Consider the following 288,358-nt stretch of genomic DNA (forward strand, 5'->3'; position numbering starts at 1 on the left):
ATATAGTAGACCTTTTTATACACAGAAGCTTGGTGTATAGAATCGGCTATAGGTTATTTCTATAGAAATGTTTGTCAAAATTTTATTTTTATAGAAATTTTATCAAAATTTTATTTTTACAGAAAATTTTGTCAAAATTTTATTTCTATAGAAAATTTTGTCAAAATTTTATTTCTATAGAAAATTTTGTCAAAATTTTATTTCTAAAGAAAATTTTGTCAAAATTTTATTTCTAAAGAGAATTTTGTCAAAATTTTATTTCTATAGAAAATTTTGTCAAAATTTTATTTCTATAGAAAATTTTGTCAAAATTTTATTTCTATAGAAAATTTTGTCAAAATTTTATTTCTATAGAAAATTTTGTCAAAATTTTATTTCTATAGAAAATTTTGTCAAAATTTTATTTCTATAGAAAATTTTGTCAAAATTTTATTTCTATAGAAAATTTTGTCAAAATTTTATTTCTATAGAAAATTTTGTCAAAATTTTATTTCTATAGAAAATTTTGTCAAAATTTTATTTCTATAGAAAATTTTGTCAAAATTTTATTTCTATAGAAAATTTTGTCAAAATTTTATTTCTATAGAAAATTTTGTCAAAATTTTATTTCTATAGAAAATTTTGTCAAAATTTTATTTCTATAGAAAATTTTGTCAAAATTTTATTTCTATAGAAAATTTTGTCAAAATTTTATTTCTATAGAAAATTTTGTCAAAATTTTATTTCTATAGAAATTTTGTCAAAATTTTATTTCTATAGAAAATTTTGTCAAAATTTTATTTCTATAGAAAATTTTGTCAAAATTTTATTTCTATAGAAAATTTTGTCAAAATTTTATTTCTATAGAAAATTTTGTCAAAATTTTATTTCTATAGAAAATTTTGTCAAAATTTTATTTCTATAGAAAATTTTGTCAAAATTTTGTTTCTATAGAAAATTTTGTCAAAATTTTATTTCTATAGAAAATTTTGTCAAAATTTTATTTCTATAGAAAATTTTGTCAAAATTTTATTTCTATAGAAATTTTTGTCAAAATTTTATTTCTATAGAAATTTTTGTCAAAATTTTATTTATATAGAAAATTTTGTCAAAATTTTATTTATATAGAAAATTTTGTCAAGATTTAATTTCAATAGAAATTTTTGTCAAAACTTTATTTTTATAGAAAATTTTGTCAAAATTTTATTTATATAGAAAATTTTGTCAAGATTTTTTTTCAATAGAAAATTTAGTCAATATTTTATTTCAATAGAAAATTTTATCAAGCTTTTATTTCTATTTAAAATTTATTTAATATTTTATTGCTAAAATTTTTTGTAAAAAAAAAATAAATTTTTATAAAGCAAAATTTCTATGAAACTCAAAATTCAAGTAAAAATTTGATTTTTATAAAAAAATCATTCCATATTTCAATGATAAGAATGTAACCTTGAAACATTTTTTGGCTATTCATTATTAAAAAGTTTTATAAAATGCTTGTTTTGCTAATATTTTATAAACATATGATATAAACAATTGGTTGTTTTCAAAATTTACCATTCTATTCAGCTTGCTACGCTGAATAGAATTGCCATAACTTATTCAATGATACTAGGAATTTGACAATATGTCCGATAATCACTTTCAAATTTTTTTTATTACTGTTTGAGTTTAATGGATTTTTTTCTTTGAGTGTTTAAAACCCCCATAAATATGAGTAATAAACAAACAATAATTTTATGATGTCAATTCACAATCATAAAAATTTATGTGATTGTGGAACGTTTTGGATGAGTGGTTTCGTTTTCAATAATCCCATATGCTGTATATGAAGATGGACATAAGGGTTTTGGTTTTGAGGTATATCTTCACCTATTTCTTCTTTTTTGATAAGCATTGATTTGCTATGTCTAGGTCCAGGTTATGGGTGATGTTTTGTCTTTGTTGGTTCATCTTCATTTGATTAGCTGTATTTGTTTGATTTTTTTTCTCGGCACAGCTTTGTTAATATTAGCTGCGAAAGTAAATACTATATATGTGTGTATGTGTGGATACGAGTGTGTGCGTTTAAATATTTATCTTTGTTTTGTGTTTGCTGATAAACAATTGCATGATTTTTTTGCCAATTCAATCAAATAAATCACAATAAGCTATAAATCAGTTAAGCTAAAGATAAAAACTAACCAAACTATGTCACTGCTAGTTAGTTAGGCATGTCTGTCCGCATCTGTATGCATGCTCAACCAATTGTTTCACTTGTTTATCTGACCCACATTTGCGAAAGGTGTGACAATGATGTTTTTAGTTGCGAAAATCTGACTATCTCTTCATTTGAGTCCTTGGCTAATCGTGTTAATTGCTTGGAAATGTTGGCAATTGTCCATAGTTTTTGCTTTTGTCTGTCTGAATTGATATGTGAAAGGGGAGTATATAAAAAACTTTTTAGAAGACATTCGCAGAAGGCATTCACTATTTTTTTTTTTTAGAAAAAATTTTCTGATGTAAATGTATTCTAAAAAAATAATTGTAAAACGTTTATTAAATAAAGTATGGAAATCGAAAACAAAATTTTTGATAAAATTATCTAAAAAAAATAAAATTAGAAAAATACAAAAAAATTTATTTAAAAATACAAAAAAATTTAAAAAAAAATTAAATAAAATTAAAAAATAAACTTGTTATATTTTCTACATAAATAAAATTGTGACAAAAGTTTTAAAAATCTTATATATACAAATCAATTTGTGTTTGTTTTTTTGTCTATTCCGTATAGACTCAAAAACGCCTAAACCGATCTTCTTGAAATTTCACAGATGGTGCATAATGATCCTGGGGTTAAAATAGGGTTTTTGATAGCTGAAGGGGGCCTATATCAGACATATATATCGACCATGGCAATATTGGACTCAAATAAAAGGTATTTTAGAGTAGAACACAAACCTAATATCAGAATTTGGGATCAAGTGTTTGGGGGGCCGCCCATCCACCAAAACACCCCCCAAAGACGACAAATTTACCGATCACAGCAATATGGGGCTGAAATGAAAGGTCTTTGGGAGTAAAGCACGAATCTGATATCAAAGAAAGTTGATAACATAACACCCCCAAATAGGACGTTGTGCTGTCCATTGCAATATGACGCCAAATCATTCAATGGCCGTAAAATGGGACTCAGATGAAAGGTATTTGGGAGTACACATAAAAAATTCACCAAAAAATTTTCAATTAAAAATTTAATTGAAATAAAAGTGAATTTAATTAAAAATGTAATTGGAAATAAAAATTTACTCAATTAAAAATATAATAGATTCAATTGTTTTTTCAATTGAATATGAATCTGTTTTCCATCAAAAATGTGATTGAAAATTTCGCCTTTTCCAAACTTTTTCACAAGTGAATCTAAATTTTTAAATTAAGATTAAAAATACAATCTTAAGTCATACCTTAACAATCGGTCCTACCCAAAAAAAATCAATAAAAAAAACTAACAAATTCTGGGCGTTCTTATTTATGCCTTTTAAAAACATTTTTCGTAACTTAAAATTTGTATACCCTCCACCATAGGATGGGGGGTATACTAATTTCGTCATTCTGTTTGTAACTAATCGAAATATTCGTCTGAGACCCCATTAAGTATATATATTCTTGATAGTCGCGACATTTTATGTCGATCTAGCCATGTCCGTCCGTCTGTCTGTCGAAAGCACGCTAACTTCCGAAGGAGTAAAGCTAGCCGCTTGAAATTTTGCGCAAATACTTCTTATTAGTGTAGGTCGGTTGGTATTGTAAATGGGCCATATCGGTCCATGTTTTGATATAGCTGCCATATAAACCGATCTTGAGTCTTGACTTCTCATCCGATTTGACTGAAATTTTGCATATAGTGTTTTAGTATGACTTCTAACAACTGTGCTAAGTATGGTTCAAATCGGTCCATACCCTGATATAGCTGGCATATAAACCGATCTTGGGTCTTGACTTCTTGAGCCTCTAGAGAGCGCCATTCTTATCCGATTGGAATGACGACGTGTTTTGTTATGATATCCAACAACTTTGCCAAGTATGATTCAAATCGGTTCATAATCTGATATAGCTGCCATATAAACCGATCTGGGATCTTGACTTCTTGAGCCTCTAGAGGTCGCAATTATTATCCGATTTGCCTGAAATTTTGTACTACGGATCCTCTCATGACCATCAACATACGTGTTTATTATGGTCTGAATCGGTCTATAGCCCGATACAGCTCCCATATAAATCGATCTCTCTATTTTATTTCTTGAGCCTCTAGAGGGCGCAATTCTTATTCGAATTGGCTGACATTTTACACAGGTCTCCAACATATAATTTAATTGTGGTCTAAACCGGATCATATCTTGATATCGCTCTAATAGCAGAGAAAATCTTTTCTTATATCCTTTTTTGCCTAAGAAGATATACCGGGAAAAGAACTCGACAAATGCGCTCCATGGTGGAGGGTATATAAGATTCGGCCCGGCCGAACTAAGCACGCTTTTACTTGTTTTTTTTAATATAATTGACCATTTCGAAAAATTTCTAAAATTTTTTTTAATTGAATCAAATAAAAATTTAATTGAAGATTTTAAAAATTTCAATGATTTCAAATTTTTCGAAAAAAGAAAAAAAAACATTTCTCAAGCCCCTAATTTTAGCACCTGTTGCTCTGCTCCTATATTTAACTGACCCAAATTCTAACGCCACTTGTTTTGCTTATCGACCACTTGATTATATTCGGCATTTACATTTTTATTCTTGCCTATTTAACATTGAATTGTATGAATTGTAAAATAAATACAAAGTAAATTAAAGGAAACCACTCCAATCATAAACAGCCAACTTTCATTTGCGGCCTATTAAACAGCAAAAACCTCGAGCAAAAAAACACACAAAAATACAATGATCGATTGTTTATTAAAAGTCTTGTGTGCAAGATTAAAGTTTAAATGGTCAAGCCATGAACATTCAAATGTTAAAATCAATAATAAAAAAAAATTCAACCACCATAAGGTTAACCAGATAAGTTATTGGCCAAAAGTATGGATAGCTAGGCAGGCCAAATCGAAAAACCCGGCAACAACATACGCACAAATTGTATGGGATGGTGATACTATGGTGCAGCATAGCATGGTGTGGTAGTGGTGTTAGTTGCCACTGGCCACCATCAGCAGTAAGTAAGGTAAACATTGTGTCTGGTATTACAAATCATTTCTTTATTAACTACGAAAAGAAGTTGAGGAGTAACAACAACAACAACAGATAAGTAACATCTGCAGCAGCGGCGGCATTAAACCAACTGCGTCCAATCAGCCCAAATAAAACAATATTAATAAAGCTTTTGTCTATAAACCGCATATGATTACATAGAAGCCCATATACCAGCAGACTTTGGATCTTCAAACTGGGTCTAAAACAATTGGCACATTTTATCCGGTAGTTTACAAATTACGAGGGATGGAAGGTGGGCTAAGAAGAAATTATCTTGTCTTTAAACTTTTTCTAACTTTCTACTCTAACACTGTATGAGAGCTATAAAGGTTCGACAAATGGGTAGAAATATATTTCAAAGCAGAGCTGTCTTAGAAAAATTCTAACATGAGTAGATGAATGGATAGGTAATTTGTATGCCCACCACCGAAGGATAGGGGTATATTCATTTTGTCATTCCGTTTGCAACATATCGAAATATTCATTTCCGGTCCCATAAAGTATATATATTCTTGATCACAGTAAAAATCTAAGACGATCTAGCCATGTCCGTCCGTCTGTCTGTTGAAATGGAGATATTGAGTTGATACTTTGCACAGATTATGTTTTTATCCAAGAAGCAGGTTAAGTTCGAAGATGGGCTATATCGGGCTATATCTTCATATAGCCTCCATATAGACCGATCCGCCGATATAGGGTCTTAGGACCATAAAAGCCACATTTATTATCCGATTTTGCCAAAATTTGGGACAGTGAGTTGTGTTAGGGCCTTTGACATCTTTCTTCAATTTGGCTCAGATCTGTTCAAATTTGGATATAGCTGCCATATAGACCGATCTCTTGATTTAAGCTTTTGGCCCCATATCAATCTACTCCCAAAAACCTTTTATGTTCAAGTATCTTAGTGGCGCTTTACCTTCTTAAAGCCTCTAAAATAGGTTAGTTGACGCATCATGGAACACAAATTTCAGGTTTGTGGGAGTAGAAAAAGAATCTGTTATCCAATCATAGCCCAAAAGCACCACCTAAACTGAACTTATTTTCCGACCATGGCAACATCGGACTCCGACCATGGCAATGTAGACCTTTCGTAGGGATTTTTTGAGTAGTATTAGCAAAAAAAATGAGTTTAGGAAACAGGACCACAAATGAAGATTTGGCGATCCCGACGCCCACCCAGGGTCTTAAAATTTTGCACATAATCTCATTATCATCTCACCTCTAACCATATAATATTTCATACTTGTTTTCCATTCTATCCCACCATATTCGTATTCTACTCCTGAAAACCTTTCACCAGATTGATCGGTCCACTTTGATTTTTAGTGAATATGTCATTTTTAATATCATATTCATGGTTTACTCTCGAATGGAATTCCATATGGTCCCCATCGGTCTACTTTTGATTTTGGGCGGTTTTAGGCTTTGGACGGCTTTCTATTCCCAATTTTAATATCATATTCATATTCATATCCTACTCCCAAATACCTTTTATTTGAGTCCCATATTGTTCCAATCGGTCCACTTTGATTTTGGGCGCTACTTTTGGGGCGATTTTTCGCCTGGAGCGGCCTTCTAAATACTTGGACCCAATTTTAATACCATATTTGTATTTAACTCCTAAAAATCTTTCATTTGAATCCCATATTGTCCCAATCGGTAAATATGTCCTGCTGGGGGGTTTTGGGGGGAGGAGAGGCCCCTCCGTCACCAAGGAATAAATTTTTATGTCAGATTTCTACTCTACTTTTAAACACCTTTCATTTGAAATCCATATTGCCCAACGCGGTAAAAGTGTCCTACAGGTTGGTGTTTTTGTGGGTAGGGCACGCCTCGACACTTTGTGTGACATTTTTATACCAAGTTCGTACTCTAACTACCTTTCATTTGATACCAATATTGTCCCAATCGGTAAACATGTCCGTTCGGGCGGGTTTTGGGATGGGGCGTCCCCCCAGGTTATTTGACCCCAAAATGTTATACCAATCTCGTGTTTTTGGGGTACCATAAGGTGACATACGAAATTTCGCTTAAATCGGTGCACCCATCTCCGAGATCTGGTGTTTTTGAAAATGGGTAAGGATGACGAAATGTTGCACAGATACTTCTTATTAGAGTAGGTCGGTTGGGATTGTATATGGGCCATGTAAGTCCAAGTTTTGATATAGCTGCCAAAGAAATCGATCTTGGATCTTGATTTCTTGAACCAATGGAGGGCGCACTTCTTATCCGATTTGACTGAAATTTTGCATGAGGGGTTTTTATTATAACTTCCAACGACTGTGTGGTTTAAATCGGTACATAACCTGATTTAGCTGCCATATAAACCGATCTGGGATCTTGAATTCTTGAGCCTCTGGAGAACGCAATTATTATCGGATTTGGCTGAAATTTTGCACAATAACTTCGTTCTCCAACATCCAAACGATATACAATAAACCAATCTCGGATCTTGACTTCTTGAGTCGCTAGAGGGTGCAATCATTATCCGATTCGGCTGAATTTTGCAATAAGTGTTTTTTTGCAACTTTTAATAACTATGTTGAGTATGGTCCAAATCGGTTCATTACCTTATATAGCTACCATAAACCGATCTCGGATCTTGACTTTTTCAGCCGCTAGAGGGCGCAATTGTTAACCGATGTGGCTGAAATGTTTTCATTAAGTGTTTTGTTATGACCAACAACTGTGCCAAGTATGGTCTATGTCGATTCATTACCTGATATAGCTCCCATATAAACCGATCTCCCGATTATACTCCTTAAGTCTATAGAGGGCGCAATTCTTATCCAATATTGCTGAAATTTTGCACAATGACTTTGATCTCCAACAGCCAACTAGCAATTTTTATCCATTATCTTTGGTTGCAAAGAACTTGACAAGAACTTGACAAATGCGATCCATGATGAAAAGTATATAAGATTCGGCCCTGCTGAATTTAATGCGCTTTTAAATGATGATTTTTTGAGAGCTATAGGAAAGTTTTTCAACAAAAACACATAAAATTCAGAAAAATGCATGAAATCCTTATTTGAATCGATAAAACGATCCATATAATTTAATGTTTGAAGATTATTTCATGCAAATGTTGACTGTGACTGCGCCTTAATTGGTCCATACGCTTAGTCAAATTTTGGCATACCTTTCCAACATTTCGGCCGGTATCTCACTAATAAACACTTCAATGTTGTCTTCCAATGCGTCAAGCGGCCTTATCTGTATAGCCATGAGCTTTAACATAGCCGCACAAAATGTAGTCTAAAGGTGTTAAATCGCATGATCTAGGAGGCCAATTGACCGGTCCCGAACGTGAAATAAAATATTCACTGAACTCGCCTCTCAATAAGTCCCTTGTGACGCGTGCTGCGTGGCATGTGCACCGTCTTATTGAAACCACATGGCATGCAAGTCAAGTTCTTGCATTTTTTTGCAAAAAAAAAATGGATATCATCTCACGATAGCGCTCACCATTCACAGTTATGTTAAGATTCGCTTCTTTGAAGAAGTACGGTCTAATGTTGCCACCAGCCCATAAACCGTACCAAACTGTGCCTTTTTTTGGATGCATTGGTAGCTCTTGCAATGCATCTGGCTGATCCTCACTCCAAAATCGGCAATCGGATTATTTACGCACCCATTGCGCCAAAAATGATCTTCGTCGCTGAAAACAATTTTAGCGCGATGAACTTTCTTAACAGAGCACGCATTTTGATAATATTGGTTGCCCAAAAAGTAATTGCGGATTTTTCATATAGTCGGCGTTGACAAATTTCACAGCTTGTGACTCTGTAATTGCATTCTTTCTTCTATCAGTTATCAGCTGTTACTTTTAGCTTGCTTTAGAAAAAAAGTATAAAAAAGTATATTTGATTAAAGTTCATTCTAAGTTTTATTAAAAATGCATTTACTTTCTTTTAAAAAATCTGCAATTAAATCCAATAAAATTCAATAATTTGTAAGCGTTGTTCGTTTGTAAGACGATTCATAACTAAATTATTGAGCAAACTGAAGATGGTTGACAATGAAACAAAATACGAAAACTGCGTGAGCTGTTTAAACCAGCGTTGCCAAAATGATAATAGATAAAAAATCACCCTTTACTTGTTAGTAACATTTTTTCAACTTAAAAAAAATTATTTTAAATTTTTATTATTATTTTTACGAGAATATAAATGCGAGTAATAAAAGTTCCAAATAGACTAAGGGAATCGTAGATCAGGCATTAATGGGTTAATTAGAATATAGTCTATTGAGCTTTGTTAAAATAGGTAGCACATTAATTGTCATGTTTGCGCGAATACGAAATCTTTATTTAAAGGCTTTTAAACCATTTTATTGATTTTCGTTGGCCAAGGTCAAACATTTTCCCAATCGACCTCGTACTTTTACAATCATTCTTTGTTACTGGCCTGGACTTTTTGTTATGTTTATAGTTTTTCTATGATGATGCACTTTATGATCGTGAGAGAAACAATCAGAAAGATGGCAAAAGATGTTGGGATGCTGTTTTTGTTTTTTTTTCTATCAAAGCCGTTTACAAGCGAAGATCATGGCTGTGATGATGATCTCCAGCCAAGGCTTTAGGGAAACTACTGCTACTACACTACAAAAGAAAATGAAGATGAGCATCACCATGATGATGACGATGTCGTTGTTGCTGTTGCCCCAGCCGCTGCCGTTGATCATGTTAATAATATTGATCTATTGTTGCCATATGCACTGATGTTGTATTGTTTAGTTTAAAGCTTTTTTTTGCTATTGTTGTGTTGATTGTATTTTTGTTGTTGTTATTGGGCATTGTTTTTTATATAAGTACCTTATTAGAAAGGTTGTTTTTTTTTTTTGGTTTGGTTTGTACTCTTGGTACATTCATGTAAAGTGTGATGTTCGACACCATCAAAGATCTCATTTAACACAGTGTTTGTACCTGTGTGTGTGTGTTTGAGTTTTTGTGCTCGAGTCAATCTTATTGATTTGATTACGACTGACATAATACGATGTTTTATAGGTTGTTGTTTTGAATATTTAAAAACACTCTTTAAAACAAAAAAAAAATATAAAATCAACCATCATTGCCAATGGCAGATTTTTGTTTTTTTTTTTTTATTTTTTTTAGTATGTATATACCCAAGTTAATTATAATACCCTAAGGCTTTTATAATGTATCTAACATATGAATGTACATACCTATGTACTCAAATTTTAAGTTTATAATATAGGAAATTTGTGATTATTCATGATTATTATCATCATCATCACCATCGCCGCTGTATTGAAATGTCTATTATCATCTCAGGCCAGAGCAGATTAGACCCTTGATTTGGTTTGATGGTAGCTAGTTAGTTTGTTAAATGTCTTGATTTATTTATCTTTGTTTGGGTGTATTCTATAAAAATATATAATTTTGATAATGTGGTTAGTAGTCGAGATAAACCATCATCGTAGATGAGTAATCTTTACAGTTTAGTGTTTCTGAGTCTTATAAGCTTTTAGAGGGTTTAAGTTGGAAATAATAATAAATAGAAGTATTGAATTTAAATTTGAGAAATCTTTAGCCTTAAAAAATACCTCATAAATGGAATTCTAAGGTATCCCATTTGTTGGTGAAATTTAAAATTTTTCTCTGATTTACTAATTATTTTCCGTTTCATGATTGGACTCATAATCAAGTACTGCGCGATAGACCCTAGTACGGTGGCTGGCATTGCAAATTTTGCCCATGAACATTCCACAATGGGACAGGGGCAAACTTTTCACACATCAATGAGTGCAGTCCGATTCACGTTTTAAGCTCAATGACAAGGGGCCTCCTTTTTATAGCCGAAACCGAACGGCGTGCCGCAGTCAGACACTTCTTTGAAGAGAAGTTTTACATGGCATTGTATCTCACAAATGTTGCCAGCATTAGGAAGGGAAAACCACTGTTGAAAATTTTTTCTGATGGTCTCGCCAGGATTCGAACCCAGCTGTTCAACGTCATAGGAGGACATGGTAACCTCTGCGCTACGGTGGTACTGGGATTAGCATATAATAATATTGTATAAGCTATTTCTATTTAGATGTCCGTGCCAATTTGGATGGATTTTCCCGAATAATTTAACACAACTCACAGTGGGATAGAACCGAAAAAAACTAGCAAAAAGTATATCATTTGAGAACGGATAGAGATATCTTTGAATTGGTTAGAGCTAAGGTGTCATCGAGATCGTGTGCAAAATTTCAAGTGGTCCGGGTGCCTCTTGGCAGGACCCTAAAATTGATTATTCCGGCATTTCGAAATGCCGGTCAACTCAAGGTCAACTCACTGAGTGGCAACCCATCCCCCAAAACACCCCCCAAGCCGGTCATGTTTGCCGACTATGGAAATATGGGGCTCAAATTAAAGGTATGTGGGAGTAGGACACGTATCTGATATCAACATTAGGGGCCAACTGTCTAGCGGACGTCCCACCATCATAATAACCCCCAAATAGTACGTATTTGCTTACCAAGACAATTTGGGTCTTCAAGACAGTGGAGCTCGATATTCATTGTTTTTAGGGCCCAACCCAAAACGGGACTGGCTGGCTTTTTCAATAAGGGGTTTAAGTGAATGGTATTTGAGATTAGAAAACGAATTTGATATCCAATTTTGAGGCCAATGGCGTTATGGGATTCAAATATATGAGAATAGAGCACGTTGCTTTTGAGGATTCAAATATATGAGAATAGAGCACGTTGCTATATATTTTCAGGGCATAGTGTTTGGGGGGCCACCCTAATCGCCAAAACACGCCTAATTCGGGCATATTTACCCACCATGTCAATGTGGATCTTAAATGAAAGGTATTGGGGGGTAGAGCAAAAATTGATACCCATTTTCGGGACCAATTTTCTGGGGATCTACCCCTTCCCAAAATACCCCACAAACAGCAGTTTTTTAGTGACTATCGCAATATGGGGCTTAAATAAAGGTATTTGGGTGTAGAATACGAATTTGATATCCAAATGTAGGATCATGTATTTAGGGCATCAAATTTCCCTTTCCCAAAACACCCCCAAAGAGAAAAAATTTTTCGACCATGTCAATATGTGGCTCAAATGAAAGGTATTTGAGATTAGAAAACGAATTTGATAACCTATTTTGGGGCCATGTGTTAGGGGACGCCTCATCCTGTAAACTCCTCTTAAGCCAACGGCAATATGGGGTTTAAATAAATGGTTTTTGAGAGAAGAGCACGATGCTGATATTTTTTCAGGACCAAGTATCTGGAGGACCATCTTTCCCCCAAAAAAAAAGTATTTTAAGAATGGAGTACACCTTACGTCCAAACTTAAATTCGTAAACCAATAAAGATCATATGGGATTCAGATAAAGGCTCTTATATTGGTAAACTGTTAGTCATTCGATATATTGGGTTGCCCAAAAAGTAATTGCGGATTTTTTAAAAGAAAGTTAATGCATTTTTAATAAAACTTAGAATGAACTTTAATCAAATATACTTTTTTGACACTTTTTTCTAAAGCAAGCTAAATGTAACAGCTGATAACTGACAGATGAAAGAATGCAATTACAGAGTCACAAGCTGTGAAAAAATTTATCAACGCCGACTATATGAAAAATCCGCAATTACTTTTTGGGCACCCCAATACTATTTTCGTAGCATGGTATTTCACTAAAAGATCTTTAATTGTCGAAAATAAATATTCCAAGGAAACTTTTGTCTCATATAAAGTAAAAGAAGGCGCAGCGGAGCGGGACTGGGACAGCTAGTAACAATATATAGTACGATTTACCCCATCTTCGAACTTAAACTTTATTTAAATTTAATGAATATTTAAATTAATATTTCGATATTGTAAATGGAATGACAGAATGAATATACCACCGTCCTTCGGTGGTGTGTACAGAAATATAAAAATGAACTAAATATAACCCCTCTTTATTTTTACTGTTTTATATCAAAAGACTTAAGACACAAACTTGTATGATGCATTCCTTTAATCAGGTTTGTTGCTTAAGTCTTTAATATTACAGGAAGCTTAACTAAATTAAACGCTTTTTCTTAGCCAATTGATAAAGTTTAAGGATGACTGAGACCACAATTATGTTTTTTGAATAAATAATTAAAAATTCAGAACTTTTTTTTTTGTTTTGAAAGGAAATTTGTTATTTTAATTAATAAAAATTTTTTACATATTTATATATAAAAAAGTAGTAGAACTATTTATAAACTCTAGCCTGTAAATGTAATGAAGTGTTGTTGTTATGATGACTATATTGTCCGATAAATGTTTAGTGATTAATAGCCATTATTATTTTTCATTTTTCGGGTGGTAATTAACAAAGTTAAAATATTTTAACATAATTGCCGACAATAATCTTTTACACGCTTATTTGCCGCTTTCAAGTGTATTTTTGATAAAACGTGTGAATTCAAAGGCAGCCTTAATATAAAAACCTTTGATAAATTTCATGTTGTACAATTAATGTAGTAAACTGCGTTTTTTTGGTATTTTTCGTACAATCAGTTACAAAATAATTTGAAAATGATTGATAAATTTTTCAGGCACAAAAGTAGGAGGATGTTGTTTTTTGTTTTTTTTTTTTTTACAGAAAATCTTGTTTTGTTTTACACTCAATTGATTTCAGTAATTTACCTACACTTGGCATTAATCATAAATTTTTATTCACATTTTATGGCTTACAGATTACCACGCTATACAAGTTTTGCATTGCCCCCGGGGAGGAAGAGGGTAAAACGATTGACCACAAGTTTTGAATGGCTACAATAACGAGTGCCGCCGGCTGCCAATTGTCAATAAAGACACGAGCTTTGCACAAGCCACAACTGAAGAAGAAGAAACCAACTTTATGCATGGCCCAGAAACATTCCTGTCGCCGCCAGCACATGGAATGCAATCAAGCAAGAAATGAATACTCAAGTGACGAAATGACAAGTAGTTTCATACAAATCATACCTCATCACCATGTCATCAGCTGGATGTAGATAGAACTTGGGAAATATTTGCCTAAGCGTAAGAAAAAAATAAAACACTACACAACAATTGAAATTTGTGTAATATATTTAAGCCCTAATGCCATGATGAAACTTTGCTTGAATGAAACTCCAGTGAAACAGCAAGAAGCGTTAAACAACAGTTAAATGACAGGAACGGCAAATGCGAACAATTCTAGCGTAAAAACTAAGGCAATCTTGCAAAACATTGCAGAACGGTAGAATAAACGCGAATATTAAGAAATTGAGCAATTAAGCAAGCAAACGGCAAACGGCAAACTAGAGCAGCTAACCGAAACATCAAAATGCGTGAATTATGTTTATATTTGATTATACATGGGTCTTTATGGCTATGTTATGGCCAAGCGGCAACGGAAACTCAAGCCTCCAAATTTGTTACATGGACGGCAACAGAAATGCCTCAATTGGTGGCGGTATCAGCTTCGGAGGCCACCTTATTAACCACTCCACCTATATATGATTTAAATACTCCCTTAAAGGGACCCCTGGCAAGTGAAGATCAAAATGAGGAAACGGAAGTGGAAGCGGAAATGCCATCCCCACTTACCAAACCCTTGGCCAAGGGCAAAAGCTTTGCTGGCAATAAAGCAAATTTTAAAAATCGTTATAAAATCACCAAGATTTTTACCAACTGCACTAGAAGTTCTTTGGAAATGCGCCTCGAATTGAATATGCCCTTTCATGGCCTGCTCTATGCCAAAGAGTTTCCCCATGAATGCAGAGCTCGTGGCATTTCAGAGTCCCATATTAGTTTACGGCTACCCACTTCAGGTTGTGGGGTACGTGTAGAGCCTCGCCCGGATGGCTCTATGGAATTATCGGTGCGCATTATGATGCAAATGGAGGAAAAGCTACGTCAAAGTTCTGATATTTTGAAGACCATTAAATGTCGCTTACCTTTAAATGCCTTGGGCATGAGTCTAACTCTCAGCGAGGCAGGAAAATCAAAATCAAATATTAGGTAAGCAAAAAAAAGTAATGAAATGAAATAAACTATTTTTTTATAAAAAAAAGTGCAACTTTAAAAATTTTCCTTTAAGCAAAAGAAAAAAATTAAAAAAAAGTTTTAATTTATAAAAATAAAATTTTGGAAAGAATTTCATTATAAATGAAGTTGAAAACATTTCCAATAAAAAATTTTTTTCCAAATTTTTCTAAATACAATTTTTTATCAAACTATATTAAACGAAATATTTTCAGAAAATTTTTAAAAAATATTTTATACCAAAAATTTTATGTGTTCTATAGAAACATATTTAAAAGTTGTTTATATAAAAAAATTATAATGGCTTATAAACTATGAAAATATGTTAAAAAAATTAAGTTTTAAAGATTTTCTCAACATTTTCAATAAAAATGAAAAATTGTTGAAAAAATTTACTTAAGATATACAATTTTACACATTTTTATACCCTCCATCAAAGAATGGGGCATACAAATTTCGTCACTCTGTTTGTAACACCTCGAAATATGCGTCTAAGACCCCATAAAGTATATACAATATATTCTTGATCGTCGTGACATTTTAAGTCGAACTAGCAATGTCCGTCCGTCTGTCTGTCGAAAGCACTCTAACTTTTGAAGGAGTAGAGCTAGCCGCTTAAAATTTAGCACAAATACTTCTTATTAGTGTAGGTCGGTTGGGATTGTAAATGGGCCAAATCGGTCCATGTTTTGATATAGCTGCCATACAAACCGATCTTGGGTCTTGACTTTTTGAGCTTCTGGTTTGTTTGGCCTATAAACCAAATCAAATTTTCTGAAAAAATTTTATAAAAATCGTTTTTTATACAGAAATATAATTTTGATAAAACATTTTCTACGGGTAAATATTTGGCCATTTCTTATTTTCCACAGTAAAATTAAATTTGAGAAAATTTTTTATAAAACTAAATTAGAAAAATTAGAAAACTTGTATAGAAATAAAACATACAAAAATTATAAAAAATGTTGACCATTTTTCCAAAAATTAATTTTAAACAATTTTCTAAAGAATAAACTTAAAAAATGTTTTTTTGGCAATTAAATTTAAAAATTTTTTTATAAAATTATTTTTTTTTTACCTTTGATCTTTTTAAACTTTAAAAAGGTGTTCCAATTTTTTTTTAATTTATATAAAAAAAATCTTTAAACTTTTTACCTTTGATCTTTTTAAACTTTAAAAAGGTGTTCCAATTTTTTTTTTAATTTATAAAAAAAAAAATCTTTAAATAAAAATTTTGACAATTTTCCTATAAAAAAAAAGTTCAAACTAATTATCGACACATAAAATAAATGGATAAAAATCAAATTTTGCAAGAAATAAGTTATAACTTTTGTGTGTTGTTAAAAATAAAAAAAAATATTTTTGTATTTAAGAAAAGAAAATTAATTAAAAAATATTAAATTTTTTTATTTTGCCCTTATTCCATAATTGCCCTTATATTAAGCATTTAGTTTTTAATTTGCCTAGAAATTTTTACTTAAACATTATATTATGCAAATTAAATTTAAATTAACCACAATTTTCCTATGAACTGTACGTTTTTTATCCAAGTTTTTATGGTAATTTAATTCAATGTTTTCTATTTTTTTGTGTATTACCCTTACAAGACATGGCCGCATGCAACAAACCACACAACAACAGCCAAATAAATCTTCAACTACAACAAAACAACAATTAAATGTGGCCAGTTTTGTGGAAACCGATTCAGAAGCGCCACCCTCGTCATCATCATCATCATCCATACAACAAGAACAATCAAGACACCACCATAATGCAGGCCATTCATCTTCAACTACAACGTCGTCATCGTCTTCATCATCAACACCTCGCGTGCGCATTTGGCTGGAATTAGGTGGCCCTGATGGTTCCGGCTCAGTTGTGGTAGGTCAAGCCACCACTTTGACCGTACGTGCTGTGGTGCCCGGCAACATGGGCTTGAAAATCGTTGATTGTGCTGCTTTGGATGGTTTGGGCGAATCGACACAACAATTGTTGGATGAACGAGGCTGTCCCATTGATGAACAGGTGAGCCAATTTAAATTGTGTGTTTAGCATACTTGAAGGTCTCGTTTTGCGTTGCTTCTTTTTCAAGAATTTTAAGTGAAGTGGAACAATAGCAATTTTTGTGGCAATAGCGCAATGAAGCGCTGTTAGAAATTTTCCCATAAATAACTTTCAATAACAGAGTTAAAAGGCATATCTCCTTTTAACATAAGTTTTTTCAGTGCTAATTATGTAGCCTTAATTAGTTGAATATTTTTTAAGAAATCTTTAATTCAAAATTAAAGATCAACAAACTTAAGCAACAAATTTCTAGAAACAAAAAAAAAATGAAAAAAATTTGCTCCAAAGAAAAAATTTAAAACATTTTTTAAAAAATTTTCTCAAATCAATCAACAAAAAGCTTCGGAAAGGCAATGTTAAACTAGCAAGGAAAGGCAAAGTTCGGCGTTGCCGACTATATGATACCCCACACCTATGATATAAGTACACAGTGGGAGCTTTATCTTATGCTGATCCAATGTTGATAGACCTCGCCCGATGTTTTCAGATGTATTAGTGAGCAATCCACATCAAATTCGAGCAAATATGTTTAAGCTGTATTATCTACGGTTGACAAATGACAAAATTATTGCAAATTACCCATAATCTGACAAACATATATATATAGGTAAATCTGAACCGATTTCGACAAAATATACTTAGAATATACTTAGAAATATACTGTTGTAGTCGTCGAGGAAAGCATTGTGCAAAAATTTTGGCAAGATTGGTCAATAAATGCGCTTGCAGTGGCTCTAGAAGTGAAAATCGGGTGATATACATGTATGGCAGATATATCTAAATCTGAACCGATTTCTTCGATATTCACCAGTAATGTCGAGAGTAATTAGCAAATTCTCCCTACGAAATTTCGAGAGAATCGATTAACAAATGAGCATTTTATTGCAATATTTTTCAAAATCGGAGGAGCATATATATGGGACCTATATCTATATCTGAACCGATATCGACCAAACTTCTTACATATTGTTATAGTCATCGAGGAAAGCATTGTGCAAACATTTTAGCAAGATTGGCCAATAAATGCGCTGGCAGTGGCTCTAGAAGTGAAAATCGGGTGAAATACGTATATGGCAGATATATCTAAATCTGAACCGATTTCTATGAAATTCATCAGCAATGTCGAGAGTCATAAGAAAATCCTTCCTACCAAATTTCGAGACAATCGATTAACAAATGAGCTCTTTATTGCAATATTTTTCAAAATCGGACGAACATATATATGGGACCTATATCTATATCTGAACCGATTTCGACCAAACTTCTTACATATTGTTATAGTCATCGAGGAAAGCGTTGTACAAAGTTTTGGGAAGATTGATCAATAAATGCACTTGCAGTGGCTCTAGAAGTGAAAATCGGGCGATATGTATATATGGGAGCTATATCGAAATCTGAACCGATTTCTATGAAATTCACCAGCATGGTCAAGAGTCATAAGAAAATCCTTCCTACCAAATTTCGATTGAATCGGTTAAGAGACGACCACATTATTGCAATATCTGTCCAAATCGGATGAACATATATATGAGAGCTATATCAAAATCTGAGCAGATTTTCGCCAATTTCAATAGGCTTCGTCTCTAGGCCGAATACATGCCTGACAGACAGACAGACGGACATAGCTGCATCGAATCATAAAGTGATTCTGTGTCGATCGGTTTACTCTTCCTTCAGGGTGTTACAAACAAATGAACTAAGTTATAATACCCTGTACCACAGTGTTGGTGTAGGGTATAAAAATCTTCAATGGTAAATTCCTTAGAGAATAGTTCATAGAAATTTTATCATTAGAGCGTTGTTCGCAGCGTTCTCCTTTCCCCAATTTGCGAAAAAGCCTGATTTCAGAAACGAGTGCACCGATCTAAGCGAAATTTTGTGTGCATACTTATAGTAATCCAAAAACAAGAAAATGGTATATAATTTTGGGGTCGAATATCCGAGGGTCGAATATCCCCAAAACCGATTAGGACAATATGGGTGTCTTATGAAATTTATTTAAGAGTAGAGTACGAATTTAATGTAAAAATTAGTTCCCTAGGCTCCGGCAAAGTCTAGAGACATATTTACCGATTGAGGCAATATGGGCATTAAGCGAAAGGTATTTGGAAATAGAGAACGAATTTGATATAAAAAATTAGGTCCAATGTGTCTGGGGTCGTCATACCCCCGAAAACCCCCCAACAGAACGAATTTACCTATTTGGACAATATGGGTATCAAATGAAAGTTATTTGGAAGTAGAGAATGAATTTGATATAAAAAATTAGGTCCAAAGTGTCTGGGGGCCGTCATACCCCCGAAAACCCCCCAACAGAACGAATTTACCGATTGGGGCAATATGGGTATCAAATGAAAGTTATTTGGAAGTAGAGTACGAATTCGATATAAAAAATTTGGTCCAAGGTGGTTGGGGTCCGCCTCGCCTCCGAAAACCGCCCAACAGAACGAATTTACCGATTGGGGCAATATGGATATCAAATGAAAGGTATTTCGAAGTAGAGTACGAATTTGATATAAAAAATTTTGTCCAAAGTGTCTGGGGGCCGCCATACCCCCGAAAAACCCCCAACAGAACGTATTTCCGGATTGGGGCAATATGGGTATCAAATAAAAGTTCTTTGGAAGTAGAGTACGAATTCAATATAAAAAAATGGTTCCAAGGGCCGCCTCGCCTCCGAAAATCCCACAACAGAACGTATGTCCCGATTGGGGCAATATGGGTATCAAGTGAAAGGCTTAAATCTTAATCTTTGGATGCCATAGTGTGTGGGAAAAACAGTAGCCGGAAGTCGATTCCACATACGAACGGTTCGGGCGAAATAAGAATTCTCTCTATAATGCATTGTGTGAGTTCCTGGAATGTCTAGTATCTCTGACATACAGGGTGGCTGATGAAAGCCGCTACCAAAAAAAAATGTAATAACTTTTTTTCTATTTAATAATAATAATTTAATAATTAATTTAATTAATTAATTAATTAATTTAATTAATAATAATTTAATAATTAATTTAATAATTTAATTTAACATGAATAAAAGAAAAATGTATTCCATACACCGAAAAAAAAATGTAGCAATATTCATCATTGTAGCAATATTCATCAGCCACCCTGTACATACACACCATGAAAGTACCGATGGAACAGCTCCAAACAACCCACATATGGGTATCAAATGAAAGTTATTTAAAAGTAGAGTACGAATCTGATATAAGACCACCACAACTTCAAAAATATCGACAACTGATATATATGTCCAATGACACAAAATGGATATCAAATGATAGATTGAGAATCTGGTATATTAATTTGAGAGAAATTGTCTGGGGGCCGCCTCCCCAAAAGCATCCAACAGGACATGTAGGTTGTTGTTGTAACCACATTTTCATGTGGTGGTGGCGATCCTCGTCAAGTTCCTGTAAGTGACCAAGCTCGTTCCGGTCCAAAGGACCGACCGCCGCGGGAACAGGGTGGCCATTGGTTATTTAAAGGCGCCAATAACTCGCCTTGTCATATTGAGCATCGTAGGCACTCAGTATTTGTGCAAGAGTCGGCGCCACACGACCTCTCACTGAGACTATCCGCGCGATACTGCTGATTGTCCGCAACTGCAGTTAAAGCTTCTCCGGGTGGAGCATTCCACTATCCGCAACCTGTGGACGCGACCGGTAGCTCGCAGCTAAGCTTCTCGTGACAGCAATGAACACCACACAGATCGGACCACAAAGTTCCAGCTTGTGTGGTGCTCACGGCTATCCCGTGCAGGACATGTAGGTCAATCGGGACAATATGGAATTTAAATGTCTTTAATAGTAGAGTATGAACCTAATATTAAAATTAGTGACCAAGTATCTGGGTCATGTTCTGAACTTCAACAAGTTATATAGATCGCGCCAATGAGTGTCTTATTGGATTAAAAGATGTTTGACTGTAGCGTACAAATTCGATATTATTTGGGTTCCTTCCCAAAAAAACATGTAACTCCAAATGGTCATATAAGTAAACCAGAAATTAAATGAGAGTTATATGTGAGAGGCCACCGTATCACAGAGGTGAGCATGTCCGCCTAGACGCTGCACGCTTGGGTTCGAATCCTGGCGAAACAATCATCAAAAATTTTCAGCGGTGATTTTCCCCTCCTAATGCTAACAACATTTGTGAGTCACTATGTCATGTAACTATGTGGGACACAAAAGGTATTTAAGAATAAAATAGAATCCGCATAAAGGAAATAATATAAATGTATTAAGTATTCCGAGAAAAATAGAGCGCAACGGAGATCTATTCGTTGCATACGTTTTGTATGAGCCGATGATTGATCATCGCCAAACACATCTGCCCAAGCTTTAATCAATGACATAGGACGAACCTCGTGCCACTCGACTTATTTGACGACTTAGCCAACACGCTCAGCCGAGAATGTAACAGCGGATTCCAAACTACTTGTGTGGCATAAAAATAACGTGTGAAACTTTTAAGCATGGAACAGACAAAACAAAAAAGCGTCATGTCAAAATGTATATTTAGCCAAAATTGATAAGTCAGTTATTCTCTCCAAAGAGAAGTCGCACAGCGGCACGCCGTTCGGACTCGGCTATAAAAGGGAGGCCCCTTATCACTGTACTCATTGAAATGTGAGAAGTTTGCCCCAGTTCCTTAGTGGAATGTTAATGGGCAACATTTGCATTTGTATATGTGGAGGACTTGGAATCTGATATCCAGTTTTAGTACAAGCGCCTGGGTTCGACCCCAAAAAGACTCTAACAAACATGTAGAGTGACTGGCACAAATGAAACGTCCTCTTGATAAAGGAAGGATTGGCGGATATTTGTAAATGTTGTATTCCATGTGATATAATTTTGAAAATGGATAACAAGTATGCCAATTAATGTGGATATCCAGTGAACCCATAGTTCTTGCAAATGCAAATTTTGCCCATGAACATTCCACTAAGGAACAGGGGCAAACTTCTCACATATCAATAAGTGCAGTCCGATTCATGTTTAAGCTCAATGATAAAGGGCCTCCTTTTTATAGCCGAGTCCGAACAGCGTGCCGCAGTGCGACACCTATTTGGGGAGAAGTTTTACATGACATTGTACCTCACAAAAGTTGGCAGCATTAGGTGGGGAATACCACCTCCGAACATTTTTTCTGATGGTCTTACCAGGACTCGAACCCAGGCGTTCAGCGTCATAGGCAGACATGCTAACCTCTGCGCTACGGTGGCCCTCATAGTTCTTCCCATAGTTCTTAATGTCTTAAAGATCTGGAGGCAAGCTTGAAAATATGTATTGGGTTGCCCAAAAAGTAATTGCGGATTTTTTAAAAGAAAGTAAATGCATTTTTAATAAAACTAAGAATGAACTTTAATCAAATATACTTTTTTACACTTTTTTTCTAAAGCAAGCTAAAAGTAACAGCTGATAACTGACAGAAGAAAGAATGCAATTACAGAGTCACAAGCTGTGAAAAAATTTGTCAACGCCGACTATATGAAAAATCCGCAATTACTTTTTGGGCAACTCAATATTTACAAAATCAATCTATTTTTCAAAAGGAATTTTAGGGTGTAGCGAAGCGCACCAGGGCAGTTAGTTGTCTTATAAATGTTGTATTTAAAAATTTATTTTTGAAATTTCTTAAAATTTTGTCTTTTAAGATAATTTCATAGCAATTTCGTTGTTCCAGTTTGCATTTATGTTAACCCAAATATTTTATCCTGTGTTTATAAAGTAGCCAAACATCATAAATCACTTTCAACACTTGCTCTAATTATCTACTTCTGTTCGAACCGAATTTCTCCCAAAAATTCCAAATAATTAATAATGGGCACAAAGCATTTAATAGCATCCTCCACATGGGGAATATACAGCAAACATTTTTGTCCATCCACCTTCTTGGCAAACAACTTTCTCTTCCTTTTCGGTTTGGTTTTGTTTCGTTTTTATTTATTTCATTTTATGGCTCACTCTATGTTTGTGCCACTTTTTCACATACACCACCTGTGCTTTTGGGGGTCGATAGTTTGCTTCAGCTAGTTCATATTACAGATTTTAATCTCTGGCAAAGAGTTTTATTTAAATGAGCCTTTCATGTTCTTTTTGAACAAAACTAATGAATGAAATTATACGGCTTACATCCGTTTGCAAAAACCAAGACTTCTTTTTTGTTTTGTTCGCCTTTTTTTTCTTAAAGTGAATCTACAATGTTTGGAAATATTAATAGAATATTAAAAAAAAAGTAATTCCCATTGAAATAAAGGGGGGATTATATGGTTCAGCTGGGGCAGAAAATTTAACAAGACCGCCTAAAGATTTCACAACAAAGTAGTTAAATCGTTGGCTAACATAATGATGATGATCTATTGAAAAGGGGCTAACAGTGGAGGATTTTTTGGCAAATTGGAATTTGTGTGCTTCGAGAGATTGTGGAAAAGATTAAGATTGAAAAAAAAAGATTAGGAAAATGTAAGGCGTTTAAAGTTTTTCTTAATTCTAGTATGTCCATCTGTCGGTGTCTCCGGCATATATTGGGTTGCCCAAAAAGTAATTGCGGATTTTTCATATAGTCGGCGTTGACAAGTTTTTTCACAGCTTGTGACTCTGTAATTGCATTCTTTCTTCTGTCAGTTATCAGCTGTTACTTTTAGCTTGCTTTAGAAAAAAGTGTAAAAAAGTATATTTGATTAAAGTTCATTCTAAGTTTTATTAAAAATGCATTTACTTTCTTTTAAAAAATCCGCAATTACTTTTTGGGCAACCCAATATATTTTTTTTTTTTAAAAACTTTCTAAAAGGTCTTAAAAAATCACCCATTATATGGGAGCTGTATTCAAATCTGATCCGATTTTTTCGAATTTCAATTGGCTTTATCTCTTGGCCAAAAAAAGATGCCAGTGGCAATTTTGGAGACAATCGGATGAAAATTACGACCTGTAGTTTGTACACAAATTAATATGGACAGACGGACATAGCTAAATCGATTCAGAAAGTGATTCTGAGTCGATCGATGTACTTTTCAATGGGTCTTTCTCTCTTCCTTCTGGGTTTTAATACCCTGTACCACAGTGGTGGTGTAGGGTAAAAAACGGATAAAGAAATTTCTTAATACTGCTGTTGTTGTGGTAGCCACATTGTCATGTGAATGTGGCGATCCACGTCAAGCTCCTATAGATAAGCAAGCTCCTTTCGGTGCAAAGGACCGGTTGGCGATTGGTTATTTAAAGGCGCCAATAACTCGCCTTGACATAACGACCATCATAGGCCAATCCCATGGCAGCCGGTTGTACGTACCGGATTGACTCGATGAAAGCCTTCATCGGCAAGGGCTGCCGCCTCAGTGTACAACACACTGCTACAGCAACAACAACAACCATCATAGGCACTCAGTATTTGCGCCTTAGCCGGTGTCACCCGAACTCTTACTGAGACTTGCCACTCGATACCGCTGATTGTCCGCGACTGCCGTTGCAGCTACTTCGTATGGAGCATTTAACTATCCGCAACCTATGGACGGGCCCGGTAGCTCGCAGCTAAGCTTCTCCTGACAGCAATGGACACCACACAGACCGAACCCCAATGTTCCAGCCTGTGTAGTGCTCACAGCTATCCCGTGCCGGGGTTTAATACTGGTGTGTCCGTCTGGCCGGCACATAGATTGTTGCTCATACAAAATTTATGTATGGTGTTTAAATAACCATCGAAGATAGGGTCTGTGTGCTAAACCCCAAAATGTCTTAAAAACGTTAACCCTTTCATTGCTCTCCAAATTTCTATTAGCAAAATAAAAATTTTCCATCAAAATCTCTAGAAAATTTGGAAAATCATATCAACCCCTCTACCGTTGAGATGATGCATGCAGGCAACCCCTTCTCTGCATTGCAACTAGGCTAGAGCTATTTAATTTTAGGAATTCTAAATTGTTATCAAAAAAAAAATATAATATTTTTGCCTTTAACTTCTTTTTGAAACTTCCCCCCACAGTAACCAATTTGGCTTGACTTGTTATGTCGATGGAAAGATAGATGGGTTGGATGGATGGCTTAGTGATTGGCTTTGGCTACTTCATGTTAATCTTCAACATAATGGCTTTCTACATCACAGCAATCTTCGACAGCGCACACACAAAGCCGATCATAGATTCTGTGCTAAAGTGTTGAGTTTGAAATTAATCAAATTTGACTAATTTTCATAGTAAACTGCTAGAGGTGCTACACGCACATCACATTGATTTTTTTTAAGTTTAAAAATTTTTTTTTTGGCAAAACCTTAGATGCTTGCTATGGATCATTAGTGGAAGGCTTAAGGCCATTCGTAGTTTTTTTTTTGTAAAGAAGAATTTGACCCAATTTCTAGAAGTTTATGAAACAAACCGTTAACACCCATAAGAAAAAAATCTTACAAAATCCCCCGCCCCGTTTCCCTTAATAAAAAAGTAGCAAATGTTGTTTTAAATGAATTAATCGTAGCCACAATAGAACAGCTCGTTTGCTGATAAAGAAAATAGCCAAAGCTATTATATAGAAATTTGTTCAAACTAAGAAAACTTTCATTTTTTATCAAAACTTCTTGTCTTAGACAACAATGTTAGCATTTAGGGAAACACAAAAGCAACATAATTGCGAGAATATTTTATGGCTCGTCTGCTTTTTGGGCCCCTCCCTCTTCTCCCACATAGTGAATGAACAATGAAACAGATATTCAATTCCAACAAGAAATTTAAATGGGTGAAAGAAGAGTTTGTAAAATTATAATCAATTAAAATTTATGCTTATTGTGGTTGCTTACAATTTCTCTTGGCCAGAAATGCCAGAACTTTTGCTGCTGCTGCTGCTGATGATGTCTTTTTTTCGTTGCCTATTTGTAATTTCTATTTTCTTAATGGTTTTCTAACTACAGGTCTAACACGAGCTTATCTTCTTTTCTTAAGGGGTGACCATTAGGCCACAGTGGTTAGAGTTGAATATTCAAGTTTGAAAAAATATTTTCAAAATTTAAAAAAAAAAAATTGTCAAAATTTTCTTTTTACAAAATATTTTGTCATCTTTTTTTCTGGTACTAAGAGCAAATTTCGTATTTTTTTAAATTTTACTCAAGCTTTTAGGAATTTATAATTAAATGGCTTATTTGTCAAAATTGCTGCTGGTGAAAGGTGTGGTGGCTCAGAAACTGCAGTCCAGCGAACCTTTCAACCGCTATCTGACATTTGATTTAAAACCGAATGGTTGTCAACTAAAAAATAATTTGGGCAACCATTGGTTTGGTAGTTATCCTTGCGATAACTGCCAACCCAAAACAAATGATCTTGAACGCACATAGGCGACGTGCTATCACAAAGTACACTAACAAACCAAAAAAGGAACAACAATTTTTTTTTTTAATTTTTATAATTTTATTTCTTTATAGAAATTTTGTTCAAACTTAAATTTTGAAATTTTATTAACATATTTTCGTATAGAAAATTTCGTCAAAATTTTATTTCTATAGAAAATTTTGTCAACATTTTATTTCTGTACACAATTATGTCAACATTTAATTTCTTCAGAAAATTTTATTTCTGTATGAAATTTGGTCAAAGTTAAATTTTTTTTCTATCAACCAACACGCAGGGGATGTCCCCTATGAATGCAGTGCATTGCGTTGGCGAAAGGAAATTAGGAATTGAAGGGGCGGACAAATGAGGTAGTGTTTATTGACATTTGTTTTAAATCTCTGGATATCAAAGTGAGTGGGAAAAACATTAGCCGGAAGTCGATTCCACATACGAATGGTTCGGGCCAAAATAAAAATTCTTATTATTCTTTTACTTTATATGGAACAAAAGTTTCCTTGTAATATTTATTTTCGACAATTTGAGATCTATTAGTGAAATACCATAATCTACGAATTTAATTTTGGATGTAAGATTTACTCCATTCTTAAAATACGTATTCTACTCCCAAATACCTTTATTTGAGCCCCACATTGCCATGGTCACTAAAAAATGCCTATTTGTTGGGTATTTTAGGTATCTAGCGAAAATGGGTATCAATTCTTGCTCTACCCCCCAATACCTTTCATTTAAGCTCCACATTGACATGGTGGATAAATATGCCCGATTTAGGGATGTTTTGGCGATTGGGGTGGTCCCCCAAACACTAAACCCGGAAAATATATCAGCAACGTACTCTATTCTCATATATTTATATATCATTTATTTGAACCCCATATTGCCATTGCTCTCAAAATTGGATATCAAATTCGTTTTCTAATCTCATTTAAACAATAGTCAGAAAATACTTACTATTTGGGTGGTGTTGTGGGGGACGGGTGGCCCCATAGACACTTTTCCCGAATATTGATATCAAATTCGTGCTTTACTCCCAAAGACCTTTCATTTGAGCCCCATATTGCTATGGTCGTAAATTTGTCCCCTTTGGGGGATGTTTTTGGGGAGAGGCAGTCCCCAAAAAAACTTGGTCCCATATTTGGATATCAGATTCGTATTCTTCATTCAAATACCTTTTATTAAAGCCCCATATTCCCATGGTCAGTAAATAAGCCCCACATTTGGATATTAGACTCGTATTCTACTCGCAAATACCTTTCATTTGAGTCCCATGTTGCCATGGTCGGTAAATATGTCCGATTTAGGGGTGTTTTGGGACTTGAGGTGGTCCCCCTTGCACTTGGTCCGACAATTGGATATCAGATACGTTTTCTTATCCTAAATACCTTTCATTTGAGTCCCATATTGTCGTGATTGGTATAAATATATGTTTGGAAGGTTTTAGGGTGGGGCAGTCCCCCTAGGTGCCTCATCCGAAATTTGGATACCAAATTTTTATTTTTAGGGTACTATATGAGAGCACACAAAATTTCGCTTAAATCGCACCACCCAACTCCGAGATCTGGCGTTTCTGAAAATTAGGGTAAGGGGGAGGGTCCGTCCCCCCTTCAGATATCAAAAAATGTAGTACCCTATTTTCACCACGGGGTCATTATGCACCATCTGTGAAAATTTCAAGAAAATCGGTTCAGCCGTTTCTGAGTCTATAAGGAACACACAAACATACAACCAAACAAACAAACCTACAAACACAAATTGATTTTTATTTTTTGCTTTTGAGATTTTGCGGTCCGCTGGCCAATTAATTACAAACGGGTGTGAGTTCCTGGAATGTCTAGTATCCCTAACAAACATTCTTACATCAGGAATAAGAAGACGAATATCAGACGAACACACACCATGAAAGTACCGATAGAACAGCGCCAAACAACCCACATTGCGATGATGTTCAAGGTCGGCAATAGAGTTTGATACACTATTGTCCCCAATCAACGCCATCGCTCTCCTCTGTACACGATCCAGTAACTCCAGGGATGATTTTGAAGCTCCAGCCCATACATGTGAGTTGTACTCCATTTTTGGCCTTATGAAAGTGGCATAGATATTAAGAAGATCAGACGGAGTGAAGTAATTCTTACACCGTTTAAGGAAACCTAAACACTAGAATGCTTCTTTCGACACTTCAAATATATGTTTAGCCAAACGGACATGTCCAGAACATCAAGAGCTCAAGTGATTGCTCAACATCTATACCGTTAATAGACAAAGAATCGTTTGTGTGACAACAAGCAGCATTGAGTCTTCCATGCATTAAAATCTACTCGATTCATTCGACCCCACTCAGAAATGGCCAGCAAATCCTGGCAGAGTGTATCGTCCATAATTCGCCTCTTGTCCTCAATCTCTCAAAGATTCGGTCTATGGTCGAATGAGTACGAATGAGAGAGATTACTGACATCCGCAAATAAGAAGATCAGATTCGATGTCTGACTCAACAGAACGTTGATGAAAATAAGAAAAGTGAAAGAGAAATAACAGAGCCCTGTTTGTACACCTGCGATCAATTTATGCTCATTGTATGGGAACCCATCTATAACGACTCGAGACTCGAATAGTGCTATCTCTGTGAAAGCTCGAAATAAATCGAACGGAACCATTATCGACACCAAACGCGACAAGCTTTGATAGTGGTGCACCGTGTCAGACCCTATCAAATGCCTTGGAGATATCCAGAGCCACAAGCTTACTCTCACCAATCTAGTGAATTGAGCGACTCCAACGTTCCGACAGAAGTGTCATGAGTTCGCCTGTAGAGCGATTTCTGCGAAACCCATACTGTTGGTCGCTAAGAAGGCCATAAGACTCTAAATACCTCACAAGATGGTGATTAACCATGCTCTCCATACCCTTGGAGAGAGCGGACCATATCTCAATTGGCCGATAATTCGCAGGGTTGTTTGTCTCACCCTTCTTGTGTATTGGCTGAACGTTTGCAATCTTCCAACCTTTCCAAGGTTGAAAAGGTTACGTAATGGGTAAGCAAGCGCCGAAGAACACCTGCTCAAGACATGTGTTGATATTCCATCCGGGCACGAGTTCGAAAAAATATCTGGGGCATGACGCCAGATACATTTTCTATTGAGGGGAGTGGTTGATTGCTATCCGGCAGGGAAGAGTTCCCTGCAAATATATCAGCCAACGGGTTAGCCTTATAAACTGGGTCAGTGAACGTTTGATCATCCTCAACAAGAGTTGGAACAGATGACGAACTACAAAACAAAAGTTCTTACTTCCTCGTGTAGGATCAAGAACCTTAGTACTCAGACGCTGTTCGTAAAGAAAATTTTCGCGCCTAAGCACATTGACACATGAAGATCTTACCTGCTTGCACAGCACTTTCAGTATTGGCATTTTTTTCCAAGCGCCAGTTCCTGAATGCCACCTCTTTCGATCTGACAGCATCTCTGCATGTCTGGTTAAACCAACTTTTGTCGTCTGATTTAGCCGTTATAATCTTAAATGGAATAAATGTCCTCATTCCATTTAAAATTTTTTTCTCAATCATTTCAGCAGTATCATTTATATCGCAGTACGAAGAGCAGAACACAAAAAGATGCTGAAACAATGCAGTGGTCGGAGTTGCCAAGAGGTGCAAGAGTATTAACTTCATGCTTTTCAGGGTTTGAAGTTAAAAAAAGGTCAAGAGTATTATTTTGGTGTCCTTGTACACATGCGATATGCGTCGGTTCGTTCACTAGTTGCGCCAAACCATTAAACGAAGCGAAAAGCTCAACGTATTGGCCCTCAGGAGTCATATGACTCGAATGGGAAAGCCAGAAGGAGTTGTGGACATTGAAATCCCCAGCGCCAATGATTTCACTGCCCGGAAAATTCTCGAAAATATTTGTAATGCAATCAGAAAGGGCGTCAAAGCCATTCATGGAAGCCTCACTTTCTGAGTTTGTACTTCTATATAGAAATCCAAAATGCAGTAGATGTGATCCAATCCCGAATTTAACCCAAAGGGAGTTAAATTCAGGATCCTGTGAGTCCAGATGTTGTCGTCTGTTGAAGGCTACATCAAATGCAAAGTTTTTGCCCATGAACATTCCACTAAGGAACAGGGGCAAAATTCTCACATATCAATGAGTGCAGTCCGATTCAAGTTTTAAGCTCAATGATAAGGGGCCTCCTTTTTAAAGCCGAGTCCGAACGGCGTGCCGTAGTGCGTCACCTCTTTGGAGAGAAGTTTTACATGGCATTGTACCTCACAAATGTTGCCAGCATAGGAGGGGAAAACCACCGCTGAAAATTTTTTTCTGATGGCCTCGCCAGGATACGAACACAGACTTTCAGCGTCATAGGCGGACATGCTAACCTCTGCGCTACGGTGGCCTCCTCCAGTCTACATTATTACGTACATATACCACGAGGCCCCTGTGCGAAATAAAAAGAGACAGAGTGTTAGAAAATGGTGTCTACATTTTTGTTGCTATTGGTTGCCCAAAAAGTAATTGCGAATTTTTCATATAGTCGGCGTTGACTAATTTTTTCACAGCTTGTGACTCTGTATTTGCATTCTTTCTTCTGTCAGTTATCAGCTGTTACTTTTAGCTTGCTTTAGAAAAAAAGTGTAAAAAAGTATATTTGATTAAAGTTCATTCTAAGTTTTATTAAAAATGCATTTACCTTCTTTTACAAAATCCGCAATTACTTTTTAGGCAACCCAATATAAAAGTTTTGTTTTTTTTTATATATTTGTGTGAACATTATTTTGTGTTTCATTTCACTGTGCTTTTTTGTAGTCTTTGTGGTTTTTTGGGAGGAGTAGTTCACTTGTGCCATGTAGCGGTTGTACCACAGCCACTTGTTCTAAGCACCGCTTAACCATAATTATGATGTTGCCGTTTGTAAAACATCACTTTGTTTTGGGTGAAGTATTTTTTTTTTAGTTTTGGGATAATATTCTATGGCAAATGAGGAGGTAACCTTAAGGCGGTTTTGTGTGACTGTTTCTTTTCGTTTTTCTGGGCACTGAAGCTAGCCTTAGCTAAATATTTAAATGGCAGTGGTAAAAAGAACAGTTTAGTTCCACTTCCATGGTAGGGTACTGCCACCATAAGATTCACCATTAAAAACAAAAAGACTGGATACAGTGAAAGAAAAACTGAAAAACAATTAAGTTGTGATCATCTCGTCTCATTGTAAAGAAGTGACCGAGTTACAATGGAATGGGGGAGCCAAGGGGAATAGCATGAATATCACTTTGGTGAAGATTTTGCTGCTGCTGTTGATCATCATCATCATCATCATCGGCGTCATCCTACTTATGCTGGTGATGGAGAACAACAGTTTTTCTGCATTGTTGACTAGATTATGAGGTCACAACAATTAGCCAAGAGTGACGACCAAAGCGAACAAACAATCACATAGCCGTGGCTAAATAACCATACAATGCCTAGAGCTCTATTTCCATTCAAGAATAGTTAGCAACAGCCAGCAGAGGAGACGGGGTGGCCAAATGTACCTGTTGCTGTTTGTCTCAACTCCAATGCTGTTTGTCCGTTTTTTTTTTTTGTTTTCGCCTATTCAACCGTCCGTCCTTCCATCCAACTTTAAGTGGTGCCACTGATGTTTTTGGTCTTATTTGCATTTTGACATAGTTTTTCTTTGTGTAAAGGCATCCATACACCACAGCCTAGAGCTATTAGACTTTTTCTCTCCTCATGTATGATGCCAGCCGAAGTAAGGCTAAGATGTGCATTGCTCCAAAGAAAACGGCGAAGTAGAAAGATGATCTTCTAGTTGCTGGGGCGGTATGTGGTCTATGGAATATAGGCCAACTGGCAAATAAGAATTGTTGTCGTTTTTCTTTAAGTATTTTGCCTGGTATTCACTTTTGTTGAGTCACTCAAGAAAAACTTAAGACAATTGTTTGGAAAAATTAGTAGAACGTTTTTTTTCTTGGCTTAAAAAATAAGACACGCTTTGCCCCAGTGCTGGGGAGAGGAAAAAACATAAATTTGCATTTTTATTAGAAAATAAACAAATACTGACAGCATGAACTGCGAATCCATCAAAACGTAAAAGAACAGTAGGAGGAAGAAGCTGTCCGCAAAACAAAAGAATTAAGACACGAACAGGTAATCACCCTTGTCATCATTATTATCATCATCATCATCGTTGTTGTAGTCATGTTCGCAGCCGTGGTAGGCATCACACCTTGTGAAACCAAACACACACACGCATAAATTAAATTAATTCTGTAACCAAAGGCGCTTAAACGAGAGGGAGTGGAGTGGCTATGGCGTTTAAACACAACATTTCCCTTTCATTAATGTCTTGTTAACAGTTTTGATTAATTTTCGAGAAAGTGAGCTCTTGTCCAGTCTTTTTTTTTTTGAGAGGCCCTGAAGTGAGGTATACAATAGAATTATAATTTGCGAAGTAAACGAAACCACCCAATCGTGTTAGCATACAATTAAAAATGACTTTATACACCTGTGATTAAGAATAATTTTTGATATCTCAAAAAATATGCGTATATAAACTCTAAGCAACTAGGGCGTGAAATCGCACAGAATATTTCTAAAAGAAAATAGGTCAAATGTCATGCCATATTATTCAAGATTTTTTTTTTTATAAGATAAAATAATATCAAAAAATAAAAAAATAAATAAATAAAAAGGTCAAATAACAAAAAATATAAATAAAATAATTAAACAATACAAATTAAATTAAAAACCAAAAAATAAAAACAAAAATATAATAAAATAAAATAAAATAAATCTCATATATAAAATTCAATTTGTGTTTGTTTGTCGGTTTGTTTGTTCCGTATAGACTCAAAAACGGCTAAACCGATTACCTTCAAAATAAAAGTAAACATAAGCTATATAATTTTTTGATATCGGGAGTGGGGCGGACCCTCCCCTTACCACAAAAGTACTAACCAAATAAATAAGTGGACCGTTCGGGACAATATTGGATTCAAATGAAAGGTATTCAAGTAGAGTACGAATATGGTCAGGAAGTAGGAATAGGCTTTATAATTAATTGATAGCGGAAGGGCTCGGACCCTCCAACCGTTACACCAAAAACACCACCCAAAATCAAAAGTGGATGGATAAGGACAATATGGATATCAAATGAAAAGTATGCGGGAGTAGATAACAAATCTGGCATACAAATTCATGCGCCCAAAATGGGCACATTTGCCAATCACAGATATATGGGATAGTTTGTTTGTTCCGTATAGACTGAAAAACAGCAGATCCGATTTTCTCCAAATTTTCACATATTGTGTAGAATGGTCTGGAAGGAAACATAGGCTATATAATTTTTCTGTTTCATTTGTGTGTCTGTGTGTTTTGCCCTTATGCCGAAAACAAAAACCATAATTAAAAACAGACCGATCGGGACAATTTGGTATCAAATGAAAGGTATTGGAGAGTTGAATACGAATATGATATTCAAACTTGAATCTAAACACCCTTAGGGTCGCCCCAAAACTGCCCCTAACAGACATATTAGTCGTTCATTTCAATATGGGGCTCCAATGAAAGGTATTCGGGAGTAGATTTCGAATCCAGCATACAAAATCAGATCGAAGTATAGGGAATCACGCCACCCCTTAAAAACGCCATTAGACCCATTATGACTATACGATACTTGGCTGAACCGATTTTCTTAAAATTTTCATAGTTTGTGTACGTTTGTCTGGAAGTAAACATAGGCTACATAATTATTAGATATCGGGTGGAGGCCATGGATCGAATTTGTCGAGTTCTTTTCCCGGTATAAAATAAAATAAAAGAAAATAAAAAAATAAAAATAAAATAAAAAAATAAAATGAAATAAAATAAAATAAAAAAAAATAATAAGATTCGGCCTGGCCGAATCATATATACTCTCCGACATGGATCGGATTTGCCGAGTTCTTTTCCCGGTATACAATAAAATAAAATAAAATAAAATAAAATAAAATAAAATAAAATAAAATAAAATAAAATAAAATAAAATAAAATAAAATAAAATAAAATAAAATAAAATAAAATAAAATAAAATAAAATAAAATAAAATAAAATAAAATAAAATAAAATAAAATAAAATAAAATAAAATAAAATAAAATAAAATAAAATAAAATAAAATAAAATAAAATAAAATAAAATAAAACAAAATAAAATAAAATAAAATAAAATAAAATAAAATAAAATAAAATAAAATAAAATAAAATAAAATAAAATAAAATAAAATAAAATAAAATAAAATAAAATAAAATAAAATAAAATAAAATAAAATAAAATAAAATAAAATAAAATAAAATAAAATAAAATAAAATAAAATAAAATAAAATAAAATAAAATAAAATAAAATAAAATAAAATAAAATAAAATAAAATAAAATAAAATAAAATAAAATAAAATAAAATAAAATAAAATAAAATAAAACAAAATAAAATAAAAAAATAAAATAAAATAAAACAAAATAAAATAAATAAAAATAAAATAAATAAAAATAAAATAAATAAAAATAAAATAAATAAAAATAAAATAAAATAAAATAAAATAAAATAAAATGAAAAAAAAAAATAAAATAAAAAAAATTAAACAAAATAAAATGAAACGAAATAGGTAAAAGCGTGCTAAGTTCGGCCTGGCCGAATCTTATATACTCTCCGCCATAGATCGCATTTGTCGAGTTCTTTCCCGAAATCTCTTTTTAGGCCAACTATAGATTAAAGAAAATAATTGCTATGCTATTGGAGCTATATCAAGTAAGGGGCCGATTTGGACCATAATCGAATAGTAGACCATAGTCATTGCCATAACATAGAAGTCATTGTAATAAATGGGTTTCTACCGGGTAAATACCCAACGCTTGGGTAAATGCCCAATACACAACACCACTACTGTCGTTCAAGGAAGAGAGATAGACCCATTAACAAGCATACGGATCGACTCAGAATCACTTTCTGGTTCGATTTACCCTTGTCCGTCTGTCTGTCAATTTTAATGTGTTCACAAATTTATTACAGGCATATTTTTTTGGTCCAGAGGCGAAGCTTATTGAAATTGGATGAAATCAGTTCAGATTTCGATATAGCTCCCATATACTCCCATATACTAATAATAATAACGTCATTTATCAAACGATCCTCGCGAAATTAGTCACGACGGTTTCTCTATGGCTCTTCTGATCACTAGTGAATTTCATAGAAATCGGTTCAGATTTAGATATAGCTCCCATTTATATAAATCGCCCGATTTTCACTTCTAGAGCCTTTGAAATCGCATTAATCAACCGATCAAAATTTTGCACAACTATTTCCTCTAAAATTCCTACAAAGAAATGAGAACCTAAAGTGGAATACCTTCTGACTGCCAGTGCGGGACACACATCCAGAAGGCTTTCTATAGTCTCTTACATGTCGCTAGAGGCATGCCCACAGATTGCAGTTTCCCTGGAATGTGTAAGGTAGTTCCTAGTCTCGCAAGCTCGTCCGTTTTACAAATCCCTGGGAATCTCTGTGGCCCGGCACACAGAACAAATAAATTTTGAACAATTCACCCATCTTGTTGAGAGATCTGCGACAGTTGAGGGCAGTTTTTGTGTTCAGAAATACGTTTTCCAGGGATTTAATGGCTGCCTTGCGTCTGAGAAGATATTTATGCCAATCTTAGTTATGACATTATATCTTAGCCATTCCACCACTACCTATTGCAAGGATCTTGATACACACTGTAGTGGTCGGGTAACCTTTTTGATATGACTAGTTTTAGATCTTTAGAGTAACCCCAAAGCCCACCTGGTCGTCTTGTTTGGAACCATCCGTATAGAAGTCTTTGTAACATCTACGATACTACCAGGGATATCGTAGTTCCATTCGGTTTTATCAGGAATAGTGGTACAGTAACTTTTATCAAAAAGCGGCTCAGCTATGGTGTAATCCACACTGCCTGGAACATCAGACATTGTATCAAAGATAACACAGTGTCCGTAGCCGCCACATGACCAAAGAGAAAGCACCCTTAGCCTTGCGGCAGTGGTCGCAACAATCTGTCTGTACTTTTGAAGCCCCGTCCACCAGACCACAACACCATATATCGTTATAGGTCTGACAACTGCAGTATATACCCAGTGCAGGATGCACGGTCTAAAACTTCAAATTTTGCCAATGGCTCCCTTGCAGGTGTATAGGACAATAGTTGCCTTTCTAGCCCTTTCAAAAATGTTGGATTTAAAGTTAAATTTTCTGTCCAGCAAAACACACAGGTATTGTGCGCTTTCTTTAAATTATTTGCAACGGAACTTTAGATACAAAAAATTTGCATATATTTTCTCTAAACATAACAGTTTTTTTTTTGGTTTAAACCCTATTAACCCATGTTTTAATATCCTATTCAACTCTGTATTTTTTTTAATATTCCCTATAAGACACTACAAATTTGCTTCGGTTTTACTTCCGTTTTACTGCAGCTAAACAGCTATTTACACATTATTACGGAAGTTTTGGCTCTTCCATTTCATTTAAATAAAATGTACACTTGAGACTTCACATATATCACAATTTTTATCACTTTTTCATGAGAGTTGCCGCAAATAACAACCAACAATCCACAAACAACTACATTAACAGCAAACAGTGTGAAGAGTTATCTGCTATAAAAGTAGAAGCGACTGCCATAGCAAATCGCCAAGTGGTTCGGTGGGAAACTCCCCATAAACTCCCTTAGAGATGATGATACCAATTCAAGTAAAAAAGTAATGCGTTTTTCTTTTGTCTTGTCTACTTGGGGAGCCCCAAAACCGGACTTGCTTTGCCTTTGCTGCTCTCTTTACGTACTTGAAATTTTCTTAAGCTCTTAACAAAAGGAAGAAAAAAAAACTGCGTTGGAAAACACATTTTCAATGAAGCGGCAATTAATTATGAACGTGTTGCTCTCATATCTGATGTGTGGTAACAATTAACACGCGTGCTTTCCTCAAATGAATCGTAGCCACCAACGTAGACAAAGCACTATGGGAGAGATGACAGATATAAGTAAACGAATAGATAATTAACATTCAAACTTTGAAAAAATTTTATCTAATTTTTTATGTAAATTAAGTTTTGTCAAATTTCAAACATATTCGAGCTCGAGATCATATTCTATGCTTTTTTTTCAAAGAACAGCATAGCAAAGAACTTATAAAAGTTATGCAAGTGTGTGCTGTTTTTGAAAACACTTTAACTGGCATGGTGGATCACGTTTTCTGATACGCCATGTATCTTCATCAACATCTTTCAGGAATCACGATCCACCAGTCAGTTAAAGTGTTTTATAAAACAGCACACAATTGGTTAACTTTTATAAGTTCTTTATTATGATATTCATTGAAAAGAAGGCATTGAATATGATTTCGAGCTAGAATATGTTGGAAAAATCACGAAAAAAAGTCTGACAAAATTTTCTATAGAAATAAAATTTTTCACCTTTCAAGTTTTTTGTCTGTTAGGGCGAGATCATTACATTTTACAATTTTTGTTTGTTTCTTTGACAGAATTTTCTTTAGAAATAAAATTTTAACAAAATTTTCTATAGAAATAAAATTTTGACAAAATTTTCTATAGAAATAAAATTTTAACAAAATTTTCTATAGAAATAAAATTTTGACAAAATTTTCTATAGAAATAAAATTTTGACAAAATTTTCTATAGAAATAAAATTTTGACAAAATTTTCTATAGAAATAAAATTTTGACAAAATTTTCTATAGAAATAAAATTTTGACAAAATTTTCTATAGAATTAAAATTTTGACAAAATTTTCTATAGAAATAAAATTTTGACAAAATTTTCAATAGAAATAAAATTTTAAAAAGGAGATTTCATAAATTTTTCTTTAAAACTAATTTCAAAAAAATTATCTACAAAATTTCCATTGCGGTAACCCTAATGGCACAGACCTCTTCCTGAAACACCATAACTGGGCAAGCCGAGTTTTATACCCACCACCGAAAGATAGGGGTATATCCATTTTATCATTCCGTTTGCAACACATCGAAATATCCATTTCCGACCCTATAAAGTATATATATTCTTGATCACCAAGTCCGTCCGTCTGTCTGTTGAAATCTCGCTGCAGTCTTTAAAAATAGAGATGTTGATGTTGCACAGAATCCTTTTCTGTCCACAAGCAGGTTTAGTTCGAAGATGGGCTATATCGGACTATATCTTGATATAGCCCCCATATAGACCGATCCGCCGGTTTGGGGTCTTAGGACTATGAAAGCCACATTTATTAACCGATCTTGCTGAAATTTGGGACAATGAGATGTATTAGGACAGTCGACATGCTTCTTGAATTTGGCCCAGATCGGTCCAGATTTTGATATAGCTGCCATACAGACCGATCTCTAGATTTAAGGTCTTGGGCCAATAAAAGGCGCATTTATTATCCGATTTCGCCGAAATTTGGGACAGTGAGCTGTGTTAGGCTCTCGACATCTCTCTTCAATTTGGCTCAGATAGGTCCAGATTTGAATATAGCTGCCATATAGACCGATCTCTCGATTTAAGAGTTTGGGCCCATGAAAAGCGCATTTATTGTCCGATTTCGCCGAAATTTGGGACTGAGCTGTGTTAGGCGCTTCAATATCCCTCTTCAATTTGGCCCAGATCGGTTCGCATTTGGATATAGCTGCCATATCGGCCGATCTCTCGATTTAAAGTCTTGGCCCCATAAAAGAAACAGTGACTTTTCAACATCCGTGTCGTATATGGTTCAGACCGGTGTATATTTTGATTTAGCTACCAAAAACACCAATATTTTGTTCTACAAAATTGAACAATAACTTGTACTTATTAGACCACTCAATGTCCGTGCCAAAATTGGTCCAAATCGGACCATATTTCGATGTAGCAGCTATGGGGGCATAATTTATGCATTTGTCACCGGATTATGACGAAAGGTGGTTTACATATATACCCGAGGTGGTGGGTATCCAAAGTTCGGCCCGGTCGAAGTTAACGCCTAACTGAAATGTTTAAAGTGTCTATCTTATTTGGTCTTGAATGACAATGTCTCTGCAAAAGCAACTTCTGTGTCGAAGGCCAAATCCCGAACTTTTTGAGGCATCCTACTAACCATACGATGGACACATGGTATTCAAATCAGTACCAGTTTATTCGGTCTCGCTTTGGAACATTTTCTGTGCTCATCATTTTTTTAATCATTTCGTTTTTTCAACCCATGGTGCCTCCATCGCCTCTTATTGTCACATTTTCTCACATGGCACAAAGAAGTCAGAGAAGAATAAGGAAACATTGAACTTGACATCCAGGGTTGCTAGCTGAATGAATGGTACAACATGAGACATGCTGCACATAGTTAGTTGTTCACACATTTTCACATACTCATACATACATTGATGGGTGGCTTGGTGGTTGTATAAAAAAAAAGAAAAACTTTACACAAATGCACATGAATTTGATTACATCGCCGGTTAGGTTACCTTCCTTCATGAGCAAGTATGGAACGGAATGAATGGATTAAAAAGTATATCAAATAATTAAATGTAGTGTGTTTCTGTAAACATTACTCATATTACTCCTCTCACATTGAGCGGTTAACATGATAAGAAGGTATGATGTAATTTAAGATTTTTGTGAATGTATGCATGCTTGAGTATAGGGTGTTTAGATTACATATATGTGGGGTTTTGTAATGTTAAAATTGTCTCTTATTGTTAAGAGCCGTCTAAAGACTTCTTTGGCTAAGTTCATTTACCTTTATTTCCTTAGAGGTTGTCTGATGTTATGCCATCACCATCATCATACGGGGGCTCTTTTTTACTATTTTACACCATTTTTTTGCAAATATTATTTACGCTTGATATAATGCCGGTTAACATTTAAAAAGTGCATTGTTTACATACTACAAGAGAGACCAACCAACATGGATGTGTTGCCGTGCAATGACTGTGGAAGCGAGTCCAACCAAGTACTAGTACATCACTTCATATGCCACTGAGGTGTGGAAAATTTATGCAATAAAAAGAAAGCGAAAGTTTTCATTGCATGCATAGAAAATGAGGTTTTTGTCGATATTGTGAAGATTACAAAGGTAAAATTCTAAAATACTTCTAAAGGCAAGGCTCAAAACCAAAATTCGTGCAGATCGCTTGAAAGTTGTAGTAAGTCATAAGGCCGTAAATGGAGTACAACTCACATGTATGGACTGGAGCTTCAAAAACATCCCTGGAGCTACTGGACCGTGTATCGAGGAGAGTCTGGGTGGCCATCTCACCCCCGAAATACCCCGTAAATAGGAAGTATTTATCAAAGTGATAAGATAGGACTCAAAAGAAAGGCATTTGGGATTCCAAGTCCGAACGGTGTGCCGCAGTGCGACACCTCTTTGGCGAGAATTTACATGGTCATGCATGGCTTGGCACCTTGCAAATTTCACCAGCATTAAGAGGGGATAACCCCCGCTTTAAAATTGTTTCGATTTCGAGAATTCGTACGCAGGCGTTCAGCTTCAAGTAGCGGACATAGGCTACAGTGGCACGAATTCGAATCCACATTCAGGGCGAAATGTTCCAACCCTAAAAAGACATTAGAGAGTTAAAGAAGATGCAGCGGAGCGGGCCCAATTCAGCTAGTTATATATATGAGGGCTATATCTAAATTTGAGTGGATTTTTATCAAAGTACAATAGCTTGGGTTATTTAGGTAGCAAATGCGATCTCTACCTTGATTATAAAAAACGACAGGACAAGCGGCATAGTAACTTATCGCGGAGAGACGGACATTCTACTTTTACGCTAGGATCTAAAACTTAACTGGATTCCTTCCTTACATTCAGCTTTGGACATCGTGACGACACGTTCTTTCGTTAACCGATAACCACTATATTTCTTATTTTGCTTATTGGGGTCAAAAGGTAGGTTTTTAAAAAAAAATCTTTAAGAAATGTTTCCTTTTAAGAAATTTTGTATAAAAAATGTTTTACACTAATTTTTTTTAACAAAACAATTAGTTTCTTTTTTATATTGTTATAATGTAATTTTATTTTTCAGGTCATGCCCGCCCTGCACACTCGTTCCAAACCTGCTGAAGAAGGCTGGTCCAAACACAATGAAGATGATCTGGTGGAGAAAACCTATACATCCACATTTCCCGCTTTTAAATTTCCCGATCGAGAACGTTTACATGTCAGTTGTGGGGTACAGCTTTGTAAAGGACGTTGTCCCAATGTAAGTTCAAAAAAACATAATAGATATTCACACTTGAAAAGAGGTATCATGTATGTTTCCTATGCAATTTGTATGAAATTTTAATTTTGAGTTGAACAACAAGCAAAACAAAACTTCAAAATGTTGCAACAAATGAAAATGCAAGTGCATTTTAAAATAATCAACAAAGCGTTAATTACATGAACGCGATTTACAAGAAACAAAGAGGAGCAAATGAAATGCTGACAGCGGAAAAATTAAAGTTAATGCCCCAAAACTCACTGAAGCAGTTATATTTTTTCTTTACGCATGTGTAGTAGATTGCAACTGATGCGTAATTAAATGTATTACTTCATATATTGGATTGCCCAAAAAGTAATTGCGGATTTTTCATATAGTCGGCGTTGACAAATTTTTTCACAGCTTGTGACTCTGTAATTGCATTCTTTCTTCTGTCAGTTATCAGCTGTTACTTTTAGCTTGCTTTAGAAAAAAAGTGTAAAAAAAGTATATTTGATTAAAGTTCATTCTAAGTTTTATTAAAAATGCATTTACTTTCTTTTAAAAAATCCGCAATTGCTTTTTGGGCAACCCAATAGCATTATTTGACTCATGATCTAATTGTGAGAGATTAAGACAATATGGCAAATAAGCAGATGTCAAAGGTAACTTTTCCTTTTGAAGTTTCTTAAGAATATCTTACTTCCTTAAGCATAGTTTGATCTTATTTCTCACGACATTTTGGGATAGTTTCTACTCTAGGAGCATATTGACCTGATCATAGCTATATAAGACTCAAATAAAAGTTATTCGAAATCTATTGAATAAGGCGCATTAACATTTGTGTACGAGTATCTAGGTGGCGCTTTACCTGCTAAAAACACATCAAACAGGTTAATTAACCCCTCATGACAATATGGAACTCAAATAAAAAGTATTGAGAATAGAAAACGATATATTCAATTTTGAGGCCAAGTGTCTGGAGGTCCCAAAACACCCTCCAAACCGTACATATTTACCGATAATACCAATATGGGGCTCAAACTTAAGATATTTGGGGCGAAATATCTGAGAGGCTATTCCACATCCAAAAATAACTCCTCATTGCCCTAATTTTCAAAAATCTCGGAGATCGGAGGTTGGAGTGATTCAACCGAAAATACCGATAAAGCCAATGGGGCTCAAATTTAAGATATTTGGTTCGAAATATCTGAGGGGCTATACCGCCCTCAAAACGGACACAATGACTGAGACGTCTGTTCTAGCCAATGACAGCAAACCATTTGGCCTCTTGAAGTTATTATATTATTATTATTTATTAATAGATTTTTGAGTACACAATGATAGAGGTTTGAGATTCAGTGTTGTTGTAAATCTATAAAGCTGGCATAGCAAGAATGCTGTTAGCCATATAATTCATTGATATTACCAAAGGTTGGCTGATTATAGTATGTTAATCTATGTTATATAAAGTTGTTTACATATTGGAGACTATAAAAAAGAGAAAGTGCTATTTTAACAGTTAAATTCATTTTGTATAAAGTTTCTATATTTAATACAATTTTCTAAATATTTGTATAGCGATAAAAAATTCGTGCCATTCAATATGCTTATTACTTCGTTTACATTAAGTGTGGGCTTATTAAAGTAAATAATTCTGAGATTTGTGTATATTGGGCACGAGCCGATAAAGTGGAAGGTGTTCTCGGTTTCGTCTGTGTTACAAATTGAGCAAACGCCATCGGTATTGTCTCTGAAAGATCTAGCATTTAAATTAAGTAACCCGCCTCTAGCCTTTACAATGATACTTGTAGCACGTGAAGATAAGTTCGCAGTGAGTTCCGGTATCCTGGTGTATTCAAGCTGTGGGTAAAGGTCATGGAACTGTGAGCCTTTTGCCCTAACCTCAAAATCTAATCTCTCCTTTGATTTAAGTAGTTCTATAACTTCTTTCCAGTACGAGGGTAAATGTGTCGCGTTGTAGTGCAAAGAAAATTGCAGAGATTGGCATATATTGGACCATTCTTCTGCCCAAGACATATTCAGTTCTATGATCTTCAGCGCAAGAATACGTGGTAATCGTCGACAGTCTAGTTGGAGTACTCTGTCAATGTAGCAAAAATGTGTCTTCAATGTAGAACAGAAAAGTGAATTGAATCCAGTTTCCAGATATAACATGTAGTTAGGCGTATTGTTAGGCAGATATAACATTTTCTTAATAAAGAATCTAAACAATTTCTCCACGTCCTCATATCTTACACATCCCCAAATTTCTGCGGCATAACACATTATAGACTTTGAACACGATTCAAAAATTTTAAGTTTATTAGCCTTCGATATTTTTGGGTGATTAATATATCTTGACCAAGTAGAATTTATCGCCATTTTAGACGCAGTGAGCTTGTTCTGAAGATGTTTTCTAAAAGATAAGTTGTAACTTAATTCGACACCAAGGTAAGTGTAACTATTCACAATTTCGATATTCTGATTCCCAAACCGCCAATTCAAGTTTCTAGCGACTCTTGTGCCCTTCCGGAAAATAAGTATCTTAGATTTGGCAAGGTTTACCTTCAGACTCCATGTCAAACAATACTCCTCAAGAACGTTAATCATATCCTGTAACCCTTCTGCAGTTTCAGACAGAATGACAATGTCGTCTGCATACAAAAGAACTTTAATGTTAGTATCTGCTACGTTCACACCTCCTGGTAAAGAATCGGGTAAGTCATTAACATATAAAGAAAACAGTACTGGGCTGAGTGTACAACCCTGCTTCACTCCTGTTTCCACCGAAAAGTAATCTGAGAATGCATTTCCGTCCCAGATTTTACTCGTAGTATTTTCATACAATAGTTGCAATATCCGCACAATCTTCGTAGAGAGTCCATAGCTTGACAATTTATAAAATAAGCTGTTTCTGGGGATCAGATCGAAAGCAGATGAGAAATCTACAAAGAAAGCGTAGGTAGCCTTGTTCTTCAAATTATTCAAATTAACAATGTTAACCAGATTGAATATATTGTCAAGCGTGGAGTACTCTTTTCTGAACCCAGACTGGAACTCATTTAGAATGTCATTTCTTTCTATCCAAGCAGATATCCGATTCAAAAGCAAAGAGTTAAAGATCTTACAGTTAGTGTTTAGAAGTGAAAGTCCCCTATAATTAGCCGCAATGTTAACGTCACCTTTTTTAAACAACGGTATCAAGGTAGATTCTCTGAAAGATAACGGAATCCTTTCATTAAGGAATATAGTGTTGAAGACAGCCAATATTTCTTCTAGAAAATTGCGAGGAGCGTATTTATAGAACTCATAAGGGATTCCATCCAGCCCTGGAGACTTATTTCTTCTAAGCCCTTTAATAACAAAAAATAGTTCACACAGTTCAAAGGGAGAGTCAAGGAATGGGTCGACGTAATAAGGCAAACACCAGTGTATGTTCTCGGATTCCTTTCGGTTAAGTAGTAATGCCTTAAAATGTACCATGTAATCATCAGCATTAAGATTTCCTTTTGAATTTTGTGATCTATTCTTCAATGAATTCGACAAGTTCCACCAATCCTTGCTACTCGTTACTCTGTCCAGTCTTCTGAGGTTCTCATTATAATATTCCAATTTCTTCCTACTACATAGTCTTTGAAACTTGGTTCTCGATGAATAATATCTTCTCTTATTAACATCAGTATGGAGAGCCCTAAACGCTTTAAGGTTCCTGCGCATTACTGAGCGCAAACGGAAGCATGTCCAATCAAACCACGGCTGTTTAGGCTCAAAAAATTTCCTGTTTGTGTTTTTGACATGTGCCTGTCTAATCTTTTGCGTTATACCGCAGATCATGTCGTCCACAGACATATCTGCACGGTAGTATCCATTCACTGGGGTGTTACCCAGATTTAACCCGTATTGAGTCATATTACTATCGCTCCAATAAAGTCTTCTAGTATCATTCTCTTGAAGTTTAGATTAGGCCACATATTCAAGGCCACGATTCATGTTAAAACTCAATGATAAGGTTTTCTTCAATAATTGGCAAACCGATGGATTTTTAACTTTTCATAGGATACCCCCTTATGAAATTTTCAAAATTTTTACATTGATGTTTTTTTTGTCGAATTTCAATCTGAAATGGATTTTTATGCATACGTTGTGTTCTTAATCCAAAATAATTTGGTCTCCCCAGCCAAAAAGCGAAAATCGAGCAAATTTTCACAATTTACTAAAAGTTTTATCAAAATTTAAAATTTTTCCCTTCCTAGCCGAAATGAACTTGAAGATGTTGTAACTTTTTCAATTTTTCGAATCCAAAATAATATGGTCTCCCCAGTCAAAAATCGAGCAAATTCTCCGTTGGATAATTTCTCGGTAAATGTGTATCAACGACAAGTTCTAATGTTTCCTCACTAGACATTTTCCATAGTAATAGGTTTCGAGGACAGAATCTTCCTTATCCTAGAGGCATCAGATGTATCCCCCACGAAGCTGCAGAATTTCACCTAAGATTTGTTCTAAGCCTTTCTAAGCTCGTCCTTATATTTTCTTAGCTCAGCCTTATAGATGTCCCAATCGTATGGTGCTTTTGCTCTGTTGAAGAGTTTTCTGTAGTCCTTTCTTAGACCAACCAGCTCTGTGGTCCACCATGGCGGTCGCTATTTGCACCTTGGCTTGGCACTAGGGCATGCTGACACAAGCGAGTCATTCAGGACCTTCGTGATCCGCTTGACCACTATGTCTATATCCTCCGTAGTTTCTGAAGGGTCTACTTTCGTCTTCATATTCGATTCTAGTGTTATCTCCTTCTTGCTTAAATATATCCAAAATTTGCAAATTTTGCACGTGATATACCAAGATATATTCAATTAATGATAGTGGCAGTTGCCCAACAACAAAATATTGATTGCACTGTGTCAAAATCAGTGATTATTGCGACTCCTATCTTGTGTATGTTACTAGTTCGAGCCATTTTTCGTTGTTTGTGTGTGTCACAGTTCTTAACTATAATACACACACACAACCAAAACTCGTCGACAGATGGTTCACTTCGCGAGAAAAAATTGTATTCAGCTGTTAACGGTACACTATCTGCTAATTATGTCATGAGGGATACTTCTCTTAAATACAATATATCCAGGAATCTCAAATGGTTTTGTATACATCTGAAACTGTCTTATTTTTTGTTTTATTTACTTGCAGGTTAATTGTCACACAAATGAGAAATTAGTGTTAAGCTCTGATAAACACCTGGCACGCATTGAAGTTTTTAATTCGCTGGCGGTGACAGCACCACAGATTGAAGTGGATCGTTTGCGTTACGATAGGCGACACAACATGAGTGGTACTTACATTAATTTTATAGCTCAAAATGTTAAAAATATTTAGTTTTAATATGCGTTTTGTTTCTCTCTATTTTTTGCTGTAAAGCGGAAGAATATCCCCCCTATATAAGGCCCTTGGTGAATGATGGCACTCTATGTCTGTCCGTCTCCAAATTGGCTTTATCATTTTGTATATTGGGTCTTATATTTCTCATAGCAGTTGTTGTGGCCATCACCTCCTTGATAAGATCCAGGCGAAGATCAGCCATACACAGTTGTGGAACTTTATCGAATAATAGTAGCCGTTTACATCGTGCAGAAGTTTGTACTTCCATGTTTTCATCGAGGTAAGGAATTTAAGTTTTTTTTTATAATTCCAAAGAATAACAATGGTTTAATTTACAGCAGTGAATCAGCCCATTCAGCTCGTTTTGCAACAAAATTCCTTATGCCTTATTATCCAAATACATTACCCTATGGCCGGGTGTATTAAACCATAGCCTAAAGGAGTTTTTAGCTGCTAATCCCATATTTATTCTTTAGAATGTTAATTGTATTAGTTAGTTAGTTTTACATAAACATACATAGTTTCATAACTTTAAAATATTTCTGTACTTCAAATGTTTTTTAAGACTGATTTTGTATACATTTTTGTATATTTTTCCCTTTCTGTTTTTTTTTTGTCTTTTGGTTTCTCGCAAAAGTATTGAAAGAATTTTGAAAACATTTTATTTCTGAAGAAAAAAATTTGAAAAAAATGCTCATGTAAAATGTTTTTTTAATATTCTTTCACAACAAAACAAAAATGAAAAAATTATAGTTTTTAGTATAACTCAAGCTTCTTTTTAAGATATTTCCCTAACTAAATAATACCTTAAAGGTCTATTCCGTATACTACATTTGATGATAAGACAATAAACAAACTTAATATACTAAGTATATAGCTGAAAGCATATAAATATTTTGACTTATTATAAACGAACAAAAATTGGTGTTGGTGTTTTTAGTTTTAAAATTAATTAAAACCAATATAATGTTAGTGTATGGGACAAAAAATGCATTTGCCGAAACCCGGGATTGAACCGGGGACCTTTAGATCTTCAGTCTAACGCTCTCCCAACTGAGCTATTTCGGCACATGTCTCCCTATCGATGACTAAGTGATTGCAATGCCTATGTATTATTATTAATTAGATATTAGAGAAATATTTTATAAATAAAAAAAAAACAACAGCAAGTATTTTCAGACAATATTCCCACAAATCAGGCATATTTGTTTTATTGCTTTTGGTAGGCATTAAAATTTAGAGATCATTAGAAAAAAAAACATTTGCTAGTTTCAATTTTAACCCAAGCTGAAAATTCTATTTATTTATTGTTAAATTGATAATGTATGCAAAAATCATTAAATTTCCTGCTGTAAAAAATCAGCAAATTTTTCTGCTTTAAAAACTATTATTTAAAAAAAGTAATCGGCGAAAAATATTGCGAAATGCGAATGTAGTACCAGCTTTAAGATGTACGAATAATTTTTCTCGCAGGTGTAAATAAGTTAGCAACGTGATCAGCTGATTTAAATTTATTTTGTTTTGCCTTGGCAACTCTATTTGTGTTTACAGTTATTTTTATTAGTAAAAAGTGAACATTTCAATGTTTTTGGAAAACAAATGATTTTGCATTTTTAACTGAGGTTAGATGGAGACATTTATTTTGTTGTTGTTGTGGCCACATTTTCATGTGTAGATGGCGATCGTCGTCTAGCTCATGTAGGTGAGCAAGCTCGTTTTGGCCCAAAGGACCGATTGCCGGGAAAACATGATGGCCATTTGTGCAAAGGCCGGTGCCGCCGGCCTCTCACTGAGACTATCCGCTCGATACCGCTGATTCTCCGCGAATGCCGTTGCAGCTATCCACTATACACAACCTGTGGACGCGCCCAGTAGCTCGCAGCTAAGCTTCTCGCGACTGCAATGACCACCAACTGTTTGGTGCTAACGGCTATCCCGTGTAGTGGCTTTAAAAACCCAAACCTACAAACCAAATGTTCCAAAAAAGTGATATCTATCTACCATCACCTCCTGCATAACAGCTTATTGCCAAATGACTTCCATACAGTTGAAAGTGTTCGTCACTTGGTAAGTACCATATACAATTTATCCCTTTCTTAGTTTGCACTCTTTTGGGTATAAACAACAACCAACCAATACCATGGCAACCGGTTGTACGTACCGGATTGATCCGATAGAGTCCTTCATCGACAGGGGCTGCCCCTTCAGTCCACAATATACTGCTACAACAACAGCCAACACATTGCACTCCAGGTTCTAGTTTAAATCAACCTCATGTCCTCCCTCTTAAATTAGACTAGAGCAAATTAAACTCCAAATTGACCGGAACAACGTTGGCTCCCCTTAACTATATATGACAGCCAATATAGCAGTGTCCACATAACACAATGTTGAATTTAAAGTAGGTGTTGTGTGCAGCAAGTCATGTTTAACCTTCATGATTTTTTTTTTAGTCTCCAAATTTTTTCTTATCCATTTTAACCTACAAGTCAATGGCAACAAAATGTTCGTTTGCCGAAACCCGGGATTGAACCGGGGACCTTTAGATCTTCAGTCTAACGCTCTCCCAACTGAGCTATTTCGGCATGCCATAGCGTAAGGTTAGCCAACGAACATCATGCCAGCTTCGGGAAATAAAAAAATGATATCTAGATTTAGACTACGCTACTGCAGCGCAATTAGCTCAATTTTAATCGAGTGTGGAGCATAATTTTCCGAAACTTTGGAGTAAATCATGGGCAACATACCCAAAAGGCTAAAAGTATATTAGGAAACAAATAAAAAAAACGCCACAAGTTTGGCGATGCGGATCAATATGGCTACCTTTTATTATCGGGGATCGATTTATCCAATTGGTTGCCCGGTTATAAGTACGCACCTGCAGCATACTCAAGAAGTCAAATTGGAAAATTGGTTTATGTGGGTGCTATACCCAAATATGAACCGATACGAACCTACATTGTTCCTCCAGCGATCGGGTCTATGCACCGAAAGGACTTAGCCTCCCCAAGGGAGCTTGCCCCACATACAAATATGTTGCTACAACAACATAAAAATTATCGGTTCAAAACATCTCACTGTAAGCTTTATTCATTCGAAAGCTATCGTGGTTTAAGCAGAGGGATATTTCTAGAACAATTTAGTCTCTTACGATGATCAAGAATATACACATTAACTTTATAATGTTGCACGTCAACATTTTAGGTACATATTACAAACCAAATGACTTAATTAGTAACGCACCATTCGAGAGCAAAAAAATAAAAATTATTTCATTTTCAACTAGCTGCATAAAAAAAAACTAAAAATAAACTAAAAAAAAAAAAACAAAAAAATGTCTCTGCCGAAACCCGGGATTGAACCGGGGACCTTTAGATCTTCAGTCTAACGCTCTCCCAACTGAGCTATTTCGGCTGATGGAGACGTGTTGTCAAATGACATACATAAAATGAATGAAAGAGATAAAGCATAACCCAAGGCGAACAAAAACACACGCGAAGCAAACACAAACTGTGCGACGGGTCTTTGAGGTAATTTTTGATTATCACCTGCTTCATCTTAAAACGCAGAAAAAAATCTGACTATGCTTATTGCAACACCCCTCCCTAGACTTTTGATTTCTTGTAACCAACATTTTAGATTTTATAACATTTATTGAATACGATATACACGCGATCTTATAAATTATAAACAAATTGCAATTTGAACAAGATAGTTTTTTTATAGGTATATAATACAGCATTATTAGCTAGATTACTATATCATTATGGAATTTTCGTTTATGTATTTTTCTAAAACGTATTAATTAAACAATTCTTCTTCCCTATGAATGAGAACCAGCAAGACATTTGCTTGGTAGATGCTTTTTCCATTTATTACTCTTTTGGCAAAAATACTGTATAATGTCTTTTACTGTTTATTTAGATTTTAAAACACAGACAAGAAATGAAAACAAAATAACTAAGGAAGACAGAATATAAACAGAAAAAAACAACAAAAATAAATATGGAATTTTCTTTACACTATCCATGAAACACAGTGATTTTTATAGGATTATTATTAATATTATTATTATTATTGTTGCTGTTGCTATCGCCTTGTGTTTTCTATTTGTTGTTATCCTCTAAAGAAGTTTACAAAGTAGAAGTACTTAGAATAGAACATCATCATCTCCCTCATCCAAGATATTGCTAACTTCACGCACATCAATGCCCTGCTTGAGTAGATCAGCCTTTTTAGCCTCAGCCTTTTGACGGGCTTCACGTTTCTTATCTTGGATTTTCTTTAAACGATAGAATTCCTCACGTTCCAATTCATCCAATTCGGAAATGATGTAGGCCAAGGTGCGATCAATGCGTGGAATGATGACTTTACAAAAAGAAAACAACGGTTATTGACATTTTTGGGGATAAAAATCTTTACCCAAAGACTTACCATGCTCAATGGCATTTACTCTTCTGTTGGTGATTTTGATAACTTCATCCAAGGTTACAAAAGATGTCTGCAATGAAGCCAATTCCACCAAAAGCTTGACAGCGCTTTGGTAATTCTTCTTAAGTTTGGCCAATTGCTGACCACCACGAGCCAAACCGGCCAATTCATAGGTATCAGCACCATCCTGATAGGATTCGAAGACGGGCAAAGTTACACCAGCCACATTGTCTTTCTTTGTGCGAATTTTGATTTGGGCTTTGGTTACATTTTGCAGCACCACTTGATTGAAATCACCTGTGGTAAATTTGGCTTCGGCCAAAGAAAAGGCAGCTTCCTTCATAACTTCACCCATTAAAGTTTTGGTCTATGGAAAAGAGAAGAAAAAATACATATGTAAATTAAAGTCATGCTCCTTCTTATACCCCCTCCCCCTCTTTTTCAGGCTTTAAGTCTTACCTCAATGATTTTGCCCAAAATCATACGGAAACGCATTTGCAAAGCATCAGCCTTCTTTTTGAGCAATCCATGACCCTTTTGTGCACCAGCCAAACGGGACTTCATCAACATTTGGGCACTTTAGAAAATTAACACGAAAAAGAAATAGAAAAGAAAAAAATCAATGCCACTTTTTCATTGGCAACCACCTAGCAGCCATTTTAATATAATCCTTACCCACGAGAAGGGAAAATTGGTAACCTATCCTTTCCAGACATGTTTGTTTAAATTTTTACCGCAGATTTCCTCAAAAAATAGGTTTTTCTTTTGCAAAACTTCGTATTTTTTCCGTACACGACAAAATCTAATGGGGACGAAGAAAATCTACAATAAAAGTCATATGGGATAATGGAGTCTTGTGACAACTGTCAAACTAGAAGCGTTGTATTTTTGTGTAGTAACTCAGTGTTGCACATATCAAGTAGTAAATAAGAGTTACCGAATTTCAGTAATAAAAAAGGCACGTTACGTACAAAAAAAGATAAGCAAACCAGATATGATAATAAAATTGATAATAAAATAGATAATAGAATATACTATTCTGCAATTAATAACATAAAGTAAACAGAATGAATAAATTATAGTGGTAAAACTTAATAAAATACATTATTCTCCAATGTTCCTTTCTTTTTGTCTACGAAACAACCGTTAACTTACATTGCATTAAGCTGTGAACACTCACAATGCCTGGCGAAACGTCGTACAAGCCCTTCGTTTTTTTGTTTTAAATTTTATGAATATTTAGTTTGCTTTAGTTTTTTTTTTTTAAATAAATACATATTTAATGAGCAGTGTAAACGGGTTTTTATCTTCCATTTGTACTTGTACGTTACTATACGTTTCCTACAATGCGTCATTCGGGTTGTTTTATATACCAGTCTTGCGGATTCGCTAGTTTAAGCAGAGTATTCCGTTCAGCTTTCTGAATTATTGCGAGAAACTATAACAAAATATCATAATTTTATTACACAATAGCCGCAAAAGCAAACAAATTTTAACATTGACGCCTTAAAACACTTCTTCACGTAAAGCAACACAGAATGATGTTCGAGCTCAATCGTCAATTTTGAAAAATCGATAACTTGCGCATTGCTTTTGTGGCATTGTTTGCATAGTAGCATTTTCTAACGCGGCGCACAAAAACAAAGCATAAATCGCTCATTCTATCCTTGACTTAAAGTATGCAATTTGTTGCCATTTTTCTCACAATAAACAAAGTACTTCTTCTCCGCCTATTTTAAGCTAACGTTTTTTTATATGCAATTATCCTAAGCAATTTTGCCATTACAAAACGTTTAATAATTGAATACATATGTTGGGTTTTTCCCCCCTTTTAGTTATGTCATTCAAATTGAATGATGACACCATATCTTTTAATAAACGGCAGCAGTAAGCGGCGAAAAGTCGCTTAGCTAATCGAAGATATAATTTTTTCCATACAAACTAAGCGATAAAATCCGCTTAATGGCTGGTACTATGTTCGTTTTTCACCGTTGAAAACCCATGTTTTTCGCGATTACTTTTATAAACACTACACAAATAACTATGATAAAATAACAAATTTATTATATTTTTAACACAAGTAATGAGGGAATGTCCTACTGAATGGAATCAGCAAGTTAGAATTTGCTTTAAAATCTATTATCTAAAAAAGTAATCCACAAAAATATCGCGAACAGTGAACATTTTTTGTTGTTGTGGCAGTTGCCCAACAACAAAATGTTCAGTGATTAGTGCAACTCTGATTTTGTGTATGTTATTAGTTCGCGCCTTTTTTCGTTGTTTGTGTGTTAAAATACACACACGCAACCAAAACTCGTTGACAGATAGTGCACTTCGCGAGAAAAAATTGTACTCAGATGTTTACGGTTACTACTTGGTAATTATGTCGTGGAATATAGTACCAGCGTTAAACCCCGTTTACACTGCTCCTTAAATCCGGATGTAAGGATCTCGTCAGCTGATTTTATAAAGGGAAAACAGATGATCAAGCCATTAAATCCGGATTTAAAGAGCAGTGTAAACACCCCTATATTTGGTAATTTCGTTGACTAACTACGTATCCCCCACTTGTACTTACGTTACCATACGTTTCCTACACTGCATCATTATGTCAAAACAATGACAGCTGGTTGCTGTCTGTTTTAGCAGTTGGCAAGAATATTATCTACTAAACATAAAAAATTCGTAATATCAACTTTTAAGGCATTTTAAAGTTTATAATTTATTGCACACTTCAAAGATAAGGGTAAATACTATAAAATGCAATTGTTTATCGCCAAAAATTCACCAGAAATATAGTGCATTATCAAAACTTTCAGGCGTTTCCCATAAGCTCAAAGTTTTGTTTTCTCCATTGTTTGTCCTACAAGGAAAAAGAAAAAATTGTGGTTACATAAAAAGGGAATGGAATAGCAAACAAAACAACAACATCCCGTCGTCCCTCGCAATTTTTGTTATGTTATTAACCGTGGAAACCGCATTTAGCGGCGGTAAAAGTGTCTGAGAATAAATCACCACCCATACAAATCAAACTTCTAGAAACAAGACACAGTCAAAAAGGGCAGCGTGCGGGCGGCAGTTTTTCGTAGGTATGTGAACAAACAACAATATTTCTGCTTGAACTGAGACGCAATTTATGTTTTGTTTTTTGCTTTGTACATATTTTTTTTCAGTAGAGGGTGACGAAGATTTTATTAAATCATCCTGCGGTCATTATCTGCGAAGACTATTTTCTGACTACTGGAGTTGAGGTTTTTGTTTGTGGTTGGCAGTTGTTAAGCGGTCTGAGTGGTCATCAGCATGTCCGTGCGTCTTTTGACCTCGCGACTTTTTAAACATGGTCGTTTTTTACTCCAAAGCTATTGGAAAAGAGATATACACACCAACATTTTGGAACAAAATCAAAATCGTACACGTCAACAGCGTATACCGCCCCTAACATCCTCGGCAGGGAAGGTAATTAAAAAATAAAAAGTTAAAAAGAGCTTTAAATAATTTATGTTATATTTTGTAGAACTCTGCAGCCCGCAATGCCTTAAATGCTGTAGCTGGGGCTACCCGTTCGGGTACGGCTACCGGCCAGTTAGCTGCCAGTGTACCCCATTCGGCTGGTATCTTTCGTTTTGGCCAGCAGGCTCGTAAGCTATTCATTGACAATATCTTAAATCGTGTCACAACAACTTATTCAGCCGAATTGCGTACCCAGGCAACTAAAAAACTTTTCTATGGCGACTCAGCGCCTTTCTTTGCCCTTATTGGTGTTAGTTTGGCCTCGGGGGCTGGCGTTTTAACCAAAGAGGACGAATTGGAGGGAGTATGCTGGGAAATTCGTGAGGCAGCAAATCGCTTACAAAATTCCTGGAACTATGACGAAGTCTCCGATACTTTGGATACTTCATTTAGCATTGATAAGCTATCCATTGGTCCTGCCATTGCCAAGGGATGTGCCGCTGTCGTGTATGCTGCTGCCTTTAAAGACAATTCCACCTTGGATGTGCCAGTTAATAAATCGGACTTGGCTTCGCCACCACCTACGGAGCCTAATTCTCCTGTCACACGTCATTCTTCATTGCAACAACAATCTTTCCGTCCAGAATTTATGACACCTTTACAGAATATATCCAGATTTGTACACAATTTTGGGGGTTCTGTGGATAATCTTCAATTGTTTAGTCAAACTTCAGCAGCAACCCAATTTCAGGATGCCTTGGATGCCGAACATTTGCAGGAAGAGAGGGGACAACAACAGCAGGATACTAATATTGCGGACAAATCCAAGGAGGTATTTTCAGGAGTAAGCAGTGGCACCATGGGATTGGTAAGTAAACAAAAAAAAGGAATTCTGACGGACACATGGGAAAATTTTTTAGCGGTAGTTATTTTCCTATTAACCTTGGTGATATTTGCGAGGCCTACAGTCATGTAGACCTGCTCCGCCATTCGAGCAAGAGTACACAAAGCACGTATTTCATTATTTAACTATAACTTAAGTCGGACAGTGTTCATTAGTATGGAAGACGTCTTCAAAGAGGAAGCCCTTAATCGCTAAAAGCTTCATTCGGAGACCTTAGGACAATTGCCAAAAAGAGAAGAACATTCCCGTCATCCCTTGGTGGCACGGGACCCAGCAATGCCTGTCAGCCTTCCCCATGATCCGAAAATATTCATTCCGCTTCTTGTAGAGATTCTATCTTGTAGCGCTGAATCTTTCGCCCTAGAATTAAAGATCTACCTTAAGCCTTCTGGGCGGTGGATACCTATCAAGGGTAGTATCTTTGTGTCCTGATGAAGGTGGTCTACGTGAGAACTGACGAGACAGCCCGTCGCATTTGTTCGGAAACCGCGGATACGACGAATGGCTCTCTACCTAGCTTTGTCACTCTCGGGATGCACAATAAATTGACGGTTGAACAACCTGGCGTATCTATCTCTTCAGACGTATCTCTCTCTTCGTGGTGAAATTCGAATTATCTCAGAGACTTACTATGTGCTTTGCTTTAAGGCCTCGGTCCTTGAATTCCCGAAAACCACAAAAAAATATGTTGCACTCCCTCCATATCTAAGATATTCAAAAATTTTTATTTTTTTTAATTTTTCAATTTTTCCTTTCAGCAAACCATGGATACTCCCACTCAAGTCAACATTCATCGTTACCCATTGGCCCTGAAAATGATGTTTAATTATGACATTCAAAGTAATGCCTTGGCTATTCTAAGAGCCATGTATAAGGAAACCGTTCCAGCACGTCAACGCTATGTAAATGAAGCTGCCGAAGCCTGGGAACAACACATACAAGATCAAACCTTGACAGTGCCTCCTCATCCCAATATCGTATGCATGTATGGCTTCTTTTGTGATGAAGTGGGCAACTTCCCCGATGGCCACCTTCTATACCCAATTGCCCAGCCCCAACGTATTAATCCCAATGGTTATGGTCGTAATATGTCCTTGTATTTGTTAATGAAGCGTTACGATTATAGTTTGAGATCCTATTTGGATTCGCATCAATTGAGCACCAGATCAAAATTGTTACTATTGACCCAGTTGTTGGAAGCCGTGGCCCATATTAGTCGCCATGGCATTGCCCATAGAGATATCAAATCGGATAATATTTTAATTGAATTAAATGATGACAATTCTACACCTGTTTTGGTTTTATCCGATTTTGGCTGTTGTTTGGCAGATCGTGTACATGGTTTGCAAGTGCCTTATACCTCATTCGATATTGATAAGGGAGGTAATGCAGCCCTTATGGCTCCCGAGATTATTAATAAACAACCTGGTCCATTTGCGGTTTTGAACTATTCCAAAGCAGATCTGTGGGCTTGTGGAGCCATAGCTTATGAGATATTTGGTATGCGCAATCCCTTTTATTCTTCCAGTGGTGGTATGGCCATAGCCAAGGGAGAGCAAACATATTCTTTGCGCAACTCCGATTACAAAGACGATGATTTGCCACAGTTGTCCGATGAATGTCCTACGCTGGTGCAGCAATTGATTTATAATATATTATCGCCCAATCCTTCGAAACGTGTTAGTCCTGACATAGCAGCTAATGTAATGCAATTGTATTTGTGGGCTCCCTCGCAGTGGTTGAAAGTTGGTGGTATGCCCAATAGTCCAGAAGTAAGTGGAATAAGAATTTAAGATTATTAAAAGAAATATTTTGAACCTTTTTGACTTTTCCCCTTTAGATTTTACAATGGCTACTATCCCTAACCACCAAGATTATGTGTGAAGCCAAATCAGCCACCGATGCCTCAGCTTCCTCCTTTAACAATTATCAACAAACTGGACGTCGTACTTATGTGGAATATCTATTGATTTGCAGTTTCCTGGCTCGTGCCCGGCTACGTCGCATTCGTGGCGCCTTAAATTGGATTCAAAGTGCAGTGTAATAACGAAAACGAACGAAACGATTGTATCTCTACCCTCAACTACTACTTCTTATTGTGTAATTTCTGAATCTGAAAAAGTCTGGAAATCGTTTGAAAATACGGCAGAAACATTTGTGTGATATATTTTACATTAAGATTGCAAAAGAGCAACAAAAAAAAAGCAACTGAAAAAGGGGAAAATCTTGTACGTCGTCACCTATATGTTTTGTAATTACTTTTCTATTACAATGAACTTATTTTATACTACACTATCTCTTACCTATGGTCGCTCGGTTGGACACATTTGAAAGCAAATAATTTTTTATCTCTTATATGTTAGAAGAGAACAAAGTGTAACCCTGTTAAAATAGCTGCTTAAGCAGCAGCTTCTACTAATTGTATTAATTTTCTAGTTTATATAATGATTACCGCTTAAGAAAAAGACGCTTCACATCCTAGAATCGTCCCATAGTATGTGAGGAAATAAAATACAAGAAGCATTGCAAACATGTTAGCGCAACGTCATAATATTTAAAGTGCTAAAGTTATTTCGAAAAGAAAATGAAATAAAAATGATGTATAACAATGAAAAGATTAAATGATTTGGAATGTGTTCACATCTGTTTTAAGAAAGACGTTCCAACAACAGGGAGTTGTTTTGGTAAAAACAATTTTTTTTATATTCTTTTTGTGCAGAGATTGACGCTCATAATATTTGCATCTATCCAGCCTACATTACATATAACCATATAACTTTGAACCATCCTAAACAAATTTTAGATATCCTTGCCTTCTGGGTATATTTTTACAACCCCGTAGCAAACATTTCAATGAATTTAGACAACACACGGTTACAAAAGCAACAATATTTCGTTCACTACATCTCAAACGCTCCCATACACCCAGAGTAAGTCTTGCCTTTTAATGTCAATGGTCGTTCCGGGCAAACTTCTTAACCTTTAAAACATTCTACTGTTCTTTCAGCGGACATAAACATCAAACTTAAATAGCATTCCCCCAGCGATCTGATTTGTGTCCGGCGAGGGAACTGGAAACACACTACACATGTCACCAGTTCATCTGACCAGCCAATCCTGCACTTGACTTATCTGGATCTGGATATTTTTAAAAGTAAGCAAACGAATTAAGTTTGAAGACAACAACATGAACTAAAGGGTGATTTTTTTGAGGTTAGGATTTTCATGCATTAGTATTTGACAGATCACGTGGGATTTCAGACATGGTGTCAAAGAGAAAGATGCTCAGTATGCTTTGACATTTCATCATGAATAGACTTACTAACGAACAACGCTTGCAAATCATTGAATTTTATTACCAAAATCAGTGTTCGGTTCGAAATGTGTTCATTCACCGTAACGTTGCGTCCAACAGCATCTTTGAAAAAATACGGTCCAATGATTCCACCAGCGTACAAACCACACCAAACAGTGCATTTTTCGGGATGCATGGGCAGTTCTTGAACGGCTTCTGGTTGCTCTTCACTCCAAATGCGGCAATTTTGCTTATTTACGTAGCCATTCAACCAGAAATGAGCCTCATCGCTGAACAAAATTTGTCAAAATTTGAACACATTTCGAACCGAACACTGATTTTGGTAATAAAATTCAATGATTTGCAAGCGTTGCTCGTTAGTAAGTCTATTCATGATGAAATGTCAAAGCATACTGAGCATCTTTCTCTTTGACACCATGTCTGAAATCCCACGTGATCTGTCAAATACTAATGCATGAAAATTCTAACCTCAAAAAAATCACCCTTTATCTACTTCTAAGACGACATCCAAATACAAAATTGTCCATGCAAATTTCAAAAAGGAACAGGGGCAAACTTCTGACGTATCAATGATTTCGTCCCATTCAAGTTTAAGCACAATAATAAAAGGGGCTTTCTTTTTGTAGCAGAGTCCGAACGTCGTGCCACAGTGCGACCCCTCCTTGGGTAAAAGTTTTCACATGTCAAAGTACCTCACAAATGTCACCAATCTAAGGGACACAACGACCACTGAAAATAGTTTTTTGATGTTCTCTTCGTGATTGAAAAAATTTGATGGCAGAAATCAAATCCTGGTGGTATTGGTCTGAGAGCACATGAATGAAAAACTAGAAAACCCTCTTAACTGCATACCAACAAAGCTAGCGGCAAAAATGCCGCCTCAATAACAGTTGGTCGTCAGAGATCAACGACAGTTAAGGAGTCCCATGAATGGTAAGTTGTCATGTACGTAGTGTGTGAATCACAAGTGAGTCACGTGAGTTGGAAAAAAATGAATGAATGAAAAAAATAAAAAAAAAAATCGTGCGTACTAGAAAAAGACACGAAAAATGTCAAACGACCTTGCTCATAAGAATGATGACCAGGGATCGTTAACTTTACATGCAAGAATGTGGCTAAAATAATAACTAGCACCTTCTTAATCGGATTAGCTAATACAGAATTTGTACTTCCAGTTCAGAACAAGTGTGTTTTCGTTTTTGCTTCTATTTTGAAGTAGAACAAGTAATAGCGTGCTAAGTTCGGCCGGGACGAATCTTATATACTCTCCACCATGGATCGCATTTGTCAAGTTTTTTACCCGTTATCTGTTTATAGGAAAACAAAGGAAAAACGGATAAAAGTTGCCATGCCATTAGAGCTATTTTAGGTTCTCAACCGATTTATTTGGTTTGGATGTTGGAGATCATAATAGAAGTCATTGTGCAAAATTTCATCCAGATCGGATAAGAATTGCGCCCTCTAGGGGCTCAAGGAGAAAAAATATGGAGATTGGTTTATATGGGAGCGATATCAGGTTAAAGACCAATTCACATGATATTTTTCACGCATGTGGAATGACATGGGAGAAGATGTTGAAACATCTCCCATATAAACCTATAACAAATTTGATATAGGTTAATATGGGAGCTATATCAAGTTTTGAACCGAGTTGGGCCATAGTTGGAAGTCGAAATAAAATACTTCATGCAAAATTTCAGTCAAATCGGATAATAATTGGGACCTCTAGAGTTTCAAAAATTCATGATCCGAGATTGGTTTGAACCATACATAGCACAGTTGTTGGAAGTCATAACAAAACACCTCATACAAAACAAAGGCCGAAATCGTGTTCATTGTGGTCTGCCCTATACATTTAAGCACCCCACATTGGCGAGACTCTTAAAAGGTTTTTGTTGTTTTGTTTTTCTATTTGAAAATAGGAACAAAAAAGAAAACACTTGGTCTAAGTTGGAAGTATAAATCTAATAATAAAATGAAATAATTTTGTGACCAAATAAAAGAAACGCAAAAATAAATAAAAAAATACCTTAGATAATCGAACTACAATTTTTTTTTCGAAAAAAACCGTAATTCATTGAGCAAGACACCCGATGAACCTATGCTTTATCTGTACTATATCCATACTTGTACCTTATGGTACTGTATACAATTTCATGATACTACAGCTGATTTCAAACTACAAGCGTGGATTCAAATTCGGTGTCATTTTTGTCTTTATGTTTCCTCTTAAGATGTCTGCATGGGTAATTTTTTATTGGTTGTTGTTGCTGTAGATTTTTATGTGAAGGTAACGATCCTAGTCAAGCTCCATATGCAAGCAAGCTGGTGCCGGTCCGATCGTTGTGGGAACCTTATGGCTATTGGTTATTTAAAGGCGCCAAATATTCGCCCTGTCATATCGAGTATCACAGAGACTCCACTTGATACCACTGATTGTCCGTGACTGCAGTTGCAACTACTCCGTATACGAAGTATTCGACTCCGATGAAAGTTAGCATGCTTTTGGACTGACATTTTATCCTTCGGTACCCAAACAGCACTTGTGGTGTAATATGGCAACGCTGTTTTATCGACATAAAAAAGTCAACAAATTTATCAATAAAAATTTACACAACACTTTAAAACAACTTCAAATCTATCCAGAAAGCACAAAATTTTGCATAATTTGTCGTCTCAAATCAAAGTAATATGAACAATTGCCAATTCGGCAATTTTTGCATGCTTTTTTAAAGCCCAATTTTGCAACCATTTTATATGAGAACCAATCACACGACTTAAATAAACGTCCACTTGTTAGAGAGAGCCCTTTCCCCCATTCGAGAAACATGCATATTCTCACAATAACGACACACCGTTGCGAATTAACAGTCAGTAAGCTGAGTGTACTTTTGCGTTGTCATATGGCAACACTAGGGCGATACTGGTTAATTTGCCTATGTTTGGCTAGTCGTTTTATATATGATTGGCAAGTTTGTTTAAATCCCGTATGCTGGCCGCAAGTAATTAGTCGAATGGAGTGAAATTAAAATATCAAATGTTGGCAAATGTGAAGTATTGAATCAAATGCCGATAAAATGGCTAGAATTACTTCGATAGACTTCGAGGTATGTATAACAATGTCATTTGCAAATAACTACAAACTGTTATCAAAGAATATTTAAGGTTGTTGTCAATGATAATTTGTATAACAGTGAACTGCTATAAACTCGTCGAAAATTTTTCAACAATTTAACCAAAACTCATCAATTTTCTTCTCTTTCATTTTATTCTTTCCTTAACTCACCATACATCATGAGCCACAACCAATCCTAATTTTGAAGGTGAATATAACATTTGGAGATTAAAGAGAAAACCGGCATTTAAAATATTGGTAAGAAAAAGGGAAAAAGGGGTTTTAAATGTCTTTTATATTGGTTGAACTGTTACCAAATGTCTTGATTCAATGTATTATAATAAGTCAAAAAACTTGAAAATTCTTAACATTTTAGGCAGTTACACTTAGGAATCAAGAGGCGGGTCCCAGCCAAAACAGTGAATAGTGTGAGAAATGGGAGCAAATGGCAAGAAATGGAAAATACCTATGTCCATAGTGCAGTCACCTGAAAATTTAAACCAACATTTAACTAGGGATTTATAACTGTTCAGCGTATGGTTATGGATGCTAGCGAGAAACAGCGCGAACAACCGCAGCACTTTCAAAACTCCATTTCTAGAGGATGCAAACAGGTAAGTGGCTAGAGATGGCAACTATCAATAAAAGCAATATTCGAAATTTTCGATATTTTTAATAATAAATATCGAAAGTATCGTTAATTTTCCTAAACCTATATATGAAACAAAAATGAGAAGTACAAATCAGGAGATCGGCTTACATAGAAGCAATATCAATGCACAGACCGAAAAAAACCCAATGTAATAAATTTTTATTTTTACCAATCGAATGAAAATTGCGACCTCTATATTCATGTCCGCCCATGACTCCGAACGCCTGGGTTCAAATCCCGGCGTGAATATCAACCAAATTTTTCAGCGGTGGTTATCCCTTTACTAATGCTGGCTACATTTGTAAGGTATCCTGTTAAAACTTCTCTAACAAGTGGTGTCGCTACGCGGCAAGCCGTTCGAACTCGGCATAAAAAGGAGAGACCCCTATCATTGAGCTGAATCGGAATGAACTCATTGATATGGGAGAAGTATCCCCTGTTCTTTAATGGAATGTTCATGGGAAATTTAGTACATGCGCAATGTAGATTAGTGTTAGGTTAGGTTTAATTTATAGTCTGCCATCAGACTCACTTAGACGTTTTCGTCCATTGTGATACCACAGGAACAGAAGAAGGAAGATGCCTTCTAGTTCCTACCGTTGAACTATGCGATCGTTTTAAAAAACCCAATAACGCTATGTACATTCAGTGTCGGATCGTTTATTGTTGTTAAATTTTTCATAAAATTTAATTTTGCGATAGCATCAATGAAAAAATTTCAATCGATATTCAGACAAAAAAAATTTCTATAATGCCATCGATATTTTGCTAGCTCTATAAGTTGTCCTTAACCCATTAAAGCCTGACCCTCGATTCCCTGGTCAGATTTTTATGAATTTTCATGCATTCATTGTTAAGAGCATTTATATTGGTGTAGTAGTTTTTATAAATTTGTTTTTAATTTTTGAAAAAATCTTTATTTTCCAAGCCAAATGCAAATTTACCCAATAACATTCCATTCAGAAGCAGGGGCAAACTTATTCCCCAAGTCACTTTGTGTTTTAAAACAAACAAAAATTTTCCTAATATTTTATCACCATTTAGAGAAAAGTGAATTTTAATGGCTTTGACATAACATCGATTTGTAGGCAAAAGTAAGTAGTAGGTTTATAGCACTAAATTTATTTAGTTTTGGTATAGAAATGCAACAAGACACTAAAAAGGTTTCCAGAAATCTCGTTCCTAAGAATTTTTAGAACATATTTTGTTTGATTTTTTGAATTAAAAAAAAAAAAAAATGCCCATTTTCGACAATCCAATTTTTCCCTAAAAAACATAACTTTACTGACGGAAGAATTTTTATACCCACCATCGTAGGATAGGGGGTATGTTCATTTATTTATTCCGTTTGCAACACATCGAAATATTAATTTCCGAGCCTACAAAGTATATATATTTCGAATCGTCGTAAAATTCTAAGACGATTTAACCATGTCCGTGTGACAGTCCGTCTATACGTCTGTTGTAATCGCTCTACATCCTTCAAAAATTGAGATATTGAGCTAAAATTTGTCAGAGATACGTCTTTTTGATGCACGCTGGTTAAGTTCTTGAACGGGTCAAATCGGACCATATTTGGATATAGCTGCTATATAGACCGATCTGCCGAAAAAGGGTCTAATGCACATAAATGCTTTATTTTTATCCGCTTTCGCTGAAATTTTAAACAGTGAGTAGTATTAGGCCTCCCAACAACCGACACAAATATGGTTTAGATCGAACTATATTTAGATATAGCTGTCATATAGATCGATCTCCCGATAAAGGGTCTGAAGCCTATAGAAACTTTATTTTTTTACCCGATTTCGCTGAAATTTGAAGCAGTCAGTTGTTTGAGTCCTCCCGACATACGATCCAAATATGGTTGAGATCGGACTATATTTAGATATAGCTGCCATATAGACCGATCTCCCGATAAAGGGTCTGAAGCCCATAGAAGCTTTATTTATCACCCGATTTTGCTGAAATTTTAAGCAGCAGTTTGAGGCCTCCTGATATCTGACCCAAATATTATTCAGATCGGATAAAGGGTCTAAAGCCCACATCCGACTTTAATATGGTTCAGATCGGACTATATTTGGATGTTACTTCCATATCGACCGATGACCCGATAAAGGGTTTGAAGCTCATAAAAGCTTTATTTTTTGTCCGATTTCGCTGAAATTTGAAGCAGTCAGTTGTTTGAGGCCTCCGGACATACGACCCAAATATGGTTGAGATCGGACTATATTTAGATATAGCTGCCATATAGACCGATCTCCCGATAAAGGGTCTAATGCCCATAAATGCTTTATTTTCTATCTGATTTTGCTGAAATTTTAAACAGTGAGTAGTATTAGGCCTTCCAACAACCGACGCAAATATGGTTTAGATCGAACTGTATTTAGATATAGCTGTCATATAGACCGATCTCCCGATAAAGGGTCTGAAGCCCATAGAGGCTTTATTTATTACCCCATTTCGCTGAAATTTTACACGTGAGTTATATTTAGCCCATAAAAGCTGCATCTATTACCCGATTTCCTTGAAATTTGAAATAGTGAGTTATTTTAAGCCTCCCGGCATTTGACCCAAATATGAATCAGATCAGGCTATACAGATATGGCCGCAATTACTTTTTGGGCAACCCAATATATGAATTCTCGGGATCTGAACAAAATATGATCGAGACCAGCCCCTATTAAGATATAACTACGGATTTAGTAGTGAAGTTACAATAAAATAGGATGATTATTATATCCTTGTTAAATTTTTACCGGATTGTGACGAAAGGGAGTTTAGATATATACCCGAGGTGGTGGGTATCTAAAGTTCGGCACGGCCGAACTTAATGCCCTTTTACTTGTTTCATTCTTCCTCTTTATCAGTAGGATACCTCTTTCATAACTAGAGCTGGATTTTCTCTATTCTTGAGTATTTTTGTACCCATTCGTCGTTAATGGGTTATCCATTCAGTGATTAATATCGTAGCGGATCTAAAATTTTGTCACATGGTTCTTTTAGCCAGCATTAATCTAAGGGTTCATGATTATTTGGTGCATCGTAATCCATTGCCAATGTGATATGTTATCGATTGGATGTGGAAATCAAACTTCTGCCCCTTAAACATTAAACCGCAAATAGGAATTCCTTGGTTAACCAATCCATATCTAGTCTGTTACTGAGCAGTATCAAAGAATTATGCAGATTTGCCAAAAGTCCGACACCAGAGACAAGAATAACTATAGCCGCTAAAAGCAGTATCTTCTGGTTTGTTATGTCATACCCATTACACAGGTAAGTCAGAATATAGTTATAGTTTTATTAGCCAAAATGCCTAACAGCAAAAGCCCAATGAAATGGCGTTCCAAGGCATTGTGTTTTTGTAGTAAACCACTCATTTTTATTTGTTATACCTAACCACTTACCATAATGGCTACTGTTAGACAAACAATGCCAAGAAAGAAAAAAACTACAAGTAAACAATATGGAATATGTGCTATTTATTTCTATAATTCTTTAAGTGCCTCTTCCGATTGGAATTTTGTTATTTATTTACATTAACCCAATGCATATCATATGCAGGCATATCCACTTCGGACAATAAAACTTTAAACATACCATATACAAATATTTTTGCGTGTATTTGGCTACGGTTTGTTTATTTGGAATATTTGAATTTTGGATATAAATGGAATGGATTACTTTTGGTGGATGTTTAATAGGGTGGATACAAAAGTACATTTTTGTAGATAAAAATACCTACCAATTTTTCGTAATAAGTTTAAAGGCATGGTTATGCTCTCGTAAACATACCGTAAATGTAGGAAAATGTGTCAGCTGTTTTGTTTTTCTTTATCAAAACACATGCAAACGATTATCGAACGTTTGTCGCCAGTAACCGGAAAGTAGAATTCACTAAAAACTAAATTTTACGTTAAGACAAAACGTTTCCATCATTGCTTACAAAATGAAATTTTAACCAATAATTCTTTAGTAATCTCTTAGTAACAGCAATGCTTGAACATTCTGGCCAACCAACTAACATCAAGGACTCAAGTTAAAGCCCTTGATTAACACAGCTTATTGTTGGTGTTGTTTATCATTACACCAACAATACCATCTCCATTCATTTCCGTTCATTTATTACACTTCCGATTAAAAGAAATACACAGCACAGACCTCATAGTGAAAATGAGACTAGGTCAGCAGCAGCCACATACCACCTTTGCTCTCCCCCCTTTACCATAGAAATCAAAATAATAATAAGCATGAACGTGCCTTCATAGCCAATAAACAAAAATTGAAAAATGTTTATTGATTTGGATGGATTACAAAAATATACAAATACATATTTCATAAATTATGGCTAAGAATTTGGCCAACAAAATCATAAGCAAAAAAAAAAACAAGACATGAAGAGAAAGTTAGGTCAATGTTAAATTTTAAACAATTGAATTGAAGTATGTTTGTGTGAAAAAAGAGAAAGAGGAAATGCATGCGAAGAGGGAAAATTCTTCTCTTAAGCATCTTTGACTAAAAAATGTATCAAATAAAATGAATGATTTATACAAATTAAATAAAATGTAAATAAAATATGAAATAAAAAAAAATCAACATAATAAGAATTAAAAGCAAGTAAAAAGGCAGATACCCACCACTTCGGGTATATATGTAAACCACCTTTGGTCATAATCCGTTGGCCACCACGGGCATGCTTGCAGAAGTCCAGACGCTGAACCCAATTTTCGACGATTTTTAAGCACAAATCGACCGATAACGCATTCAATTTCGCGTTCAATATTCGTACGAAGTTCATCAATCGTCGCTGGCTTCTTGACATAGACCATAGACTTGAAATAGCCCCAAAGGAAATAGCCTAAAGGCTTCAGATCGCACTACCGAGGCGGCCAATCGACTGGACTATTTCGTAAGATAAAACGTTCTCCAAACTTGGTTTACAATAAATTGATTGTGTGGCTGTTTGAAACACATGTCCTTCAAGTCCATTTCATCCAATTCGTGCCAAGAATATTCTGTTATCATTGAACGGTTGCGATTCCCATTCACAGGATCGTGCCGGTCTTGATCATCGCGGAAGAAGTACGGCCCAATGACGCCGCCGACCCATAAAACGCACCAAACCGTAATTTTTCGGGATGCAATGATGACTCATGGAGTACGCGTGGATTGATGTTTCACCAATAATGTATATTTTGTTTATTGATAAAGCCATTCAGCCAGAAATGAGCCTCATCGCTGAAGACGATTTTTCGATAAAAATCCGAATTATTTTCAAGTTGTTGCTCAGCCCAATTCACGAACATACGATGGATACATACACAACCATCATGAAATGACAAACCTTACTGAAAAGAAATGTCAAAAGAGCGGCAAAAAATATGGTGTCGTTTGATGTCCCTATCGGTCTACTTTTGTAGCGTCCCTTCAAAAAAAAACCCTGTACAAGGTAGCTGATGCGAAGTGCTATCAATTCAAACGACTATTTTTTTGTGTGAACATATTTTTTATTGATTCAAATGTCAAAAATGTGTGGGGATGACTTCTCTCAGAATTTATTCTTTTGAAATGATAATACTTCATGTCAGCTACCTTGCAGGTCCGTATTGTACTGGCTTCTTTCTTGAGGAGGCGGTTCTGATGAGGGGATTATAGGTGAACACCTTTTTCTTGCCTTAATTCGCTTAGGGCTTCATAATTATTAGTAGCAACCAGAAGTTGCTGATTCGAAGGAACCTTCGCTAAGATGGTCCTAATTCCTGTCTGCATTGCCAAACCTTTGGTTTTGTTATACAAAGTGGTTCTTTCTTTCTCTATGTTTGGCACTCCTCTATAGTGGTGTGCACAAGTGCACGTGCGTCGTTGTTGTTGTAGCAGTGTGTTATACACTGAGACGGCAGCCCTTGCCGATAAAGGACTCCATCGGGTCTATCCGGTAGGTGAAACGCATAGAAACAATTAATATACGCTTCATTGAAAAATATTTTTTCAGCTGTGATTCGAGTTGGTGTGTCGTGATTTTCTCTTGATTAATGCCCTGGGTGTCTAGTGCGTCGTGATTAATTCCCAGAGTGTCTCGTGAGTCGTGCGTAAATAAAATTTTGTCTCGTGAACGTAAGTCGACATAACAAGTAGTGCGTGAGTTAATGTTTTAGTATCAAAGACAACAGTAGACCTTCGATCTCCAAGTGGAGCTGCTAGCAATCTCAATTGATAGACCTGACTATTGCTTTAATCTAACCTTATTTAGTCAAAAGTGAATTCAGCATGCTAAATGTTAAGCAAATCGTATAAGAATTGCGAAAGGGAGGACGATGTCTTTGAATGGTATTTCGTTGACAAATTTGCATATGAGAATTGTGTCATTAAATGTGCACACGAACATCCTATTAAGGACCATTGGGTAGACTTCTGTAAATGACGATTTTCAATTCGAGTTTTAGCTCTAAGATAAGGGGACATACTTTTTGTCACTGACGGAAACCTTTTCATAGAGAGAATAACCACTACTGAAAAATGTTTCTGATGTTCTTTCTATGCGCCACGTGGCCTCCACTTTATACGTTATGAGATCTGCGACTAATATTTCGAATCATTTAATTAAGAAAACGGAAATACGAAAAAAGTATAAATTATTTTTTATATTTATTTTGCTTTAATTTAGTTTATAATTCTGTTTCGTCTTATATTAAACCGGACCCGCTCCGCTGCGCCTTCTTCTACTTTATATGGAACAAAATTATGCTTTGAATATTTATTTTCTACAATTAAAGAACATTTAGCGAATACCATGCTACGAAAATAGTAAATGTATATCGCTTAACTAACAGTATAACAATATAAATGCCTTTATCTGAATCCCATATGATCGTTTTTGGTCTATGAAATCGCTCGGAGGGTTTAGGGTCATTTAAATTTGGATTGTAGATGTATTCCATTCTTAAAAGACTTTATTTTAGCCCGATATTCTCATAATGTCCGATTTAGTGGTGTTCTCGGGGGTGAGGTGGTCCCCCAGACTCTTGGCCCTGGAAATGTATCAGCATCGTGCTCTACTCTCAAATATCATTTATTTGAACCCCATATTGTCATTGGCCTCAAATATATCAAATTCGTTTTCGAATCTCAAACACCTTTCATTTAAACCCCTTATTAAGAAATATGTCTGGTTTGGGGTATTGGCCCTAAAAACTATCAATATCGAGCCCCACTCTCTTTAAGACCCAAATTGTCATGGTGAGCAAATATGTCCTATTTGGGACTTGTTATGGGGGTGTGACGCCCCTTAGATAGTTCGTCCCGAATGTTGATATCAGGTTCGTGGTCTACTTCCAAATAACTTTCATTTGAGCCCCATATTCGATAAACATGACGGGTTTGGGGGTATATTCGGGGATTGGGCGCCCACTCAGTGACTTGTCCCTGAAATTATATAAAAGATTCGTGTTCTACTCTACAATACCTCTTGTTTGAGATCCATATTGCAATGGTCAGCAAATACGTTCTATTTGGGTGATGTTATGGGGGTGGGGTGTCCCCATAGACGCTTTTTCCGAATTTTGATATCAGATTCATGCTTTACTCCCAAAGACCTTTCATTTGAGCCCCATATTGCTATGGTCGCAAATTTGTCCTCTTTGGGGTGTTGTTGGGGAAGGGCGGCTCCCCATTACTTGGTCCCATATTTGAATATCAGAGTCGTATTTTACACTCAAATACCTTTTATTTGAGTCCCATATTGCCATTGTCAGTAAATAAGTCCTGTTTGGGGGGTGTCTTGGGAAAGGGGTGGACCCCCGGAAACTTAGTTCCACGTTTTGATATCAGATTCGTATTCTATTCGCAAATACCTTTCATTTGAGTCCCATATTGTCATATATATTTGGTAGGTTTTGGGTATGGGGCGCCCCCCCAGGTACCCCATCCGAAATTTGGATACCATATTAGTGTAAGAGAGCTTACAAAATTTCGCTGAAATCGCATCACTCATCTCTTAGATCTTGCGTTTCCGAAAATAAGGGTAAGGGGGAGAGTCCAGGTTCAGATATCAAAAAATGTAGTACCCTTTTTTCACCATAGGATCATTATGCAGCATCTGTGAAAATTTCAAGAAAATCGGTTCAGCCGTTTTTGAGTCTATACGGAACATACAAACAAACACAAATTCATTTTTATATAAGATAAGATATTAACTATGCATAATTTGTATGTTTTCATTGAATCCATTTCAAAAACTTAAAAAGAGAAATTTCATACTTAAAGAGCACATTCCTTCTTTAGCATTTATGCATGCATTGTTTGCCATCTCTGTTCAAAAGAAGGAGAGTGAAAGCATATTAACTTTGGCCAAATTTACTCTTATTGTGTGTTTTGGGGCAATCTCTCTCATTTGATTTACTCGCTGCGGTCTCTTAGATTTCATTGGAAGTATACGTTTGGCGTATAAAAGCCATTCTTTGTGAAGAAATGTTATTAGTTTTATGGCGGCAAGGATACGGTTAACTTCGGCATAACGGCAGAGCATAGACGCCAAACCGTCAACAAAACCCCTAACGGAAACGGAACTGGCGCGTTTTTGTGGTAAACAATAGAGTATGTTTTAAATTGTTTTGATTGAAATGTTAATAAGAAAAGAAGAGAGAGTAGGGAAGAGAAAAGAGTTGCAGAGTGACGGGGTTTTGTTTGCTATTGTCGCGTTTTGAATGTGGTCATGCGAAAGTGATGACTTTGAAAATATAAAGTGACAGTAATCAAAGAAGAGCAAAATAGAATAGCAACAACAGTAAAACTAAAACAGCCATAATTCCCAATTTATTACTACCACTACTACTTCGTCTACCACTAACATCACCAAAGGAATGTGTTACAGCCACTTGTCGTCGACGTCGTCGTCATCATCATCATCATACTAAATAAAAGTTTGTCCAAGTTTTTGTTTTTGTGTGTGGCAGCGAGTTTGTGTGCGTGCTCTGAATATAAGCCTAAGAATGCAAGTGAAAGTTTTTACACGAAATAAAAGCAATAAATATAAATAACAAAACAACAACAACTACCACAACTGAAGCGGCAAAAACAAGACACATAAAACAAATTAGATTCGAAGCAGCCTTTGACTTTGAGCCAAAGGCTTTAATAAATCAAAGATTAATAAAACTTTGGCCTGGGCCATAATTCTTTGGATAAGAAACGCCAAGTTGTAAAGAAGTGTAAAAGATGTCAAATGCTTGAAATCATACAAATTAGATATAAGAAACTTATTATGATATGAAACTTTTCAAATTGTGGAGGATAGAGATGAAATTAAAACTAAACATGTAAATTATGGAAGCATTAAGCAAACAATAATAATAGTAAAGCAAATATTCATATATAAGAGAAAAAGTGTAGATTTCTATTCTATCGCCTGAAGAGTTGTAGGGAAAAAAACAACAACAAATTGACGAAAATCTATCTAGCCTTTTTTAACAGACCTATCCCACTGTTATTTATTTTGTTTTTTGTTTTCATCTTTGGACATTGTAAAGGCTTAGAACTAAAGTTAATTCCTGTGAGAGTGAGAAAGAAACAAAAACGTATAAATATTTAAGAAAGAAATCTTAACAAAGAAGCAAGTCAAGGCTAAGGATGAACAAGCAGTTTTTTAGACCCCGGGGGTTAAAGTTTTATAGAATTAAATTGAAATTTATGGATAAAAAGAAATGTAAATAAGAGCTATGACAAGGATATGAGGAAAAAAAGATTTCTTAAATTTTCCACAATATTTTTAAAGAGGTTTGTAAGGATGTAAATTCATTAGGATTGGCTGAACAGGTGATGCTGAATCCCAAACTAATAAAAAAAACAAAGAAAACTAAATTTGATTTGTTGCGATAGGTTAACGTCTTAGTTGGGTTATGGCCTTCAAGAACAGCATTCACTCGTAAGCGTTTAAAACAGTCTTAGTGCAACGATACGGGCAATTTGAGCCTTTTTATAGCGTTCGACACCGCTTTAAGGTTTTTTCCAAAAATGCACTTTTTACCATTTTTGAATATTCAATACTTGTGTCTTAATATAGTCATACTATAGTAAAATAAATTTTCGCTAGAGATCAAATTTTATTAAAAATTTTCCCTAAAGATGAAATTTTAGTACAAATTTTTCCTAAAGATCAAATTTTAGTAAAAATTTTTCCTAAAGATCAAATTTTAGTAAAAATTTTTCCTAAAGACTTATTTTGATAAAAATTTTCTCTAAAAACAAAGCTTTGGTAATGTTTTTCCTATAGACAAAATGTAGTAAAGTTTTCCCTGAGTAAAATTTTCCCTAAATAATTATTTTGGTATAATTTTCTCTAAAAACAAAGTTTTAGTTACATTTTCCCTATAGACAAAATGCTAGAAAAGTTTCCCCTAAAACGAACAAAACTTTAGAAAAATTTTAACCTAAAGACAAAATTTGAGTAAAATTTTTCCTAAAGAAAATAAGATGCCTTCTAAAATTTTCACTGGAGACTACTTTTTAGTAAAATCTTCATTAAAGGCAAAATTTTGGTAAAATTTGGTAGCACCTAATCATACCTGACAGATATTCTTTTTCGAGTTTACTTTTTAATATTTAAAGCGCCCAACAAGCCGATTACTGGCGGAATAATATCCGCACCCTCTTTTCAACTTAACCTAAACTTATTGAAAACAGAATTTTAGTAAAATTTTTAATTAACCAAATTTTAGAAAAAAAAAATTTCGCTAGAGATCAAGTTTTAGTAAAAATTTTCCATTGTGACAATATTCCTTTTTTCCTAAAATATGAAATACAAGTAAAATTTTCCCAATAGACAGATTTATAGTAAAATTTTCTCTTAAGACGCAAAATTTTATCTTTAACTAATATTTTCCTTTATTTTAAGATACATTTTTCTTCAACATAAAACTTACGTTAAATTTTTCCTAAATATCAAATTTTAGAAAAATGTTTCCTAAAAATCATAATTTAAGTAAAATTTTCCCAAAAAACTAAATTTTAATAAATTTTCTTCCAAGTCCAAATTTTAGTAAAATTGTCCCTTAACACCAAATGTTAGTAATATTTTCCCTTATGACAAAATTTAAGTATTTTATTATAATTTTCATTGAAGCAAAAATTTTAGTAAAATTTTCCCTAAAGCCAAATTTTAGTACAATTTGGCCCCAATAACAAATTTTAAATATAATTTTCCGCAAAGACCAATTTAAGTGAATTTTTTTCTATAGAAAAAATTTAACAAGTTTTTCCCAAAGACAAATTTTAAAAATTAGTAAAAAGTCCAACTTTTAGTAAAATTGTCCCTTTACACCAAATTTTAGCAAAATTTTCCAAAAAGACCAAATATTGGTAAATTCTGCCCTAACAACAAAATTATTGTGAAATTTTTTCTTAAATCTAATTTTAGTTAAGTTTTCCCTAAAGTCAAAATTTTAGTAATTTTTTTCCTATATTTAAGTATATTTTCCCCTAAAAATAAACCTTTCGTCAAATTTTTCATACCAAATGTTAGTAAAGATTATCTAGAGACAAAAATTTTAGTAAATTTTTCCTTAAATCCAAATCTTAGCAAAAATGTTCCTAAACATCATATTTTAGTAAAATTGTCCCTTTAGAAAAAATTTAGACAAAATGGTAGTAAAATTTTCATTGAACTAAAAATTTTAGTAAAATTTTCCCAAAAAACCGAATTTTAGTAAAATTCTGCCCAACGACAAAATTTGAGTAACATTTTTCGCAGAGACAAATTATATTGAAATTTTCCCTTTAAACCCAAATTTTAGTAAAATTGTCCCTAAAGATAAAATTTTAGTAATTATTTTTCAATTTTAAGTATACTTTTCTCTAAAAATAAAGCTTTAGAAAAATTGTAGTACAATTTTCCCTTAAAACCAAATTTTTTTCTAAAGACAAAATTTTAGTATTTTTTTCTTAAATTTAAGTATACTTTTCCCTAAAAACAAAACTTTAGTAAAATTTTTCTTTAATACCATATTTTAGTAAAGATTATTTAGAGACAAAATATTAATAAATTTTCCCTTAAATCCAAACTATAGTAAAATTGTCGATTAACACCAAATTTTAGTACAATTTTCCCTTAAGACAAAATTTGATGAAATTTTCCATTAATACCAAATTTTAGTAGAGATTATCTAGAGACAAAATTTTATTAAATTTTCCCTTAAGTCCAAATTTTAGTGAAATTGTCCAATAACTCCAAATTTTAGTAAAATTTTCTCCTAAGACATAATTTTATTAAATTTTTCCTTGAGACCAAAATATAGTAAAATTTGAGTAAAGTTTTCCGGGAAGACAAAATTATAATAAAATTTTCCCTTAAGACCAAATTTTAGTTAAATTTTATCTATGGACAACATTTTAGTAATATTTTTCCTAAATTTAGGTATACTTTTCCCTAAAAACAAAACTTTGTTTAAATTTAAAGATAAAATTTTAGTAAAATAACCCTAGAGACCAAATTTTGGCAATATTTTTGTGGAGACCACTTTTAGAAAAATTTTCATTTAGGATAAAATTTTAGAAGAATGTCATAAACGACAAAATTTTAGCAGATTTTTCCTGAAGACAACGTTTTTTAAAGTTTGCCTAGAGATAAAATTTAAGTACAGACAAAATTTTACAAAAATCTTCTTTGATAATAAAATTTTTCCAAGAGGGAAAATTTTAGAAAAATTGTATTTTTTTTCGAGGGTGCGGGAATAAAAAAAGTCATTGGGTGCCAAGTCAGGGCTGTACAGCGGATGACCCATCAATTACACTTTTTTGTCGCTTAAAATAGCACTGGTTTTAGCCGATATGTAAGAGCTCGCATTGACATGGTGATGCGTCTTCTCTTGTTCGTTTTTCGATTATTTCAGGCAATCAAATTGCGATGTACCATTCAGAATTGACCTCCTATAGAGCTCGAGGGTAACAGTTTGACCAGTTTTGCTGTAGAGACAGGCGACAATTTGCTTCTTCCTCGAACAATTTTCGTTAGATGTGGCTCGATTTCGCTCTCACATACATGATCCACGATTTGCCACCTGTGACGATCTTGTGCCTCTTCCAACAACATCTTTCGTTAGATGGGGCTCGACTTCGAAGACCCACCCGGTCGATTGTTATTTTGTTTCGGGCTCATAGGCATAGATCCACCATTCGCCACCTGTGACACTTTTCTAAACGTAATTTGAAGCATCGCGATTGTCTTTTTTCAAAATTTCCTTGCACTAACCGACGGGAGCCTTTTTTGTGCGATAGTTTAATTGTGCGGAATCCAACGAGAACGAACTTTTTTACGGCTAGGCGTTGTTACAATATCGAATGTATACTAGTTGAAGAAATGCCCAAAGAAGGCTTTATTTCTTGCATTATAAGTGCAGGCATGGCAGTATGTTCTCTGGTACTACGGCCGTTTTTTGGACAACCTTCACAGAATTCGACTTAAAGCGAACGTCGGCCACGACTGAATTCATTAAACCAGTTTCTTATCCTTTGTTTGCCTATAAAGATATATCGGGAAAACACAATGCGATCCATGGTAGAGGGTATATTGATTCGGCGAGGACAACTTAGTACGCTTTTACTTGTTACATGTAAAATTATGTCTAAATTTCTTTCATTGTCATGTTTTTGACGGATAGAATGGAAGAGAAAAAAAAATTAAAAGAAATTATGCCATCCTAGTCATGTTGTTTGGCCTTGGCAGCGTATACGTGTTGTAGCCGCCCAATGCAAAATGACAATCATACGTCACCATGTACTTTAAAAGTTCTTTTGCGTTTAGTACTTCTACAATATATCCATTTAATTTTATCTCTTTAAATGTTTCAATTTCGCTTTCGTTTATGACAAAAGCTTACCCCCCCATAAAAAAAATTAAACAAAGTGGGTCAAAACACAACTAACAAGGCTTAAAGCAATATGAAGCATATGGCAATGTTTTGTTCCTTCCTTTTTTGAGTACAAAACACACATATCCCAGATAACAAATGCGCAATATCCTTTAAAGTGCTGGCAAAATCTAAAAGCCTATGGTTAGAGAGCTAATAAGGGCAAAACCCATCAATATGGGCATGTGAGTGTGTGTGTGTGTGTGTAGGATGAAAAAGGCGATTTTAAATTGGATATGAATCTATTATGGGGAGATTTCAAATGAATTCAATGATGATAGAGCAGAAAAATTAGAAAAGTCATTACGATTCCAGCAGCCATAAAATTAAGTATTCAATTACATCAACTAAACACATTTTGGGGGATATTGAAAAGTCAGTATTAAAGAAATGCTGTATAATCATCAACCATAACAATGAGGCATAATAGGGCGTATGTTGTACTATGAGTGAAAATGGCAAATTTTTTTTTTATATATACCTACTTTGGACCAGTGAGTACTATTGATAACTATATGCTTGTGCTCTATCAAATTTTACTCATACGCTTTCATGCATCATTTCTTTTTCATTGCATTACCCTTTGCCTTTGAATACTGATGATGCCATTTTGCATTCACACACCCACAGTCTTCAATTTACACTTTTCAATTTCATTTCAATTTGAAAACGAAAAAAAAAATCATAATAAAAAGAAACTTTTCCCCACAAATTGGCAATAGGGGCCACATAATAAGAAAAACAACGACAAAGTCTCTAACAAGAAAAAGTAACATATGGTATTTTTCCTACATACCGACATGCCCAAACAAACGCACAAATATGGAAAAGTGCGCAATTTGACTTCGAGAGCTGGTGTATTTAAGCACAAGAAGCCTTCGGTTAGTATGATAATGCAAATGGGGAGGATATTCAATATTGATGAACTAATATAAGTGGCAAAGAATGTTGCAATGTCATTGCACTGTGGGTGTTAAAATAAAAATTGACTTTTAGGAAAAAAACGATGGTTATCGGTACGGATATAAAGGGGAACCCTGGGCCCGGGGGATTTACATTGAGAACCCTGGGACTGAGATTTGTTTTAGACTGCCTGACCATAATACGATGCTGCAGGCGGAGATCCGGGCGATCACGGGATGCGTAATGTGGTGTGGTGCTAACGCGAGGACGTCGAGTGTGAACATCTTTACCGACATTAAAATTGCCATAAGGGCAATAACAACCAGGACGGTAAGGTCACGAACAGTCTTGTAGTGTAAGAAGGAGACAGTAAAATTGCCATAAGGGCAATAACAACCAGGACGGTAAGGTCACAAACAGTCTTGTAGTGTAAGAAGGAGATATACGTCTTCTCTGAGGATGGCAAAATCCGCATCGTTGGGTGACGGGCCATAATGGAGTAAGGAGAAATTTGGCGGTGAAAGCCAGAGGACAGCTGTCAATAAACTTCGTTAAACCGAAGCCTTTCAGGTCGACGCAGTCCGAGTTAAGAAAGTGGGTGACGAATGCGCATGCAACATTGTGGAACAGCGAGATGGTCGGTAGGATGGCGAAAATCCTATGGGGTGATCCAGATCGTGAGAGGACGAGGCTATTATTGAACGGAAGCAAGAAGGAGGTCATTATAGCTATTGGTATCATAACGGGACAAATATGACTAAGAGCTCACTTATATAAAATCGGTGCGGCAAGTGATAGCGTGTGTAGGGCATGCGGGGAAGTTGATGAGACGTTGGAGCATTTCCTTTGTCATTGCCCGGCTTTCGCGTCTAACAGATACCGGCACTTAGGTGGAGATACAATACCAGACATGAAGCAACTAAGGGGAGTAGGATTGAAAAAAATTAAGGATTTTGTAAGTAGCACAGAATTCCTAAGTTAAAATTTTCTTTTTAGAGATTACTTTATGTCGAATACTGGCTTAGGTGTATGTCCATAGTAGCATGGGGCGGATTAATATCTGCACCCTCTTTTCAACCTAACCTAGAAAGGGGAAGTGATTGAAAATAAAGCGAAGGGGAACACAATTCTGATAACAAGTTATATAGCATTAACATTTTAAGGCCACCGTGTCGCAGAGGTTAGCATGTCCGTCTATGACGCCGATCGCCTGGGTTCAAAAAGCTGTGGTTATCCCCTTACTAATACTGGCTACATTTGTAAGGCATCCTGCCATGTTAAAACTTCTCTACCAAGTGGTGTTGATATGCGGCACGCCTTTCGGACTCGATATAAAAAAGAAGGTCCCTTATCATTGAGCTTAAGCTTTAATCGGACTACACTCATCAATATGAGAGAATTATCCCCTATTCCTTAATAGAATGTTCATGGGAAATTTAGTGTTTGTAACATTTTAATAAAATTAACACCATATTATCAAATTATTCCTATGTTACTATAAAAATCAAATTTTCACAACATTTTCTATGGAAATATTTTTTTTTTTCTTTCGAGACGAGCTAGATGATCGGAGATGCAAATGGAAAAGAAAAGCCAAAGATAGAAACACACACCAACCACTATGGGACGCGTTTCGTCTTTGGTTGGAAGACTTTTCAACCGTATTAGGTGTGATGGCTTCAAGGGCCGTGCGTTGGTATGTTGTATTTGAATCGTATTAATAGCGAAAACGCATCAATGATACAATTACTACATTAACCAAACTCGACAACAATAAAATTTTTGGCAAAATTTTCTATAGAAACTGGAAGGCATCTTCCTTCTCTTGTTCCTGTGGTAACATAATGGACTATAACGTCCAAATGAGTCTGATGGCAGACTGCCATTTAAACCTAACCTATATCTTAATCCACACCGATTTGCTAAAACGAAATAAAAATGTGTACAGCTAATATATAGCTCCAATTTATATTCACTGCCTTCATTGGTATTCTCCAATTCTCACTAAAAGAGTAGGTTTAGGGCATTTTATAGTCAGCACCTCCCAACGTTTCCTTTTCCTTAATGAATTTTTATTAGTTTTTCTATTCAGGTCATATACTATGCTAGTTCAGAACTTAAACGACTTGAAAAACATTAGTTTTATGTCGCAAAATAAAAAACGAAAACCTTAAAATTTGTGTTTAAAATTTCCCTCAGAGTCTCAGCTGGAGAGAAATATACGTACATGGATTTTCCTAGCTGCAGCAATAAATAATTAAGGACAAAACATTTAAACGAAAAAGAAACAGCATGCATATCTAAACAAAAGCAAATTGGGGTGTAACGAGTTAGTGCATGTGTAGGAGAACAGATAAACAAATTGAATGAGGTAACAAAAATTATTTTTTTTGACAATTACAAGAAAAAGGAATTGTGTTAAAAAAAGAAGGTAAAAACAAGTAAAAACGTTTTAGTTTGACTGGGCCGAATCTTGGGAACTAAAAATTTTCAAAAATTTACTTAATTAAAGGGCACATGTGCACTTCTTCTTCGTCTTTAATTGGCTATGACAGAACATGTATTTCACTAGCCGAACGTAGAATAGCATTCCAAGCGCCTCGATCTTCTGCCCTAATTTTAAAATCTCTTACACCAAGTTTCGAGATGTCTCCTAACACTTGATCTTTCCATCGGGCTTTTGGTCTTCCCAGTTTGCGTGTGTTTGCCTTCAAAAGACTTCTTTGCTGGAGCTTCTTCATCCATTCTGACAACATGACCTAGCCAACGCAGCCGTTGTATTTTGATGCGTGTAACTATGCTATCGTCGTTATACAGCTCATGCAGCTCGTTGTTCATACGTCGCCTATATTCTCCATTAACGCAAATTGGTCCATATATTTTATGAAGAATCTTTCTCTCAAATATTCCAAGCACTGCTTGATGTACTTTCACAAGTACCCATCAAAACGACGTAAAAGACTAATGAAGAGATGATTTATATGGCAGCTATATCAGGTTATACACGGATTCGGACAATACTAAACACGGACAATACTATTAAATGCAGAATTTAAGCCAAATCCGATAACAAATGGGCTTTCAGGGGCTCAAAATCTCAAGTCGGGAGATCGGTTTATTTGGGAGCGATATCAGGTTATAAACTGATTTAATTAGTTCTTGACATGGTTGTGGGAAGTCATAACAGAACGCCACATGCACAATTTCAGCCATATCGGAAAATATTGGCGATCCCCAGTGGCTTAAGATCTCAAATCAGGAGATGAGTTTATATGGGAGCTATAGGCTGCATACCGATTTCGACCATACTTACCACGATTGTTGGAAGTCATAACGGAACACCACGTGCAAAATTTCAGCCACGACGAATAAAATTTGGGGCTTCTAGGGGCTCAAGAAGAAAAATCGGGAGATCGGTTTATATGAGAGCTATGTCAGGTTATAGACCGATTTGAATCGTACTTGACATGATTGTGGAAAGTCATAACCGAACGTCACTTGCAAAATGTCAGTTAAATCGGAAAACATTGGCGGCTCCCAATGGCTTGAGGTCTGAAATCGGGAGATAGGTTTTATGTGAGCTGTATCAGGTTGCAGACCGAATTCGACCATACTTACCACAGTTGTTGGAAGTTATAACGGAACACTATGTGCAAAATTTCACGTCGAATAAAATTTGGGGCTTCTAGGGGCTCAAAAAGAAAAATCAGGAGATCGGTTTAAATGGAAGGTTATAGACCGATTTTAATCGTACTTGTCATGGTTGTTGGAAGTCATAACAGAACGCCACGTGCAAAATTTCATCTAAATCGGACGACAATGGCGGCTCCCAGTGGCTTAAGATCTCAAATCAGGAGATGGGTTTATATGGGAGCTGTATCAAGCTGCATACCGATTTCGACCATACTTCCCACGGTTGTTGGAAGTCATAACAATATACTACATTCAAAATTTTAGCTAAATTGGACGAAAGTTGTGCCTTCCAGGGGCTTAAGATGTCAAATCGTGAGATCGGTTTATATGGGAGCTATATCAGGTTATACACCGATTTGGTCAATACTTACCAAGATTGTTGGAAGTCATAACTGAACACTACATGCAAAATTTCAGCCATATCGCATTACAATGTCGAAATCTAATCAGACTTTAAATTTGCATGGCAAATTGCAAATTTTGCCCATGAATATTCCACTAAGGAACAGGGGAAAACTTCTCTCACATATCAATGAGTGCAGTCCGATTCAAGTTTTAAGCTTAATGATAAGGGGCCTCCTTTTTATAGCCGAGTCCAAACGGCGTGCCGCAGTGCGACACCTCTTTGGAGAGTAGTTTTACATGGCATAGTACCTCACAAATTTTGCCAGCATTAAGAGGGGAAAACTACCGTTGAAAATTTTTTCTGATGATCTCGCCAGGATTCGAACCCAGACGTTCAGCGTCATAGGCGGGCATGCAAACCTCTGCGCTACGGTGGCCTCAATAAATTTAAATTTGAATACCTTTTGAAATATCGAATAAAACCTTGTAAGATTTTCTTACAATAGGACCCAAATTGTGGCTACTAAAGCCTTAAAAGGCTGTATCGGATGAAAGGTATGTACGGAAGCTATACCTAAACCTGAAGCGATTTTTATGAAATTTTGTACATTACTGTGACGTCAAGTAAAACATCTCACGCAAATTATTGTTAAGATTGTGGTTTCTACAGTCTTCACAAACCACATCGGATGAAAGAAATTTAGCACACGCACTAGGAGATCAAATGAAAGATGCAAATTTTTGTAAAGATAGGACCAACATTGTACCCATTACTGCCTTAAAAGCCAATATCGGATAAAAGTTATATAAATGATGATTTTTAGTTATTATCTTTTTGGCAACACTGGTTTAAACATCTCACGCACGTTTCGTGTTTTGTTTCACTGTAAAACATCTTCAGTTTGGTCTAAAACTTAACCATGAATCGTCTTACAAACGAACTACGCTTGCTAATTATTGAATTTTATTATCAAAATGCGTGGTCTGTTAAGAATGTTCATCGCACGCTCCTTTTATTTTAAGGCGAAGCTCATTTTTGGGTCAATGGGTACGTAAATAAGCAGAATTATCGATTTTGGAGTGAAGATCAGCCAGAAACATTGCAAGAGCTACCAATGCATCCAGAAAAAGTCACAGTTTGGTGCGGTTTATGGGCTGGTGCCATCATTGGACCGTACTTCTTCAATGATGATTCGAATCGTAACGTAGCAGTGAATGGTGAGCGCTATCGTGAGATGATATCCAACTTATTTTGCTCAAAATGCAAGAGCCTGACTTGTATGCATGTGGCGGTGCGGTGCATATGCCATACAGCACTTGTACCAATGGACTTATTGAGAGGCGAGTTCGGTGAACATTTTATTTCACGTTCGAGACCGGTCGATTGGTCGCCTAGATCGTGCGATTTAACGCCTTTAGACTATTTTTTGTGGGGCTATGTCTGTTATGTGAGGCTCATGTCTATATAGATAAGCTGGCTACAATTGACGCATTGGAACAACATTGAAGCATTTATTCGTGAAATACCTGCCGAAATGTTGGAAAGAGTATGCCAAAATTGAACTAAGCAAATGGACCATTTGAGGCGCAGTCACAGTCAACATTTGCATGAAATTATTTTCAAACATTAAATTATATGGAACGTACTATCGATTCAAATAAAGATTTTATGAATTTTTCTGAATTTTATGTGTTTTTTTTTTTTGTTTGAAAAAGTTTCCTATAGCTCTTAAAAATCATCCCTTTTATGGGAGCTCTATTTAAATCTGATCCTATTTTGTTTAAAACCAATAGCGTTCGTCCTTGGACCATAAAAGTGACTTGAATAAAATTTTATGACAATTGGGCAACAAATGCGACCTGTAGCTGGGTCACAAGAATACATGGACAGACAGAGAGACAGACATAGCTAAGGTTAGGTTTAGGTAGTGGCAGTCTGCCATCAGACTCACTTAGACGTTTTCATCCATTGTGATACCACAGGAACAGAAGAAAGAAGAAACCTTTTAGTTCCTACCGTTGAACCATCCAGATCGCTTTAAATAACCCAATAAATTGCGAATGTTCTTATCCGCTAAATCAGACAGGTTCTCAAAGAAATGGGAAACTAAAGTGGAACTCCTTCTGACTGCTAGTGCGGGACACACACACAAAGAAGGTGTTCTATAGTTTCTTCTTCTTCGATGTCCCCACAGCTTCTGCAAAAGTCATTGCTGGCAACCTTCAATCTGTCAGCATGTTTTCCGATTCGACAGTGACCTGTCATGACGAACACAATGACTGAGACGTCTGTTCTGGCCAAAAACAGCAAAGCAGTAGACCTCTTCAGGTCTAGATTAGGCCACATAGTTTTGGAATGCTCACAGCCCCCTCTTTGTGACCTTTGGAACTGGTCCTGGAAACTTAGCTTAATACATGTCGCTAGAGGCATACCCACAGATTCCAGTATCCATGGAATGTGTTGGTTAGTACCAAGTCCCACAAGCTCGCCCGCTTTACAATTCCCTGGAATATCTCTGTGGCCCGGCACCCAGAACAGGTGAATTTTGAATTGTTCAGCCATCTCGTTGAGAGATCTGCGACAGTCGAGGGCGCTTTTTGTGTTCAGAAACGTTCTCCAGGGGTTTATGGGCTGAGAAGATATTTATGCCAATCGTCGTAATGACATACATCTTAGCCATTCCACCACTTCCTTAATTGCAAGATACTCCGCTGGATACACACTGCAAGGTCGGGTAACCTTTTCGATATGACCACTTCTAGATCTTTAGAATACACACCAAAGTCAACCTGGTGTTAGTTAGTTTGGAACCATCCGTATAGATATCTATTTAACATCTGTTACCAGGGATATCGTAGTTCAAGTTGGTTCTATCAGGAATAGTGGTACAGTACTTTTTATCTAAATGTGGCTCAGGTAGAGTGTAAACCACACTGCATGGAACACCGCCACATAACTAATGAGAAAGCTCCCTTAACCTCACGGCAGTGGTCTCTGCAATTTGGGTAGCCACAATGTCCAGGGTCATAAGATGTAGCATTAAATTCAGTACATCATTTGTGTTGTCCTTAGTGGGACTGATATGCACAAACAAGCCATCCTTAGGATCCGGTTAAGTATTGAGCAGTAAGTGGACTATTGAAGCGCCGTCCACCAGACCACAACACCATATAGCATTATAGGTAAGACAACTGCAGTATATACCTAATGCTTGACACGCAATCTAAACCCCCAATTTTTGCCAATGGCTCTAGCTAAATCGAATCAGAAAGTGATTCTTAGCCGATCGGTATACTTATCAATGGGTCGAGCCCCTCTCCTTTTAAGCGTTGCAAGTAAATGTACAATGCACCCTATACCACCTGTACCACAATGGTGGTATAGGGTGCAATAATTGAAAATTCTTAGCGTTGCAAAAAAATGCACAAAGTTATATTACCCTGTACCACAGTGGTGGTGTAGGGTATAAAAAATTAACATTTGAGGTACTACAGTGGTGGTGTAGGGTTGAAAATTTAAAATTTGGTACAAATTTGAGATCACATTTTATTTAATACTACCCTTCACCATAGGATGGGGGTCTAATAATTTTGTCATTCCGTTTGTAACACCTCGAAATATTCGTCTAAGACCTCATAAAATATATTTTCTTGATCGTCATGACATTTTAAGTCGATCTAGCCAAGTCCGTCTGTCTGTCGAAAGTACGCTAACTTTCGAAGGCGCTTGAAATTTTGCATAAATACTTCTTATTAGTGTAGGTCGGTTGGGATAGTAAATGGGCCAAATCGGTTCATGTTTTGAAATAGCTGTCATATAAACCGATCTTGGGTCTTATCTTCTTGAGCTTCGTATCCGATTCGGCTGAAAGTTTGTACGTGGTTTTGGTATGATTTCTAACAACTATGCCAAGTATGGTCTGAATCAGTCCATAACATGATACAGCTACCATATACACCGACCTCCCGATTAAATTTCTTGAGCTTCCAGAGGGAACAATTCTTATGCGATTTGGGTGAAATCTTGCAATATCGCTTTGGTATGACTTCCAACAACTGTGTCAAGTATGGTCTATATTGGTTCATAATCTGATATAGCTGCGATATAAACCGATCTCCCAATTTGGCTGTCTGAGCCTCTGGAGGGCGCAAGAATTACTCGATTTTCCTGAAATTTTGTAGATGATATTTTCCAAGAACTGTGTCAAGTATGGTCAAAATTGGTTCATAATCTGATATAGCTGTGATATAAACCGATCTCCCAATTTGGCTGTCTGAGCCTCTGGAGGGCGCAAGTATTACTCGATTTTCCTCAAATTTTGTAGGTGATATTTTTCTATGACTTCAAACAGGCATAAAAAGTACGGTCCAGTCATTCAAGAAACTTTACAAATGCGGTCCAAGGTGAAGGGTATACAAGATTCGGGCCGGCTGAACTTTGCACCCTTTACTTGTAAAATATAATTTGATCCAATTATATCTGATGACAGATACGATTAGATCTGACCATATCAATGTTATTTTTACTCGGGTAAATAAAAAAATTTTGCTTTAATTTTTGGTTTTTGGCTATCAAAAGAAACCGTTCGGAGAAGTGATTCTTAAATGAATTGTTTTAATTGAATTTAATCCATGTTCCCCCTACTGAAATCCTCTTGCTTGTTTGCCATTGTTTTTTTCCTATGACGTATGATTGATATTTTATTTTCATAATAACCATACGCGTCATGGTCCCATTAATTATAAGCACTCTAAATGGTCATCAAACTTTCTGAGCAGTAGAAAACAAACTCTAAGTAATCCGATGGTAATCACGTAACTCAAATAGAACATAAATAAACATAACAATGATGGTTAAAGTATGTTGTTTTCCCCCTCTCAATAGAAAGAAGAAGAAGAAGAAAAATAGAAAATGACATAAAACAAAAGTGTTTGTATAAATAATGATGACAATAATCTAGATATTAGTTTTTTGTGTGTTATTTTATTCCAAATAAAAGGCTCATCAAAGTCCCTGCTATTTATAGGAGGACAGCACCCGAGACACCAAAGAATAATAAAAAGCTACCAAAGTAAAGGGAAAAAATAGACAAAATGCTGGAGAAATAAGAAAAAAGCCACAGGGGAAAAGGCAAAAAATAAAAACGCACATAAAAGCTACAATAATGAACAACACTTGCCATCATCACAGATCATACAATAGCAACATTGGCATTGTCATAGAAAGAAATCGAAACAACAGCAGAAACAACAACAAAGGAACTTGTTATTAACCATATTCCGGCTGTTATAGAAAACAATAGTTCCCAAAGCAGCAGTAGTAACAACAACAACCACAACACCTTCATAGGCCTTTATAGGAATTTTTTTTCTCAACACCAAGTTATGCTACCACCACCAACACCCCAAGAGCCCATGACAACAACATTAGCTACAGCAACAACGCAGCAGGCCACAATAATGGCCATAACAACAACAGCAGCAACAGCAGCAACAGCCACAACAAGCAACCACAGTCTAAGCCCACATCACGAAACTGCCTTTCTACATGAATCCATGGCCAGTCCATCAAGCAATGCAGCAGCTGCAACCAAGGCCAACAGTAATACGAACGCCATACATCGCCTGAAAGCATTTTTGAATAAAACCCTTAACAATGTCTCCAAAACAAATGTCAGCGATTATACGGCTCAATATTTCTCCTCGGCCACAGGAGCATCACCACAATTACCCTCATCTCGTTCAACTTATGATGATATTTTTATTGGCAGCATCAATAATGGCGGCGAAGGCAATGGTGGTTTTGTGGGCAACATAACCGATGGCTTTGGCAGTTATGCCACTGCGGCAGCAGCTGCCGATATGGCCGTGACAACGCTCTCGAATAGCGGTGTGGCCCATTTGGAGACAACAACGACAGCGGCGGCAGCAGCCGCAGCATTTCCCACCGCTCAAACGGTGGCCACATTCATAGCTGGCAATAAGAATCGGGCCACAACGATAATTGTTTATCCAACAGGTAGGTGCTAAAGTTAAAATGACTATCATTAATCACTCCTGGGATTCTCGGGAGGGGGAAAAAGGACGATTTAAAGACTCACTCCCAAGTTGTTGCTTTCAACTTGTTTGTTTCCTTAAAGGAAAACCAAAAAAACAAAATGCTTGAAGGACTTTGGGGCAAAGAAGATGGGTTTGTATTTTGGGTGAATTTTGTGGAATTACCCCATGACCTTTTGTCCTTACTTCATTAATAATGCCTTCTACAGGTATCCTTTTTTCCCTCAAAAGTTGTGCATTCCTTTTTGGCAAGTTGTACTTCCTTATGCACCTTCTTTTTTGGTTTTTTAAGTATACCTCTTTTTCCTTATGATTTTATAAATGATAAATGACATGCTTTTGGACACCAGTTCCGGCCTACTTCTAATTGGTTTAAAAACTCTTGCTAACACCAAATGATTTATGTTTTCCATGAAATTGCTTTGCAATAAAATAAAAATGTTGTATGTCATACAAATTTATTTTTATTTTCACAAATCAATTTATTTTGGACATGATTGTGCTTGTAGGTTGAGAACGTAAAGAGTGATTTGTTAAGAGCTTGATAACTTTTTTTTAAAAAAAAACGCATAAAATTTGCAAAATCTCATCGGTTCTTTATTTGAAACGTTAGATTGGTCCATGACATTTACTTTTTGAAGATAATTTCATTTAAATGTTGACCGCGGCTGCGTCTTAGGTGGTCCATTCGGAAAGTCCAATTTTGGGCAACTTTTTCGAGCATTTCGGCCGGAATAGCCCGAATTTCTTCGGAAATGTTGTCTTCCAAAGCTGGAATAGTTGCTGGCTTATTTCTGTAGACTTTAGACTTGACGTAGCCCCACAAAAAATAGTCTAAAGGCGTCAAATCGCATGATCTTGGTGGCCAACTTACCGGTCCATTTCTTGAGATGAATTGTTCTCCGAAGTTTTCCCTCAAAATGGCCATAGAATCGCGAGCTGTGTGGCATGTAGCGCCATCTTGTTGAAACCACATGTCAACCAAGTTCAGTTCTTCCATTTTTGGCAACAAAAAGTTTGTTAGCATCGAACGATAGCGATCGCCATTCACCGTAACATTGCGTCCAACAGCATCTTTGAAAAAATACGGTCCAATGATTCCACCAGCGTACAAACCACACCAAACAGTGCATTTTTCGGGATGCATGGGCAATTCTTGAACGGCTTCTGGTTGCTCTTCACTCCAAATGCGGCAATTTTGCTTATTTACGTAGCCATTCAACCAGAAATGAGCCTCATCGCTGAACAAAATTTGTCGATAAAAAAGCGGATTTTCTGCCAACTTTTCTAGGGCCCATTCACTGAAAATTCGACGTTGTGGCAGATCGTTCGGCTTCAGTTCTTGCACGAGCTGTATTTTATACGGTTTTACACCAAGATCTTTGCGTAAAATCTTCCATGTGGTCGAATAACACAAACCCAATTGCTGCGAACGGCGACGAATCGACATTTCACGGTCTTCAGCAACACTCTCAGAAACAGACGCAATATTCTCTTCTGTACGCACTGTACGCATTCGTGTGGTTGGTTTAATGTCCAATAAAGTAAACTGAGTGCGAAACTTGGTCACAATCGCATTAATTGTTTGCTCACTTGGTCGATTATGTAGACCATAAATCGGACGTAAAGCGCGAAACACATTTCGAACCGAACACTGATTTTGGTAATAAAATTCAATGATTTGCAAGCGTTGCTCGTTAGTAAGTCTATTCATGATGAAATGTCAAAGCATACTGAGCATCTTTCTCTTTGACACCATGTCTGAAATCCCACGTGATCTGTCAAATACTAATGCATGAAAATCCTAACCTCAAAAAAATCACCCTTTATAAGTGATATTAATTATTTCTGTTTGTTTGGGTGTCAAGGGGCGTATGATAGATTTCATATGGGGCAATTGTTAAAATTAATGGAAAAATCAAACTTTACTTTTTAAAATGTCAACCTCCACACTAGTTATACCATACTTCAGGTATTATAACTTTGTCATTGGTGCTAGACTCTATAGGGTGGCCCAGGAAAATGTTGTACAAATGCTAGATGTGTCATATGTTAAAATAATATAATACGAAAGTTGTGTAAAACAAAATGCAATACAGAGATTAAATTCGGCAACATCACTAAAAAAATCTTATTATGACTGCTAATGTGGGCTACAAAAGTGGCAAAACCTTTAAATGAAGTTTGTCATTGGTTCACTTCACAGTTGAGATCGAGCCCGTCCTAGCATATTCCTCCACTTTTCCAGGCATTCAAGTAAGCCTTAACTAAAGCTCAAGGATTCTATATATTTCAACTCGCACTTAGACCTCATCATCTTTGAGTGTGGCCCTACTGTACAAATAAATCCTTAATTTGGAGGAAGAAGTATTTTTTTAGGATTTAAAGGAGTCCCTTTGAAATATATTACTGTCTGAAACAGCACACATTGCCAGACGGACATTTTACTTATCATTCCTTTCCAGGTTAAGGTCGAATCAAGGACTAGATCTAGGAATTTGCAAATTTACCCAAGAACATTCCATTAAGTAACAGTGCAAACATCTCACATATCAATGAGTGCTGTGCGATTCAAGTTTGGGCTCAATGATAACGGAACTTCTATTTACTGTCGAGTCCAAACGGCGTGCCAATGTCTGACATATCTTTGGGGAGAAGATTTTACATGGCTTCTATAGTATCTCACAAATGTAGCCAGTATTAGGAGGGGAAAACCACCGCTGAATGATGTTCTCGCTAGGATTTGAACCCAGGCGTTCAGCGCCAAAGACGGCATAATTTCCTCTGATGGCCTCTGACTAGGAATTCAAAATTATAGGAATTCAGTATTATAGGTATTTTGTCCCCTTTAAATGGTTTTATTTTGTGAAGGGAAACGATGATGAAAAAGTTTTAAGTCCAGTCTCTGCTGAAGACCAGACTTCCTATCTACAGGCATCCAAGACGATGCTGACACAAAGGGTTGTTGTACTATATCTCAGTATTGCACAGTTCGGATGGCCAGTTAGTCAACTTATTAAGCATTCCTCGGCAATGGTAGGTGACCTACAACTAATTTACACTGTATCCTGTTTTTGAGAATAACTTGTAATGGGCACCCAGAAAACACGAACTTGGTATAAAACTTTGGAGTCTAATAACCTAATGGAGCGCCCTATCCACAAAACATCCCAAATTGGCATGTAACACGATAAGGACAATAGCAGTGTCGAGTGAAAGGTATTCTAGAGTAGAGTACTAAACTGACATACAAATTTGGCCAAAAGTGTTACCCCGAAAAAAACACCCGTACAAATATTTATTGAAAGAACAAGAGAAGAGTATATGGTTGCATGGAAACGTTTATTGATTGTGGATATATGAATATCAAATGAAAGGTATTTGTAGAGGTAGAGTACGAGTTTGATATACTAAACGGATGTCTAGGGATTCAAAATGGGTCTTAAACGATAGATCCTAGGGAGTAGACTGCGAATCTGGTAAAAATTGGCTTCAAGTGTCTGGGTATTACCCACCCCCAACAGGCTTGGTAACCGATTGGGGATCTATGGTTATGGGAAGTAAGGTATTTGGAAGTAGAGTGCGATATAAACGAGTAGGGTTAAGTTAGTTTAGGTTTAAGTGACAGTCTGCCATCAGACCCACTTAGACGTTTTCGTCCATTGTGATACCACAGAAACAGAAGAAGAAAGAAGCCTTCTAGTTGCTACCATTGAACCATTCAGATCGCTTTAAAAAGCCCAATAAATTGCGAAGGTTCATATCCGCTAAATCAGACAGGTTCTCAAAGAAATGAGAACCTAAGGTGGAACTCCTTCTGACTGCTAGTGCGGGGCACACACACAAAGAAAGTGTTCTATAATCTCTTTTTCTTCGATGTCCTTACAGCTTCTGCAAAAGTCGTTGCCGGCAACCTTCAGTCTGTCAGCATGTTTTCCGATTACACAGTGACCTGTCATGACGGGCACAATGACTGAGACGTCTGTTATTATAATATATTTTTAAGGATTATAAATCCTTAATATAATTTTAAGGATTATATAATGACGGCAAAGTGGAAGACCTCTTCAAGTCTAGATTAGACCACATAGTTTTGAAATGCTCTCAGCCCCCTCTTTGTGACCATCTATCATTTTTTGTCCTTCGGGCCTGGTCCTAAAAACTTAGCTTACATGTCGCTAGAGGCTTACCCACAGATTCCAGTATCCCTGGAATGTGTAGGGCAGTTTCTAGTCTTTACAATTCCCTGGGATATCTCTGTGGCCCGGTACCCATAAGTTCAACTATTGGGTTGCCCAAAAAGTAATTGCGGTTTTTTTATAAGAAAGTAAATGCATTTTTAATAAATTATAATATTATAATACTGTTATTATAATATATTTTTAAGGATTATAAATCCTTAATATAATTTTAAGGATTATATAATGACGGCAAAGTGGAAGACCTCTTCAAGTCTAGATTAGACCACATAGTTTTGAAATGCTCTCAGCCCCCTCTTTGTGACCATCTATCATTTTTTGTCCTTCGGGCCTGGTCCTAAAAACTTAGCTTACATGTCGCTAGAGGCTTACCCACAGATTCCAGTATCCCTGGAATGTGTAGGGCAGTTTCTAGTCTTTACAATTCCTTGGGATATCTCTGTGGCCCGGTACCCATAAGTTCAACTATTGGGTTGCCCAAAAAGTAATTGCGGTTTTTTTATAAGAAAGTAAATGCATTTTTAATAAAACTTTTAATGAACTTTAATCAAATATACTTTTTTTTACAAATTTTTTCTAAAGCAAGCTAAAAGTAACAGCTGATAACTGACAGAAGAAAGAATGCAATTACAGAGTCACAAGCTGTGAAAAAATTTGTCAACGCCGACTATATGAAAAATCCGCAATTACTTTTTGGGCAACCCAATATATGATAGGTTAAGTAATAGTGGCTGTCCTTTACAGACTCATTTAGACAACGGCGAGTCCATTGTGATACCACAGTAGTGACAGTAGTTTTTCTAGAGAAAAATAATTAAAAAAGAATAAAGATTATTTTTATAGAAAATTTTAGCCGTATTTACTTTTAAAATATGTTTCAAAATCGGTCAAAATTAGTTTTTTTTTAATAGAAAATTTGATCAAATTCCTCATTAATTTCCTTAAAATTATATTCCTTTTTTGTCAAAATTTTATTTCTATGGCCACAATTTTAGTCCGATCTTAACAAGATTTCTCACGAGGTGTTTTTTTTGAGGTCTCGAAGCGTCTGCAAAATTTATAAAATGCGGTCCAGATTTAGCTCCCATATGTATATCTTTCATCCGATATGGCCTTTTGAGGCTATAGAAGTTACAATTTCTGTTCGATCTTTCTGAAATTTAACATGAGGAGTTCGATTTGAAGTTCTAGCGTGCTAAATTTCATCAAAGTCGGTCCCGATTTACATATAGCTCTCTCCCATGTATGTATATATTTCATTCGATATGGACTTTCTTATTTTTTCTTATTTCTATAAAAAATTTGTCAAATTTTATTTCTATAGAAGATTTTGTCTAAATTTTATTTCTATAGAAAATTTTGTCAAAATTTTATTTCTATAGAAAATTTTGTCAAAATTTTATTTCTATCGAAAATTTTGTCAACATTTTATTTCTATAGAAAATTTTGTCCATTTTTTTTTTAAATATTGTTTTTATTGAAAATTCTTTTTTAATTTTATTTTTTTAGAAAATTTTTTAAAAATTTTATTTCTTAAAAAATTTTGTAAATTCTTATTTCTATAGAAAATTTTGTCAAAATTTTATTTCTATAGAAAATTTTGTCAAAATTTTATTTTATTTATTATTTATTATTTATTATTTATTATTTATTTTTAAAAATCTCTTCATTTTCATACAATTTGTCTTATGTATAATGTCCCGCGAAACCATGTCGGTTTGTCTGCAGGATGTATATCAGCCAAGCTGTAGTATTTCAATTTTTTTTTTTTTTTTTTTTTTTTTTTTTTTTTTTTTTTTTTTTTTTTTTTGAATTGAATTGATAAGTTTTGAAATAAATAAATAAATGCAATAAAAAAATTCAATTCGATATTAGAAATTTTTTTATCATTTTACATCTTTTAAAGCTATTATTATTATTGATGATATTTAGTGGTAATTTATTTAAAAAATTTGGTAGAGTAACTTCCAGAGAGTATTTTCCATAATCGTTGCGATATTTAGGAACTTCGTATTTGCCAGATGCTTTTCTTCGTGTATTCCTGCTGTGGCTAATGCGTTTTAAAAAGGTTGGGTTGTTGAAGAATTCTCGAGCTATGGTTGTGTTGTAGAGTCCATCGATGTTTAGTATTTCAAGGGACTTGTATAAGTCATTGGAAGGTGTGAGTGCTATGTTATTATTTCGATTCTGTTGGTTGTTTGATGTTTTCGTTTTATTTTTATTTATAAGTTTTACTAGTCTGTTTTGGTACATTTGCAATATTCTACAATGTTTAGACTTTCCCCACGCAGTAGTACCATGTCTCAATTGAGATTCTACTAAAGAAAAATATGCTTGCCTTAGTACAAAGTACGGTGAACAATTACTAAGGTGATACAGAGCAAACATACATTTCCTGAGTCTTTTTGTTAGCTGTTCGATATGGGCTTTCCATTTAAAATGTTGATCTAAGTGTACACCTAAATATTTGTATGTTTCCACAAACTCTATGGTGGTTTCACATTGGTCGTTTAGGGTTTGATTAGTTGTGGATGTACAAGCTCGATGAAGGCAATCAAAATTATGAAAAATAATTTTTAAATTAGATTTTGGTATGTGCCTAGGTCTGATGTGCATCACTTTAGTTTTGTTGGAATTAATTATAAGACCGTTATCGTGGCACCATTTGCTGAGAATATTGAGCTCATTCTGCATAATTGATTCGGCTTCCTTAATATTTTTGCTTTCCACAAGAACTACAGTGTCATCAGCGTAGGAAAAAGCAGTGCTGTTTTTTAGCATTTTGAGCATCTCATTGGCGTAAATTATGTATAATATCGGGCCCAATTTAGATCCTTGTGGTACTCCGAAATTTGCAGTTTTGTGGGTACTTAATTCGTTATCTATTTTAACTTTATATTGCCTGCAGTTGAGATAGTTTTTAAACCAATCCAGACAATTTCCTCTGATACCACATTTTTCTAGTGTATTTATAAGTTGTGTGTGCGTTAATGTGTCGAAAGCCTTGCTGAAATCAATAAATAATGCTAAGCAGTGATAGTTCTCATTTAATTTCTTGTTGATGTGGTTCGAAAAAAACCCAAGTAGCTGGTTAATATTTTTGCCTTTTTGAAATCCGAACTGTTGTTTATTTATTATTTGGTATTTTGTCAGGAAACTGTTGAGTCTTCTTACCACAATGTCTTCCAAGACTTTCTCTACGGCAGATAGGATTGATATTGGCCTATAGTTATTTAAGTCATTTTTACTTCCATTTTTAAATATTGGCCTAACGATGGCAGTTTTTAAAAGAGGTGGAATTACGGATTCATTTAAACTCATATTAATAAATGAAGTTATTATTGGTGTAAGATTAACAGCATTTGTTTTTAAATCTACAGCTCTGATACAGTCTACACCTGCAGTTTTTTTCGGATTGAGAGATTTTAAAATATTCAATATTTCTTCTTCATCAGTTTCTCCCATGAACATTGTATTTTGCAAATTTGTTCCCTCGTTTGGACAGGTTATGATGTTGCAAGGATGCAATATTTTTTGGATATTTTCTTCAAGCGAATGGGCAAAACTATTTTTAAGGCTATAGAAGTCACAATTTGGGTCCGATGTTTACAAAATTTAGCGTGAAGTTATTTATTTGATGTCATAGTATGTGTGCAAAATTTCATCACAATCGGTACAGATTTAGATATAGCTCCCATATATATCTGCCATCCGATATGGCCTTTCAAGGCTGTATAAGTCACAAGCATTGGTGGTGTTGGGAATTATATAGCCGGCTCCACCCGACTTTTGCCTTTCCTTAATGGTTTTTCTTTTATTTTATTTTATAAATTTGTACAATTATTTTTTTTTATTATATTGGAGCGTATAACTTATATTAATTCATAGACCAATGGAGCGTATAACTGCCACTATTTTCATTATAAAGTATACGCATCATCCCAATCACTTTTTTGTACATAATCGCTTTGGTTCTCCGCCTTCAAAAACCATTTTTCCATAGAAATTATTTAACGCTGGCATTGATGTTAATATATTGTAATACTTTGATTTGCTACACAAAGGTTCTAATTGGGAAGGATTAGAGGCAACCTTTCCCATACAAAGAAAAAACACGTTCAATGAACTGGTATTTTTATTGATCCAAATGATTGAGAGTCATGCTTGCAAACAAGCAAACCATTATGCCCTCATTAAAGAAAAAAGATTCAAGCCATTTGAAAAAAAAGAAGACATACAGCCAATTATGGGCATATACCTTTTTTGGCCCTAGCAAAAAATAAAGCCCCAATAAAACACACACACGCACACACACACATTGTGGCCTTACTTTTATCAAAATTAATTGAGATAGACTATGGTATAATAATGGATTTACGACCAACACACCTATGGCCTTTTGAGGCTATAGAAGTTACAATTTCTGTTCGATCTTTCTGAAATTTAACATGAGGAGTTCGATTTGAAGTTCTAGCGTGCTAAATTTCATCAAAGTCGGTCCCGATTTACATATAGCTCTCTCCCATGTATGTATATATTTCATTCGATATGGACTTTTAAGGCTATAGAAGTCACAATTTGGGTCCGATGTTTACAAAATTTAGCGTGAAGTTATTTATTTGATGTCATAGTATGTGTGCAAAATTTCATCACAATCGGTACAGATTTAGATATAGCTCCCATATATATCTGCCATCCGATATGGCCTTTCAAGGCTGTATAAGTCACAAGCATTGGTGGTGTTGGGAATTATATAGCCGGCTCCACCCGACTTTTGCCTTTCCTTAATGGTTTTTCTTTTATTTTATTTTATAAATTTGTACAATTATTTTTTTTTATTATATTGGAGCGTATAACTTATATTAATTCATAGACCAATGGAGCGTATAACTGCCACTATTTTCATTATAAAGTATACGCATCATCCCAATCACTTTTTTGTACATAATCGCTTTGGTTCTCCGCCTTCAAAAACCATTTTTCCATAGAAATTATTTAACGCTGGCATTGATGTTAATATATTGTAATACTTTGATTTGCTACACAAAGGTTCTAATTGGGAAGGATTAGAGGCAACCTTTCCCATACAAAGAAAAAACACGTTCAATGAACTGGTATTTTTATTGATCCAAATGATTGAGAGTCATGCTTGCAAACAAGCAAACCATTATGCCCTCATTAAAGAAAAAAGATTCAAGCCATTTGAAAAAAAAGAAGACATACAGCCAATTATGGGCATATACCTTTTTTGGCCCTAGCAAAAAATAAAGCCCCAATAAAACACACACACGCACACACACACATTGTGGCCTTACTTTTATCAAAATTAATTGAGATAGACTATGGTATAATAATGGATTTACGACCAACACACCTAGTTGTTTGTTCATAAAATCATTGGCCAATTTGCTCATGAGAAAACATACATACATACATATATTTAATATGACCTTATTTGCTCACTTTCCCGCATGACCTTTGGGACAAAGTTCCCAGAATTGTTACACCCCAAACAGAAAATAGAGAAAACAAAAATCTTCGCATATTTTCTTTTTTGTCGATTATATGAAATTAGTTTTACATACCACTTACACTTTAGCGTGCCTACATGCTACGCGCATTCATGTAAACCCAAGGGGGGCTCAAAATAGATGAGCATATCAAGACTTAATGTAAACCAACATTCCTTGACCTTTGCTCTTTACACAGATATGGCGTTGGGTGGTTAGTTTATCATCTACACAAAATCCTGTGTTGTTTGTTCGTGTGCTGAGCTTAATGCCTTGGAGGTTTAACCAGAATGTTGGGGCTTTTTTAGAATGTGCTTTCGCTTTATTTATATCATCTTTTTTTGGGTGTGTGTGTGTACATCATACAATAGCCAAAGATCTTGGTTTTGTAAAAGAACATATCGTTATCTTGACTTGATGAAAAGGAATTCTTTTAAAAGAACAAAATTGAAAAAATAAACATTGTAAGGAAATTGCATACAAAAAATGTTAAAGAAAGTTTGTAGCAATTTTACTCCGCTATAAACCGATAGATTATACTTTTTGAGTCCCTAAGAGCCACAATTCCAAACCGATTTGGCTAAAACTTTACGCTTTCATTTTGCTATGTTGGATGTCATAGCAAAATCAGAGCGCAAGTATTCCAAGTATAGCTTGAATCGCTTCATAATCTGATACTCGTATTGCATTTTTGGCTATGAACATTCTATTAAAGGACAGCGGGGATACTTCTCTCAGAAGATTGAATGCTGTCCCATACAAGATTAATCTCCATAATAAGTAACCCCCTTTTCCTGCCGAGTCCGAACGGCTTGCAGCAGAATGACACATCCAGCAAAGACGTTTACACGGCTGATAATTTAAGGTAAATTCCTCACAAGTGACAGAAAATCGGTTCTCGCTGAGATTTTAATACAGAAGTTCAGCATCAAAGGCCGTCAGCTCAGAAGGTGGCTGCGGTGGCACCAATCTGCATAATCTGATATATTTACTACCAAATTTCCCATGAAAATTCCATTAAGGAACAGGGTATACTGGAGGCCACCATGGCGCTGAGGTTAGCATGTCCGCCTATGACGCCCAACGCCTGGATTCCAATCCAAGCGTGAACATCAACAAAAATGTCAGCGGTGATTATCCCCTTACTAATGCTGGCTACATGTGTAAGGTATCCTGTCATGTTAAAACTTCTCTAGCAATTGGTGTCGCTATGTGGCATGCCATTCGGACTCGGCATAAAAGAGGAGGCCGATTAAACTTTAATAGGACTGCACTCAATGATATGAGAGAAGTATCCCCTGTAATCTAATAAATTTAGCTTCTATATAAACCGATTTCTCGTTTTGACTTCTTGAGCATCCACAGGAAACAATTGTTATCCAAATATATAAAAAAAACCCGTGGGGATTGCTTGTTATGATTTCCTCTTATCCTGTAAAGAGAAACTGCCTGTAAAGGGAAACTGTGCACAGAAGTGTACGGGGGTTATATTCATTTTGTCATTTCGTTTGCAACACATTGACAAATTCAATTCCAATCCTATTAAGTCATTGTAAATCTTTAACGATCCATCTAAGTCCGACCGTCTGCATGTCTGTTTTAATCATGCCAAAATAGCAAATTTTGCCCATGAACATTCCACTAAGGAACAGGAGCAAACTTCTCATATATCAATGGGTGCAGTCCGATTCAAGTTTAAGCTCAATGATAAGGGGCCTCCTTTTTATAGCCGAGTCCGAACGGCGTGCCGCAGTGCGACACCTCTTTGGAGAGAAGTTTTACATGGCATAGTTTTACGTGGCATAGTTGCCAGCATTAGGAGGTAAAAACCACCTCTGACATTTTTTTTCTGATGGTCTCGCCAGGATTTCAGCGTCAGCGTTCAGCGTCATAGGCGGACATGCAAACATCTGCGCTACGGTGGCCCGCTTAGATCATGCCACAGTCTTTAAAACTGAAGATATTATGCTGAAACTTTTTTTATAGGCAGTTTAAGTTCGAAGATGGGCTATAACAAACTATATACAATATTTATATAACCCCCATATAGATCGATCTCCAGTTTTAAGGTCCCAGGCTTAAAGAAGCCGCCTTTACTTTAGTTGGCTATGATAGGCAAGTTGCTGCATTTATTACCCGATTTCTATGAAATTTGGTTGAAATTTGAAACATTGAGTTGTTCTCGGATCTCCGATAACCGAATCGAATATAGTCTATATTGGACTCTATCTAGATAAAACATAGTTGCCATATAGACCGATCCCCCGATTAAAGGTCTTACTCCAAAAAAGCTATATTTATTGAATTTGCCGATTGGCGATTTTGTTGAAATTTGACAATAAATATGTTATGCCCCTCGATATCAATACCGAATATGGTTCAAATCGGATCATATTTGGATATAGCCCCCCTAAATACTGATCTACCGATTGAAGGATTTTCACTCATAAGTGGTGTATTTTTTACCCGATTTTCCTGAAATTTGGAAAAAGGGCTATATTAGACCCTTACAAATCCTTCCCAAAATATGATGCAGAGCGTATCATATTTGAATAAGACTGCCATTTAGAGCTTTTGTCTTTGAATTTAATTTTCATACCAATATTTTGTTTTTACCTATTATTTTTTGATACGACCTAATAAGCATGGCCTTTAGCCAACGAAAAACAAAGAGATTTATTATAGCAGACATTTACCATTTCTATACTAAAGAAGAGTAGATTCATTAGAAAGTGTGTCCTCCAAAACTATTTTATATGAAAAAGTGTAAATTTTCTTGTACAAAAAAAAAAAAAACAAATTAGCAATAAAATACAACATAGGAAATACAATGGCTTTTAATTAAGGCAAAATAAAAAACAGCGAAAGTAATGGAAGTTACACCAAGATAATCAGAAATCTTCAAATTCTAAGTAATGAAACTAATTAACTTTTCTTGCAGATGTGATATCACTGAGGCATTAATTTGAATTCTGAATGCCATTACATTTCTTATTTCATTTCGGGGCTTATTTTTCTTGCATTAAAACTCAAAACCAATTGCAGAATGGAAATTCGTAGATCGGAATGAGTTATGACATTTTGGAGTCCAATATTGTACAAAATTATTTCATTTTGTTGTTGGATTTGGTAATGGGGCGGGTTGCAAGAACCGAGATTTCGGCCTTTGCTAGGGGCCTCATCAGCTTGCAATGCCACCAAAAAAATACATACTTCCACTTACTTACTAATTAGTGAGTTGTGCAATGGTAGAAGCATGCTTGTAGAATGATACGTTGAATAACCTGCAGACAGGTAATCTTTTGGTGGCATCGCAAGCTGATGAGCCCGTCGGCAATACATTTAACACACCACAATTGCTGAGACTCTCTAAAAGGGATTTTGTTGTTTTGCTTTTCTATTTGAAATATAAGCAAGAAATAAAAAACAATGGTCTATGCTGGTTAATTTAATAACAAAATAAAACAATTTTTGAGATTAAACTAAAAACTTTTGTGGCCACACCAAAAAAAAATCGAAAGAAATATTTCAGAGATAATGGCGTGGCAAATGATTCCTTATAACGTCCCAAATTAATGGAAAGCTTAAGGATGTTCAAAAAACGAAACATAGTAGGAGTTAAAGCATTTTCGGAGTAAATTCTACTAAATTCAAAACTTTATCAAACCGAAATCTCGGTGTTGCAGCATTTTCGGAGTAATATGTGCAAAACTAGTAATTTTTTATGTAACAAAAAAAATTAAGTAAATAATTATAAAGCTCAAGAAATATTATGACACAAATAGCAATGCCACATTATACCCCATGGGGCTACGATTCCAGGGAAATCCCCAAACATGCGAAGTTAAAAAAATTGAAGAGTTACATCATTTTCGGAGTAAAATATGCAAAATCCAGAATTCAGGGGCTAAATGCACAAAAACAAAATACACCAAATAAGTAACTATGACTTTGACTTAAAGTGATATACCTTATGATTTTCCAAATATGGCAATGTTTTCAAAATTTGCAGGATTAAAGAGGTAACAGAATTTTCGGAGTAATATGTTCAAATTTAAAAGTTGCAATGGACTGGTTTAAACAGAAATTGAAAGTCGTCGGATTCCAAAAAAGAGGAATACCAAACGACTCCTCTTGACGTTCCAAAGAATTAGAACCTAAGAAGTTGTAGCATACACGGAGCAAACGGCATTTTTGGACTAAAAAAAATTAAAATTTTTTGCACGAAAACTGCAAAAAACAAAAGTGGAGATTTTATTTTATGTCGAATCGAGGAATGGCTTTTGATTCTCTAAATTTGAAAATATGAAAAGGTGACAGCATTTTCGGCCTTCCATATTCCCTTCCAAAATTGTCTATCGGAAATAATTAATGGGCTTAATACCAAATTTGTTGAAAATTTTTAGAAGTATTGTTAATATTAGAATTCCCAAAAAGAATGAAAGAGTTACAGCGTTTTCGAACTTACAAATTACCTTGAAAATTCTAGGTAATTTTAGGTAAATAAAAAAATAAATTTCAAGGAACTTTGATTATTTTACGATTCATATTCGAATTTCGAACTGCGGAATGCTTTAAATTTTTTTAAATTCGAAAAAATGAAGGAGTTACAGCGTTTTCGAACTTAAAATTTACCTTGAACATTTTAGGCCCAAGATAAATCGATTTTTACGACTTTTTGTATAGAAAACTTTGAGGTATCGCTTCAACCAGCACCATTACGGAAAGAGCTTTACGTCACGAATCCAATGGTGGTTTCGGAATTTCGGAGTTCGAAAATCTAAGGAAGTTACAGTAATTTCGAACTAACATAGATTTTTTTTTGTATTTATTGGATATCAATTATGCGATTTTGAGCTTGTTTTTTGAGGAAACAACACGGGAGTTGCGCTAAACCCAATTTTTCGCCATTAACTTCAATGCGGCATACTCAACTCAAAAATTTTTTTCGCATCAAAAATTGAAAATTTTGACAAGGTTACCCCCTTTGCTAAAAAAATGACAAAAAAATAAAATATTGAATTTCATGGAATTTTGTTTATTTTACGATTCATATCCGAATTTCGAACTGCGGAATGCTTTAAAATTTTCGAAATTCGAAAAAATGAAGGAGTTACAGCGTTTTCGAACTTAAAATTTACCTTGAACATTTTAGGCCCAAGATAAATCGATTTTTACGACTTTTTGTATAGAAAACTTTGAGGTATCGCTTCAACCAGCACCATTACGGAAAGAGCTTTACGTCACGAATCCAATGGTGGTTTCGGAATTTCGGAGTTCGAAAATCTAAGGAAGTTACAGCAATTTCGAACTAACATAGATTTTTTTTGTATTTTTTGGATATCAATTATGCGATTTTGAGCTTGTTTTTTGAGGAAACAACACGGGAGTTGCGCTAAACCCCATTTTTCGCCATTAACTTCAATGCTGCATACTCAACTCAAAAATTTTTTTCGCATCAAAAATTGAAAATTTTGACAAGGTTACCCTCTTTGCTAAAAAAATGACAAAAAAATAAAATATTGAATTTCATGGAATTTTGATTATTTTACGATTCATATTCGAATTTCGAACTGCGGAATGCTTTAAAATTTTCGAAATTCGAAAAAATGAAGGAGTTACAGCGTTTTCGAACTTAAAAATGACCTTAAACATTTTAGGCCCAAGATAAATCGATTTTTACGATTTTTTGCATAGAAAACTTTGAGGTATCGCTTCAACCAGCACCATTACGGAAAGAGCTTTACGTCACGAATCCAATGGTGTTTTCAGAATTTCGGAGTTCGAAAATCTAAGGAAGTTACAGCAATTTCGAACTAACATAGATTTTTTTTTTTGTATTTATTGGATATCAATTATGCGATTTTGAGCTTGTTTTTTGAGGAAACAACACGGGAGTTGCGCTAAACCCCATTTTTCGCCATAAACTTGAATGCTGCATACTCAACTCAAAAATTTTTTTCGCATCAAAAATTGAAAATTTTGACAAGGTTACCCTTTGCTAAAAAAATGACAAAAAAATAAAATATTGAATTTCATGGAATTTTGATTATTTTACGATTCATATTCGAATTTCGAACTGCGGAATGCTTTAAAATTTTCGAAATTCGAAAAAATGAAGGAGTTACAGCGTTTTCGAACTTAAAAATGACCTTGAACATTTTAGGCCTAAGATAAATCGATTTTTACGATTTTTTGCATAGAAAACTTTGAGGTATCGCTTCAACCAGCACCATTACGGAAAGAGCTTTACGTCACGAATCCAATGGTGTTTTCAGATTTTCGGAGTTCGAAAATCTAAGGAAGTTACAGCAATTTCGAACTAACATAGATTTTTTTTTGAATTTATTGGATATCAATTATGCGATTTTGAGCTTGTTTTTTGAGGAAACAACACGGGAGTTGCGCTAAACCCCATTTTTCGCCATAAACTTCAATGCTGCATACTCAACTCAAAAATTTTTTTGCATCAAAAATTGATAATTTTGACAAGGTTACCCCCTTTGCTAAAAAAATGACAAAAAAATAAAATATTGAATTTCATGGAATTTTGATTATTTTACGATTCATATTCGAATTTCGAACTGCGGAATGCTTTAAAATTTTCGAAATTCGAAAAAATGAAGGAGTTACAGCGTTTTCGAACTTAAAAATGACCTTGAACATTTTAGGCCCAAGATAAATCGATTTTTACGATTTTTCGCATAGAAAACTTTGAGGTATCGCTTCAACCAGCACCATTACGGAAAGAGCTTTACGTCACGAATCCAATGGTGTTTTCAGATTTTCGGAGTTCGAAAATCTAAGGAAGTTACAGCAATTTCGAACTAACATAGATTTTTTTTTGTATTTATTGGATATCAATTATGCGATTTTGAGCTTGTTTTTTGAGGAAACACCACGGGAGTTGCGCTAAACCCCATTTTTCGCCATAAACTTCAATGCTGCATACTCAACTCAAAAATTTTTTTCGCATCAAAAATTGAAAATTTTGACAAGGTTACCCCCTTTGCTAAAAAAATGACAAAAAAATAAAATATTGAATTTCATGGAATTTTGATTATTTTACGATTCATATTCGAATTTCGAACTGCGGAATGCTTTAAAATTTTCGAAATTCGAAAAAATGAAGGAGTTACAGCGTTTTCGAACTTAAAAATGACCTTGAACATTTTAGGCCCAAGATAATTCGATTTTTACGATTTTACGAGGTATCCAGCACCCAGCACCATTACGGAAAGAACGTCACAAATCCAATGGTGTTTTCAGAATTTCGGAGTTCGAAAATCTAAGGAAGTTACAGCAATTTCGAACTAACATAGATTTTTTTTGTATTTTTTGGATATCAATTATGCGATTTTGAGCTTGTTTTTTGAGGAAACAACACGGGAGTTGCGCTAAACCCCATTTTTCGCCATAAACTTCAATGCTGCATACTCAACTCAAAAATTTTTTTCGCATCAAAAATTGAAAATTTTGACAAGGTTACCCCCTTTGCTAAAAAAATGACAAAAAAATAAAATATTGAATTTCATGGAATTTTGATTATTTTACGATTCATATTCGAATTTCGAACTGCGGAATGCTTTAAAATTTTCGAAATTCGAAAAAATGAAGGAGTTACAGCGTTTTCGAACTTAAAAATGACCTTGAACATTTTAGGCCCAAGATAAATCGATTTTTACGATTTTTTGCATAGAAAACTTTGAGGTATCGCTTCAACCAGCACCATTACGGAAAGAGCTTTACGTCACGAATCCAATGGTGGTTTCGGAATTTCGGAGTTCGAAAATCTAAGGAAGTTACAGTAATTTCGAACTAACATAGATTTTTTTTTGTATTTATTGGATATCAATTATGCGATTTTGAGCTTGTTTTTTGAGGAAACAACACGGGAGTTGCGCTAAACCCAATTTTTCGCCATTAACTTCAATGCGGCATACTCAACTCAAAAATTTTTTTCGCATCAAAAATTGAAAATTTTGACAAGGTTACCCCCTTTGCTAAAAAAATGACAAAAAAATAAAATATTGAATTTCATGGAATTTTGTTTATTTTACGATTCATATCCGAATTTCGAACTGCGGAATGCTTTAAAATTTTCGAAATTCGAAAAAATGAAGGAGTTACAGCGTTTTCGAACTTAAAATTTACCTTGAACATTTTAGGCCCAAGATAAATCGATTTTTACGACTTTTTGTATAGAAAACTTTGAGGTATCGCTTCAACCAGCACCATTACGGAAAGAGCTTTACGTCACGAATCCAATGGTGGTTTCGGAATTTCGGAGTTCGAAAATCTAAGGAAGTTACAGCAATTTCGAACTAACATAGATTTTTTTTGTATTTTTTGGATATCAATTATGCGATTTTGAGCTTGTTTTTTGAGGAAACAACACGGGAGTTGCGCTAAACCCCATTTTTCGCCATTAACTTCAATGCTGCATACTCAACTCAAAAATTTTTTTCGCATCAAAAATTGAAAATTTTGACAAGGTTACCCTCTTTGCTAAAAAAATGACAAAAAAATAAAATATTGAATTTCATGGAATTTTGATTATTTTACGATTCATATTCGAATGTCGAACTGCGGAATGCTTTAAAATTTTCGAAATTCGAAAAAATGAAGGAGTTACAGCGTTTTCGAACTTAAAAATGACCTTAAACATTTTAGGCCCAAGATAAATCTATTTTTACGATTTTTTGCATAGAAAACTTTGAGGTATCGCTTCAACCAGCACCATTACGGAAAGAGCTTTACGTCACGAATCCAATGGTGTTTTCAGAATTTCGGAGTTCGAAAATCTAAGGAAGTTACAGCAATTTCGAACTAACATAGATTTTTTTTTTTTGTATTTATTGGATATCAATTATGCGATTTTGAGCTTGTTTTTTGAGGAAACAACACGGGAGTTGCGCTAAACCCCATTTTTCGCCATAAACTTGAATGCTGCATACTCAACTCAAAAATTTTTTTCGCATCAAAAATTGAAAATTTTGACAAGGTTACCCTTTGCTAAAAAAATGACAAAAAAATAAAATATTGAATTTCATGGAATTTTGATTATTTTACGATTCATATTCGAATTTCGAACTGCGGAATGCTTTAAAATTTTCGAAATTCGAAAAAATGAAGGAGTTACAGCGTTTTCGAACTTAAAAATGACCTTGAACATTTTAGGCCTAAGATAAATCGATTTTTACGATTTTTTGCATAGAAAACTTTGAGGTATCGCTTCAACCAGCACCATTACGGAAAGAGCTTTACGTCACGAATCCAATGGTGTTTTCAGATTTTCGGAGTTCGAAAATCTAAGGAAGTTACAGCAATTTCGAACTAACATAGATTTTTTTTGTATTTATTGGATATCAATTATGCGATTTTGAGCTTGTTTTTGAGGAAACAACACGGGAGTTGCGCTAAACCCCATTTTTCGCCATAAACTTCAATGCTGCATACTCAACTCAAAAATTTTTTTCGCATCAAAAATTGAAAATTTTGACAAGGTTACCCCCTTTGCTAAAAAAAATGACAAAAAAATAAAATATTGAATTTCATGGAATTTTGATTATTTTACGATTCATATTCGAATTTCGAACTGCGGAATGCTTTAAAATTTTCGAAATTCGAAAAAATGAAGGAGTTACAGCGTTTTCGAACTTAAAAATGACCTTGAACATTTTAGGCCCAAGATAATTCGATTTTTACGATTTTACGAGGTATCCAGCACCCAGCACCATTACGGAAAGAACGTCACAAATCCAATGGTGTTTTCAGAATTTCGGAGTTCGAAAATCTAAGGAAGTTACAGCAATTTCGAACTAACATAGATTTTTTTTGTATTTTTTGGATATCAATTATGCGATTTTGAGCTTGTTTTTTGAGGAAACAACACGGGAGTTGCGCTAAACCCCATTTTTCGCCATAAACTTGAATGCTGCATACTCAACTCAAAAATTTTTTTGCATCAAAAATTGATAATTTTGACAAGGTTACCCCCTTTGCTAAAAAAATGACAAAAAAATAAAATATTGAATTTCATGGAATTTTGATTATTTAACGATTCATATTCGAATTTCGAACTGCGGAATGCTTTAAAATTTTCGAAATTCAAAAAAATGAAGGAGTTACAGCGTTTTCGAACTTAAAAATGACCTTGAACATTTTAGGCCCAAGATAAATCGATTTTTACGATTTTTTGCATAGAAAACTTTGAGGTATCGCTTCAACCAGCACCATTACGGAAATAGCTTTACGTCACGAATCCAATGGTGGTTTCAGAATTTTGGAGTTCGAAAATCTAAGGAAGTTTCAGCAATTGCGAACTAACATAGATTTTTTTTTGTATTTTTTGGATATCAATTATGCGATTTTGAGCTTGTTTTTTGAGGAAACAACACGGGAGTTGCGCTAAACCCCATTTTTCGCCATAAACTTCAATGCTGCATTCTCAACTCAAAAATTTTTTTCGCATCAAAAATTTAAAATTTTTTCAGAATTTCGGAGTTCGAAAATCTAAGGAAGTTACAGCAATTTCGAACTAACATAGATTTTTTTTTTGTATTTATTGGATATCAATTATGCGATTTTGAGCTTGTTTTTTGAGGAAACAACACGGGAGTTGCGCTAAACCCCATTTTTCGCCATAAACTTGAATGCTGCATACTCAACTCAAAAATTTTTTTCGCATCAAAAATTGAAAATTTTGCTAAAAAAATGACAAAAAAATAAAATATTGAATTTCATGGAATTTTGATTATTTTACGATTCATATTCGAATTTCGAACTGCGGAATGCTTTAAAATTTTCGAAATTCGAAAAAATGAAGGAGTTACAGCGTTTTCGAACTTAAAAATGACCTTGAACATTTTAGGCCCAAGATAATTCGATTTTTACGATTTTACGAGGTATCCAGCACCCAGCACCATTACGGAAAGAACGTCACGAATCCAATGGTGTTTTCAGAATTTCGGAGTTCGAAAATCTAAGGAAGTTACAGCAATTTCGAACTAACATAGATTTTTTTTGTATTTTTTGGATATCAATTATGCGATTTTGAGCTTGTTTTTTGAGGAAACAACACGGGAGTTGCGCTAAACCCCATTTTTCGCCATTAACTTCAATGCTGCATACTCAACTGAAAAATTTTTTTCGCATCAAAAATTGAAAATTTTGACAAGGTTACCCCCTTTGCTAAAAAAATGACAAAAAAATAAAATATTGAATTTCATGGAATTTTGATTATTTTACGATTCATATCTAAGGAAGTTATAGCAATTTCGAACTAACATAGATTTTTTTTTGTATTTATTGGATATCAATTATGCGATTTTGAGCTTGTTTTTTGAGGAAACAACACGGGAGTTGCGCTAAACCCCATTTTTCGCCATAAACTTCAATGCTGCATACTCAACTCAAAAATTTTTTTCGCATCAAAAATTGAAAAAATTACAAAAAAATAAAATATTGAATTTCATGGAATTTTGATTATTTTACGATTCATATTCGAATTTCGAACTGCGGAATGCTTTAAAATTTTCGAAATTCGAAAAAATGAAGGAGTTACAGCGTTTTCGAACTTAAAAATGACCTTGAACATTTTAGGCCCAAGATAAATCGATTTTTACGATTTTTCGCATAGAAAACTTTGAGGTATCGCTTCAACCAGCACCATTACGGAAAGAGCTTTACGTCACGAATCCAATGGTGTTTTCAGATTTTCGGAGTTCGAAAATCTAAGGAAGTTACAGCAATTTCGAACTAACATAGATTTTTTTTTGTATTTATTGGATATCAATTATGCGATTTTGAGCTTGTTTTTTGAGGAAACAACACGGGAGTTGCGCTAAACCCCATTTTTCGCCATAAACTTCAATGCTGCATACTCAACTCAAAAATTTTTTTCGCATCAAAAATTGAAAATTTTGACAAGGTTACCCCCTTTGCTAAAAAAATGACAAAAAAATAAAATATTGAATTTCATGGAATTTTGATTATTTTACGATTCATATTCGAATTTCGAACTGCGGAATGCTTTAAAATTTTCGAAATTCGAAAAAATGAAGGAGTTACAGCGTTTTCGAACTTAAAAATGACCTTGAACATTTTAGGCCCAAGATAAATCGATTTTTACGATTTTTTGCATAGAAAACTTTGAGGTATCGCTTCAACCAGCACCATTACGGAAAGAGCTTTACGTCACGAATCCAATGGTGTTTTCAGAATTTCGGAGTTCGAAAATCTAAGGAAGTTACAGCAATTTCGAACTAACATAGATTTTTTTTTTGAATTTATTGGATATCAATTATGCGATTTTGAGCTTGTTTTTTTGAGGAAACAACACGGGAGTTGCGCTAAACCCCATTTTTCGCCATAAACTTCAATGCTGCATACTCAACTCAAAAATTTTTTTTGCATCAAAAATTGAAAATTTTGACAAGGTTACCCCCTTTGCTAAAAAAATGACAAAAAAATAAAATATTGAATTTCATGGAATTTTGATTATTTTACGATTCATATTCGAATTTCGAACTGCGGAATGCTTTAAAATTTTCGAAATTCGAAAAAATGAAGGAGTTACAGCGTTTTCGAACTTAAAAATGACCTTGAACATTTTAGGCCCAAGATAAATCGATTTTTACGATTTTTTGCATAGAAAACTTTGAGGTATCGCTTCAACCAGCACCATTACGGAAAGAGCTTTACGTCACAAATCCAATGGTGTTTTCAGAATTTCGGAGTTCGAAAATCTAAGGAAGTTACAGCAATTTCGAACTAACATAGATTTTTTTTTTGAATTTATTGGATATCAAATATGCGATTTTGAGCTTGTTTTTTGAGGAAACAACACGGGAGTTGCGCTAAACCCCATTTTTCGCCATAAACTTCAATGCTGCATACTCAACTCAAAATTTTTTTTCGCATCAAAAATTGAAAATTTTGACAAGGTTACCCCCTTTGCTAAAAAAATGACAAAAAAATAAAATATTGAATTTCATGGAATTTTGATTATTTTACGATTCATGTTCGAATTTCGAACTGCGGAATGCTTTAAAATTTTCGAAATTCGAAAAAATGAAGGAGTTACAGCGTTTTCGAACTTAAAAATGACCTTGAACATTTTAGGCCCAAGATAAATCAATTTTTACGATTTTTTGCATAGAAAACTTTGAGGTATCGCTTCAACCAGCACCATTACGGAAAGAGCTTTACGTCACGAATCCACGTTTACGTTTTTTGAGGAAACAACACGGGAGTTGCGCTAAACCCCATTTTTCGCCATAAACTTCAATGCTGCATACTCAACTCAAAATTTTTTTTCGCATCAAAAATTGAAAATTTTGACAAGGTTACCCCCTTTGCTAAAAAAATGACAAAAAAATAAAATATTGAATTTCATGGAATTTTGATTATTTTACGATTCATGTTCGAATTTCGAACTGCGGAATGCTTTAAAATTTTCGAAATTCGAAAAAATGAAGGAGTTACAGCGTTTTCGAACTTAAAAATTACCTTGAACATTTTAGGCCCAAGATAAATCGATTTTTACGATTTTTTGCATAGAAAACTTTGAGGTATCGCTTCAACCAGCACCATTACGGAAAGAGCTTTACGTCACAAATCCAATGGTGTTTTCAGAATTTCGGAGTTCGAAAATCTAAGGAAGTTACAGCAATTTCGAACTAACATAGATTTTTTTTGTATTTGTTGGATATCAATTATGCGATTTTGAGCTTGTTTTTTGAGGAAACAACACGGGAGTTGCGCTAAACCCCATTTTTCGCCATAAACTTCAATGCTGCATACTCAACTCAAAAATTTTTTTCGCATCAAAAATTGAAAATTTTGACAAGGTTACCCCCTTTGCTAAAAAAATTACAAAAAAATAAAATATTGAATTTCATGGAATTTTGATTATTTTACGATTCATGTTCGAATTTCGAACTGCGGAATGCTTTAAAATTTTCGAAATTCGAAAAAATGAAGGAGTTACAGCGTTTTCGAACTTAAAAATGATCTTGAACATTTTAGGCCCAAGATAAATCGATTTTTACGATTTTTTGCATAGAAAACTTTGAGGTATCGCTTCAACCAGCACCATTACGGAAAGAGCTTTACGTCACAAATCCAATGGTGTTTTCAGAATTTCGGAGTTCGAAAATCTAAGGAAGTTACAGCAATTTCGAACTAACATAGATTTTTTTTGTATTTGTTGGATATCAATTATGCGATTTTGAGCTTGTTTTTTGAGGAAACAACACGGGAGTTGCGCTAAACCCCATTTTTCGCCATAAACTTCAATGCTGCATACTCAACTCAAAAATTTTTTTCGCATCAAAAATTGAAATTTTTGACAAGGTTACCCCCTTTGCTAAAAAAATTACAAAAAAATAAAATATTGAATTTCATGGAATTTTGATTATTTTACGATTCATGTTCGAATTTCAAACTGCGGAATGCTTTAAAATTTTCGAAATTCGAAAAAATGAAGGAGTTACAGCGTTTTCGAACTTAAAAATGACCTTGAACATTTTAGGCCCAAGATAAATCGATTTTTACGATTTTTTGCATAGAAAACTTTGAGGTATCGCTTCAACCAGCACCATTACGGAAAGAGCTTTACGTCACGAATCCAATGGTGTTTTCAGAATTTCGGAGTTCGAAAATCTAAGGAAGTTACAGCAATTTCGAACTAACATAGATTTTTTTTTGTATTTATTGGATATCAATTATGCGATTTTGAGCTTGTTTTTTGAGGAAACAACACGGGAGTTGCGCTAAACCCCATTTTTCGCCATAAACTTCAATGCTGCATACTCAACTCAAAAATTTTTTTCGCATCAAAAATTGAAAATTTTGACAAGGTTACCCCCTTTGCTAAAAAAATGACAAAAAAATAAAATATTGAATTTCATGGAATTTTGATTATTTTACGATTCATGTTCGAATTTCGAACTGCGGAATGCTTTAAAATTTTCGAAATTCGAAAAAATGAAGGAGTTACAGCGTTTTCGAACTTAAAAATGACCTTGAACATTTTAGGCCCAAGATAAATCGATTTTTACGATTTTTTGCATAGAAAACTTTGAGGTATCGCTTCAACCAGCACCATTACGGAAAGAGCTTTACGTCACAAATCCAATGGTGTTTTCAGAATTTCGGAGTTCGAAAATCTAAGGAAGTTACAGCAATTTCGAACTAACATAGATTTTTTTTTGTATTTATTGGATATCAATTATGCGATTTTAAGCTTGTTTTTTGAGGAAACAACACGGGAGTTGCGCTAAACCCCATTTTTCGCCATAAACTTCAATGCTGCATACTCAACTCAAAAATTTTTTTCGCATCAAAAATTGAAAATTTTGACAAGGTTACCCCCTTTGCTAAAAAAATTACAAAAAAATAAAATATTGAATTTCATGGAATTTTGATTATTTTACGATTCATGTTCGAATTTCGAACTGCGGAATGCTTTAAAATTTTCGAAATTCGAAAAAATGAAGGAGTTACAGCGTTTTCGAACTTAAAAATGACCTTGAACATTTTAGGCCCAAGATAAATCGATTTTTACGATTTTTTGCATAGAAAACTTTGAGGTATCGCTTCAACCAGCACCATTACGGAAAGAGCTTTACGTCACGAATCCAATGGTGTTTTCAGAATTTCGGAGTTCGAAAATCTAAGGAAGTTACAGCAATTTCGAACTAACATAGATTTTTTTTTTGTATTTATTGGATATCAATTATGCAATTTTGAGCTTGTTTTTTGAGGAAACAACACGGGAGTTGCGCTAAACCCCATTTTTCGCCATTAACTTCAATGCTGCATACTCAACTCAAAAATTTTTTTCGCATCAAAAATTGAAAATTTTGACAATTTTGACAATTTTGACATGTTCGAATTTCAAACTGCGGAATGCTTTAAAATTTTCGAAATTCGAAAAAATGAAGGAGTTACAGCGTTTTCGAACTTAAAAATGACCTTGAACATTTTAGGCCCAAGATAAATCGATTTTTACGATTTTTTGCATAGAAAACTTTGAGGTATCGCTTCAACCAGCACCATTACGGAAAGAGCTTTACGTCACAAATCCAATGGTGTTTTCAGAATTTCGGAGTTCGAAAATCTAAGGAAGTTACAGCAATTTCGAACTAACATAGATTTTTTTTGTATTTATTGGATATCAATTATGCGATTTTGAGCTTGTTTTTTGAGGAAACAACACGGGAGTTGCGCTAAACCCCATTTTTCGCCATTAACTTCAATGCTGCATACTCAACTCAAAAATTTTTTTCGCATCAAAAATTGAAAATTTTGACAAGGTTACCCCCTTTGCTAAAAAAATGACAAAAAAATAAAATATTGAATTTCATGGAATTTTGATTATTTTACGATTCATGTTCGAATTTCGAACTGCGGAATGCTTTAAAATTTTCGAAATTCGAAAAAATGAAGGAGTTACAGCGTTTTCGAACTTAAAAATGATCTTGAACATTTTAGGCCCAAGATAAATCGATTTTTACGATTTTTTGCATAGAAAACTTTGAGGTATCGCTTCGACCAGCACCATTACGGAAAGAGCTTTACGTCACGAATCCAATGGTGTTTTCAGAATTTCGGAGTTCGAAAATCTAAGGAAGTTACAGCAATTTCGAACTAACATAGATTTTTTTTGTATTTATTGGATATCAATTATGCGATTTTGAGCTTGTTTTTTGAGGAAACAACACGGGAGTTGCGCTAAACCCCATTTTTCGCCATTAACTTCAATGCTGCATACTCAACTCAAAAATTTTTTTCGCATCAAAAATTGAAAATTTTGACAAGGTTACCCCCTTTGCTAAAAAAATTACAAAAAAATAAAATATTGAATTTCATGGAATTTTGATTATTTTACGATTCATGTTCGAATTTCGAACTGCGGAATGCTTTAAAATTTTCGAAATTCGAAAAAATGAAGGAGTTACAGCGTTTTCGAACTTAAAAATGATCTTGAACATTTTAGGCCCAAGATAAATCGATTTTTACGATTTTTTGCATAGAAAACTTTGAGGTATCGCTTCGACCAGCACCATTACGGAAAGAGCTTTACGTCACGAATCCAATGGTGTTTTCAGAATTTCGGAGTTCGAAAATCTAAGGAAGTTACAGCAATTTCGAACTAACATAGATTTTTTTTGTATTTATTGGATATCAATTATGCGATTTTAAGCTTGTTTTTTGAGCAAACAACACGGGAGTTGCGCTAAACCCCATTTTTCGCCATAAACTTCAATGCTGCATACTCAACTCAAAAATTTTTTTCGCATCAAAAATTGAAAATTTTGACAAAGTTACCCCCTTTGCTAAAAAAATGACAAAAAAATAAAATATTGAATTTCATGGAATTTTGATTATTTTACGATTCATGTTCGAATTTCGAACTGCGGAATGCTTTAAAATTTTCGAAATTCGAAAAAATGAAGGGGTTACAGCGTTTTCGAACTTAAAAATGATCTTGAACATTTTAGGCCCAAGATAAATCGATTTTTACGATTTTTTGCATAGAAAACTTTGAGGTATCGCTTCGACCAGCACCATTACGGAAAGAGCTTTACGTCACGAATCCAATGGTGTTTTCAGAATTTCGGAGTTCGAAAATCTAAGGAAGTTACAGCAATTTCGAACTAACATAGATTTTTTTTGTATTTATTGGATATCAATTATGCGATTTTGAGCTTGTTTTTTGAGGAAACAACACGGGAGTTGCGCTAAACCCCATTTTTCGCCATTAACTTCAATGCTGCATACTCAACTCAAAAATTTTTTTCGCATCAAAAATTGAAAATTTTGACAAGGTTGCTAAAAAAATGACAAAAAAATAAAATATTGAATTTCATGGAATTTTGATTATTTTACGATTCATGTTCGAATTTCAAACTGCGGAATGCTTTAAAATTTTCGAAATTCGAAAAAATGAAGGAGTTACAGCGTTTTCGAACTTAAAAATGACCTTGAACATTTTAGGCCCAAGATAAATCGATTTTTACGATTTTTTGCATAGAAAACTTTGAGGTATCGCTTCGACCAGCACCATTACGGAAAGAGCTTTACGTCACGAATCCAATGGTGTTTTCAGAATTTCGGAGTTCGAAAATCTAAGGAAGTTACAGCAATTTCGAACTAACATAGATTTTTTTTTTTTTGTATTTATTGGATATCAATTATGCGATTTTGAGCTTGTTTTTTGAGGAAACAACACGGGAGTTGCGCTAAACCCCATTTTTCGCCATTAACTTCAATGCTGCATACTCAACTCAAAAATTTTTTTCGCATCAAAAATTGAAAATTTTGACAAGGTTACCCCCTTTGCTAAAAAAATGACAAAAAAATAAAATATTGAATTTCATGGAATTTTGATTATTTTACGATTCATGTTCGAATTTCGAACTGCGGAATGCTTTAAAATTTTCGAAATTCGAAAAAATGAAGGAGTTACAGCGTTTACGAACTTAAAAATGACCTTGAACATTTTAGGCCCAAGATAAATCGATTTTTACGATTTTTTGCATAGAAAACTTTGAGGTATCGCTTCAACCAGCACCATTACGGAAAGAGCTTTACGTCACAAATCCAATGGTGTTTTCAGAATTTCGGAGTTCGAAAATCTAAGAAAGTTACAGCAATTTCGAACTAACATAGATTTTTTTTTGTATTTATTTGATATCAATTATGCGATTTTGAGCTTGTTTTTTGAGGAAACAACACGGGAGTTGCGCTAAACCCCATTTTTCGCCATTAACTTCAATGCTGCATACTCAACTCAAAAATTTTTTTCGCATCAAAAATTGAAAATTTTGACAAGGTTACCCCCTTTGCTAAAAAAATGACAAAAAAATAAAATATTGAATTTCATGGAATTTTGATTATTTTACGATTCATGTTCGAATTTCGAACTGCGGAATGCTTTAAAATTTTCGAAATTCGAAAAAATGAAGGAGTTACAGCGTTTTCGAACTTAAAAATGACCTTGAACATTTTAGGCCCAAGATAAATCGATTTTTACGATTTTTTGCATAGAAAACTTTGAGGTATCGCTTCGACCAGCACCATTACGGAAAGAGCTTTACGTCACGAATCCAATGGTGTTTTCAGAATTTCGGAGTTCGAAAATCTAAGGAAGTTACAGCAATTTCGAACTAACATAGATTTTTTTTTTTTGTATTTATTGGATATCAATTATGCGATTTTGAGCTTGTTTTTTGAGGAAACAACACGGGAGTTGCGCTAAACCCCATTTTTCGCCATAAACTTCAATGCTGCATACTCAACTCAAAAATTTTTTTCGCATCAAAAATTGAAAATTTTGACAAGGTTACCCCCTTTGCTAAAAAAATGACAAAAAAATAAAATATTGAATTTCATGGAATTTTGATTATTTTACGATTCATGTTCGAATTTCGAACTGCGGAATGCTTTAAAATTTTCGAAATTCGAAAAAATGAAGCGGATACAGCGTTTTCGAACTTAAAAATGACCTTGAACATTTTAGGCCCAAGATAAATCGATTTTTACGATTTTTTGCATAGAAAACTTTGAGGTATTGCTTCAACCAGCACCATTACGGAAAGAGCTTTACGTCACGAATCCAATGGTGTTTTCAGAATTTCGGAGTTCGAAAATCTAAGGAAGTTACAGCAATTTCGAACTAACATAGATTTTTTTTGTATTTGTTGGATATCAATTATGCGATTTTGAGCTTGTTTTTTTTGGAAACAACACGGGAGTTGCGCTAAACCCCATTTTTCGCCATAAACTTCAATGCTGCATACTCAACTCAAAAATTTTTTTCGCATCAAAAATTGAAAATTTTGACAAATTTGCTAAAAAATGACAATTGCTAAAAAAATGACAAAAAAATAAAATATTGAATTTCATGGAATTTTGATTATTTTACGATTCATGTTCGAATTTCGAACTGCGGAATGCTTTAAAATTTTCGAAATTCGAAAAAATGAAGGAGTTACAGCGTTTTCGAACTTAAAAATGACCTTGAACATTTTAGGCCCAAGATAAATCGATTTTTACGATTTTTTGCATAGAAAACTTTGAGGTATCGCTTCGACCAGCACCATTACGGAAAGAGCTTTACGTCACGAATCCAATGGTGTTTTCAGAATTTCGGAGTTCGAAAATCTAAGGAAGTTACAGCAATTTCGAACTAACATAGATTTTTTTTTTTTTGTATTTATTGGATATCAATTATGCGATTTTGAGCTTGTTTTTTGAGGAAACAACACGGGAGTTGCGCTAAACCCCATTTTTCGCCATTAACTTCAATGCTGCATACTCAACTCAAAAATTTTTTTCGCATCAAAAATTGAAAATTTTGACAAGGTTACCCCCTTTGCTAAAAAAATGACAAAAAAATAAAATATTGAATTTCATGGAATTTTGATTATTTTACGATTCATGTTCGAATTTCGAACTGCGGAATGCTTTAAAATTTTCGAAATTCGAAAAAATGAAGGAGTTACAGCGTTTTCGAACTTAAAAATGACCTTGAACATTTTAGGCCCAAGATAAATCGATTTTTACGATTTTTTGCATAGAAAACTTTGAGGTATCGCTTCGACCAGCACCATTACGGAAAGAGCTTTACGTCACGAATCCAATGGTGTTTTCAGAATTTCGGAGTTCGAAAATCTAAGGAAGTTACAGCAATTTCGAACTAACATAGATTTTTTTTGTATTTATTGGATATCAATTATGCGATTTTAAGCTTGTTTTTTGAGGAAACAACACGGGAGTTGCGCTAAACCCCATTTTTCGCCATAAACTTCAATGCTGCATACTCAACTCAAAAATTTTTTTCGCATCAAAAATTGAAAATTTTGACAAGGTTACCCCCTTTGCTAAAAAAATGACAAAAAAATAAAATATTGAATTTCATGGAATTTTGATTATTTTACGATTCATGTTCGAATTTCGAACTGCGGAATGCTTTAAAATTTTCGAAATTCGAAAAATGAAGGAGTTACAGCGTTTTCGAACTTAAAAATGACCTTGAACATTTTAGGCCCAAGATAAATCGATTTTTACGATTTTTTGCATAGAAAACTTTGAGGTATCGCTTCAACCAGCACCATTACGGAAAGAGCTTTACGTCACGAATCCAATGGTGTTTTCAGAATTTCGGAGTTCGAAAATCTAAGGAAGTTACAGCAATTTCGAACTAACATAGATTTTTTTTGTATTTGTTGGATATCAATTATGCGATTTTGAGCTTGTTTTTTGAGGAAACAACACGGGAGTTGCGCTAAACCCCATTTTTCGCCATAAACTTCAATGCTGCATACTCAACTCAAAAATTTTTTTCGCATCAAAAATTGAAAATTTTGACAAGGTTACCCCCTTTGCTAAAAAAATGACAAAAAAATAAAATATTGAATTTCATGGAATTTTGATTATTTTACGATTCATGTTCGAATTTCGAACTGCGGAATGCTTTAAAATTTTCGAAATTCGAAAAAATGAAGGAGTTACAGCGTTTTCGAACTTAAAAATGACCTTGAACATTTTAGGCCCAAGATAAATCGATTTTTACGATTTTTTGCATAGAAAACTTTGAGGTATCGCTTCAACCAGCACCATTACGGAAAGAGCTTTACGTCACAAATCCAATGGTGTTTTCAGAATTTCGGAGTTCGAAAATCTAAGGAAGTTACAGCAATTTCGAACTAACATAGATTTTTTTTGTATTTATTGGATATCAATTATGCGATTTTAAGCTTGTTTTTTGAGGAAACGACACGGGAGTTGCGCTAAACCCCATTTTTCGCCATAAACTTCAATGCTGCATACTCAACTCAAAAATTTTTTTCGCATCAAAAATTGAAAATTTTGACAAGGTTACCCCCTTTGCTAAAAAAATTACAAAAAAATAAAATATTGAATTTCATGGAATTTTGATTATTTTACGATTCATGTTCGAATTTCGAACTGCGGAATGCTTTAAAATTTTCGAAATTCGAAAAAATGAAGGAGTTACAGCGTTTTCGAACTTAAAAATGACCTTGAACATTTTAGGCCCAAGATAAATCGATTTTTACGATTTTTTGCATAGAAAACTTTGAGGTATCGCTTCGACCAGCACCATTACGGAAAGAGCTTTACGTCACGAATCCAATGGTGTTTTCAGAATTTCGGAGTTCGAAAATCTAAGGAAGTTACAGCAATTTCGAACTAACATAGATTTTTTTTGTATTTATTGGATATCAATTATGCGATTTTAAGCTTGTTTTTTGAGGAAACAACACGGGAGTTGCGCTAAACCCCATTTTTCGCCATAAACTTCAATGCTGCATACTCAACTCAAAAATTTTTTTCGCATCAAAAATTGAAAAGTTTGACAAGGTTACCCCCTTTGCTAAAAAAATGACAAAAAAATAAAATATTGAATTTCATGGAATTTTGATTATTTTACGATTCATGTTCGAATTTCGAACTGCGGAATGCTTTAAAATTTTCGAAATTCGAAAAAAATGAAGGAGTTACAGCGTTTTCGAACTTAAAAATGACCTTGAACATTTTAGGCCCAAGATAAATCGATTTTTACGATTTTTTGCATAGAAAACTTTGAGGTATCGCTTCGACCAGCACCATTACGGAAAGAGCTTTACGTCACGAATCCAATGGTGTTTTCAGAATTTCGGAGTTCGAAAATCTAAGGAAGTTACAGCAATTTCGAACTAACATAGATTTTTTTTGTATTTATTGGATATCAATTATGCGATTTTAAGCTTGTTTTTTGAGGAAACAACACGGGAGTTGCGCTAAACCCCATTTTTCGCCATAAACTTCAATGCTGCATACTCAACTCAAAAATTTTTTTCGCATCAAAAATTGAAAATTTTGACAAGGTTACCCCCTTTGCTAAAAAAATGACAAAAAAATAAAATATTGAATTTCATGGAATTTTGAATATTTTACGATTCATGTTCGAATTTCGAACTGCGGAATGCTTTAAAATTTTCGAAATTCGAAAAAATGAAGGAGTTACAGCGTTTTCGAACTTAAAAATGACCTTGAACATTTTAGGCCCAAGATAAATCGATTTTTACGATTTTTTGCATAGAAAACTTTGAGGTATCGCTTCGACCAGCACCATTACGGAAAGAGCTTTACGTCACGAATCCAATGGTGTTTTCAGAATTTCGGAGTTCGAAAATCTAAGGAAGTTACAGCAATTTCGAACTAACATAGATTTTTTTTGTATTTGTTGGATATCAATTATGCGATTTTGAGCTTGTTTTTTGAGGAAACAACACGGGAGTTGCGCTAAACCCCATTTTTCGCCATAAACTTCAATGCTGCATACTCAACTCAAAATTTTTTTTCGCATCAAAAATTGAAAATTTTGACAAGGTTACCCCCTTTGCTAAAAAAATGACAAAAAAATAAAATATTGAATTTCATGGAATTTTGATTATTTTACGATTCATGTTCGAATTTCGAACTGCGGAATGCTTTAAAATTTTCGAAATTCGAAAAAATGAAGGGGTTACAGCGTTTTCGAACTTAAAAATGATCTTGAACATTTTAGGCCCAAGATAAATCGATTTTTACGATTTTTTGCATAGAAAACTTTGAGGTATCGCTTCAACCAGCACCATTACGGAAAGAGCTTTACGTCACGAATCCAATGGTGTTTTCAGAATTTCGGAGTTCGAAAATCTAAGGAAGTTACAGCAATTTCGAACTAACATAGATTTTTTTTGTATTTGTTGGATATCAATTATGCGATTTTGAGCTTGTTTTTTGAGGAAACAACACGGGAGTTGCGCTAAACCCCATTTTTCGTCATAAACTTCAATGCTGCATACTCAACTCAAAAATTTTTTTCGCATCAAAAATTGAAAATTTTGACAAGGTTACCCCCTTTGCTAAAAAAATGACAAAAAAATAAAATATTGAATTTCATGGAATTTTGATTATTTTACGATTCATATTCGAATTTCGAACTGCGGAATGCTTTAAAATTTTCGAAATTCGAAAAAATGAAGGAGTTACAGCGTTTTCGAACTTAAAAATGACCTTGAACATTTTAGGCCCAAGATAAATCGATTTTTACGATTTTTTGCATAGAAAACTTTGAGGTATCGCTTCAACCAGCACCATTACGGAAAGAGCTTTACGTCACGAATCCAATGGTGGTTTCAGAATTTCGGAGTTCGAAAATCTAAGGAAGTTACAGCAATTTCGAACTAACATAGATTTTTTTTGTATTTGTTGGATATCAATTATGCGATTTTGAGCTTGTTTTTTGAGGAAACAACACGGGAGTTGCGCTAAACCCCATTTTTCCCCATAAACTTCAATGCTGCATACTCAACTCAAAAATTTTTTTCGCATCAAAAATTGAAAAAATTATTGGATATCAATTATGCGATTTTGAGCTTGATTTTTGAGGAAACAACACGGGAGTTGCGCTAAACCCCATTTTTCGCCATAAACTTCAATGCTGCATACTCAACTCAAAAATTTTTTTCGCATCAAAAATTGAAAATTTTGACAAGGTTACCCCCTTTGCTAAAAAAATGACAAAAAAAATAAAATATTGAATTTCATGGAATTTTGAATATTTTACGATTCATGTTCGAATTTCGAACTGCGGAATGCTTTAAAATTTTCGAAATTCGAAAAAATGAAGGAGTTACAGCGTTTTCGAACTTAAAAATGACCTTGAACATTTTAGGCCCAAGATAAATCGATTTTTACGATTTTTTGCATAGAAAACTTTGAGGTATCGCTTCAACCAGCACCATTACGGAAAGAGCTTTACGTCACGAATCCAATGGTGTTTTCAGAATTTCGGAGTTCGAAAATCTAAGGAAGTTACAGCAATTTCGAACTAACATAGATTTTTTTTGTATTTGTTGGATATCAATTATGCGATTTTGAGCTTGTTTTTTGAGGAAACAACACGGGAGTTGCGCTAAACCCCATTTTTCGCCATAAACTTCAATGCTGCATACTCAACTCAAAAATTTTTTTCGCATCAAAAATTGAAAATTTTGACAAGGTTACCCCCTTTGCTAAAAAAATGACAAAAAAATAAAATATTGAATTTCATGGAATTTTGATTATTTTACGATTCATGTTCGAATTTCGAACTGCGGAATGCTTTAAAATTTTCGAAATTCGAAAAAATGAAGGAGTTACAGCGTTTTCGAACTTAAAAATGACCTTGAACATTTTAGGCCCAAGATAAATCGATTTTTACGATTTTTTGCATAGAAAACTTTGAGGTATCGCTTCAACCAGCACCATTACGGAAAGAGCTTTACGTCACGAATCCAATGGTGTTTTCAGAATTTCGGAGTTCGAAAATCTAATGAAGTTACAGCAATTTCGAACTAACATAGATTTTTTTTGTATTTATTGGATATCAATTATGCGATTTTGAGCTTGTTTTTTGAGGAAACAACACGGGAGTTGCGCTAAACCCCATTTTTCGCCATTAACTTCAATGCTGCATACTCAACTCAAAAATTTTTTTCGCATCAAAAATTGAAAATTTTGACAAGGTTACCCCCTTTGCTAAAAAAATGACAAAAAAATAAAATATTGAATTTCATGGAATTTTGATTATTTTACGATTCATGTTCGAATTTCGAACTGCGGAATGCTTTAAAATTTTCGAAATTCGAAAAAATGAAGGAGTTACAGCGTTTTCGAACTTAAAAATGACCTTGAACATTTTAGGCCCAAGATAAATCGATTTTTACGATTTTTTGCATAGAAAACTTTGAGGTATCGCTTCAACCAGCACCATTACGGAAAGAGCTTTACGTCACGAATCCAATGGTGTTTTCAGAATTTCGGAGTTCGAAAATCTAAGGAAGTTACAGCAATTTCGAACTAACATAGATTTTTTTTGTATTTGTTGGATATCAATTATGCGATTTTGAGCTTGTTTTTTGAGGAAACAACACGGGAGTTGCGCTAAACCCCATTTTTCGCCATAAACTTCAATGCTGCATACTCAACTCAAAAATTTTTTTCGCATCAAAAATTGAAAATTTTGACAAGGTTACCCCCTTTGCTAAAAAAATGACAAAAAAATAAAATATTGAATTTCATGGAATTTTGATTATTTTACGATTCATGTTCGAATTTCGAACTGCGGAATGCTTTAAAATTTTCGAAATTCGAAAAAATGAAGGAGTTACAGCGTTTTCGAACTTAAAAATGACCTTGAACATTTTAGGCCCAAGATAAATCGATTTTTACGATTTTTTGCATAGAAAACTTTGAGGTATCGCTTCAACCAGCACCATTACGGAAAGAGCTTTACGTCACGAATCCAATGGTGTTTTCAGAATTTCGGAGTTCGAAAATCTAAGGAAGTTACAGCAATTTCGAACTAACATAGATTTTTTTTGTATTTGTTGGATATCAATTATGCGATTTTGAGCTTGTTTTTTAAGGAAACTACACGGGAGTTGCGCTAAACCCCATTTTTCGCCATTAACTTCAATGCTGCATACTCAACTCAAAAATTTTTTTCGCATCAAAAATTGAAAATTTTGAAAAAAAATTCTTTGCTAAAAAAATGACAAAAAAATAAAATATTGAATTTAATGGAATTTTCGAAATTCGAAAAAATGAAGGAGTTACAGCGTTTTCGAACTTAAAAATGACCTTGAACATTTTAGGCCCAAGATAAATCGATTTTTACGATTTTTTGCATAGAAAACTTTGAGGTATCGCTTCAACCAGCACCATTACGGAAAGAGCTTTACGTCACGAATCCAATGGTGTTTTCAGAATTTCGGAGTTCGAAAATCTAAGGAAGTTACAGCAATTTCGAACTAACATAGATTTTTTTTTGTATTTGTTGGATATCAATTATGCGATTTTGAGCTTGTTTTTTGAGGAAACAACACGGGAGTCGCGCTAAACCCCATTTTTCGCCATAAACTTCAATGCTGCATACTCAACTCAAAAATTTTTTTCGCATCAAAAATTGAAAATTTTGACAAGGTTACCCCCTTTGCTAAAAAAATGACAAAAAAATAAAATATTGAATTTCATGGAATTTTGATTATTTTACGATTCATGATCGAATTTCGAACTGCGGAATGCTTTAAAATTTTCGAAATTCGAAAAAATGAAGGAGTTACAGCGTTTTCGAACTTAAAAATGACCTTGAACATTTTAGGCCCAAGATAAATCGATTTTTACGATTTTTTGCATAGAAAACTTTGAGGTATCGCTTCAACCAGCACCATTACGGAAAGAGCTTTACGTCACGAATCCAATGGTGTTTTCAGAATTTCGGAGTTCGAAAATCTAAGGAAGTTACAGCAATTTCGAACTAACATAGATTTTTTTTTGTATTTATTTGATATCAATTATGCGATTTTGAGCTTGTTTTTTGAGGAAACAACACGGGAGTTGCGCTAAACCCCATTTTTCGCCATAAACTTCAATGCTGCATACTCAACTCAAAAATTTTTTTCGCATCAAAAATTGAAAATTTTGACAAGGTTACCCCCTTTGCTAAAAAAATGACAAAAAAATAAAATATTGAATTTCATGGAATTTTGATTATTTTACGATTCATGTTCGAATTTCGAACTGCGGAATGCTTTAAAATTTTCGAAATTCGAAAAAATTAAGGGGTTACAACGTTTTCGAACTTAAAAATTACCTTGAACATTTTAGGCCCAAGATAAATCGATTTTTACGATTTTTTGCATAGAAAACTTTGAGGTATTGCTTCAACCAGCACCATTACGAAAAGAGCTTTACGTCACGAATCCAATGGTGTTTTCAGAATTTCGGAGTTCGAAAATCTAAGGAAGTTACAGCAATTTCGAACTAACATAGATTTTTTTTGTATTTGTTGGATATCAATTATGCGATTTTGAGCTTGTTTTTTGAGGAAACAACACGGGAGTTGCGCTAAACCCCATTTTCGCCATAAACTTCAATGCTGCATACTCAACTCAAAAATTTTTTTCGCATCAAAAATTGAAAATTTTGACAAGGTTACCCCCTTACTAAAAAAAAATGACAAAAAAATAAAATATTGAATTTCATGGAATTTTGATTATTTTACGATTCATGTTCGAATTTCGAACTGCGGAATGCTTTAAAATTTTCGAAATTCGAAAAAATGAAGGGGATACAGCGTTTTCGAACTTAAAAATGACCTTGAACATTTTAGGCCCAAGATAAATCGATTTTTACGATTTTTTGCATAGAAAACTTTGAGGTATCGCTTCAACCAGCACCATTACGGAAAGAGCTTTACGTCACGAATCCAATGGTGTTTTCAGAATTTCGGAGTTCGAAAATCTAAGGAAGTTACAGCAATTTCGAACTAACATAGATTTTTTTTTTGTATTTATTGGATATCAATTATGCGATTTTAAGCTTGTTTTTTGAGGAAACGACACGGGAGTTGCGCTAAACCCCATTTTTCGCCATAAACTTCAATGCTGCATACTCAACTCAAAAATTTTTTTCGCATCAAAAATTGAAAATTTTGACAAGGGTAACCTTGTCAAAATTTGGTGTTTTCAGAATTTCGGAGTTCGAAAATCTAAGGAAGTTACAGCAATTTCGAACTAACATAGATTTTTTTTTGTATTTATTGGATATCAATTATGCGATTTTAAGCTTGTTTTTTGAGGAAACAACACGGGAGTTGCGCTAAACCCCATTTTTCGCCATAAACTTCAATGCTGCATACTCAACTCAAAAATTTTTTTCGCATCAAAAATTGAAAATTTTGACAAGGTTACCCCCTTTGCTAAAAAAATGACAAAAAAATAAAATATTGAATTTCATGGAATTTTGATTATTTTACGATTCATGTTCGAATTTCGAACTGCGGAATGCTTTAAAATTTTCGAAATTCGAAAAAATGAAGGAGTTACAGCGTTTTCGAACTTAAAAATGACCTTGAACATTTTAGGCCCAAGATAAATCGATTTTTACGATTTTTTGCATAGAAAACTTTGAGGTATCGCTTCAACCAGCACCATTACGGAAAGAGCTTTACGTCACGAATCCAATGGTGTTTTCAGAATTTCGGAGTTCGAAAATCTAAGGAAGTTACAGCAATTTCGAACTAACATAGATTTTTTTTTTATATTTATTTGATATCAATTATGCGATTTTGAGCTTGTTTTTTGAGGAAACAACACGGGAGTTGCGCTAAACCCCATTTTTCGCCATAAACTTCAATGCTGCATACTCAACTCAAAAATTTTTTTCGCATCAAAAATTGAAAAAATTACAAAAAAATAAAATATTGAATTTCATGGAATTTTGATTATTTTACGATTCATGTTCGAATTTCGAACTGCGGAATGCTTTAAAATTTTCGAAATTCGAAAAAATGAAGGAGTTACAGCGTTTTCGAACTTAAAAATGATCTTGAACATTTTAGGCCCAAGATAAATCGATTTTTACGATTTTTTGCATAGAAAAGTTTGAGGTATCGCTTCAACCAGCACCATTACGGAAAGAGCTTTACGTCACGAATCCAATGGTGTTTTCAGAATTTCGGAGTTCGAAAATCTAAGGAAGTTACAGCAATTTCGAACTAACATAGATTTTTTTTGTATTTGTTGGATATCAATTATGCGATTTTGAGCTTGTTTTTTGAGGAAACAACACGGGAGTTGCGCTAAACCCCATTTTTCGCCATAAACTTCAATGCTGCATACTCAACTCAAAAATTTTTTTCGCATCAAAAATTGAAAATTTTGACAAGGTTACCCCCTTTGCTAAAAAAATGACAAAAAAATAAAATATTGAATTTCATGGAATTTTGATTATTTTACGATTCATGTTCGAATTTCGAACTGCGGAATGCTTTAAAATTTTCGAAATTCGAAAAAATGAAGGAGTTACAGCGTTTTCGAACTTAAAAATGACCTTGAACATTTTAGGCCCAAGATAAATCGATTTTTACGATTTTTTGCATAGAAAACTTTGAGGTATCGCTTCAACCAGCACCATTACGGAAAGAGCTTTACGTCACAAATCCAATGGTGTTTTCAGAATTTCGGAGTTCGAAAATCTAAGGAAGTTACAGCAATTTCGAACTAACATAGATTTTTTTTGTATTTATTGGATATCAATTATGCGATTTTAAGCTTGTTTTTTGAGGAAACAACACGGGAGTTGCGCTAAACCCCTTTTTTCGCCATAAACTTCAATGCTGCATACTCAACTCAAAAATTTTTTTCGCATCAAAAATTGAAAATTTTGACAAGGTTACCCCCTTTGCTAAAAAAATTACAAAAAAATAAAATATTGAATTTCATGGAATTTTGATTATTTTACGATTCATGTTCGAATTTCGAACTGCGGAATGCTTTAAAATTTTCGAAATTCGAAAAAATGAAGGAGTTACAGCGTTTTCGAACTTAAAAATGATCTTGAACATTTTAGGCCCAAGATAAATCGATTTTTACGATTTTTTGCATAGAAAACTTTGAGGTATCGCTTCGACCAGCACCATTACGGAAAGAGCTTTACGTCACGAATCCAATGGTGTTTTCAGAATTTCGGAGTTCGAAAATCTAAGGAAGTTACAGCAATTTCGAACTAACATAGATTTTTTTTGTATTTATTGGATATCAATTATGCGATTTTAAGCTTGTTTTTTGAGGAAACAACACGGGAGTTGCGCTAAACCCCATTTTTCGCCATAAACTTCAATGCTGCATACTCAACTCAAAAATTTTTTTCGCATCAAAAATTGAAAATTTTGACAAGGTTACCCCCTTTGCTAAAAAAATGACAAAAAAATAAAATATTGAATTTCATGGAATTTTGATTATTTTACGATTCATGTTCGAATTTCGAACTGCGGAATGCTTTAAAATTTTCGAAATTCGAAAAAATGAAGGGGTTACAGCGTTTTCGAACTTAAAAATGATCTTGAACATTTTAGGCCCAAGATAAATCGATTTTTACGATTTTTTGCATAGAAAACTTTGAGGTATCGCTTCAACCAGCACCTTTACGGAAAGAGCTTTACGTCACGAATCCAATGGTGTTTTCAGAATTTCGGAGTTCGAAAATCTAAGGAAGTTACAGCAATTTCGAACTAACATAGATTTTATTTGTATTTATTGGATATCAATTATGCGATTTTGAGCTTGTTTTTTGAGGAAACAACACGGGAGTTGCGCTAAACCCCATTTTTCGCCATAAACTTCAATGCTGCATACTCAACTCAAAAATTTTTTTCGCATCAAAAATTTAAAATTTTGACAAGGTTACCCCCTTTGCTAAAAAAATGACAAAAAAATAAAATATTGAATTTCATGGAATTTTGATTATTTTACGATTCATGTTCGAATTTCGAACTGCGGAATGCTTTAAAATTTTCGAAATTCGAAAAAATGAAGGAGTTACAGCGTTTTCGAACTTAAAAATGATCTTGAACATTTTAGGCCCAAGATAAATCGATTTTTACGATTTTTTGCATAGAAAACTTTGAGGTATCGCTTCGACCAGCACCATTACGGAAAGAGCTTTACGTCACGAATCCAATGGTGTTTTCAGAATTTCGGAGTTCGAAAATCTAAGGAAGTTACAGCAATTTCGAACTAACATAGATTTTTTTTGTATTTATTGGATATCAATTATGCGATTTTAAGCTTGTTTTTTGAGGAAACAACACGGGAGTTGCGCTAAACCCAATTTTTCGCCATAAACTTCAATGCTGCATACTCAACTCAAAAATTTTTTTCGCATCAAAAATTGAAAATTTTGACAAGGTTACCCCCTTTGCTAAAAAAATGACAAAAAAATAAAATATTGAATTTCATGGAATTTTGATTATTTTACGATTCATGTTCGAATTTCGAACTGCGGAATGCTTTAAAATTTTCGAAATTCGAAAAAATGAAGGGGTTACAGCGTTTTCGAACTTAAAAATGATCTTGAACATTTTAGGCCCAAGATAAATCGATTTTTACGATTTTTTGCATAGAAAACTTTGAGGTATCGCTTCAACCAGCACCTTTACGGAAAGAGCTTTACGTCACGAATCCAATGGTGTTTTCAGAATTTCGGAGTTCGAAAATCTAAGGAAGTTACAGCAATTTCGAACTAACATAGATTTTATTTGTATTTATTGGATATCAATTATGCGATTTTGAGCTTGTTTTTTGAGGAAACAACACGGGAGTTGCGCTAAACCCCATTTTTCGCCATAAACTTCAATGCTGCATACTCAACTCAAAAATTTTTTTCGCATCAAAAATTGAAAATTTTGACAAGGTTACCCCCTTTGCTAAAAAAATTACAAAAAAATAAAATATTGAATTTCATGGAATTTTGATTATTTTACGATTCATGTTCGAATTTCGAACTGCGGAATGCTTTAAAATTTTCGAAATTCGAAAAAATGAAGGAGTTACAGCGTTTTCGAACTTAAAAATGATCTTGAACATTTTAGGCCCAAGATAAATCGATTTTTACGATTTTTTGCATAGAAAACTTTGAGGTATCGCTTCGACCAGCACCATTACGGAAAGAGCTTTACGTCACGAATCCAATGGTGTTTTCAGAATTTCGGAGTTCGAAAATCTAAGGAAGTTACAGCAATTTCGAACTAACATAGATTTTTTTTTGTATTTATTGGATATCAATTATGCGATTTTAAGCTTGTTTTTTGAGGAAACAACACGGGAGTTGCGCTAAACCCCATTTTTCGCCATAAACTTCAATGCTGCATACTCAACTCAAAAATTTTTTTCGCATCAAAAATTGAAAATTTTGACAAGGTTACCCCCTTTGCTAAAAAAATGACAAAAAAATAAAATATTGAATTTCATGGAATTTTGATTATTTTACGATTCATGTTCGAATTTCGAACTGCGGAATGCTTTAAAATTTTCGAAATTCGAAAAAATGAAGGGGTTACAGCGTTTTCGAACTTAAAAATGATCTTGAACATTTTAGGCCCAAGATAAATCGATTTTTACGATTTTTTGCATAGAAAACTTTGAGGTATCGCTTCAACCAGCACCTTTACGGAAAGAGCTTTACGTCACGAATCCAATGGTGTTTTCAGAATTTCGGAGTTCGAAAATCTAAGGAAGTTACAGCAATTTCGAACTAACATAGATTTTATTTGTATTTATTGGATATCAATTATGCGATTTTGAGCTTGTTTTTTGAGGAAACAACACGGGAGTTGCGCTAAACCCCATTTTTCGCCATAAACTTCAATGCTGCATACTCAACTCAAAAATTTTTTTCGCATCAAAAATTGAAAATTTTGACAAGGTTACCCCCTTTGCTAAAAAAATGACAAAAAAATAAAATATTGAATTTCATGGAATTTTGATTATTTTACGATTCATGTTCGAATTTCGAACTGCGGAATGCTTTAAAATTTTCGAAATTCGAAAAAATGAAGGAGTTACAGCGTTTTCGAACTTAAAAATGACCTTGAACATTTTAGGCCCAAGATAAATCGATTTTTACGATTTTTTGCATAGAAAACTTTGAGGTATCGCTTCAACCAGCACCATTACGGAAAGAGCTTTACGTCACAAATCCAATGGTGTTTTCAGAATTTCGGAGTTCGAAAATCTAAGGAAGTTACAGCAATTTCGAACTAACATAGATTTTTTTTGTATTTATTGGATATAATTATGCGATTTTAAGCTTGTTTTTTGAGGAAACAACACGGGAGTTGCGCTAAACCCCATTTTTCGCCATAAACTTCAATGCTGCATACTCAACTCAAAAATTTTTTTCGCATCAAAAATTGAAAATTTTGACAAGGTTACCCCCTTTGCTAAAAAAATGACAAAAAAATAAAATATTGAATTTCATGGAATTTTGATTATTTTACGATTCATGTTCGAATTTCGAACTGCGGAATGCTTTAAAATTTTCGAAATTCGAAAAAATGAAGGAGTTACAGCGTTTTCGAACTTAAAAATGATCTTGAACATTTTAGGCCCAAGATAAATCGATTTTTACGATTTTTTGCATAGAAAACTTTGAGGTATCGCTTCGACCAGCACCATTACGGAAAGAGCTTTACGTCACGAATCCAATGGTGTTTTCAGAATTTCGGAGTTCGAAAATCTAAGGAAGTTACAGCAATTTCGAACTAACATAGATTTTTTTTGTATTTATTGGATATCAATTATGCGATTTTAAGCTTGTTTTTTGAGGAAACAACACGGGCGTTGCGCTAAACCCCATTTTTCGCCATAAACTTCAATGCTGCATAATCAACTCAAAAATTTTTTTCGCATCAAAAATTGAAAATTTTGACAGGGTTACCCCCTTTGCTAAAAAAATGACAAAAGAATAAAATATTGAATTTCATGGAATTTTGATTATTTTACGATTCATATTCGAATTTCGAACTGCGGAATGCTTTAAAATTTTCGAAATTCGAAAAAATGAAGGAGTTACAGCGTTTTCGAACTTAAAAATGACCTTGAACATTTTAGGCCCAAGATAAATCGATTTTTACGATTTTTTGCATAGAAAACTTTGAGGTATCGCTTCAACCAGAAAGAGCTTTACGTCACGAATCCAATGGTGTTTTCAGAATTTTGGAGTTCGAAAATCTAAGGAAGTTACAGCAATTTGAGGTATCGCTTCAACCAGCACCATTACGGAAAGAGCTTTACGTCACGAATCCAATGGTGTTTTCAGAATTTCGGAGTTCGAAAATCTAAGGAAGTTACAGCAATTTCGAACAAACATAGATTTTTTTTGTATTTTTTGGATATCAATTATGCGATTTTGAGCTTGTTTTTTTGAGGAAACAACACGGGAGTTGCGCTAAACCCCATTTTTCGCCATAAACTTCAATGCTGCATACTCAACTCAAAAATTTTTTTCGCATCAAAAATTGAAAATTTTGACAAGGTTACCCCCTTTGCTAAAAAAATGACAAAAAAATAAAATATTGAATTTCATGGAATTTTGATTATTTTACGATTCATGTTCGAATTTCGAACTGCGGAATGCTTTAAAATTTTCGAAATTCGAAAAAATGAAGGAGTTACAGCGTTTTCGAACTTAAAAATGACCTTGAACATTTTAGGCCCAAGATAAATCGATTTTTACGATTTTTTGCATAGAAAACTTTGAGGTATCGCTTCAACCAGCACCATTACGGAAAGAGCTTTACGTCACAAATCCAATGGTGTTTTCAGAATTTCGGAGTTCGAAAATCTAAGGAAGTTACAGCAATTTCGAACTAACATAGATTTTTTTTGTATTTATTGGATATCAATTATGCGATTTTAAGCTTGTTTTTTGAGGAAACAACACGGGAGTTGCGCTAAACCCCATTTTTCGCCATAAACTTCAATGCTGCATACTCAACTCAAAAATTTTTTTCGCATCAAAAATTGAAAATTTTGACAAAAAAATAAAATATTGAATTTCATGGAATTTTGATTATTTTACGATTCATGTTCGAATTTCGAACTGCGGAATGCTTTAAAATTTTCGAAATTCGAAAAAATGAAGGAGTTACAGCGTTTTCGAACTTAAAAATGACCTTGAACATTTTAGGCCCAAGATAAATCGATTTTTACGATTTTTTGCATAGAAAACTTTGAGGTATCGCTTCAACCAGCACCATTACGGAAAGAGCTTTACGTCACAAATCCAATGGTGTTTTCAGAATTTCGGAGTTCGAAAATCTAAGGAAGTTACAGCAATTTCGAACTAACATAGATTTTTTTTGTATTTGTTGGATATCAATTATGCGATTTTGAGCTTGTTTTTTGAGGAAACAACACGGGAGTTGCGCTAAACCCCATTTTTCCCCATAAACTTCAATGCTGCATACTCAACTCAAAAATTTTTTTCGCATCAAAAATTGAAAAAATTATTGGATATCAATTATGCGATTTTGAGCTTGATTTTTGAGGAAACAACACGGGAGTTGCGCTAAACCCCATTTTTCGCCATAAACTTCAATGCTGCATACTCAACTCAAAAATTTTTTTCGCATCAAAAATTGAAAATTTTGACAAGGTTACCCCCTTTGCTAAAAAAATGACAAAAAAAATAAAATATTGAATTTCATGGAATTTTGAATATTTTACGATTCATGTTCGAATTTCGAACTGCGGAATGCTTTAAAATTTTCGAAATTCGAAAAAATGAAGGAGTTACAGCGTTTTCGAACTTAAAAATGACCTTGAACATTTTAGGCCCAAGATAAATCGATTTTTACGATTTTTTGCATAGAAAACTTTGAGGTATCGCTTCGACCAGCACCATTACGGAAAGAGCTTTACGTCACGAATCCAATGGTGTTTTCAGAATTTCGGAGTTCGAAAATCTAAGGAAGTTACAGCAATTTCGAACTAACATAGATTTTTTTTGTATTTGTTGGATATCAATTATGCGATTTTGAGCTTGTTTTTTGAGGAAACAACACGGGAGTTGCGCTAAACCCCATTTTTCGCCATAAACTTCAATGCTGCATACTCAACTCAAAATTTTTTTTCGCATCAAAAATTGAAAATTTTGACAAGGTTACCCCCTTTGCTAAAAAAATGACAAAAAAATAAAATATTGAATTTCATGGAATTTTGATTATTTTACGATTCATGTTCGAATTTCGAACTGCGGAATGCTTTAAAATTTTCGAAATTCGAAAAAATGAAGGGGTTACAGCGTTTTCGAACTTAAAAATGATCTTGAACATTTTAGGCCCAAGATAAATCGATTTTTACGATTTTTTGCATAGAAAACTTTGAGGTATCGCTTCAACCAGCACCATTACGGAAAGAGCTTTACGTCACGAATCCAATGGTGTTTTCAGAATTTCGGAGTTCGAAAATCTAAGGAAGTTACAGCAATTTCGAACTAACATAGATTTTTTTTGTATTTGTTGGATATCAATTATGCGATTTTGAGCTTGTTTTTTGAGGAAACAACACGGGAGTTGCGCTAAACCCCATTTTTCGTCATAAACTTCAATGCTGCATACCCAACTCAAAAATTTTTTTCGCATCAAAAATTGAAAATTTTGACAAGGTTACCCCCTTTGCTAAAAAAATGACAAAAAAATAAAATATTGAATTTCATGGAATTTTGATTATTTTACGATTCATATTCGAATTTCGAACTGCGGAATGCTTTAAAATTTTCGAAATTCGAAAAAATGAAGGAGTTACAGCGTTTTCGAACTTAAAAATGACCTTGAACATTTTAGGCCCAAGATAAATCGATTTTTACGATTTTTTGCATAGAAAACTTTGAGGTATCGCTTCAACCAGCACCATTACGGAAAGAGCTTTACGTCACGAATCCAATGGTGGTTTCAGAATTTCGGAGTTCGAAAATCTAAGGAAGTTACAGCAATTTCGAACTAACATAGATTTTTTTTGTATTTGTTGGATATCAATTATGCGATTTTGAGCTTGTTTTTTGAGGAAACAACACGGGAGTTGCGCTAAACCCCATTTTTCCCCATAAACTTCAATGCTGCATACTCAACTCAAAAATTTTTTTCGCATCAAAAATTGAAAAAATTATTGGATATCAATTATGCGATTTTGAGCTTGATTTTTGAGGAAACAACACGGGAGTTGCGCTAAACCCCATTTTTCGCCATAAACTTCAATGCTGCATACTCAACTCAAAAATTTTTTTCGCATCAAAAATTGAAAATTTTGACAAGGTTACCCCCTTTGCTAAAAAAATAAAATATTGAATTTCATGGAATTTTGATTATTTTACGATTCATGTTCGAATTTCGAACTGCGGAATGCTTTAAAATTTTCGAAATTCGAAAAAATGAAGGAGTTACAGCGTTTTCGAACTTAAAAATGACCTTGAACATTTTAGGTCCAAGATAAATCGATTTTTACGATTTTTTGCATAGAAAACTTTGAGGTATCGCTTCAACCAGCACCATTACGGAAAGAGCTTTACGTCACGAATCCAATGGTGTTTTCAGAATTTCGGAGTTCGAAAATCTAATGAAGTTACAGCAATTTCGAACTAACATAGATTTTTTTTGTATTTATTGGATATCAATTATGCGATTTTGAGCTTGTTTTTTGAGGAAACAACACGGGAGTTGCGCTAAACCCCATTTTTCGCCATAAACATAAACAACAAAAAAATAAAATATTGAATTTCATGGAATTTTGATTATTTTACGATTCATGTTCGAATTTCGAACTGCGGAATGCTTTAAAATTTTCGAAATTCGAAAAAATGAAGGAGTTACAGCGTTTTCGAACTTAAAAATGACCTTGAACATTTTAGGCCCAAGATAAATCGATTTTTACGATTTTTTGCATAGAAAACTTTGAGGTATCGCTTCAACCAGCACCATTACGGAAAGAGCTTTACGTCACGAATCCAATGGTGTTTTCAGAATTTCGGAGTTCGAAAATCTAAGGAAGTTACAGCAATTTCGAACTAACATAGATTTTTTTTGTATTTGTTGGATATCAATTATGCGATTTTGAGCTTGTTTTTTGAGGAAACAACACGGGAGTTGCGCTAAACCCCATTTTTCGCCATAAACTTCAATGCTGCATACTCAACTCAAAAATTTTTTTCGCATCAAAAATTGAAAATTTTGACAAGGTTACCCCCTTTGCTAAAAAAATGACAAAAAAATAAAATATTGAATTTCATGGAATTTTGATTATTTTACGATTCATGTTCGAATTTCGAACTGCGGAATGCTTTAAAATTTTCGAAATTCGAAAAAATGAAGGAGTTACAGCGTTTTCGAACTTAAAAATGACCTTGAACATTTTAGGCCCAAGATAAATCGATTTTTACGATTTTTTGCATAGAAAACTTTGAGGTATCGCTTCAACCAGCACCATTACGGAAAGAGCTTTACGTCACGAATCCAATGGTGTTTTCAGAATTTCGGAGTTCGAAAATCTAAGGAAGGTACAGCAATTTCGAACTAACATAGATTTTTTTTGTATTTGTTGAATATCAATTATGCGATTTTGAGCTTGTTTTTTAAGGAAACTACACGGGAGTTGCGCTAAACCCCATTTTTCGCCATTAACTTCAATGCTGCATACTCAACTCAAAAATTTTTTTCGCATCAAAAATTGAAAATTTTGAAAAAAAATTCTTTGCTAAAAAAATTACAAAAAAATAAAATATTGAATTTAATGGAATTTTCGAAATTCGAAAAAATGAAGGAGTTACAGCGTTCTCGAACTTAAAAATGACCTTGAACATTTTAGGCCCAAGATAAATCGATTTTTACGATTTTTTGCATAGAAAACTTTGAGGTATCGCTTCAACCAGCACCATTACGGAAAGAGCTTTACGTCACGAATCCAATGGTGTTTTCAGAATTTCGGAGTTCGAAAATCTAAGGAAGTTACAGCAATTTCGAACTAACATAGATTTTTTTTTGTATTTGTTGGATATCAATTATGCGATTTTGAGCTTGTTTTTTGAGGAAACAACACGGGAGTCGCGCTAAACCCCATTTTTCGCCATAAACTTCAATGCTGCATACTCAACTCAAAAATTTTTTTCGCATCAAAAATTGAAAATTTTGACAAGGTTACCCCCTTTGCTAAAAAAATGACAAAAAAATAAAATATTGAATTTCATGGAATTTTGATTATTTTACGATTCATGATCGAATTTCGAACTGCGGAATGCTTTAAAATTTTCGAAATTCGAAAAAATGAAGGAGTTACAGCGTTTTCGAACTTAAAAATGACCTTGAACATTTTAGGCCCAAGATAAATCGATTTTTACGATTTTTTGCATAGAAAACTTTGAGGTATCGCTTCAACCAGCACCATTACGGAAAGAGCTTTACGTCACGAATCCAATGGTGTTTTCAGAATTTCGGAGTTCGAAAATCTAAGGAAGTTACAGCAATTTCGAACTAACATAGATTTTTTTTTGTATTTATTTGATATCAATTATGCGATTTTGAGCTTGTTTTTTGAGGAAACAACACGGGAGTTGCGCTAAACCCCATTTTTCGCCATAAACTTCAATGCTGCATACTCAACTCAAAAATTTTTTTCGCATCAAAAATTGAAAATTTTGACAAGGTTACCCCCTTTGCTAAAAAAATGACAAAAAAATAAAATATTGAATTTCATGGAATTTTGATTACTTTACGATTCATGTTCGAATTTCGAACTGCGGAATGCTTTAAAATTTTCGAAATTCGAAAAAATTAAGGGGTTACAACGTTTTCGAACTTAAAAATTACCTTGAACATTTTAGGCCCAAGATAAATCGATTTTTACGATTTTTTGCATAGAAAACTTTGAGGTATTGCTTCAACCAGCACCATTACGGAAAGAGCTTTACGTCACGAATCCAATGGTGTTTTCAGAATTTCGGAGTTCGAAAATCTAAGGAAGTTACAGCAATTTCGAACTAACATAGATTTTTTTTGTATTTGTTGGATATCAATTATGCGATTTTGAGCTTGTTTTTTGAGGAAACAACACGGGAGTTGCGCTAAACCCCATTTTCGCCATAAACTTCAATGCTGCATACTCAACTTAAAAATTTTTTTCGCATCAAAAATTGAAAATTTTGACAAGGTTACCCCCTTACTAAAAAAAAATGACAAAAAAATAAAATATTGAATTTCATGGAATTTTGATTATTTTACGATTCATGTTCGAATTTCGAACTGCGGAATGCTTTAAAATTTTCGAAATTCGAAAAAATGAAGGGGATACAGCGTTTTCGAACTTAAAAATGACCTTGAACATTTTAGGCCCAAGATAAATCGATTTTTACGATTTTTTGCATAGAAAACTTTGAGGTATCGCTTCAACCAGCACCATTACGGAAAGAGCTTTACGTCACGAATCCAATGGTGTTTTCAGAATTTCGGAGTTCGAAAATCTAAGGAAGTTACAGCAATTTCGAACTAACATAGATTTTTTTTTGTATTTATTGGATATCAATTATGCGATTTTAAGCTTGTTTTTTGAGGAAACGACACGGGAGTTGCGCTAAACCCCATTTTTCGCCATAAACTTCAATGCTGCATACTCAACTCAAAAATTTTTTTCGCATCAAAAATTGAAAATTTTGACAAGGTTACCCCCTTTGCTAAAAAAATGACAAAAAAATAAAATATTGAATTTCATGGAATTTTGATTATTTTACGATTCATGTTCGAATTTCGAACTGCGGAATGCTTTAAAATTTTCGAAATTCGAAAAAATGAAGGAGTTACAGCGTTTTCGAACTTAAAAATGGCCTTGAACATTTTAGGCCCAAGATAAATCGATTTTTACGATTTTTTGCATAGAAAACTTTGAGGTATCGCTTCGACCAGCACCATTACGGAAAGAGCTTTACGTCACGAATCCAATGGTGTTTTCAGAATTTCGGAGTTCGTAAATCTAAGGAAGTTACAGCAATTTCGAACTAACATAGATTTTTTTTGTATTTATTGGATATCAATTATGCGATTTTAAGCTTGTTTTTTGAGGAAACAACACGGGAGTTGCGCTAAACCCCATTTTTCGCCATAAACTTCAATGCTGCATACTCAACTCAAAAATTTTTTTCGCATCAAAAATTGAAAATTTTGACAAGGTTACCCCCTTTGCTAAAAAAATGACAAAAAAATAAAATATTGAATTTCATGGAATTTTGATTATTTTACGATTCATGTTCGAATTTCGAACTGCGGAATGCTTTAAAATTTTCGAAATTCGAAAAAATGAAGGAGTTACAGCGTTTTCGAACTTAAAAATGACCTTGAACATTTTAGGCCCAAGATAAATCGATTTTTACGATTTTTTGCATAGAAAACTTTGAGGTATCGCTTCAACCAGCACCATTACGGAAAGAGCTTTACGTCACGAATCCAATGGTGTTTTCAGAATTTCGGAGTTCGAAAATCTAAGGAAGTTACAGCAATTTCGAACTAACATAGATTTTTTTTTTATATTTATTTGATATCAATTATGCGATTTTGAGCTTGTTTTTTGAGGAAACAACACGGGAGTTGCGCTAAACCCCATTTTTCGCCATAAACTTCAATGCTGCATACTCAACTCAAAAATTTTTTTCGCATCAAAAATTGAAAAAATTACAAAAAAATAAAATATTGAATTTCATGGAATTTTGATTATTTTACGATTCATGTTCGAATTTCGAACTGCGGAATGCTTTAAAATTTTCGAAATTCGAAAAAATGAAGGAGTTACAGCGTTTTCGAACTTAAAAATGGCCTTGAACATTTTAGGCCCAAGATAAATCGATTTTTACGATTTTTTGCATAGAAAACTTTGAGGTATCCAGCACCCAGCACCATTACGGAAAGAGCTTTACGTCACGAATCCAATGGTGTTTTCAGAATTTCGGAGTTCGAAAATCTAAGGAAGTTACAGCAATTTCGAACTAACATAGATTTTTTTTTTGTATTTATTGGATATCAATTATGCGATTTTAAGCTTGTTTTTTGAGGAAACAACACGGGAGTTGCGCTAAACCCCATTTTTCGCCATAAACTTCAATGCTGCATACTCAACTCAAAAATTTTTTTCGCATCAAAAATTGAAAATTTTGACAAAAAAATAAAATATTGAATTTCATGGAATTTTGATTATTTTACGATTCATGTTCGAATTTCGAACTGCGGAATGCTTTAAAATTTTCGAAATTCGAAAAAATGAAGGAGTTACAGCGTTTTCGAACTTAAAAATGACCTTGAACATTTTAGGCCCAAGATAAATCGATTTTTACGAGTTTTTGCATAGAAAACTTTGAGGTATCGCTTCAACCAGCACCATTACGGAAAGAGCTTTACGTCACAAATCCAATGGTGTTTTCAGAATAGATTTTTTTTTTATATTTATTTGATATCAATTATGCGATTTTGAGCTTGTTTTTTGAGGAAACAACACGGGAGTTGCGCTAAACCCCATTTTCGCCATAAACTTCAATGCTGCATACTCAACTCAAAAATTTTTTTCGCATCAAAAATTGAAAAAATTACAAAAAAATAAAATATTGAATTTCATGGAATTTTGATTATTTTACGATTCATGTTCGAATTTCGAACTGCGGAATGCTTTAAAATTTTCGAAATTCGAAAAAATGAAGGAGTTACAGCGTTTTCGAACTTAAAAATGGCCTTGAACATTTTAGGCCCAAGATAAATCGATTTTTACGATTTTTTGCATAGAAAACTTTGAGGTATCCAGCACCCAGCACCATTACGGAAAGAGCTTTACGTCACGAATCCAATGGTGTTTTCAGAATTTCGGAGTTCGAAAATCTAAGGAAGTTACAGCAATTTCGAACTAACATAGATTTTTTTTTTGTATTTATTGGATATCAATTATGCGATTTTAAGCTTGTTTTTTGAGGAAACAACACGGGAGTTGCGCTAAACCCCATTTTTCGCCATAAACTTCAATGCTGCATACTCAACTCAAAAATTTTTTTCGCATCAAAAATTGAAAATTTTGACAAAAAAATAAAATATTGAATTTCATGGAATTTTGATTATTTTACGATTCATGTTCGAATTTCGAACTGCGGAATGCTTTAAAATTTTCGAAATTCGAAAAAATGAAGGAGTTACAGCGTTTTCGAACTTAAAAATGACCTTGAACATTTTAGGCCCAAGATAAATCGATTTTTACGAGTTTTTGCATAGAAAACTTTGAGGTATCGCTTCAACCAGCACCATTACGGAAAGAGCTTTACGTCACAAATCCAATGGTGTTTTCAGAATTTCGGAGTTCGAAAATCTAAGGAAGTTACAGCAATTTCGAACTAACATAGATTTTTTTTGTATTTATTGGATATAATTATGCGATTTTAAGCTTGTTTTTTGAGGAAACAACACGGGAGTTGCGCTAAACCCCATTTTTCGCCATAAACTTCAATGCTGCATACTCAACTCAAAAATTTTTTTCGCATCAAAAATTGAAAATTTTGACAAGGTTACCCCCTTTGCTAAAAAAATTACAAAAAAATAAAATATTGAATTTCATGGAATTTTGATTATTTTACGATTCATGTTCGAATTTCGAACTGCGGAATGCTTTAAAATTTTCGAAATTCGAAAAAATGAAGGAGTTACAGCGTTTTCGAACTTAAAAATGATCTTGAACATTTTAGGCCCAAGATAAATCGATTTTTACGATTTTTTGCATAGAAAACTTTGAGGTATCGCTTCGACCAGCACCATTACGGAAAGAGCTTTACGTCACGAATCCAATGGTGTTTTCAGAATTTCGGAGTTCGAAAATCTAAGGAAGTTACAGCAATTTCGAACTAACATAGATTTTTTTTGTATTTATTGGATATCAATTATGCGATTTTAAGCTTGTTTTTTGAGGAAACAACACGGGAGTTGCGCTAAACCCCATTTTTCGCCATAAACTTCAATGCTGCATACTCAACTCAAAAATTTTTTTCGCATCAAAAATTGAAAATTTTGACAAGGTTACCCCCTTTGCTAAAAAAATGACAAAAAAATAAAATATTGAATTTCATGGAATTTTGATTATTTTACGATTCATATTCGATCAATCAATTATGCGATTTTAAGCTTGTTTTTTGAGGAAACAACACGGGAGTTGCGCTAAACCCCATTTTTCGCCATAAACTTCAATGCTGCATACTCAACTCAAAAATTTTTTTCGCATCAAAAATTGAAAATTTTGACAAGGTTACCCCCTTTGCTAAAAAAATGACAAAAAAATAAAATATTGAATTTCATGGAATTTTGATTATTTTACGATTCATATTCGAATTTCGAACTGCGGAATGCTTTAAAATTTTCGAAATTCGAAAAAATGAAGGAGTTACAGCGTTTTCGAACTTAAAAATGACCTTGAACATTTTAGGCCCAAGATAAATCGATTTTTACGATTTTTTGCATAGAAAACTTTGAGGTATCGCTTCAACCAGCACCATTACGGAAAGAGCTTTACGTCACGAATCCAATGGTGTTTTCAGAATTTCGGAGTTCGAAAATCTAAGGAAGTTACAGCAATTTCGAACTAACATAGATTTTTTTTTAATTTATTGGATATCAATTATGCGATTTTGAGCTTGTTTTTTGAGGAAACAACACGGGAGTTGCGCTAAACCCCATTTTTCGCCATTAACTTCAATGCTGCATTCTCAACTCAAAAATTTTTTTCGCATCAAAAATTGAAAATTTTGACAAGGTTACCCCCTTTGCTAAAAAAATGACAAAAAAATAAAATATTGAATTTCATGGAATTTTGATTATTTTACGATTCATATTCGAATTTCGAACTGCGGAATGCTTTAAAATTTTCGAAATTCGAAAAAATGAAGGAGTTACAGCGTTTTCGAACTTAAAAATGACCTTGAACATTTTAGGCCCAAGATAAATCGATTTTTACGATTTTTTGCGTAGAAAACTTTGAGGTATCGCTTCAACCAGCACCATTACGGAAAGAGCTTTACGTCACGAATCCAATGGTGTTTTCAGAATTTCGGAGTTCGAAAATCTAAGGAAGTTACAGCAATTTCGAACTAACATAGATTTTTTTTGTATTTTTTGGATATCAATTATGCGATTTTGAGCTTGTTTTTTGAGGAAACAACACAGGAGTTGCGCTAAACCCCATTTTTCGCCATAAACTTCAATGCTGCATAATCAACTCAAAAATTTTTTTCGCATCAAAAATTGAAAATTTTGACAGGGTTACCCCCTTTGCTAAAAAAATGACAAAAGAATAAAATATTGAATTTCATGGAATTTTGATTATTTTACGATTCATATTCGAATTTCGAACTGCGGAATGCTTTAAAATTTTCGAAATTCGAAAAAATGAAGGAGTTACAGCGTTTTCGAACTTAAAAATGACCTTGAACATTTTAGGCCCAAGATAAATCGATTTTTACGATTTTTTGCATAGAAAACTTTGAGGTATCGCTTCAACCAGAAAGAGCTTTACGTCACGAATCCAATGGTGTTTTCAGAATTTTGGAGTTCGAAAATCTAAGGAAGTTACAGCAATTTGAGGTATCGCTTCAACCAGCACCATTACGGAAAGAGCTTTACGTCACGAATCCAATGGTGTTTTCAGAATTTCGGAGTTCGAAAATCTAAGGAAGTTACAGCAATTTCGAACTAACATAGATTTTTTTTTGTATTTATTGGATATCAATTATGCGATTTTGAGCTTGTTTTTTGAGGAAACAACACGGAAGTTGCGGTAAACCCCATTTTTCGCCATTAACTTCACTGCGGCATACTCAACTCAAAAATTTTTTTCGCATCAAAAATTGAAAATTTTGACAAGGTTTCCCCCTTTGCTAAAAAAATGACAAAAAAATAAAATATTGAATTTCATGGAATTTTGATTATTTTACGATTCATATTATAATTTCGAACTGCGGAATGCTTTAAAATTTTCGAAATTCGAAAAAATGAAGGAGCTACAGCGTTTTCGAACTTAAAAATGACCTTGAACATTTTAGGCCCAAGATGAATCGATTTTTACGATTTTTTGCATAGAAAACTTTGAGGTATCGCTTCAACCAGCACCATTAGGGAAATAGCTTTACGTCACGAATCCAATGGTGTTTTCAGAATTTCGGAGTTCGAAAATCTAAGGAAGTTACAGCAATTTCGAACTAACATAGATTTTTTTTTTATTTTTTGGATATCAATTATGCGATTTTGAGCTTGTTTTTTGAGGAAGCAACACGGGAGTTGCGCTAAACCCCATTTTTCGCCATAAACTTCAATGCTGCATACTTAACTCAAAAATTTTTTTCGCATCAAAAATTGATGCTAAAAAAATGACAAAAAAATAAAATATTGAATTTCATGGAATTTTGATTATTTTACAATTCATATTCGAATTTCGAACTGCGGAATGCTTTAAAATTTTCGAAATTCGAAAAAATGAAGGAGTTACAGCGTTTTCGAACTTAAAAGTGACCTTGAACATTTTAGGCCCAAGATAAATCGATTTTTACGATTTTTTGCATAGAAAACTTTGAGGTATCGCTTCAACCAGCACCATTACGGAAAGAGCTTTACGTCACGAATCCAATGGTGTTTTCAGAATTTCGGAGTTCGAAAATCTAAGGAAGTTACAGCAATTTTGAACTAACATAGATTTTTTTTTTTGAATTTATTGGATATCAATTATGCGATTTTGAGCTTGTTTTTTGAGGAAACAACACGGGAGTTGCGCTAAACCCCATTTTTTGCCATTAACTTCAATGCTGCATTCTCAACTTAAAAATTTTTTTCGCATCAAAAATTGAAAATTTTGACAAGGTTACCCCCTTTGCTAAAAAAATGACAAAAAAATAATATATTGAATTTCATGGAATTTTGATTATTTTACGATTCATATTCGAATTTCGAACTGCGGAATGCTTTAAAATTTTCGAAATTCGAAAAAATGAAGGAGTTACAGCGTTTTCGAACTTAAAAATGACCTTGAACATTTTAGGCCCAAGATAAATCGATTTTTACGATTTTTTGCATAGAAAACTTTGAGTTATCGCTTCAACCAGCACCATTACGGAAAGAGCTTTACGTCACGAATCCAATGATGTTTTCAGAATTTCGGAGTTCGAAAATCTAAGGAAGTTACAGCAATTTCGAACTAACATAGATTTTTTTTGTATTTTTTGGATATCAATTATGCGATTTTGAGCTTGTTTTTTTGAGGAAACAACACGGGAGTTTTGCTAACCCCCATTTTTCGCCATAAACTTCAATGCTGCATACTTAACTCAAAAATTTTTTTCGCATCAAAAATTGAAAATTTTGACAAGGTTACCCGCTTTGCTAAAATAATGACAAAAAAATAAAATATTGAATTTCATGGAATTTTGATTATTTTACGATTCATATTCGAATTTCGAACTGCGGAATGCTTTAAAATTTTCGAAATTCGAAAAAATGAAGGAGTTACAGCGTTTTCGAACTTAAAAATGACCTTGAACATTTTAGGCCCAAGATAAATCGATTTTTACGATTTTTTGCATAGAAAACTTTGAGGTATCGCTTCAACCAGCACCATTACGGAAAGAGCTTTACGTCACGAATCCAATAATGTTTTCAGAATTTCGGAGTTCGAAAATCTAAGGAAGTTACAGCAATTTCGAATTAACATAAATTTTTTTTGTATTTTTTGAATATCAATTATGCGATTTTGAGCTTGTTTTTTTTGAGGAAACAACACGGGAGTTGCGCTAAACCCCATTTTTCGCCATAAACTTCAATGCTGCATACTCAACTCAAAAATTTTTTTCGCATCAAAAATTGATAATTTTGACAAGGTTACCCCCTTTGCTAAAAAAATGACAAAAAAATAAAATATTGAATTTCATGGAATTTTGATTATTTTACGATTCATATTCGAATTTCGAACTACGGAATGCTTTAAAATTTTCGAAATTCGAAAAAATGAAGGAGTTACAGCGTTTTCGAACTTAAAAATTATCTTGAACATTTTAGGCCCAAGATAAATCGATTTTTACGACTTTTTGCATAGAAAACTTTGAGGTATCGCTTCAACCAGCACCATTAGGGAAAAAGCTTTACGTCACGAATCCAATTGTGGTTTCAGAATTTCGGAGTTCGAAAATCTAAGGAAGTTACAGCAATTTCGAACTAACATAGATTTTTTTTGTATTTATTGGATATCAATTATGCGATTTTGAGCTTGTTTTTTGAGGAAACAACACGGGAGTTGCGCTAAACCCCATTTTTCGCCATAAACTTCAATGCTGCACAATCAACTCAAAAAATTTTTTCCCATCAAAAGTTGAAAATTTTGACAAGGTTACCCCCTTTGCTAAAAAAATGACAAAAAAATAAAATATTGAATTTCATGGAATTTTGATTATTTTACGATTCATATTCGAATTTCGAACTGCGGAATGCTTTAAAATTTTCGAAATTCGAAAAAATGAAGGAGTTACAGCGTTTTCGAACTTAAAAATGACCTTGAACATTTTAGGCCCAAGATAAATCGATTTTTACGACTTTTTGCATAGAAAACTTTGAGGTATCGCTTCAACCAGCACCATTACGGAAAGAGCTTTACGTCACGAATCCAATGGTGTTTTCAGAATTTCGGAGTTCGAAAATCTAAGGAAGTTACAGCAATTTCGAACTAACATAGATTTTTTTTTGTATTTATTGGATATCAATTATGCGATTTTAAGCTTGTTTTTTGAGGAAACAACACGGGAGTTGCGCTAAACCCCATTTTTCGCCATAAACTTCAATGCTGCATACTCAACTCAAAAATTTTTTTCGCATCAAAAATTGAAAATTTTGACAAGGTTACCCCCTTTGCTAAAAAAATCACAAAAAAATAAAATATTGAATTTCATTGAATTTTGATTATTTTACGATTCATATTCGAATTTCGAACTGCGGAATGCTTTAAAATTTTCGAAATTCGAAAAAATGAAGGAGTTACAGCGTTTTCGAACTTAAAAATGACCTTGAACATTTTAGGCCCAAGATAAATCGATTTTTACGACTTTTTGCATAGAAAACTTTGAGGTATCGCTTCAACCAGCACCATTAGGGAAAAAGCTTTACGTCACGAATCCAATGGTGGTTTCAGAATTTCGGAGTTCGAAAATCTAAGGAAGTTACAGCAATTTCGAACTAACATAGATTTTTTTTGGATTTTTTGGATATCAATTATGCGATTTTGAGCTTGTTTTTTGAGGAAACAACACGGGAGTTGCGCTAAACCCCATTTTTCGCCATTAACTTCAATGCTGCATACTCAACTCAAAAATTTTTTTCGCATCAAAAATTGAAAATTTTGACAAGGTTACCCCCTTTGCTAAAAAAATGACAAAAAAATAAAATATTGAATTTCATGGAATTTTGATTATTTTACGATTCATATTCGAATTTCGAACTGCGGAATGCTTTAAAATTTTCGAAATTCGAAAAAATGAAGGAGTTACAGCGTTTTCGAACTTAAAAATGATCTTGAACATTTTAGGCCCAAGATAAATCGATTTTTACGATTTTTTGCATAGAAAACTTTGAGGTATCCAGCACCCAGCAGCATTACGGAAAGAGCTTTACGTCACGAATCCAATGGTGTTTTCAGAATTTCGGAGTTCGAAAATCTAAGGAAGTTACAGCAATTTCGAACTAACATAGATTTTTTTTTTGTATTTATTGGATATCAACTATGCGATTTTGAGCTTGTTTTTTGAGGAAACAACACGGGAGTTGCGCTAAACCCCATTTTTCGCCATAAACTTCAATGCTGCATACTCAACTCAAAAATTTTTTTCGCATCAAAAATTGAAAATTTTGACAAGGTTACCCCCTTTGCTAAAAAAATGACAAAAAAATAAAATATTGAATTTCATGGAATTTTGATTATTTTACGATTCATATTCTAATTTCGAACTGCGGAATGCTTTAAAATTTTCGAAATTCGAAAAAATGAAGGAGTTACAGCGTTTTCGAACTTAAAAATGACCTTGAACATTTTAGGCCCAAAATAAATCGATTTTTATGATTTTTTGCATAGAAAACTTTGAGGTATCGCTTCAACCAGCACCATTTCGGAAAGAGCTTTACGTCACGAATCCAATGGTGTTTTCAGAATTTCGGAGTTCGAAAATCTAAGGAAGTTACAGCAATTTCGAACTAACATAGATTTTTTTTTGTATTTTTTGGATATCAACAACACGGGAGTTGCGCTAAACCCCATTTTTCGCCATAAACTTCAATGCTGCATACTCAACTCAAAAATTTTTTTCGCATCAAAAATTGAAAATTTTGACAAGGGGGTAACCCCCTTTGCTAAAAAAATGACAAAAAAATAAAATATTGAATTTCACGGAATTTTGATTATTTTACGATTCATATTCGAATTTCGAACTGCGGAATGCTTTAAAATTTTCGAAATTCAAAAAAATGAAGTTGTTTAGGGAAATAGCTTTACGTCACGAATCCAATTGTGGTTTCAGAATTTCGGAGTTCGAAAATCTAAGGAAGTTACAGCAATTTCGAACTAACATAGATTTTTTTGTATTTTTTGGATATCAATTATGCGATTTTGAGCTTGTTTTTTGAGGAAACAACACGGGAGTTGCGCTAAACCCCATTTTTCGCCATAAACTTCAATGCTGCATACTCAACTCAAAAATTGAAAATTTTGACAAGGTTACCCCCTTTGCTAAAAAAATGACATAAAAATAAAATATTGAATTTCATGGAATTTTGATTATTTTACGATTCATATTCGAATTTCGAACTGCGGAATGCTTTAAAATTTTCGAAATTCGAAAAAATGAAGGATTTACAGCGTTTTCGAACTTAAAAATGACCTTGAACATTTTAGGCCCAAGATAAATCGATTTTTACGACTTTTTGCATAGAAAACTTTGAGGTATCGCTTCAACCAGCACCATTAGGGAAAAAGCTTTACGTCACGAATCCAATTGTGGTTTCAGAATTTCGGAGTTCGAAAATCTAAGGAAGTTACAGCAATTTCGATTTAACATAGATTTTTTTTGTATTTATTGGATATCAATTATGCGATTTTGAGCTTGTTTTTTGAGGAAACAACACGGGAGTTGCGCTAAACCCCATTTTTCGCCATTAACTTCAATGCTGCACAATCAACTCAAAAATTTTTTTCGCATCAAAAATTGATAATTTTGACAAGGTTACCCCCTTTGCTAAAAAAATGACAAAAAACTAAAATATTGAATTTCATGGAATTTTGATTATTTTACGATTCATGTTCGAATTTCGAACTGCGGAATGCGTTAAAATTTTCGAAATTCGAAAAAATGAAGGAGTTACAGCGTTTTCGAACTTAAAAATGACCTTGAACATTTTAGGCCCAAGATAAATCGATTTTTACGATTTTTTGCATAGAAAACTTTGAGGTATCGCTTCGACCAGCACCATTACGGAAAGAGCTTTACGTCACGAATCCAATGGTGTTTTCAGAATTTCGGAGTTCGAAAATCTAAGGAAGTTACAGCAATTTCGAACTAACATAGATTTTTTTGTATTTTTTGGATATCAATTATGCGATTTTGAGCTTGTTTTTTGAGGAAACAACACGGGAGTTGCGCTAAACCCCATTTTTCGCCATTAACTTCAATGCTGCATACTCAACTCAAAAATTTTTTTCCCATCAAAAATTGAAAATTTTGACAAGGTTACCCCCTTTGCTAAAAAAATGACAAAAAAAATAAAATGTTGCTTTACCGCACGTGGCAGTACTGTCAAGTTTCGTGTGGAAATTATTAAGCATATTTTGTTAACAAAATGAGATATTGGCCTAAATCGAATGGATTTAGTAAGTTCAAAAGATTTACTATCGATATTTGATGTAAGCTTGCCAAAATTGAGTGTGGTTTTTAGAAGAGAGCAGTAGGTATTTAGTCAAAGAGAAAGGCTAAAACCTAAATAAGGAAAGTTGCTACAATCTTAATGGGCACTATTTAGATAATAGGTTTTCTGATTTCTCTACTGTAACTTACATTTTTTAAATACAGTTGAAACACTTCCCACTATAAGGCTTTTAAATTTTTAATCTAATAATGATACTTAACCCATTTTGCTTTTGAAATAATCCAATAAAAATATTTTTTTTGGGTTTTTTCCATTTATGGTCATTCATTTTTGTATAAAAACCACAAATGAATATTTAATAAAAATTTTGATTCTCTTTAAAAGGTCTTTTATAATGCTATAACGTTTTTTCTCATTTCATTTCTCTTTTTTGCAGTTTCTCCGGAATCCATTGTGATACCCATTGTCTCCTGCATATTTGGCTTTCCCATATTGGCATTTATAGTCATTTGCTGTTTGCGTCATCGTGCCAAATTGGCCAGGGAGCGAGATCGTCGAAGGAATTATGATATGCAGGACCATGCTGTGAGCCTGGTCAGATTTAGTCCAATACATAGGCTTAGTGAGTTTAAGTGTTGTAATGTATTGTTCATTCTTGATAATGATGATGTTGTTGTTCTTGTTGTGGATTTTTATTTTTTTTTTTATTAAATTTTTATGTTGTATGGAATGTTTTTTTGTGGGGATCATTACAACAAAATAATGATTGATGGATGTATGAAGAATGATGACGAGAGGTTCGCTTGGGGTGAACATGAGGACCAATTTTGGTTAAGACTAAAAACAGTCTCTGCAAGTGATTTGATTGACACATCATCAACTAGTCAAACATCAATAAGGCTTCCAATTTAAATTGATAATGACACTGATTGACACTGTTGGCTGATAATAAGCCAGTAGAGACAAATTAGGTAACTGTCAGCAGAGGTTATTTAGTCAATTATTTTGCTAATACGAAAATGTTCTTGGTTTTTTGCAATCATTTAGCAGTAACCCAATGCCAGCTTCAAATGTAAATTTTTTTGGAATTATTTTCATGTGCCAGAGTAGTGCCCAGAATTGTCAGGGTGTTCCAAATTTCAAAGATATATCTCTACCCGTTCTCACACGGCATTTTTTTACAAGTTTTTAGATTTTCTCCCCACTGTGCGTTATTAAAGATCCACACCACAGGCTGTGTTGAAGGCGATGCTGAATTTAAAGCCTATTGGGGCCTATGCCGCCAAAATTGAGCTTGACTTACTGAAGTAGGACAGTTCCATTACGGATATCATAAATCATCAGGGTAAAAACAGGCTAAATTTTATAGATCGACCTCGTCAAAATTTGTGCTAGGTAATCTACTTTACTTTAATTGACTATGGCAGAACATTTGTTTCATCAGCCGAACGTAGAATAGCGTTCCAAGCGCCTTGATCTGACACCAAGTTTCAAGGTCTCCCACCGGCTTTTGGTTGTCCCGGTTTGAGTGTACCACCGTGTTTGCCTTCAAAACACTTCTTTGCTGGAGCTTCTTCATCCATTCTGACAACATGATCTAGCCAACGCAGCCGTTGTATTTTATTACGTGTAACTAGCATACAGCTCGTAGTTCATGCGACGCCTATAACCTTCATTAACTCAAACTGGTCCATATATTTTACGAAGAATCTTTCAATCTCATGGCAGCCGGTTGTACGTACCGGATTGACCCGATGGAGTTATCCATCGGCAAGGGCTGCCGCCTCAGTGTACAACACACTGCTACAACAACAACAACGAAGAATCTTTCTCTCAAACACTCCAAGCACTGCTTCGTCTGTTTTCACAAGTACCCATGCCTCAGAACTATATAACAACACGGGTAATATCAATGTCTGGTATAGTGCCTTGTCTTGTCTTAATCCAAAGTAGCATCTGTTTGTCAGTATTATTCTTCACTTTATTTCACAACTGGTGCCATTATTTTCGGTTACGGCGGTCCCGAAGTAGATAACGTTGCTGACTATCTCAAAGTTGTGGTTCCCAACTTTCTCCATTTGCCTCATCTGATCGGTTGTACAAGGCTTTTTGGGAGTTGGAACCATCCATTTCGTATTGTCTCCGTACACAGATACATTGGGGATACCATAAATGCTCAGAGAAGTATGGAAGAGGTTTAAGACTTAGTGGAAATTCGGATACGCATTCTTAAAATGAAAGGTGGTTTAAAAATGTGATGATATCTCGAATTTCTCAGGTGGAGCCATGGTAGGATGGAGAACGATATTTGATCTCTGAACGTCATTAATGCTCACAGATATATGTAGGATTTTTCAACCAGAGGTCTGCCCGACAACTGGGCATCGATTGTGCTTCCATATGTGCCATGTTTGAAGATCGATCTCGGATATGAAGGTTCTTCGACGAGCTTTTTTTGTAATCCTTGTTCCTGCAAGGATTTATTCTCTCACTGTTATTTGGCGACCTGTCTGCAAAAGGTACAATATAGGCGATCGTTAGTCTCGTCTATAATAATAATTTCTCTTTTCTTACCTTACCAGCATAGTCTTCTGAATTCAACCTTACAACGAGAAATAGTGAAGTATTTTTCTCCAGTTGGTACCTGAAAGTAACATGAAATTTAAATTTAGACGATGATGAAATATCCTCTTTCAAATTTCACTGATATAGAGATAATCCCTAAACATGCATATGTGTCGAACATTTTATATTTTCTCTCTCTGAAATTACTTTCATTTAACAGCCCTTATCAACATACTGTTAAAAATGTTAAATCTTTTATTCTAAAGAAATAAACGAATTACTGACAGATGTTTTTACGCAAGACCCTAGCCATAAATTGAATTTAATTGCACAGCCTGATGCTATTTATATTTCTTTGGACGAGAGATAAATAAAAAGCATTTAATGCCAAGGGGAAAAGAATAAATAAACCCACATATACATAACCCAAAGCAAACTTTTAGGTTTTAAGTAATTTCGAAAATCTTTGCATACTTTAAGGCATTACGATAAAAGAAGAAAAACAGACATTTATTTTTTTTCAGTAACGAAAGCATTTGCCTTCGTACTCGTACAATTGAACACATGAAATGAATTTTGTTTTGTAGTTTTTTTCCAAAGTACTTTAACAGCTTTCGAGAAATAGACACTTGAAGAACGTTTTATTGGTAATGACAACTTGTAGTATGGTGGTAATTTTTATTTTATTATTACTTTCTCTTTTGGTCTTTAACAAATATGGAACGTTTACTTTTTCTTATTAGTCCTTCACTGCTCCTAGCCTTTTTTTCAAACTTTCAGTGTTTTTAAAAAAATTAATAAAGTTCAAATTTATATCCTTTTTTCTCTTTTTGGATGGTCTTTAATGGTTTTTGGAACATTTTTGTTTAGAAAGTAATTTTGCTATTATTGATTTTCTACAGCACTTGCATGCCCTAGTGGCACTGTTATTTTTTAAAGATGATATCTTAAAGTAGTTGAAAGAAAAAAGAAATCAAACCCAAAAAAATATATTTAATGTCCTTTTTCCACAATTTTTCTAATTTTTGCAGATTACCGATCGTCGCGAGCTATCAGTTTACGTCCTGAACGAAGCTTGAGTCAAGGTTTTACTTCTCTAGAATTAGACACCGTGGTCGAGGAGCGTTGCAGCGATGTGGAACAAACCCAAACCGAAATCATACATCCTGAATCACCCATGGAGTCCACTACGTCATATAAAATGTCTCTGTCCAGCAGCTAGCAAATGCCTGCCAAATCAAACAATTCCTCCAGTTTGGAGCCCACCACCACAACGGTCACCACTCCATCTCCCACACCATCAATTGCAACTCAATCCCAGCTACCAGAGCGTTCCCATTCAATAGAGTCCCATCACTCAAAAGCCAAAGCTAAATTTCTTCAACCCAAACAGGAATACCCCACATCCTCGCTCAATTCTCGCCATTTTACTTTGAAACGCCAAAAGAGGATATCGGAAAATCGTCCAATACCCATGAAAAAACGTACATCCTCTATGAGAAAATCTCGCTCTCTAGATGCCGATCGAGCCTATTCTTTATCCAGCATTCAATCACCGCTGTGGGTTACCCTAACCAATGCTCGCACCATAGAAGAACTTTCGAGGGAGCAAATCTAGTTGGTCGAAATTCCACAAAATGTAGCTTTCAATTGAATTAATGTGTAGTCTGTGTGAGCCGCAGCATTAGCAAAAGCAACTGTAAGGAATACATTGAAATATTATTTTAATTTTTCAAACAACAATTTTTCGTAAACGCAATACAAAAATCAAACGAGTTTCATAAGCAACAAAGCCTCTTTTCAATTTGTATTATATGTCTGTTTATAAATATTTGTCTGTAGAGAGAAAAACATACGAACTAAATAATAAAATTAATTTAGCAAAAAATCAAATTTTGTTTTCAAAAGCTTAAGGGTAAGTCTATGGTATACAAGGTATGGTAACATCTTTTTTTAAAAAAAGACTTTCATTTAAAATTTACTTCGGCGTGTGGTTAAAACCCATCTCATGCCTTATTGTTGTAACCTCATTTCCAAACATACCATTTAAGATTTTAATCCATTTAAGCCATGCAGCAAAAAACCATGTCATGCTATGTTATGTCCATGCTATGTCATGACCATGCTATGTCATAACCATGCTATGTCATGACCATTCTATGTCATAACCATGCTATGTCATGACCATGCTATGTCATGACCATGTTATGTCATGACCATGCTATGTCATGTCCATTTTTAATCCATGTAACCAACACGCAGGATTTTTCACTATATATGCAGTGCATTGCGTTGGCAATTAGGTCTAGTTAAGGGTTGGAGGGGGGGAGAGAGGGAGTAGTGTTTATTGATATTCGTCTTAAACTTCTGAACATCAATGTCGGTGGGAAAGACATTAGCCGGAAGTCGATTCCACATACGAATGGTTCGGGCGAAAAATGAATTTTCTTGGTAATGTATGATTTGGTCGACTGGCCAATATATTACAAATGGGTGTGAGTTCCTGGTGAACATCCTAACGTCAGGCATAAGAAGAATAATCCCTGAAACACACGCCATTAAAATAACGATAGAGCAATACAACGCTACCCACATTCCGACGATGTTCAAGAGATGCAATAGAGTTTGATACTCTACTGTCCCCAATCAACACCATCGCTCTGCGCTAAACCCGGTAATGTCGCTTCAAGGATGATTTTGGAGCGCCTGTCCATACATGAGAGTTTTATTCCATCCTAGGCCTGATGTAGGTAGTATAGAAATTGAGAAGATCAGAAGAGGTGAAACACTTTCTGCAACGCTTAAGAAAGCCCAAATACTTGAATGCTTTTTTTCGACACTTCGAATATGTGTTTTGACCAACGGACATCACATTATATCTTCATGCCCAGAACATCAAGGGCATCTGACTGCTCAATATCTATACCGTCGATAGATATCGACGATTGTAGTGAGCCAGTGAATCACTTGTGAGATAAGAAACAGCACTGCGTCTCCTGTGCGTTAAAGTCAACTCTGTTCGTTCTACTCCACTCGGAAATGGCCAACAAATCCTGGAAGAGCGTCTCATCCATAATGCACCTCCTGTCCATAATTTCTTGAGGAAAATGTTCGAATGAATGTGAATGACACAGTCTACTGTCATCGGCAAATGAGTAGACTGGATTCGTCTGTCTGTCCCAATAGATCGTCAATGAAAATAAGAAAAAGGGAAGTCGAAAGGACAGAGCCTTGTGGCACACCTGCGGTCAATGTATACTCATCGGATGAGAACCCATCTACAACAACTCGTATAGTACTATCTGTGAGAAAGCTCGATATTATTCGAACGAAGTTATTACCGACTCCAAAAGCGAAGTTCTGATCGACTCAAAAGCCTTGGAGATATACAGCGCTACGACCTTACTCTCACCAAACTGGTGAATAGAGCGACTCCAACGTTCCGACAAAATTGTCATTAGGTCTCCTGTATGTCATGTCCATGCTATGTAATGACCATGCTATGTCATGTCCATGCTTTGTTATGCCATACATGTTGTTGTGGAAAATGTTTAGCAATCATTAGAACTAGAATTTATGTTGTCATGTTTGTAAACGGTGATTTTAATGAGCTAAGTTTTTTGGGTTGGCGGTCGATAGTTGTTTCCAAATGAAGTCTGGGAAAGTGAAAAGTGAAAAGAAAATCACAAACGAGCAAACTGCAATTCTTAAAATTTATTATCAATAATCGTGACTACAGCTCGTTGAAACCCCCTTTTTTAAGCATCTAGGGTGATAGCCAGTTGCTGTACAAGAGATAAATCCTGAAGAAACGAAAAATTTAATGTGTTCTATGGGCTGGTATAACATAACACATTATATTCGTGGAATACCGTGGAAATGGTGCAAAATTTCTCCTTACGAATGGAACATTTTAAGCGTAGCTAGCTCTCAGTGTACTTCTGCTGTCTATGTAGTGAAAAATTTCGGGCTATCGCATCTAGGCATCAAATATCTCTCGAGGGACGTATAATATGCTATAAACGCGGACTTGTCAGTTGGAGTGGCCAAAAGGCTGGTGACAAAGGGAACGTCTCAAGGTGTGTTCTGGTTGGTGCTTTAGGACCTAGTAACAAACGAAAATCAATTGGGTTGGCATGCGAACGGCGTAGTACTCCTGTTCCCAGGCAAATTTCTGTCGAAAGGTCCCTGGGAAGACTGTCGAGATGCGCTGCGAGAAACGGGTTGAAAACTAACCCAGTTAGATGTGTCTGAGTGTCACCCTTTGGTGACACATGCCGTTTAACTTGGACATCTATGGGAGAGTAGCACTGTAGTCATAATTATTTTTCATTACAGGGTGCATTAATTTGGCGTTGGTTCGTGTCGAAGCTACGGCTAAGTAAAACCTATGCAGCTTTGTTTAGCCTTAAAAAGCTTTAGGGTTCAAAAACAGTGTTTTTGTCATTCATGCCGTTTAATATGGAAATCTATGGGAGGGTAGCACTGTAGTGATAATTATTTCTCACTACAGGGTGGGTTAATTTGGCATTGGTTCGTGTCGAAGCTATGGATGAGTAAAACCTATGCAGCTTTGTTCAGCCTTAAAAAGCTTTAGGGTAAAAAAGGGGATTTGTCATTGAAAGCAGGAGTTTGGCATTGAAAGCACGGTTTTTACCATTGCAAAAATGCCGATAGGTGAAAGAAGGCAATATTCCTAACATTTATAACAATCGAATGACATCTATAGGGAACTTTATGCGGTTTGTTGCTAAGCGACATTTCTTGGTTGAAATGTTTTACAGCAACGGTGAGGGAATAAACAGCACTAAGAAAAAGTGTTCTAAATCTCCCATAAGGAATAAACCCGGGCACTAAACATGATAGGAGGAAAAGCTACCCTATTCACCAGCAATAACCAATTTTTGTCTGGTGAGAATGTGAGAGAGGATGAGAATATTAAAGTTTTTTTCAATAAAATAGCTTTGTTACTATGTTGGACATTACCCTGCCCTTTGTAAGCCCTCTGCCAAACTACATTTTATACGACAAATCACTTAAAATGCAACAAAAAATTTTCCTCCCTTGTTTTCTTGCATTCTCTTAACTTTCCATTCCCCACCCCTTAATGTTCACACTCACTCGACTTTTAATCCCCACAATTAATAAATTTCAATGATTCCTGCTCATTTATCCTAGCGGCACGTGTTAATAACCCCGATAAAGGACATGATGCGGTTGACAGTGTAGGCAATTGTTTGTGCAAAAGAAGGAGGGGTTTCTTCGAAGGCGTTTCCAAAACATGAGAAAAAGTATTAAAGGCAATAGAAAAAACTGAGAAAAACTTTTAATTTTCCTTTTTCTGGTTCGATTTTTTATTAGCATCATAATTTGTGGGAAAGAGTTGAGGACAAATAAGGGATTTATGGGTGTAAAATTTTTATGTAGTAGATTATGAAACTTTCTTTAGAGTTAATGGTAAGCCAAGAGAAATAGGTGGAACTTTTTAGAGGGGTAACCCAAAGAATGTATAAAAGATGTTAAAAAAACCTGTTTGGTTTTTTTTTTATTCTAAAACGTGTTGATATTTATTTAGTCCAGCACGTGTCAAGTGCTCTTGGTCTTTGATAACCTTTACTATTAGATGGCATCTATAGGTTATATGAAGCAGAGTTACCTCTTTCCAAAGAAAATTTTGTCAACATTATATATCTATAGAAAATGTTGTCAATGGTCGGCCAATATGGTCATTCGGGGTACGAGGGTTGCCTTTTATATTTCGGGATTTGACAACCCTTATATTGCAATCTGCCAACTTACAGCTCTATCGTAAAGCTTGACATTTTTGAAGTTATACGTAGTTAGAACGTTTTGACATACGAGCGTTATTTGTGTTGTTTACAGTAACTTACAGGATTCATCTCGCACAAAAAATGTAATTAAATCGTGAATATTTTCGTGCGATTATTTTTTACAACTTTTGATGTGGATTAACTCAACAACAGTGCACCGATGAACTTAATTCAATTTTTGGCGATGAAGTTCCATCAAGGACCAGTGTTTATAGATGGTATGGTGAATTCAACTGAGGTCGTAGTTCACTTCAACACGAATTTCGTGAAGGTCGTCGAAAATCAGTTGTTGTTCCAAAAACCATTGATGATGTACGCCAACTGATATTGCAAGATCGTCATGTGACCTATCGTGAGATTGAGACAACCTTAGAAAATTGTGTGACCAGCATACATACATACGTCTATGACATCGTGACAGGTTATGAATCATGGATTTACGCGTATGAGCCCGAAAGTAAACAGCAGAGGACTGTATTGGTGTTTCAAGATGACTCAAATTCAACAAAGATGCTCGCGCAAGAAAAACTGGATGTGTCGCAATTATACCACTAGAACAACGCAGAACAGTCAATTCTGATTGGTACACAACCATTTGTTTGCCTGTTGTCTTCCAAGGAATCAGGAAAACCAACCGCCAAAGACGTATTACTCTCCACCACGACAGTGCGAGATCTCACACATCGGCTCAAACAACTGCATTTTTGAGCACTCAAAACATCGACTTGATGATTTATCCGCCGTATAGTCCTGACTTGGCACCGTACGTAAAAAAACAATAAAGCGATTTTCGATGATAAATATTTGTTTGTGTTCTTTAATCCCGAAATATAAAAGGCAACCCTCGCATTTTTGGGGTTGGACCATCTCCCATTGCTTGTACCTAATTTTTTATGCTATATTTGTAATCGAGCTGCCGAATACTTTTTGTTCGAGTCCCATATTGACATGAACGTCGAATATATCTGTTTAGTGGAGTTTTCAGGTTGAGGTGGCCCGCTGGGTAATTGGACCCATATTTTAATACGATATTGGTTTTCTAGTCTCCAATACCTTTAATTTGATACCCATAATGTGCCTATTTGCCCACTTTTGGTTTTGGGTGGCGATTTTGGGGTAAGGGTGAGGGTCCGCCCCCATCCGATAACTGAAAATTACATGGTCTATGTTTCCTTCCAAACAAACCTACAAAATCTGTGAAAATTTTAAGAAAATCGGTTCTGCCGTTTTTGTTTCTACGGAACAAACAAACAAACCGAGTCCCATATAGTCATGATTGCCCATTTGGGGCGTATTGTGGGAGTGGGGTGAGCCCCTATACATCGATCTGATTTTGTATGCCAGATCTATCTTTCCTTTCAGACCAACCAATACAATCAGTGAAAATTTCAAGGTAATCAGTTCAGTCGTTTTTGAGTATATACGGACGAAACAAATACAAATTCATTTTTTGCCGACCCGCTCCACTGCGCCCGATAATGCTATGTTGGAGAGGAGTACCCTAAATTTGGAAATTTCTGCCTCATTTCAGTTGAAAATGTATTCCAATTTTCCTGTTTCCTGTCCACATTGCAATGGTCAGTAAAAGTATTGTTTGGGAGAGTGGTGGGCCCCCAGAAACATGGTCTCAAAAGTGGCAGTAAATTTCGTGTTCTACTCCCAAAGACCTTTTATTTAAGATCCATATTGCCATGGTCGTTAAATATGTCCGATTTGAGGAGTTTTTAAGGGTGGGGTGACCCACGAAACACTTAGTCTCACAATTGGATATCACATTAATTTTTTTAATCTCAAATACCTTTAATTTGATGCTCATATGGTAGTGATTGGTGTGTAAGTCCGTTTAGCGGGTTTTGGAGGTGGTCGACCCTCCTAAGCATAACACCTCAGATTTTGATACCAAATTTTTGTTTTTAGGTTACTGTAAGTGTGCAAAAAAAATTTAGCTTAAATCACCCTACCCCTCTCCGAGATCTGGTGTTTTTAAAAATTAGGTTATTGCTACTCGCTTGGAATGGCTTAGCGCATATAACATTGATCATCATATGGAAATGGTCTATAAATGACTACCAATTAAATAGTCATCATTGAGTCTTTAAGTCTTTTTTAAATCAAATCAAATTGCCATATTAAACGATTTTCTTTGGTTAAGAACTTTTTTTCCGGTCCATATATTTGGTGCGGTGGTAATAGTTCTTACTATTAAACCGTGTATACCTTTTGAACAAATTCGGTTGGACTTGTCTAGGAAAAGAAGGGCCCTTATCGATGAGCTAAAAATGGTGGTAACCTTAACGTTAAGGTTTGCAATTCCTCCTATCACGCTGAATGTCATAAATTTAGGGGAATGACGGCCTACTTGTGTCCCCAAATTAATTACATCACCCAGTGTCAAAATTTTATTTCTATAGAAAATTTTGTCAAAATTTTATTTAGTTTTTTTTTATTTAACACACGGCAACCCTGCCAGCCCTGGAAACATCCCCTATTATCATTGTGAAGGATTTTCAGGATATATTTTCACTGATTTGGTAGCTAATTTGATTTTGATACATTTCCCATATTGATGATGTTGTTGTTGCTGCTGTAGCACTAAGAGATATTTAATCCTATTAGTGGCACAATTAAATAACACCAGACACAAGTCAAGAGCGGCGGGTGTCAAAATGTCAACAATACCGAAAACGTGTCATTTTGTTCTTGCAGCATTCAAAAATGTTAGAATGTTCTTTTATTGGAGTGTTGTCCATAGTGTGTATCATTCACATCATTATGGAACTATGATGCATTCATTGGCTTTATGATATTTTGCGGATTAAAGCAGCAGGTTCTAATAGAAGTTTTGGTTCAGTGGGGAAAAAAAAATTCAAATATGATTATGACAGATTATTTGTTGATAGAGAATAACGAATCACGTGTAGTGGTTATGAATTTGTAATGAGTTTTTAAGATAGGTGGGAAAAATGATAGCTTGATGTGGTAACTGGAAGAAACAGTAGGGTTAACTCTGTTTCTAGTTTGTGTCCACAAAAAATCCGAACTCTTTGACATAAGTCGTAACTGTGTCCATACCTTACCCAACCAAAGACAACAACGACCAGACAAAACAGGTAACTGTTCTGCACATAACATTAAAGTTGTGCTGGATTATCTTTGGACCGACTGTTGGAAAAGTTAGCTTATCCCAATATACAACCGACAACGGAGTAAGGCTAATAGACTTCAACAAAAAATATCGCCAGCTCGAGATCTTCAAGACTGAGTGGTCATTTTACTATATTGAAAAACGAGTTATGATCAACGGTAGGCTTTAGAAGTATGAGGATCTTAAGTAGGCGACGCATTTGCAAAAGAAAATGAGATGGTACTAGGGGTATTCGAAAACAAAAATCTTCGCATGTTAGACGTAAACACAATTTGAGATGCCAATATCAACTCAGTGTGTTATCTAGTGTGAGAAAAGGTTGGGATTCTTCACACAATTGACTTAACTGCTCGAAAACTTCACCATAATACTACTACACAATGGCAAAATATTGTCAACTCTATGGAAAGCGTTACGAAATTTTTACTTAGGTACCAGAAGCCTTCATCGAGGAATCGTAGGCAAGATCAATTGTGAACTGCGACACTGCTGAAGCCAAAATTGTAGTATGTAAGAAAACCATGTGACGCAAAGTATAATAAAAAGATATCATGAGTAAAAGGGAGGGGAGAAACATGTACTCCTTAGGGGAGAAACATATGGCACAGTGCCCCTGTCATGGTACTCATCGATCTCTTACCTTAAGCCTGCAACTCCCTCGTCCTCCTCCAGTCGATTAGTTAGATTAAATATATTTTTCCTTAACACAATTACTAAAAACCTTCCTAAACACAATCACTAAAAACAATTGCGCATTCAAAAATATAAGAGATCCATTCATTTCGATTTCCCAATGTGTAATGTCGGGTATAGTACAGTACATTTAAAGAATTTTTTAATCACCACTATAGGATGAGGACCACCTTATCCTATAGTGGTGATTAAATTATATTCGTTCCCAACTTTCTCCATTTTCTTTATCTGCTCGGGTTAATAGGGCTTTGTTGGAGTTGATATCATCCATCCACTTTGTCTTATGTCCATTTATTGCCAAACCCACTTTCTTCTGGTGACCGACCCATAATATCGATGTCGTCGGCATAGGCGAGTAGCATATGTTCTCTTGTGAGTAGTGTGCCACGCCTTTTCACACCAGAAAACTGCATGAGACCCAAAATTTGGCACTTAATAGCCACTTTGGCCAAAGCAATTGTCTGTTACGCATGTCACCTAAAAACAAAGTTAGCTGCAAACACAATAGAACAAAGACAATATATATATATTAAAAGATGCCCGAGCGTTTTAGTAAACGTTCAGTGGATATGATTTTCAATTTGGTCTACGGATGTCGAGTTTTGTTTGCAAATGAGCACCACTTAAATGAGTGCCATATGAAGCCAAAGCAAGCAGAGGAATGAGACATCAAGTGCTGTTAAGTGGCATAGATATACTCCGTTGTTTTTTGCCACTTGCTTTTTTATTTTTGGATGAGAATTGCCTTTATCGGTGACGTATGTGCTGTCTGTCTCCGTCTGTTCAAAAGTGATAGACTTACTTCCATGTTTTCTTTGCCCAAGCCATTATAAAGCACGCAAATTAAGTTCAGCTCTCATAAATTTGAATGGTAGCTGTGTGGGTGTGTCTTCTCCTCAGTTGCGGTTAATGTGAGCCCTCATGCTGGTATAAAGAGTTAGCGTGCCATTTGCTTCATGTCTATCGTGTGCACTTATTTTTAATGTGGCTTGCTGCTGTTTTCTGATTTACATCGGCTTCTCGTAAAATCTTCTCCAGCAGGATATTAAAAAGATCAAACCATAAGCTGTCTCCTTGTCTGAAAGCTCGTTTGGTATTGAACGGTTCGGAGAGTTTCTTCCAATTTTAACTGAGGAGCGTATAACAGCAAGCGTCTTCTGCAAAGTCGTATCTGTTTTGCAGGAATACCAAACCCAGATATGGCGTGAAATACCTTGAAGGTGGTTTTATAGTCAACGAAAAGATGTTAGATGTTGATTTGTCCTTCTCGGGTCTTTTCCGGGTAAATATCTGGTATATGGTGGATTTACCGGATCTAAAGCCACACTGTAAGGGCCCAATTATTTCGTTGATTTTGGACTTTAATCTTTCACACTGGACGCTCTATAGTAAGTATCTGTATACGATGGGGGAGACTTAGCCCCCTGTAGTTGGTATATACTGTCTTGTCCCCTTTCTTGTGTACGGGACAGGGTATACTGAGGTTCCAATCATCGGGTATGCGTTCTTCTTGCCAAATTCCGCAGACGAGATGGGGCATACGCCTTATCAGAGTGCCGCCTCCGGTCTTAAACAGTTCAGGTGGCATCCCATCGGCTACGGCTGCCTTATTGTTTTTCAGGCGGGTTACTGTTACGCAGACCTTGTTTTGACTAGGTGGTACACATTCTATACAATCATCAGGGATTTGTTCTGTGGTATACTCATGCTGGTATTCGATGATGGTTACCATCATCGGATACCAGCAGCTGGGAAAAGTGTTCTTTCTATATCCTGTATCAGTTACCAGATTTCCTTATTTTTAATCCATCCGTCAGTTGTTATAACGCTCTAACTTCAAAAAATTTAAATATTAAGCTAAAATGTAGCATAGATCCATATTTTTTCAATACGTAGGTAGAGTTATCCCCTCCAGATGCTGGCGACATATGTGAGGTACTTTGCCATGTAAAAACTTCTCCCCAAAGAGGTGTCGCTCTGCGGCACGCGTCGGACTCGGCTATGAAAAGGAGGCCCCTTATCATCATTTAGCCTAAACTTGATTCGGACAGCAATGATTGATGTGGGAGAAGTGCTCCAGTTCCTTATGGGAAAATTAGCATTTTTCATTTGCAGGTAGAGTTCTTGAATGGTGCAAATCGGACTTTGTTTGGTTTTGCTACCATATTGACCGCGTTATCGATTTGGGATCTCCAGCCGAAATTTGGAACAATCGGGGGACTAGGCCGCCGATATTTGATCTGAATATGATCCATATCGGTTCATATCGATCGATCTGTTGATTAAGGGTCTTAAGCCTATACCAGCCGCATTTATTAGTCAATTTCACTGAAATTTTGAACAGTGATTTTTTCTAATTTCTTCCACATCCGAACCGCATATGGTCAACACTGGACTTAATTTAGATTTAGCTGACCGATTTACCGATTAAAGGCCCTACGTATTTATTTACCCATTTCACAGAAATTCAAACAGCTAGTTGCTCTAGGCCGTTCGATGTCCGAACCGAATATGATCTAGATCGGATCATATTTTGATATAACTGGCATATATATCGATCTGTCGATTTAGGGTCTTACGCCCATAAAATCCTAAATTTTTTCCCGATTTCGCTCCATGTTCATACCGAATACAATCCAATTTGCTACTTTTGTGGATATGGAAATAGCAAATAGTTGTTATTAAATATATCCATGGTTGTGGGTATTCAAAAATCGACCCGGCTGAACTTATTGCGTTTTTACTTGTTAATTTTTATTTTTCCTAAATTATTTAGGTTTGGTTTTATAAAATTTTATAAATTTTTTCTGTTAAAAATTTTTTTTATTATATCCTACTGTGCATTGTCAGAACTCAAATTTTTCTGCAATCAAATAGTAATTGTTGTATAATAATTTTTTTTTTAATTTAAAATCTATATGCATTTTGCTAATCATTTTAAGTATTTTCTTAATTTTAAAAAATCTCTTCTCACCTCCTCTTGCCATTTAATGCCACCACACTAGTAAACCATTGCAATTTGTCGTGTTAAGGGTTGTTTTCCTTATCAGCATCCAAACACTCGCCTTGTCGTTGGCATTGTTGTCATAAAATGATGCTAAGCACCGCCTTCTTGTACAGGAGATATTCACACGAACCGAAAGAGGGGTGGGGGTGAGTAACTACAACACGGACAAATAAAAGCAAAGGACTATGAAAATGGTAGAGCGAATGTGTGTGTGTGCGTGAACATATAGCATTTTTTGCTACAAATAAAAAGCGCTTGCAGCAATTCAGGACATTTCCAATTAGACAGAGCTCAGTAAAGGACCAAACTGTGAATAGAGTTTTCTTCTGAATATAACAATGGCTTGGTCAGAAAATGAAGATAGACAAGCCAAAACAGCCTTGGATATGGAAAATTCTAAGCTTCAATCAAGAAATGGACCATCATCGCCTAATGTGGATATTAATTCGAATGCATCTTCAACACGTCCTTTGTGTGGCAAACCACCAGCATTGATATCAAATCAATCATCGCAAAATTTTATAAATCCCAAATTGGAAAATTTATCTGATGGCGAATTATCGGATTTTTCTCTAAATGATACCGAAGAAGATGAAGAAGAATTTCGTAATTGTGTGCTATTAAATGGCTCTCAAAATGAAGGTAATTTCCTGATCTTAAAAAAAAACAATAAAAAAGAAACTGATTTTAATTTTCTATAAAAAGCAACGGCGCATCGTCGCCCCTCATCATCTCCTCGTAATTGTCTACCCATGGGTGGTTCTTCACCTCCACTACTTGCCGCTTTGGGTTCCTCCACCACGGAGGTCTTTGATAAAAATGGATTTCCTTTGGTGCGTAAAGTTTTTACCAATACCCGTGAGAGATGGCGTCAACAAAATGTGTCCAGTGCCTTTGCCGAATTAAGGAAACTGGTTCCCACACATCCTCCAGATAAGAAATTATCAAAAAATGAGATACTACGCTCAGCCATAAGATATATCAAACTTTTGACTCGGGTGCTGGAATGGCAAAAGGAACAGGATGATAAACAACAGCAAGAGGAAAATGAACCCAATAACAATAATAGACCCATAACCCTGAATGGTCATTTAAATGGCAATAATGTGGCGGCAGGAGTTGATAAACGTGTTATCAACAGCTTCCTAGGACATCGTCAGCATTCCTCAACTGTTAACAACAATTTGTTGATGATAGCTCCTATGCCGTCGCTGGTGACACACTTTATAAAAACTGAATTGGCCGATGTGCCAGACACTTCTTTGACGGCAGCAACAAATCGCGGTGGTACACAGGTACCCATAACACAGTCCTTGCCATTATCGGCAGCTAGAAGTGGTGCCAATTCTGCCAAGATTCTTAAGACTTGTAAGAGAAAATCTACCGAGGAAAGTGGCTCCAAAGAGGATAAGAAGCGTAAAAAGGATGCGGGTGGTTCAGTTATGTCTTCATGCTCCAATAATCGCATATAAAATTAAATGTTATTGAAAACTGGTTCTTATATTAGCAAAGTGTATATGGACCACTTAAAGTGGTCTTCAAGAGATAATTTGGCAATAAAGGAAATTAGTTCCTAAACTAAAAAGAAGTGAAGAATTATTTTCAGTGTGATAAAAATTAAAAAAAATTTAAAAAAAAAAAAAAATTACAAAAAATATCAGATACAATATGGAGGCCTGCGGATTTGTTAAATCCCCATTTCAGAGAACATGGAGAGCATTTTCAAAGTCTTAATGAGGGCTTGGCAAACTACTATCAATTATGGTTAAAGGTATTTAGCGTAAACATGCCACGAGTTTAATCCAAGGACTGAGATGTCGGTGAGTAACACCCCCTGCTGAGTGTGTGTCCCGCACTGTCAGTCAGGAGGAGTTCTCATTTCTTTGAGAACTTGTCTGATTTAGCGGATGTGAACATTCGCAAGTTTTTGGGCTTTTTAAAGCGATCTGGATGGTTAAACGTTAGGAACTAGAAGGGATCTTTCTTCTCTTGTTCCTGTACTATCACAATGGACGAAAACGTCTAAGTCAGTCTGATGGCAAATTGCCACTTTAATCTAACCTAACACCTCCCATAAAGGGGAAAACAGGTTTTAAGAATCTGCATCGAAGTAAAAAACTTTCGGAGTTGTCAGCAAATCGCTTCAGCGTTTACTGTGTAAGTCATTCAGCGCTGTTAGGCAATATAATGAAAAAATGTTAATAGGATATCATTACCACTTTATTAATTTATTTTGATTAATCCCATGTTCCCTTAAAATATTTTCTAGTTTTATAGATCATTTTTTTAAGTTTTCTCAAAAAAAAAAATACTTCCATATATGAGTGAAACTTTGTATGCGCATGAGGAAGCAATCGCTTACCATAGTGCACCGAAAATGGGCTAGTTTCAGCACTTCAATTTTTTGCGTCCAAATAATCCACGCGTTCGAATTATTATATTCTTCCTTTACACACTTGCCAAAGTAAAAAGCCACCGTCTCGGGTATAACTTTATACACCCGAGACGGTGGAAGCTTATACTCGGGCGCTTTAGTCTATGCTGCGTTTAGCAGACATGATGAGGAGTAAGAAGAGTTTGATGGCAGAATTGTTAGAGTAGGGCATAACAACGCGGTACCATCGAGGCTGCGATAGGAATGGAAGAATTTTCGGATCGGATAGCTGAGACGATAGGTCGACTGACCATTAGATCTATAACAACCAGGACGGTAAGGTGACGAACAGTCTTGGAGTGCAAGCAGGAGGTTGACGCCTTCTCTGGGGATGGTAGCGTTTGGGAACCGAGCCATAGCGGTGTAAGGGGGAATAATAGAACTTTTAGTAAAAGGAAGTTAGAAGGAGATCAGCATAGGTTACGGTATCATAACGAGACACATAGGGCTACGAATACACTTATCCAAAATAGGTGCGGCAAATGAAGCAAGTTTAGGACATGTAGCGAAGATGATGAGATGTTGGAGTATTTCCTATATCATTTTTCCTTTTCGGCTAGCCAACACCGTCGGGGAAACAATACCAGACTGGCATGAAATGGAGGACAATTACGGATTTTGTGAGTAGTACGGATTTCTAAACATAAATATTTTTCAAGGTTACTTTTTAAAAAATTCTGACAAAATTTTCTATAGAAATAAAATTTTGACAAAATTTTCTATAGAAATAAAATTTTGACAAAATTTTCTATAGAAATAAAATTTTGACAAACTTTTCTATAGAAATAAAATTTTGACAAAATTTTCTATAGAAATAAAATTTTGACAAAATTTTCTATAGAAATAAAATTTCGACAAAATTTTCTATAAAAATAAAATTTCGACAAAATTTTCTATAAAAATAAAATTTCGACAAAATTTTCTATAAAAATAAAATTTCGACAAAATTTTCTATAAAAATAAAATTTTGACAAAATTTTCTATAGAAATAAAATTTTGACAAAATTTTCTATAGAAATAAAATTTTGACAAACTTTTCTATAGAAATAAAATTTTGACAAATTTTCTATAGAAATAAAATTTTGACAAAATTTTCTATAAAAATAAAATTTTGACAAAATTTTCTATAAAAATAAAATTTTGACAAAATTTTCTATAGAAAAATAAAATTTTGACAAAATTTTCTATAGAAATAAAATTTTGACAAAATTTTCTATAGAAATAAAATTTTGACAAAATTTTCTATAGAAATAAAATTTTGACAAAATTTTCTATAGAAATAAAATTTTGACAAAATTTTCTATAGAAATAAAATTTTGACAAAATTTTCTATAGAAATAAAATTTTCTCTGTTAGGGTATTGTTGACCTGGTTTAAAATTCTTGTAATTTTGTTGTATTGTATCGGCTATAGGTCCATTAAAACACAAATATTTAAGGTTTTTTTCTTTTATTTTTCTCCAATATTTCGGTAGACTCCGTCTACCATTTTCAAGGCTAGTTGTATTTAAATAAAAAAACAGAAAAACACAAATTTTAGTAAAAACGAATCACACAATAAAAACAGAAAAACAATAATTTTTAAGAAACTTTAATTCCTATTACATTTAATGAGTTGTTACACGAACTATTGTCTGTTGGCAACTAAATGTTCTCTTCTGCTGTGCTTGTTGACTGTGTGGCGGTATACCTTCGCGCAGCTTTCTATATCTTTCTTGAAATTCATTCTCTCGTCAGGCGGTAAGTCGATGATATGCAACATCTCGAGAGTGAATCTTCGTCTGTAATTGTTCTCTTGAGCTAAGATGTCCACATCGTTGAGGTTTGGCTTATGACCAGTCAATGCACAGTGGGCTGCTAGTGCAGTTTTCTGCTCGATTGGTCTATTATTGGCTTTTTGGTCAGATTTATGTGCAGATAACCTAGTTTTCAATTTCGTCATGGTAGTGCCAATATATGCCATCGGGCATATATTGGACTTGTCGCCGTTACATCTAATTTTATATACCACGTTTGATTTCTCCTCATTTTTAATTTTACATTTTGTCTTGCTGAATAATTCATTCACAGTTTTGCCTGTTTTTAATGCGAGATGGTATTTGTCCTTGTCGTATAGATTTGATTTGCCAAATCTTTCGGAGAATCCTTGTATGTATGTTAGCGATTTATAAATTTTTCCTTTTGTAGGCTGCTCTCCGTCTATGATTTTTCCAAGACGTTCCTTGGCCTTGCCTAATAGTGAATTAATTGTCCAATTAGGGAAGTCGTTGGCTCTAAGAATTGCCTTTATTTTCCTCTCATTGTCAGGATGAAAGTCTGGATCACTAATGCTAAATACTCTTCTTATAAAATTCGTTGCTGTGTTTGTTATTACTCTCTTGTGGTGTTTAGAGTAAAAATTGATTAATCTTCCGGAAGCCGTCGATTTCTGATACCAATCTATTTTTAGCTGGTTGCCATGTCTATAAACTACCGAGTCCAAATAAGGTAGTTTGCCATCATATTCTTCTTCCTTCGTAAATTGGATGTAGTTGTTGAAGGAGTTCAGAGTCTTCAGCGTCTCTGCCACGTCTGATTTCTTCAAAATCGCGAAAATGTCGTCTACATATTTTGTCAATATCTTAGGTTTTCTTATTTTGTCAAATGTGTTATTGAGAAGTTCCTCCATTACGATGTCAGCAATAATGGGTGAAGCGGGTGATCCCATTGGCATTCCTCTAAGCTGTTCATACAACTTGTCATCGTATTTAAAATATCTGCTGTCCTTAATGCAGAATGTTAGAATTTCCTTGAAAATTTCCCTTGGAATATTGGTATATTTTTCAATCTCGTCCCATTTATTCTCAATTGTCTGGAGTGCTAAATTTATTGGAATACTTGGGAACAAGGACACCACGTCAAAAGATACTAAAACTTCGTCATTTTCTATGGTCATGTTCTTTATCTTAGCTTTAAAGTCCACTGCGTCTTTCACATTATATTTGGAATCCTTGGTGATATTTTTCAAAATATTCACTATGTACCTACATAGATGATATGACGGCGCGTTTATTGATGAACATATTGGTCTCAACGGTGTACCTTCTTTATGGATCTTTGGGAGTCCATATATTCGAGGGGCCAATGCGGTCTTGCTGGTCAATTTATTCTTCTCCTGGATGCTGATAAGATTCAAGTTGTGAAGTTTATCCACCAATTTGTTGTTCCTTGTCTGTAGCCTAGATGTTGGGTCAATCTTTAAGCGCCTATACATACACATATCGTGTATTATTGCCTTCATTTTTTGCTCGTAGTCATCTTTGTACAAAGCCACTGTCTTTCCTCCCTTGTCTGCCGTTAAAATTAATAAATCCTCATTCTCCTTTAAATATTTTCTTGTTTGAGACACTGTGTCCACCACATATTTGTCTCTCATGCTCATCTTTGACTTTCGTAAGTGATCGTCTATCAATGTTGTAAGCTTGGTTCTTCCCATCTCCTGTTCCTCTCTATTCTCTATAGTTTGTACACACTCCTCTCCCTCTGCAATGACTTGCAAGAGTGGAAAGTTCTTGTTGGTGTGTGGGAGAGCGTGTTTCGGACCTAAAGAGAGAATCCATTGTACGTTCGTTGGTATCTCTCGCTCTGTTTTATTCACAAACCACACGTCGTTGCGTCTAATGTTGAGGGCCTTGTCTTGTCGTTGTGTGAGTGCCTGTAGTTTCTTTATGTGTGTTGTCTTGCTCTTGCTAACATTGCCCTTGTAGAGAGTAAGCTCACTGTCGAGGTATTGTAGGAAATCATCTTGAGTCAGTAGTTCTCCTAGCTTAGTCTTTGTATTCTCTACTTTCTCTTTAAAAGAGTGGATTTGCTTGTGTTTGTATTGTATTAGAAGTTTTAATACTTTCGTGTGAAAGTTGTGAATGTACCTGTGTAATGTTTTCTCAATATTTGGCGGGATTTTCTTGGTTTTGTGTGTTTGGAAGATGTTGTTAGTGTGTTTGGTTGCATTGATTATGAAGTTTGGTATGATGCCTGTTCTCTTACATTTTATTAAAAATGTTACCGATGTTTTGAGCTTGGCTATTTGTTTTTGGTGTTTCGAATATTGCTGGGCCGTTCTGTATGTGTGCTCATTGTACTTTTGTTTGATGTTTTTGTATATTGTCATCTTATTTGTTTTTATATTACGGCGTGCCTCCCGTTGATGTATACTCTGTTAGGGTATTGTTGACCTGGTTTAAAATTCTTGTAATTTTGTTGTATTGTATCGGCTATAGGTCCATTAAAACACAAATATTTAAGGTTTTTTTCTTTTATTTTTCTCCAATATTTCGGTAGACTCCGTCTACCATTTTCAAGGCTAGTTGTATTTAAATAAAAAAACAGAAAAACACAAATTTTAGTAAAAACGAATCACACAATAAAAACAGAAAAACAATAATTTTTAAGAAACTTTAATTCCTATTACATTTAATGAGTTGTTACACGAACTATTGTCTGTTGGCAACTAAATGTTCTCTTCTGCTGTGCTTGTTGACTGTGTGGCGGTATACCTTCGCGCAGCTTTCTATATCTTTCTTGAAATGAGATACCAACGAACGTACAATGGATTCTCTCTTTAGGTCCGAAACACGCTCTCCCACACACCAACAAGAACTTTCCACTCTTGCAAGTCATTGCAGAGGGAGAGGAGTGTGTACAAACTATAGAGAATAGAGAGGAACAGGAGATGGGAAGAACCAAGCTTACAACATTGATAGACGATCACTTACGAAAGTCAAAGATGAGCATGAGAGACAAATATGTGGTGGACACAGTGTCTCAAACAAGAAAATATTTAAAGGAGAATGAGGATTTATTAATTTTAACGGCAGACAAGGGAGGAAAGACAGTGGCTTTGTACAAAGATGACTACGAGCAAAAAATGAAGGCAATAATACACGATATGTGTATGTATAGGCGCTTAAAGATTGACCCAACATCTAGGCTACAGACAAGGAACAACAAATTGGTGGATAAATTTCACAACTTGAATCTTATCAGCATCCAGGAGAAGAATAAATTGACCAGCAAGACCGCATTGGCCCCTCGAATATATGGACTCCCAAAGATCCATAAAGAAGGTACACCGTTGAGACCAATATGTTCATCAATAAACGCGCCGTCATATCATCTATGTAGGTACATAGTGAATATTTTGAAAAATATCACCAAGGATTCCAAATATAATGTGAAAGACGCAGTGGACTTTAAAGCTAAGATAAAGAACATGACCATAGAAAATGACGAAGTTTTAGTATCTTTTGACGTGGTGTCCTTGTTCCCAAGTATTCCAATAAATTTAGCACTCCAGACAATTGAGAATAAATGGGACGAGATTGAAAAATATACCAATATTCCAAGGGAAATTTTCAAGGAAATTCTAACATTCTGCATTAAGGACAGCAGATATTTTAAATACGATGACAAGTTGTATGAACAGCTTAGAGGAATGCCAATGGGATCACCCGCTTCACCCATTATTGCTGACATCGTAATGGAGGAACTTCTCAATAACACATTTGACAAAATAAGAAAACCTAAGATATTGACAAAATATGTAGACGACATTTTCGCGATTTTGAAGAAATCAGACGTGGCAGAGACGCTGAAGACTCTGAACTCCTTCAACAACTACATCCAATTTACGAAGGAAGAAGAATATGATGGCAAACTACCTTATTTGGACTCGGTAGTTTATAGACATGGCAACCAGCTAAAAATAGATTGGTATCAGAAATCGACGGCTTCCGGAAGATTAATCAATTTTTACTCTAAACACCACAAGAGAGTAATAACAAACACAGCAACGAATTTTATAAGAAGAGTATTTAGCATTAGTGATCCAGACTTTCATCCTGACAATGAGAGGAAAATAAAGGCAATTCTTAGAGCCAACGACTTCCCTAATTGGACAATTAATTCACTATTAGGCAAGGCCAAGGAACGTCTTGGAAAAATCATAGACGGAGAGCAGCCTACAAAAGGAAAAATTTATAAATCGCTAACATACATACAAGGATTCTCCGAAAGATTTGGCAAATCAAATCTATACGACAAGGACAAATACCATCTCGCATTAAAAACAGGCAAAACTGTGAATGAATTATTCAGCAAGACAAAATGTAAAATTAAAAATGAGGAGAAATCAAACGTGGTATATAAAATTAGATGTAACGGCGACAAGTCCAATATATGCCCGATGGCATATATTGGCACTACCATGACGAAATTGAAAACTAGGTTATCTGCACATAAATCTGACCAAAAAGCCAATAATAGACCAATCGAGCAGAAAACTGCACTAGCAGCCCACTGTGCATTGACTGGTCATAAGCCAAACCTCAACGATGTGGACATCTTAGCTCAAGAGAACAATTACAGACGAAGATTCACTCTCGAGATGTTGCATATCATCGACTTACCGCCTGACGAGAGAATGAATTTCAAGAAAGATATAGAAAGCTGCGCGAAGGTATACCGCCACACAGTCAACAAGCACAGCAGAAGAGAACATTTAGTTGCCAACAGACAATAGTTCGTGTAACAACTCATTAAATGTAATAGGAATTAAAGTTTCTTAAAAATTATTGTTTTTCTGTTTTTATTGTGTGATTCGTTTTTACTAAAATTTGTGTTTTTCTGTTTTTTTTATTTAAATACAACTAGCCTTGAAAATGGTAGACGGAGTCTACCGAAATATTGGAGAAAAATAAAAGAAAAAAACCTTAAATATTTGTGTTTTAATGGACCTATAGCCGATACAATACAACAAAATTACAAGAAATAAAATTTTGATAAAATTTTCTATAGAAATAAAATTTTGACAACATTTGCTTAGAATCAAAGTTTGCATTATATTTTCTGAAAACAACCTTCTCTTTTTCAACCTTAGCCAACTTCACATTTTGTATAATATAAATGATGTAATAACTCCGAGTTCCTGGGATCGATCTTATTTTTAAAATGGGTTTCTTAACTGCTTATGTTTCAAGTCCTCGGTTACAATAGAAATATTTGCTAACAAAAAATGCCCACAACTTTTCAGCTGTGTGACATAAGTCATAACTACAGATAACCACCCGGCGTCCGATAACTATTTGGATTCTCAATGGTGGCCATAAATCCTGGCTAATTCAATTTTCCCAAGTTGTTAAATGGTAAAATAGTCAGTCATTGATAAAAAAATAAACATAAATGCTATCTGCCCAAATACCTAATCTCTGAAGTGTTGTTCCATGCAGAGTTGCCATTATGATTTTATATAATCTTTTATGAACTAAGCAAAGTTATGCATGTGGTTAACAGGTTTCGGATTTAAAGCAAAACAATTGAGAAAACCCAAAGTAAGATAAGCAAACCGTTATCTCATCAGTGATATCCTCCTCCCCAAACATTGCTGAAAAAGAAATCTTATCTGAGGGGCAGGTGAAATGAAAATCGTCCAAACAAAAACAGAAACAAATCTTATCATGGCGAACGACAACAACACTAGACCTGCGGTAATCGGAGACCCTTGCTTTGCCAGTCGAAATGCGAGATTATGACCAAACGAATGACCAATCGATGGAAAAGCATGATGGACAAAAGCCAGCAGATAACACAGTTGCAAATCCCTCGGGCTGAAAACCTTCACAGACAGTCACGTCTTGACGTTGTAGGCGATTAAACGTGTTGCGGGCAAATTGGCAAAGCGGCGGCGAGCGTAAAATGACGGAATACATTGTGATTTCTATGGGCCTTGCCGTGGGTAGCTTTGTGGGATTTTTCCTTTTGATCCTACTGTTGTTGCGTTTGAATTCGAAAAAAATTTTCGGCATATATCCTCGCAAAGGATTATTTTATCACTTGAAATATGGAATAGCTTTGGTAGTGCTGAAGTATATGCGTAGCAAACTCTGTCATCGAAAAGAGGAGGAAATGGCAAGCCTGGAGCGACCTCAGGTTATGTCCGAACATCCCAAATCCTATGATGTAGTCTCGTTTATGGCAGCCAATGTAAAGGGAGAAAAGTTATTGGTCACCTTGGAAAGGCGTCGTCGTGGAATTATTAAGGCCTGCTTGTTTTTATGGCTGCCGGATTATGGTCGTTTAGCTTTTCCCAAGATGCCCGATATGTTCTATTTCACCACCAATGGCGAGGAAGAGAACACCGAGTTCAAAGGCAATGGTCTCCACATATATCCCAAAGAACCCATGAAATCCTGGTGCATTAAATATGAAGGAGCTCTGGAGCAAGTTCCGGAAAATAAACTCTTCCAAGTGAAATTGGATTTGGAATTTACCTCCACGGCCAAGCATTTTGATTATAATCGCGATCTTAGCTCCTCTTTGATTGCTGATGCCACTGCTAGAGAAGCCTGGAACGAGGCCTTTTATATAATGTGCATGAATGTGGATAAAATTCTGGATAATCGCACGCACTATGAGCAAGTGGGCAATTTAAAAGGTGACCTCATGGTTGAGGAGCGTGGACGGACTACGCTAAACATGAATTGCATACGTGATCATAGTTTTGGCACCGATCGTTGCCTTTCCACTATAAATCGTTACGTCTATTTCTCGCTCTTTCTGGAGGATGGCACCACCATGGTGGTGGGCAATCTTTCGCAACCTTCGTTCTTTTTATCTTCCCTCAAAGTGGGCTATGTATGCACAAGCCAGGGCGAGTATGAGCCCATAACCAAATGCAATTTCGAGCTGTATTCCTATGGTGAAAAGGGTGTACCACCAAATCATCAAAATTTTGTGGTGCACACTGCAGAAATGAAATATTTTGTGCAAATTAAAGTTGAAGATTGTGCCATACGTTACATAGGAGGTAACTGGGAGTCCAAGGTCTACAATCAATTTTTTTCCTGCACTGTTAATGGTAAACAGGGACATGGTATAACGGAATATCTGTATCGCCACCATGGCGGCCGCCCTGAAGAGGTATGTGGTCAGGATCCCGAATGGTATCAACGAATTAGGAAATTTGAAAGAACCTTAAGCAAGTATGAGGATGATGATGAAGAGTTCTTTTTCTAAGGGAAATAGGCAAAATTTGTTTGTCTTAGGTGTGGTTATAATTAAAATGAAACTTTCATAAAAAAAAAATTATTTTTAAAAATCTTCAGTTATTTAGAAAGAAAACCAAACTTAGCCGATCTTGAAATATTGTTATATAAAACAATAACTAAAAAAATTAAAGATTGAACAAAATTTAAAAAAAAATCATGTCCATATAAAATGAAATAAAATAAATAAAAAATAATACAAAAATAAAATATAAAAAAATCAAATAAAAATAAAGTATAAAACAAAATAAAAAAAGGTAAAATAAAACAACCTATATATAAAAAAATCCAACAAATAAACAACAAAATAAAACAAAAAATAAAATATAATAAAATGAAATAAAACAAAATAAAAATAAAATAAAAAATAAAACAAAAATAAATATAAAAGAAAATTGAATAAAAATAAACAATAAAGTATAAAACAAAGAAAAATAAAATAAAACCAAGTAAAATGAATTAAAATAAAATATTAAATAAATAAAAATAAAACAAAATAAAAAAATGTAAAATAAAACAAACTAGATAAAAAAATCCAACAAATAAACAATAAAATAAAACAAAGTACAATAAAAAAATATATTAAAATGAAAACAAAATAATATAAAATATTTATTCCTATTGTCGAAGGCGCAAATCGATAGCAACCGCAGTCGAAGGCGAATTTCACATTTCGTGGTATTCTGTAACTTATTTGCCTTCGACAGATTGATCATAGAAATATATTGTGGTAAATAACAAAATTATATAAAAAAGGCTCCATAATTATTCGATAAACAGGCATGATATACTTAAGAGTGCAATTAACTTATATTTCGATCGTTTTCGCCAAATTTGACAGCCGATTTTACCATACGTGATAACAGCTATATTGTCGAAAAGCCTAACACAAGTCACTGTGTTAAATTTCAGCGAAATCGGATTATAAATGTGCCTTTTATGGGGCCGAGACTTTAAATCAAGAGGGATGTCGAAGGGCCTAACACAACACTCTGTCCCAAATTTCAGCCAACTAGAACAATAAATGCGTCTTTTATGGGTCCAAGCCCTTAAATCGAGAGATAGCTATATCCAAATCTGTATCGATCTGAGCCAAATTGCAAAAAGATGTCGATGAGCCTAACTCAACTCACTGTCCCAAAATTCGACGAAATCGGCCAATAAATGCGCCTTTTATAGGCCCAACACCTTAAATCGAGAGATCGGTCTATATGGCAGCTTTATCCAAATCTGGACGGTTCTGAGCCATATTGCAGATAGGTGTCGAGTGGCCTCACACAACTCACTGTCCCAAATTTTGGCAAAATCGGATAATAAATGTGGCTTTTATGCGTCTAAGACCTTAAATCGAGAGATCGGTCTATATGGAAGCTATATCCAAATATGGACCGATCTGAGCCAAATTGAAGAAGGAAGTTGACTGGCCTAACACAACTCACTGTCCCAAATTTTGGCAAAATCGGACAGTAAATGCGCCTTTTATGGGTCTAAGAACTTAAAACGGCGGTTCGGTCTATATGGGGGCTATATCGAGATATAGTCCGATATAGCGCATCTTCGGAATTAAACTGCCAATGGACAAAACAATACTCTATGCAAAGTTTCAGCTCAATATCTTTATTTTCAAAGACTGTAGCGTGATTTCAACATTCAGACAGGCGGACGGACATGCTAGACCGTCTTAAATTTTTACGACGATCAAGAATATATATACTTTTTATAGGGTCGGAAATGCCATTTCATAGGGTCGGAAATACCATTTTGTAAAAATTTCGAAATTTGACTACGACAACCGGAATAAGGGTGAATAATTTAAAACAAAATACGACGAAACCGCATAACTGTAATACGCTTTAGTGAAAAATTCCGCTTAAGTAAAACTTGGTGGAAAGAACCAATCATTTTTGGGTGTTATTCAATGCAACTGAACTCGCCTAAGTGAAAAATAGCTAAACCAAAAATACCGCTTAAATTAAAATATTTTTGCCCCCCAAATTCTGTTTTTATATGAAACTGGCAACGCATAAATGAAAAAGTTATATCTATGAGAAATTATGTGCAATTAGAAAAATTCGCGTCATAAAAAAAATCGTAAAAACCTATTTTGACATTTTGTAAATAATTGTCTCTGACTTTTAAAGAGTTCTCCTGAACATTGCTCTTTTTCAACTTAGGTTATTTCATACGTTATTAGTATGTTGACATTCATTCAATTATGCTTATATCGCTTAACTGGCAGTTAATTTTACTTATCCGAACGACGCTTAACTGAAAACTACGGTTAAGTGAAATAAAATTTTTGAATTTTATCCGGTTTCGACTGTATTAGAAAAAGTAAATTTTATTTTAACCCATTAATGATGAATGTGTAGAAAATACCTAATAATAGAGCTGTCTTAGAAAAATACTAGCTCGAGTTAGGAAAGAGATATACTAATGAAGTTTGGATTGGCATAAAGTGGACGAATGAAATTAGTTAAACAATTTTTTTTAAATGAATGAAATTAGTTAAACAATTTTTTTCCCGTCATAGGGTTGCCTTATATATTTTGGTATTAGGGAACAAAAACAAATATTCATCATCGAAAATCGCTTTATTGTTCTTCAAAAAATATTCCCCATTAAGATTTATACACTTTTGCATGCGTTTGAACCAATTGTCGAGGCACTTTTGCCACTCTGACTGAGGTATCTTCAAAACATGCATTCTGAACGCATCAAACGCTTCTTCAGTTGTCGAAAAACGTTGATGTCTCATTTTATTTTAAGTACGGGAATAAAAAGAAGTCATTTGGAGCCAAGTCAGGACCATACGGCGGATGACTCATCAAATCGATGTTTTGAGTGCTCAAAAATGCAGGTGTTTGAGCCGATGTATGAGAGCTCGCATTGTCGTGGTGAAGAGTGATCCGTCTTCGGTGGATGGTTTTCCTGATTTATTGGAAGACAACCATTTGTTTGACCAGTTGTCTTTCAAAAATCAGGAAAACCAACCGTCGAAGACGGATCACTCTCCTTGCGAACTGTATCTTGATTTCAAGAATACATGGACAGACAGACGGACGGGCATAGCTAAATCGAATTAGGAAGTGATTCTAATCTGTATACTTATGGATGGGTCTATCTCTTATCCTTCTTAGGGTTGTTTGTTTGCAACCCTAAGAAGGAGAAGTTATAATACCCTGTACCACAGTGGTGGTGTAGGGTATAAAAACTTTTTGTGTAAAAAAATTAAAAATGCTACTACGTCAATATATATATATATATATATATATATATATATATATATATATATATATATATATATATATATATATATGATTATACGAACTTTGATCAACATCGGACAAGGGAATCGAGGGTCTGGAGTTAATGTATTTTAAAATCAAATAAAACTAAACTTAAGTAAAACTTATAAATAAATAATAGGAAAACTAAATAAATAACAGATTATAATGTAAAATAAATAATTGCATAGAAACATAAAACATAATAAAATAAAGTTATGAGAACAAAATAAAAATAATATTTTAAGTATTATTTATTTATAAAAATTTATTAAAAATTTAAAAAATGCATGTGATACTTTCGACAAACTTTAAAATAAAGAATAATAACAATATTGAAAGTTACAAAGAAAATCTTCATTTAAAAGAATGTTATTGTATAAACTTTTTTAATTTAAACAAAGTAAATGTCAAAGATTACTGTACAACATGAAGGGACAAACGAACTGAATTTATTATAGATATTAGTAATATTTTATAGAGTTTATTTTTAGTCTGTTTAAATAATAAGTTATTTATTCAAAATTAATATAAATAAAAAACAATATTTTGAAAAAAAAAATTATAATTTTTTTTTATCATTCCCTTTAGTTTTGTCATTGCCTTTATAAAATATCAAAATATCTATTTAAGTTGCTATTACACGACATGTGATTTACACATGTACATGATGTTACTTTCTAACAATACTGTAATCGGCATGTATTCTCATATGTATTGTACTTTTTTATAGTCACATGTGTAAATGTATGTCCGATGAATAATATAAATTTCCATGAACATTCCATTAAAGAATAGAGGATACTTCTCCAATATCAACGTGTGCAGTCCAATTAAAGTTTAAGCTTAAGGGGTTTCCTTATTTATGCCGATTCCGAACGGCATGCCGCATAGCGACACCACTTAGTAGTGCAGTTAAAAAATGGAAATATGCCTCAAAAAGGTAGCCAGGCCAGCATTGGTAAGGGGATGACCATCGCTGAACATTTTTCTGATAGTCACGCAAGGATTTGAACGCAGTCCTCTATGAATTAATGAAATAAGATTTTGCAATTCGAAAGAAATGCATATTTGTTCCAAAACATATTTTTCATATTAAATTTTCGTACGTATCCCACGATGTGTACAACTTTCAGAATTGTCATACATAACAATACATATCCATACAATACCACCCTTATGGACTGTAAAATTCTAAGGCGAGATCGGTTTAAATCGGTTCGCACTTGCTGCCATGGGATTGGTTTCCGCGGTATTTATGTTGAGCAGTCATATGCTCTTGATGTTCTAGGAATTAGGATACAATGTGATGTCCGTTGGTCAAAATTCGAAGATTCGAAAGAGCATTCAAGTGCTTGGGCTTTCTTAAGAGATGAGAAAAGTATTTCACTTCCTCTGATATTCTCAATATTTATACCACCTATATCGGGCCTAACTTAGATGGAATATAACTCCCAATACGAATGTGGAATCGACTTTCGGCAAATATTTTTCCCACTACATACGACTTCCAGAAATTTAAAACAAATGTGAATAAACACTACTCTCTCTTTCCCCCTCTGACTCCTAATTTTCCATTTACCAACGCAATGCATAGGGGACATCTCCTGGTGCTGGTTGCCTTTTATATTTCGGGATTGGACAACCCTTGTGTTGCAATCTGCCAACTGTCAGCTCTATCGTAAAGCTTGACATTTTTAAGGTTAAACGTACTCAGAACGTTTTGACATACGAGCGCTATTTCTGTTGGTTACAGTAACTTAAGATTCATCTCGCCTAAAAAAATGGATTAAATCGTGAACATTTTCGTGCGAATATTTTTTTACAACTTTCGATGTGGATTAGGTTAGGTTGAAAAGAGGGTGCAGATATTAATCCAGCTCATGACACTACGGACATACACCTAAGCCAGTAATCGGTTTGTAGTGCGCTCTAAATAAAAAATAGTAACCTCGAAAAAGAAAATCTAGGTTATGTACAAAATATGGTCAGTAAAAAATATTTAATTGTTTTCCATGCCATTCCCCTAAGTTGGTTCATGTCTGGTACAGTATCCCCACCTAAGTGCCGCTATCTGTTAGACGCGAAAGCCTGGCAATGACAAAAAAAATGCTCCAACGTCTCATCATCTTCCCTGCCTGCCCTACATAAGTGAGCTCGTACTCCTATGTGTCCCGTCATAATACCAATAGCTATACTGAACTCTTTCTTACTTCCTTTCAGTTATAGCATAAATTTCCATGAACATTCCCTGGAAATTTATGCTATAAATTTCACAATATGTAACCCCCCATAGGATTTCATTCACAATCTGTATCCCCCCATAGGATTTTCACCGTCCTACTGACCGTTTCGATGTTCCACAGGGTTGCATGCGCATCCGTCACCCACCCGTCGACTCGAAAGGCTTCGGATGAACCAAGTTTATTGAAGTCCTCTGGCCTTCACCGCCAAATCGTCTGCCATTTTATTCCCCCTTACTCTGTAATCGCCCAGCACCCAAACGATGCGGATTTTACCATCCTGAGAGAAGGCGTTAATCTCCTTCTTACACTGCAAGTGTGTACGTGACCTTACCGACCTGGTTTTTATTACCCTTATGGCCATGTTAATGTTCGTAAAGATGTTCACACTCGATGTCCTTGCGTTAGCATTACACCAGTACCTGAGTTCTCAATGTAAACCCCCAGGCCCACTCTGTCCTCTAGCTTTGATCCATCCGTGTAACATGATCTTCCAGATGGCAATTCTAGGATTCCGTCAATCCAAGACTGTGACGCTGGCAGCAGTGCCTTGCAGTCGCCCTCAAGGTTCATCTCAGGTAACCGATCGGAAACCTCTTCCCTTTCTTCCAGGTTTCCAATCGTCGCCTCGATTGTACTGCGATGGTATGGACTGCTCCCGTCCTCAATCCATTCTCCCATTGCCTTAAGTTTCATAGCCGCTGTGGCTGCCTCACATTTTAATCTGTATGTCAATGGGTCGGATATCTAGAATAGTCTCCAGTGTCCTAGTGGGCGTGGTCCTCATCGCTCCGTCTTTGCCAAGACAACATGTTCTCTGAACCTGTTCTCTGAACCTGTTATATGGTCCTTATGTTGCATTTTTCTCCATAGCAGTCCACCAAACTACTGAGGCGTAAGTAAGTATTGATCTAATCACGCGAGGGAACAATCCTCAGATTCAGGCCCCATTTCGAGCCTACGGCCCGTCTACATAGTGACAAACAGCTATGAACCTTCTCAGTACGCTCCTGAATGTGACACTTCCAATACAGTTTCCTGTCCAAGACAACACCAAGTATTTGACCTAGTCAGATATCGAAATCGTCTTATTAAAGAAACGTGGTGTTTTAAATTAGCCCACTTTCGTCTTCCTTGTGAATAGGCATATTTCAGTCTTCTATGGGCTAACATTGACACCCCTGGATCTAGCCCAGTCATATGCCACTTGCAAGACCCTTTCGGCCCTTATATATACATTCAATATTGCATGAACATTTGACCGTCAAAAAAAATTGTTCGCGTTGGATCCCACACTATTAGTCAATCGCTCAAAAGGGGCTCGTGTCGGTTGGTCGAAAGAAATGCTCTAAAAATACGACCGCGGTGCTTCGAAACAAGTCTATGATATTGTAACAGGTGATGAATCGTGGATTTAGTGTATGAGCCCGAAAGTATACAGCAGTCGACTGTAAGGGTGTTCAGGGGGTCAGCAGTCGACTGTAAGGGTGTTTCAAAATGAGTCAAATCCAACAAAAGTTGCTCGCGCTCGAACACTTCCAAGGAAATGATCACCTGTTTTTTGGGAAAAATTGGACATGTTGCAATCGTACCACTAGTAAAACGCAGAACAGTCTGAGTTCTGAGTGGTACACAACCATTTGTTTGTAGCACCCTTCATAAGTTCCAAGATAAGCTAAGTATACAGGACTTATCTTGATATAGCCCCCATATAGACCGATCGGTAGAAATTTCGAGTCACCCGCAACAGCTACAATGGGATATTTGTAATACGGTTCCTCCCGTCCATTCCTTACCCGACCTTACCCGACCTTATCCAACTTCCTTATGACCCGACCTTATCCTACTTAAATCCATTCCTCCATAGTCTTTAGTCTCTCAGTCACGTGTGGGGCCTTATGTCCGACATGTCCGCTTTTTCCGAAAAACTGAACATGTCGCAATCGTACAAATCGAACAACGCAGAACAGTCAATTCTGAGTGGTATGCAACCATTTGTTTGCAACACCCTTTATAAGTTCCAAGATGGGCTAAGTATACAGGACTTATCTTGATATAACCCCCATATAGACCGATCTAACGATCAATTTCGAGTCATCCGCAACAGCTTCAATGGGATATTTGTAATACGGTCCCTCTAGTCCGTTACATACCCGACCTTATCCAACTTCCTTATGACCCGACCATACCCTACTTAAATCCATTCCTTCATAGTCTCTAGTCTCTTAGTCACGTGTGGGGCCTTATACTTTATAAAAAAAAAATCGGAATCTTCTAGACAATAATGGACTTCACCTTCACTAGTTCGTCAACTTTTATCATATTGTTTATGTTAAATATTAATATTTCTATTTATAAAATAGAATTATTATTGTTGACGCAATCAAAAAAAATGTCTAAGTATGTCACGAAAACAATGATAAAAATTTTGCAAATCATCACCTAAGGTATTAGATCTAGTGAAAACAATTTCTTGGTGCTAGCATAAAAAATATACCCCTAATGGTACTGATCTATTGTAAAAAATGCATTTAAAGTGTTTTTTTCTGATAAAGATTATTCATATTGTTGTTATTAACCGTGATAGATTTTGACAATATACTTCAGTACATCCTAATATATATATGCAATACACTTATATACTTCTTGATAGAGTCCATAAATCAAATTCACAAATCCCCAATTGTTTGTTATCATTTACCTCTTCTATTTTTTGTTGCTAGACTTTCGATTATTTGCTTTATTTGTGGTTGATAGACACTAATTTCCGACATAATAACCAAGATATGAAACCAATATTTATAGAATGCAAATCGAAATTCGGAGCAGACGTGATTTTTTGCCAATTTTCCGAAATAAACATGTTAATAATAGAAATTTTGTAATTAGAAGACGATCACAAATGTATGTGGAAATTAATTAAGTTGTGATGGAGAAGGGATAATATTTTATAACACGTGTAAACATTTGGCAAAGTGTAAATGGGGGCAGAGAGCAACGAAATATTTTGTGTTTGGTAAACAGATAAAATAATCATTCTTATGTCATCATCAATTCGTTAATCTATAATAATCTAATCAACAATGTGTTTAATGATTTATATATAAACTTCACTTACCTTGCAATGTGGATGTGGTCCTTTTGTAATACTTTCCTTTATCACCATCTTTGTTGCATAATTCATCTCAATGTTCTGATACTCTGCATTGCTTTATATTCTTTCAACTGAACCACTGCAAGAGACTCTATCTTCTGAGTCTCAGATTATGGATTTAGAAGTAAATTTTTCAATTCCAACTCAAAGAGTACATTCGAATGTAATTAACATTCCTTGGCAGTGAAATATAATACTCCAGAATTGGTATTAGCATTCGATAGGTCCCTGATAAGTATGAGAAATTCAGTTTTTATTATTGAAGCAACAATCAAGGCACTTGGACATATTGTGACGATTTTTCCATAAGCAAATCAAACATTCCGGGAATTCGGAGGCATATGCGAAGCGAAGGAGCAAAGTCCATTAAAGAAGTTTTCCATTAGATGTACGCAAATCTAAAGAAGAACGTTTACCTTTAGTTATTTCTTATAAAAATAAAGAACAATTTTTTGCCGTACCAAAATTGGAAGACTTTTCTGGTCGTGATAAAGCCCAAGAGATTGGTGATTGGAATCTTGCAACAAGGTGGATCCAATACATGTTTTTGCATCCAATATATTAATTCGGCATGCGTCCTTCTTGAACAGAAATGTGATCGTGACTTCTTGCTTTTCCCATGCCGTCAGCACGTTTTTGAACTGGTTTTGAAATGAGTATTTAAGGCAAATGAGTATTTAAGGGAAATAACTACAAGTGCAGAAATTCCATTATTCAAATAGTTTCAAGAAATCTGGAAAAAAGAAATCCTGAAAAATATAGAGCTGTTGGAAAACGTTATCCATTGTTCATGCTACAGATATTGAGAGACTGATCGAATTTTACCGACTTAAATTGATCCTTAGATACTACAAGAGGGGACTATCGAGAATTAATTGAACATACAATAATAAAGGGTGAATTTGTAGCTATTATCCTTTTGGCAACACTGGTTTAAATAGCTTACGCATGTTTCGTGTTTTGTCAAACATCTTCTGTTTGGTCTATAATTTAACCATAAATCGTCTTACAAACGAACAGCGCTTGCAAATTATTGAATTTTGTTATCAAATGCGTGCTCTGTTAAGAAAGTTCATCGCGCGCTCATTTTTGCTCATTTTTGGCTCAATGTGTACGTATATAAGCAGAATTGTCGATTTTAGAGTGAAGATCAGCCAGAAGCATTGCAAGAGCTACCAATGCACCCAGAAAAAGTCACAGTTTGATGGGCTGATGCCATCATTGGACCGTATTTCTTCAAAGATGATGCGAATCGTAACGTAATTATGAATGGTTAACGCTAGCGTAAGATGAAATCTTCAAAATGCAAGAGCGTATCTTGCATAACATGTGGAGTCAATAAGACGGTGCCACATTCCACAGAGTACGCGTAACAAAAGAATTATTGAGAGGCGAGTTCGGTGAATATTTTATTTCACATTCGGGACCAGTCAATTGGCCGCGTGCAATTTAACGCCTATAGACAATTTTGTGTGGGGCTATGTTGAATTGAAGCGGGCTACACAGACAAGCCCGCTTCAATTGACGCATTGGAAGACAACATTCAAGCATTTATTCGTGAGATACCAGTCACGGTCAACATTTACATGAAATATCCTTCAAACATTAAATTATATGGACCATACTATCGATTCAAATAAATATTTCATGCATATTTTTTTTTGAAAAACTTTCTTATAGCTCTTAAAAAATTTGCCTTTTTTTGGACCCAAAAGAAAGGGTATTAAAACGACCATTTCCCAAAGAAAAGGGTATTAAAACTACCCCTTCCTATAGGAAAGGGTATTAAAACTACCCTTTCCTAAAGGAAAGAGTATTAAAACTACCCTTTCCCAGAGGAAAGGGTATTAAAGCTACCCTTTTTCAAAGAAAAGGGTATTAAAAATACTCTTTCCAAAGAGGAAATTAAAATTACCCTTTCCCAAAGGAAAGGGTATTTAAACTACCCCTTCCCAAAGGCGGGTAGCGTCAAGAGGAGAAGTATAGCATGAAAGGTTCAGTATTTTTTTTTTTGTAATTTTGGGGATCTTTTCTTTGGTTGGGGGTGTCCTCATAAAGACACCATTCATTGCAATGCTTGGTTCTTTAGGCCAATGGTTTTTGTCTAAGTGGTTTTAGATCTTAGCTCCACCAAAAAATCTCCGTTTAGATAGGTAAGGGATTGTTTAGGGATTTGTTACCAAAAAGTACGACGCTTGGTTCTTTTGAAATTGGTTGCCTGCCCTAGTAAAAGAACTGTGAAGAGAACCTGTGAACTGTATTTTTAAATTGAAGAAATTAGAAATAATTTTCCTCAAAACTATTCAAGATGGTTTTAGTTATTGCACTCACGGTCGAAAAAGAAGTTGACCATAAGGTTTTTTATTTTTTTTTTTTTATTTTCGCGACTTGTTTGTTTTGGATTTACTTATACAGGACCCAATTCCCCTGAGTGTCGAAAAGTTCGATATTAAGGTTACGGTTGTTTTTGGAATTTTCAAATTGTTGAATTGTTGAAAAGCCAGTTGAAACCCCTGTAAGAACTTTTTGTTGACTATTATTTGCTGCTAACAAGGCGAGTTATTGGCGCCTTTAATTAACCAATCGCCAACATCAGCGTCTGTTCCCAGGTTAGGGGCGGCTGGAGGCGAGCATTGGATCTTGGAGCAAGCGGGATACATCTGCAATCCCTGGGCCAGTAACCCGCCCCCGGAAAACTATGAGAACTACTATGAGAAACAAAAGCATAGTAAAAACTTCGTAAAATATATGCACCAGTCGTATGAACCAACAGCTGTATGACGACGATAGCAAAATACAACGGCTGCGTTGGCTAGGTCATGTTTTCAGAATGGATGAAGAAGCTCCAGCAAATAAGTCTTTTGAAGGATTTTGAAAGATCAAGTGGTGGGAGACAACTCAAAACTTGGTGTTAGAGATTTTAGAATGAGCGCAGAAGATCGAGGCGCTTGGAACACTATTCTACGTTCGGCTAGTGGAACAAATGTTCTGTCATAGCCAATCAAAGTAAGTATTTATATGTTGGAAAAACCTACCAAAAATTGAGATCAATCTACCGAGAAAATAAAAACCTACCAATGTTGGTAGGAACCTACCAAAAACGTCAACACTGGTCCCAAAAATTAAACACACATTTTTGATTCTGTTTTTTTTGTGGATGATTTGGAAAATAAATATTTAAATATATATATTTTGTTTAAAATCTTGTTTATCAAAAAAGATAGATAATTTCTAATAATTTTGTTTTTTTCTTCTTTATATTCTTTAAATATTTTTTTATATTTTTAAATAATATATTTTCTTTTTTTTTAATAAATAAATTACTCTTTTTTTTAATATAATATTCATAATATTCTCTGTGGGGGTGTTGTAGTGTGTGTGTTTGAGTGTGAGTGTATATATATAATCTATGTATTTTATTATATTTAGTTTTTATTTAATATATATATTTGCAAAGCTAACAATGATTTTTCTGTTAAGAAAACTAATTGATTCCTTTAATGTGTATTTTTTTTTAGGGGAAAAAAATAATTATGAAAATTTTCTTTATTTCTATTATTAAACGTTGAGTTATGTGTATTACCATGTATGTATTTGAAGTAAGTATATGTGTTATTATTGGTTATTTTAATTTGTTTGTATGCTTTTCCTTTTGGTATTAGAATGTAAGTGAGAATGAAAGCGAGAGATATTATATGGTTGTTATAATGGAATTTCTTTGATATTTCCGTGTGAAGACCAGGTTTTGTAGTTAATATTGTTTGAAGAAAATTTAACATCTACCATTTTGTTTGGAGGAAGAAAACAGAAATCATATTAGATTGGTTAACCTTATCTAATTTTATTGCAACATTTATTATATCTGTTTCTAATATCGTTTATTTTTTATTGTTATAATTATGGAAATTTAGAGTAGGAAGTAATGAAAAGTAGGGGTATAAATGCGCTAGTGTGTGTTTAAATTTAGTTGACGAAACGTTTAAAGCATATCCCAAGTCGAAACATTTTCAGAAGTCTAACTGAAAAGGGACTGTTTTCAGAAAATACTTTTATAAATATAAAATTGGAAACTAATTAAAAACTTATATTTATAAGAAAATTTTCTATAACTAACAATGATTTTTTTTAATGTCAATGATTTTTAGATTCCTTTTGGAAAACCTTCCAAGTAGCAATCTTAAATGCCAAAGCGTTATGAAGTTTTTATGAAACGGTGGGAATTGCTTAATAAGCTCTTTTATTCTAATAATACTTGACAATTTAAAAAAAAATATATGTAACAAATATTGGGTTGCCCAAAAAGTAATTGCGGATTTTTTAAAAAAAGGTAAATGCATTTTTAATAAAACTTAGAATGAACTTTAATCAAATATACTTTTTTTACACTTTTTTTCTAAAGCAAGCTAAAAGTCACAGCTGATAACTGACAGAAAAAAGAATGCAATTACAGAGTCACAAGCTGTGAAAAAATTTGTCAACGCCGACTATATGAAAAATCCGCAATTACTTTTTGGGCAACCCAATATTTCCAAAAATAAAAAATTCTTTTCCTTTCTGTAGACGATAACCGCAACATTCGATTCTTTCGATATTTTTAAAATAAATATCGATAGTATGGTTTCGGCCGTCTGTCGAAATCACGCAAACTTTCGAACAAGTAAAGCCAGACGCATGAAAATTTGCAGACATACTTCTCATTGATTGGTCAAATCGGTTCATGTACAGATATAGCTCCAGATTATACTAAGCCTCAAGAGGACGCAATAGTTATCCGATGTGGCTCTTATGGATGTCTCTCTTATGACCGCAAAAAATCTATACTAAGTATGATCCGCATTGGTCCATAAACTAATATAGCTCCCATACAAACAACAACAGATCTCGCGATTGAGTCTTATCCAAATTAGTCTAATCCAAATATATAAGAATCCATGAGTATTTCTTGTAATGACCTCACATTATTCTTCTTTCAATTTTGCCTGTAAGGAGAAATCTTTTATAGAACTTGATAAAAACGATCCATGGTGAAGGGAATATAAGGTTCGACACAGCCAAAGTTAAGTTGCATTAACTTTTTTTCATTTTGCAAATAGTTGAACTTTTTTAATAATATCGAAAGAAAAAATCTCAATCGATATTCTGCCAAAAAAAATATCGATAGTGCAATCGATATTTTGCCAGCTCCAAAAGTAGGCCGATCAGACAATAAGGGCCTCATATAAAACGCATTTAGAAACAGAGTATAGATTCAATTGAGAGTAGATTGGGACTCTGGAATCGAAATTTGTGACCATGCATCTGTAGAGAGCCTCCAAACGACAAAATTATTTTTTTGCTAAAGAAAAAATTTTTGTAAAATTGAGCAACAAATAAACAGTTAAGAATATTTACTATAGACATCACATGATTTGATAAAATTTTTTATAAATATAATTATTTATATAATCTACTGTAGAAATAAAATTTTGACAGAATTTTTATAGAACATTGCGTTGACAAATTTTTTTAAAAAATTAAAATATAAAATCAATCAACATTTTTAACAACAAATAAAATTTAAAAAAAAAAAATTATTTTCTATAAAATTATGATGTTTTTTTTTAAATAAAAGTTTGAAATTTTTTCTAAGAAATAAAACGTTGACAATATTTTCATCATAAAATAATAGCAAAATTTTGATAAATTTTTGTAAACTGAAATTTTTAAAATTTTAAAATAAATGTATATATTTAATTTTTTTAAATATTTTTTTTTATAAAATTATTTTTTAGAGGAATATTTTTTATAGAATTATTTTTTTATAGAAATATTTTTCATAGAAATATTTTTCGTAAATAGTATTTTTTACACATTTTTATAAAAAAAATTTCCTTTTTTATACAATATTTTTTTTATAGAAATATGATTTATACTCAAATTTTTATATAAATAAAATTTTAATAGTTTTCTACTAAATTGTAAATAAAATTTTGAGACAATTTTGTATATAAATAAAATTTTGAGTAAATTTTCTCCAAAAATAAAATTTTGGCAAAATTTCCTATAGAAACAAAATTTTGACAAATTTTTGAAAAATTGGAATTTTTGCAATGAGATTTTAAAGCCCGTGAGCAACTTAAAGGCAAATACCTGAACCTGAAATACCGTAAGTCCTCGCAATAAAATGGGCTTCCGTATCATATTGCTTAAAGTTGAGGAGTGTGAAACGGGGACCGAATGCGCTCTACTCATATCACAACTGGATAGGTAGTAGTTGGGGACTAAGGTCAGGGACAGCCTAATGAATTTAAACTGGTTGAGTTGGGCCGATTCTCACCGAGACCTAGATAGGTGTGTCTACACGGTATGGTGGAGAAGGTACAGGGTATTGCGGCGGTGCAGATATCGGGAGCGAGGAGAAGTTGTCCGTGAGCAGCAATGAATGCGATACTTGATCGGAGGCCTTTGCATTTATATTTGGAGAGGGGCGTTGAGATCTACCCTTAGACTGAGGGAGTCAGCGAAATGGCGCTCTTTGAGCTCTGATCTGTATGAGGCTCATCGCTGTCACGAGAAGCTAAGCTGCCAGATACCGTTCACAGGTTACGGACAGTGGAATGCCCCATACGGAGTAGCTACAACGGCAGTCGCGGATAATCAGCGGTATCGAGCGGAGTTTCATTGAGAGGCCGGGCCGCACTAGCGAATGCGAATTTTGCCCATGAACATTCCACTAAGGAATAGGGACAAAATTCTCACATATCAATGAGTGCAGTCCGATTCAAGTTTAAGCGCAATGATAAGGGGCCTCCTTTTTATAGCCGAGTCCGAACGGTGAGCGGCAGTGCGACACCTCTTTGGAGAGAAGTTTTACATGGCATAGTACCTCAAAGATGTCGCCAGCATTAGGAGGGGAAAACCACCGCTGAACATTTTTTCTGATGGTCTCGCCAGGATTAGAACCCAGGCGTTCAGCGTCATAGGCGGACGAGTTATTGGCGCCTTTAAATAACCAATGAAATGGCTGTTGCGGACAATCATCGGTATCGAGCGGAGAGTCGTAGTGAGAGATCGGGTGACACCGGCTCTGGCATAAATAACGAGTGCCTATGATGCTCCATATGACGAGACAAATAATTTGCTCCTTTAAATAACCAATGGTGACTTCAAATAAACTTTGGAGCTTGCAAACCTAGCTTGACAAGGATCACCAACTCCACATGAAAATGTGGCTACAACAACAATAATAATGGAAGGCCGCTGCCGTGGGACAACTACGTTGCATTGGGGACTCGACGGAATATGTACTGGGCGGATCTTTCTTTAATGGCGATCCGGAGGTTTTTCGCGGGGAGGGAGCTATGGGCTGGGGGCGTCCCGCCCTTCTTAGTTCCCTCTGGATTAGTCCTAGTTGGATAGGTCAGAGTTTTTTTTGCTGAATTCCTAGAAATAAGAGAGTCGCATAGACTTCTCGAAGGGTGCAGTGTCTTCCATGCAGAGGTTTTTGCTATTCTCAGGGTTTTGAATGTGAACCTGAGTCAGGGGTGGTGGCCCAATCAGATTGTCACAATATATGTGGCCAATCAGGCGGCTATGGAAGCCCTGGCTGCAGGTAATGTGAGATCGAGGCTTGTCGGGAAGAAGCAAAGAGCGTCTCGTCCGTTTGGGGGGCTACTGACAGATTGTGCTGGGTTCCGGCCCTGCATGGTGTGGCGGGGAACGAAGGGGCTGACAAGCTGGCCAGGTTTGGATGAACTCTGCGAATGCGACACTGATGGTGATCCCCCTTTGTGTTGGCTGTTTGGGATTGTGGATGCCCAGTATGGCGAATGCGTGGACTTGGAGTAGACTGGCGCTTTGGGCTGCAGAATTGCCAAGGCCATGTGGCCAAGGTACTTCGCTGCGGGTCATCTGAGATCGAGGCATGTCGGGAGATGCAAGAAACCTCTCCATTTGGGGGCTGCTGTCAGATTGTGCTTGGTTCCGGGCCATCAAGGGATGGAGGGGAACGAACTAGACAGGTTTGGATCGCGGTTGTAGTCTGTAGATGCGATGCCGATGTTTAACCCCACTGTGTGTTGGCTGTTTGGGATGATGGATATCTACTATCGCGAATGGGCGGACCTGACGTCAATTGGCACTGTTGGCTGCAAGGTTGCCAAGGCCCTGTGGCCGAGGTACTTCGAAACGAGAGTGTTGATTGTCCTTGAGCTGGTTGAGCGCGATCGTGGATTGGTGGTGGGAATCCTGACCGGCCACTGCGATGTCAGATCGCTGACACCTAGATGGGATCAGAATGACGGGGATTTCTGCAGGATCTGTGGGGATGAGTAGCAGTTTGCCAATGCACCGCGGTGCTGAGGAGAAGGTGTATGATTTTGGGTGAACACCTTTTCTCTTCAATAAGTTCTCTACGGTCTATCGACACACGAGTAATTTTGGACTTTTGTAAGTACGAACACAAGTGGTAAAGACCAGTGAATACAAATTTGAGTGTTATATTCGATTTTTCAATAAAATGTGTTTAAAAAAATCACCCTTTAGAAATAATATGCTTGTTTCTGTGAGGATTATGTATAAGGAGCCACAAAACAATTTTCCAAAGCCATCTGTGAAGATTATATAGAAGGAGCCATAAAACAATTTTGGCCTAAAAATTCCAACGCCATCTGGATTTTTGCTCTACTGACCTAGTACTTTCACCTTAGCTCCCCAACCCGTAACAACTAATGGTTGGTTAAGGCATGCAAGAAAATTTTACAAAAGTTTCTATAAATGCAAATCAGACATCATGTTGCTTAAAATTTTTGATTAAAAATATTTCTACATGTTTTTGAGAACACACACTGTTATAAAAATGGGAAAAAAGGAACTTTGTCTAAGGAAAGTCGATAGAGAGAGGGAGATGATAGACAAGCAAGATGTGTCGTAGAAAGGGATTGAGATAGAGATAGCTAAGCTGGATTTGATTTTAAAACAAGTAAAAGCGTGCTAAGTTCGGCCAGGCCGAAACTTATATACCCACCACCATGGATCGATTTTGTCAAGTTCTTTGGCCTATATCTCTTTATAGACAAACAAAGGATAATGGATGAGAATTGCTGTGCTGTTCAGGGCCATACTTGGCGCAGTGGTTGATGGTCAAACCAAAACACATTATGCAAAATTTTACAGAAATCGAATAATAATAGAGCCCTCTAGCGGCTCAAGAAGTCAAGATCCGAAGTAAATTTATATAAGAGCTATATCAGATTATGAACTGATTTGAGCCATACTTAGCACAGTTGTTGGCGGTAAAACCAAAACACTTCATGCTAAATTCAGCCAAATCGAGTAGTAATTGAGCCCTCTATCGGCTCAAGAAATCAAGTTCCGAAAATGGTTTATATGGAGCTATAACAGATTATGAACCTATTTGAACCATACTTGGTATAATTATTAATGGTCAAACCAAAACACTTCATGAAAAATTTCAGTCAAATCGAATGGTAATTGAGCCCTCTAGCGGCTCAAGAAGACAAGATCCGAAATCGGTTTATTTGGGAGCTATATCAAATTATGAACTGATTTCAGCTATACTTGGCACAGTTGTGGATGGTCAAACCGTAACACTTTTCAGCCAAATCGGATAATAATTGCGCCCTCTAGCGGCTCAGGAATTCAAGTTCCGAAATCGGTTTATATGGAGCTTTAATAGGTTATGAATCGGTTTGGAGCATACTTGGCAGAATTATTAATGGTCAAACCATAACACTTCGTGCAAAATTTCAGCCAAATCAAGTATTGCGCCCTCTAGCGGCTCAAGAAGCCGACCTGCACTAATAAGAAGTATTAATGCAAAATTTCATCAATGCCATACTTGGCATAAACCAAAACACTTCGTGCAAAATATCAGCCAAATCGGATAATAATTGCGCCCTCTAGCGGCTCAGGAATTCAAGATCCGAGATGGGTTTATATGGGAGCTATATCAAGTTATGAACCGATTTAAACCATACTTAGCAGAGTTGTTGATGGTGAAACCAAAACATTTCGTGCAAAATTTCAGCCAAATTGAGTGATAATTCTAGCGGCTCAAGAAGAATAACCAATTTGAACCATACCTAGCAGAGTTGTTGATGATCAAACCAAAACCCTTCATCCAAATTTCAGCCAAATCGGATAAGAATTGAGTCCTCTAGAGGCTCAAGAAGTCAAGATCCGATATCGGCTTATATGGCAGTTATACCAAAACATGAACCGATTTGGCCCATTGACAATCCCAACCGACCTGCACTAATAAGATGTATTAATGCAAAATTTCATCAATGCCATACTTGGCATAAACCAAAACACTTCGTGCAAATTTTCAGCCAAATCGGATAATAATTGCGCCCTCTAGCGGCTCAAGAATTCAAGATCCGAGATCGGTTTATACGGGAGCTATATCAGGTTATGAACCGATTTGTACCATACTTGGCATAATTATTAATGGTCAAACCCAAACACTTCGTGCAAAATTTCAGCCAAATCGGATAATAATTGCGCCCTCTAGCGGCTCAGGAATTCAAGATCCGAGATGGGTGTATATGGAAGCTATATCAAGTTATGAACCGATTTAAACCATACTTAGCAGAGTTGTTGATGGTGAAACCAAAACATTTCGTGCAAAATTTCAGCCAAATTGAGTGATAATTGCGCCCTCTTGCGGCTCAAGAAGAAGATCCGATTTTAACCATACCTAGCAGAGTTGTTGACGATCAAACCAAACCCCTTCATGCAAAATTACAGCCAAATCGGATAAGAATTAAGTCCTATAGAGGCTCAAGAAGTCAAGATCCGATATCGGCTTATATGTCAGTTTTACCAAAACATGAACCGTTAGACCCATTGACAATTCCAACCGACCTGCACTAAGAAGAAGTATTAGTGCAAAATTTCAAGCACCTAGCTTTACTCCTTCGAAAGTAAGCGTGCTTTTGACAGACAGACATACAAACATGGCTAAATCGACTGAGAATGTCAAGACGATCAAGAATATATATCCTTTTTTGCTGAGACCCAACAAAGTTAAGACAATATTGCAATGTGTTACAAACGGAATGACGATATTAGTATACTCCCATCCTATGGTGGAGGTCATAAAAATTATAATAATAATGAGAATATCGGGTTGCCCAAAAAGTAGTTGTCGGTAATATAGTCGGCGTTGACAAATTTTTTCAACGGCTTGTGACTCTGTAATTGCATTCTTTCTTCTGTCAGTTATCAGCTGTTACTTTTAGCTTGCTTTAGAAAAAAAGTGCGCGAAATTTTGTTTACATTTGTTTGTTTGGCGTCAATTTTAATATGGGTACCACATGTATTGAAAGAAATTCATTTAACAAACCGAATCAACGCTTGTGATATGCACCTTAAACGCAATGAATTCGATCCGTTTTTAAAACGAATCATAACTGGAGATGAAAAATGGATTGTTTACTACAACGTTAGTCGAAAACGATCATGGTTCAAACATGGTGAACCAGCTCAAACCACTTCAAAGGCTGATATCCACCAAAAGAAGGTTATGCTGTCTGTTTGTTGGGATTGGAAGGGTGTGGTATATTTTGAGCTGCTTCCAAGGAACCAAACGATTAATTCGGATGTTTACTGTCAACAATTGGACAAATTGAATACAGCCATTAAGGAGAAGCGACCAGAATTGGTCAATCGTAAAGGTGTCATATTTCACCAGGACAACGCTAGACCGCACACATCTTTGGTCACTCGCCAAAAACTAAGTAAGCTTGGCTGGGAACTTTTGATGCATTCACCATATAGCCCTGACCTTGCACCATCAGACTACCATTTTTACCATTCCTTAAATGGTAAAACTTTCGGCAATGATGAGGCTATAAAATCGCACTTGGTTCAGTTTTTTGCATATAAAGGCCAGAAGTTCTATGAGCGTGGAATACTAAATTTGCCAGGAAGATGGCAAAAGGTTATCGAACAAAATTGCAATTATATATTTGATTAAAGTTTTATTAAAAATGCATTTACTTTCTTTTAAAAAATCCGCAATTACTTTTTAGGCAACCCAATAAAATATTTTTTGAAATTTTCAAAAACAAAAAGTAAATAACAATGAAAATGGGATTTGATGACTACGAAACGTTTGCCGCTTATATTTCTCTACGATCTTTAGGGTAATTATGGGACGAAATGAGAGATTTCGAAATAATACTCATAAAAAAAATAGTTGCTAATCAATAATTTAGATATTTAAAAAGCTTTGTATAAATATAGTTTTTGTAATGATAAAAATTTTATAAAAATATATTGTTTTAAATGCAAATACTTTTGAAAAACTATCGAAATAAATTTTTATAAAATTTGGGGAATGCTTAGGAGAAAATAGGAAGGCATAGTTTTTATGAAATTTTGTTTTTCTTATTTTTTTTTTGTTTTTTTTTGAGGCGAAAAGGAAGTTGTAAAGTAAATGCGTTTGCTGTTTTGTCTTTGTTTTGGAATTTTCCTAGTCATTATAAGAAAATATTTGTAATTTTTGTTAGTACAATGCTAATTCATTGATATTCATTTAAGTTTAATTAGTAGTTAGTACGAGTATTAGATATATGGGTGTATATATGTGGAATTGTATATTTCTGTTGGTTGGTATTTTTTGTAAGTTGTGGGAAGTATTAGTAAATATTTTGTAGTAAGTCTGTCCTAGTCTTGTACATTTGTCCTAAAGACTTTTGATGCTTGAGATTGGTTATTTTTGTAGGTTTTTTAAGAAGAGTTTTGTTTTGAAGAGTTTTTTTTTGTATTATTAGCCTAAATGCATGCATTGTTGTTGTTTTGTCATACGTCATGTATGTTTTTTAGATTTTCCTTTTTGTTTTCCTAAGAAATATGTTTGTATGTGTGTATAAGTTTAAATTTTGTTGTTCTTAAACATTACTCTTATTATCTCTCACTTCCTGTAAAATGGAGAGTTCTATAATAATTTCACTTTTAAGGGGGAGGGTTAGTATGGCTTATAGGTGTGTGAATATTTTTGTTATTTTGTTTTTTTTTAATATAGAAAATAAGCCTTACATCATTACTATGTCACGGTTATCTCCTGTTCGGTATCCATCAAGGATGCCATAAAATACTGATCCAAATTGTTTTCATTTATGTTCGACGGTGATGTGGTTGTCGTTGATGGTGATGTGGATGTGGATGTGGATGCGGATGTTGTGGTGCTGGATACCACAAACATGGTATCTCTAATACAATTAACATTTGCGTTATGAGGGCCAACACCATGGCCACCTGCCGCTGCTGCACCATTAACTAAATTCATATCATTTTGTGTGGTGTTTATTGTTGTTGCTGTTGCAACAAAATCATTTAAAGCTAAATTATTCGAGTTATGGTCGGTTATAAATATATTGCTCGCATTAGTAGCAGCTTGTGTTGGGGCCACTGTTGCTAAATTCGATGACAATGTTGAGGAGGAGGACGTTGGCGATACCGGTATTACCGATGCCGTCATATGAAGCATATTATTACTATGATTGTTGTTGTTATTATTATTACTATTATTCAGATTGAGATTATTGCTTGCTGTCATTGGTGGTGATGATGAAATTGATGATGATGAGCAAGCTGAAGATGTGGATGCTACAGCCGACAAGGATGAGGATAATGATTCAAATGCTGCAGTGGCGTTGATGTTTCCACTATTTGCCACTGCTTGAGTATTGAGTAAATTAAACGAGATTTGTGTAATATCATTGTTATTATTGAGTAATTTGGATTTTAAAAAATGTTCTGATTCACCAGCCAATTCAACGTCGATTTCGGTACGATGAACATTTCTGAGATGAGCTGAAAGAATAGAAAAAAAAATAATTAGAAAGTTTTTTTTTGTTTTTTTGTATTTACCTGTCAACTTTTGCCTTGTAAATTCTTCATGGCAGTATTCGCACGATAACAAACGGTGTTTGTGGCGTATATGATCGTTAAGGGCTTTCTCATTTTTGCACACATAATCGCAACCTTCTTCGGTGCAATGAACATTGAGCTCTGAAATGGAAATTTTAAATGAAAGAAAATTAATAAATAATCAGCCGAAACCAGCCCGGTACGCTAAGATGCAGAATAAAATGTCTTTATATTTCAAAAAATCGGTTCAGATTTAGCTCCTATTATAGCTCCTATAGATATGTTCTTCCGATTTTGAGAAATATTCCAATGAAGTGCTCATTTGTTAACCGATTCTCTCGAAATTTGGCAGAAAGGCTTTTCTTATGACTCGAATTTACTGATGAATATCTTAGAAATCGGCCTAGATTTAGATATAGCTGCAAAACGCTTTCCTCTAGGACTACCACAATATCTGAGAAGTTTGCTTGAAATCGGTTCAGATTTAGATATAAATTGCAATAATATTGTCATTTGTCAACCGTAGTTGTTATAGTCTGAACATATTTACTCCAAATTTGATACAGATCGTTTAATAACTCATCTGAAAACATCCGCCGAGGTCCATCAAAATTGGTTCAGAATTGGATATAGCTCCCACATTGTACTTTGTATATAAAATTAATTTGTGTTTGTTTGTGTGTTCCGTATAGACTCAAAAACGGCTGAACCAATTATCTTGTCAGGTTTCTGGGTTTCTTGTCAAGTTTCTGGGGGTCCACCCCTTTCCACAAAACACCCCCAAACAAGACTTATTTACTGGCTATAGCAATATGGGATATAAAAAGGTATTTGAGATTAGAATACGAATCTGATAGCCAAATGTGGTGGGACCAAGTATTTAGGGACCGCCTCTCCCACAAAACACCACCCAAAGAGGGTTAGGTTAGATTTAAGTGGCAGTCTACCATCAGACTCACTTAGGCGTTTTCGTCCATTGTGATACCACTGGAGCAGAAGAAGGAAGATGCCTTCTAGTTCCTACCGTTGAAGCATCCAGAACGCATTAAAAAGCCCAACAACTGCCGAATGTTCAAAAATGCAAACTTTGCCCATGAACATTCCACTAAGGAACAGGGGCAAACTTCACACATATCAATGAGTGTAGTCTGATTCAAGTTTAAGCTCAATGATAAGGGGTCTCCTTTTTATAGCCGAGTCCGAACAGCGTGCCGCAGTGCGACATCTCTTTGGAGAGAAGTTTTACATGGCATAGTACCTCACAAATGTTGCCAGCATTAGGAGGGGAAAACCACCGCTGAAAATGTTTTCTGATGGTCTCGCCAGGATTCGAACCCAGGCGTTCAGCGTCATAGGCGGACATGCTAACCACTGCGCTACGGTGGCGACCTATGTTCACATCCACTAAATCAGACAGGTTCTCAAAGAAATGAGAACCTAAAGTGGAACTCCTTCTGACTGCTAGTGCGGGACACACACACAGAAGGTGTTCTAATGTCTATTCTTCGCCGATGTCTTCTCAGCTTCTGCAAAAGCCGTTACTGGCAACCTTCAGTCTGTCAGCATGTTTTCCGATAAGACAGTGACCTGTCATGACGGACGCAATGACTAAGACGTCTGTTCTAGACAGTGACAGCAAAGCCGTAGACCTCTTCAAGTCCAGATAAGGCCATATAGTTTTGGAATGCTCACAGCCCCCTCTTTGAGACCATCTATTATTCGTTGTCCTTCGGACTTGGTCCTGAAAAAATTTGTTTACTTGTCGCTAGAGGTATACCCACAGATTCCAGTTTCCTTGGAATGTGTAAGGTAGTTCCTAGTCTCACAAGCTCATCCGCTTTACAATTCACTGGGATATGTCTGTGGCCCGGCACCCAGAACAAGTAAATTTTAAACTGTTCAGTCGTTTCGTTAAGAGATCTGCGACAGTCGAGGGCGGTTTTTGTGTTTAGAAATACGTTCTCCAGGTATATAATGGCTGGCTGTCTAAGAAGATATTTATGTCAATCGTCGTTCCTTAATTGCAAGGACCTCCACTTGATATACACTGCAGTAGTCGGGCAACTTTTTCGATATGACCAGTTCTAGATCTTTAGAGTACTCCCCAAAGCCCACCTGGTCAATGTAACTTCTACCAGACCACAACACCATATAGCATTATGGGTCTGACAACTGCAGTATACATCCAATGCCTGACGCGCGGGCTAGGGCTCTTCCTGCTCCCAAAATCCCCATGAGAATATCGGGCTTTATTAAAGTCTTTTAAGAATGTAGTACATCTAACATCCAAATTTAAATGATCCTAAACCCTCCGAGCGAATTCATAGACCAATTAAGGTCATATAGGATTCACATAATGCATTTTTGTTGTTATACTCTAAATCAAGTGACATACATATACCACTTTCGTAGCATCCCGGCACGGGATAGCACCACACAGGCTGGAACATTGATGTCCGATCTGTGTGGTGTTGATTGCTGTATAGAGAAACTTAGCTGCGAGCTTCCGGGCGAGTCCACAGGTTGCGGATAGTGGAATGGTCCATGCGGAGTAGCTGCAACGGCAGTCACGGACAATCAGCGGTATCCAGCGGAGTTTCTGTGAAAGGCTGGGCAGAACCGGCTCTTGCACAAGTACTGAGTGCCTTTGATGCTCGATGTGACTCGTAACCAAATATAAACCGATCGGAACCATACAGGGAACGGATTTCGAAAAGCCTTACAAAGGTCACTGTGCCAAACTTTAGCGAAATCGGCTAATAAATCCGCCTGTTATTGACCCAAGACCTTAAATCGGGAGATCGGTCTATATGACAGTTATATCCATATATGGCCCGATCTTGACCATACTCGTTACGAAAAAACCATACTCGTTGTATATACTTCTCCACAAAGAGGTGTCGCACTGCGGCACGCAGTTCGGACTCGGCTATAAAAAGGAGGCTCCTTATCATTGAGCTTAAAAACTTAAATCTGGCTGCACTGAGAAGTTTGCCCCTGTTCCTTAGTGGAATGTTCATGGACAAAAAAAAATTTCCATTGAAATCAGAGACAGGAGTTGGTGAAGTAAGAGACAGAAACCCTTTTCAGGTTGGACTTATCTGAGACAAACACTTGTACAAACATTCTAAACTACCTTTGTGGGCGGAAGTGGCTGACTGGGAGGAATTTTCGCCAATGAGAGGACTTATCTGAGATACACATTTGTCCAAACATTCTGAATTACTTTAGGGGTCGGATGAGTTCTCGCCGTTGAGAGCACGGTTCCGGTCCGCCTGTATACCATTATTTTTTATTAATATTATTTTTTGTCTTGCAGCGCACTATGAAGAATACAAGGGAAGCGGCAAGCATTCAGTAAACTTGCGTCCTTCAATCTAACCTCAACTTGTTTTCGGCTATCTTTCTTTTGAGCAGAACCCCATAGAATATACTTTAACAAAGCCTTTGCTAACATAAGATCTTTTACAACCATCATTAAGTACAACAGCAATTGTCAGGATAACACGATCAAGAATATCGTCCATTTATATAACAAAGCTGTAGTCCGAAAAATGTTCTTCTGTTTTTCACTAATTTTTATTTTATTTTTGACTTAAAAGTAAACTACACTTACCTGCATGGAAAAGCATATGATCACGAAGATCCTTCTTATAGCCAAAGGATTTTCCGCATTTTTCACATGAAAAGGCTTTAATATTCAAATGGGCCACATCTACGTGTTGCTTAAGTTCAACTGCCGTTCGACAACGCACATAACTAAAAGTGGTAATAAAATATAGACAAAAAATAGCATTAGCGATCATCATTTACATAAAATCATAGCTACAGAAAATAAAGGGTTTGCATTCCAATATAATAGGATTAACAAAATGAATACATATATACACAAAAATGGGATTGATAAGCAACATAAAGTCTAAAATATTGTCCAATATCTTATAAAGTACCCACACAATTTGCAACTATAATTGTTCTAAGCTTTAAGCAGGGTTATCTCCTCAAATAAATAAAAATTTATTAACTTTATAGAAATTCATTATTAAAAAAAAGAAAACTCGTTTGGCATTAATAAACATTCGGTTACCATTGTTCACATTGATACGGCCTAAGGCGTGCATCGTGCGTATTAAGATGTTTGTCTAGCTGTGACCTCAAATGGAATCTCTTGGGACATAGAAAGCAAGGAAATACACCCTGTCTTTGTATGCGACGACGTTCCTTATAATCAAAATTCGAGGTGCTGCTAAGGCATTGGCCATTATTGTTATTCGCAATTGCCATGTGCTTTTGCAAAGTATCCAATGAGGTAAATGTAGCATTGCATTTGAGACAGATATGTAAATTTGAGCTGGGCATGACATTTGTGGAGATGGAGTTATGTATTTGCGTTATATGGCGTTGCAAAAAGGCTATGCTTGAAAATCCTGGGTATAGAAAGAACATATTAACCATTTAAGGACAATCTCCTCTATGGATATATCTTACCTTGATTACAATCCTTGCATTTGACCGGACTTTCATCATCGTGTTGTTGATAATTATGGCGTCTTAAATCATAGTTGGTTAAGAAATCTAAAAACAAAAAAATAAATAACCATATTGAATATATTTTTGTTTCGATTTTTTTGGTGTTCTTACTTGTTTTACAGATATCACAATTCCATAGAGATTTCCCCTCATTTTTATGCATTTTTTCGTGGGACTCCAAATTGGCCTTACGCGTAAATGATCTTTCGCAAACACGACAATTGAAGCTCTTATTGCGTTCATGATTTCTTTGGTGCAAACGAAAACGGAAGTGTGGCGTATTGGGGAATTTCTCTTTGCATGTGCCACACTCCCAATCGCCAACATGCTGGCAATGAAATTGATGTATTTCCAAGGATCCCCTTAGAGTTTTCTGGCATAGATTGCATTTCTTGACAGTTTCGTGAGCAATGCGCACATGATTGTCACGCAGCCATTGGGTCTTATAAGAATTATCACACTGTGGGCATATATAGGGACGATTTGGATCGTGTATATCAAAGAAATGCTGTGAGAGAGCATCCTCATCGGTGAAGCTGAGATGGTCGATGGGCCCCGAATCGGGACAATAGCAATAGTGACAGGTGTATGGCAAGCCTTTTAAACGCTTATTTACATTGACATCGTCGCATTCATTGTCTGAAATATTATCTGAAAGTAAAGAAGAAAAATTGATAAAAACGAAAAAGTTAAGTGATATTGAAAGACAAAAAATAAAGAATCATTGGAAATGAACATCCATATGAAGTCAAATTGTGGCCTGGACCAATGAATATTAGAATAATTCCCCACCCAATGGTGTTGGGTATAAAAAGAGAGGGCAAAAATCGGAGCGATTGATAAAAAATAGTTCCCGGCCCGGAATGACTATGAACACCACAGGGGTTGGAACTCTAAGCTCCGTTTTAATTGGTGTTCATCGTCATCACGAGAAGCTTAGCTGGCTGAGAGCTACCGGGCGCGCCACCGGTGGCGCATAGTCGGATGCTTAGCTGAAATTGCAGTCGCGAGCAGTCAGCAACATCGAATGCGGGCGCGCCACAGATTGCGCCTAGTCGGATGCTTAGCTGAAATTGCACTCGCGAGCAGTCAGCAACATCGAATGGAGAATTATTGTTGTCGTAGCAGTGTGCTATGCACTGAGGCGGCCCTTTTCGAGTGGAGAGTTGCTTAAATACTGAGTTCCTGTGATACTCGATATGGCAAGGTGAGTTATTGGCGCACTTCAATAACTAATGGCTATAATATTCCCGCAGCGACCTAAGGAGCTTGACGAGGATCGCCAACTCCACACACATCGTTGTGTATGTGTGTCATCAAACTTCCTCGGTTTTACTGGAATTAATTTCAAACCCCTTGCTCTTTGCCCATCTAGTCGGCTTCCTCATTTAATCCTGAACATTGGCCGTTATAGTTAAGAAAAAAAGTTACCTACAGTAATCAAATTATCTTCGCCTACTATCACCCGGAGAAACCCAACGTTAAACAATTAAAAAAAAAAAAACGAAATAACGGTTTGATGCTATCTAGAAGTTAGCCATTGTTTGGTGTTCCCCAGTTCCAAAAAAAGTGTCTACTTAATTATATAAATAATATTTTATATGACGTGGCTAAGAGGCTACCGTAGCTCAGAGTTTAGCATGTCGTCCTTTGACGGAGAACGACCGATGAGAATATCAGAACACATTATCATCTGTGGTTATCCCCTCCTAGATCTGTAAACTTCTCTACAAAGTGATGGCACGACGTTAAGGCCCAGCAATAAAAAGGAGGTCCCTTATCATTGATCCTAAAAAATGCATCGGACAGCACTTGTTGATATGAGAGAGTTATCCCAGCTAATCCTCAATAGAATGTTCATGGGAATTTTTTTTTTTTGCATTTGTTATTCCATATAAACCTTAAAAACACTTACCATTTGCAGCTTTATTGCTTGATCTTTCAGTTTTGAACATCACGCTGGGCTCAGTCTTTATAATTGCAGCATATGTTGCTGCTGCTGCCACTGTCGATGTCGGTGTGGTTGTTGTGGTCCGTGTTGTTACTACAGTCATGTTAGCACTAGTTTGATTGGTGGTTGTTATGGAGGTGGTATTGGTCGATATTATGCTGCTTTTTAGCATATCCTCGAGATTAGATTTATGCTCATCACCATTGCCGGCAGCCGATTGTACATCCATTATTTCTCCCATAATGGAGGGGGGTTCAGTCTCATCTAATGGCAGTGTGCCTGCTGAAGGTGCCTCAGCAGTTTCAAAAGCGAAGAGATTCTGTGATGGCAAAAACCCCATACCGTTGCCTGTCAAATTGTTGTCCAACAATGTTGACGAGGAGTCCATCAATGTGGGGTTATCATCGAATTGATCAAATCTTTGATCGAATACACGATAATCATTGAGAACAATATCATTTTGCGGCACCAGGGCCACTGCAGACACCAAATCCTGTTGATGATCTGTTGCCGTATCCATCATTGGCATGGCTCCACCACCAACACCACCACCTGTCGACGTCGTTTGAGCCAGCATAGGCGATTGCAAAACATTATTTTTATTTTCTGCCTGCAGTACTGTTTGCACCAGCTTCTGCTGTGCCATTTCGCATTCCTTCCGAAACGCCTCAATGCTACAGAATTTGGCAAAACAATCGGCGCATATACGCTGAGGAAGTCCATCGTCTAGTTCGATTTTCAATTGCCATTGTTTGATCTCACCCCGTATGAAGTTAAGCTCATGCTGGAATTCTTCATTTTTCTGGAATATATGGATGAAATCCATTTCCGCTATAGGATAACAAGTAACACAAATGCGACATGCTTCCAATTCTCCCAACTGTTCCATAGCTTGCCCATTTATTGGAGCAAAGAAACAAACAAAACCACCGTGACTAGCACTTGAAAGTGCTTATACTGTGAGATTGCAACAGAAAACTTGTATGCTTATATGAGGTTTTCACTTATAAAACTTAAAGGTAAGCGCGTTTAATACTAAAATAATTTTATTGAAAAATATTTTTTTTTTTGCTTCTGCAAATAGGTAAATAGGTGCAGAACAGAGAACGAAGCCGAACCGATGTAATACAACGGAACGCAGCCGCCGATTAATTTTGCTTCAACTGCGCCGCCGCCGTTTTTATCAAAACAGGTAAATGCAGCTGGCCAACAACAAAAATCGAGTGTACGATTTGTCAAAATCAGTGTTTTGTGCAACTCTGATTTCGAGTATGTTACCAGTTCGCGCCATTTTTCGTTGTGTGAGTGTTATGAATCTCAGCTATATGGCACATACACAACTGAATATTATGAAAGCTAGTTGATAGATAGTGCACTTCGAGAAACAATTGTACTCTGTTTTTTGCTGTATGCTACCTCTTCGTTATATCAAGCTCTTTGTACAGCAGAATCGCGAGACAGATTAACTAAGGTAGCGTACAGCAAACAGTTGAGTACATTTTTTTCCTCGCGGAGTATACTAGAGGTGTTTTATGTTGTTGTTGTACACTGAAGTGGCAGCCCTTTCCGATGAAAGACTCCATTGGGTCAATCATGTACCTACAACGGGCTGCCATGGGATAGAGATGTTTTATTTACCAATTAAGCGGATTTTCTGGCTTAAAACCTAATACGGACTTTTCGACTTTTCTGCCGAACAACTCTCAAAACACATTATAAAAAAATGGTGGCGAAGACAAATTTCGCTTCACTTAAATGCAAAAGGTAATTATTGCTCTCGAAATGTCATATTGGTATAGGTCATAGAAAAAGTAAATATGCAAAATTTCAGCCAAAACGGGTAGGAAGTGCGCCATCTGGGAACTAAAGAAGTAAAATTGGGAGATCGATTTATATGGGAGCTATATCATTTTATGGACCGATTTGCACCATATTTGACATGTATGTTGGAGGCCAAACGTGGCGCAAAGATTAGGATGTCCGCCTATTACGCCGAACGCCTGGGTTCAAATCCCGGCGTGACCATCAGAAAATTCTTCAGCGGTGGTTATCCCATTGCTGTCTACATTTATGAGGTATCTTACCATGTTAAACCTTCTCTTACACTTTTGGTGTAGCTATGCGGCACGCCGGCCGAATATGGAGCATTCTACTATCCGAAACCTGTGGATGCGCCTGGTAGCTCTCAGCTGAGCTTCTCGTAGTGACGATGAACACCACACAAATCGTAACTGAAAGTTCCAACGTGTGTGGTGTTCATAGTCATCCCGTGGCGGGTTCGCTCTTAAAAATCGTTTCCGAATCAGAAAAGAACTGCGATCTCTAGGGGCTCAGGAGGTTTATTTGGAACTTTCGTGTCATACTTGGCACATATGTTGGAAGTCATAGAAATAGTAAATGTACAAAATTTCAGTCAAAATGGATAAGAGGCGCCCTCTAAGGGTTCAAGAAGTATAATCGGGAGATCGCTTTATATAGTAGCTTTTTAAAAATATGAAGCAATATAGCCCATTTACAATCCCAAGTAACCTACACGACCATGAAGTATTTTTGTAAAGTATCAAGCGTCTAGCTTTATTCTTCGAAAGTTAGCGGACTTTCCACAGACAGACGGACGGTTATGGCTTAAAATGTTATGGCGATCATGAATGGGAGGTCTAAGACGAAGTTAGTATACATACATATATCATACATCTAAACTGTGCCAGTTTTACGGTATTATCAAGACCAAGCAAATTGTATATCTGGTAAAATTCCTAAATTCTTTGTATTTTACTAAAAAAGAAAGAAGTGGGAGAGGTCCAATTTGACAGTTCAATATTTGTGTAACTGCGAGTCTGTACAATCGGTTTCAGCCAGTGTTTCAGTGTTTTCATTTAACTCATACTTTGTCAGTGCCGTCAATACAAGAACTGGTAACACAGTACTTGTGTTTTAAATACTTTATTTTTCCAACGGTATTGTTACCCTTTTTGAATGGCAACTCTAGGTCTACAGATCATATCCGCCAGCAAGTACCACCCCTTTTGAATATAACATACGGTAACTCTCCCGTCGGCTTTTAATTTTATTGGTTGATAACAAAGCACTCTGATACAAGTGGTTAATTGACTTCCTGGTTAATTATTAACAGTTGTGATTTATTAAATAAAGCTATCATAAAATTAAAAAAGAAAGTAAAAGTAAGTGAAACCCATAATTTATGTGCATATCTCAGTTATAAGTAAATTTGCCATAGAAAACTGACGTGTATTTGTAATTTTTAATAGTCGGTGGTTCAACACGTACAAACATATGTAGATTGACATACAACCAAACAATTTTAGTTGTTACAATTGTGGCGTTGCCAGTGTACACAAACTTGGGTGTTACCCAACAACAAATTCGAGTGCCTATGGCAATTAAGGGTAACAGATCTGGCAATGCCTTTAGTTAGTGTTTGGGCAAACCTTAGAGGACCTTGCCACTCGATATTGAATTTGATGGACAATAATAAAATTATTCACAAAAATTAAAGATATGTTTATTTGACAGTTCTATAAAGGACATCTGTGAAATTTCAAATCTACATTAAGTTTTGTGAATACCGGTGTTAATTTTTCTCAATGACCCTAAATTGATTACAGAAAAATAGCTTTTAAGTTTATTTATGAGAATAAGATGTATATTAAACCCCCGTGAGATATACAATACGGAATAAATAGCATTTATATTTTATTGAATATCAATAGAGGAGGGGTCTTCGAGGACTACTACATGTAACGACCGTTCTGCAGTTTTTTACCGCTATAATAAAATAATTTATTTTTATCAAATGGAACAAATGACGCGTTACCCCTCCTGATAGTGCAACTAATTTCATTTTTGGGCATAAAGTGTCCCCTAAACCACCGTGATATGTGATAGGGAATATGTAACATCTATGAACCATTGAATGACAGGTTATATACTGGTAGATTTGCAGGTTTCTACCATTTTTTTACATTTCGGCCCACAATCTTTTTTTTGTCACTGGATTCGTTGGCCAACTCATAGAAAACAGCTGTTCTCCCTTTATAAAATCAAATGCTTTCAATGAATTGGCGAACGAAACAACGAGTGAAAAACAAGTAAAAGCGCGCTAAATTCGGCTGGGCCGAATCTTGGGAACCCACCACCATGGATTCTGCTAAAATATGGGAGCTATATCTGGTTATAGACCAATTTGGACCGTACTTGCCACAGTTGTTGAGAGTAAAAACAGAACACTATGTGCAAAATTTCAGCCGAATCGTATGAAAGTTGAGGCTTCCAGGGACTCAAGAAGTCAAATCAGGTGATCGGTTTATATGGGAGCTATATCAGATTATAGACCGATTCGGACCTTACATGACACAATTGTCGGAAATCATAACAGAACACCACATGCAAAATTTCAGCCAATTGGATGACAATTGAGGCTTCCAGGGGCTCAAGAAGACAAATCAGGAGATCGGTTTATATGGGAGCTATATCAGATTATAGACCGATTCGGACTGTACTTAAAACAATTGTTGAAAGTCATAACAGAACACTATGTGCAAAATTTCACCAAATAGGACGAAAATTAAGGCTTCCAAGGGGTCAAGAAGTCAAATCGGGAGATCTTTATATAGGAGATATCTCAGATTATTGACCGATTCGGACCGTACTTGACACAATGTTGAGAGTCATAATAGAACACCATGTTCAAAATTTCAGCCAAATCGGATGAAAGGCTTTCATGGGCTCAAGGAGTCAAATCGGGAGATCGGTTTATATGGGAGCTATATCAGATTATAGACCGATTCGGACCGTATTTGATATAATTGTTGAGAGTCATAACAGTCATAACAGAACACTATGTGCAAAATTTCAGCCAAATCGGATGAAAATTAAGGCTTCCAGGAGCTCAAGAAGTCAAATCGTTAGATCGGTTTATATAGGAGTTATGTCAGGTTAGTGACCGATTCGGACCGTACTTGACACATTTGTTGAAAGTCATAACAGAACACTATGTGCAAAATTTCATTTAAATCGGATAAAATAAAGGCTTCCAGGGTTTCAACAAATCAAATTGGGAGATCGGTTTATATGGGAGCTATATCCAAATCTGAACCGATATGGTCTATTGGCAATCGCTAAGGACCTACATCAATAATAAGTATCTGTGCAAAATTTCAAGCGGCTAGCTTTACTTGTTCGACCGCTATCGTGATTACGACAGACGGACGGACATGGCTAGTTCGACTCAGAATGTCGAGACGATCAAGAATATATATACTCTAGAATATATGGGGTTTTAGATCAATATTTCGAGGTTTAACAAACGGAATGTCTAGATTAGTATACCCCATCCTATGGTGGTGGGTATAAAAACAAGTTGCAGGCCTTGAAAAAGTCCGGTTTGCCCTGTTCCCGTTACTGTATTTAACGCCTTTGGTTTATGCTAGAGAAACTAAAGCTGCCCTTAGGGTATGTCCGAATTTTCCTTTCTTTTCTGATTAGATTTTTTCGGAGTTCAGTACAAAAGTCTAACATTTTCATAAGCAATGCCTCATAAGTTGGACACTCGTTGAAGAAGTGTTCTCAAGAGCTCTTAAATTTTCAAAGATAACAAAGTGATAAAAACAGAGGCATAGATAAATAAAAGATAATCTGGAAGCAGTCTTTGAAATACTACAAGCGCTCATAGCATAGCGAACAGTTAAACATTGGAAAACGTTTTAAAATATTTCTCATTCTCGTTATAGATTTCAAAGTAATTCTCAAAATGGCTGATTATCACAAAACCTATATCGAATCTCATTTAATACCAGAAATTCTTAAGCAACTGGATAAGGAGGAATTAGTTTCATATACAGCGGAGCATTGTGGGGGATTGGATGGTTTTATGTCCGCACTGTACAATATAAGCCTGAAGACCAAAGAAGGAAAAGGGTAAGAAAATTTAAATTTTTTTCTATATTTATTTTGTTAATATTTTTCCCTTTATTTTGTAGGGAAAAGGAACGCTTATTAATAGCGAAATTCATGAAGGGTGATGTAGCTTTTCGAGAATCCAGCAAATCCTATGTGCAATTTGCCAATGAAATATTCATTTATGCCCAAGTATTGCCTGAATTTGAAAAACTGCTGAAAGAATTGCAGTTAACCACCCAAATAAACATAAATGATTTAGTGCCTAAATGTTATAAAGCAGCATATGGTTATATAGAAGGCATGTATAGAAAATCTCAAGCAAATATTATGATCTTTATTTAAAAACCTTCAACATCTTTAGGCCTTTCTTCCTCTAAGGATGAAGAAGAAGCTGCTCTGGTTTTGGAAAACCTCAAACCTTTGGGTTATCAAATGGGTCCTCGCCTTTGTTTGAATCGTGATCATCTGTTAGCCATGTGCAAACCAGTGGCCAAATATCATGCTCTCTCCTATGCCCTTAGAGCCTTGCAGCCCCTTCAATTGGATCATCTAAAGTCTGGCCTTAAAGTTTTGCCTTTTGTCTGCCCTGCTCATGAGGCTAAGCGTCATCTCTACACTGTACTCTACCGTGTGGCCTTTGAGCGTTTTTATGATTTTTTTGATCGTACTATCGATACAAATACATTTGATAGGAAATCTGCCAAGGATTTAAAACTAATCGAAGATTTAAAAAAATTAAAGGAGAAATATTTTAATGAACCCCATCAATTGCTGGAGAAGTTGAGAACTAAAGTGGAGAATAATAAAGAGGATAGAAAATTTGCGGTAATATTACATGGCGATTATAATCGCAATAATGTAATGTTTAAATACTGCGAGGGTGGAGAAGGGGCGGAGCAAAAAGTGGAAAATGTTAAAATGATTGATTTTCAGGTAAGATTTTGTAAATATAAGCATACAAAAAATTTTTAATTAAAAAGTAAAAACAAAATAAAGAAACAAAAAAAAAAAAACAACTAAAAAACAAAAAAATTTCAAAATTTTTTGTATAAAAAATATTTAAAATTTATCTATAAAAAAAAATTAAAATTAAAAAAATTTTAAAAAATATTTTTATAATTTTAAAAATTTTGAAAAAAATTTTATATAAAAAATTTTTAAATTTTTATATAAAAAATATTTAAAATTTATCTATAAAAAAATTTTAAAATTTTGTATATAAAATCATTTTAAAATTTTTTATATAATTTTTTTTTCAAAATTTTTAAAATTATAAAAAATATTTTTCAAATTTTTTTTTTTAATTTTAAATTTTTTTCAAATAAAAATTTGTTTAAAATTAATTTTTTTTTTCAAAATTTTTAAAATTATAAAAATATTTTTCAAAATTTTTTTTTTAATTTTAAATTTTTTTCAAATAAAAATTTGTTTAAAATTAATTTTTTTTCAATTTTTATTTTTATATTCTGTTTTTTTTTTTAATTTTTGTAGAAATTTTTTATTTTTTTAAAATATCAAATATTTTGACTAAATTCCAGGAAGTACGTTATGGCTCCCCTGTACTGGACTTAAGTTTCTTTATGTATTTCAACTCCAGCGAAGATATACGTGCCGATGTTTGGCCCGAGTTACTGGAAACCTATCACTCGCATATGTTCCATACATTGGAGATGATTTTGAAATCTACCAATAAATCGGACAGCGAAATCAAAGAGATTATGAGCGACTATTCCTATGAGAAATTTGAAGCGCATTTTTCACGTTTTGCCTTTTATGGGGTTATGATTTGTATGCACTTCCTACCATGGATGCTATGCAGTGAAGATGAGTGTGCTCGTCTTTCCGATTTATTTGACAAGGATATTGGGGGTGAGGAATTTCACAAACTCTCCATAGAGGCTGGTGGTGATGAGGTGAATAGGAAGATATTGACAGCGATAAGACATGCCTCGGAAATGGGTTACATGGATGATTTGTAATATACTCATATGCACACAAATGATTTTTATAGAATTTATATCAATTATTAACATTTATATAGTATTTTTGTATGGTGAATAATGTGTTTATAACTTGTATACACTTCCTATATATACACACCCAAGTATTTTAAATATATAGACTAACTATAAAAAAAAAACATAAAACTTAAACTTGAATACCCTATTTTCAGTGGAGGCCTAAATTTTATATCTCAGAAAATTTCATTAAAATCGATTAAATTGTTTTTGAGCCCCCCATGAAACCCTTGAGCTAAATTTTTTATATGACAGTTGTACTTTGTTTCCAAAAATCTTTCATTCAATACACATATTGTCCCAATCGGTAAATGTATTCGGTTGGCGGTTCTTGGCGTGTGGGGAGACCCCCATATACCTGAGGCTAACATTTTATATCAGACCTTTACCAAATACCTTTCATTAAATATTCATATTGTCCCAATTGCTAAATATGGAAATTTTTGCGTGTGGGGGACTCCCCAACACTAGGGGTCATATTTGTATATTAAGTTCGTACTCTATTCTTAAATACCTTTCATTTGATACCCATATTATGCCAATCGTTAAGCACGTCCGTTTGGGTGGGTTTTGGGGTGGGTAGTCCCTCGCCTTGTTTATTTTTCTTCAAAAATTTGAACCAAGTTTGGTTTTTTGGGTTACCATTAGAGTGCATAAAAAACTAAAGCGTAGTTTTTGCATCTATCTCCGAGATCTGGAGTTTTTCAAATTGTGGTAAGGGGAGGTCCCCCCAAAGGTAGGCTAAACTCTTCCTTTTTTAAAATTTTCATGAAAATTGGTTCAGGCGTATTTGAGTCTATACGGAACAAACAAATAAAGTGCAACACTTTCAGTTTTATATAATAGACTAGTTGAGCCCGGCCCGCTCCGTTGCCCCTTGATTAACCTCACGCAAAAGAGATTTTTTTTGGGGCGGCCTCCTATCAGTTGAACCTCACTTTTAATACCATATTCGTAATCTACTCCTGAATACATTTCATTAGAGTCCCATATTGTCGCGATCAACCAATAACCCCATTTGAGTGGGTTTTGACTTAGGGGCGGCCCCCTAGGTTTTTGAATCCTATTTTTAGTACCAAATTCATAATCTTCATTCGATTACCTTCCATTTCAGTCCTATAATGTCTCGATCGGTCCACGTTTTTTTTAGTAGTGCTTATGGGGTATTGCGGAGGGTTCATCCCCCTTCCTATATCAACAAATTGCATATCCTATTGCTCCTTTCAGACCATATATGTAATTTACTCCCGGATACCTTTCATTTGAGTCTCATATTGTCATGATCGTCATATGACCATTTAAGGTGGTTTTAGGGTATGGGCGACACCCTAGGTACTTGGACCCAATCTTAAATATCATATTTTACTCTCCAATACCTTTCATTTGATACCCATATTGTCCGATCGGTCCGCTTTTGATTTTGGCTGGTGTTTGTATTGTAGGGGGGAGAGTCCGCTCCCCTTCCGATACCAAAAAATTATATGACCTATTGTTTCTTCCAAACCAAACTCTAAACAATTTGTGAAAATTTGAAGCAAATCGATTCAGCCTTTTCAACATACAAACAAATAGGCACACATTTTTGTATATATGTACTAACTGAACCCGGCCCTCTCCGCTGTGCCTTCATTAACACCACACGAAAAATATGTTTTTTTTTCTTAATACCATATGTATCTACCCACAGAATTCACTAATAGAAGGTAAGGTCACTTGCGAAAACATAAAGTGGATAGGCTCCATGAACATCATAAAGGATGTCAAATCTGCGGATTGAAAATTTCATCAAATAGGAGAAAACGTAAACAACGAATGAATGTTAAAAGAGACATCTCCAATGCCAAGATCTGCCCAAAATTAAAAAAAAAAAATATATATATATATATATATATATATATATATATATATATATATATATATATATATATATATATATTTCGGCTGATCGCTTGGCTTAACCTTATTTAGTGAATTCTGTATCTAACCAGAACAATTTGTTTATCTACTCTCAATATCCTTCATTTGTACCCCATGTAGCTATTATTGTCAAATATTCTTAAATATTCGTACTCTAATCTCGAATACATTTTATTTGGGTCGCATATTGTGTCCATAGGCCCACTTTTATTTTTGGGTGGTGCTTTTGGGGTAAGGGGGAGAGTCCGACCCCCTTTCGATATCAACCAATCATATAGTCTATTGCTCCTTCCAGGCCATATTTGTAATCTATTCCCTAATACCTTTCATTTGAGTCCCATATTGTCATTATTGTCGAATATGGCTATTTAAGGTGTTTTTGGGTCGGGTTGGCCCCTAGGTATCTGAACCCAATATTTTTTTTATTAAATTAGTACTCTACTCCGGAATACTTTTCATTTGAGTCCCATATTGTCCCGGTTGGTCGACTTTTAGTTTTGGGTGGTGCTTTTGGGTAAGGGGGAGAGTCCGCCCCCCTTTCGATATCAACCAATTATATAGTCTATTGCTCCTTCCAGGGCATATATGTAATCTACTCAATATTACCTTTCATTTGAGTTCCAAATTGTCATTATTGTCAAATATGCCTATTTGAGGTGTTTTTGGGTCGGGGCGGCCCCTAGGTATCTGGACCAAATATATGTTATCAAATTAGTACCCTACCCTCGAAAATCATTCATTTGCATCCCATATTGTGCCCATAGGTCCACTTTTATTTTTGGGTGGTGCTTTTGAGTAAGGGGAAGAGTCTGCCCCCTTTTGATATAACGCAATTATATAGTCCATTGCTCCTTTCAGGCCATATTTGTAATCTACTCCCTAATACCTTTCATTTGAGTCCCATATTGCCACTATCGTCGTATATGGCTATTTTGTGTTTTTGGGTCTGGGCCGCCCCTACGTATCTGGACCCAAATTTTATTTATTAAATTAGTACTCTACTCCCGAATACCTTTGATTTGAGTTCCATATTGTCCCGGTCGGTCGACTTTTATTTTTGGTTGGTGCTTTTGTGTAAGGGGGAGAGTCCACCCTCCTTTCGATATACCCTATTATATAGTCTATTGCTCCATCCGGGCCATATTTGTAATCTATTCCCTTATACCTTTCATTTGAGTCCCATATTGTCGTTATTGTCGAATATGGCTATTTGAGGTGTTTTTGGGTCGGGCGTCCTATAGGTATCTGTACCGAATATTTATTATCAAATTAGTACTCTACTGCCGAATACTTTTCATTTGAGTCCCATATTGTCCCGGTCGGTCAACTTTTATTTTTGGGTGGTGCTTTTGGGGTAAGGGGGGAGGGTCCGACCCCTTATGATATCGATAAACTCTAAAGCTTATTTCTCCTTCTAGACCACTATTGATTTGATCCCCATATTGTCATTATCGCCCAATATGTCTGTTTGAGGGTGTTTTGGGGTCGCAACGGCCCCCTAGGTCCCTGAACCCAATTTTTTATATCAAGTTTCTACCCTACTCTCGAAAAACTTTCGTTTGAGTCCCATATTGTCCCGGTCGGTCAACTTTTATTTTTGGGTGGTGCTTTTGGGGTAAGGGGGGAGGGTCCGACCCCTTATGATATCGATAAACTCTAAAGCTTATTTCTCCTTCCAGACCACTATTGATTTGAGCCCCATATTGTCATTATCGCCCAATATGTCTGTTTGAGGGTGTTTTGGGGTCGGGACGGCCCCCTAGGTCCCTGAACCCAATTTTTTATATCAAGTTTCTACCCTACTCTCGAAAAACTTTCGTTTGAGTCCCATATTGTACCGATCGGTTTACGTTTATTTTTGGGTGGTGATTTGGGGTAAAGGGGAGGGTCCGCCCATCTTCCGATATCAAAAAATTTTAGAGCCTATTATTGCTTCCAGACCAACTTACACAATCTGTGAAAATGTCAAGAAAATAGGTTTAGTCGTTTTCGAGTCTCTTCGGAACAGACAAAAAAATACACTTTGAGTTTTTTTTGGAAAATTTTGTCAAATTTTGATATTCTTAGAGAATTTCGTCAAAATTTGATTATTTAAAACAATTTTTTGGAAAAAAATTGTTCATAGATATTTAAATTTGTTTTTTTACTATCCCTTTCTGCAGGGTGCCCCGGTAGCCGAGTTGGTAGCGTGCTTGGATTACCAGTGTAGGGGTCGTTGGTTCGATTTCCGCCAGAAGCCTTGGTCTGTCGCTACTGTGGTATCACAATGGACTTAAAATTGTGTAAGTGAGTCTGTAAAGGACTACCACTCTTATCTAACTTAACCTAACCATCTCATTCTGCAAAATATTTTTTAATATTTTTTTTAAAACTCCTATATCTTTGGGTTACTAAATTTTTCACAATTTTCCCCAATATTTTGACTCTTGTAGAATTTTTATATCAATAGAAATTTTTTTGCAAATTTCCAACCCTTGATTTTTTTTATCAAACAACAATACCGAATTTTATGTAACATTTATTTTTTTCCAAATCCTCAAAGTATATCCAAAGAAACCAACATTTTTGGCTTCCATTCCTTTAACGTAGTCTATTCTCAGCACTCGCCCTCGTGAACAACACGGAAAATTGGTACAGATCTATTGATGCCCAGTGAACGTTTTCTCAGAGCCTCACATCTCATATTGTTGAAAGAACAGCGCGAGGAGACAGTTTGTGGTACTCCTTCCACGGATACACAAAGCGGGCGATAGACACGGGAACAGGCCCTATTTCGGCAATTGGCCGTAGGATAATAATCTTCATCAACATCATAATCATCGAAAAATCGCACTGGTCTAGCATAGATTGCGGCAAAAAGCGATAGTATTAAAATTGATTTGAACATTTTGTAATGATGTTTTAAGTTGAAACTACTCTGGTGAGCAGCATTTGTGTAACCTTTATTTATATATAAATGCTAGTCTATTGGGGGTTTTAAAAATTTGTTAATCTTCGAACACTTGTGTCAACATGATCACTGGTATTGAGCATTAAGGTCGTTTATTTTAGGTGTTTAGTATAAAATCTCTTACAAGTTGACGTTATAGACTGTGTTACTGTAAACTAAGCCAACAAATATTTGTGTATTTTGTTGCAGTAAATGTAGGTCTATGTCAGGGGAAGTTCTATTATAAACACAACCACGCAATGCTCTGTGGGTTCTCTTATGTATATGGGAAGGTGCAACAAAAATATTTTCAAAAGAAGCTATCGATTTGAAATTTGTACCAGTTGCTTGTGGTTAGAAAATAAAAAGTTGACCAATTTTTGATAAAATTTTTTCATTATCAAGTTTTTTGCCTGTTAGGGCAAAGATCATTAAATTTTCACAATTTTTGTTTGGTTTTCTTTCGAGACGAACTTAATGATGGGAGATTTTCTTTGCAAATGGGAAGAGAAAGCCAGAGATCGCAAAACACCAATCACTATTGTTTATGTTTTGACGGAACGGAACGCGTCTTTGGTAAGACGTGTTCCGTCTTTGGTTGGAAGACTTTTGAACCATATAAGGTGTGAAGGCTTCAAGGGCCGTGCGTTGCTATGTTGTATTTGAATCGTATTTATTGCGAAAACGCCTCTATCATACAAATATCACATTAGCCACGCTCGACAATTCTGTCTATAAGCTGTACACTTCCCAATGCATGTGTTTTCATGCAATGACAAATTTTTTTTCTGCGACAATTACACTACTTCCATGGTGCACATGATTCTGTGCATCAGTTGGAAGCCATCAATACAACTTCCAATCCAAATCTGGACCGATCTGGGTCATTTTCTAGAAGGATATCGAGGGGTCTAAAAAAAATCACTGTCCTTAGTGTAAACGAAATCTGAAAAAAATGCGGCTTTTATATAAAATCTGGAACATTCTGGGCCAAACTAAAATAGGATGTCGAGTGGCCTAACACACTGTCTCACTGTCTCAAATTTCAGTCAAATCGGACCATGATTGCTCTTTTTATGGGGCCACGACCTAAAATCGAGAGATCGGTCTATATGGCAGCTACAATATATCCAAATCTGGACCCATCTGGGCTATCTTCAAGAAAGATATCGAGTGGCGAAACTCAACTCACTTCAAGAAGATTTCAGCGAAATCGGACTACAAATGCGCCTTTTATGGGGCCAAGACCTTAAATCGAGGGATCGGTCTATATGGCAGCTATATCCAAATCTGGATCGATCTAACCTAACATAACTCACTGTCCTAAATTTTAGCAATATCAGACAAAAAATGCGCCTTTTATGGGACCACGACCTTAAATCGAGAGATCGGTCTATATGACAGCTGTATCCAAATCTGGACCGATCTGGGCCATCTTCCATAAGGATATCGCGGGGCCTACTACAACTCATTGTCCTGAATTGCAGCTAAATCGGACGAAAAAAGGGGTTTTTTTTTGGGCCCAACTTTATATGGAGAGATCGGTCTATATGAGAGCTATATCCATATCTGGACCGATCTGGGCCATCGCCAAGAAGGTCATCGAGTGGCCTAACACAACTCACTGTCCTAAATTTTAGCAAAATCAGACAAAAAATGCGCCTGTTATGGGCCCACGACCTTAAATCGAGAGATCGGTCTATATGGGAGCTATATCCATATCTGGACCGATCTGGGCCATCGCCAAGAAGGTCATCGAGGGGCATAACACAACTCACTGTCCTAAATTTCAGCGAAATCGGACAAAAAATGCGCCTTTATGGGCCCAAGTCTTTAAAATGAGAGATCGGTCTGTATGGGAGCTATATCCAAATCCGGACCGATCTGGGCCATCGTCAAGAAGGACATCGAGTGGCCTAACACAACTCACTGTCCTTCAGCGAAATCGGACGGAAAATGCGTCTTTTATGGGCCCAATACTTTAAATGGAGAGATCGGTCTATATGGCAACTATATCCAAATCTGAACCAATCTGGGCCAAATTGAAAAAGGATGTCGAAGGGCCTAACATAACTCACTGTTCCAAATTTCTGCGAAATCGGATATTAAATGTGGCTTTTATGGGCCTAAGATCTTAAATCGGCAGATTAGTCCATATGGGGGCTATATGAAGATATAGTCCGATATAGCCCATTTTCTAACATAATCTGCCTATGGACCAAAAAAAATTTCAGCTCAATATCTCTATTTTTAAAGATTCTTTGATGTCGGAAGGGGGGCGGATCCTCCCCTTGCCACATAAGCTTCACGCAAAAATAAAAGTGGACCGATCGGGACAATAAGGGACCCAAATGAAAGGTATTTGAGAGAATAATACGAATATGATATTAAAAACTGGGTCCAAGTACCTAAGGGGCCGCCTCAGGCCCAATATCGCCCCAAAAAGTAGTGTTCAAAACCAAAAGTGGACCGATCGGTACAATATGGGACTCAAATGAAAGGTATTCGGGAATAGAGGCTTAGTATTATATTAAAAATTGGGTCCAAGTATCTAGGGAGCCGTCCCAGGCCCAAAACCGCCTCAAAAGTACCGCCCAAAATCAAAAGTGGACCGTTCGGGACAATAAGGGACTCAAATGAAAGGTAGTCGAGAGTAGAATATGAATATGATATTAAAAATTGGGTCCAAGTACCTAGGGGGCCGTCCCAAATGCAAAACCGCCCAAAAGTTCCGCCTAAAATCAAAAGTGGGCCGATCGGGACAGTATGGGACTCCAACGAAAGGTATTCGAGAGTAGAGATCAAATATGATTTTCGAATATTTAGAATTGAGTGCAATTACCAAGGGGGGCGCCCAAGCCCAAAATCGTCCCAAATGGGCAATCATATTAGGCAATCATGATAATATGGAACTCTAATGAAAGGTATTCGTGGGTAGATTACGAATATAGGTTTAAAAATGAGGTTTAAGTGTGCAGCCTATTACACTAAGAACCTCCTAAAATGTCAATATTTGTCAACCACGACTACATGGGGTTCAATAAAAGGTATTTGGTATAAGATAAAGAAATTGAAATGGGGAGATATATGGTATGGTGGTAAGTAAGAAACATATTTTTAGCGTGGTGCAAATGAAGCCGAGGTACAGCTGGTCTATATACTCTCATATAAAAAAACAATGTATGTTTTTTTATTTGTTTGTTTGAATGCTTCGTAGTAAGGTAACTGCCAAATTTTTACAGATGGTGAAGAATGGTCCTGTGGATAAATTGGGGTATAATATTTTTCCATATCTAAAGGGGAAACGGACCCTCCCCCTTACTTTAATTTTTAAAAACTCCAGATCTCAGAAATTGGTGGTGGAGTTCAAACGAAATTTTCTTTGTACTTCTTTAGCGACCTAAGAACAAAAATTTGGTAGCCATATTTGGGGTGGGGTACCTTGGGGGATCGCCCCACTCCCAAACCGAAATATATACCGTTTGGGACAATATGGGACTAAAATGAAAGGTTATTTAGAATAAAAACGAATCTGGTATCCAATTTTTATGCCAAGTAATTTGTGGACCACATCATCCAGAAAACACCCCAAAAAAGGATATATTTACCGACTATGGCAATACGGGACTCAAATGAAAGGTAGTTAAAAGTAGAGCATGAATCCAATATCCATTTTTGAGACAGCGTCCGCCCATAGGAATATAGGGCTAAAATAAAAGGTATAAGAGAGTGGAAGAAGGAGGCAGCGAAGAGGGCCGGGTTCGGTTAGTAGTAACATAAAAAAAATGTTAGTATCCAAATTTGGAATGGGGTGCCTAGCGGGGGCCATCCCTAAAACTAATTTGATATCCAATTTTGGAGCCATGTGTTTGGGGGTACGCCCTAAAACATCCTCTAAACTGGACTTCATTTCCGATTATGACATTATGAAGCTCAAATCAATGGTATTTGGGAGTAAAGGAAGAATTTGTTATCAATTTTCAGGTGTCGGTGGCTGCCCCAGCCCCAAAACACCCTCCAAACGGTTAAAATTTACCGACCATGGCAATATGGGACTCAAATTTAAGGGATGTGATTCGTTCACAGTCAAAACAAAACATGGTTTCTATTGTAGGGGTAGGGTTCCTCGGGGGTCGTCCAAAACCCGCCAAATTTGTGTAATAACCAATCACGGCAATATAGAGCTCAAACAAAAGGTGCCTGAGAGAGAAAAACGAATTTGATATCCAATTGAAGAGCCACGTGTTTGGGGAAATGCCCCACACGAAAATACCTCCCTTTTATATAAAAGCTTTTTTGATTTGGAAATTGAATGATTTTCGGGAAATTGATACTCATTTTCGGGACAAAGACCCTGGGGTCCACCCCACCCTCAAACAGAACTTATTTACCGATCATGCCATTATATATAAAATATATTTGAAAGTAGGGCACGAATCTTATATTTACTTTAAGGGCTAAGTGCCTGGGTGGCCATCCCACCCGCATTACCCCCTAAACCAGAAATATTTACCAGTACGCTAATAAAGGACTAAAAAAAGGCATTTGGGAGTAGAGTAAAAATCTGCCCACTAACCGAGCAGGGGCAAACTTCCTACACATCAATGAGTGCTTTCCGATTTATGCTTAAACTCAATGATAAGGGACCTTTTTTATAGCCGACACGAACGGCGTGATATTAATTGATATTTTGATGTGTTGCAAACAGAATGACTAAATGAATGTATGTACTACCTATCGTATGATGTTGGGTATAAAAATGCGAACATAAAAATTTTTTATTTTGTCGGAACCGGGTGGATTTTGAGATTGGAAACCACTCCACAGCCGCTCCCATTCGGCTTCAGAAAATTTCGCTCCCGCTCGGGCCGAAATGTCTGTATGTCGAAGGGCCTAACACAATCCACTGTGAGAAATGTCAGCGAAATTGGATAATAAATGCTTTTATGGGCCCAATAACTCAAATCGGGAATTCGGAATATACAGTATATACAAATATGGGCAATGGTATGTATGTCGAGGGCCTTACCACAACTCACTATGCCAAATTTCAATGAAATCAGTTGACAAATTGGTCTTGCAGGGGTTTAAGGCTGTAAATCAGCACATCGGTATATATGGCAGTATTATCCAAATATGGTCCGATCTATACCATACTCGGTACGTATACCGATAGCCTTTTCACAACTTACTATGTTGAATTTAAGCAAAATCAGGCAATAATTATGGGCCCAAGACTTAAAATCACAAGATCGACATTTAAGGCAACTATATCCAAATTTATTCCGATCTGGACCATACGCTGCATAGTTGTAGAGTGTGGAGAATAATTTTTCAAATCTGTTCTTTCAACAATGTTTGAAAACTATTTTCTGTGTTTTAAATTTAAAAAATATTTTTATAGTAAAAAATATTAAAGGAATAAATAATAAATAAATTACTTACATACGTTCATTCTTGGCTTCGGTAACATTTTGGAACTCCTTTCGTGCCAGGGATTTCTTAGGGAGGTTTTCAGTACCCAAGTAAGGAGTTCGGGACAACTTTCATAATAAGGAAAAAAATAAAAAAAATTATTTAAATTAAAATAAAATAAAATTCAATAAAATAAATTTTAAACTTAAAATTTGAAAACAAAATCTTAAAGATTGCAAGTATTGTAAAAAAATCCATTTTAAAAATAAAAATTCTATTTTTTTTTAATTTTTAGAGGATAATAACAATAAAAAATAAATGCCAAAAATATTTTTTTTTTCAAAATTAAATTTTAAAGAAATTTTTAATTTTTTTATAAATAAAACAATAAAACGTTAAGTTTTTTTAAACCCATTTCCAAGTGAAAATGCCAAAATTTAATATTTTTATAAATTTCATTTATACATCTTTATTTGCAAATTTTTTTCATATTTTATTTAAAATACTAAATTTTTTGTATTTCTTGATTTTTTTCTTCTTCTTTCATTCATTCAATCATGTTTGTGGGTTAATTTACAGGATATTACAGTAGCGGTAACAGAGTTTTTTAGTTATATTTTTTTGTTGGGAATAATGAAAACTGACTTTTCTGCGTGTGGAAGTTTAGAGTCTGTAGTCTGGTTTGGTTATTGTTTTATAGTTTAAGAAACATATAAATTGAGTTTATTTCCAATATTGAGTTATTGCTTAGAACAATTAAAACGGGATTTTAAAGCTATAGAGAGAGCACATTGAAAAACGTTAACTATCTGGATTTTTTGTTTAAAACGAGCGGCTTTCTTTGTTATGTGGGGGGGGGGGGGGGGGGGGGGGGGGGGGGGGAATGGAAAGTTTTTAACGTACTCAGTATTTTGTTCATCTGGTTTATTTTTACACCATAAATATACATGTTTGCTTTTCTTTGTTTGTTTTTTTTTTTTAAAGAACAAGTATAAAATTGGTTTTTCTTTTGCCTTTTATAAAAAATTTTATTTTAAGTAGGTTTTATTTTTTTTTTAAGTTGAAAAGGATGAAATTTTTATAAAATGTTATTTTAGAAAATCTTGTTGTATGATGATTTCTGGTTTGTTGTGATTTGTTTGGGAGAAATTTTTGAAAAAATGCCATGTATATGTTGAGATTTTTGTTTTGGTTTATTTTCTGTTTTGTTCACTTATTTATGTATGTATAAGTTTATTTGGTGGGTTTTGTTTTTTATTTATTTATTTTTTAATTATTATTATTATTTCTGTTTATTTTGTTTTGGTATTTCTTGGCTTTGTTGTATTTAAAATGAAATATTTTTTCATTTATTTTATTTAACTATTTTGTTTATATAATCTTAATTATTTTACGCACACACATTTTGATGAGCTTTTTGTCATTGGGTTGGAGTTGTTTTGGTATTCAAAGAATTTCAATAAAGAAAAGTTAAGGGATTTTTAATTTTTAAAATTTTTTAAGAGAAATGAGAAAAATTTGATGATATGAGCTATGAAATGAGCTACAGTGGGCGACAAAAGTCTGCGTATTAACTTAAATTTTGGCAAACATCTACTTCTGTAATAATGACGAGGAAAAGTAGGGCTAGAGTCTTGTTTATAAACTATTTCAATTATTTATTGATAATAGATTTATGAAAATGCAAATTTGCCCATCAACATTCCATTAAAGGAATAGGTGCAAACTTCGCACATATCAATGAGCGGGGGCCTCCTTATCCGAGTCCAAACGACGTGCCGAGGTGCGACACCTCTTTGGGGAGAAGTTCTCATATGGTTGCTGTACTCACATATGTTGCCAGCATTAGGAGGGGTTAACCACCGCTGAAAATATTTTCTGATGTTCTCGCCAGGATTCGAACCCAGGCGTTCGGCGTCATAGGCGGACATGCTAATCTCTGCTCTACTGTGGCCTCCATTTAGATTTAAAGATACTATAAAGAAAATTAGGTAACAATTGTTCATAATTTTTAGACTTTTGTCGCAAATCGGATAATAATTGCGGCCTCTAGAGGCTCAAGAAGTCAAGATCCCATATCGGTTTATTTGGCAGTTATATCAGGTTGTAAACCGATTTGAACCATTCCTAGCACATTTTTCAAATATGGTGCTTAAGTAAAGCCAATTACTATTTGGTTCCCTACTATATAAAGGGAAGGAGATTTCAAAGACCCATACGACCTACATTCCAACAATTCTATAGCAATACGATGGCAGCCGGTTCTACGTGGCGGACCAGCCATATGGAGTCCTTCATCGGCCAAGGGCTGTCGCACCTCAAGTTCATATTCCAAGAGGTAAACTTCTGTGTACCAAATGTAGTAATTAAATGGAATGTTCAAAAAAATTTTAATAATTTTTTTAATTGGATCAATTATTTTTTTTCCATTGAATATGTAACTTTGATTGATTTGATCATTTTTGTGATTGAAGCAGTTTCAATTATAGCTATTTTTTTCTATGTATCAATAAAAAAATTTCAAAACAATTTTCAATTAAAAAATTAATTGAAAATAAAGTCGTTTTTAATTAAAGAAATAATAATTTTTTCAATTACACTCTTGATTGAATTTTTTTGCCATTTTCAATTTAGAAGTTGTAATTGATTCAAAAAATTTCAATCATTTTTTATTGGATCAATTAAAAAAATTATTGAAAGTTTCCAATTAATTCCTATATTTGGAACACACGTGTTTACCTCCTGGAACATGGACTTGAGATGTTTTGTTTTCTAAATGTCCGTGGGTGTTGGGGGGATAGGGGTGCCCTAAAGATTTGCTGTTGTCGTAGCAGTGTATTGTGCACTGAGGCGGCAGCCCTTGGACGAAGAAGGACTCCATCGGGTAAACACGGCATGTAGAACTCCTGTTCTACCATGGTTTGCTATAGATTTGTCGAAATGTGGAAGGCATGGGTCTTTGAAATCTCCTTGTCTTTATATTATAAGGGGCAAAATTGCATTTAATTGAATTTAATTAAGTACCATATTTGAAAATTGTTTGAGATGAGATTAAAAAAAAAGAAAAAAGATTTTTTTAATTGAAAATTACAAAATTTTCAATCATGACTGTATTTGATAAAAATTAATATGCAATTAAAATGTAATTGAATCAAAAATCTTTTAAATTGAAAACGAGATTATTAGCAATAAAATTTTTAATTAAATTTTATTCGATTTTTTGTGTAATAAGCGGATTTCAAAAATAAGTTTAAACAAATTTCAATCATTTGTTTAATTGGATCAATTAAAAAACTAATTTGAAATTTCGACAAATTTCAATCGTTTTTATTTGGATCAATTAAAAAATTAATTGAAAATTTCAAGAATGTTTTTTTTTATTTTTTTTTAATGTTTTTTTTAATTCTTCAAAAAGTTGTTTAATTGTATCATTTTCGTGATCAAATCAGTTTTAATTAAAAAAAATTATTGGATCGATTAATTTAGCGATTGAAACTGATTTTTATTTTTTCTGTGTATCCGAAACGGATTTCAAAAATAAGTAACAAAAATTTCAATTATTTTTATAAATTGGATCGATTAAAAAATTAAATGAAAATTTCGAAAAATTTCAATTATTTTTTAATTGGATCAAATAAAACATTCATTAAAATTTCTATCTTTTCAATATTTTTTTTTAACTTAATGAAAATCTTTTCATTTACTTCTTCAAAAATGGTAATTGTTACTATCATATTCATGATTGAAGCAGTTTTATTTAAAAACTTAACTGGATCAATGAATTTCGTGATTGAAATCAGTTTTTATTTTTTCTGTGTATGTACTGCATTGCAGCAAACGAGTGACGCCAGAGTTGAAACTACCACCGCAAATATTTTTGCTCATTTGCCTCTTGTATATGCGGTGGTATAAAGAGTGTTTGTCAAAAACAACGCAATCACCGCTTTTTTATGGTTTGAAAAAATCCCAAAAAAATAATAAAAATTAGAAATCAGGAACGAAATTAAATAATAGCAATGCAAATGGCAATTTTTGCCCATGAACATTCCACTAAGGAACAGGGGCAAACTTCTCACATATCAATGAGTGCAGTCCGGTTGAAGTTTTAAGTTCAATGATAAGGGGCCTCCTTTTTATAGCCGAGTCCAAATGGCGTGCCGCAGTGCGACACCTCTTTGGAGAGAAGTTTTACATGGCATAGTACCTCACAAATGTTGCCAGCATTAGGCATGAAAAACTATTGCTGAACATTTTTTTCTGATGGTCTCGCCAGGATTCAAACCCAGGGGTTCAGCGTCATAGGTGGATATGCTAACCTCTGCGCTACGGTGGCCTCCATTAGAAAGTGGAGTACGAAGCTTTTATTTGCTTTAAGGTCCAATTGTCTGGGAGGCCATACCACCCCGAAATACCCAGTAAAAAGGAAATATTTACCAAAGTGGTAATATAGGACTCAAAAGAAAGGCATTTGAGAGTAGAGTAAAATTTCGCCCTATTCAAATTTAAACTCAATGATAAGGGACATTTTTTAAAGCCAAATCCGAACGTCGTGCCGCATTGCAACATCTCTTTGAGGAGACCTTACATGACCATGCATGGCTTGGTACCTCTCAAATTTCGCCAGCATTAAGAGGGGACCAGAATTCGTAGGTAGGTGTTTAGCGGACATGGGCTACAGTGGCACGAATTCGATATCCCCATTCAGGGCGAAGTGTACCCACCCTAAAAAGACATAAGAGAGTTAAAGAAGGCGCAGAGGAGCGGGCGGAGAAGCCGCAACCAACCTGTGTTATTCCTAGGTGCGCTAAAATTTCGCGCTACCGACATGCTAAAAGTAACCAACATAGAGCCAAATGACCCAGGAGACGGTCACCGCTGCCCCTAACCCATTGCCTATGCCAGAAATTCGAGCACCAGAATCTGTTTTTCAAAAATGCATTTTTTGAGTATCTTTTAAAATTAATAAAAAAAATTTAAATTTAAAAAATTTTTAATATTTTTTCCGCATATTATTTGGCTCATTATTTAAATTGGTTACTCGAATTAAAGACGTTCCTATTTGTGTGCCATTTCATAGCCCTACCATATTTTCAAATATTTAAAACATTAAATTTGTATTAAAAATATATTAAAAAAACTTGCGAATTTTTTTCAAGAAGTATATAAGAAAATTTAGACAAATTTTAAGAATTTTAGGTAATTTTTATAAATTTACTGTTAAAATTTTTGTTTTGGTTTACTTTTATACTTTTGTAGGTATGTATGTATATATATTAAATTATCATATACAATATATGTATATAACAACGTATCTAAGCAGTATCAAAACATTTATTTATCTATATGTTGTTTAATGGATTGTTGTTTTTGGTTTATGGGGTTTTCCTTTGTCTTTTGTTTTATGTTAAATATAATAAATTTTTAAACAGGTTCTTCTTTATATAGTAAATTAAACAGTTTGTTGTTGTAAGTATTTTTTTTTTCTGAGTGTATAGTATTTTTTGTTTTTGTATATATAAGTAGTTCATTTGTTTTGTCAAGGTTTTGTTTTTGTTAGTTTGTTTTTAATTTTTGTATATATAAATATCTGTATAATTTATGATTTTTATATATATTTTTTATTTTATTAAATAATTAAATTCAATTTTTTTAATATATATTTTTTCTTTTTTTTTAAATAATTTGTTTTTTTTACATTTCCATAAATTTGTTTAACTATTTCTTGTATTTTTTAAATATATTTTTCTGAGTTCTGTTAGCTTTTTAATTTTTTTTTTATAAATTTTTTTATTTTTAAAATCTATATAACATTTATAATATTAGTAATAGTAATTAACTAAACTTTTTGTTTAATTTTATACAATTTTGTTTTTTTTTTTAGATTTTTTAACATTTAAAAGCTTTTGAGTGTTTGGTTTTTATGTTGAAGTTGCTTTTTACAGTTTGTTTTTTTGTAGTTGTTTTACAAATGCAGCTGGTAATAACTTTTTGTTTAGTTAAATTTTTTTTAACAAAATACAATGTTGGGTTCTGTGAAAAAAAGCTTTGATTTTTTTTAATAAGCCACAGATTTTGAATAATAAATAGAAAACAAAAAAAAAATAATAAATAAAAATTTTCAAAAGAATTTGAAGCCAATCCTTGTAAGGCCAGGCAGACGGACGGACAAACAATTATTGTACATGTATAAATTAAAGGCTTGGCCCTTCCTTCGACCTTTCTGTTTAAATCATGCTTTTTTCGAACGATGAAATTAATTGCCCAAAACTTCATATTGATGGAATTGAGAATGGTCCAAATCAGGCTATTTTTATACCCTCCACTATAGGATGGGGGGTATACTAATTTCGTCATTCTGATTGTAACTACTCGAAATATTAGTCTGAGACCCCATAAAGTATATATATTCTTGATCGTCGTGAAATTTTATGTCGATCTAGCCATGTCCGTCCGTCTGTCCGTCCGTCCGTCTGTCTGTCGAAAGCACGCTAACTTCCGAAGGAGCAAAGCTAGTCGCTTTAAATTTTGCACAAATACTTCTTATTAGTGTAGGTCGGTTGGTATTGTAAATGGGCCATATCGGTCCATGTTTTGATATAGCTGCCATATAAACCGATCTTGGGTCTTGACTTCTTGAGCCTCTAGAGTGCGCAATTCTTATCCGATTGGAATGAAATTTTGCACGACGTGTTTTGTTATGATGTCCAACAACTGTGCCAAGTATGGTTGAAATCGGTTCATAACCTAATATAGCTGCCATATAAACCGATCTGGGGTCTTGACTTCTTGAGCCTCTAGAGTGCGCAATTCTTATCCGATTGGAATGAAATTTTGCACGACGGGTTTTGTTATGATATCCAACAACTGTGTCAAGTATGGTTCAAATCGGTCCATAACCTGATATAGCTGTCATATAAACAGATCTGGGGACTTGACTTCTTGTGCTTCTAGAGGGCGCAATTCCTATCCGATTTGGCTGAAATTTCGCAAGACGGTTTTTATTGTTACTTTCAACAACTATGTCAAATAAGGTACCAGTCGGTTCATAATCTGATATAACTGCCATATAAACCGGTCTGGGATATTGACTTCTTGAGCCTCTAGAGGTCGCAATTATTATCCGATTTGCCTGAAATTGTACGACGGATTCTCTCATGACCATCAACATACGTGTTTATTATGGTCTGAATCGGTTTATAGCCCGATAAAATTTAATTGTGGTCCAAACCGGACCATATCTTGATATCGCTCTAATAGCAGGGCAAATCTTTTCTTACATAATTTTTTTGCCTAAAAAGAGATGCCGGGAAAAGAACTCGATAAATGCGATCCATGGTGGAGGGTATATAAGATTCGGCCCGGCCGAATTTAGCACGCTTTGACTTGTTTTGTTTTAATCAACCAACACGCAAGGGATGTCCCCTATATAGGAGGGGTGAAAAAAGGGAGTAGTGTTTATTGGCACTTGCTTTAAATTTCTGGATGTCGTAAGTAGCGGGAAAAACATCCGCCGGAAGTCGATTCCACATAAGAACCGTCCTTGCGAAAAAAAAATTCTCTCGGTAGTGCATGGTCCGATCAGCTGGCCAAGCGATTACAAACCAGTGCGCGATTCTAGAAAATCTTGTATTTCTGACAAACAACCTCAAGTCAGAATTCAGAAGACTGATTTCCGAAGAACACACACCGTGGAAAAATCGATAAAACTGCGCCACACAACCCACATTTAGACAATGTTCAAGGGAAACAATGGAGTCGGATACCCCATCATCTCCAATCAACACCAACGCCCGCCTCTGGATACGATCAAGCAGCTCCAAGGATGATATTAAGAAGATCAGCGGGAGTGAAATATTTCTTACACCGCTTTAAAAAGCACAAGCACTTGAATAGATCTTTCAACACTTCGAATACATGTTTTGACCAACGGACAACACATTGAATATTCATGCCCAGAACATCAAGAGCCTCCGACTGCTTTATATCTACACCGTCGATAGATATAGGCGATTTTTAAGTGTGAGGGAATAGTTTGTGGGACAACAAACAGCATTGCGTTTTGGATGCATTAAAATCTACTCTCTTCATTCGACTCCACCCAGAAATGGCCAGCATATCCTGGCAGAGTGATATGTTCATAATCCGCCTCCTGTCTTCAATCTCTCATAGACTCGGGCTATGGTCGAATGAAAATGAATGACAGAGATTGCTGTCATCCGCGAACGTGTAGATCGCATTCGAAGTCAGACCCAGTAAATCGTCAATGAAAATAAGAATAAGAGAGGGAGAGCCTTGTGGTACTCCTGCGGTCAATTTATATTCGTCAGATGAGAACCCATTTATAACAACTCCTTTAGTGCGATCTCTGAAAAAACACGATATAAATCGAGCGAAATTATTACCGATACCAAACGCTACGAGCTTTGAAAGCAGTGCACCGTGCCAGACCATATCAAATGCCTTGGAGATATCCAGAGCCTCGATCTTACTCTCATCGAACTGGTGAATAGGGCGACCCCAACGTTCAGACAGGAATGCCATCAGGTCACCCGTGGAGCGATTTCTGCGGAACCCATATTGTCGGACTCTAAGTATCTCACAAGATGGTAATTGATCATGATCTCCATAACCTTGGAAAGCGCAGAGCATAACGCTATTGGTCGGTAATTCGCAGGGACGATTGCCTCACCCTTCTTGGGGATAGGCTGCAATCTTCCAATGTGCCGGGAAAACACCCGAACGGTAAGCAAGATTGAAAAGATTACGTTAAGAACGAGCGAGCGTCGAAGAACACTTGCATAAAACAAGTGACGATATGCCATCCGGGCCCGGGGATTTATTTACGTCGAGATCTGCAAGAACCCTTTTGACTCCACGTGTTCGAAAAATTTATCTGAGGCATGGAAATATTGGGTTGCCCAAAAAGTAATTGCGGATTTTTTAAAAGAAAGCAAATGCATTTTTAATAAAACTTAGAATGAACTTTAATCAAATATACTTTTTTTACACTTTTTTTCTAAAGCAAGCTAAAAGTAACAGCTGATAACTGATAGAAGAAAGAATGCAATCACAGAGTCACAAGCTGTGAAAAAATTTGTCAACGCCGACTATATGAAAAATCCGCAATTACTTTTCGGGCAACCAAATAGATACGTCTTCACTAACGAGGAGTGGTTGATCGCTTTCCGGCAGGGAAAAATTTCCCGCAAACATGTCAGCCAGCAGGTAAGCCTTATCAACAGGCCAGGGTATCAAATAATTGAAAAAATTCAAGAGTTTTAGAATAAAATTTAAATAAAAAAAGGGAAAATAATAAAAATGAAATTAAGAGAATTCAAACAAAATCTTTAAAAAAATTATGAAAAAAACTTGACAAATCTTTAAAAAAAATGCGAAAAAATCGTTGAAGCAAAATTTTGAGAAAAAAAAATATAAAAGAAAATTTAAAAAAAATATTAAAAAAAACTTTAACGAAATCTTGAAAAATTAAAAAAGTTAGAAATTAATTTTACGAAAATTATTTTAAAAATATTAGGGAAAAATTTTAAGCAAAAATTGTGAAAAATAATATATTAAGAAACGATATATTTTTAAAAATAGTAAATTAAATTTAAAAAACAAAAAATTTTTCAAAACAAAATTTTAGGAAAAATTTTTAAAACAAAATTTTAAAAAAATATTTAAAAAAACAAAAGCTTGAATCTTTTAAAAAATAATGAATACAATTAGAAATTAATTTTAAAAAAATTGAATTTAAAAAAAAAAATTCTAAAAAAATTAATTTAAAAAAAAAATAATTTAAAAAAAAATTAATTTTAAAAAAATTAATTTGAAAAAAATTAGAAATAAAATTTTAAGTAAAAATTTTTAAAAATAATATATTTAGAAACACCAAAATTAAACAAACAAAACTTTAAGAAAAAATTTCGGAAAAAAAATTCAAAATATTAATAAAAAATATTAATAAAAAATTTTAAAACAACATTTTTGAAAAACAAAATTTAAAAAAATATTTAAAAAAAAACAAAATCTTGAATCTTTTGAGAAATAATGAAAACAATTAGAAATTAATTTTTGTAAAATTAATTTTAAAAAAAATTAATTTAAAAAAATTAATTTAAAAAAAATAATTTTAATTAATTTAAAAAAAATTAATTTTAATTAATTGAAAAAAAAATTAATTTTAATTAATTTAAAAAAAAATAATTTTAATTAATTTAAAAAAAATTAATTAAAAAAAATAATTTTAATTCATTTAAAAAAAATTAATTTTAAATAATTTAAAAAAAATTAATTTAAAAAAATTAGAAATAAAATTTTAATTAAAAATTTTTAAAAATAATATATTTAGAAACACCAACACCAAAATTAAACAAACAAAACTTTAAGAAAAAATTTCGGAAAAAAAATTCAAAAACAAAATTTTAATAAAAAATTTTAAAAAACAAAATTTTTGAAAACAAAATTGAAACAATACGTTGAAGTAAAGTTTAAGAAATAATGAGAACAATTAGAAATTAATTGAGGAAAATTAATTAAAAAAAATTAGGGATACAATTTTACCGAAAAATTTTTAAAAAGTATATTAAGAAAAACTTTATTTTTAAAAATAGTTTAAAGAAAAAAATTAAACAAACAAAACTTTTAGAAAAATTTTCAGGAATTAAAATCTTGAGAAAAAATTTTAAAAACAAAATTTTAGGAAAAAATTTTAAAACAAAATCTTGAAAAATGTTGAGAAACAAAAGTTTGACAAAAACTCTGTAAATTTTAATTTTGTAAAAATTTTTAGAAGAAAATTAAAAATAGAAAGAAAAAATTTTTAAAAATTAAAAATTAGAATATTAGTAAAAAAAAATATTTTTTTTAATTTTTTGAAAAAATTAATAAAAATTAAAAATTATATTAAAAGCATATTAATAAAAAAATATTTTTTCTTAATTTTTAATTAATGCATCAAAATTATTCTTCCTAAAACTGAGTATCATAGTAAATTAGATTTTAAGTTTCGATTTTTTGGAAAATATGATTAATAATTTCAAAAAAATTTTCTAAAATTTTTTCTTCCACATTTTCGGTACGAACTTTTAAAATTCAAAGCTTTTTTTCTTTCGCCATACTGTGTCGGTGTTAGTGTTTTTTTTTTGTACAATATTTTCCTTTTGTTTTCTATAAATTTTTATTTTATACATACAATTTTTTTTTTGTTTTTAATTTTTGTTTTGTTTGTTTGTTTTAGTCTTTAATATTTCCAGTAAGCGTAACATTTAGGGTTCTTTTCTGTTAAGAGTTTTTTTTATTAGGGTGAGAAAAAAAGATCACATGATCACTTTTAAAACTCCTTTGAAGAAACTTTTTATGAAATCCATAGATTTTCAAAAAAAAGGAAACAAATTTTATAAGAATGCTTTGTATTTTAAAACTCCTCCGAGCTTTGGGGTAGGGGGTGGATGTGACAGTTAAAAATTTGTTAGTAACAATGTTGAGAGTGATTAAAAAAAAAAACATCGCGGTGGTAATACTTGGTTTATCTTAGGTAAGGGACAACTTGTTAATGTAAGGAAAACAAATTTTATACGAAAAAAGTAGGAATAGTAAAAATTTGCTTGAAAATTTCTTAAGGCAAGGGGTCTCAGTATTTGGTAGAAGATTAAGTGAGAATTTCTTAAAATTCCAGTAGAAAGTTCGACAAAGTCTGCAATACTCACTTTAATCTCAAAGGTAAGGTAATATGTTTGTTGAAGTCGACTGATGACGTGGGTAGTCCCACAAATATCACCATCAGGCCTGCTCCGGTTTTCAAATTTGCAAAACGTAAAAAATTGCTTTGGGTATATTTTCAAAATTTCACACTTGTACGGTTTGAAATCATCTGGGGTGCCTCCTATCGGATAAAAATTAGTTTCAAGTAAGCTTTCAAACTTAAATGTGGCAAGGTTTGCAAGAAATAACGCAAACAAAATCTTTCGTTTTGCGTTTTCGTAAACCGGAACAGGCCTTTATATTCACAGTTAGTCAATGATATATGGCCTATGTTTAGACATTTCAAGATATTCTTGAGGATATCCCCACAGGAGTTGCTACATCGACAGCTAGCCTATGCTCTAAACAAGAGCTGGTTTTTGATTTGGATTTTTGGTTTTTTATTTCCTGTATGTGGCTAACTGGGAAATGTTGAAAACTTTCGATTGGCGCAATTGAATTTTGTTATAACCAACAGCACCTCTTTTTTTATGCGGAAGCAAAAACATGAATTCCGTTAAATTTTGCATTATTCCTATTTTTTTAGAATTTTTTTTTTTTTTTTAATTTTATAATTTTTTAAATACGTTGTCATCTTAATTCAAAGGCCCTACAACATGCCAGCAATTATGAAAACCTTGAAAACATATACCTTGGACACCCTAATATTTTAATAAAAATAAAAGAATTAAGTTTCTCACCTTTTGCTTCTTCTTTTTCTTCTCCATTTCTAACTTGCTTAAAATTTCTTGCCACCTTCACTACTGCCCGCCGATGAACCATCGCCAGCCCAACGTCGTCTTCTGGCCTCCTTGGCTGCCTGCATTTGGGCTGCCACGCGGCTGGTGGTGGGAGCTGCATCAAAATCATTATAAAATTCCACCTCATCATCGGCTGTGGAATCGTAAGCGTTTGAAACATCCCCACCACTGGCCCCACTGCCACCACCACGATCAATATCGAAACTAACATTCTTACTATCTCACCCACCCCGATGATGGACTTCCGCCTCGGCGGACTCTTGGCTGCGCAACTGTTGGCGATACTCATCCAATTCCTGCATGCGATAAGTGCCCAAGTTCACCTGCATCATCAGTGTCTCCATGATGCGTTCATTCTTCAATGCCTTGGAGGGCAACACAATCGACAGCAATTCACTGGGTGAAATGCGACACAAGTTCAGGTCACGCGTCAAACGTTCCATAATGCACTCGAATTCGAATTGGGTATCCTTGTTGGGATGCACCTTCATTTTGGAAACCTTGTATTTGGCCCAGGCCAACATGGCTTCGAATTTTCTTATCTCGGGACACTGCAGCTCACGGCACATGATCATTTGCACCATGGACTCGGAGAGATTGAGGAACTCGGGACATTTGAACAAGGCATGGGCCTTATTCTCGACAAAGGACAATATCATATTGACCAGCTCGGAAGCGGAAGTGTAACGCCAATAGTAGTTTTCCAAGGATATAAGCATAGGACACACCACCTCGATGCGTAGAAATTGTTTGCAATGATGAAAGCAGGCCTGCAGCAATTCGGGTAGATCATAATGTTCGGCAGCACATAGAAGACCTAAAAGAAAAAAAAAAATGAATCGAAAAAAGGACTAACAAACAAAATTTCAAAACTCACCTGGTATTGAGACACAAGTCAGAGGACATGTCCCCGTATGCAAATAATCCAATAGCACACGAAAGGTATCCGGATCAAATTCGATAATGGTGAATTCTGTTTGAGCCAATTTCGCTCGATCCACTTTCTGGGCATCCGCACACACGGATAGTCTAGGCACAGCCAAATTATTACCCGATTTATCCTTGTCTTTTTCTTTGCTATCCCTGTCTATAGTTTTGTTGTAGTTGTTGTTGTTGTTGTTTTTTTAATATGGTGCAACGTAAGTTTCGTTCAATGAAATTAATTTCCAACCAAAAATTTCAAATCATAATAAAGCAAATGATAATTAAATTTTTGTTAATTCCGCCATGGTGTGGTGTGGTGAAAATGCAAAATATCGCCAAATTATGATGACCAGTGATGAATGAAGAAAATAAAAACGAAATATAGAGAATCAATTTTTGTCGTTGGGGAGATTTTTTTTCAAGTTTGAATTGCATGTATGAGAAAATTTCCAATTTTCAATTTTTAGTAGGAGAGAAAAAAGAATTCCAAGGTATTTACGACCAGATATGCACACATACACACAAAGACGTTTAGAAAGAAGTTGTTAAATTATGGTGAATATGAGAAACGAGGTGAATTCAGGTGGTTCATTGTAATCAAGGTGAGGTGGTTTTTTAAATAAAGGCAAACGATTAGGCCGTATTTGAATTTGGGGTGAGACGATAATGAGTGTAAAACATAGATTTCGGGATTTAAGAGCAGGGAAATAAAAAAAAAACGCAATGAAGGTGAAAGAGAAAGGGAAAATGATAGGGAAATCAATACATTTATGAATGAACATTTAAAAAAATCCAAGTAGAGTTGAATACGAAACATGTGGGGAGTTTGTTATATATGAAGAATTTGATATATGGTGTGATGAGGTGGTAAATGAGGTAAATTTGTTAGATGTGGTGATTTTTTAAATGTAAATTTGTTAAATTTTTTGTATGTGGTGAATTTGTTTAATTTAGTAAATTTGTTAATGTGGTTAATTTGTTAAATGTGGTGAATTTGTTTAATGTGGTAAATTTGTTGAATATGGTTAATTTGTTAAATGTGGTGAATTTGTTAGGTAAGGTTAGGTCAATGAAGGTGAAAGGGAAAGGACAAGGAAATCAATTCATTTATGAATGGACATTAAAAAATTCAAGTAGCGATGAATATGCAAAATTTGGTGAGTTTATGAAGAATTTGATAAATGAGAAATAAATTTGAGAAATGGTAATTTTGTAAAATGCGAATTTGTTGAATGTGGTGAATTTTTGTAATTAAGTGAATTTGTTCAATGTGGTATATTTTTTATGGTGGTTAATTTGTTAAATGTGGCGAATTTGTTATATGCGGTGAATAAATTAAATGTGGCGAATTTGTTAAATGTGTTGAATTTGTTAAATGTGGTGAATTCGGTAAGCGTAATGAATTTGATAAATTCGATCAATTTGTTAAAAATTGAGAATGTGGTGAGTTTGATAAATGCGGTTAATTAAATATATGGGATAAATATACCATGGTGAAGCATTTAGAACAGTGGGGAGAATAATTTAAAATAAATTGGTAAATGTGGTGAATGTGTTAAATGTGGCGAATTTGTTAAATGTGATGAATTTGTTAAATTTGGTAAATGTCGTAAATATGTTAAATGTTGTCAATTTGTTGAATGTGAAGAATTAGATAAATGTGGTGAGTTTGACAAATGCAGTTAATTAAGTATATGGGATGAATTTGTTCAACGTGGTGAATATGTTAAATGTGGTGAATTTGTTTAATGTGGGAATTTGTAGAATGTGGTGAATTTGTTAAAAGTAATGATTTTCATAAATTCGATCAATTATCAAAAATATGGAGAATTTGACAAATGTGGTGAGTTTGATAAATGCGTGATGCATAGTGATGCATTCAAAACAGTAATGAGAATTATATGAAATTAATTTCCATTGGGAGTTCAAGATGAAAAAAGAAAAATTCCAAATAGATTTGTAGTGAATTTATGTAATCGGTATATTTAAAGATTAAGGTGAAATATTAAGAAAATTTTAATTATGTCAATTTTGTAAATTTCAGTTATGGTGGTGAAATTGGACTTAATAAAAATTAAAAGAAAAAAAAGAATAATTCGAAATTTTGAAATTCCATGTGGTGAGTTTTTTACATGGTGAATATATGAGTGTTATGATTTTAAAACAGGAGCAAATTTCATGAAAATGGTGAAGCATTTAAAGGATGTAAGAATGGATTTTTTTAATTTTTAGGTTACGAACATTTGTTGATAGTGGTAAAACATTACAAACGAAAAAAAATAAAAAAGTAAAATTGACAGATGCAGATGATTTTGATTAATGTGGTGAATAAATGATAGTGGTAAAATGAAGGAAAAAATTAAATTAAAAAATTAATAAGAAAATTGCATGAACATTTTTCGTAGATAGTGGTGAATTTAGGTAAGAGGTAAATTAAAAAAAATACAGAAGCAGAAAAATTTCATGTTCCATATAAAAAAGTAAAATAATCAGATAGAGGTGAATTTCAATTATAAAATTAAATTTTAAAATTTCATGTAATGAGGCGAATATTTTAAAAGAAAAATAGTGTTTAATAAATAATTTATCAAATTAAATAAATTATTTTTAATTTGTTAAATATTACGTTTTGGATATTTGGTTGATAGTGGTGAATTTAGGCCGATGGTAAATTTTGTTAGAAACAATAAAGAAAGTGATTTTTTTTTTAATTTTTATATAAAGAAAGTAAAATTTTCGAAGAGTGATAAATGTGATCAGTATGGTGAATTTATGAAAGTGGAGAGATTGGGTAAAAATTAAAAAATAAAAGAGCAAATAATATGAATTTATGATGTTATGAAAACAAGTTTTTAAATGTATTTGAAAATGCGAGTGGTGAATTTGGGAAGATGGAATTATTTTTTTTAAATAAAATAAAATAAAATTTTGAAATTTTATAGAATTTTAGATACAAATTTAAGTAATATAAGTGGTGAATTCGAATTATTGATAGTGGTGAATTAATTAATGGTAGTGGTGAATTCAGAATATCACAAAAAATATTAGAATATTTTGTAGAATTTTTATTTTATAAGGGTTTAAATTTTATTGTTTAATTTTAATTACATTTTTTATTTTTTTTATTTTTTTTATGTAAAAATGTTTGAAATGAAGGTAGTTCCAATTATTTTTTTATGTTTTTGAAGTATTTTTTGGAAATTTATATTTTAAAGAATATTATTTTTAAGTTTGATTTCAATTTTTTTTTTAATATTTTTTTAATTTTTATACATTTTTCAATATTGTTTTGGTTTTATGGTGTTTTATGGTGTTTTATTTATAATTTTATTTTTTTTTATTATTTTTATAGGTTTTATTTTAAAATATTTGTAATATTTTCCATTAAATATTTTTTTAAAAAAATATTTTTTTTTTAATTTTAAAAATTCAAAAAAAAAATGTTTATGATTTTTTTTTATTAAAAATGAGTATGGTGAGTTTTTTTTAAACATTGGTGTTACCACGATAATCGAAATTGTATAATACCCCAGTAATACCAGTGATGCGTTATAATGCAAGCCAATTCCATAGAGAAAAATTATTTCAAATTTTGAAAAACATTAAAAAAATTTGGTGGTGAATTTCGTTTACAAAGAAACAAACATAAACATTGAAAGTTTTTTTTTGTTTTGAGTAAAAAATACAAAAAGCAAGCCAATTTGGGGGTGTTGAGAAAAAAATCATATAAATTTCAAGCCAATTTGAAAATAAAAAACAATTTTTTGTGAAAACAAGCCAACCAAAAGAGATATGGTGAAAAAAAGTTGCACAACGTTTCATACGTTATACGGCACACAATCGTTATACAAGGATATTTTTACACAGTATTTTATACAGGGCAAAGTCAAGGATTTTTTTTGTGGTTTTTCAATACAAGACACATATCGAAATGTGTATTGGTTGTGGTGGTAGTAGTTGTGGTTGTGTTGTGGTGGATAGTTTCATATTTTGGGTTTGAGTTGAGTTTTGGTTTTTTTTGTGTAAATTTTTTGGATCAAAAGGAAAAACACACAAAAAAGAGACGGAAAAAACACACATCGATATATTTGTAATTATGTGGAGTCAAACTCTTACTCGAACAATCTGTTGAGGATATCCACTTCTTTTTGTCCTCCGGGTTCAGTTGATTGGTATTCTTATTGCGTATGGAACGACCCCAGCCGGCAGTGATGGTGCCCAGACGCGAGAATGCCCTCTTGACCATGGGTGAGGAAGGCACACTTTTCGGTCGTATCGAATCGGAATCGGGCACGGTGAGATAGTTATTACTTTTGGGTTTTTGATTTTGTGGTGAAACCAATGAGGGCGCGGGACGCGCAAATATTTCAGCAACTGGTATTTGGGGGGAGCCGAAACCGGTTTGAATGCCATAAAGCATTTCCTTTGAAAAATAAAGAAACAATTATTTTTAGACCTTTATTTTGGTAGGGTTTTTGTTTTTGTTATTTTTAGTATACCTGAAACACTCTACTTCTTACACCCAATATCGCCCGCACTCCTATGAAACGGGCTTTCTGCTTCGATTGTCCCACCAGAAAGGTGACATCAAATAGATGAGCATTTGTTAGGCACGATGGTTCTATATTCAGAAAAACTCGCGTAAAATCTTTCGCCAATTGATCATAATCTTCAAATTGATCACGCACTGAATCCAATAGTGGCGACGAGGGTCTCATGTGACCTATGGTTGGGGAAAAGGTAAATATTAGAATTTAAGAAGCAAAATCCTGTTTATATCTGGTTGTCAGTATTTAATGGAATAGCATGCTTAAATTTTTTTCTCTTTTTAGTCAAATGTCAGTTTGTAAGTATGTACATGGGAGGGATTGCCAATTTTTGGGGATATTATTAAAAAACCTCTAAAGCATGGGATTAGCAAAGAGAATACAAATAAAAAATAATAGGTAATTCAAGCAAACAAATGCATGGAAGAACATATGCCATAACTCATACGTCATCCGGTTCTTAAGGCAACTTAAAATAAATCATACGCCACCCAGAACTCATGGCAAAGGGGGGAACCACACTCTTTCTTATGCTAATTTTAAAATGCGCCAGATCTTGGAGATGGGGGGCATTTTACCAACAAAAAAACAAAAATTTGGTTTAGGGTATCTGGGGAGGCGGGAAGGACCCAATCACAAAACCCGCAAGTTTGATATATAGACCAATCAGTGAAATATGGGACTCAAATGAAAGGTAGCTAAGGGCAGAAAACGATTCAAAGAATCCAAACTTCAAGCAACGACTTCCTAATCGGACATATTTGGCGATGATGACAATTTAAAGGCCATCGTAGCGTAGAGATTAGCATGGCAGCCTATGACGCTGAAGCCTGGGTTAAAATCCGGGTGAGACCATCAGAAACAAGTAAAAGCGTGCTAAGTTCGGCCGGGACGAATCTTATATACCCTCCACCATGGATCGCATTTGTCGAGTTCTTTTCCTGGCATCTCTTCTTAGGCAAAAAAGATATAAGAAAAGAGTTGCTCTGCTATTAAAACGATATCAAGATATGGTCCGGTTCGGACCACAATTAAATTATATGTTGGAGACCTGTGTAAAATTTCAGCCAATTCGTATAAGAATTGCGCCCATTGGGGCTCACGAAGAAAAATAGAGAGAACGATTTTTATGGGATCTGTATCGGGCTATAGACCGATTCAGACCATAATAAACACGTTTGTTGATGGTCATGAGAGGATCCGTCGTACAAAATTTTAGGCATATCGGATAATAATTGCGACCTCTAGGGGTCAAGAAGTCAAGATCCCAGATCGGTTTATATGGCAACTATATCAGGTTAAGAACCGATTTGAACCTTATTTGACACAGTTGTTGAAAGTAAAAATAAAATACGTCATGCAAAATTTCAGCCAAATCGGATAGGAATTGCGCCCTCTAGAAGCTCAAGAAGTCAAATCCCCAGATCTGTTTATATGACAGCTATATCAGGTTATGGACCGATTTCAACCATACTTGGCACAGTTGTTGGATATCATAACGAAATACTTCGTGCACAAATTCATTCAAATCGGATAAGAATTGTGCCCTCTAGAGGCTCAAGAAGTCAAGACCCAAGATCGGTTTATATGGCAGCTATATCAGGTTATGGACCGATTTCAACCATACTTAGCACAGTTGTTGGGTATCATAACAAAACACGTCGTGCAAAATTTCATTTCAATCGGATAAGAATTGCGCACGCTAGAGGCTCAAGAAGTCAAGACCCAAGATCGGCTTATATGACAGCTATATCAGGTTATGGACCGATTTGAACCATACTTGGTACGGTTGTTGGATATCATAACAAAACACGTCCTGCTAAAATTCATTCCAATCGGATAAGAATTGCGCACTCTAGAGGCTCAAGAAGTCAAGACCCAAGATCGGTTTATATGCCAGCTATATCGAAACATGGACCGATATGGCCCATTTACAATACCAACCGACCTACAATAATAAGAAGTATTTGTGCAAAATTTCAAGCGGCTAGCTTTACTCCTTCGGAAGTTAGCGTGCTTTCGACAGACAGACGGACGGACGGACGGACAGACGGACGGACATGGCTAGATCGACATAAAATGTCACGACGATCAAGAATATATATACTTTATGGGGTCTCAGACGAATATTTCGAGTAGTTACAAACAGAATGACGAAATTAGTATACCCCCCATCTTATGGTGGAGGGTATAAAAAGGTTCAGCGTTGGTTATCCTCTCCCTGAGGAGGGGGGACGGGACTTACACCGAGAGTGGGCAGGAGACGGTGGAACTTTTGATGGAGGCTTATATCCAGGAAGAGGTAGGCGATCAAGCAATAGCTACATATGTTGCCTTAACAGATGACGTCATCAGGCACATCATTGACGAGTAGAAGATAGTGTGGGCAGTCCGCACTTTCCGGCCATTTAAGTCGGCCGGACCTGAAGGAATTATCCCGGCACTGCTGTAGGACTCCCTTGGAGTCACCCTGCCCTGGCTTAAGCGGATAAACCAAGGCGGGAAGAATTAACCACAGTACGACGAAGGATTATAGGTCCATTAGTCTGTCATCGTTTTTGCTGAAAACACTGGAAAGACTAATTGACCTGAAGGTGAGATGGGGACTGACGCCGGAAAACTTCAGAGTGGCACAACATGCATATCTCAAAGGCAGGTCGGTGGAGACGGCCTTTCACGAGGTAGTTGAGACGTCTCTCCGACAGAAGGAGTACACTTCAGCGGCCTTCTTAGATATTGAGGGGACCTTCAATAATATGGAGATAGGATCGATAGTAGCCGCACTGGACTGCACGGAATTTTACCCCATAATCTCCCAGTAGACCAATAATATGCTTAATGGCAGGATTATTAAGGCGAACCTGGGAGATAGTGTGGTCAGAAGGCGGGTGACCAGAGGAACGCCCCAAGGAGGGGTGTTTTCATCGTTTCTATGGAACCTCGTGATTAATGAAATCCTGATGGGACTCGGTGGGGACGGCACTAGAATTATCGCTTATGCGGCGACGTCGTGCTGTTGGTCCGAGACAGGTTTCTGTCGACGATCAGCGAGATCATGGAAGGGTCACTGAGGAGGTTGTCGCGATGGGTTGAGGACCAACCCAGGGAAGACGGAGCTGCTGCTTTTCACGCGTATATATAAGATACCGGAGTTCAGACTCCTTAGACAAAGTCACCCTGCGGCTGTCGAAGGAGGCGAAGTACTTAGGCATAGTCCTCGATTCGAAACTTTCCTGGAAGAGGAACACCGAGGAAAGAAGCCGTAAGGCACTGTGCGCTTTTTACTCCTGCAGGAGTATGTAGGAAGTGGGTAGTAACCCCTAGTATGATTTATTGGATGTATACGGCCGTTGTGAGACCAGAGCTGGCCTATGGGGCACTGGTATGGTGGAATGCCGTAGTGAAAAGGAAGCGTGCGAGGGAGTTCGAGAAGGTCCAGAGATTGGCCTTCGTCAGGGTCACAGGGGCGCTGGTATCCGTACTGCAGGCAGGCATGGAGGCGATGCTGTATATGCAGCCCATTGAGGCCTATATTCAGAACTGCGCCGCCAAGGTCGCGCAGCTAAAGGAGGATGGTTGTGGCCACAGTATGATTCTGGGTGTTATGGATCCGGAGGTTAGACTGAGGAGGATCTCCGAGACCTGGTACCAGTGCCGACTGGGGAAAGGGCATCCGTTTTCCTGGGAGGAATGAATGGAGAGCGAATGCTGTACTTGAGGATATTGAGACCTCGATCTACACCGATGGCTCCAAGACAGAATCAGCGACTGGATTGGGGGTCTACTCTCATGCACTCCATATCGATATGTCTCTGGGACGGCCGAAGTATTGTACGGTCTTTTAGGTCTTTACACCGATGGCTCCAAGACAGAATCAGCGACTGGATTGGGGGTCTACTCTGATGCACTCCATATCGATATGTCTCTGAGACGGCCGAAGTATTGTACGGTCTTTCAGGCAGGGGTCTGTTCCGTAGCAGGGGCCACAAGGGAAATTCTGGTAAGGGATTTACCGCCCTCAAACCTCAGAATTTATGTGAACAGTAGATCAAGGCCTTGAGCACCATCTACTGCTCAAGGCCTTGAACAGTAGATGGTGCTCAAGGCCTTGGGTTCGAGAATGGCGAGGTTGAAATGCGTGTCGGATTGTTTGGAGTCCCTGGATAGGCACCGGGCCCACGATGTGACGCTGACATGGGTTCCTGGGCATGAGGGAATTCCAGGAAATGAGAGGGTGAGCGAGTGCGCAATGAGAGATTCATCTGCGCCGGGCGGATGAGACTCGGTGGATGATTGGTGGACTGTAAAGGCGCTCTGGCCTGTCATCCACCGTAGGAGGACGAGGGAGTTGCTGGCGGTCGATGAATACCTTAACAGGGGTCGTAACCGGGCACTGTACCGGTTACACAATGACTTGTGTAGGAGTTGATTCGATGAGGATGAAGAGGAGACTATTGAGCACTTGCTGTGTTCATATCCGGGTCTGCAGGGATGTTGGCTCTCCTTTCTGGGAAGTCGTTTCTTCTGTGATCTGGGTGAACTTTCGAACCTACCTCTGGTAGGTCTTCTGAGATTTGTTAGAGGAACATAATGGTTCCGAAGGGGGGTGCCATAAGCTCCGACGCAGGTGCTTGTGATGATATTGGCGTTTTCTATAGAAAATTTTGTTCTGTTCTGGGGCAAAGAGACAATCATTGCTCAACCGATTTTCATTGTCAAGAATGAATCCATTCCCTCCATCCTATGGTATTAGGTGCAAAAACGATTTTGTCTTAGGGCTTTAAGCCTTAGAGCTTAGGCTACCTATTTTTCTTAAACTGTGTTTTAATGCCCTTTGATTGTCCATAACCTCACGTTGATATACATTTTATGTTAATTTCCCCGTTTATATCTTGGCTTTGGGAATTTTCACTAAAGTTACGGAAAATATATTTTTAACAGCATCCTTTTTTGTGCTTATCAACCAGAGTGTTATAACAAAAAATATTTACAGTAAAACTTCATTTATAGGAGGTCAGCTTTAAATAACCAATTTACTTTATTTCCCCAAGGGCCCATACTCTACATAATGTCAGCCCCCACAGTAGACAGTTAACAATGACTCCATTAAAAGACGAAGAATGTTTTCTTGTTATGTGTAAAAAAAAACGAAAAGAAAATACCAGGAAAAACCGAATTTATGCTTTTAATTTAATGAAGGGACACTGTCAACCCTATCTCTGGATTTATGCCTTGGACCATTTCTAGCCAAATTGCCACATCGATAAATTGTTTAACAAATTTTGTCGATGTTTCCGTTATTCATCTGTCAAACCGGAAGTTGTTAGAAACATCCTCTAACAAACTCTTACAAATGGCAAAAGGCAGACTACGGGCGTAAAGAGGGGGTAAGGGTTCAAACAAGCAGAGAATCTATGTAGCCCATTCCTTAGATTGGCATTGATAACACATGGCCACTGCTGGTGGTGGTGTTTGATATATGTGAGAGCAAAACGTGGAAGAAATAGAAGAAGAAAAAAGAACTCACGATGGCAATCATTTATTATACACGAAGATTAACAACCCAACATTAAGGCGTTGAAAGGGATATAAAAATCATGCACTCCACCAAATCGACAGTAGCGCCAAAATACATATAAAGATATTTATATAACAAAGTGTATTTGTATATGTTTTTGTTTTGTTTTTTGACACACCATACAAGTATAGCAAATTTGTCTTAACAATGCCATCTTCATGTTGCTGCCGCCAATATCTTCCGAATCCCCCTTCCACATGCCCACATGGTAGCGACATTGTAGGCCATTAATCACATTGACATGTGATTGGATTTATGCACAACAAAGTAGCATAAATTTTAAGACATTTATCGTAAAACATTAACGGGGTTTTCCTTTTCGCTGAGGGAAAACAAGCCGACCTAAATACCAGATAGCTGTCAATGGTATCTATATGTGGGAGTGTATTGCGTCTTTTTTTTTATTTAGGAATCAATGGACATTTGCATGAAACAACCAAACCAAACCAGACCAAAAAATACCAAAACCAAGAAGGGACTTATAAAAAAAAGAACCAAAACGGCAAAAGGACTTGAGTAGGTCGATAATAATGTTTATATCGCAAAAAAGTTAATGTGCATAAGTAATGGTGGCACGCTTTGATGTTTATAGACACGTTAAGAGAGTGTTAACAAAGGCGTAATGTGATTTTAAAGGCTTAAAGGGTTTTAACAACCGTTTTTACTACTACAGAATCAAGAGTTTAACGCCCATGCATATTTACAGAAAAGCAAAAAAGAGATAAAAAGGAAGATAAAGAAAAAAAACAAAGTTTTTTTAACTAAGGATATTTTCAATTTGTTAAGAAAATGATTTTAAGAAATTTTCACAAAATTTTTACTGGAAAAATTTGTGCAAACTTAATTTTTAAAAAATTTTGTCAAAATTTTCACATGATGTAGTATTTTGACAACATTTCATTTTTAAAGAAAATGTTGTTCAAAGAAAATATTTTTTGTAGAAAACATTTGTGGTGTGTAAATGTATCAAGGGGCGGGCTGCAATGATCGCGATTTCGGCCTTTGCCAGGGGGCTCGTCAGATTGCTATGCCACCAAAAAAAATTTTGTCAAAATTTTATTTCTGTAGAAAATTTTGTTAAAATTTTATTTCTATAGAAAATTTTGTCAAAATTTTATTTCTATAGAAAATTTTGTCAAAATTTTATTTCTATAGAAAATTTTGTCAAAATTTTATTTCTATAGAAAATTTTGTCAAAATTTTATTTCTATAGAAAATTTTGTCAAAATTTTATTTCTATAGAAAATTTTGTCAAAATTTTATTTCTATAGAAAATTTTGTCAAAATTTTATTTCTATAGAAAATTTTGTCAAAATTTTATTTCTATAGAAAATTTTGTCAAAATTTTATTTCTATAGAAAATTTTGTCAAAATTTTATTTCTATAGAAAATTTTGTCAAAATTTTATTTCTATAGAAAATTTTGTCAAAATTTTATTTCTATAGAAATTTTTCTCAAAATTTTATTTTTATAGAAAATTTTGTCAAAATTTTATTTTTATATAAAATTTTGTCAAAATTTTATTTCTATAGAAAATTTTGGTAAAATTTTATTTCTATAGAAAATTTTGTCAAAATTTTATTTCTATAGAAAATTTTGTCAAAATTTTATTTCTATAGAAAATTTTGTCAAAATTTTATTTCTATAGAAAATTTTGTCAAAATTTTATTTCTATAGAAAATTTTGTCAAAATTTTATTTCTATAGAAAATTTTGTCAAAATTTTATTTCTATAGAAAATTTTGTCAAAATTTTATTTCTATGGAAAATTTTGTCAAAATTTTATTTCTATGGAAAATTTTGTCAAAATTTTATTTTTACAGAAGATTTTGTCAAAATTTTATTTATTAGAAAATTTTGTCAATATTTTATAGAAAATTTTTGTCAGAAATTTTTCTATAGAAAATTTTTGTCAGAAATTTTTCTTTAGAAAATTTTTTTTTAGAAATTTTTCTATAGAAAATTTTTGTCAAAAATTTTTCTATAGAAAATTTTTGTCAGAAATTTTTCTATAGAAAATTTTTGTCCGAAATTTTTCTACAGAAAATTTTTGTCAGAAATTTTTCTATAGTAAATTTTTGTCAGAAATTTTTCTATAGAAAATTCTCGTCAGAAATTTTTCTATAGAAAATTCTCGTCAGAAATTTTTCTATAGAAAATTTTTTTCAGAAATTTTTCTATAGAAAATTTTCTGACAAAAATTTTTGTCAAAAATTTTTCTATAGAAATTTTTCTAGAGAAAGTTTTTGTCAGAAATTTTTTTATAGAAAATTTTTGTCAGAAATTTTTCCATAAAAAATTTGTCAGAAATTTTTTTATAGAAATTTTTGTCAGAAATTTTTCTATAGAAAATTTTTGTCAGAAATTTTTCTATAAAAAATTTTTGTCAGAAATTTTTCTATACAAAATTTCTGTCAGAAATTTTTCTATAGAAAATTTTTATCAGAAATTTTTGTTAAAATTTAATTTTTTTAGAAAATTTTGTCAAAATTTTATTTCTATAGAAATTTTTGTCTGAAATTTTTTTTCGATAGAAATTTTTTGTCAGAAATTTTTCTATAGAAAATTTTTGTCAGAAATTTTTCTATAGAAAATTTTTGTCAAAAATTTTTTTATAGAAAGTTGTTTTCAGAAATTCTCTATAAAAATTTTTGACAGAAATTTTTTCTACAGGAAATGTTGTTAAAATTTGATTGCTATTGAAAATTGTGTTGAAATGTAATTTTTATAAAAAAAAGTTGTAAAATAAAAATTTCAGTAAAAATATGAAAAAAGATATTTGTACAGAACTTTCTTTTTTGAAAACTAAAGTTTCTGAAATTTTTTTAAAATATTTTGTAGGGCAACCAAATAACCAACAACGAACAAAACCACAATATTAAACCGCCTAAAAATATGCAAGATTTATATTACAGTACAGAGACTAAGAATTGTGCACTATTTTAGGTTTTTGTAAGGTGTTAGGTTGTTCTTTTTTGGGTTCTCTACTCATTTACTGACTGAGGGTAAATATCTGTCGTGTTTTTTGTTTGTTTATCCACTCCCATACTACATACTATGCTCAACAGACAGTAGCACACAGCACACTTCACACACGTCCATCGATGACGAGAGAGGTGTGATTGGCGCATTTGTATTGCCTAAAACTCTTGCATGCAACATTTTTCTATATTCTTCCTCACCAATTGGCCGCCATGAGCCCCGTCGATAGGGTTTGGGTATTTGTCCGGTCTCAGCGTGATTGGATAAATTCATTACCAAATCCTCCAGCATTTGGGAGCGTGTACGCTCTTGCATGCGGGCAAATTTTGGCGCTGAATATGAGGCACGTTCACCATTAACAATTTTCGTCAATAGCCATTCTCTGAAAGTAAACGAGAAAAAAGAAGAAAAATCAATTAGGGATTTCAAAAATGTTACTTAATAAAAGGACATTTTTTTAGAAAGAAAAAATTAAAAAAATTCAATATACTCGTATACCGCCAATTAACGTTGGAAAGGAAATCTCTATGAAATAAATTTTTTGTTAAATTTTTGACAAAATTTGTCAATGAAATGAAATGAAATTTGTAAAAAAATTTTATATAAAAATTCTCCAATAGTAATTGCGCCTTTAAGAGTCTCAGAAAGCCAAAATTGGAGATCGGTTTATATGGCAGCTATGTCAGGTTATGAAACGATTTAGACCATACTTAGCAAAATTGTTGGAAGTCATACTAAAGCGACATATGCAAAATTTTTCTAATTTAGATAACAATCGCGCCCTCTAGAGGCTCAAGAAGGCTAATTGGGCGAACGGTTTCTATGGCAGCTATATCAGGATATGGACTGATTTCGACCATTCTTCACACAGTTGTTGGAAGTCGTACCAAAACGATATGTGAAACATTTGAAACCAATTGAATAGGAATTGCGCTCTCTAGAAGCTCAAAAAGTCAAGACCCAAGATCGGTTTTAATGCCAGCTATATCAGGTTATAACCTGATTTGGACCATACTTGGCACATTTATTGGATGTCATTACGAAACACTTCGGGCAAAATCTCAGCCAAATCTGATAAGATTTGCGCCCTATAGAAGCTAAAGAAGTCAAGAACCTGATATAGCCCCCATATAAACCGATATCTCGATTTGACTTCTTGAGTCTCTGGAAGCCTCAATTTTCATCCGATTTGGCTGAAACTTGGCATGTAGTGTTCTGTTATGACTTTCAACAACTGTTGAAAGAAGTTTCCCTCTGATGTTATTTTGAATTATTTGAATTGATTATCTAATTTACCTTACCTTATTTTGAATTACCATGTAATAGTTTTTAAGTCACTGTTGAAACATCCCAGTATTCCAAATTAATAGTATGGCAACAAGTTAACCATCCTCTTTGTGTGTTGTTGTATTGAGTGGAGGCCGAGGCTTCTTGGTGTTGCCACGAAGAAGTCTCGATCTCCTTTTGCTACAGCATCACATCCAAGTGGTTGGTTCTCTGCAGCTTTTTATCATCTACATAAAATGTAAGTTGTATCCCATACACCCCTCTAAATAAAAGACAACCATATCATCCCATTTTGAACTCAATCATCTCGGGTTTTCATTTAAAAGGCAAGTGAGGTGATTCATTCCTCAATAAACTTGAAGCTTTTATTTTATTTGAAATAAAATAAAAAATATAAATAGTGAATTTGGAGTAATTTTCAAACAAAACGAAAAATATACTACATCTCCGTAGTATGAATTTGCCATGTGCAAAGTTTCTCCACATTAATGACACAAATCCCAGCTCATTTACTCCCAAATAGCTAAAATCCCTTATTGATATTGAACATGGTCCTTCGAGCCTTTATTGAACACAGCTTAATGGTTAAATACCTCAAAAGTTCATTTTGTTAGTATCACGGAAACCCTAACTCGCTGTAACAAATGTCAAACTGTCGTTTTTTTACATGTGCCAAGACCGAAAGGAGAATTATAAGTTTTTATTAAATATTTTTCATCAGACAACGGAAAGTTAGTTCAAGATCGTGAAATCGGTGGAAAACTATTGTTCTCCATCCCACGCAACGAGAACGCGAAGAATTGCTGAAATTTTTAGTTACAAGGCCCTGACACGTGTAGGTAACGGTTCAAGGCCACCAACCTTGGAAACGGGCACATTCTGCAGGAACTGTACACTTCAGCAAAACCACAAAATTAATTAATCGATAATAAAGGCGGCGGCATCGTAACTTCCAATTACAGGAAGCCCCATCATCGCATAAAGTAATGTGAATAATATCCAATATTTCTTTTGGAAAACATACAGAACGTACATAAATACGTAGTCTTCGCCTGAACCACGTTATCTAAATGTATGTACATCCCTGTTTAAAAGAGGAGGCGACAAAATTTCGAAAGGCTTGTACAACTAAATTGTTCTCACCGACTCATTCCTCCAAGTCAATAGACAGGGACACCCAATTTCTAAACCCTTTCAACTGCACCACCTCGTCAGCAGTATATTTTCTTTGGTGATGTCCCGCTGGATTAATGATGTAAGTCCAATTCCAATTTTTAGCTAGAAAGATAAGTGAAAAAATATGAACCATCTCATTTCTTACGGCTGAACAATCCAAGTTCCCTCCGAGAAAGATACAGGCGAACGAAAACTACCATCTTTCGGTAGAATTTAGTTTCATGATAGTTTTACTACATTTGCCTACAGATTTCTGGACACACCATCAAAGCCTAACACATTTTCACCAACATTCACAATAGGCGTCATCAATTTTTTTTTTGCATGTTTATAAGCCAATATAGGAGAAACTCAACACATTCCGATTAGACTAATAATTGTTGAATGCAAATGCCCAACACAATAACCACCTTTGAACAATCACAGATCTCCATTTATTCTAAATGGAATCTGGAATAATAAACTGGAATCATCCTTAAAGTACGCCACACTATTTCTACATTAGTGATTCACAATAACACACATTTGGTACCATATATAATTTTTCACCTTTTGCACAAGCTGGTTATTTATGTTAACTGGAGTTGTACTATGCAATAGTATTTGATTCTAATTTATAAATCTATTCTCGATTAGAACCCTTATAAAGGCCGCTAGAGACTAATTTTTGGCACACATGCTGGACGTTTTAACTGGTATGAAATTCATCTACAATAACTTGTATTGCCCCCTGCATGCGGAATCTGTTTTCTTCTAATTGCAATGTAAAGATAATATACACGCAGTATTGGTTTGAATCAGTATTTTTTGGACCCAATTGATAAACAATCCCTTTGTTTTAAGAGATAACCCCGTTTGAATTCACAATACCTGAGTTTTATATTCCTCTTTTAAGCCAAGACACAAACCATTATGGAGGATTTTACATTTTATTCCGATGATTTGGTAATATTTTGTTCGGAATTTGATAACCTTGCAAAGACTGAAATTACGGACTCAATGCTTGAGGTAAATTTGCATGACTTGAACCATCGATGGTCAGAGGTGCAAAGGTCATATAAGGAACTTCTTATCAATAAGAAGGGCGACCTTGACCAGAAGTCATTGGAAGCGGCACGAGGCAAATATAGCACATGCACGAAGTCCTTTCATAATTGTAAGGCGAATATCTTCGACTTGCAGAAAACTTTTGTTGCTTCCCCTATAAGCTCCTCCTTTATAGCGAATGACATTCCAGCTACCGATTTAGCTATAAAGGTACCTCCCTGCGACACGGAGCTGTTCTATGGAGGCTACGAAGAATGGCCAGCATTTAGAGACATGTTCTCTGCGGTATATGTCGATCACCCTAGACTACCGCCTGTTCAAAAGCTTTATCACCTCCGCCTCAAGTGTCGCGGGCAGGCAGGAGAGATTGTGAAGAAGTATAAGCTCTGCGGTGAAAATTTTTGCTTAGCATGGGAGGCTTTGCGTATGAGGTACGAAAATAAAAGGATATTAGTGGACAATCAACTTAAAATTCTTCTAAATTTACCTCCCATTACTTCCGAAAGTTGTGAGTCCCTTCAATACTTGCGAAGCACAATTAATTACTGCCTCTCTGCTCTGAAGGCGCAGAATATCTCGACAAAGGACTGGGATCCTATACTTATTTACATTTGCTCCACTAAACTTCCCCACGAAACTCTCTCCCTGTGGGAACAGTCCCTGAAATCTCACAAGGAACTTCCAGAATGGGAACAAATGGACACCTTTCTCTCACATAGGTATGAAGTGGTGGAACGTTTGAATAGCATTCAAGATGCACGACCTGCAACTAAAGAAATTCATAGGGAAAGTACTACTGTGACCAAGAATGAAGCCAGTTTCCCGTGCAAGATATGCAAACTTAACCACCCATTGAAACAATGCCCAGAATTTAAAAAGCTTGACCCACAATCTCGAAGCACATTTGTCTCCTTAAATAACATATGCATTAATTGTCTCTCTTATACTCATACTCGGAAGAACTGTCAGAGCAAATTCACATGCAACACTTGTAACAAGAACCATCATTCACTACTGCATTTTACCCGAAATGGAGCTAGTTCTAATCAAAAAAGCTATAGTCCAAAATCACCGGTTAGCGACGAATCTCAGGCCCCAGAAGAAGCCCCGGATTCTTCTTATACGCATCACAGCAATGTAACTTTGGAAACAGCTTCACACTTTACTTCTAATGCTGACAATTCTTGGAAAGGAAACACTTTGCTACCTACTGCTGTTGTCCAAATAAAGCACAATGGTGATTTGTTAAAAGCAAGAGCTTTTCTTGATCAAGGCTCTGAGCGCTCTTTTGTTTCGAAGACTCTTCAGCAGCGATTAAAGCTTGTGGTTGAGAATAAGAATTTCCAGATCCATGGAATGGGTGGTGAAATTGTGGCAAATTCTAATTCCATATGTTCGTTAACTCTGTATTCAGAGAAGCATGAGATTGAGGTGAATTTGGGAACGATAGTTGTCCCAAGAATCACAAGGCTTTTACCTAATTTCGAGATAGCCAAGTCACAAACCAATTTTAGTGGCATAGAGGGTTTGGAACTCGCAGACCCTGATTTCTACACTCCTGGGAATGTAGACTTGCTCCTCGGCAGCGATGTGATGCCCTCTCTTCTCATAAACGGGTTACGTAAGATTTCTGAATCTCTCCTTGCTCAAGCCACAATATTCGGTTGGATTATTAGCGGGCCTATTCAGTGTCAATCTGTTTCGGCATTCTCCATTGGAATTTCTGAAATGGATGACGAAGCCATTAGTACACAACTCAGAAGATTTTGGGAGCAGGAAGAGATACCGAATAAGATTCCCTTTTCGAAAGAAGATGAGTTCTGCGAATCTCTGTATTTGAAGACCACGTATAGGAATAAGGATGGCCGATATGTGGTTAAACTTCCATTCAAACCTGGGTTTCCACGGGAGATGCCTTTGGGGTGTTCTCGTTCTAAAGCCCTCATCCAGTTTATTGGTATGGAAAATTCTTTGAAAAAAAATTCCGAGTTTGCCGAAACTTATCGAAATGTTTTGGCCGAATATTTGACACTTGGTCATATGACACCAACATCATCTCAGGAAATAATTTCCCAAGGTTCATTTCACTCATATTATATGCCTCACCATGCGGTTATGAAGCCCGACAGTCGGAGTACTAAGCTAAGGGTAGTCTTCAATGCTTCAAGGAAAAGTAACTCAGGCAACTCCTTAAATGACATCTTATTAGTTGGACCAACCCTACAACTGGACCTCATGACCCTGATCGTTAATTGGCGGCTATATCAGTACGTTTTTTGCGGTGATATAGAAAAGATGTATCGCCAGATCTTGGTCCATGATGGAGACACTCCCTTTCAACGAATCGTCTTTCGGATGAACCCATGCGATCCCATTCAAGACTTCACACTCCGAACGGTGACATTTGGTGTAAATTGTGCACCATATTTAGCCATCAGGACATTATTACAGCTTGCCAAAGACTCTGAGGATCGTTTTCCTCAGGCAGCACATATTTTAAGAAATGAGACATACGTAGACGATATTCTGACAGGCTCTCATGATTTAAATTCGGCTATAAAAGTGCTCTCTCAAATCATTACGGTATTGGAATCTGCTGGATTTCATTTGAGAAAAATATCGGCAAACACCAAAGATATACTGGAATCCGTTCCCAACGAATCACTCTTAGATTGTGACTTTCTCAAGTTCGCAGAAACAAGCGGTACTAAAACGCTTGGAATACAGTGGAACGCGCTGAAAGATTGTTTTTCATATAAAATAGAACCCATAGAAAAACAATTAGATATTACAAAAAGAAAAATACTGTCCACTGTCGCAAAAATATTTGACCCGGCGGGGTGGATTTCGCCCATTATAATCCAGTCAAAAATGCTCCTACAACATCTCTGGTTGGAAGGAACTAAGTGGGATGAAAGCGTCAAACCCAATACCCTGCTCAAGTGGAATCAATTTGTAGATAACATACAGCTAATACCCAACATACATATTCCTCGCTGGGTAAAGTTTGCCCCCCTTGTCTCTACGCAGATTCACGGTTTCTGTGACGCGTCTGAGAAGGCGTATTGCGCGGTTATCTATTTACGTGTCCAAAGAAATCAATCAACGGAATCTAATTTATTTGTGTCAAAAACCAAAGTGGCTCCGCTAGAACCCGTAAGTCTACCAAGACTGGAATTGTGTGGTGCTCTACTTCTCTCTCGGTTGGTGAAAAAAGTACTGTCTCAACTCCCGATAAATAATTATGACCTCTACTTATGGTGTGACTCATCGATTGTCCTCGGCTGGTTAGAAAAACCGCCATCATCATGGAAGACATACGTCGCTAATAGGACAGCAGAAATTATTCGAAATATTGGTAACATTTCATGGCGTCACATTCGATCAGCAGACAATCCAGCAGATGTGGGTTCTAGGGGTTGTAATACTATGGACCTCATGCAGAATTCCTTGTGGTGGAAGGGTCCAACATGGCTTATAGAGCCGCCAAACGAATGGCCAAAGTCTCTTCCTGCATATATTGACCCGCCCGAAAAGAAAAAGATAAATGTTTTCCATATGAACGAAATTGTAGATCCCTTAGAAAGATTTTCAAGGTGGGACCGCGCCATACGAGTAATTTGCTATGTACGAAGGTTTTTGCATAACTCCCACAAAGAAAAACGACAACAACACACTCAAGACTCCAAAATTATAACACATTCCGAATTCACCGAAACAAAAAACTTGCTAATTACTTTGGCCCAAAGGCAGTACTATGGCAAGGAATATCATTCACTTTTGACGTCAAAACCTATTAGCAAGAAAAGTCCTTTATATTCTCTAAATCCTTTTATTGATAAATGTGGGGTACTCAGAGCCTCAGGCAGAATCTCAAATTCAGATTTCGCCTTTAACGAACGCCATCCCATCATAGTCCCCGTAAAGTCCAAATATTGCACTTTATTAATCGAGTTTACTCACATTTTTTTGATGCACGCCGAACACAACCTAATGATAAGGACAATTCGAAGCGAATATTATGTATCGAGGCTTAGATCAGCAATAAAGAAATGCATACATCAATGCAAAACTTGCATTGCATATAAACAGCGCCTCCAAACACAGTTCATGGCAGCATTGCCTATTGAACGAAGCAAATTTTCCCCTCCGTTCACCATAACAGGTCTAGATTTCGCGGGACCATTTCCAATAAAGGTGTCTCGACTACGACAGGCTACATTTCTTAAAGGTTATGTTTGCATTTTTATTTGTCTAAGTACGAAATCCATCCATTTGGAACTCTGCTCGGACCTTTCATCTGCCTCATTTCGGGCTGCCTTTGTAAGATTTGTTGGAAGGCGAGGCCTGCCACAAAAGTTGATGTCGGATAATGGTACTAATTTTGTGGGGGCTGAGAGAGCATTTAATTTCCAATATGTCCATTTTCTCAAAGCCATATCCAAGGATATTGTTGAAAAGTACGCTACACATGGATTTCAGTGGACCTTTATTCCTCCCAATGCCCCACATATGGGGGGAATTTGGGAAGCTGGGGTGAAATCCTTTAAAATGCATTTTCGGAAAGTAACCCAGAATGCCAAATACACGTTCGAGGAATTTTGCACCCTTTTAGTACGAATCGAGGCGGTCTTAAATTCTCGACCCCTATCACCGATGACGGACGACCCTTTGGAATTATTAGCCTTGACCCCAGGTCACTTTTTACGAGGTGCTCCTATGGTTGCTATGCCGGAGGCTACTGACGAGACATTTCCTATTGTAGACAAATGGGATAAACTCAAATCTATCCAACACCAATTTGCTCGGAGGTGGAAGGATGAGTACATTAAGGAACTTCAAAGCAGATACAAGTGGCAGCGTTTGCAAAAGAATTTATCCGTAGACCAGTTCGTCCTTATTAAAGACGACTCCTTGCCTCCGTGTGAATGGCGGTTGGGTCGCATTACAAAAGTTTATCTAGGACCAGACGGTCTTGCCCGGGTAGCTGATATAAGGACTCAGCTTGGGACCATAAGGAGACCAATAGTAAAATTGTGTATTTTACCATATAATGCTCCTCAATCTTAAATATTCCTTACAATCGTTTCTGTCAAGACGTACCTATTTGAAATTATCATTATTTCATATCATCACACAAAATTTTGTCTTCCACAGGGACAGAAGAAATTCCAGAATCCATCAATGCCTAATTTGTAAAAATTATCACCCTCTTAGATATTGTAGACAGTTCTTAAAAATGGCGGTCAAAGATCGTCGTCGTGCTGTTGTTCGCCATAAGTATTGCTTAAATTGTTTGGCCCGTTCGCATAAAACAGCGCAGTGCACATCAACTAATTTATGCCAACGTTGCGAAAGGGGACACCACACCCTACTCCATGAACCAATTCAACAAAGACTACAACCAGAACGATGCCGAGCTGACAGAAGAAGAGTTCTAAAAAACAAATGCCAACGTCCAACTACACAATTGCGTCCAGCCGAGAGAGGTGGTCATAACTCAGCAAATTCTAGACTACGTTATGGTAATAACAGTAATTCAGAAAAATCTCAACGGTGCCTGGAGAAAGCTTTTCGTATATTGAACCAGCTCAAACGCGCTCTATAATTGTTGCCCTTTCCGGCCAAGGGGGGCAGGATGTTGAAAGTAGTTTCCCTCTGATGTTATTTTGAATTATTTGAATTGATTATCTAATTTACCTTACCTTATTTTGAATTACCATGTAATAGTTTTTAAGTCACTGTTGAAACATCCCAGTATTCCAAATTAATAGTATGGCAACAAGTTAACCATCCTCTTTGTGTGTTGTTGTATTGAGTGGAGGCCGAGGCTTCTTGGTGTTGCCACGAAGAAGTCTCGATCTCCTTTTGCTACAGCATCACATCCAAGTGGTTGGTTCTCTGCAGCTTTTTATCATCTACATAAAATGTAAGTTGTATCCCATACACCCCTCTAAATAAAAGACAACCATATCATCCCATTTTGAACTCAATCATCTCGGGTTTTCATTTAAAAGGCAAGTGAGGTGATTCATTCCTCAATAAACTTGAAGCTTTTATTTTATTTGAAATAAAATAAAAAATATAAATAGTGAATTTGGAGTAATTTTCAAACAAAACGAAAAATATACTACATCTCCGTAGTATGAATTTGCCATGTGCAAAGTTTCTCCACATTAATGACACAAATCCCAGCTCATTTACTCCCAAATAGCTAAAATCCCTTATTGATATTGAACAACAACTGTGCCAAGTACGGTCCGAATCGGTCAATAACCTGATATAGCTCCCATATGAACCGATCTACCGACTTGACTTCTTGAGCCCTTGGAAGCCTCAATTTTCATCCGATTTGGCTGAAATTTTATGTTTGGACTCTCAACAACTCAAGTACGGTCCAAATCGGTCTAAATGAAATTTTTCACAAAATATTCTACAGAAAATAAATTTAAAATTTTTTTACGAAAGTAAAATTTTAATAAAATTTTTTATAGAAATAAAATTAAATTTTCACAAAAAGAAACACAAACAATTTTTTAAGTTAAAAATAAATGTTTGTTAAAATATTCTGTAGGAAATTAAATTTTAAAATTCATAGAAAATGAAAATTAAATTTTGGCAAAAATTTCTATTGAAATAGAATTTCGTCAAAATTTTTCTTAGAAATTAAATTTTGTTAAAATTTTTTCAATAAAACGATTTTTTCCAAATTCATAAACCATACATTTTTTTTTTTTTTTTTTTTTTTAATTAATCCTATATTAACGAAAGAAGGATAATTACCTGCACATTGGTCCTTTTTCAAACACAGATTGTTCCCACAAATAAGGTTTATAGGCGCCAACTTCGTCTCTCGTCACCACTGAAACTTCATAGCGGGTAGGTTTGTGTTTTATTCTCGCTGAGACCCTTACCTTTAGGGGGAGAAATTTAATAAACACAAATTATAATCTTCTCGAAATGTGCCAAGGCTGTTTTGGTTTTTGTTGTTTTCTATGCTCACCAATATAAATGTATGCAGAAAATGACTTTTTATGCAGGCTGGACTAAAGCGGGTATTATCTGCCTCCAAAAAGACCACACAGACAATATCATTGCCTATGTGACGTTTCCGTTGCAGTTTTTGAGGATCATGTCGCTCATAAGGCAATAGTGTAGAGACATGAAACATAATCTCTATATTACGCCAATTTGTATATACAGAATACAGTCCTGAAAAAAAAAAAAAATATAAAAAAAGTTGACAATCAGATATACATAAAAACAAATAAGAGCGTCCTGAGTTCAGCCGGCAGAATCCAAGATCGGTTTATATGGCAGCTATATCAAGTTATGGACCGATTTGAACCAAACTTAAAACAGTTGTTGAAAGTCATAACCATCAACTTCAAGCAAAATTTTAGCCAAATCGGATGAGAATTGCGCCCCCTATTGGCTCAAGAAGTCAAGGTCCCAGATCGGAATATATGGCAGCTATATCAAGTTATGGACCGATATGAACCAAACTCAGCAAATTTGTTGGAAGTCATAACAAAACACTTCGAGAAAAATTTTAGGCAAATCGGATGAGAATTGCGCCCTCTAGTGGCTCAAGAAGTCAAGATCCCAGATCGGTTTATATGGCAGCTATATCAAGTTATGGGCCGATTTGAACCAAACTTAAAACAGTTGTTGAAAGTCATAACAAACAACTTCAGGCAAAATTTTAGCCAAATCGGATGAGAATTGCGCCCTCTAGTGGCTCAAGAAGTCAAGATCCCAGATCGGTATATATGGCAGCTATATCAAGTTATGGACCGATTTGAATCAAACTTTAAACAGTTGTTGAAAGTCATAACAAACAACTCCAGGCAAAATTTTAGCCAAATCGGATGAGAATTGCGCCCCCTATTGGCTCAAGAAGTCAAGATCCCAGATCGGTTTATATTGCAGCTATATCAAGTTATGGGCCGATTTGAACCATACTTAACAAAGTTTTTGGAAGTCATAACAAAACACTACGTGCAAAATTTCAGCCAAATCGGATGAGAATTGCGCCCGCTATTCGCTCAATAAGTCAAGCTCCAAGATAGGTATATATGGCAGCTATATCAAGTTATAGAGCGATTTGAACCAAATTCAGCAAGTTTGTTGGAAGTCATATTAAAACACTACGTGCAAAATTTCAGCCGAATCGGATAAGAATTGCGCTCTCTAGATGCTCAAGAAGTCAAGACCCAAGATCGGTTTATATGGCATCTACATCAAAACATGGACCTACACTAATAATAAGTATTTGTCTTGACTTCTTGAGCCTCTAGAGGGCGTAATTCTTGTCCGAATTGACTGAAATTTTGCATGTAGTGTTTTGGTGTCACTTCCAATAACTGTGGTAAGTATGATTAAAATCGGTTCATAATCTGGTGTAGCAGTCATATAAACCGATCTTGGATCTTGACTTCTTGAGCATCTAGAGGGTGCAATTCTCATCAAATTTGGCAGAAATTTTGCACAACGGCTTCTCTCATGACCTTCAACATACCTGTCTAATATGGTCTGAATCGATCAATAGCTTGATACAGCTCCCACATAAACCTATCTCCCGATTTTGCTTCTTAAACACCTGCAAGGCGCAATTCTTATCCGAATGAACTGAAATATTACACAATGACCTCTACAATGTTTGGCATTCATTTATGGTCCGAATCAGACTATAATTTGATATAGCTCCAATAGCATAACAGTTCTTATTCAATATTCTTTGCTTGCCTAAAAAGAGATACCGCGCATAGAACTCGACAAATGCGATCCATGGTGGAGGGTATATAAGATTCGGCCCGGCCGAATATATCTTTTTTTCTTTCCCCTTAGCCACATTTGCAGTGTTATGCCACTCACCTGTTAAATCATGTACTGTATCAAGGCCACCTTTATATTTGTCAAAACCCTTTAGGCGTACACGATCACCTAAAAGGGTTAGGAATTCATCGAAGAGCAATGAATTTTCATTATTGTCTAGAATTTGCTCTTCCGTGTATTGATCCTCCTTAACATAGATAACACCTACTTTTAATTCAGATTTTATAAAAACCTAAAAAGAAAAATAAAAAAATTTTTAAAAATTGAAAAAAAATAATAAAAATCTTTAAGGAAATAAGTTTTCTTAAAAAAAATTCAACATACTTGATCTAATTTCAGCAATTCTTCGGGTGTGTCCGGCAATTGGCCCAATGTCAAAGGGGGATTTAAATTAACTTCTTTGCCTAAGGATCTAACTACTTCCTCACGATTATATCTGCAATGTTTCAAAAGTTTTTGATTTTTATTGGTTTTTTTTTGATTTTTAAAGCATTTTTACCTATCCGCAAAGACACAGGAGGCAGGTATTAGGCCATGAACCGTATACGAACCAGCACGCACCAATATCCGAAATTGATCTCTACCATTGAGGGTCTCCTGTTTGATGGACAATATCACTGGACCCAAATCCTCATCGCTGGTGAAATAATTCCAATGTTCATGACCAAAAAAGTATTTCTCATAGGTCTCTTGTTCCACCGATATCAGCTCGAAGGCGCCATTTTGTTCCCATTGATCCTCGATGGTTGTCTTTTTCCTAGGACTTAAATATTAGCATCAAAATGCCAAAACATGGAACATGGCGAAGAAACGAAGAAACCAAACCCAAAAAACATGTACATATGTATGGATAGATGGATGGCATGAAATGGATATGCAATGAGAGGAGGGTAGGGATATTTAATTAAGAATTTGTAAAAACAAAAGAGAAAACCCAAAAAAAGAACGAAAATGTAATGCTTGGCATGCCTAACCAAAAAACAAAAAACCAGGTGCATGAATAGAAAAGCAAAAAGCAAAAAAAGGAGAACCCGAAAACTGGCATTCAGCATATACCTGGGTGTTGCTTCCGAATCCTCATCATCCTCATACAGATCACTGCACTCACGTTCCAGATAGGCATCGCTAGTATTGCCACCCCTTATATCCTCATGCTCCGAATCGCTTTCATCCCATATCGTATGATTGGGAGGCAATGAGATTTTCTGGCGCGAACATTCTATCCAATAACCAGGGGTGGGCATTAAATTATGGGGATATTCTTCGCAGAATTCATCTGTAATAATACAAAAACACAAAAAAAAAAATTAAAGCATACTTTTAGTTCAACAAAAACGATAAGCAAACAAAGTATACATCCCAAGGTAAAAAGCAAAAAGCAAAAAAAAAAAAGAAAAATAATTGCTCTTTTTATTTCTATGTAACCACTCGGATTTTTGTTTAACTAACTAGCAATTAATTAATTTAAAAAGCTAATAAACAACTTGTTTTTGTGCTGGTTTTTTATTTTCAAACATTGTGGCATACTTTTAGGCTTATGCAATGATTGAACTCATTGATTCACTGGTTTATTTACATTTGCCTGGTTTTTAACCAACAACATGTATATCCTGTAAATCCACTTAATTATATATTTATTATCATTGAGCAATACTTTGATACAGTCAAGCAAACAAAATAAAAACATGTAATTATCCACTTAATTAAATGTTAAACATTTATGCGAGCAAAGTAATAACAAACACTTCAGCGAAAAGACATCAACCAAAAGGGGTTTATATTGATTGAGCAGAATTAAACACAAATAAAAACTGAGACATCAGAGCTCCAAACCATTAGTCCAAAACTACAGGGGGTCAAACTGGTTTTAGACTCAGGGTACCTATCTGCTACCACTAATACTAAATTTCCCATGTATATTTCATTTGGGAACAGGGGATACTTCTCTCATGTCAATGAGTGCAGTTCGATTAAAGTTTAAGCCAAGTGATAAGGGGCCTGATTTTTATGCCGAATTCGAAGTTTTAATATGGCAGGATACCTCAGAAATGTAGCCAACATTAGTAAGGGGATAAGCACCGCTGAAAAATGTTCTGCGTCGATCTAGCCATGGCCGTCCGTCCATCCGTCTGCGGCTAGTCAAACGCGTAAAACTAGCCACTTGAAATTTTGCACAGATACTTAATATTGATGTAGGTCGTTGGGCATAGCAAATGGGCCATATCGGTTCAGAATTAGATATAGCTCCCATATAAACCGATCTTGCGATTTGACTTCTTGAGCCTCTGGAAGCCGAATTTTTGTACGATTTGGCAAATAGTGTTCTGTTATGACTTTCAATAACTGTGTCAAGCACTGTCCAAATCGGTCTGTAACCTGATATAGCTCCCATATAAACCGATCTATCGATTTGTCAGATTTGGCTGAATTTTGCATGCGGTGTTTTGTTACGACTTACAACGTTTGTGCCAAATACGGTCCATTTACGGCCCAAATCAGTCTATAATCTGATATTGCTCCCAAGCAAACCGGTCTCTCGATCATCCTTGTTTGGTTGCTAGAAGCTTCAACTTAATTTATTTTGTATAAATTTTTACCAGAATCTATGGTGGTGAGTTCCCAAGATCTGGCCCGGACGAATTTACCACGCTTTTACTTATTGGATATAGATGCCATGTATACCCATCTCTCGATTTAGGGTCCAATGGTTCATAAAGGCGCATACGGATGCCACCGTAGCACAGAGGTTACCATATCCGCCTATGAGGCTGAACGCCTGGGTTTAAGTCCTGGCGAGAACATTAGACAAGATTTTCAGCGATGGTTATCCCCTCCTAATGCTGGCGCCATTTGTGAGGTACTATGCCATGTAAAAACTTTTCCCCAAAGAGGTGTGGCACTGTGACACGCCGTTCGGACTCGGCTACGAAAAGGAGGCCCCTTTTCACTTAGCTTAAACTTGAATCGGACAGCACTCACTGATATATGAAAAGTTTGCGAGTATGGTCAACATTGGACTTCATTTAGATATAGACACCATTTACACCTATCTTTTGGCCCTACAAAAGTTGCATTCATTTCTCAATTTCGCTAAAATTTGGCAAAGTGAGTTGCGATAGGCCCCTGACATCGGTACACAGTATGGTACCGATAGGTCTATATTTGGATATAGCTTCCATGTATACCTATCTCTAGATTTAAGGTCGTAGGCCATTAAAAACCGCATTTATTAACCGATTTCGTAGAAATTTGGGTTAGTGAGCTGTGTTGGACCTTTTCGTCCCAAGTATGGTTCAGATTGAATCATACTTCGATATATTTTGGGATCCTCAACATATTATGGTTTGGAGAGATTCTTCTCTATTCTTACTGAGGGACTTCTATCAGCAAGTGTCATTCTGCAGTCTTATTAATTTTACAGGGATTCCAAATGCAGACATGGCTTGAAATACCTTTGAACGTATAGGGGTATCGAAAGCGGCTTTGTAATCAGCAAACAGATGACAGGTATTGATTTGTCCTTCCCGGGTCTTTTCCAGGATTTGGTGCAGTGTGAATATCTGGTCTAGGGTGGATTTACCAGGTCTATAGCCACATTGATAGGGCCTAATTGTCTCATTGACTTTAGGTTTTAATCTTTCACACAGTTCGCTCGAGAGGTGGCACACACCGTTTTATCTCCATTCTTGTGAACGACACAAAGTATGCTGAGGTTCCAATCATCGGGTATGCGTTCTTCTAGCCAGATTGGGCAGACAAGCTGATACATACGCCTTATCAGCCTCCGGTCTTAAATAGTCTAGCGGGCAACCTGTCGGCTCCTGCTGCCTTGTTGTTCTTCAGTCTAGTCACTGCTACTTAGACCTCATTCTGATTAGAAGGTAAGCTTTCTATACCATCATCAGGGATTGGTTCCGCGATATCCTCTTCGCCGCCATCTTCGGACACTAGCATTTGGGTAAAATGTTTTTTCCATATCCTCAGCATGCTATCTGTGTCAGTTAACAGATTTCCGTCTTTGTTCTGCTCCAATCCATCGGTTTGATATTTAATTCTATGGTAGAATTTCCGAACTTAATTCGGACTCCTGTTAATCTCAATTCGCTCACACTCACGACTTTCCATTTCCTTTTTCTTTCTCCTAACTCCTTTTCTCCCAATACCTCTCCTTCATTAGGCGTGTTGCTACTGATTGCAGGGTTGCTCTGTATGTCGCATTTTTGGCTTCAGTAGCATATCGACATTCTTGGTCATACCATGGCTTTCTTGGGAGAGGCTATCGATACCCAAGTGCAATGGTTTGCCACTGCACCATTATATAATCGGAACGAGGAGTGCTTTCATCAAGCAGTTGGGTCAGTCGAGTGGTGCATGCCGTTGACTTCTGTTATGTTTGCAGCTTTTTAATGTCCAGCTTCCGTGCAATGTTTGATCATACTTTTCTTGCCATGTTCAAACGAGTGCGAACCTTTGCTGCAACAAGGTAATGCTTTGAATCTATATTCGCTCTATGTCTGTTTGTTTATCCATACCTCTCTGTTCATATATCTGCATTTTTTTAAGCTCTAGAGGTGCATATCTTTCGAATGTTGTTCTTAAACTTTAATCTTCGTGTATCTTTCATTTTTCGCTATGCTAGTCTGCCTACCTTTCAACCCTATGTTCCACTGTTTTCGGCTTGGTGACATATTCCAAGATATAAATTCAAACTCTCTTCCATTGGCTCGTCTATCCTTGGTCGTTAAAACCGCCCCTCTGTCTGTTTACCTGTTTTTTTTTTTTTCAAAACGGTTTTCCGTCTATGCTTCAAACCCAATAACCTATGAAAAATTTTTCTATATGCATACACTATATGACTCCCCATTCTCTTCCTACCAAATTTTCCACTAACAATTATTTAAAAAAAAAGGTTCTGCCTCAATTAATTTTCCCCTGACAACACATGGCGTCTCAGAGTACATGAACAGAACAGCCTCAATTGCAACGTAAAAACCAAAAAAGTCGCTATACATTTTTTTTCTCTCGCTGTAGAGTAATTGCTCAAGATTTTATTTTGGTTGTTGACTGGCAGCGGCATGTAATTAAGCTCATATAGCTACTCTTTAATGTAAATTGACTTCCTTTTTTGTGAGTGCGAATAAGTGTGTGTGAAAGTGTGGCTATGATGACAGCCACACATGCAAGGCAGGCAAATTGAAAAGTTTTTAAGCAGCGGCAAAAAGAAATGTTGGTTTCTTTTTGTTGTTGTTGTTGTGAGAGCATGTGTTTTTTCTTGAGGAAAAAATGTGTAAGGAAAACATGTGTTTACAAGATTTTTCACAAGGAAATGAGGGCAGTGGTGTTGTATTAAAAATAAAAATGATATTTTACTGTTGTTAAGTAAAATTTTACTTATTAAAAATTTTTCCATAAACATTCCTTTAAGGATTAATGGATACTTTTCTCATATCAAGGGGTGAAGTTCGATCAAATTTTTGTAAATTTTTTGATATTTTGGCTGAGATTTGAACCCAGGCGTCGATTTTGTTCACTGAATCAGTGCCACAAATTAAAAAATCTGGTTCAACAGCTTCTAACAAGGATAAATGCATATTTCTCTCATATCAATGGGTGAAGTCCGACAAAAGTTTGGTTAATTTTTTTTATATTTTGGCTGAGATTTGAACCCAGGTGTCCATTTTGTTCACTAAATCAGTGCCACAATGTAAAAATTATAGTTCAACAGCTTTTTAACAAGGATAAATAGATACTTCTCACATATCAATGGGTGAAGTCCGATAAAAGCTTTGGTTAATTTTTTGATATTTTGGCTGGGATTCGAACCCAGACGTTTAGTGTCGTAGTCGTTTCGGTGGCCTTCATTTTGTACATTAAATCAATGCCACAATATAAAAATTATGGTTCAACAGCTTTTTGAACATGGTTGTAAACCTTGAGTTAATTGCATACTTTTAGGCCTTGTGAAATAGAAAAAAAATATTTGCATAATTTTAGGATTATCAAAAAGTCGTCTCGGTGGCCTCCATTTTGTTCACTAAATCAGTGCCACAATATAAAAAATATGGTTCAACGGCTGTTTTAACATGGTTGTAAAACTTAAGTTGATTGCATACTTTAAGGCCTTGTAAAATATAATAACAAAATATTTGCATAATTTTAGGATTATTACAATTGTTTGTCAAAGCTAACTTACAAAGTTATATTGATAATAAATAATTAAATATATCGTCAATAATCGTTTAAAAAAAATTAATCGAAAATTATTGCATACTTTTTGGCTTTATATTCCTTTTATATTTCCGTCTTTCAGTGATTTTAGAATTTAATTACCAAATTTTCCACGAACATTCCGTTAAGGAGCGATTACAGTTTTAAGCTCAATGATAAGAGGCTTCCTTTTTGTAGCCGAGTCCGAACGGCGTGCCGCATAGCGACACCACTTGGTAGAGAAGTTTTGACATCGCATAATATCTTACAAATGTAGCCACCATTAGTAAGGGAATAACTATCGGTGACATTTTTTTTGTTGATCAGGACGGGATTTGAACTCAGCCGTTCGGCGTCACAGACGGAGATGCTAACCTCTGCGCCATGGTTAATTAGCCAATATAAATTTAATGCCGTGTCCAAACGATTTGAAAGCTTAGCTACACCACTTCGTAGAGAAGATTATTATGGCTGCAAATCTAAAGAATGTCGTCAGCAGCAGACGCTACAAATTTTTGTTGATGTTCTCGCCAGTATTTGAGCTCAGGTGTTTGGCGTTATAGAGGAACAAGCTAACTTTTTCGCCATAAGAGCTTCAAGTTATTTTCTCTTATTAATGCTTATGTACGAAAATTGTGATTCAACAGCTTCTAAAAATTCTGTTATCTTTTTAAATAATTGCATACTTCAAGGCTTTGTGAAATAATTTAATGAAATTATTTGCATAATTTTAGGATTATTACAATTGTTTGTCAAAGCCTATTTACTAATAGCACGTTTACATTGAAATTTTTATAATCTGGATTTAACTAAATCCAAAAACAAATCCTGCCCGTTTACATTGCGTTTTTAGAGATTTAAGTGACATACACAAGCGTATATGGCGTATGTCACACACACGTCCATACACGATTCTTGAAAACAGTTGCATATTTTGTACTTTATAGATTATTCAGCCGGGTTTATTTGGGATTTAAAAACAAATCCTGCACAAATGGGAATTATTTTTTTTTTATGATTAAACCTGCAAATTTAGCACTTAAATCGAGAAAAAGCCATAAATCCGGATTTAGTGGCCAATGTAAACGTACTTTAAGTGATTTGGATTAGAAATAGTTTAAAATCGCTTCAAAACTAAAAAAAAAAATTAAAAAACTATTGCATATTTTTAGGCTTTTTAAGTCCACTTTGCGGATTAATTGATAAAATTTGCCTATATTTATGGCAGTTGTTAAAAATTTCAATTAAATGCAAATATTTACTGCCATAACTTTAAACACAAAAAATGTTGCATACATTTTGGCGTAGTAATATTATTAAACAGAGTCAAAATTTATAAAATTCTTTATTTTTAGTTTTATAAAAGTTATACAACAATAAAAATTGTGGTTCAAAAACTTTTGAAACATGCTTGCTAACTTTCAAAATAATTGCATACTTCAAGGCTTTGTGAAATAATTTAATGAAATTATTTGCACAGGTTTAGAATTATTGAAATTTTTTTACAAGCTAACTTACTAAGTGAATTACATTGGAGATAATTTAATATTGCTTCAAAAATCGTTAAAAAATTCTCGAAACCTTATAGCATACTTTCTCGCATTTTATTACACTCTGCTTTTAAGCCTGTTTGTCTATATCGAAAAGAATTTTTCGTGTAATTCAAGAGTTGAGCTAAATGGCGATTCGAGCAAAAAGGAAGTATTTTGATGTGTATATAAATTCGTCAGTAATTCATTGAAAATAAATACCGAAATATGTCTATATAGACGAATATAGATCAAAAAGATTGCCTTTCATTCATCTGAGAGTATTTTGCGATATCGACAAACAGGCTATTAGTCTTCTTAACGGATTTATTAATTAAATTTGCCAAATATATGGCAATATTTAAAAATTTCGACTAAATAGTATACCATAACTTTCAACAGAAAAAATGTTGCATATTTCTTGGCGTAGTTATTTTTTTAAATAAAGCCCAAATTTAGTGATTTGGAAGACTTATAAAAATTAAATTAAAACAACAATAAACATTGTGATTCAAATACATAATACATGCCTGTTAACCTTTAAGATAATTGCATACTTCACGGCTTTTTGAATACAATAATTTCCATAGCTATAGGATTATTAAAACTGTCTGCCATAGCTTACCTACTTCGTGATTTTGATTAAAAAAATTATTTAAAATTGTTTCTAATATCTTAATTTGTTTGAAAATTTTTTGCATTCATTTAGGCTTTTTAAAATTTTCCATTTAGGTCTACTTTGAGAGATGTAACAACTTGATTGTAACTTTAATGGCAATAGAAACCATTTCGATTAAATGCACAATTTTATACCAGAATTTTGAAAACAATTATTGTTGCATACTTTTGGGCGTAGTTAGTAATTAAACAAAGTCCAAAGTGTTTTTTTTTGTTTTATTAAATTTAAATATCACTACTCTTTATTTAATGAAAAAAAAATATCATATGGTATAAACTAAACAGAAAAAACTGGTTTTTCTGCCGTCAGTATTTTAAGCTTTTAGAGCGTTTAAATTTATATGTAATTCAGTGGATTTTTTCCTGTATGAACATGCCTCATTCAATGTAAAGAGTAGAGAGTATGTGAACCATATTAAACAGCCAGCTTTACGAAATGTCCCAAATATACCACACATCACGTTTAATTAAAATTTATTTTAATTGTATTTGTATTTTCTGGGGAAAATAAAATAAACAATGGGAGGGATTTAAGTTAAATGCGAAACCAACATACAACGAAAAAAGGCAAAATGTCTATAATTTTATGGCAATTCAGCTACATAAAGCTATTAGGGTCACACATGTTGTTTAATTTCCCTCTGGTGTAAAGTTTTTTGTCCTTGTTTTATAATTGTGGTGGTTTTTTAATAGTTTTTGTTTGAAATTCAAAGCCTTTGCTTAAGCAACTTTTGCAAAAGAAATAATGTTAGCATCTGACCTCGAGAGGTGGCACACAAGATGTAGCACTGCCAACTGTAATGTGAAATTCAACTAGTTTTACATTTAATATGCTTTTGTTTTGCCAAAAAACCTGCAAGACACTTGACTTGGTTTCTATGTTATTGTGTTTTACATTGTTTGCCAACACAATGACCCTTAAAGCTATGCTATGCATTTTGAATAATAAGAAAACCTACTAAGAGAGTCTATGAAAAGATTGTAGAAAAAAATTTGATTTAAATCAGAAAATATAACGACCTAAAACAGCAGGGAGGAAAATCTCCCAGAACGCAAGCAATGAGTAATGGGAGTTTTAGAATCCCTTTTACTGCATTTTTCAATTTTCAAAATTATATTTCCTCTTTAAAATATCACTTTTAATCCTGTATGCATACAAAGCCCCTTCAGGTATGCTTTAATTTTATGGAATCTGTTTTATATACATTTTCAAAACAAAAAATAGATGCTAAAATTTTAATAATTGTTTTGCCCTTTTAGATATGCTATGCAAAACACATATGCCAAAATGTTTCTAAATGAAATGAATATGAATGCAAAAGACTTATATTCATACAGACACGAAGTCGTGCATACATAAACTTTAGCATGCACTTTCGTGTAGTTTCACACATGATGTGTATATGACTGACAAGGTCTCCACTGCATTTCAACTATGTGGGAAGGCGTTGTCTGGCCATTGTTTGAGTAACTGATATGTGTATACTGTAGTTTTTACTGTCCTTCATAACCATCTCTTTTTTTTTTTTTGATGTGGCAAATGCAAATTGAAATTCTACCTTTTACATTGAATGAAATTCGACAAAGACACACTCTTGAGTTTGCCAAATGCATAGTTAAATACCCAGTATCATAGAAAGGATACTCATGTTATGTCAAGCGTAATTGAAGTTTCTCTATAGAAAAACTTATTCAGACAGGCTGAATTGAAGTTTCTCTAAAGAATATCTTATTCAGACAGGCTGAATTATAGTTTCTTTAAAGAATATATTATTCAGACAGGGCAGAATTTAAGTTTCTCTATTAAGAAAAACTTATTCAGCCAGGCGGAATTGCAGTTTTCCTATAGAAAAACTTATTCAGCCAGGCTGAATTGCAGTTTTCCTATAGAAAAACTTATTCAGCCAGGCTGAATTGCAGTTTTCCTATAGAAAAACTTATTCAGCCAGGCTGAATTGCAGTTTTCCTATAGAAAAACTTATTCAGCCAGGCTGAATTGCAGTTTTCCTATAGAAAAACTTATTCAGCCAGGCTGAATTGCAGTTTTCCTATAGAAAAACTTATTCAGCCAGGCTGAATTGCAGTTTTCCTATAGAAAAACTTATTCAGCCAGGCTGAATTGCAGTTTTCCTATAGAAAAACTTATTCAGCCAGGCTGAATTGCAGTTTTCCTATAGAAAAACTTATTCAGCCAGGCTGAATTGCAGTTTTCCTATAGAAAAACTTATTCAGCCAGGCTGAATTGCAGTTTTCCTATAGAAAAACTTATTCAGCCAGGCTGAATTGCAGTTTTCCTATAGAAAAACTTATTCAGCCAGGCTGAATTGCAGTTTTCCTATAGAAAAACGTATTCAGCCAGGCTGAATTGCAGTTTTCCTATAGAAAAACTTATTCAGCCAGGCTGAATTGCAGTTTTCCTATAGAAAAACTTATTCAGCCAGCCTGAATTTCAGTTTTCCTATAGAAAAGCTCATTCAGCCTGGCTGAATTGCAGTTTTCCTATAGAAAACCTCATTCAGCCTGGCTGAATTGCAGTTTTCCTATAGAAAAACTGATTCAGCCAGGCTGAATTGCAATTTTCCTATAGAAAAACTTATTCAGCCAGGCTGAATTGCAGTTTTCCTATAGAAAAACTTATTCAGCCAGGCTGAATTGCAGTTTTCCTATAGAAAAACGTATTCAGCCAGGCTGAATTGCAGTTTTACTATAGAAAAACGTATTCAGCCAGGCTGAATTGCAGTTTTACTATAGAAAAACTTATTCAGCCAGGCTGAATTGTAGTTTTCCTATAGAAAAACTTATTCAGCCAGGCTGAATTGCAGTTTTCCTATAGAAAAACTTATTCAGTCAGGCTGAATTGCAGTTTTACTTATTCAGCCAAGCCGAATTTCAGTTTTCCTGTAGGAAAACTTATACAGCCAGGCTGAATTTCAGTTTTTCCTACAGTAAATTGCAGTTTTCCTATAGAAAAACTAAAAAAAAACAGCCAGGCTGAATTTCAGTTCAGTTCGGGTTTTCATTGTATTTTTTTTTCTTAAATTTTCCCAATTTTCTTAAGAATTTTAAATAAATTTATTTTTTTACATTTTCTTCTGTTCTTCCAACTAATAACCATTTGGAAAATGCTTGTTGCTGCCACATCTATGTGTCATAAATTATTCAAAGCATACATCTGGGGGGCAGCTACTACTGCTGCCAAAAGTATTACACTGCTCAACCAAACGCCACTACTCATGTTTGTACTGTAGCTCCCTGACAGCCCTTCAGTTTGGATTTCATTGTAATATTTTAGCAAAGAAGCATTTCTAGACTTATACAACCACTCGTATATATCGTATAGTAGTACATGCAAATATTGGTTATTTTTCATATGTTCGTTTAAACTTTAGGAGAGCTTAAGCGTTCACACATATGTACACACTCACACCCGTTTGCACAATTTTTAAGTTTTGTATATATTTGTATAGTCAGTAGTGCCGTCATTCATTCACTTGTTTTTGTTATACGTAAAAGCAAATATTTTTTGATGGTTTGTTGCATACTTTATGGCAGTAATGCAAAGTAAAAAAGAAATATGTATATGTCACATGAACGACGTGCAGGTGGATTACAGAGGTAAAAAACAAAATGAGATATAATAAATTAAGTAATAAATTTATAGAACTTTCTTATACAATTTTGAAAATGTATAGGTAGGCATATATAAACCCTCGATAATAAGTTTAGTCTTTTAATGACATATGTTCATAACAAACAAAGCTTTAAAGTTACCAAGTTTAAGTACCCTACTTAATGAATATCTTTTTGGTACTTTTTTTCTGGTTGTCGTACGAATAAAATAGTAAAATCTTTTAATGTTTCTTCACCGTAAAAAATTGCACATAATTCCATTTTGCATTTTACCTTACAATAGTGGCTCTGCATACCATTTGCATGTGTGCATTTGCATTCATTTGTCTCACATATTTGTTCTCTTATCGGAATATTTTGCAGTGAATTGTTAAGAGAAATATGCCCATCAACGTAGAGTGGCGGACAGTAAAAAAAAAAAATATTAGTCTTGAAAAATGGATACATTTATGAACATAATATGCACGCAAGATTTTGTTTCATGGATAAAAGACTAATAAATAAAGAAGAAATAAACAACAACCCTTAAAGTAGACTTCATGCCCCTAAGGGATATGCTTGAAAATTTATTTATTTATTTTCTATTAAAATTTACATAATATTTTTACGGTTTGCCTATGTTTTTTAGGTTTGGGTACCTAACCACAACTACGACTAATTTGCTTTTAATTAAAACAATTTTTTTCTGTATACCTTGTAATCGAGCAGGAAGTTGATTATGCCAAAAATAATTGGAAACAAAAAGGCCAAATGAAAATCACCAAACAAATTGTCCACAATTATGTAACAAAACATTTAATTGGTTGATATAAAAAAACCATAATAATGGTTATAATAGAATAATTGCTTATTTAGATGTTGTTGATTAGAGTTCCATTATTTAGGGCAATAATAGCAATTGGTAATTTGTATGGTTTTGAAAACAAAACAAAGAAAATTTTAAATTTTTATAGCATACTTTTGGGTTGACATTTATATTGCAAGGGATTTTAAAATCAATAAACATTGAAGAGAACAGCATTAAATAAAATTTACTTGTCAATTTGAAATATTTTATTATTTTTTTTATTAGGAGCTAAATATGGCTATAACTATTATTGGACATATAAGCTCAATATTTAGTGTAAGAGTTGGATGATACAATCGTACGTTTCATACCTAGATGTAAGACAAATCCGATGAATACTGGCTTAAAAACTCAAAACGAATGGTTGCCTAATATGGGAGTTTAACCCCTTAACCATCCATAAGAAATGTCCCAAAACTTGTAGATCTGTCCCTTTGCATTAAGCTTAAATATGAATTTGGCAGTAATACAAGAGAAGTATCTCCGGTGTGGAATGTTCATGGGCAAATTTGAAATTTTGCGTAAGTATCGCCAATATTTTTTCCCAGCAAAAAAAGGCAATCTTACTTTTCTATATCCACAAGATTATTTTGATCTGTATCATAAATTAATAATTCTTATCAATCAAGGGAAGGAAAAGCAAAAGTCGGCCTTTGTCGACTGAATAATACCTTACACCTTTTGTACAATTGGTAGCTATACCTTATACTGAACTGAATTTGATGATCTTCGGTAGAGGTTTTCCTATGGGTTATAAAACGATCTGTATCAAATTTCGAACAAATATGTTGTTTATATTGGGAGGGGAGGGAGGAGGGAGGAGGGAGGAGGGAGGAGGGAGGAGGGAGGAGGGAGGAGGGAGGAGGGTCTCCCCGGCGTTAAGACCCAAAAGACCACGTATTTGAGTCCTTTAATTTGGACATCTACATGTCCGGCTGAACGGCAGGACGTGACCCAGATACTTGGATCCTTATGTCAACATTACATTCGAACTCTACTGTCATAGATGTTTCTTTTAATTCCCATAGTATCCCGATCGAACTACACGTCTTATTGAAGGGTATTTAGTGGGTGGACCGATCTCAGAATGTGATTACCTGATTCCTAGTCAACTGCCAAAGAACTTTCATTTGATACCCATTTCTTGACGTAGGACATTCATGCCCCTTTTTTCGGAGTTTTTAAGGTTGGGTGGCCCCGTAGTCACCTAGGACCAAATTTTTATAACGGATGTGTAATCAATCTCCCAAATACCTTTTATTTGATATTCATATTGTCCCAATCGGTTAGTATGCCCTGCTGGGGGGTTTTGGGGGATGGGTAGTCCCCTCAGACACCAAGAAATACATTTTTATATCAGATTCTTACTCTACTTTTAAATACCTTTCATTTGATATCCATATTGTCCCAATTGATAAATATATCCTATGGGTGGGGAGGCCTCTCAGACTCCAAAGATTACATTTTTATATCAGATTTTTTCTCTACTTTTAGATACCTTTCATTTGATATCCATATTGTCCCTATTGGTAAATATATCCTACTGGGGGATTTCGCGGGGTGTGGAGGCCCCTGAGACACCAAGAAATAAATTTTTATATCAGATTTGTACTCTACTTTTAAATACCTTTGATTTGATACCCATATTGCCCAAAGCGATGAAAGTGTCCTGTTGGGGGTTTTTTTTAGTGAAGGAGGACCCCTCCGAACACTTAGGGTTAAATTTGTATACCAAGTACGTATTCTACTCTTAAATATCTTTCATTTGATACCCATATTGTCCTAATCGGTAAACATGTCCGCTCCGGTGGGTTTTGGGATGGGGCGTCCCCCTAGATTATTTCACCTCAAAATTGTATACCAATTTCGTTTTTTTGGGGTACCATAAGGTGGCTTAAAAAATTTCACTTAAATCGGTATACCCACTCCCGAGATCTGGCTTTTTTGAAAAACCCACCCGCTCGGGTGGGTTTTGGGATGGGGCGTCCCCCTAGATTATTTCAACTCAAAATTGTATACCAATTTCGTGTTTTTGGGGTACCATAAGGTGGCTTAAAATATTTCGCTAAAATCGGTACACCCATACCCTAGCTCTGGCGTTTTTGAAAATAGGGGTAAGGGGGAGGGGCCCCCCGCCCCCACCCTTCGGATATCAAAAAATTTAGTTCCCTATTTTCATCGGGGGCTCAAACTCTAGCATCTGTGAAAATTTTCATGAAAATCGGTTCAACCGTTTTTGAGACTATACGGAACAGCCTATCAAACAAAGCTCAACAATTTCATTTTTATTCTATAGATTTTTTTTACATTTTTATCATTTTATGTTGTTTGTTTGTAATTTTATTTTACCATTTAAGATTGCTGTGACGTCTCTTGTGTTTTCTTCTCACCTTCCCAACTCTTAGGCTAAGTATCTACTTACCCCTAAATATTGCCTACTTTTAGGCTTTATCCATTTTCTGATTACAAAGAAATCCTAAAGTTTTGCTGATTGTTTACTTCAATTAATTAAGCAAACAATTTATTTTCTGCTATTGATCTTTAACAAGAAATCTTAGTAAATAGACCTGAATAAAAGCAAATAAATGATATGGCACAAAAAATAACAACAAAAGAAAAACCTACAGAAACAGAAAACTTATGCCCAGTAATTTATTGCAAGCCTGGGCTTAATGAACTGTCAAATGTTTTAATGACAGCTGGAGTTTGGATATTGTGATTCGTTTGGGAAGGGGAGGAAGGACCTATTTCATGATCAAATAGATTTCTCATCAGTAATCCATGCAAAGAAAAATAAATGCCCAAAACTTGTATAAAAGCATTTAGTTGCTCCACTACTTTTTTGGGGAGGCAGGAGATGAATTTCCCTCTCCCCTGGTCATTAGCGGAAAAGTTGAAAACACTTTCTGTTTGTTTGTTTCAGTTATGTCCGTCAATCTTTTTGACCAGTAAACTATTAACAAGTTTCAGTCTGTGTTCCCTTGGCCGTTTTGGGCCAAATTTATAAATATTTCATTCATCATTATTTCATGGGCCAAGTTATCTTAATTAAACTAAGTTATGTTTCAAAATATTCCCAACATCCGCACAGGAAATCAAGAACAAAAATAACATTTTATTTTACACCAACTACATACAATGCATAAAATGAAGCTTAGGGGCAAGGAAGTAGCTGATGTTATGCCACTTTTGTTTTGTTGTGAGTGTTTTTTTTATTGGTAGGAAATTTGGCTTTGTTGCTGGCGGTTTGCTGAGTTTCCGGTTTGTAACCCAAAAAATTTGTTATTCCTCTGTGAAAGTATTTCGAATTAAGTTGTTTCATCAAAATGTTTGTGTGTTGCTGCTGCTGTTGTTGTATTCTTTGGCAAGTTTTTATTGTTTTTGGCTTTATATAAATAAAATATTTGAGATTTTCATTTGTGTCTGTCCCTTTGGGGTTGGGCAACTTGCAACTTTTCCCTACCCCTAACCCCTGCCACATACAATTTAAGTGCTTTTATTTTCGGTTGGTGGTAAATTTTTGCTGGTCTTACCAAAGTTTGAACACAGCTGCCACAACAGCATTTGCTGTTGTTGCGTATTTGCATTTTATTCCTACAAGTTGTGCCATTAAATGACAATTACCTTAATTGTGTAGTTGTAAAAGAAATGAACAATCGTAATATTTATATAAAATATTTGAAACATTTTGTTCATGCTAAATTGAGTATAAAGAAGAACTTCTAGAGTGAAAAGGAAAGCATAAAAAACTTTAAAGCCAATAAAAATATAAGGCTTATAAAAAAAATATCAAATAATATGATATGATCAAAGAAAACCCTACATGTTTGAAAACATTGAAAAATATTTGCTTTGGTTTAAGAAAAACAAAAATTTCCTAAATAAAAATGATTGTTTCAAATTTTGTATATATATCCTCTAAAATTAATTATTTTTAATTGCAAAGTAAAAGTTTTAAATGTTGTTGTATGCATTTAGGCTATTTATTAATGTAACCAAATTTATTGCATACATTAAGGCTTGTATATGAAGAAAAAAGAAAAACTTGGACAAACAATAGAGCAAAAACAGACAGAAGAACACATAGACAAAAGGAAGAGCGGACAGACAGACAGACAGGAAGCCAAACTTGTAATGCATTTAGTTCAATGGAATAGAAATATTCATGAATAGTCTGACGGCCGATAAACGGATAGACTACATAAAATAAAAAAAAAGTAAGAGCGTCGGGCCGAATCTTATATACCCTCCACCATGCATCGCATTTGTCCTGTTCTTTGCACGGTATCTCTTTGTAAGCAAACAAAGAATAATGGATAAAAATTGTTATGCCATTGGAGATATATCACGTTATAGTCCGATTCGGACCATAGGGTTATGAACCGATTTGAACCATACTTGGTAAAGCACCACGTGCAATTTTTCGGCCAAATCGGATAAGAATTGCGCCCTCTAGATGCTCAAGAAGTCGAGACCCAAGATCGATTTATATGGCAACTGTATCAAAACATGGACCGATTAGGCCCTTTTAAAATTCCAACCGACCAACAATATTTGTGCAAAATTTCAAGCATCTAGCTTTACTCCTTCGAAAGTTAAGGAGATTTCGATAGACGGACAGGCGGGCGGATAGACGGACGGACATGGCGATTAAATGTCATGGCGACTTAAAATGTGATGGCGAAAGTTAAGTTCGAAGATGGGCTATATCGGACTATATCCTGATATATTGAGATGCCCAAAAAGTAATTGCGGATTTTTCATATAGTCGGCGTTGACAAATTTTGCATTGCATTCTTTCTTCTGTCAGTTATCAGCTGTTGCTTTTAGATTGCTTTAAAAAAAAGTGTAAAAAAAGTATATTTGATTAAAGTTCATTCTATGTTTTATTAAAAATGCATTTACTTTCTTTTAAAAAATCCGCAATTACTTTTTGGGCAACCCAATAGCTTCCATATAGAACGATCCGCCGATTTAAGGTCTTGGACCAATAAAAGGCGGATTTATTGTCCGATTTTGCAAAAAATTGGGACAATGAGTTGTCTTACAGTCTTTGACATCCTTCTTCAATTTGGCCCAGATCGGTTCAGATTTGAATATAGCAGCCATGTAGACCGATCTTTCGATTTAAGGTCTTGGGCGCATTTATTGCCAGATTTCGCCAAAATCTGGGAGTTTAGTTTGTGTCTAATTTGGCGCAGATCGGTTCAGGTTTGTATAAAGCTGTCATATAGACCTATCTATCGATTTAAAGTCTTGGCCCCATAAAAGGTGGTTCTATAATCCGACTTCGCTGAAATTAGACACAGTGACTTATGGTAGGCTTTTCGACATCCGTGTCGTATATGGTTCAGATCGGTCTATATTTGGATGTAGCTGCTACCAAAAAGACCAATATTTTGTTCTACAAAATTGACCAGTGACTTGTACTATTATACCAGTTAATATCCGTGCCGAATTTGGTCCAAATTGGACCATATTTCGATATAGCTGCTATGGGGGTATAAATTACACATTTTCACCGGATTATGTCGAAAGGTGCTTTACATATATAGCCGTGGTGATGGGTATCCAAAGTTCGGCCGGGCCAAACTTAACGTCTTTTTATTTATTTTGTAAATTTTTTATTGCTTGAGGAATGGAAATACTGAAAGACAAACAAGTCCGTGGTGTGCTTAGTTGAGACGCTTACCATGGAGATTTGATTTACTACAAATTTTGTTTCATCCCTCCCTATAGCTGTGCAATAAGCCAATTTAAAACTATAGGTTTTTGAATGTTTAAAACTTTTTTTTTGCATTTTTTTGCAAAATTAATTTTTGATATGCCAAAAGTTGATTTCGTTGTTCAATTAGTTATGCTGGTATTCCCATAAGAGATTTCCCAGTTGAAGTGAAACATGAAAGAGCTTTTAAGGCATTTAACATGCATAACAGCAGAAACTAATTACTCTTAGTTTAATTTTTTCGAATATTAAACAACTTTCATTATGGCCTACCCATGGGCCTTGGTATGGCAAACGCCAACTGATGTGCGAACTATGGCCAAAATTGTGGATAGGATAGGCTTTTAGCTTGCATGGTAACATGGACAGCACTTGCCAAACCGAATGGCCACATGATGGGCATGATTGGTGTTGTTATTTTTGTTAAAGAGAAAACGTGATTGCTGAAAAACAAAGCCTACCAAGAATCCTGTTGTACAACAGGGGATTGAGAGTGGGAGTATCAAGAAGGTGATGGCATGAAAGTTTAGAAATTGGCTTAAAGCATGTGAGCATATGATTGATTGACACTGAATGGCAAACAAGAGAAACCTCAAACTCATAAACAAAAAAAAAAAAGAAAGCCTTAAGCGAACAAAAACCGAAGCGTAAATGTAATGCCATTCTGCCATACCATCTCTTCCGCCACACAGTCAGCCAGCTTCAAACCACACGTCTATCACTTTATATTTGAATGTTGGGCGGGGGAGTAGAAGCATATAGAAAATGTCATAGAGAAAAGTGGGGGAGGAATAAAGTATAGCTATGTATCAATATCCACGCAGCAAAAGGGGTAGGAGGGGGAAAGCATGACAGTTGATATACTCGGGCCAAGACAAATGTCTAACCGAATCAATTTAAGCATCAACCAAATGGACTAGAGCAAGTGTTAGCAAGGGAAAGAGATAGAGAGAGAGATGTAGTAAGGAAAACAACACAGGCGTATGATTAATTTAAAGTGACAGCAATGGCAAAATACAATAATGGTTACAGCAATGTAAACAAATTTCCTAAACACACAAACAACAAACAGCCAACAACAGAATAGAAATAATAACACTCACACTTCCCACACATGCAAACACACCTGTGCACAAAAGTTTACAGCCACGAGACAGTGTGGCCAACTTTACCAAAAATTAGGTATTTTATAATAGTTTATGTAGTGCAGAGGTTAGCATGTCTGCGTATGACGCTGCACGCCTGGGTTGGAATCCTGACGAGACCATCAGAAAAAATGTTCAGCGGTGGTTTTGCTCTCCTAATGCTGGCAACATTTGTAAGGTACTATGCCATGTAAAATTTCTCTCCAAAAAGGTGTCGCACTGCGGCACGCCGTTCGGACTCGGGCCCTTATCAATGAGCTTTAACTTGAATAGGTCTGGACTCATTGATATGTGAGACGTTTGCCCCTGTTCCTTAGTGGAATCTTCATGGGCAAAATTTGCAATTTGCAAAAACAGTTTAAGGCGAATATTTACATGAAAATTTTTATTTCGGCAAATATTTTTTTGAATTATTTTATTTTTTTTATTTATTTTATTTTATTTATTTTATTTTATTTTATTTTATTTTATTTTATTTTATTTTATTTTATTTTATTTCATTTCATTTTATTTTATTTTATTTTATTTTATTTTATTTTATTTTATTTTATTTTATTTTATTTTATTTTATTTTATTTTATTTTATTTTATTTTATTTTATTTTATTTTATTTTATTTTATTTTATTTTATTTTATTTTATTTTATTTTATTTTATTTTATTTTATTTTATTTTATTTTATTTTATTTTATTTTATTGTATTTTATTTTATTTTATTTTATTTTATTTTATTTTATTTTATTTTATTTTATTTTATTTTATTTTATTTTATTTTATTTTATTTTATTTTATTTTATTTTATTTTATTTTATTTTATTTTATTTTATTTTATTTTATTTTATTTTATTTTATTTTATTTTATTTTATTTTATTTTATTTTATTTTATTTTATTTTATTTTATTTTATTTTATTTTATTTTATTTTATTTTATTTTATTTTATTTTATTTTATTTTATTTTATTTTATTTTATTTTATTTTATTTTATTTTATTTTATTTTATTTTATTTTACTTTATTTTATTTTATTTTTGTTTATTTTTATTAATTTATCTTTTATGTTGTTGCATTTTATTTTATTACAAAGCGGCAACTTTGTTATACTGGTACACACACATATTCGAACTCAGCATCTCATTCTGTGAAAACCTGGTTCTGTATCCGCTTAGAAAAACCCATTGGAGTTTGCGTAAGTGAAATATTTGCGTCATCTTGTTATTGTTTGTTTCAAAAGCTTTATAGTTAACCGCTTGTCTTAGTTTACCACCTACGCTACTTTGCCACCCCTCTAAGAGCCCTCCCTTAATCTTTTCGTGTGTATTTGAATCGGTTACTTAAACCTACTCTAAAATCAAAAAGAAAAAGAAGAAATGTAATGGAAAGAAAACAAAGACAACCGCCAAGCGATAAAAGGGAAGTAAGGCACTTGAAGGAGATGTAGAACATCCAAAGTAATTTATTGTCGCGGTTGTTGGTAAGATATTGGTTTTGAAGAAAAACATGTTTTTTGGATGCTTCATAGTTGTGAATACAGATTAAAACAAGCAAGAAGCCATTGTGAATTTTCTCATTTAAAAATTAAATTGAAATATGAAAAATTTGACTCATTTTTATACCCTCCACCATAGAATGGGGGTATACTAATTCCATCATTCTGTCTGTAAAACCTCGAAATATTCATCTAAGACCCTATAAAGGTTATATGTTCTTGGTCGACATTTTAAGTCGATCTAGCCATGTCCGTCCGTCTGTCTGTCGAGAGCACGCTAACTTTCGAAGGAGTTAAGCCAGCCGCTTGAAATTTTGCACAAATACTTCTTATTAGTGTAGGTCGGTTGGGATGGTAAATGGGCTATATCGTTCCATGTTTTGATATAGCTGCCATATAAACCGATCTTGGATCTTGACTTCTTAAGCCACTGGAGGGCGCAATTCTTATCCGATTTGGCTGAAATTTTGCATGAGGTGTTTTATTATGACTTCCATCAACTGTACTGAGTATGGCTGAAATCGGTCCATAACCTAATATAGCTGCCATATAAAACGATCTGGGGTCTTGACTTCTTGAGCCTCCAGAGGGCGTAATTATTATCCGATTTGGCTAAAATTTTGTACAACGGCTTCTTCCATGACTTTCAACATACGTGTCGAATATGGTCCGAATCGGTCTATAGCCTGATACAGCTCCCATATAAAACGATCTCTCTATTTTACTTCTTGAGCCTCAAAAGGGTGGAATTTTTACTCGAGTTGCTAGAAGTCATTACACAATGACTTCTAACACGGTATCCAACATTCAATTCAATTATGGTCCGAATCGGACTTAAACTTGATATAGCTGCAATATTGTAGCAATTCTTTTCTTGTATCCTTTGTTTGCCTAAAAAAAGATATCGGAAAAAGAACTCGACGAATGCGATCTTTGGTAGAGGGTATAATAGGGCCCGGTCGCCCACTGTGGCATAGGGTACTATAACTTTGTGCATTTACTACGCAAAGCAGGAGAAGACTTAAACCCATTGATGAATATACCAATCCGCTTAGAACCATTTCCTGGTTCGATTTAGCTATGTCCGTCTGTCTGTCCAAGTATTCTTGTGATCAAGGTACAGGTCGCATTTGTTGTCCAATAGGACAGAAATTTTGCACAAGTCACTTTTTTTGATCCAAGGATATGCTATTGACTTTGAACGAAATCGGATCAGATTTGGATATAGCTTCCATATATAGCTTTCATTCGATATGGCCTATTAAGGCCGTAGAATCCACAATTTTGGTCCCATCTTTACAAAATTTGACGTTAGATGTTCTTCTTGACATCCCAGTATGTGTGTAAAATTTCATCAAAATCGGTTGAGATTTGGATAAAGCTCCCATATATATCTTTCATCCGATATGGCCTATTAAGGCTGTAGAAGCCAAAATTTTGATCCGTCTTTACCAAGTTTAGCACGAAGTGTTTAATTTAACGTCCTAATATGTGGGAAAAATTTCCTAAAAATCGATTCAGATTTAGATATAGCTCCCATATATATCTTTCATCCGATATGGCCTTCTACCGCCTTAGAAGCTACAATTTTTGTTCGATCTTTATAAAATTTGGCGTGAGGTGTTCTATTTGAAGTCCTAGTACGTATGCAAAATTCAATGAAAATCGGTTCAGAAATAGATGTTGCATCCCATTTTTAAGGCTGTAGTAGCCAAAATTTAGATGTTATCGTAAGAAAATCTAGCAAGGTTCCATACGATATCTCAACAGGTTTGTAAAGTTAATGCCTGTCTAGATATCGACAAAGGTACTATGTAAAATCGGTGGAGTAGGATATTATATAGTCGGCTTCACCCGACTTTTGCCTTCATTACTGGTTTTAAAGACAAATGTAGTCTAGATACCTATCTACCCGTTCTTCGGTTGCATATTTCGGTGGTCCCCATTTGGCAAAACTTAACGCCAGTTTCATTTTTTTTTTCATTGAATGTAATCCCATATAAAATTCTGGAAACCGATGCCATATTGGTACGTACTCGAATGAATTGTTTTTATTTCATTTATTTTCAATTTATCAATTCGTTGTTCTTTCATCAGCCTGTGTTCACATGTTCCAATGGAAAAATATCAATCAATAAATTTTTCATATTAAAACCAGAGAGCTTACTTCTACCCTTCCCCCTCCCCTTTCGTTGTAGATTATGGAAAAATTTCTTGCTTTTTAGTTTACTTTGTTGAAGAATTTTTGGCTTGCCACCTGCAGCTTTTTGTTGCAGCAGATTTGCTAACGGGCTACACAAGGTTGCAGTTATGAAATAAATTTAATACTGAAATTTAAAGAAAAATAATATTGTACCCGGAAAGTTTTGGGGGGATACATTTTTCAACAAAATATGATTGATTTTGTTATTCTCCCTTTAAGGAACTTGGCTCGTTTCTTGTCCTATATGTTCATGTTGTTAGTGTTTATTCACCCAGGGTACCAATATACATGCATGTGTTTCTTTTGTAAAGCTTCCAATTTGGAAAAAATTAACAACAAAATCGTATGCATATTTCCAATAATTACAAACAACTGAAAACTTTGAGGAAACATACAAAGAATTTCAAATCAATATTTCTCCATATTTTCCACAACATGTGTCCTTCGCCATCCTGCTCTTTGTACGAAAATTTACCTCGAAACTAGGTTTTTCATATTGACCGCAAAGAAAATTCATACCAAAAATATTTTTTTTTTGCTTCTACTTTAAGCAATTCATATGAAGTACAACTTTTCGTTCTGTGTAAGTTTGCCTTATAATAATGATTTAGAAATACATAAATATGAACATCAAAGCTGATGTGATTTGATGATGTGTGAATTTCTTGTAAATAAATAATTACAATTTACATTTCTCTATAAAAATGTTCAATGCCACAATATGTAAATAATTTATAAGATTTGCCAAAGAGCGACAGTTGCTTGTTAGCATGTGAATCGAATTTCAAATAGTTTCTGCACCAGATATTTTAAATAAGTGTTGAATAAACTTATTAAATATTAAGGGCAGAATATTAAATATTTGCTTAGATTTTATAAAATGTCTTAATTACATGGCTTGTTAAGATTAACCAAATGAGTTTTAAATAATTCTTAATAAATTTTAATGATATATGGCAGTAATTTGCAATATTTAGACGTAGGCACTTGAATATGTCAAACATTGAAACCTAAAAGTAGGCAACATAATGTTAAACATTAGGGGACCAAAAGTAGGCAATAGTTTAGGTATGATATATGGCTTTAATTTGTAATATTTAGATGTAGGCAATTGAATATGTCAAACATTGAACCTAACAGTAGGTAACATTTGTGAGCCTAAAAGTAGGCAATATTTTAGTTATTTATTAATGAACTAAAACATTCTATTTTAATGTTAAATTAAATACATAAAAACATTTATCTTTTAAAGAAGCGAAGGCACAACATAGAAAAAAATCATTGTCAACCTAAAAGTAGGCAACAATTTCATAAAATATTTCAATTAATGATAAAATTTATTACAAAAAAATTTTCAAAAAATTATTGATATTTAGATTTTGCATGCAGCAAGAGAGTATGTTAATTATTGAGGAAATAAAATAAGGCAAATACATACGTATTTGTTAAGCGCTTTGACAACCGAGTTGGTAGCATACTCAGATTACCAGGGCGGGGGTCGTGGCTTCGATGCCTACCAGAGGCCTTGGTCTGTCGTTACTGTGGTATTGGAATGGATTTAAAAAATTTTCTTTTTCAAGGTTACTGTTTAGTTTTTAGAGCGCACAACATACGATTACTGGCTTATGTGTATGTCCATAGAGGCATGGGGCGGATTGATATCCGCACAATCTTTAGATTTAACCGAGATTAGGTTAGGTTAGATTTAAGTGTCAGACTGCCATCAGACTTACTTAGACATTTTCGTCCATTGTGATACCACGGGAACAGAATAAATATGATGTCTTCTAGTTCCTACCGTTGAACAATCCAAATCTCTTTAAAAAGCCCAACAACTTGCGAATGTTCAAATACGCTAAATCAGACAGGTTCACAAAAAAATTTGTTGAGATTTTTTTTTTGATTTCTTGGCGTTTATTTTTCAATTTTAAGATTATATGAAAAGGCTTCATATATTGGGTTGCCCAAAAAGTAATTGCGGATTTTTTATATAGTCGGCGTTGACAAATTTTTTCACAGCTTGTGACTCG

The 288,358-nt window shown here is 35.0% G+C and overlaps 12 protein-coding genes and 3 non-coding genes across 31 annotated transcripts in view; 8 read left to right on the forward strand and 7 right to left on the reverse strand.

Moving 5' to 3' along the window:
- Positions 1-13,974: 13,974 nt before the first annotated feature.
- On the forward strand, positions 13,975-47,744 carry LOC106087439 (uncharacterized). Of its 2 annotated transcripts, none has more exons than XM_059367604.1 (6): positions 13,975-15,186; positions 16,818-17,235; positions 41,671-41,847; positions 47,017-47,158; positions 47,245-47,485; positions 47,544-47,744. In XM_059367604.1, exons 1-6 carry the CDS (start codon positions 14,510-14,512, stop codon positions 47,629-47,631), a joined length of 1,743 nt encoding a protein of 580 aa, XP_059223587.1. In that variant the 5' UTR covers positions 13,975-14,509; the 3' UTR covers positions 47,632-47,744. The 2 variants fall into 2 exon arrangements, with proteins under 2 accessions (XP_059223587.1, XP_059223589.1); XM_059367606.1 differs by having other exon boundaries at positions 47,547-47,744.
- Positions 47,745-48,200: 456 nt separating this feature from the next.
- Trnaf-gaa (transfer RNA phenylalanine (anticodon GAA)) lies at positions 48,201-48,273 on the reverse strand. Its single transcript has one exon. It is a non-coding gene; the product is annotated as a tRNA-Phe (tRNA).
- A 1,444-nt stretch (positions 48,274-49,717) lies between these two features.
- Trnaf-gaa (transfer RNA phenylalanine (anticodon GAA)) lies at positions 49,718-49,790 on the reverse strand. Its single transcript has one exon. It is a non-coding gene; the product is annotated as a tRNA-Phe (tRNA).
- Positions 49,791-50,546: 756 nt separating this feature from the next.
- Trnaf-gaa (transfer RNA phenylalanine (anticodon GAA)) lies at positions 50,547-50,619 on the reverse strand. Its single transcript has one exon. It is a non-coding gene; the product is annotated as a tRNA-Phe (tRNA).
- Positions 50,620-51,098: 479 nt separating this feature from the next.
- LOC106087432 (V-type proton ATPase subunit D 1) lies at positions 51,099-52,490 on the reverse strand. Its single transcript, XM_013252471.2, has 4 exons — positions 52,312-52,490; positions 52,096-52,213; positions 51,640-52,003; positions 51,099-51,573 (listed from the first exon to the last, which is right to left on the reverse strand). The coding sequence occupies exons 1-4, from the start codon at positions 52,350-52,352 to the stop codon at positions 51,356-51,358; spliced, it is 741 nt and encodes a 246-aa protein (XP_013107925.1). The 5' UTR covers positions 52,353-52,490; the 3' UTR covers positions 51,099-51,355.
- Positions 52,491-54,256: 1,766 nt separating this feature from the next.
- On the forward strand, positions 54,257-58,612 carry LOC106087453 (serine/threonine-protein kinase Pink1, mitochondrial). Of its 3 annotated transcripts, none has more exons than XM_059367543.1 (6): positions 54,257-54,382; positions 54,436-54,725; positions 54,810-55,092; positions 55,151-55,954; positions 56,749-57,762; positions 57,831-58,612. In XM_059367543.1, the coding sequence occupies exons 3-6, from the start codon at positions 54,937-54,939 to the stop codon at positions 58,032-58,034; spliced, it is 2,178 nt and encodes a 725-aa protein (XP_059223526.1). In that variant the 5' UTR covers positions 54,257-54,382; positions 54,436-54,725; positions 54,810-54,936; the 3' UTR covers positions 58,035-58,612. The 3 variants fall into 3 exon arrangements, with proteins under 3 accessions (XP_059223526.1, XP_059223527.1, XP_013107959.2); XM_059367544.1 differs by having other exon boundaries at positions 54,813-55,092; XM_013252505.2 differs by having other exon boundaries at positions 54,456-54,725.
- Positions 58,613-62,008: 3,396 nt separating this feature from the next.
- Positions 62,009-153,789, forward strand: LOC106093386 (uncharacterized). Of its 14 annotated transcripts, none has more exons than XM_059366706.1 (5): positions 62,009-62,679; positions 62,798-63,035; positions 86,913-87,931; positions 150,439-150,639; positions 153,599-153,789. In XM_059366706.1, exons 3-5 carry the CDS (start codon positions 87,298-87,300, stop codon positions 153,787-153,789), a joined length of 1,026 nt encoding a protein of 341 aa, XP_059222689.1. In that variant the 5' UTR covers positions 62,009-62,679; positions 62,798-63,035; positions 86,913-87,297. The 14 variants fall into 14 exon arrangements, with proteins under 14 accessions (XP_059222689.1, XP_059222695.1, XP_059222690.1 ...); XM_059366712.1 differs by having other exon boundaries at positions 86,940-87,931; XM_059366707.1 differs by having other exon boundaries at positions 62,009-62,629; positions 62,802-63,035.
- A 3-nt stretch (positions 153,790-153,792) lies between these two features.
- LOC106093391 (uncharacterized) lies at positions 153,793-154,440 on the forward strand. The gene has a single exon (XM_013260445.2). The coding sequence runs from the start codon at positions 153,793-153,795 to the stop codon at positions 154,183-154,185; it is 393 nt and encodes a 130-aa protein (XP_013115899.2). The 3' UTR covers positions 154,186-154,440.
- Positions 154,441-165,152: 10,712 nt separating this feature from the next.
- LOC106093389 (uncharacterized) lies at positions 165,153-166,792 on the forward strand. Its single transcript, XM_013260444.2, has 2 exons — positions 165,153-165,885; positions 165,949-166,792. Exons 1-2 carry the CDS (start codon positions 165,582-165,584, stop codon positions 166,713-166,715), a joined length of 1,071 nt encoding a protein of 356 aa, XP_013115898.2. The 5' UTR covers positions 165,153-165,581; the 3' UTR covers positions 166,716-166,792.
- Positions 166,793-167,936: 1,144 nt separating this feature from the next.
- Positions 167,937-172,156, reverse strand: LOC131996712 (uncharacterized). Its single transcript, XM_059366491.1, has 3 exons — positions 172,127-172,156; positions 170,585-172,018; positions 167,937-168,059 (listed from the first exon to the last, which is right to left on the reverse strand). The coding sequence occupies exons 2-3, from the start codon at positions 171,824-171,826 to the stop codon at positions 167,937-167,939; spliced, it is 1,365 nt and encodes a 454-aa protein (XP_059222474.1). The 5' UTR covers positions 171,827-172,018; positions 172,127-172,156.
- A 3,251-nt stretch (positions 172,157-175,407) lies between these two features.
- Positions 175,408-177,155, forward strand: LOC106093388 (uncharacterized). Its single transcript, XM_013260443.2, has one exon. The coding sequence runs from the start codon at positions 175,408-175,410 to the stop codon at positions 176,725-176,727; it is 1,320 nt and encodes a 439-aa protein (XP_013115897.2). The 3' UTR covers positions 176,728-177,155.
- Positions 177,156-197,087: 19,932 nt separating this feature from the next.
- On the reverse strand, positions 197,088-206,905 carry LOC106093393 (zinc finger protein 595). The gene is made up of 7 exons (XM_059366888.1): positions 205,764-206,905; positions 203,960-204,499; positions 203,807-203,893; positions 203,406-203,745; positions 202,935-203,077; positions 199,319-199,459; positions 197,088-199,261 (listed from the first exon to the last, which is right to left on the reverse strand). Exons 1-7 carry the CDS (start codon positions 206,686-206,688, stop codon positions 198,492-198,494), a joined length of 2,946 nt encoding a protein of 981 aa, XP_059222871.1. The 5' UTR covers positions 206,689-206,905; the 3' UTR covers positions 197,088-198,491.
- A 1,991-nt stretch (positions 206,906-208,896) lies between these two features.
- LOC106093387 (uncharacterized) lies at positions 208,897-213,829 on the forward strand. The gene is made up of 5 exons (XM_013260442.2): positions 208,897-208,981; positions 211,550-211,736; positions 211,799-212,016; positions 212,080-212,651; positions 213,257-213,829. The coding sequence occupies exons 2-5, from the start codon at positions 211,570-211,572 to the stop codon at positions 213,695-213,697; spliced, it is 1,398 nt and encodes a 465-aa protein (XP_013115896.2). The 5' UTR covers positions 208,897-208,981; positions 211,550-211,569; the 3' UTR covers positions 213,698-213,829.
- A 22,471-nt stretch (positions 213,830-236,300) lies between these two features.
- The window catches only part of LOC106093385 (uncharacterized), a 325,894-nt gene continuing 273,836 nt past the window's right edge, over positions 236,301-288,358 (reverse strand). The window contains 11 exon segments of the mRNA XM_059366887.1: positions 236,301-237,317; positions 237,378-237,587; positions 241,541-241,847; positions 241,924-242,147; positions 250,731-250,912; positions 260,824-260,954; positions 261,044-261,252; positions 262,918-263,110; positions 263,203-263,314; positions 263,378-263,641; positions 263,935-264,154. Coding sequence (XP_059222870.1) covers positions 236,479-237,317; positions 237,378-237,587; positions 241,541-241,847; positions 241,924-242,147; positions 250,731-250,912; positions 260,824-260,954; positions 261,044-261,252; positions 262,918-263,110; positions 263,203-263,314; positions 263,378-263,641; positions 263,935-264,154 — 2,891 coding nt within the window. The 3' untranslated portion in view covers positions 236,301-236,478.
- Positions 252,433-260,033, forward strand: LOC131996834 (uncharacterized). Its single transcript, XM_059366889.1, has 2 exons — positions 252,433-253,072; positions 259,258-260,033. Exons 1-2 carry the CDS (start codon positions 253,068-253,070, stop codon positions 259,646-259,648), a joined length of 396 nt encoding a protein of 131 aa, XP_059222872.1. The 5' UTR covers positions 252,433-253,067; the 3' UTR covers positions 259,649-260,033.

The sequence above is a fragment of the Stomoxys calcitrans genome, chromosome 4, assembly GCF_963082655.1.
Source record: "Stomoxys calcitrans chromosome 4, idStoCalc2.1, whole genome shotgun sequence".
Classification (NCBI taxonomy): Eukaryota; Metazoa; Arthropoda; class Insecta; order Diptera; family Muscidae; genus Stomoxys; species Stomoxys calcitrans.

Bases quoted from the DNA above. Each gene is read 5' to 3' on its own strand.
- LOC106087439 (XM_059367604.1), top strand. From the start codon at position 14,510: ATGCGTGAATTATGTTTATATTTGATTATACATGGGTCTTTATGGCTA. The intron at 15,187-16,817 runs GTAAGCAAAAAA...TACCCTTACAAG, and splicing joins AAATCAAAATCAAATATTAG to ACATGGCCGCATGCAACAAA. The intron at 17,236-41,670 runs GTGAGCCAATTT...TTTATTTTTCAG, and splicing joins GCTGTCCCATTGATGAACAG to GTCATGCCCGCCCTGCACAC.
- LOC106087432 (XM_013252471.2), bottom strand. From the start codon at position 52,352: ATGTCTGGAAAGGATAGGTTACCAATTTTCCCTTCTCGTGG. The intron at 52,214-52,311 runs GTAAGGATTATA...AATTTTCTAAAG, and splicing joins CCAATTTTCCCTTCTCGTGG to TGCCCAAATGTTGATGAAGT. The intron at 52,004-52,095 runs GTAAGACTTAAA...TCTTTTCCATAG, and splicing joins TTTTGGGCAAAATCATTGAG to ACCAAAACTTTAATGGGTGA.
- LOC106087453 (XM_059367543.1), top strand. From the start codon at position 54,937: ATGTCCGTGCGTCTTTTGACCTCGCGACTTTTTAAACATGGTCGTTTT. The intron at 55,093-55,150 runs GTAATTAAAAAA...TATATTTTGTAG, and splicing joins TAACATCCTCGGCAGGGAAG to AACTCTGCAGCCCGCAATGC. The intron at 55,955-56,748 runs GTAAGTAAACAA...TTTTCCTTTCAG, and splicing joins GCAGTGGCACCATGGGATTG to CAAACCATGGATACTCCCAC.
- LOC106093386 (XM_059366706.1), top strand. From the start codon at position 87,298: ATGCTACCACCACCAACACCCCAAGAGCCCATGACAACAACATTAGCT. The intron at 87,932-150,438 runs GTAGGTGCTAAA...TCTTTTTTGCAG, and splicing joins GATAATTGTTTATCCAACAG to TTTCTCCGGAATCCATTGTG. The intron at 150,640-153,598 runs GTAATGTATTGT...TAATTTTTGCAG, and splicing joins GCTTAGTGAGTTTAAGTGTT to ATTACCGATCGTCGCGAGCT.
- LOC106093391 (XM_013260445.2), top strand. From the start codon at position 153,793: ATGCCTGCCAAATCAAACAATTCCTCCAGTTTGGAGCCCACCACCACA.
- LOC106093389 (XM_013260444.2), top strand. From the start codon at position 165,582: ATGGCTTGGTCAGAAAATGAAGATAGACAAGCCAAAACAGCCTTGGAT. The intron at 165,886-165,948 runs GTAATTTCCTGA...TTCTATAAAAAG, and splicing joins AAATGGCTCTCAAAATGAAG to CAACGGCGCATCGTCGCCCC.
- LOC131996712 (XM_059366491.1), bottom strand. From the start codon at position 171,826: ATGACAATATACAAAAACATCAAACAAAAGTACAATGAGCACACATAC. The intron at 168,060-170,584 runs GTATCTTTTGAC...TTTTACTAAAAG, and splicing joins TAGAAAATGACGAAGTTTTA to TTCTATTATTCCCCCTTACA.
- LOC106093388 (XM_013260443.2), top strand. From the start codon at position 175,408: ATGACGGAATACATTGTGATTTCTATGGGCCTTGCCGTGGGTAGCTTT.
- LOC106093393 (XM_059366888.1), bottom strand. From the start codon at position 206,688: ATGGAACAGTTGGGAGAATTGGAAGCATGTCGCATTTGTGTTACTTGT. The intron at 203,894-203,959 runs GTAAGAACACCA...TTTTGTTTTTAG, and splicing joins TTGTGATATCTGTAAAACAA to ATTTCTTAACCAACTATGAT. The intron at 199,460-202,934 runs GTAAGTGTAGTT...TTTCCATTTCAG, and splicing joins TCATATGCTTTTCCATGCAG to AGCTCAATGTTCATTGCACC.
- LOC106093387 (XM_013260442.2), top strand. From the start codon at position 211,570: ATGGCTGATTATCACAAAACCTATATCGAATCTCATTTAATACCAGAA. The intron at 211,737-211,798 runs GTAAGAAAATTT...TTTATTTTGTAG, and splicing joins AAGACCAAAGAAGGAAAAGG to GGAAAAGGAACGCTTATTAA. The intron at 212,652-213,256 runs GTAAGATTTTGT...ACTAAATTCCAG, and splicing joins TTAAAATGATTGATTTTCAG to GAAGTACGTTATGGCTCCCC.